The sequence below is a fragment of the Panthera tigris genome, chromosome C2 (genome assembly GCF_018350195.1).
Source record: "Panthera tigris isolate Pti1 chromosome C2, P.tigris_Pti1_mat1.1, whole genome shotgun sequence".
NCBI classification, from domain to species: domain Eukaryota; kingdom Metazoa; phylum Chordata; class Mammalia; order Carnivora; family Felidae; genus Panthera; species Panthera tigris.
Window position 1 is genome coordinate 15,980,380 of NC_056668.1, and position 288,358 is coordinate 16,268,737.

Below are 288,358 nucleotides of genomic sequence, written 5' to 3' on the forward strand. Positions count from 1 at the left end.
CATAGTTCTGGAGCCCTGGAGTCTGAAATCAGTTTCAAATCTGAGCCAAAATCAAGGTGACAACATGGCCATGCTTCCTCCAGAGGCCTTAGGGGAGGATCTGTTCTCACCTCTTCCAGACAAGGTTGCTGCTGGCATTCCAGGCACTCTGATCTCTGCCTCCATGGTCACAGAACCTTCTCCTCTCTGGTCGTATCTTCCTTTTCCTCTTGTATGGATACTTGGGACTGCATTTAGGGCCCACACGGATAATCCAGGAGTCTCCCCATCTCAAGATCCTTTAAATACATCTTTAGCCTTATAAAGTAACATTCACCCTTCCATCTAGGTACTAATTTACAGGTTCCAGGGATTACAGCCTGATATCTTTGGGGACAATTATTTAAATCTACCACACCTGGGAACTTGTTAGGATACAAATCTCAAATTGTGGTGAATAAGAAAGTCCAACGGTGTTTTAACAGGAATCTTGTGGTTTAACAGGGCTCCCAGGTGATTCCAGGTGAGCGCTGAAGTTTGAGAACCATTGCTCTAGGATGTTGTCCATTTCATCTCCATTTAAAAATTATTGGCATCAGGGCACCTGGGTGGCTCAGTAGGTTGAGCATCCGACTTCGGCTCAGGTCATGACCTCACAGTTCACAAGTTTGAGCCTGGCGTCGGGCCCTGTGCTGACAGCTCAGAGCCTGGAGCCTGCTTCGGATTCTGTGTCTCCCTCTCTCTCTGCCCCTCCCCTGCCTCACACTATGTCTCTCAAAAAACAAATAATAAAAGAAAAACTTACTGGCATCAAAGTGTTCATAATATCATCTTCTCATTTGTGCCTTTTCTTTGTATCAATATAAACAGATTTTCATCTGTTCATATTTCACCTTTTGACATTATCTATTAAAATTGATTTTTGTACTTATCTTTATTATAGTTCCCATTTTCTACCTGAACTTATTCTAACTTATCAAACTGGATACTTAGTATATTAATTCTGAGTGTTTCTTTCTCTTTCTTTCTTTCTTTCTTTCTTTCTCTCTCGGTCTCTTTTTTCTTTTCCTTTCCTTTCCTCTCCTCTCTTCTTTTTTCTTTTCTCTTTCCTTTCCTTCCCTTCCCTTCCCTCCCCTTTCCTTTTCTTCCCTTTCCTCCCCTCCCCTCCTCTTTTCTTCCCTTCCCTCCCCTCCCCTCCTCTTTTCTTTTCTTTTAAATAAGCACTTAATGGGGAGCCTTGGTGGCTCAGTTGGTTGAGCATCTGACCTCAGCTCAGGTCATGATCTCACAGTTTGTAGGTTCAAGCCTGCGTCAGGCTCTGTGCTGACAGCGGGGAGACTGGAGCCTGCCTTGGATTCTGTGTCTGTCACTCTCCCCCTTGCACTTTCTCTCAAAAATAAATGAACATTAAAATAAATTTTCTTAAGCACTTAAGGCTGTAAATTTCCTTCTCAATTTTACTTCCACTTCATTCCCTAAATTCTGATACTGAAATTTTCTTATCATTCAGTAATTTAAAAAGTGTCATTATTGTTTGACCTATCAATTATTCAGAAGCAGATTTTAAGTTTTGCAAATGTATGAAGTTTTATATCATTTACTTAAACATTTTAAAATGTCTATTCATTTTTGAGAGAGGGACAGAGTGCAAGAGGGGGAGGGGCAGAGACAGAGGGAGACACAGAATCGGAAGCAGGCTCCAGAGCAGCTGTAACAAAGCACCACAAAGCAGGTGCCCTGGAGGAACAGGAACGTATCCTCTCAGACTCCTGTTGGGCTAGAGATCCAAGTGAAGGTGTCAGCAGGGCCATGCTCTCTGTGAAGCCTCTAGGGAAGAATCCATTCATTTTTATTTTTTTTAATGTTTATTTATTTATTGAGAGAGAGAGAGAGAGAAAGAGAGAGAACATGAGTGGGGGAGGGGCAGGGACACAGAGGGAGAGAGAGAGAATCCCAAGCAGGTTCCACGCTGTCAGCGCAGAGCCCAACTCAGGGCTCAATCTCACGAACCATGAGATCATGACCTGAGCCAAAACAAGAATTGGCCACTCAACCAACTCAGCCATCCAGGTGCCCCAGGAAGAATCCTTTCTTGCTTGTAGCTTCTGGTGGTTGCTGGCAATCCTTAGCACTGCTGGGTTTGAGGACACATCACTACTAATTTCCGCCTCATCTTCACATGGCATTTTCCATAGCTGTGTCTCTACATCCAAATTTCCCTCTTCTTACAAGCACACGAGTCATATTGGACTTAGGGCCCGATCTAACCCAGTATGATGTCCTCTTAACTTTTAATTAATTAATTTATGAAATTTATTGTCAAATTGGTTTCCATAACAACACCCAGTGCTCATCCCAACAGGTGCCCTCCTCAGTGCCCATCACCCACTTTCCCCTCCCCTCCACCCCCTATCAACCCTCAGTTTATTCTCAGTATTTGAGAGTCTCTTACAGTTTGCCTCCTTCCCTCTCTGTAACTTTTTTTTCCCCCTTCTCCTCCCCCTTGGTCTTCTGTTGAGTGTCTCAGGATCCACATATGAGTGAAAACATATGGTATCTGTCTTTCTCTGCCTGATTTATTTCACTTAGCATAACACTCTCCAGTTCCATCCAAGTTGCTACAAATGGCCAGATTTCATTCTTTCTCATTGCCAAGTAGTATTCCATTGTATATATAAACCACATCTTCTTTATCCATTCATTAGTTGATGGACATTTAGGCTCTTTTGATAATTTGGGTATTGTTGAAAGTGCTGCTATAAACATTGGGGTACAAGTGTCCCTATGCATCAGAACTCCTGTATCACTTGGGTAAATTCCTAGCAGTGCTATTGCTGGGTCATAGCGTAGAACTATTTTTAATTTTTTGAGGAACCTCCACACTGTTTTCCAGAGCGGCTGCACCAGTTTGCATGCCCACCAACAGTGCAAGAGGGTTCCCGTTTCTCCACATCCTCTTCAGCATCTATAGTCTCCTGATTTGTTCATTTTGGCCACTCTGACTGGTGTGAGGTGATATCTGAGTGTGGTTTTGATTTGTATTTCCCTGAAGAGGAGCAATGTTGAGCATCTTTTCATGTGCCTGTTGGCCATCTGGATGTCTTCTTTAGAGAAGTGTCTATTCATGTTTTCTGCCCATTTCTTCACTGGATTATTTGTTTTTTCGGGTGTGGAGTTTGGTGAGCTCTTTATAGATTTTGGATACTAGCCCTTTGTCCAATATGTCATTTGCAAGTATCTTTTCCCATTCTGTTGGTTGCCTTTTAGTTTTGTTGATTGTTTCCTTTGCAGTGCAGAAGCTTTTTATCTTCATGAGGTCCCAATAGTTCATTTTTGCTGTTGTTTCCCTTGCCTCTGGAGACATGTCAAGTAAGAAGTTGCTGTGTCAGAGGTCAAAGAGGTTTTTGCCTGTTTTTCCTCTAGGATTTTGATGGTTTCCTGTCTCACATTCAGGTCTTCATCCATTTTGAGTTTATCTTTGGGAATGGTATCAGAAAGTAGTCTAGTTTCATTCTTCTGCATGTTGCTGTCCAGTTCTTCCAGCACCATTTGTTAAAGAGACTGTCTTTTTTCCATTGGATATTCTTTCCTGCTTTGTCAAAGATTAGTTGGCTATAAATTTGTGGGTCAAATTCTGGACTCTATATTCTATTCCAATGGTCTATGTGTCTGTTTTTGTGCCAGTACCAGACTGTTGTGATGATTACAGCTTTGTGGTAGAGGCTAAACTCTGGGATTGTGATGCCTCCCGCTTGGGTTTTCTTCTTCAATATTACTTTGGCTATTTGGGATCTTTTGTGGTTCCATACAAATCTTAGGATTGCTTGTTCTAGCTTTGAGAAGAATGCTGGTGCAATTTTGATTGGGATTGCATTGAATGTGTACATTGCTTTGGGTAGTATTGACATTTTAACAATATTTATTCTTCCAATCCATGAGCATGGAATGTTTTTCCATTTCTTTGTATCTTCTTCAATTTCCTTCATAAGCTTTCTATAGTTTTCAGCATACAGATCTTTTAAATCTTTGGTTAGGTTTATTCCTAGGTATTTTATTATTCTTGGTGCAATTGTGAATGGGATCAGTTTCTTTATTTGTCTTTCTGTTGCTTCATTATTAGTGTATAAGAATGCAACTGATTTCTGTACATTAATTTTGTATCCTGAGACTTTGCTGAATTCATGCATCAGTTCTAGCAGACTTTTGGTGGAGTCTATCGGGTTTTCCATGTCATCTGCAAAAAGTGAAAGCTTGACTTCATCTTCGCCAATTTTGATGCCTTTGATTTCCTTTTGTTGTCTGATTGCTCGTGCTAGAACTTCCAACACTATGTTAAACAACAGCAGTGAGAGTGGACATCCCTGTTGTGTTCCTGATTGCAGGGATAAAGCTCTCAGGCTTTCCCCATTAAGGATGATATTAGCTGTGGGCTTTTCATAAATGGCTTTTATGATGTTTAAGTATGTTCCTTCTATCCCGACTTTCTTGAGGGATTTTATTAAGAAAGGATGCTTTATTTTGTCAAATGCTTTTTCTGCATCGATTGACAGGATCATATGGTTCTTATCTTTTCTTTTATTAATGTGATATATCACACTGATTGATTTGCGAACACTGAACCAGTCCTGCAGCCTAGGAATAAATCACACTTGATCATGGTGAATAATTCTTTTTATATGCTGTTGAATTCAATTTGGTAGTATCTTGTTGAGAATTTTTGCATCCATATTCATCAGGGATATTGGCCTGTAGTTCTTTTTTTGGGTCTCTGTCTGGTTTGGGAATCAAAGTAATGCTGGCTTCATAGAATGAGTCTGGAAGTTTTCCTTCCCTTTCTATTTTTTTGGAACATCTTTAGAAGGATAGGTATTATCTCTGCTTTAAATGTCTGGTAGAATTCCCCAGGGAAGCCATCTGGTCTTGGACTCTTATTTGTTGGGAGATTTTTGATAACTGATTCAATTTCTTCACTGGTTATGGGTCTGTTCAAATTTTCTATTTCTTCCTGTTTGAGTTTTAGAAGTGAGTGGGTGCTTAGGAATTTGTCCATTTCTTCCAGGTAGTCCAGTTTGTGACATAATTTTTCATAGTATTTCCTGATAATTTCTTGTATTTCTGAGGGATTGGTTGTATTAATTCCATTTTCATTCATGATTTTATCTATTTGGGTCCTCTCCCTTTTCTTTTTGAGAAGCCTGTCTAGAGGTTTATCAATTTTATTTTTTCAACAAACCAACTCTTGGTTTCATTGATCTGCTCTACAGTTTTTCCAGATTCTATATTGTTTATTCCTGCTCTGATCTTTATTATTTCTCTTCTTCTGCCGGGTTTGGGGTGTCTTTGCTGTTCTGCTTCTATTTCCTTTAGGTGTGCTATTAGATTTTGTATTTGGGATTTTTCATGTTTTTTGAGATAGGCCGGGATTGCAATGTATTTTCCCTTCAGGAATGCCTTCGCTGCATCCCAAAGCGTTTGGATTGTTGTATTTTTATTTTCATTTGTTTGCATATATTTTTAAATTTCTTCTCTAATTGCCTGGTTGACCCATTCATTCTTTAGTAGGATGTTCTTTAACCTGCATGCTTTTGGAGGTTTTCCAGACTTTTTCCTGTGGTTGATTTCAAGTTTCATAGCATTGTGGTCTGAAAGTGTGCATGGTATGATCTCAATTCTTTTATACTTATGAAGGGCTGTTTTGTGACCCAGTATGTGATCTGTCTTGGAGAATGTTCCATATGCACTTGAGAAGAAAGTATAGTCTGTCGCTTTGGGATGCAGAGTTCTAAATATATCTGTCAAGTCCATCTGATCCAATATATCACTCAGGGCCTTTGTTTCTTTATTGATTCTCTGTCTAGATGTTCTATCCATTGTTGTAAGTGGAGTATTAAAGTCTCCTGCAATTACCACATTCTTATCAATAAGGTTGCTTATGTTTGTGATTGTTTTATATATTTGGGGGCTTCTGAATTCAGTGCATAGACATTTATAATTGTTAGCTCTTCCTGATGGATAGACCCTGTAATTATTATATAATGCCCTTCTTCATCTCTTGTTACAACCTTTAATTTAAAGTCTAATTTGTCTGATATAAGTATGGTTTTTCCAGCTTTCTTTTGACTTCCAGTAGCATGATGGATAGTTCTCCATCCCCTCACTTTCAATCTGAAGGTTTCCTCAGGTCTAAAATGAGTCTTTTGTAGACAGCAAATAGATGGGTCTTATTATTTATTTATTTTTTTTATCCATTTGGATACCCTATGTCTTTTGGTTGGAGCGTTTAGGCCATTTACATTCAACATTATTATTGAAAGATATGGGTTTAGAGTCATTGTGATGTCTGTAGGTTTCATGCTTGTAGTGATGTCTCTGGTACTTTGTGGTCCTTGCAACATTTCACTCACAGAATCCCCCTTAGGATCTCTTGTAGGGCTGGTTTAGTGGTGGTGAATTCCTTCAGTTTTTGTTTGTTTGGGAAGACCTTTATCTCTCCTTCTATTTTGAATGACAGACTTGCTGGATAAAGGATTCTTGGCTGCATGTTTTTCTCTGTTCATCACATTGAAGATTTCCTGCCTTTCCTTTCTGGCCTGCCAAGTTTCAGTAGATAGGTCTGCTACTACCCTTATGTGTCTACCTTTGTATGTTAAGACCCGTTTATTCCTAGCTGCTTTCAGAATTCTATCTTTACCCTTGTATTTTGCCAGTTTCACTATTATATGTTGTGCAGATCGATTCAAGTTACATCTGAAGGGAGTTCTCTGTGCCTCTTGGATTTCAATGCCTGTTTCCTTCCCCAGATCGGGGAAATTCTCAGCTATGATTTGTTCAAGTACACGTTCAACCCCTTTCTCTCTCTCTTCTTCTTCTTCTGGAATTCCTATGATATTGATATTGTTCCATTTGATTGCATCACTTAGTTCTCTAATTCTCCCCTCATACTCCTGGATTTTTTTTTAATCTTTTTCTCAGCTTCCTCTTTTTCCATAATTTTATCTTCTAATTCACCTATTCTCCCCTCTGCCTCTTCAATCCATCCTGTGGCTGCCTCCATTTTATTTTGTACCTCATTGATAGCATTTTTAATTCATCATGACTATTTTTTAGTCCCTTGATCTGTAGCAATAAATTCTCGGCAGTCCTCTATGCTTTTTTCAAGCCCAGCAATTAATTTTATGACTATTACTCTAAATTCTTGTTCTGTTATATTGCTTAAATCGGTTTTGATCAATTTATTAGCTGTCGCTACTTCCTGGAATTTCTTTTGAGGAGAATTCTTCCATTTTGTCATTTTGGCTAGTTTTCTGTCCCTTACACGTTTTAAAAGCTTGTTGTGAGCACCTGTGAGCACTGCTATATTAAAGGAAGGTCATACACGTCCTGGGCCTGGCCCTTCAGGAGGTGTTTTCTCGGGGATTGTTACTTGCTCTCTGTTGTTGTGACTTTGGTTATCTTATTACCCTACTCGTAGTGATATTTTGGACCCTCCACCAGGTGTGCTTTGATTTGTTCCTTGGAGTATCCCTGTAAAGGAAAACAGATAGACAAACAGGAGACAAAAACATGCAAACACACAAATAACACAAACAAACAAATAAACAAAAACAAAAACCTAAAGACTAAAAAAAAAACCCCAAACACCGACTACAAGTACAGAAGAGGGTGGAGGCGGTGCCATGGAAGAGAACATACAAAGAGAGAAACGACAGGAGCGGGGGAGAAAAGAAAGAATAAACATGGACTAGGCAGAGAGACTAAAAGGCTTAATCCAGAGAGAGAGAAAGGAAAATAAAGAAGGAGGCGGGGAAAACGAAATGAAGATACGATTACCCAGACAGAGAAACTCTACGGCTTGATTATTCCAGAGAGAAAGGCGGTAAAGAAGGAGGTGTAGAACATGTGTCAAGACAACGGATTAAATTTTTCTGTTTAGACAGACCAATAACCTGAGTAACCAGCCTAGGGGAGAGAAGAGATAAGGAGGCGAAATGGGCGGGTGTGGGGGGGAGAATATATCTGTATATCCAGAATTGACCCAGAGTTAATCCAGGCAATGCTGCGTGGCTGGTCGGGAGGAGCTGTCCGCAGGGTGGTGCCCCTCGGGTGGGTAAGCAGTTACCCAGTGCAAGGGGGCGGGGTTTGGCGTATTCTGAACCCACCTCTACTGTGGACCCGGGAGTGATCCCTGAGGCCCCGCCTTGGTCGTGGTGGGGGGTGGGGGGTGGGGGTGGGGAATGGAATGGTGATCCCCAGTCTCTTCTCCGTGGAGCCCACCCGGTGGACTCCGTTTGAGTCGTCCGCACTGTGCGGCGGGCGCAGAAGGGGAGGTCCTTCTCGCTTGGCCAACTCCCCTGACCGTGCACTTGGCTGGGATTCAAAGTCCCGCTCCGTGCGCTCTGGCGCTGGGAAAGCGCCTCTCAGTGCGCGATGTGTGGCCCCGGCTGGCTTTGTCTGTGCCGCCACACTTCTGGGAGGACCGACTTCTCCTACTGCGGACTCAGAGCCGCTGCCCCCCCCCCCCCCCCGCCCCCCCCCCGCGAGCCCCCAGGGTGGCAGACGCAGGCAGTTCTGTGCTATGGCGCAGTCCTCCAGGGAGGGAACCGCTTTCTCCAGCTGTGGACTGAGCCCCTGACCTACCACCGCACCCAGGCCCAGCTCCCCTCCTCCCCAGGGGCGCGAACAGGGAGCCAGCCCCAGTCCGAAGAAAGCCCCCCAGTTAGAGATCGGATCCCTCTCAGCCTCAGTCCGAGGTCTCTCTCCTGGCCAGATAGGGTCCTGAACTTTCCCAGCCACTGTTTCTCTTCTTCCCTCTGTCTCTCTGCAAAGGGGGTCCCTCCACTCCGTGCCCATGCAGCCTTTTTTATCTCCCCCAGTTTGCAGTTACCCACCTATCTTTTTTCCAGCTTTCCCATTTTCTTCCTAGTAGATTCAGTCTCTTTTCCTCCCAGACTCTGGTGTTCAGAGTCCTTTGGCTTCTACACTTCTTTGTTTGAGAACATAGGAAGCATGGATTCCCCCTACTTCTCTACCATGTTGCCCCCTCCTTACCTTAATGTCCTCTTAACTGGATTACATCTGCAGAGACCCTCTTTCCAAATAAGATCGCACTGATAGGTTCTGGTTGGACATGAATTGGGAGCGGGGCCGGGGGTGGGGGGTGGTGAGAACTATTCAACCCAGTACAGTCAACTATTAATGTAGCTATCTCACCTTGTGGGTTTGTCTGATGTATCTTCCTCCATCCCTCTATTTCCAGTCTTAAAATGTACTTACACTTCAAGTCTTTTATCATCACTATAATTGAAATTAAAAAAAAATCAGTCATAATATCTATTTACATATCTTACTTCCATTATTTGGATAATGGAGGTATTCTAAATTATATCACTTTATCTTTTTTTTTTTTTCTTTAAAGATTTTATTTTCAAGTAATCTCTGCACCCAAGATGGGGCTCGAACTCACAACCCTGAGATCAAGAGTTGCATGCTTGTACTGCCTGAGCCAGCCAGGCACCCCCTATCACTTTACCTTTGGATTCGCCCCCTTTTCTTATTTTTTTTAATTAGGCTTTTTGCTTTCTAATTTGCTGCTTACCTCTCCTGTTTCTACTATTTTCATAGTTGCCCTTGAACTCTGACCATACTGTATTGGTTTCCTAGGGTTACTGGAACAAATTACCACAACCTCAGTGATTTAGAACAACAGATATTTACTCTCTCACAGTTCTGGAGGCCAGAAGTCTGAAATGGGTTTCTCCGGTCCAAGACCAAAGTGTCAGCAGGGCCTGACTCCCTTGGGAGGCTCTAGGGGAGAATCATTTCCTTGCCTTTTTTAGCTTCTAGAGCTCATTCCTTGTATTCCTTGGCTTGTGGTCCCTTGCTCCTTCTTCAAAGTCAGCAGCATGATCATAATACCCTCTCCTCTTTTGATTTAAAATCTCCCTCTTCCTGTCTTTTATAAGACACTTGTGATTCTACTCAGGGCTCATCTGGATAATCTAGGGTAATCTCCCCATCTCAAAATCCTTAATCATATCTGTGAAGTTCCTTTTGCCATATAAGGTAACATTCACAGGGCTCTAGGGATTAGAACATGGATATCTTGGGGGCTATTATTGAGCCTACCACACATGCATATCAAAATTAAGTCATATCTTTACCTCCTGAACAATAATACAAAGAGGACTTAGAATACTTTCACCCTGAACAAATGCCCTAGTTAATTTATATGCAACTGTTTTCAGTATTTATTATTTTCAAACCACAGAAACCACACTATAATTATTAATAGTATTTTATATAATGTTTGTTTGCATTTATATACATATTTTCCATTTTATTTGTCATCAGTAATTCTTCCATTTGAGACTTTTGGGATGTTTTTCCTTTCTCCTGAAATACGTCTTTTAAAAGTTTCTTTATTGTAGATCTCTTGTTGGTAAACTCTGTCATTTTTATCTCTAAATATTACTTTTAAAAACCATTCATTTGTGGGGCACTTGGGTGGCTCAGTCAGTTAAATGTCTGACTCTTAGTTCTGGTTCAGGTCATGACCCCAGAGTCGTGGGATCCAGCCCCCCCCCCGCAACCCCCCCATTGGGTTTTGTGATGACAGCACCAGCCTGCTTGAGATTCTCTCTCTCCTTCAGTCTCTCTCCCCCGCTTGTGTGTACTCTCTCAAAAAACAAAACAAAAAAACAGCAACAACAAAACTAAACCTTCATTTATGCAAGTTTTGTTGGAACAAAATAGATAGACTGTTAGTCCCAACACTTTGAGGATGTTATCCCACTAGCCTCCGGCTTTCATTTGTTGTGAGGCTGTTCAAGAGATCTGTTGTTACTTTATAGTTTCTTTGTAGCAATGTTGGCAAACATATTAAAGGGACAAATAGTAATACTTTGTGGTTTGTGGGCCATATAGTTTCTGGGATCTAAGCTGTAACTACTCAATTCTGTCACTAGAGGCCAAAGCAGCCCCACCCAACACATAAGTGAACTGGCATGGCTGTGTTCTAATATCTTAGTGATGAAAACGTTTGCCAGCCCCTGCTGGAGAGTGAGTTATACCTTCCCTTCGATTAAAGCCTTTTTTTTTTTTTTAATGTTAATTTTTTATTTTTGAGAGAGAGAGAGAGAGAAACAGAGAGAGAGAAACAGCATGCAAGCAGGGGAGGGGCAGGGAGAGACAGAGACACAGAATCTGAAGCAGTCTCCAGGCTCTGAGCTGTCAGCACAGAGCCCAACGCAGGGCTCGAACTCATGAACCACGAGATTATGACCTAAGCCGAAATCGGACACTTTACCAACTGAGCTATCCAGGCATCCATCCCTCCTTGATTACCTTTTAAGAGCTCTTTGCCTTTGATGTTTTGAAATGTCACTGCTATATGTCTAGCATATTTTCTTTTTGTTTGTGCTTCTAGAATCTATCTTCTTTTTTAAAAGTCAATTCTGGAAAAATATTACCCATGATCTTTCCAAATATTGCCTTTCTTACATACTTTTCGGGACTCTTGTTTTGCCAGACCTTTTCATTCTATCCTTCATAATCATTATTGCTCCTTCATGTTTTCCTTTGGTCTCTGCGGGTGGCACTATATGAATTTTTCTCCAGTTCACTAATTCTATTTTTAGCTATTTATCCTGTCCATGGTGGGTTTTGATTTTATGAATTCTGCTTCTCATTTTTAGAAAATAACTTCTGGAAAAATTGTTCTTATTTAAGATAAGATAAACTTGTTGGTATATATTTATCAGAAAATGCAAACGCATGTGCACTGGAAGATACAAATGTGGTCACAACAGAAAAAAAGTAGAAGGAATCCAAATGTTCAACAGTAGAATAGATAAATTTTGATATAGTCATATGATAGAAATAATAAGGATGAATATACAAAAAATGAAAATGAACAAATCGTTGCCATAGACAACTGCACAGAAGAATCTCATAAAAACACTATTGAGTGAAAGAATTCATGACTCAAGGACATAGGTTCAAAGGAGGAAGACCTAATCTATAGTATAAGGAACGTAACAGAATTCTAAGATGGCCTGCAAGGTTCACTCCGACTGCTGTACATGCACTGTGTTATCCCCACACTCTGACTGTGGGTAGGACTTGTGGATACGACTTGATTTCTCCCCTGTCATTACGTTACATTAAATGGCAATGGCAAAAAATTTTTGCAGTTGTAATTAACATCCCTCAACAGTGGAGTCTGAATTAATTAATTAAAAGGAACACTGGAGTGCCTGGGTGGCTCAGTCGGTTAAGCATATGACTTCAGCTCAGGTCATGATCTTGCAGTTCGTGGGTTTAAGCCCCGCGTGCGGCTCTGTGCTGACAGCTCAGAGCCTGGAGCCTGCTTCAGATTCTCTGTCTCCCTATCTCCCTGCCCTTCCTCCACTCATGCTCTGTCTCTTGCTCTCTTAAAAATAAACATAAAAAAAATAAAAGGGGGGTGCCTGGGTGGCTCAGTCAGTTGAATGTCCGACTCCGGCTCAGATCGTGATCTCACAGTTCATGAGTTTGAGCTCCGCATCGGGCTCTGTGCTGATAGCTCAGAGCCTGGAGCCTGTTTTGGATTCTGTGCCTCCCTCTCTGCACCCATCCACTGCCCCCCATGCTCTTTCTCAAAATTAAATAAACATAAAATAATTTAAAAAAAATAAAAGGAAGATTATATTGGGTGAACTCGTCCTATCCAGGTGAGCCCTTTAAAAGGGCCTCTAGGCCCTCATGTAGTTTTGAAGGTAGAGAAATTCTACTGCTGGCCATAAAGAAGCAAGTAGCCATTTTGTGAACTGTGGAGGTGATTATGGTACAAAGATCTGAGAGAAGCCTGTAGGTGAGAATTGTCCCTAGCTGACAGCCAGAAAACAGCAGCTTTAGTCCTATAACCACCTGAAAAAGGACCTTGAGCCCTGCATGAGATCATAGCCAGGACCAACACCTTTACTACAGCCTGGAGAGATTCTAAGCAGCGAATCCAGCTCACTATACCCACGGCCCTGACCCAAAGATACTGGGAGACAATACATTTGTGTTGTTTAACACTAACACCAGTAAAGTTACAGTCGTCAGCTATGCAGAAATAAACTAACACAAAAAGCCAGACAATGGTTTCCCTTGGGGAAATCTCCCATTCATGACTGGGAATGAAATCTGGTGTAGCTTCTGGAATGCTGGTAATGTTCTGTTTCTTGATTTGGGTGTAGTATAAATGGATGTTGACTTTATAAAAATCCATCAAACTAGACTATACAGTCTATAAGGTATGTTCCACCTCAATACAAAGTTTACATAAAAAGAAAAATGAAAACAGATGGATAGAGACATTGGTATGTATTGTGTTATTTTATATGTAAAGTAATTTTAGTGCACGTATGAATCAACTACACATAGGATGATTTACATTTATTCATAAGGGTTCCTAACATGGCTATGTTTCTCTTCATCTGCTCCTGAGTCATTTCAGTCCTGTCCTAATTTTTCTCTTTTTTCAGTCCTGTCTCAATTTGTATTCCTTTTTCTCCCCAGAAAAAGGAATGAGGGAAAGTATGAAGGAAAAAGAAAAAAAAAAAGAACTACAACTAAATTTTGGAATGCAATATTAACAGTTTTAAAATACACTGTGTATTTTTGGTGAGTATAAATTAACACTAATGCACTTCCATGTCTCTATTTCTCATTTTTAAAAGTTGACTTCAATTTGTTCTTTCCAAACAGCATCTTCTTGTGAGCTTTTCTTTGATTATGTTAACTCTTTAAACACGTCAAACATTCCACAATCTGAACGTAGCAATTCCACTGTTTATATTCCTTAGGTGTCCAATTCTGTTAATTTTTCCTTCTGTTCTCATTGATTGTAGCTTCTCCATGATCAACAGTTTAGATCATTTTAATGTTAGTTTTTTCACGTTAATGTTGCTGCCTCATATAGATATGAATTAAATCCTACAGCAGAGGGTAGCACAGACCCAGGGTCTGATTTCTCATAGATTATTACTGTTTTTCTTTTCATTCAAGGTACTAAGTTTTTTTTGTTGCTTCCCTTGGGCCAAATGATGCGGTTTTACAGGTCTTCTTTTTTCCTGTATTTAACAGCTCTTTTTGACACAAAAAGAGCTGGATTTGCAACTCTCCTCCTGAAGGCTCAGGGCCATGGTTCTTACTGACCACCAGGACGTAGCATCCACTTTTCACACTAGTATTGTTTTCTCTTGTTTGTAGAAATGCAGGTATTTCCCTGTCTTTAATTATTGTATTAGTCTCCTAGTCACCATGACCCTAGGAGAAATGTATTTTCTCACAGTTCTGGAGCCTGGAAGTCCCAGAGCAAAGCACCGGCAGGTTGGGTTTCTTCTGCAGTCTTTCTCCTCGGCTTGCAGACAGCTACCTTCTCACTGCATCTTGTAGGGTTTTGTTCTGTGTCCAAGCACCAACCACTGCCCGCCCCGGTGTCTCCATGTCCCTACCGGCCCCCACCCCCCGCCCTGGTGTCCCCATGTCCGGATTTCCTCTTCTTGTAGGAACCCCAGCCAGACTGGATCAGGGCCCATCTTAACAGCCTCATTTAACCATAGTCACCTCTTTAAGGCCCTGTCTCCAAACACAGTCACATTCTGAAGTACTAGGGCCTAGAATGTCAACATATGAATTTTGGGGAGACACAATTTACTCCATAACAACTATACAAGTGAGGTTTTGGAGTTTTTGAAGTTATTTCTATGTTTCTAATTTAAGCTGACAGAAGTCCTCTATGCTAATTTTAAAGTGTTTCAAACATTATCTGAAAATATTCAAGACCCCACTCCCCAAGCTCACAATAAAGTTCTAAGCTTTTCATAACCTTTTTTTTTTCCCCTGGGATACAAGAGATTGGCTGTAAGATTTCAGATGGCACTATTTCTGGGAAGGAGAATAGATTTTCAGATATTAGACTTAAGTAAATACTAATTTTGGCATCTTTGCTGCTTTCAGCACAAGCAAATGGAAAGAAAGCATCTGGGAATCCGACCTGTGTCTAAGTGCTGCCATACTGGCCTGACCCTTCACTACTGAGCTCCTTTGAACAAGTTAATCTTTCTGAACATCAAAGGTAATTTCACTCCTTCTGTGGATTGTCCTAAGGATTAAATAAGAATGCTATTTAAAACAGTAGTTCTAAAATTTGGTGGGCTACCTTAAGTAACAGGGGGAAGCACATTTTAAACGGTACAGGTTTTGGGTCTGCTCAGCAGAGGGTTCCACGGGTCTGTGGTGGGGTTCAGGAATTTATAATCTTAAAAAGCTTCTCCAAGTGACACTAAACGTAGCCGAATTAAAAGTTAATTCTAGATTCTGCTCACTCAGACCCTATAGTCCTGTTCTTTGAGTTTGATAAATATTATTTTAAATGGTATAGAAGTTATGGAAGAAGAGGTTCCTAAACTTAGTAAAGGTAATTTGGCATTTCCTAAAAGATGCATGTCAGTTTTTAAATTTTGTTTTCATGTTTTTATTTATTTTTGAGAGGCAGAGCCTGAGCAGGGGAGGGGCAGAGAGAGAGAGAGAGAGAGAGAGAGAGAGAGAATCCGAAGCAGGCTCCAGGCTCTGAGCTGTCAGCACAGAGCCCAACATGGGGCTCGGACACACGGGCCGTGAGATCATGACCTGAGCCGAAGTCGGGTGCTTATCCGGCTGAGCCACCCAGGCACCCCTTTGTCAGCTTTTAAAAGTGTGATTAACCTAAGAGTTGTGAGTTTGTTTATATACAACTCTCCTTGATCTAAGAAAAAATGTATAGCAGTTTGCAAGATATATGCAAGAAGAAGATAGAAGTATATGACAAAAGCATAAAAGGTAGGAAAAATCTGACCAGTGAGAAACATGGAGGCTGGAGGCATTCTAAATAATAGAAATAGAATGGAGACAATGAGCAAGTGAAAGTAAATTAAAAAAAAATTTTAATAATGAAAACCTTCTTAAAATTATACAAGTAACTGGGGTTGTGCAAATAACCCATAAAAGAGTGAAAGTCCCTCTGTTCCTTCCTGCCATTTCCCTTCTGAGACTTCTTTTTTTTTTTTAAAGAGCATGTGAGCAGGGGGGAAGCATAGAGGGAGGCAAAAGAATCTCAAGCAGGCTCCAGGCTCAGCACAGAACTCAACATGGGGCTCAACCCCACGACGCTGGGATCATGACCTGAGCCAAAATCAAGAACCAGACTCTCAACCAGCTGAGCCACCCAGGCTCCCCATGAGACTTACTTATATAGACATATAGACATGCCCTCTCTGTTGGTTTTTTAAAATTATACATACAGGATAATACTGTTTTGTAATTTGTTCTTTTTCACTTGATGGTACATTATGAACCCCTTAGGTTCAGTGTACACAAACCTAACTCATGTTTAGTGGCTGGATAGGTGACTCACATTCAGGTTTTATATGTAAAATACACATACTATATCTTGGATACGCATTTACTTGCACTTATGCAAAAATTTCCATAGACTTGATTCCTGGGTAAAAGGGAATGCTATATCCTTCTACCTTCTTCTGTATAACCTGACAATTCTATACTTGTTAACCAAGAAGTGACTTCAGTTTCACAACATGCTGAATATATTCCACTTCTCTCTCTCCATATATTCATACACACATTCAACATCATCTATATTATCAATATACGCACATTCAGCACAATACACGGCACTTGGTGAACTTCAGGACTGAGAGGGCTTCTCGGCCTGCTTGCCTGGAAAGTGCCACAGTCCCTTGTAGACCCTTTGTTGTCATTGTCTTCAAAATTTCTTCTAAAATGAAAATTAAAACAAAAGGTAAAATCCAATTAAAACCATCTGGTGAAGACGGTATGATCACTAAACAGTTTAATAAGATGATAGAGACAGACGATTTGCAAGTTCTCCTCATCTGCGAAAACAATGTATTCCAAGTAAATTTCTATTAAAATGGACTTGAGTCAGATGGGAGCACTCTGTATTTTCAAGGTGTCGCTGAGAGTCTCAATCAGACTGAAAGGCCCTGCCCTGCCGTGGAAGCTACTCCGAACTCAACAGAAACATGAACTACACTTGTCATTACAGCAAGTGATTTGTTCAGCTGCTTGGCTCCAATCTTGGCCTCACACGCTTCCTCTGGGATGAAAAAAGTCAGTGAAGGTGGGCAAATGTATAGTGACAGTACACAGTGGAAGGAAGTAGCTTATCTCTTTTGGGCACATTGAAAAAAGCAACATCTTCCCTTTTGTAAATAAATAATACTAAAGACTGAGTTAAGAAAATGGAGCTACAAACAACCTGAAACAAAACTTAAGTCATCATGATGTGATTTAAGGGGCTGAGAACATAAGGTAAAGATAAAAATCAAACTTGTGTACAGAAAGAGAAGGACTCAGGTCAGTTTAGTTACACAGTAATCTAACCAAGATTTCAACATCCATACCATGAGCTTTCATGATGGAACTTCACCTGAACTGAACATTACGTAGCACAACTTGTCAAGGGCATGAAGATTACAAGGGGGAGACAAAATTCAAAATATTCAGGATGAGGTGTTAAAAGAAGAAATTACAGATTTTGTGTCTGAATATTAATTAATTAATTGAGGGAAAAATGCGCCCCCCCCCTTAAAAAAAAACAACAGTACTTTCTAAAACCAAGAAAAACTATGTCTTAAAAATCTCTCTCTTCTTTCAAGATGAATGTTATGTTTGTATGAGCTGTTGTCAGTGATTATATTGACAATATTTCAGGTTACTTTATAAATTATACTCTTTAACATGATTAAATTATGATTTCAGCACAGTCAGTGGTTAAAAGATAAACTGGTCTGTATTACCTGGATTATTTTCTTTAATGGTAACTAAATAGAATAATCCTCTTGGTGACAGAAGATCTGCAGCCAGTGGGAAGAACCTGTCCATGACTTCTCGACCATTTCTGCCACCAGCCCAAGCAGCCTCTACTCCGTGACTTCCCACCTGTGACCATTTAAAAAAGACTTTTGTATCTATTCATTTAGAATCATTTAGAATCACAGTTACATTTAGAATCACAAACAGAATCTTTTTGACAAGTAACATTTACCAAACAAGTACTGTATACACTTTGTATTTTACTGCTGTCCAGGAGGCAGTAAAGTTGAATCTGAGCCCCACCATTTCCTAGCCATGTGATCTTATGTAAATTTGTAATTTTTATGAGTTTCCTCCCTTATCTATAAAACCAGGAAAACAATAGTTTCAACAGTAAAATTATAACAATTATTTTTTTCCATTTTTAGGAATAACTGAAGAAAGATATTTAAAGTTTGAAAACAGGGCCCTGTACATATCAAGTGCTTAGTAATAGCTGTTACTATTTCTGCAATGCTTATGTTGATAGGCATAGGTAATTCTTATACTTAATATAGAACAATCAGGAAGAAACTAAAAGAGAGATCCTATATTATAAAATATCTACTTTGCAGGAAGTTAGTTTCAAAATGCCCCACTGCATCTGGCTCTTTTCTAGATTAAAGTATGAATCGTACAGACCTTTTTTAAGGAATCCATTTAATATATAAAGGCTCACCAAAGCATTTTCTTCCTGTAACAATCTAATTCTATTGTAGAAGCAAAACCCGTGAGAGTTCATACAGTATTAAAAATCTTTAGATTCTTATTGTATATTGTTTCAAAACTAAAGAATTCAAAAAATATTTTAACCCTAACAATTATTTTCTTTCCATATCTATAGTTTAAATTAATTGTATAAATCATGCCTGTTGCTTTTATTCATATAAAATGGCATGTTTCTCCATTAAAATAAATTTCTTTATGCCTTTAACTATATATATTATTTTGTAAATAAGGGAAATATGTTCATATACCTGCCTTAGAAAGAACTGCACTTTCCCCTTTTACTGTTTTGCTGGTCTGTTCCTCCCTCATCTTATATACACACGTTTTTCCTTTTTGTCCATGTTTTACAAAGACAGGATTATGTTCTACATTCTTGCACCATATCTTGCTTTTGTCAATCATCAACACTTTATGGAGAGCTCTTCATGTGATCAGGTATGGTTCTAATTTACTCTTTTAATGGCTGTCTACGATTTTATAATGGAAAAGTTAGCATATCTTAATGTAGCTATTGATGGGCAGCCAAAGTGTTCATTTACTTACTTTTTTTTGTATCTAATTTAAATTATTCCCATATCTACCATACACTTCTCAATACAATTTCCACAAAGTTAATCATATTGGGAAACTTATCAGTTCCTTCCTCCTGGAGATGTCCCCTTCCTGGCATTCCTAGAATCACCTCTTTTTCTGGGGCTCGTGTGTTCCTCTTCCTTGGTTTACCCCTTTATTTTGGTGGAGCCCATTCCCTGGATGTTTTATCAGGTAAAGTGGTCTGTGGACAGAGTGCATGGTGAATGACAGGTTGTGCCAAGCCTGTCTCCTGTCATTCTCTTCCAGAATGGACCAGGATCTCTCTGTGCTAGACCCTGTTCATACGCCTCCCCAGGGATGCTCAGCCAGGTGTATCTGCTTGCGTTAGAAATGCTCCTACAGGAAGGTCTCCTGGCACCAGGCACATTCTTAAGGCCACAAAGGGAGGGTTTCCACCTTTACAAGGAGGAGTCATGTTTGGTGGTCTGCTGTTTGCCTGCTACCTGAGCCTTGCCAGACCTGCTCCTGTTCCTTCAGAGCTCACAGGTACAAGCCAGAGGTTCCTAACCTCGTGTCTCTAGGTATACTATTAAGCACAGCCAAAATTTTTTATAGACACAAACTTAACTATTATTTTTATATCTCCTGGATCTAACCTCTAAGTCTCTTATCTTTTACTTTCATGATTTCCTTCTTTTTATCTTCATGCTCTATGCACTGAAATCTTTCATCTGGTTTCCAGAACACTAATTCAGGTCTTCACGGAGACCATATTCTCTTTTAATTCCTTTCCTAAGGTTTTATTTTGTAAAATATGTTTTTAGGCTCCAGGAGATCTTCGTTGTGCTGCACTGTGATTCTGCTCCCCAGCTAATAGCTCAGCTCATGGGAATGATGACGCTAGCTCTCTCTGTTGGGACTGCAAAATAGCCCAAGGTGCTGTCTACACTCAATTATCTGTATGTCCCAGCAGCTGTAAGGCTCAGGAGAAGCAAGTACATAGCTCAGTCATGGGAATGTGGAAGAAAGGAAGCCTGTTTGCATCCCCATGTTTCCAGAATCTCCTCTGCATTCACAGTCTTGCCAGAAATTTGTAGACCATGATTTAGTTAAGCTAGCCTTAGTCCATTACTAAACTTTGTCTGCCTTGACCATTCTCTCTTTAAATTGGGAAATGGTTGATTTACCTCTTCATTATTGAAGATTTTCCAAATCATCTGTTCCAAGATGATTTCTTTTCCCTACCTGAAATAAGAATCCTCCCCCACCACCTGTGAAAGGAGGAAAACTGAGACTTTCAGAAATAATTACTATATGAATTTAAGGATGATTAGAAATGCTCTTTTGCAAATTTGCCATTTGTGATAAAAGACACACACGAGCAAATTTAAACACACGGCCTGATTTCAATGGGAATTTTAAGGATGAATATGGGTCACTATATTTCATTAGTTTTAGATTCCTTTCCTACGTCTCCCGACATACTCAATTATTGACAATTGTGAGTAATATCAGAGCAGTCTGTGTTAATCAGCAGTTGACTAATGTCATAATGAAGTTCATTTGATTTTATAAAGAAAATAGCTGAAAACATTAATAATTATTTGTTCCATGTCTTACCTCTTCAGGTGGAGTCACTACATAGGGGGGATTAAACACCAGAAGATCAACTTTTTCCTTCAATCTTGGTAGCAAGCCTTTGACCTAAATGTTCAATAGTCAGAATTTTAAGCTGGACTCGGAATTAAAACAGATAAATAAATATATCTTTAAAAATACTCTCCTCCCATGTAGAGAAAAATGTGTGAGAGGGCCAAAAATGTAGACAGAGATAGAGATTAATATTTTTACATTTTCATTCATGCTTATAAAGATTATACGTATTTACCTAAAAATATGAAATTAAACTATCAGAATGAACAGAAAATGTTCAAGAAAGCCTCTGTTTTTCAACAGCTAATGCTTACACACTGGGTTCACTTTTACAAGATTAAATAAGAAAGTGAGCACTCCTATGTTCTACATAGATATGCAAACACTTTAAGGCTATAGCTGTAACTTAAACATTTTCTATCATCGAGGTGTAATGTATTATATATATATATATATATATATATATATATATATATATATTTACTTTCTACTTCTTTAATGACTCATAAATGTATTGGCTGGAACAATTAGAGACCAAAGAAAGGACTGAAAAGAGTGGAAGAGACACTGAAAACATTAATTGTTTGGCATTTTGTAAATCTTTAAACTGGGTTCCAATTTTCTGTGAAACCACAATAAAAATGTCTTTTTTTTTTTTTTAAATAAAAATGTCTTTTTAGGGTATTTTTCAGGGTAAGATGTGATTTAAAGTCTTCTTCCTTTGACTTCTCTGATGATTAAATTAAGTATTTAAAAAAATCGTGTCTGGTCATGTCACCCTGCACCTTCACAGGCACAGTAAAGTGAAAACACGGTATCTGGGTGGGTTCTCACCTCTAAAGCCATTTACTTCAATTATCACTTTGTACAGACTCTCACCCATGACTTCTGAGGTTGTTTCTTGAGATGGAATAGCTGAGGTACTTCACGGCAGTGTCCAAAGTGTTAGCTCTCTTATTAACATTCTTGCAATTTCCCCATTTATGCACACGCACTTACCATTTTTTACTATTTTTCTTTAAATGGGCTTTTTTTGTTGTTAAATAAATTTGCTGTAAAGGGAAATCACTATTACTTTCTGGAAATAGAAATGACTACAAGGATAAATGAGATAAGAGTTAAAAAAAAAAGTTATAGTTAATCATTACTGTTGCCAGGCTGAGAGTGACCCAAGCCATCTGTCTCTATTAGAGAGACATCTGTAAGTGTTTAAAAGGTGTTAAATAACAACAACAAACTGAGACCTTCTCCTGGATGTAATCACAATGGCTGAAAGAGAATTAAAGAGGGAACAGCTTTGACATTATATGATTCAAAGTTATTTAAAACTCAGCCATACCTTCTAATGTTGGGCACATCACTGGCCTATTATTTACATACATTATGAAACACTGCCTTAGAGCTTCCATTTTACCCTGTTTCTAAAAGAAATACTACTTTTATCATTTTTAAGCCTGTTAACTATGTAGTTCAAAGAGAACACTGGAACAGTGTCTTTGAGGAGATGTTGTAAGGTAACTTTTTTTTCTCCATTCTTTTCAAAAGAGAAAAGTGCCGTTTTTGAGGAAAGTAATGAAGATGCATCCTTGTCTGCAGGTAGAAGATGACTAAGGTTAATCTGCTGTTCCCTTTAGGAGCAACACTGGAGAGTGAGGAAACACAGCTGAAACAGCTGAGAGCTTTATTTTCAATTCCATAAAGAAATTAAGCTTCTCACATTGTAAAAAGAAGTCCGGAAGGTAGTTTTCCAGAAATGTTCAGTAAGGAAACTAGAAAAGAATTTGCTTTGCAATTGTTTACAATGGCCCTGAGGTACTATATACTAATAATCATTGCAGTACTGGATTTTAAATGAAGGAAAAAACTGATGGATTTAAATAAAGGAAACAACATGGAAAATAATGTGGTTTAAAAGAAAATGGATTTAAATGAGAAAATTACTGATATAAAGTCTAATCACAGGCATCCCTCACCCACTCATATTCAGCTTTTGTGTGGTCTCAGAGCATTAGAACAGATCCAAGAACTGGGAAGTAAGCAAAGAGGCCTCTGACAAGAAGTTTTAAATCCGTATAGCAAAACATGTGCTATTTATTCATGAGAGGTACTTGTTCAGAGCCCCTGAACTCTTAGTTTAAATACAAGTCTAACTAAATCACTTGTTTGGTATTCTAGCACAGAGCACATGAAGAGAGAGAGGAAATGCCACTAACAGGTAGCAGTAAAATAAGACAGCATAAAGCAGGTAAAAGGAGAAGATGAGGAGGAGAGGAAATAAGAACGCAAATCTCTGCAGGCTATAGCCCCTCAGCGTGAAGGCAGAAACACCTGAATAAGCCTCTTTATCACAGCACAGGATGATAAATGATGTGCATATTAATGGCCCTGAGTCAGTAAAAGGTCGTTATGTTTAGTTTGTTTTAGGAATGTAAGGAAAGGCATACGATGTATTTGAAAAAGTCTTTCTTCTAAAACTAAAAAAAGAAACAAAGCAAAAGTACTACTTTGTAAACAGGTAAGCTTAGTTACCCAAAACAATGATTTTATTGTGATAATCTATGCCTAGTGTTCTGAATATAAACAAACGTAGAGTTTTGTATATTGATCATAATACCTATGTTCATGCTCACCTCTTATTTCTTTGCCACACGTCAGCATGAAGAGCTGACTCTGGCATGGGCTACCACGAGCCATGTCCTGAAAGTTGTGAGACACCTACATTTAGATTCCCAAGATCTGGATTTAAATTCTGGATTTATCGGGGTGCCTGGGTGGCTCAGTCGGTTGAGCGCCCAACTTCAGCTCAGGTCATGATCTCGCGGTCTGTGAGTTCGAGCCTGGCATCAGTCTCTGTGCTGACGGCCCAGAGCCTGGAGCCTGCTTCGGATTTTGTGTCTCCCTCTCTCTCTGCTCTTCCCCGACTCATGCTCTCTCTCTCTCTCTCTCTCAAAAATAAATAAAGCTTAAAAAAAAACACTTTTGGGGCGCCTGGGTGGCTCAGTCGGTTAAGCGTCCGACTTCGGCTCAGGTCATGATCTCCCAGTCCGTGAGTTCAAGCCCCGTGTTGGGCTCTGTGCTGACAGCTCAGAGCCTGAGCCTGCTTCAGATTCTGTGTCTCCCTTTCTCTCTGACCCTCCCCCATTCATGCTCTGTCTCTGTCTCAAAAATAAATAAAACATTAAAAAATTTTTTTAAAAAATAAATAAATAAAAATAAAAAATAAAAAAAACCATTTTTTTAAAATTCTGGATTTATCACTTTATTAGTTATATGACTTTAAAAAATGAATCTCACCTCAGTTTCTACCTCTGTTTAAAAAAAAAGATATTCTGAATTTCTTGTATCTCTAAAGTTTTATTTTTATATCAAAAACATATTTAATACTAATTATGGACACATTAAAGAAACAAGTTAAAATTTTAAAGGGCAAAACCACCTCAGTGATCCCATGCAAATCACTGGGCCTAAACCAGTCGTCTCCATATTTCAATCCTCCTTGGCCATAGTGAGAGATTGAGAGATGGCATATGACCCAAGTTGATCCAAGCAATACTCATTCTGGGGCTTTTGTCACACTAACTGAATAGAAAGAGCTTCTTACTATGAGGGGGGTTGGGGGTGGGTGGTGGTGAAGAAGCTGTTTGCTGAGGAATAACATACAGACACGCAAGTATCCTGTTACCATGAAATTAAAGACTACCTAGAAATAGAACCAATAGAGAGAGAAGGTCAGAGCTAAGAAAAAGATGCCTGTCTTATCATTTGAGTTCCTGGAGCCAGCTGTGCCTGAAGCCACCCACTCTTTTTACTTAAGTTTGTAATAGATTCTCTGTCACTTCTATCCAAAAGATGACTGATCCATACAAACCAGTAGAAATTCCCTTTGAACTGTGGACAAGATGGACTGCATCAATCAAGAATTTACTTTGAAAATGATGGGGTATACTATTTAGTGGATTAGAAGTTAATTATGACTCAAGCTTCTTTGACCTAAATCATCTTAACATTATCTGAAAAGGAAATGAACTATTATTAGGCAAGGATTAACAGCTCACCAAGTCTGTAATCACTGGCTGAATGTGGACTTTGTTACAGTGTGCTGTCTCCAGAGTACAAGCTGCTGCCTCAGGGTTGATATCAGTGCACCTATAAACAGAAAAGAAAGAAAACTGTATCTTACGTCCCGGAGGTACATCTATTACTGAAAAATTTAAAAATGTTCCACTGCTTTTACATAAAGCAAATTTAGAAAAAAAGGAAAATGATTTAATAATGGTGAATGAAAAGAACAAAGACTTGTCATATTAATGAAAAAGATTGTTATATTGACATAAATGTGCAAGAGTAGAAAAATATACATGCATACACATCTGAAGGAATTTATTAAGTTATGAATCCAGGAGCGTCTGTGTGGCTCAGTTGGTTAAGTGTCTGATTCTTTTTTTTTTTTTTTAATGTTTTATTTATTCTTGAGGGAGAGAGAGACAGAGCATGAGTGGGGATGGGGCACAGAGAGAGGGAGACACAGAATCTGAAGCAGGCTCCAGGCTCTGAGCTGTCAGCACAGAGCCCGACGCAGGGCTCGAACCCACGAACTGTGAGATCATGACCTGAGCCGAAGTCGGACGCTCAACCGACTGAGCCACCCAGGCGCCCCAAGTGTCTGATTCTTGATACTGGTTCAGGTCATGATCTCATAGTTCGTGAGTTCAAGCCCTGTGTCAGGCTCTGCACTGGTAGTGTGGATCCTCTTGAGATTCTCTCTCTCTCTCTGCCCCTCCCCTGCTCTTTCTCTCTCTCTCTCAAAATAAGTAAATAAACTTTAATAAATAAAACATCGAGGGGTGCCTGGATGGCTCAGTCGGTTAAGCCTCCGACTTCAGCTCAGGTCACGATCTCACCGTCCTTGAGTTCGAGCCCCGCGTCGGGCTCTGGGCTGATGGCTCAGAGCCTGGAGCCTGCTTCCGTTTCTGTGTCTCCCTCTCTCTCTGCCCCTCCCCCATTCATGCTCTGTCTCTCTCTGTCTCAAAAATAAATAAACGTTAAAAAAAAAAATAAAATAAAACATCGAGATTGACGATGTAAAAATAAATAAATTACGAATCCAATGAATACTATGCAGCCACCAAAAACGAAATATTTCTTAAGATTAAAAAAAAAGTTTATCTATTTTGAGAGAGCGTGAGAGTGAGAGAGAGAGAGAGAAAGAGAGAGAGAGAGAAGGCAGCACAGGGGCAGAGAGAGAGGGAGAGAGGGGATCCCAAGCAGGCTCCATGCTTAACCTGACTTGGGGCTTGATCCCATGACCGTGAGATCAGGACCTGAGCTGAAATCAAGAGATGGATGTTCAATTAACTGAGTCACCCAGGTACCCCCCACAAAATGAAATTTAAAAGGAATTTTTGAAAAACATTCATGATACAATATTAAATGAAAAACATAGAAAATGAGGAAAAAAAGAAGGAAACACATTTGGACCATGATAAAATTTTGAAGTTAATTTTTATTTTCTTCTTTATAGTTTCCATACTCTCAAATTTTCTTTAAAAATTTAAGTAGCTTTCATTTTTTTCTGGTAATCAGACTGTTTACCTAAAAAAAAATTCAAATTTAGAAATGACCTAAAATTGTTTTGTTGCTTCTATAATTATGTAGCATGATGGAACAGTTTTGAACATGCAGTTACAATTTTTAGGGAAGAATAATTTACAATGAGTCCTTACTACACTTAAATAGACCCTTTCAGATATATATTATTTATTTACAAAAATGATTCCGTTCAAGTAGTCACACCCCTAGTGAATTTCTTAGCGGAGGATGTGGATAAATTTGATATACTTACACTTACATGTACAAGGCCTGAGGACCTATCATAGAGGCTAGGAATGCAGATACCACTCCAGACCCTGACCCTACTTCAAGGCATATTTCCACTCTAAAAAAAGCAAAATAAAATAAATATTAGTGTAGTAAGATTAAAATACACATTACAGAAAATTACTCTCATCCTACTTTTAATGTATATTTCTCCAGCATCATCAGTTGTCTGCAAATATATGGAAATATAAAAAAAAATTATAAACATGCTAATTTCTGACACTGCTTTCTGCATATTTAGTACTATTTAACTCAAAATTGGGGTGTGTAATTTGAGTTCATAACATAGATGGCTTTCAATTAATTTCTACAAAACATTACATAAAAACTGTGGAATAAAACTGAGTATTGAAAATATTAACATGAAAGACATCAGCCCTTCCCACAAGGAGCTTCTGGTTTAGTATTTCCTAAAATGACAGGGTCAGTGTTATTACAATATTTATTTATGAAAGAGGTTTTCTCTATCATTTAAAAGTACCTAACATTCATAAATTGATCAGCATATCCTAGGGAAAAAAAAGTTCCCCCTTTCTACTAACAGATTTAGAGCAGCAAAGAAATTCCATATTTGCACAGCTATATGCTGAACTGGGAAAATACCAGAGTATCCGGTTTTAGAATATTAACAATAATCTTTAAAATGCTTTTGAATAAATTGTTACATTTTATCCTTCAACTGAATTTATTTCCCTGCCTATGATCTTATATATGCATCAAAAGCACCAATTATCTCCATCACAGAAATGGGTTTGATTAGACTTAGGGAGACTTTCTAGCACCTAACTCCTCAAGTATCCAACAAAAAATGCTAGCTGCTTCTAACTTTTGGAACCGTCCACATCATCTGACAAACCTTTATTATTCTGTGGGAAGGTCTGTTGAATCTTACCAGGCGGCTTTTATTTGAAAATAACTATCATGGTTTCATAAACAATTAGAATTCCAAGACTAGAAGTAATCCCACTTTATAACAAAATCAACTTCTTTCACAGCATACTTTGCAATGCAATTTGTGCTTGTAAATCTTTCTGGGATATCTTAAGACTAAAAGACAAGTTATAAAAACAGTACTTTTCCGTTCTATATTCCAGTAAATCCAAAAGTTCCATCGTTTACAATGAAAAGCTAGTTTAATAAGAGTTGGGACATTTTATATCTGACCAGATTTAAGACAGATAAAGAAACACAATATAAATCTTTAAAGCCTAACAGCTGTTTCATCTTGAGAAAACCAATTTCAAGTCTTGATCTTTACATAAATCTAATTACTCAAATACCTTTCATTTAAAAAATTACAATATAGGTATTCATTTTTTAATGTTACTTAAAATTTATGGGGGCACTTCAACAAGTCAATTTTAACATTTATAAAGTGCTGGGAAAAATTCTACAGGCTGCTAGCTATGTAGCTATTTACATTTCTAACAATTAAATGAAAAATTAAGTTCTGCAGTCGCACTCGCCACATTTCAGGTGTTCGGTAGCCACACAAGTCTAACAGGCAACTGCTACAGAGCATGCTCTTCAATGGGTTTAAAAATACTTCCCCAAGCCAGTATCTCACTTCATTTCATTTTTGTGCTCTTCCATTGCTCGAGGGTGCTTCTGTGTATTGAGTAAATTAAGTGCCACACGGCTTTTAACATTTACTAAAAAATGTAATATTAATAAGCAATGTTGGTTTTTGGACGTGTTATAGTATCGCTGCGCTCCAGGGCTTTGTGTTCTGCATACTAACAGCTGGAAGGAAAAGATCCATCCTAGCGTGGTAGGGAGCTATGGAGCTCCTGAGACCAAAACAAATGGCAAAAGTAGACAGATCCCTGGCACGCTCATTACATGTATCTACAGGCAAATCCTTAATAACGGCGTTCTGGTCTCAGTGTTCGCCAAGTGGGCTGACACTGCCTCCTCTCCCGGCAGACAGCGTCGGTCCTTTCCTTGGCCCTCCTTCGCTACCGCCTCTCTAGGACGCCCGAGCCCTCTCCCGCTGGGACCCTCGCCCTCCTCGCACCCCATGAGCTCGGCCGCTGCCGCCTCGAGCGCGTCCAGCAGCAGGAACGTATCCTCCGCCGGCTCGTACACATTGCTGAAGGCGCCCCGACCCACATGTCCGTGCAGCGGCGTCGGGAGACCCGGCGCCGCCATCTCGCTTCGCCTTCCCACACGCATGCGCCAAAATTGCGCGTGCGCAAGCTCGGCAGTGGGGGGAGGGGCTTCGGAGGCGGAGAGGCAAATCGGGGCTTCTTTCTAGCAGTCTCTGTAAATGCTTTTGGAATTTGTAAGTGAACAGTTATATAATCTGCACCTGCTGATATTTGCTTTCTTATTTCGAGTATTTAAATTTGTTTCATTTTATGGATTAGCAGTTGATGCAGGGCATCCTCGATTGTTTTTGACTAAGGGGGGTGGTTTTTTTCTTTTTTCTACATTTAGAAGTTTTCTTCTGTTCCTTGTTTGCAAAGAATTAAAAAAAGACATAATGGTTACTAAATTTTACCTTTGTTACATTAACTGAACACTTAAGGTTTTTTTCTCATTTAATTTTTTTACTGTTGTATATTATAAAAATGACCTTCCTGATGTTAAATCATACATGCACTCTTTTTATAAACCTCACTGAGGCAAGATAATTTTTCTTTTAATACCCTGCTGAATTTGGAATGCTTATAATCTAGCTCTGTTTTGATTATGCTATCCTCATGGGATGAGTTAGGACATTGTTTCTGGAACATTTGGTAGAACTCATCCATAAAATTGGCTGGGCTTAGTGTTTTTATTAGTGGGTGGTTCTCTGATGTTTTGGATCATCTTCTATAGGTTATTAGGCTATTCAGGCATTTACATTCTTTTTGAGTCAATTTTTGAAATTTCCCAATGAAACATTTTTACATCTAGTTTTTAAAATTTGAGTAATAAATATACAGAAAAATATAGTTTACATTTTTAAAACCCTAAGTACCTACCACCTGGAATTTACAATTAATAGTACTTTTTCATGTTTCCTTAAAAGTTTTTATTTTACCTTTTTAAGTACATATTATATCATACTATATGTTATTATTTAATATGTATGTTAAATATAATATTTATTATAGGGAATTAGCTCACACGGTTATGGAGACTGGCAAATCAAAATCTGCAGAACCGATTTCCCATCCTTAAAAGAGTTTTTAAGAGTGTTACTGTTTTTGTTTTTGGTTTTTTTAATGTTTATTTATTTTTGAGAGAGAGAGTGTGATACGGAGATGGGCAGAGAGAAGAAGACAGAATCCCAATTGGGCTCCACGCTGACTAGGGAGCCTGACGTGGCGCTCGAACTCAGGAACTGTGAGCTCATGACCTGAGCCGAAGTCCGACGCTTAACTGACTGAGCCACCTAGGCGCCCCAAAAGAGTTTTTAAATATAAGAACTAAAATATTACAGCTGAAGTGGATGTTCGCCTTCAGTTCCATTTTGTAACCCTTCCTCCAACTTAACTGCTCTCATGAATTTAGCAAGTATGTCTCTAGTCAATGTTTTTATGCTTTTACGTTCAGATAATCATGAGCAGCATATGGTTTGTGTGTTACCAGATTTGTTTCACTGGTAATGGGTTGGACATATGGTTCTTCACATTTTTTTTCACTCAAAATTTTCACTCTATGTTTTCATATATATAAAGTTAGTTTATTCCTTTTAATTGCCAGAGAGAGTATTACATGAAAATATAAATATCCTATCTGGAATGGATAAATATCTATTGGTAAACATTTAATCCTTCCCAGATTTTCACTATTATAAACAACACTGTAATTAACTTTGTCAAACATGGTTTTTTTCTGGGCCTGTACGAAAGTTTCCTAGGATTGAAGCCAGAGTGGATCAATCGTGTTGTATACACATTGTCAATTTTACTAAACATTTTCAAGTTTCCAGATTTCTCTCCAAACTAATTGTGCTTAGTTGGTGGCAGATTTAGTATTTGATTTAATATTATTAGACTTACTTATTTATTTATTTTAAATGGAAATGGTCTAATTGCTAATTAAGTTTAGGCATGTGTTCTATATGCTGTTCATTTGAGTTTCTTTGTGAATTGTCTGTTCATTTTTGCTTATTTTTCCTTCTTAATTTTGTTTTTATTTTCATCAAAGTTGATACATGCATAATTTAATAGGCCAAATAATTCTCCATGATTTCTTACAAAAACCAGTCCACTCTCGTACACCAGTATCCAGTTTCTCACGTGTCTTGCTCCAGTGGTGACCATTTTCAACTTTTAGCTCTTTCTTTGGCTATTTATCCACGTCTCTGCATACCAAGCTTATAATGATATTACTTCATTTCTCAATTTTTGCATTATCTGTTGAGTTCCCATGATAGAAGGTAAAGTTTGCGTGATAGAAGGCAAACATTTGATTCTCCTGCCTCTAGTAAACAAATATAATTGCCAGCCAGGTCCCCTCTCCCTATCTGCCCAATAAGTGTATATCATGATTTATTTATTTGTTTGTTTGTTTATTTTTACATTATTCTGTCTGTAGAAATGCTCCCTGGAACAGAAATGCTCCCTGGAACTGATATCTGTATGACACCAGTTACTTTTGTCCTTGTGCAACTTTTTGCTTTCCTTAAGGCTAATAATCATCTGGTATATGAATCTCCGTGGTCTGCCATAACAAATGACCACAAACTGGATGGCTTAAAACAGAAATTTATTCTCTCACTTCTGGAGGACAGAAGTCTGAAATCATGGTGGTGGGAGGGCCGTACTCCCTATGAAGCCTCTAGGGAAGAATCCTTCCTTGCCTCTTCTATCTTCGGGTGGTTGGCAGTAATCCTTGGCATTTCGTGGCTTGAGGCATTTTTGCCCTGGTCTTCAAGTAGACTTTTTTATTGTATGTCTGTCTGTCTCCAAGCCTCTTTCTTTATAAGAGACACCAGTCATTGGATTTAGGACCCGCCTCATTTTAACTTGATTACGTCTGCAAAGACGCTACTTGCAAATAAGACACATATATGTATATAGGGGCAGGGTGGGGGAGAGTTTAGGATTTCAGCATATCTTTTTGAGGAATGTGACTTAACCCACAACACCTAGTAGTAGCTATGCTGTCATTTGCATAGGTTTTTCTAATTGTTTACCCCCTGTCTGCCCTCTACCCCATCCCGATACATTTAAAGATGTTGAGGGGCACCTGGGCGCTCAGTCTGTTGAGTGTCCGACTTCAGCTCAGGTCATGATCTCACAGTTCATGGATTTGAGCCCCACATTGGGCTCTGAGCTGACAGTTTGGAGCCTGCTTGGGATTCTCCCTCTCCCTCTCTTTCTGCCCCTGCCCAGTTCGTGAGTGCTCTCTCTCTCTCAAAATAAATACACTTTTTTAAAAAAGAAAAGTTTACTGGACTTTGGGAATGACTCAAAATTCTTAAGGACATAACCCTGGGCAAAGTAGCTCTCTTTCCCAAGGGCAATTCCTGGAGAGAGACTTGCCTGTGAGCTGCCAGCAGCCAACAGGTGGCAGCACTGGTGCCTTGGCCCCCAGGGGGAATCTGGGTAGTGCACCACAGTACCCATTATACCATTCTGCCATTTTAAGAGAAATTCAGGATTCCAACTAGCATATCCTCTCTTCAGTTGAATATATTCTGCTTTTTGGCTTATCTATTGAGATTTTTATTTGGTAAGCATTTTTTTTCTAATATGGGTTTTGTTTTGTTTTGTTTTGTTTTGTTTTAAGTAGGCTTCACATCCTGTGCAGAGCCCAACACAGGGCTTGAACTCATGACCCTGAGATCAAGACCTGAGCTAAGATCAAGAGTCGGATGCTCAACCGGCTGAGCCACCCAGGCGCCCCTCTAATTTCTTACAATTAATCTTTTGTTTTATGAATGCAGCATCGGTTCTCCTCCCTCTGAGGTTTTCAGTTATACTCTTTTCAAAGTTTCCAGGTGTTTGCTGTATAAACTCTAATCTGGTGACCTTTCCTTTGTTCCTTAGCTTGCAGGTTACTCTTTCATGGTATTTGCTTGGTATTTACTTTAGATGTTTACTTTCTGGTTGCGTGCCCATCTTTGTAGTTGAGATTGGGTTAGCCTACGCGTGAAGGTGGTATGTGCACCACAGCCAGCCACAGGGATTGTAGAAGAGGGCGCGTTTAGCTGCCAGATAGTGCTATACGGTGGCTTCTCTTTGGAAACTGGAGCTCTCCCCTCCTCCGGAGCTTGGCCCAGCCCAACATTCACACCTAGTGCTCCAGTCCCTGCTCTGGTTGTGGGTTGATGAAATCAGCCACCCTGGTAGTTACTCCAGCATTCCTTCCAATAACTTGCGTCCACAGCCTCTACACGTGGAGTTCTTCTGGAATCCCTCCCAGCTTTCCTTTGACAATCACATGCCTTGTACTCTCTTTTCAAGATAGATGGGACACTGTATCACCTCACCGAATATCCTTTCCATCTTTCTTTTGGTATGCCTTCCTGAAATACTGAGGCCGGAACCTTCAGAACTACATTTTTTAGATTTCCTTGAAGCTCTAGTTTTGGATGTGATTTAGGTCCCACTAATCATTTACAACATAGGAGTTTTAGATTTTATTTATTTATTTTGAGAGAGAGAGATTGAGAGAGAGAGAGAGAATGCATGCATGCACTAGTGGGTGAGGGGCAGAGAGAGAGGGAGACAGAAGAACTGAAGCAGGCTCTTTGGACATCAGAGAGTCCAACATGGGGCTCGAGCCTATGAACTGTGAGATCATGACCTGGGCCAAAGTCAAGAGCCGGACACTTAACCAACTGGGTTTTAAGCATTGCATGAGTTTTAGAAGGCACACAGGCAACACGCTGAGGTAGAGGTTGACTTCTGTTGCCTCTGTTATTTCAACTGGCAAGACAGGTTGTAGAGGAGCTTGATTTTCCTGCAATGACTGTGGCACGGCTCTCAAAGCTCTAGCTTCATAGGTGAGAGGCAGGGCATAGCTTCTTTATTTTGATGCCGTGGATGGTGTCATAGGTGGCCTGGGTCTGGAGCCAACAGCTGCAGCAGCCAGTTGCTTCTGGCAGGGCCACAAGCTCAGTTCTATAACGTGGCTTTAAGAGGTATTCCCTGAAGCTCAGCTGAGAGCTGATCTTCTTCAGACCTCCCATGACTATGATACCCATTAGATATCCTGTAATAAATTCCTTTTAGCTTAACCAAACTGGAGTGGATTTTGTATGCAATAAAACCCTCACTGATACATGAGGATTCATGGCATTTTCTGGTATATTACAGTACAGCTTTCTTATTTCAAAGATGTTTTAGATTTTAGGGGTATTGCTAGTGGTTTTGGCGGTATGGTATTAGGATCACATGTTTAGGCATTTTGATTTCATCTTCCTAGTGAGGATTCACTTTACTCCGAGACAACAGAGTTTAATAGCATATTGTAACAAGAGATGTTTACTCTTAAAAAGATTTTGGTCCAAGCCTCTTGCAGTATAAAAGGTAATATCTTCCTCCTCCTCCTCCTCCTCCTCCTCCTCCTCCTTCTTCTTCTTCTTCTTCTTCTTCTTCCTCTTCTTCCTCTTCTTCCTCTTCTTCCCCGTCCCCTTCCCCTTCCCCTTCCCCGTCCCCTTCTCCCTTTTTTTGGCAACAGTTATTTAGCAGGTTCTTATCACACCTAAGCCTGGCTTGCATTTTTAAAAATTTGAGAGAGAGAGTGTGTGAATGGGGGAGAGGGGCAGAGAGAGAGAGAGAGAGAGAGAGAGAGAGAGAGAGAGGGGGGGGGGAGAGAATCTGAAGCATACTCCATGCTCAATGCAGAGCCCAATGTGGGGCTTGATCCCACAACCCTGGGATCATGACCTGAGTTGAAATCAAGAGTCAGATACTCAACCGACTGAGCAACCCAAGCATCCCATGGCTTGTGTTTTAGTAGAAACCACAAGTTGCAGCTGGAGCTCTCCATGAATCCAAGAGTGGCCCAAATCTTAACTTGATTACAAGTCTCCTCTTGATATAAGGGGACTTTGTAGGGGGTGTTAGTTAATTCTACCATAGTCTAGTAGTTAGTGAAATAATTCATAAGCCTAAAATAGCTAATATTAAGTACATCTTTAAAAATTATTATTGTAAATTTTTACAACCAAAGAATTCTAAATTTTTTTTTAAATTTCCATAAAGCATCAATCCTTCAAGGTTGATCATTACACTTACAAAACACTATTAACACAGGAGTGCCTGGGTAGCTCAGTTCGTTGAGCATCTGACTCTTGATTTTGGTTCAGGTCGTGATCCCAAGGTTGTGAGATCAAGCCCTGCTTTGGGCTCCATGCTGAGTGTGAAACCTACTTAAGATACTCTCTCTCTTTCCCTCTGCACCTCTCTCCCACTTGTGCTCTCTCTCTAAAAACAAAAAAGCAAACAAACAAAAAAACCAAAAACACACCAGGAGACAAATTGGGAGAAAATATTTGCAAAAGACCCAACTGATAAAGGATTCTTACCCAACATATACAGAGAATCTGAAAACTCAACAATAAGAAAAAAATCATATTAAGAAAAAGGGCAAAAGATCTGAACAGACACATCACCAAAGAAATTATACAGATTCCAAATAAGCATATGAAGCTATGTTCAACATTATATGTTATTAGGGAATCTCAAGTTAAAACAACCATGGGAGCAGTAGGAACTCTCATAGACTGCTGGTGGAAATGCAAAATGGCAGTCACTTTGGAAGACAGTTTGGTGGTTTCTTACAAAATTAAACATACTCTTACCATACAATCCAGTAATTACACTCCTTGGTATTTATTTACCCAACTGAGTGGAAAACTTCTGTCTACACAACAACGTGCACACCGATGTTTATAGCAGCTTTGTTCATAATGCCCGAACTTGGAAGCAACTGAGATTATTTGGTCCTTCGGTAGATAAATGGATGCGTAAAACAGTGATACATCCAGACAATAGACTATTTTTTAGCCCTGAAAAGAAGTGAACTATCAAGCCAAGAAAAGATATGGAGAAAACTTACATGTGTATTAATAAGTACAAGAAGCCAATCTGAAAAGGTTATATATATGGTATGATTCTAATTGTATGACATTCCAGAAAAGGCAAAACTATAGAGACAGTAAAAAGATCAGTAGTTGCTACGGGTTAATGAGGAGAAAGGGATGAAGGTGAGGCACAGAAGATTTTTAAGGCTGTGAAATTATCCTGTATGATACTATAATGGTGATACATACATACATTTGATAAAACCTTTAGAATGTACACCAAGTGTGAGCCTTAGTGTAACCGATGGACTTCAGGTGATAACAATGTATCAGTGTAGGTTCACCGATGGTAACAAATGTTTCTCGTGTGTGTGTGTGTGTGTGTGTGTGTGTGTGTGTGTGTGTGTGTAGGAGGTATATGAGAACTATTTTACAGTCAATTTTGCTGTAAATCTAAAACTGCTTTAAAATATAAAGTGTATTTAAAGGAAACATTAGGACAAATTAAAAATATATTTTTTAGGGGCACCTGACTGGCTCAGTCGGTACAGCATGCATCCATTTGTGGGTTTGGCTTTTGGCTTTGTCCAGCAGACGGCAGAAGAGATTACTCAAGACTCCATGCAAGTTAAGCGAGGTGAGAAGGAGGCTAAGGGAGGTCTCCCCCAGCTGCTCTCAAGCTCCCTTATTTATTAAGCATACATTCAGGGAAACAATGTGCAGTAGGTCAGTGGGCTATGTGCCAGAAAGAGTATTGAAAACGTGCAGAAAAACAAGTTAAGACAGGATAAAATATTCCATGCGATAACGTGGTCTAAGGAATTTATGAGCACAAGCAGTACCTAACCCCTAGATATATATTAACTAGATAAGAGAAACATGACCCACTGTTTTCAGCAAGGCCAGAAAGCAGTATTCTGCTTTGCAATGTGTTCCCTATAATCTCCTAACCCAGGACATAGCTTTTTGATTTTCCACAACTATTGATCTTGGGGTTATGAATTTGAGCCCCTTGTTGGGTGTAGAGGTTTCTTTTTAAAAAAATCTTTAAAAATTTTTTTTTAAGTTTATTTATTTATTTTGAGAGAGAGAGCAGGGCAGGGGCAGAGAAAGAGGGAGAGAGAGAATCCCAAGCAGGCTCCATGCTGTCAGTGCAGAGCCCGATATGGGGCTCGAATTCACAAACTATGAGACCATGACCTGAACTGAAATCAAGAGGTGGACGCTTAACCGACTGAGGCACCCAGGTGCCCCCAAAATAAAATCTTTAGCATATATAACACATATTGTTGTTTGTTTTTGTTATATGGTTAGACTTACAGGGTAATTTTAAGTATTTTTATTAAAATTATACTTAAAGGTAGAGCTAAAAGATAAGCATGTTAGTTGATAAAATGCCTCTTACTATCACTATTATCATAATAGTTACTATTTTACTTAAAAAAATCCTCAGTAGGCTTTAGAAATTTAGAGATCAGTGATGTTCACATTGAGAAAAAACATATCTATACTTGACAACAATGCTTTTTGTCTTCTGATGTTGCTATTAATATTTTCATGCTATAATGACCTCAGTTAAAAGTGTGGAAAAGAATCCCTTTAATACAGCATTGGCCAGTACAGTAAAGCTGTATTTACAGCCAGTCGAATTGTCAAGAGGGTTACTCATCCACTGGGTAATTTCACAACCCTGTTCTTAAATTTGGTTGCTTTGGACACATCTTGTCCTGGAAACAAAATCTAGGCTCCATAATACATTCAGAAATAGTGGATTCATGTCTTTTTTCCAGCTGGTCCTGGTAGGGTTTACACATTTACTCCTACACCATAGGAACAGCTGTTCGAAGAGCTGAAGGGTGCATTCAATTCCATTACTTTGGCACAATAGAAGGTCGCATAAAAGAGAGAGACTCTCTCAGCCTGTCCATAGTTGGAAAATTAATTCTTTTAAGTGCTTTTAAAAAAATCTCTACAGGTGGTCAGATCTTATGAACTTAGGACCAGCAATGACCTCATCACCTTCAGCTGGTCTAAAAGTTATCTTTGGCTGCTGAGTACTTTATGAAATCTTGTTAATTATGATTGTTTTTCCTAGTTATAAGTCCTTCTGGATAAATTTTTATAAAACATTTATTTTTATTGCTTACATAACTACATAAAATATTTTCATTGGTGTCAAAATGTCATGTTATTGCCAAACAGATTCCATTTCAATTTCTAGAAATTATTGGAAAGTTAATATTCACATTTAATGGCACCCTTGCTATAGTATTAAATCATGCTTTGCTGAAATTTACAACAGAAGTCATAATTACATTGTGTTTATACAGAATAAAGCACAGAATAGACAACCATTCCAGTTAATCTCTATGGTTAATAATTATATTTTCCTTTCTCTTAAAGATAAATCATGAATGAAATTCAGTGTCATTTTGAAACTGAGTTTTCACGGAAATGATTTTCATGGACACTCATCCTTCACTTCTCTTTACAGCACAGTGGTGTTTTAGTTTAGGAATCATAAATTAAATCTTTCTCCTGGTTTGGGAAACTGTACCCTATCCATTTCTATGTTAAGAAAAGAGAAAATATTTTAAAGAGTAAGATTAGGTAGGAAAGTCATAGTGCTACCTAGGCATTTGGTTTCTCCTTAGAGATGTCATTTCAAGAAAACTCAACCTCCATATAGACATCATTTCAGGATGTAACAGGTTTTTTTTTTTTATGTTTATTTTTGAGAGGGAGAGTGAGCACAAGTGGAGGAGGGGCAGAAAGAAAAGGGGACAGAGGATCCAAAGAGGGCTCTGCACTGACTGCCTGTGGTGGGGCTTGAACTCGCGAACTATGAGATTGTGACCGGAAGTCGGATGCTTAACGACTGAGCCACCCAGGCACCCCCAGGATGTAACTGTTCAAGTGCAGAGCTACACTTTTGGGTGGAAACGTCCTTTGGAGTTACACATTGAGGCTCGTTTAGTCATCCCGAGTAATGAGCTTTCAGCAGTAATCATGTTCACTCTTGGTTCCCAGTCTGGGGGAATCCCCAGGAGAGCTGGAGAATAACTAAAGGGCGGACTTGAATCAGGTCTGCCGGAGCACCTGCCATCATTCTTCAGGTCTTCTTTGCCTGGATCTTGCGTCTCTTCTCCCGTGGACTGAATTGTGCAACCTCCCTGCTTCCCCCTTCATTTGTTGAAAACCTAAACCCCAATGTGATGGCGTTTGGAGGTGTGGCTTTTGGGAGATAAGTAGGTGTATATTATGTCACAAGACGGCATGCCTTCATGATGGGATTAGTGTCTTGTAAGAGGCGACTTCAGAGAGCCTGCTGCTTCTCTCTCTCTCTGCCATGTGAGCACACAGTGAGAGGTCAGCCGTCTGCAAGCCAAGAGGGAAGCTCTCAACAGAACTCAAGCATGCCGGTCCCCTGATCTTGGGTTTCCAGGCTCCAGAACTGTGAGAAACAAATGTCTGCTGTTTAAGCCACCCAGTCTACCATGTTTTGTTATGGAAGCGGCTGACTAATCCATCCTCCAAAGACAGGAGATTTGAAGCCTGAGTACACGGGAAAGGTGCAGTGGGGAATTCAGATGGTGGTCTACGCAGTTCAGGAACACAATGTTTTAAAAGTTTCGCTATTGGTTCAGTATTCTCTTCTAGTGTATCAATAGAACCGCAGAAGAAGATTCAGTTGAAGAGATGGCATTAGAAGGACAGCATTCTGGTGGGATCAATAAAGAGTTTGTAAGTCAATTACCTTTCTGCCTGTACTGATTTTTGATAATGAAAGGAAATTTAAAAAGTAGACGTTATTTATGGGGTGCCTGGGGGCTCAGTCGGTTGAGTTTCCGACTCTTGATTTCAGCTCAGGTCATGATCTCACAGTTCATGACATTCAGCCCCTGACAGCACGGAGCCTGCTTGGGATTCTCTCTCCCTTTCTCCCTCTGCTCCCCCAACCCGGTGGCTCATGCTCTCTCTCAGTTGGTGAAGTGACCAACTTCAGCCACAGTCTCCCGGTTCATGAGTGTGAGCCCTGCATTAGGCTCACCACTGTCAGCACAGCCTGCTTCAGGCTATGTCTTGATATCTCAGAGCCTGGAGCCTGCCTCAGATTGTGTCTCCTTCTCTCTCTGCCCCTCCTCCACTCACACTCTCTCTCTCCCTCTCAAAAATAAATAAACCTTAAAAAAATTTGAAGAAAGTTGAATTTATAGGTTAAGTTATGGAATATTCTGAACTGGATACCATGCCTTCCTGATAATATTCTGATTAAATATTTGTTGATTTGACATAAATATTTGTTGATCTACTTTATGGCATAAATTTAGCAAAGAATAGGAGTCCTATCAAAATCTTTATTACATTTTTGTGGGAAAGTATACCTTTATGGCTCACTCATACTAGATGTGACACTGATTACTTGGGAGTGAGAGTAAAGATTTGCCCTGGCAAATTTGGAAACACAGCTTAAAAGTAGGTAATACACACCTGGAGACCCTTTCTCTCCAGCCTTGACTCAGGTACCTATTATCTTGACTTTCCCTAAGTCATCAGAGCATATATTTACTTTGCTTCTCCCCCCTCCCCTTTTTGAGATTTAATTGCCATATAACCTTGCAGTGATCACCACAACGTTGTTAGTGAATGTCCATCACCTCACATAGTCACAATTTTTTTTCTTGTGATAAGAACTTTTAAAATCTACCCTTGTAGCAACTTCTAAATATACACGTCAGTATTATTAACTATAATCATTATGTTGTATGTTACATTCCCAGAACATATTTATCTTACAAATAAAAGTTTGTATCCTTCGACAATCTTGCACCTTTTGAATTGGGTGAGGCTGGCCAAAGGTACAAACTTCCAGCTTAAATTGCTTCTAGAAAATGCCAAATCCTACTGAATAAAAACAAATGCATATGTTTAATATTTGTCATACTGCATTTTTATTTTTATGGAATATTGCTTCAAATAAGCAGGGATTCATCTAAGACATAGCTCTTTTTTTTTTTTTTTTTCTTTTGGTCACATGCAGATCTGTGTTGTAACTAAATGTTACTAAATGTGACAGAATTCTGCCTATAGACCTGAGTAGGACATATTCCATTGTGATAGATAGAATAAAAGTCCCCAAAGATATCCACATCCTAATCCCCAGAATGGGTGACTATGTTACCTTATCTGGCAAAAGGGACTTTGCATATGTGATTAAATTAATAATTTTGATAGGGGAAGATTATGCTGGATTCTCCAGGTGGGTTCAATATCATCATAAGTCTCCTGAGAAGAAGCAGAGTCAGAGTAGAAGATGTGATGAAAACAGAAGTCAGACTGAGAGGGAGAGAGAGAAAAAGAGAGAAGGGGGAAGAGAAACAAAGATATTGAGATAAAAAATGTTTATTTTTTTATTTTTATTTTTTAAATATCTTTTTAATGTTTATTTCTGAGACAGAGACAGAGCATGAGTGGGGGAGGGGCAGAGAGAGAGGGAGACACAGAATCGGGAGCAGGCTCCGGGCTCCCAGCTGTCAGCACAGAGCCCGACGCGGGGCTTGAACCCACAGACTGCGAGATAGTGACCTGAGCCGAAGTCGGTCGCTCAACAGTCTGAGCCACGCAGGCGCCCCCAAAAATGTCCATTTTTGAGAGACAGAGGCACACACGTGTGAGCTGGGAACTGACCCTGCTGACCGTAGTGAGTCGATACAATGCGGGGCTCAAAAGTCACAAACTGTGAGATCATGACCTGCGCCAAAGTCAGATGCTTAATAACAGAGCCACCCAGGCTCCCAAAGATGTTGAGATTTGAAAATGCTAGGCTGCTGGTTTTGAAGCTGGAGGAAGAGGACAAGTTAAAGAATGTAGGTGCCTTTAAATTTTTTTTTTCAACGTTTTTTATTTATTTTTGGGACAGAGAGAGACAGAGCATGAACGGGGGAGGGGCAGAGAGAGAGGGAGACACAGAATCGGAAACAGGCTCCAGGCTCCGAGCCATCAGCCCAGAGCCTGACGCGGGGCTCGAACTCAGGGACCGCGAGATCATGACCTGGCTGAAGTCGGATGCTTAACCGACTGCGCCACCCAGGCGCCCCTGTAGGTGCCTTTAGAAGCTGGAAAAGGCAAAGAAATGGATTCTTCCCTGGGGCCTCCAGAAGGAACACAGCCCTGCCAACTCATTTTAGACTTCTGACTTCCTGAATTAGAAGAAAATAAATGTGTGGGGTTTTTGTTTGCAAGTAATCTCAACACCCAACATTGGGCTTGAACTCACAGCCCTGAGATCAAGAGTCACATGCTGTGTGGACTAAGCCAGTCAGGCACTCCTGTTTTGTTTCAAGCCACTAAGTTTGTAATTTGTGACAGCAGCAGTAGGGAAATAGTGCATCAATCACCACTGATTTCATTTTCTTCACATGGTACAGCTAACACCAATTAAAAGCAATTTAAACGTTAGACACTAGTTTTAAAGTCTCTAAAGAAACAGGCATGGTGGACATGAGACTGGCTAATTTACCCTTCTGACATGTACTCGAACATCGAAAGCTGGGAGAGCTGGTAGTGAGCACACAGTACCTGCCCATTACTGCTCAACACGCTTCAGATTCACACTGTTCACCCACCTGGGGCTACTGAGTGCTGGAAATGTGGCCAGTGTGAAAGGAGATTTGTGCTGCACGCCTAAAATACACCATGGATTTTATGAAGAGGAATGTAAAATAGCTCACTAATAATTTTTTAATATTGACCACATTATCATTGAAATGATACTATTTTGGATAAATTGGGTTAAATAAAATACATTACTAAATTAATTTCAATTTCTTTTTACTTTTTGAATGTGAAATGAAAACATTTAAATTACACCTGTGGGTTACATTATGTTTCTATTGGACAGTGCTGCTCTAAACAGGTAATTCTAGGGGCGCCTGGGTGGCTCAGTTCATTGAGTGTCTGACTCTTGATTTTGGCTCAGGTCATGATCCCAGGGTCATGGGATGGAGCCCTGCATTGGGTTCCACGCTGAGCATAGAGTCTGCTTAAGATTCTCTCTCTCTCTCTCTCTCTCTCTCTCTCTCTCTCTCTCTCTCTCCCTTTCCCTTCATCATGCTGTCTCTGTCTAAAAAAAAAAAAAAATTAAGCAGATAATTCTATGTAGTGATGTGATTAACATAATATAGATTATTTACCATGTTGATTAATATATTATTGAATAATGGGGCACCTGGGTGGCTCAGTTGGTTAAGCATCTGACTTCAGCTCAGGTCATGATCTTGAGGTTCATGGGTTAGAACCTCGAGTCAGGCTCTGGGCTGACAGCTCAGAGCCTGGAGCCTGCTTTGGATTCTGTGTCTCCCTCTCTCTCTCTCTGCCCCTCCCCCTGCTCATGCTCTGTCTCTCTGTCTGCCTCTCCCTCCCTCTCTCTAAAAAATAAATAAACATTAAAAAATTTAAAAAAATGTATATTATTGAGTAATGAGTATAACAATGCAGCTGAGTTAATGGATTTATTTTCATACATTTTACACGTTTTAAAACTAATTATCTACATTTTTTATAGTCCCATCCTCCTAGAATCTGATCTCCACAATCTCAAGTTAAATTGTGGTGAGTTAAGTCAGACTTTAAAGAAAATCTAGACGGAGAACCTGAGGGATGTGGGAAATACTATTAGCAGTTCAAAGGTAACATTTTTGCATGAGGAGAGGCATTATTTTCTGTGGTGGATGAAAGTGATCTTTGCACATGTTTTGTTGTTGTTGTTTTTCCAAGAAAGGAAAGGTGTGTGTTAAATTGAAAACATTGTTACTAGGAAAGCCTCAATTTTAGGTGATGTTTCTTGTAACAGCCAAAACATGTTTTTCCTCTGATATAGGAATACTCACAGAGAAGGTTTAGAATTAAAAAGAAGAGGCAGGTTGCCTGGATAAAATAATCCAATTGAAGCCATTCAGAAAAAGCTAAATCCTCTGGGCTCAGGAACACAGACGTGTCTGGATGAAAACAGAACAGGCTGTCAAATGAGTGATTAGGTTAGAGATGCCTAGACCATTGGTTGATTTCTATATAGTTTAGGAATATGGAGAAAGCCAGTATAACAGCTTCAACATTTGGGATACATATGCATTTTTACCTGCAGATAGTATGAGTATTTCTGTCTTCATGGACATCACATCTTTCTCTTCCTGAAGAAATACAATTTCTTTTGAAATCCAGTTAATGTTTCATGAAGGCATCTAGCCAGTGTAATTTCCTGGAACAGATTAATGTTTGTAAGATCAAGAAATCTTAGGAAACTAGACAGAATCTGTAAGCAATTATATTTGGGGTGATGATTACCTTAGAGTTCAGAGAGGAAAAAACTATATATGTGTATTAGGAATATATATATATATATATATATATATACACACATATATATATATGGAATATATATGCTTGTATATATAGAATATGTGTATGTTTTAGAATTAAATATACATATATATCAATGCATATATATCATGTATATGTACAATATATGGGTATGCGTATATATATATGTGCACTTACATATGTATATGTATATATATATATAATATATATGTTCCTAACACATACATATATACGGTTATATAAGTGCAAAAGCAAAATGATGAACATTTGGTAAAAGACAAAGACAGATTTTGCCTCCTGGGTCCTTCGTGCCATATTCAGAATGCCAAATATCATGTAGGATATGAGGATCATGCTTTGACCTTCAGCATGAGCAAATCGATATATTAAGGAAATTATTCCAACTTTAAAATTTCAGTAAGTGAGTAAATGTTATAAGTCATTCTCAGTGGGAGGATTTCTCTGTAATTTCTTGGATCAACCTCCCTCATCCCCATTTCACTGCCTTATTGTGTAAGGGCTGCCTCACCCAGTATCTCCCATGTGGTGTAGGTATCGACCATCTCAAGTGGCCTATTATGAAGCGGTAGCCTTGGAAAAGCTTTCCCTACTTCCTGATAATATCCCTGTGTATATATGTCATTGTGATACATGTACAGGAAAGTTATCAGGGAATAGGAAAAGCTTTTCCAAAGACTACTGGCATTGGATGGAAGTCAGCTATCAGAGGCTTATATCCAAGGGGACTTCTGTCGGCAAATGTCCTTGTTTTTTCCCTCGTTGGGAGTGGAGTGTAAATTTCCTGGCTTGCCAAGGATATTAAAAGAGCCCATTCATTAAAATAACTTAGTTTTCAGACTTGAAAGAAATAATTTTTCTGATTTCTTAGATAAGATACCGATTGGATATAAATGCCCTTAGGCAGGACCTCTTGCCAGTTGTTATGCCAAATCCAGAACTGTTTATGTTTGCAAAGCAGGCACTTCAAAACCTGAGTACTCTTGGTTAAAATTGTCAAGTTATGAGGCTGAGTGAGGACATACCAGATTTACCTGCCTTGGGGCCCTACTAAGACCGGTTGGCTCTCTCTGAGCCATAAAACTTTTTATTATTTTTTCTGCATATATTATGCCATGGAACCGTGTAGCCTTCTGGGAATTCTGCTGCTTGTAAAATGGCCCAACATTTTTGTTGGCTCAAGTGCAGGGTGAGAATTGCTCATCACCCTTGCAGAGCAACTGGAGACCTCTTTCGGAGTTCATTGGTTAACCTGCACTGGAGAGCAGTTAATAAGCCAGGGAAGGAAATGTTAACATTAAATTAAAATATGTGAAGGAGGATCCCTGTAAGCATCAGATAGGCTAGATGCAGTAGGTGCACTGAAAGTCAGAATTCAGGGAAAGAACCAAGTGCTTTGTTCTTTTTTTTTTTTTAATGTTTTTATTTATTTTTGAAGGAGAGAGAGAGAGAGAGAGACAGAGCATGAGCGGGGGAGGAGCAGAGAGAGAGGGAGACACAGAATCAGAAGCAGGCTCCAGGCTCTAAGCTGTCAGCACAGAGCCCGATGTGGGGCTCAAACCCACAAACTGTGAGATCATGACCTGAGCCGAAGCCGGACGCTCAACCGACTGAGCCACCCAGGTGCCCCCCAAGTACTTTGTTCTTTTCCAAGGCATGCAGAACTCATTATTGTTGATGGAAATGAAATCCACAAGGCTGAGTGCCTCAAATAAGTCAGGGGTTGGAAATCTTTGGCTCAACTTTTTTGGCCAAAGAGTTTCTCTGAAGAGAAGCTTGCTTACCCTACTGCGAGAACATTCATTATAAATCATATATAAATAAATAATATTTAATAAATATTATTATAATTATTTCATAAACAATCACCACACATCTTTCTATATATGGTTTTATCACATTTTTCCAAATCTGGCTTCTTAATGGTGAAGGTATGGATGGATTAAAACCAAATGCTTCAAACTTACTCCCAGAGAATATGGAATTGGTCTTAGAAGGAAGTAATCTTTGGGCTGATAGGTAAGTCATGGACTAGATGTCTCCTCTTGGTAGATCGTATTGAATTCTTAAGATTGTCAATGGTTATAATTGAGCCAGTTGGAGTAGCCAAAAGGGTGACAGAAAGTATAATATAGCAATGATGAATCAGGCCTTGTAATCTGCAGACCATGTGCCAAATCCCCATTAACTTCAGTCTTATTTGATATATAAAATTTAGTGGTATATAGTATAACAAAATGATTGTGCAGAGTTTTATTTAGCTGTTTGTGTTGTAAAGACTAGAGTCACGTATTCCAAAAATTTTATGAAGGTTTAATGTAGCAGTAACCATATATTGCTTGGGAAGATAGTGTCTCAGAAACCCAAGAACAGGGTTAAGAGTAGAACAATCCCTGTGGAAAATGGAACAGGAACTAGAAAATGCTTTGGGATCAAAGACAAGTCTGAGGTTCTCAAAAGTAGGAGCCTATTAATTTCACTCTGGGTGTCCAACTGTAAGGTGAAGTCATTATGCATCCAGTGTCTTCTCAATGATTACCAAATGGCTGGCCTTTTCTGTATATTACTATTCTGATTCCTGCAGGAGGCATTCTGGTCTGTTTGGGTAAGCATTTATTGGCAAGGCCAATAAGTCTGCTAGTCCCCGGGAATTTGTTGTGGTTGGGTTTGATCTATATGCCCAACATTGATCTAAATGTTGTGATTACATTTCTCCACAATCAGTGAGGCACAGGTAGAAAAAAGACAAAGACCCTCTTTATTGGAGAGCACATCTTTTCAATGTCTGTGAATGTCAGTGAAACTCAAGATGCCTTCTCTAGGTCAGACTCAGCCTACTAACCTGTCTACCTCACAGTTGAAAACCATAGATTTCCTACAGGTAAGTGACAGAGCAGAGCCAATCTTAGGCAAAGGGTCAAGTAGGCAATGAAGTTTTGTTGTCAGGGTCATTCTTCTCAAACCCAGAGCCATTTTGTATCCTAGTAAATTAAAGGCAGCTGTAGTTTTCTAGGAAGAGGATGTGACTTAGTGTCAGGAGATACCCTTACACCACACCTTTGCCCGTATTCAGTAGCCTTGGGTAAATCAACAAGCTTCTCTGAGCCTTAGTTTCCTCCTTGTAAAATGTAACTATAATATAAAGTTGTTTTAAATAATGTATGGAAGAGAGGGGGACATGGTAGGTCATTATTTAATATCTACTTTAAAAAAAACAGAGGTGGAAGGAGTACCTCATGCTCCATCTTCCAGATGTGGAAAGTGGGGTCCAGATTTCACTTAAGTCAACACTAAAACCCAAATCTCTTGACTTCTGCAAGTTCCCTCTAGGTTTTTACGTAATTCTCAAAACTTGCTCTTTAGAAAGTACGTGTGTATGTGTGTCAAGTTAAAGCTTTCAGTTTCTTGCAATGAATAAGACATATTTTTTAAAAAAGACATCATCCCTTTTTTTTATGTTTATTTATTTATTCTGAGAGAGACAGATAGAGACTGAGTGGGGGAGGGGCAGAGACAGAGGTAGACAGAGGATCCCAAGCAGGCTCCATGCTGTCAGTGCAGAGGCTGACTTGGGGCTCGAACTTATGAACTGTGAGATCACGCCGTGAGCCCAAACCAAGAGTCAGACGCTCAACCAAGCCACCCAGGCTCCCCAAGACATATTTTTGTAATTAGACTAAGAATTCCTAAAGTTCTTTTTTTTTTTAAAGAAAGAAAATATCTGATTCTTATTTGCTGTGAAGAGGGAATGAAAATTAAATTGGCTACATTACTAACTGTCCTTGAGGAACATGTGTAATTCAAATCTTAAAGGAGTGAAACTCTTCAGCTAGGTGTCTCTGGGCCTCCCGCAGTCACTCTGGCCACATTTTTGCCTCCTGTGGCTCTAAGGTCGAGAGCAAAGCCGAGCCTCTTAACTGGCAGTCAGATGATACAGACTGAATGGCCATGAAACCCAAGGTGATCTGGGCTCACCTGGCTGAACCCCACAATCCAGAAGTATGCTCCCTGCCACACATTCCTCTGCCTTGTGAGCAAAACATGGCATGGTGCACTGGAAACTTTGTGTAATCCATTCAAATACCAAGCAGTTGACTTTTAAGAAATGTGAAAACATTAGATTCCAGATCTCCTTAGCAGAATACCATTGGTTTGTCCACATAATTACTTAATTTGCCCAGGGGTGAAGCAAGATTGTCGAAGCATGTCTTCCTTCTTCCACTCATTAGGATTCCTTTACAAATACCTATTGTCTCTTTTGTGCAAAGCACCCTGGGAGATACAAAATGGTATCTGATGCACTCTTTCCTAGCGGAACCCATTTTCTTATTGAGATGAGAGTGGAGGCTCCTTGAGGTCTGGAAACTTGTCGATCTTATTCACTGTTAGGGTACAGAGTCTAGAATGGTATCTGACACGGACTAGGCACTCAGGAAATACTTGAGGAATGCAGTAATAGATATACCTATATGAGACATTAATCATAGCTAACATTCATGCTCAATAGTTTTCTCAGTGCTGCCTCATTGATCCTCACAACTCTGTGAGGTAGGAAGTATTAACATTCCCATTTTGGAGATGGGGAAACCAAGGCTTAGGGAATTGAGTGACTTTCCCAATGGTGACCTGGAGCTTTGTACCAAAGTCATCTGGCTCTTGAAGTCCATGCTCTTAGCCACTAGACTCTGTTGCCCTGTGTGTTATGCTGCCATTTTGCTTGGGGCAAAAGGGACTCATTCCATGGTTTTAGAACTAAAATCAAGGAATGTTTACAATGGAATCACATTTGTGGTATAAACAACAAGAAAGTTAGAAAGTTTTGTAGAGTCTGAAACAGATGTGGGACCAAAACTGCCCAGGAGGGATAGGAAGGACTTAAAAGGTGAAAAGTAGAGTTCATCTCCATTTGATTTCTAGGAGATGACCTTGAAAATCCTCTTTGTAATATGATTATATTATAAATGTATACAACATTATGATATTATTTTTTCTTCCTTAACCCCATTTCATCATCTTAAAAAAATTGTGTGGGAGAGAATCCAGTCTTGTTTACACTTCTATTCACCCTCAGTACGTGCATGGCACCTATCCATTGATTTGAAAGGAACTGAATTATCACTAGGATGGTAAACTTGATGGACTGGGGAAGGCTAATTATACCAAAATATCCTAGCCAAATTTGAATTCTGATAAGCTTGCCTCTTTCATGCATTTCTCCAATTTATCCCCTTCTTTTCAAGAAGTCCCAAAGAAGAAGAAGAAAAAAACCCACAATTATTCATATGAAATCATTTTTGACGTTTTCAGAGATTTCTCTAGGTTCTGGTCCAAGCCAGACTATTGTTCAATTCTACCTACATTCTTCCTACACTTGAGAGATTTCAAAAAATGTACTTAATGATTTGGACTTGTTTTAATTTTCTCTAAGTTATTTGTTTTCTCTTGGGGTTAAGAACATTTTGTAAATTTGCAAATACCAAAAGTATTTTGCACACAACGAATAGGCTTAAAAAAAACAATCGGATCAGATTCAGAATATTTCCCCATGGAAAGGAAGGGCACAAAATAGGCAAATGATTAATTGGAAAACAAAGCAAAGTAACTAAAATATCTCCCTGAACTAGTTCCTAAGGTATGCTCTTTTTCCATTATGAAACACTAACTAGTCTGCACTGTTTGTTTTTTGAAGTAAAACTTTGATGGAAAAATTAATAAATGAATCCACTGTGTATTTCACACTAACATTAACATTCTTTTTCTTGCCAAACATTTTGCTATGAGCTCAGGCATTTGTGCTCGATACGTTTTCCAGCCTGTTCAGGTGTTCATCTTTCTTGTTCCCATAAATACTCTAGTAAATTTTCAAGTGAAGCTCCTTGAAAGTTAGAACATTACCATATTTTTGTAGAGATTGATAATAAAGGCAGATTTTCTTTTGTTGTCCATAAGAAATAGCACAAACTCCTGATTTGAATTTCATTCCATTAAGTAGGGTCTCCACAGTATGAAGATCTGATTTGATAAACAAATCATTTTTGGAAATGCTTGGTATCCGGAGAAGAGTGACAAACTATGCATGACTTAATTGATAAGTTGATAAATTGATTAAAATTGCTAAACTGACAAGATGACTAAAGTTGATAAATGTTTCTTGAGCACTATCTGCAAAGCCAACTTCAAATTTTTCTTTTTTAATGTTTATTTTTGAGAGAGAGAAAGAGAGAGATGCAGAGTGCAAGAGGGGGAGAGGCAGAGAGAGAAGGAGACATAGAATCCAAAGCAGGCTCCAGGCTCTGAGCTGTCAGCACAGAGCCCAATATGGGGCTCAAACCCATGAACTGTGAGATCATGACCTGAGCCAAGGTCTGACACTCAACCAACTGAGCCACCCAGGTGCCCCTGCAAAGCCAACTTCAAATTGAGATTTGCTATTTATTAAAAGAGGTGGGGATGTAGGGTCTTGAGATACAGACCTAGTTAGGGATGTGCTTCCTGGTAACTTGCCAGCAAATCATGGACAAGAACCAGCTCTTTGTAGCTTGTTTTTCTTTCTAACTTACAATGACTGGGCAAGAATTTGACTTTCACACCCAAATCAGTTCCTCAGTGTAACTGACACCTTCAAATGGCAAGCAGTGCCGCCATAGAATATTACTCTTGGCTTATGTTGGAGTTAACACAAACTTTTCTTTCTCTGGATCTCATTTTACTAGGGAAACATTCCCCATGCCTGAAAGATCTAATTATATCTATTTGCATAAGTTAAACTCAAACATGTTAATAGACTTATTATGAGTCCCTTATGTCAGGGACTCAGGAGACTGTAAAGAGATACGACTAACATTCGCAGAAGCAGCAGTAACAATAGTAGTAAAAGTAATAAGAATGATGAAAGTGCTAGTCAGTATTTGCTGAATGCCTTCTCCCTGGGCACTGCAGTAAGCACTTTACATGCAATAAGGACTTCATTTTCTAGAACAAACCAAAACTCAGAGAGGTGAAATAACCTGCCCCCAAACTCACACAGTCCTGGGGTGGACCTGAGAAATGATTTTTCCATGAAGTTGAGCAGAACTTATCATGTGGGAATGTTTTTTTAAGAGGGGAAGCCTATCATTTCAATATCCCACTTTTTATTGGATAGATTTTCTTCTCTGGGTTTAAAAGCTATACACTCTAGGGCACCTGGGTGGCTCGGCTGGTTAAGCGTCCAACTTGAGCTCAGGTCATGATCTTGTGGTCCGTGAGTTCGAGCCCTGTGTCGGGTTCTGTGCTGACAGCTCAGAGCCTGGAGCCTGTTTCAGATTCTGCGTCCCCCCCTCTCTCTGCCCCTCCCCCACTCATGCTCTGTCTCTCTCTCTCTCTCTCTCTTTCAAAAATAAATAAACATAAAAAAATAAAAGCTATACAATCTATTTTTTATTTTTACTGTGGTTGCTCTTCACTGAAACCCATTGTCATATTTATTTTTCTATTGAGTTCTGAAATTCTTTAATGTCCATATTCTCCCTGAACCAGATAAGTAATTCAGTATATTCTCCTGTAACTTTGTTTTCTTTCCCCACCATTACCCCACATCTTACGCTGATATTTTCTAGAATAATTCTGGGTCACTGAGGGCATATATTATCTTTTTCTTTGCTTTCGTCCTACCTTTTTGAAAACCACTTTCATGATGTTTAAATCCTCTACACCTTTATTGATTTGCTTTTGTCATTTTGCTCTATCATACAGAAAGAGATGTGCTAAAGTCTCCCACTAGGATTGTGAATATTCTGGGTTTTTTCTTTCAGATTTTTTCATTTTTGCATTATAGATTTTGAACCTCTGTAAACAGAGGATCACATTTGCAAATAAATATGTATTTCCAGTGAGTTGAATCTTTATCATTGTGAAAGGTTTCTTTTAGTAAAGCTTCATTTTTTAAAGACTTTTAAAAATATTTATTTATTTTTGAGGGAGAGAGAGAGAGAGAGAGAGAGAGAGCAAGCAGGGGAGGGGTAGAGAGAGAGGGAGACACAGAATATGAAGCAGGCTCCAGGCTCTGAGCTGTCAGCACAGAGCCCGGCATGGGGCTTGAACTCACAGACCACGAGATCATGACCTGAGCTGAAGTTGGATGCTTGTTCTGTGTGATATTAGTATAGCTAAACTAGGTTTTGTTTGATTGATGTGTAGCATGTTTTGGCTTTGTCCATCATTTCACTTTGAATTTTTTTGTATTTTTTTTTTTAGCTTAGGCATATGTTATAGATTGAATGTTTCTGTCCCCCACCAAATACATATATTGAAGTCTTAACCCCCAGTGTGGCTGTATCTGGAGATAAGGCCTCTAAGGAAGTAATTAAGGTTATATGAGGTCATAAGGGCGGGGGTCTGATCTGATAGGATGAGTGTCCTTATAAGAGACACACTTTTTGCTTGTTTATCTATTTATTTTGAGCGCGCGAGAGAGACAGAGTGTGTGAGCAGGGGAGGAGCAGAGAGAGTAGGAGAGAGAGAATCCCAAGCAGAATCCCCACTGTCAGTGCAGAGCCCAACATAGGGACATAGGGCTGATTCCACAAACCACAAGATCATGACCTGAGCCGAAGCCAGGAGTTGTCCACTTAACCCACTGACCCACCCAGGCGCCCCATGTTCCAGTGTCCTGGGGAAGGTAGAACTTGTGAGCAATGAAATTGGATATTTAGCAGAGGAGATGTCTAAGCAAAGTGTTGGAAGAACAGCTTGGTTTCTCTTTACTGCCAATAGTAAAAAAAAAAAAAAAAAAAAAAAAAAATAGAGAGCAGAGAGATACATTGAAGGAACTGTTAAGCAAAATAGAACTAGAACTTGGGGCACCTGGGTGGCTCAACTCACGAGGTGTCCAACTCACGAGTTTTGTTTAAGTCATGATCTCACCATTTGTGAGTTCAAGCCTGACATCAGACTCTGCACTGACAGTGTGGAGCCTGCTCAGGATTCTCTCTCTCTCTCTCTCAAAATAAATAAATAAACAAACAAACAAAAAACAAAACTAGAACTAGAAAATTTGGAAAGTTTTTAGCCTATCCATACTGCAAAAAGTGAGGAAGTGTGTACTAAAAGAACAATAAGGGTGTAGCTGAACAACCATTTAATAAAGAGATTATGTGTGCCTCGCGGATTTAATCAACCATCTCTGGAGAAGCCAGGGATAAACATGGGATTATACCAGTCAGACACTGCCAGTTCGAACTAGAGGGGACAGAGAGAGTGGAAAGGAATATAGGAAGGCTGCCAGAACTTCTGGAATTCTACAAGCTGGGGAGATAGAACTCTTCAGCTGCAAATACAATTTATTCTTCAAGAAAGGTGAAGTGTAATCCTGAAGGCTATTCAGAGAACTCAGGGCTGCTACTCCACCACAAACCCTGGGGTAATACTGCTTCCTCCTTGACTTCAGAGAGTTTGGCCCCTTGCTCAGTTTTGGCAGGCCAGTTGTGTGAGCCTTAAATTCAAAGACAAGTGTTCTTAAATAGTGAGGCACCAAAGATTACTCATTGAGACACAGAGGAGAAGGCAAAGTAGCTACAGCAACAGATGTTAGACTGATGCGGCCATGAGCCAAGGAAAGTCTGGAGCCTCCAGAAGCTGGAAGAGGCAAAGAATGGATTCTCCACTAGAACCCTCAGAGGGAGCATGGCCCTACTGATACCTCGATTTTCAACTTCTGGCCTCTAGAATTGTGAGACAGTAAGTTCTGTTTTTTAATGACACCAGGAATTTGGCAATTTGTTGTTAGCCCACCACAAGAAACTAATATGCCCCACAACCCTTCCTGAAGTGATTCTTCCCTCTCCCCTAGCCATCTTGTGATTCCATTATCTTTTTTTCCACACTAATTTTTGCATGTACTTGTTTTATTTTATTTTATTTTTTTTCATTGCAATAAGTGTGCTGTCTTTAATCCCCATCTCCTACTCAACAAACCCCCCACCCCATCCCTCTGGTAACCATCAGTTTGTTCTTTATAGTTAAGAGTCCGCTCCTTGGTTTGTCTTTTTTTTCCCTTTCCTTGTTTGTTTTGTTTCTTAGGTTCCACAGATGAGTGAGATCATATGGTATTTGTCTTTCTCAGACTGACTTATTTCGCATAGCACAATACTCTCTAGTACCATCCATGTTGATGCAAACTCGTTATCTTGTTTATCTCACCTTGAACATGACTTACTTCTCTGGGTCTTAGCTTCCTCCTTTATAAAGTGAGGTGGTTGACTTAGATGTAGTGCAGTAGGAATTTGCCTGTTAGAAGGCATAAGCCCAAATAAATGACCTCTTCAAACTGTTTCTATTTTATCAGAGTATTCTACCCCCAAATTCAAACAACCTTACAAAAAGCCCATTAATTTCACATGAAGCAGTTCTTTTGTTTTTATTTTTAATTTTTTAAAGTTTATTTATTCACTTATTTTGAGAGAGAGAGAGAGAGAGAGAGAAGGGAAGGGCATGAAGAGAGAGAGAGAGGGAGAGAGGGAGAGAGGGAGAGAGGGAGAGAGGGAGAGAATCCCAAGCAGGATCTGCGCCATCAGCACAGAGACTGAGGCAGGGCTTGAACTCATGGACCATAAGATCATGACCTGAGCTGACATTAAGAGTTGGATGCTTAACTGACTGAGCCACCCAGGTGCTCCAGGTTTTTTTGTTTTTAATTTATACTTTTCATATGAAAGAAAGTGCAGGTGATCCTTGAATAATGTGTCAGGGGCATTGACCCCCCTGCACAGCTGAGGAGTTGCATACAACTTTTGATTCCCCAATAACTTAATTAGTAATAGCCTACTGTCAACTGGAAGCCTTATCCATAACATAAACTGTAGATTAACACATGTTTTGTATGTTATATTATATATTGTATTCTTACAATAAGATAAGCTAGAGAAAAGAAAATGTTACTAAACAATAATGAGAAAATACATGTACAGGATTGTACTGTATTTATTGAAAAAAAGATCTGCAAATAAGTGGACCTATGCCATTCAAACCTTTGTTGTTCAAGGGTCTGTTGTAGTAGGAAAAACAGTTCTGTGTTCTCAGCTTCTGTTTTCGGTCTCCAGTTTTTGGCTCAAGGACCATCTGCCTCTAAAGCCCCGAGGATCACCTTTTAGGAGTTTTTTGGTATTGCTAAATTCTCCTGGTGAGCTTATTGTACAGACCAGGATAATGGGAGAAAATTTGGGAAAATAGGAATTGACAAAAGGAAGGAATAATTCCTAAAAGAGATAAAGGAGAGAGAAGTAAAAGAAGCCAGTATAGGGAGGAGAAAGAGATTGGAAAGTAGTATTTTATGAAAAGAAACATGTGATGACCCTACTTCAGGTGTGTGGATTACCCCATTAAAAACAGCACCATTGTATTAAATTATGTTATGAAAAAAGGGCATTTCAGGAACATCAGGTTGTTGAATCATGAGAGGTACAACTGGCTTAACTCTTAAGGGGCATGGGTTGTGTGAAAATCTGCTTCTTCCTGGCTCTGTAACCTTAACTTCTTTAAACCGTCATTTCCTCATCTGTAAAATGAGCACCTTAATAGAGGCCACCTCATAAAGTAGTTCTGAAGATTAAATACAGTATTCACAGTTGAGATTTTGGCACATTGTAAGTCCTCAGGAAGTGTTACCTGCTTTCAATGTTGTTATTGTTATAACTATTATTGTTGACATACTAGGTCAGCAACACAAAGTTACAGGCCTGTTTTAATTCAGCCCTAACTAGAGATTATAACTCACTCTAGCAGCTACGAGTGTCAATGAGCAGTTTAATGAAGAGCTAGTTGTCATAAAATTTAAATTATATCTCTTTGTATCTAGTTTCTCCTTTTTTTTGCCTAAGTCTGCTAAGAATGGAAAAGAGCTTTCCTGAAATAATAAGTTTTGTTTAATAGTTTTAAGGACCATTGATTTCTAACTTTGAGATGTTCTGACTTTAAATGTGGTTGTAGAATATAACCTGTGTGCTTGCTATAATTGTTTTTTATGCGAAGTTGCACTGGCTTATTATATGGTTAAAGTAAATTATATTTATTAGAATATATTATATTAGATTATATATAATTATATATTATACAAAATTATTCATAATATTTTATATTAATTATATAGTATATATTAATTATAATATGCTTGTAATAATTATATTTATTAGAATTATTATTTATTAGAATGAGTTTGCTGTAGGAATTACATTTGTCCACCAAGTCTTAAAATATTCAAACCAGCACTGTAATCTTTAGCTTCACTATCCATAATTTCTGATTTGAATCTGGGACTTCATTAGAATATCAGTGACCTTTGTTTTTATAGGCATATTTGTAATAAACTTAATTAAAGTAGATCCCCTTAGGTGCGGTTTTGCTTTCTCCTGCCAACTGTGGTCCAGAAACAGATAATCTTCCTTGTGACATAAGGTCAGAAGGCTAATAGTAACCCAATACTATGTCACAAAGCCTGTGGCATTTACCTCACTTCATCTAATCATGTAGGCATTTTATCATCTCATCTCATCACAAGATGAAGGGCGGGTACAGGACAAGAAGATATTTTGAGAGACCACACTTACATATTCTTTATTACAGTATATTGTTATAATTGTCCTATTTTATTACTAATTATTGTTGTTAATCTTTATGGTGCTTAATTTAGAAATTCAAGTTTATCATAGGTTTATGTGTAAAGGAAAAAACTGAGGATGTATAGAGCTTGATACTATTCGTGGCTTCAGGCGTCCACTGGGGATCTTGGAACATATTCCCTGTGTACAAGGAGGAACTGCTGTGTTTTAACAGATTTAGTTGGTAAAGCAAATACAGACAGCAAATACAGAATTCTAGAAATAACTTTGTGTCTTTGTGAGATGTTTCGCAAGGAAGGTAATTCTGTAAAAATTCCTTTATGTCATCAGAATATATACTAGGGGTGCCTGGGTGGCTTAGTCAGCTAAACTTCTGACGCTTGATTTCAGCTCAGGTCATGATCTCACAGTTTGTGAATTCGAGCCCCCACCATTGGGCTCCATGATGACAGCGCAGAGCGTGCTTGGGATTCTCTCTCTCCCTTTCTCTCTGCCCTTCCCCTGCTTGTGCTTGTGCTCTCTCTCTCTCTCAAAAGTAAATAAATAAAATTAAAAAAAAGTATATACTATTATTCTGGAGTGGAAGGTTATTGTTCCTTTTTTGCCAAAGAGTACATGGGGATCATGGGCTTCATAAAAACCAATAGCTGCTCTCCAATGTGACTAAGACCGTAACATTTATTACAAATTCTCTTTCCAGTGTATACCATTGCTGCACAAAATTAAAATACTTATGTAACACCAAAAAACCACAAAAAAAAAACCCAACCTAGTAACTCCTAAATTAGCTGTAAACCCTTTAAATAGTCTCTAGATATGAACGCTACTCAGAAACTAATAAAGATTATTTGCCCTATTGGATGGAATGCTAAGAAGCTATTTTCGTTGGATTGTGAAAATTCATTAAAGTCTCTATATGAAGAGCAGTAAAAGTGTGCTATCTATTAAAAGTTACCTATTTGCTGACTTTGCCCACCATTTTGAGATATGAGCTTTAGCGTTTCAACAAAATTAATGACCATCTTATTTTGGGTCCCCAATCCTTTGCGGATTAGTATTCCCCATAAATCTCCCTGGTTCAAGTCTTATCGCCCAAATAATTCTTTAAGAAAAAGTAATGACTGTGAATAGGTGTAATAACTCCATAGTCACATGAAATAGATGGGAGCTGCCAGTGTTCGATAAACTAAGAGGATAAATGAATGGTTTATATGTAAAAGAGTAAATGAATATCACTAAGAAGTAGTACCTTTACCCTTCCACCTGCCAGAAATATCACCTTTGGTGGTTGTGGGTAATGCCAATTATCGAAATAATTAAGTGACTCTGAGAGAAATCCATAGACTAAAATATTGAACAACCAATCAATGTGTTAATGTCTATTCTGTGTATGACATTTCCATAGGTTCTGTGGGAGGTAAAGATATGCCTAAGGCACAGCTGCTATATCTAAAGACTTCATAATTTGATTCAGAATGCAATATTTGATACAGAAATAATAGAATTTTGGAGTATGAATCAAATGGAGGAGTTTTTATAACTGGAAGAGAACTTAGAGATCAGCTAGGCTAACCTTCATGATTAAAAAATAATTTAGTGAGGAGCACCTGGGTGAGTCAGTGGGTTGAGTGTCCGACTCTTGATTTCAGCTGAGGTCATGATCCCAGGGTTTTGGGATTGACTTCCCTCCCCGCCTTCCGCCCCACATTGGGCTTGGAGCCTGCTTAAGATTCTCTCTCTCTTCCTCTACCCCTCTTCCCGGCTCATTGCTTTTTCTCTCTCTCACGAAATAAAATAAAAAAAATAATTTAGTGAGACTTGAAAATGAGTTGGCTCCTTACAACTGTAACTGACATGACAGGCTCACTCCTTTTTTATTTTCTCGCTTCATACTGAGCACTTTGCTTTCAGTTTACCATATATATTGAGTTATGAATTCAATTCATAATTGAGTTATGAATAAGAATGGACTTTTCAGTCCGTATGTTGAAATCCTAACCCCTAAGGCAAAAGCATCAGGCGGTGGGGCCTTTGGAGGGTGATTAGGTTATAAGGGTGGGGATCTCAAGAATGGGATGAGTGCCCTTACAAAACGGATCTCACAGAGCTCCCTTCTCTTCTTTCGTCATCTACCAAAACTGTCCCTTTACGTTGGAAGCCTTTTGGTTTTAGATACCTCTACAAACTTAAAAGGGGGGGGTGAGTGGGTAAAGTTCAAGCTTCAGAATGCTAGCTCTTTTGTTGCCGTGGCTTAATGCCTGGATTGGCATTTAAGGACAACTTTAAAGACAGCTTTAAGGACAACCTCAAGGCACAAAGGGAAACCCTGAGTGAAGGCGGCTTGTGGGTCAGCCAGAGCCCCAGCCGCAGGGCGAAGTTGGGGGGGAGGGCATGGGAGGGTTGTTGGGGGTATGCGCGCGCGCGGGACCGCACAGGCGCATGCGCACAAGTGAGGCCACGCCCATCGGGGGGTTCCCTCCGAGTCCTTTGCGGGGATTGTCACGTGCTCCGCTGCCCCTCAGGCTTGCAGATCGCAGGGGATGGCCTCCTCGCCTGTGCCTGGAAGGGGACCGTCGCCCGGTGGTCTTCAGGGACCTCCGTGTTCAAGCGCGTGCCACCCTGGGAGGCCTGCAGCTTCGAGGTGGCCGTGGTCGCCTCTGCCATGCGCTGCGCTAACCAACCCCGCTCACGTCCAAGGCCTTCCTCCCCGCAGGAGCAAGCAGCGAGACACAGGGCCAGGCTGTGGCACTCGTAGATGGTGCAAGAGCCTCGGCCTCAAGAGCCTGAAGAGCAGCGGTGGTGGCGGCGGGAAGGCGGGGAGTGGGGCTGGCCGCCCCCCACCACTGCAGCTTCCCGGCTGACCTGAGCCCGAGCTCCGGAGCGTTGGGCGGCAGGCCTGCGGCGTGGACGAGGAGCCCTGGGCCGGATGTTCGGGAGGCTCGCCCCGCGTGCAGGAAATGGTGCCCTGGTTTGCCTGCCCCCGGTCCACCTCCCGGATGTTCGTTCCCCCCTACGCCTCTCCGCACGCAGCCTGCATCTTGGGTGAATGAGCCAGAGGCTGGGGTCTGCCCTCCACACTGGGAGGGCCAGGCCGCGGCCCGGCCACCTGCACCTCCACGGGTGTCCAGCTTGAGACTGGTCGGTGAAATCAGCTTTCGGCCTTGGGGATCCCGCAAAGTGCTGCCCTGGGGACTCCACGGAGGTGTCCTGTCCCAGGGGAGCACAGCCAGGACAGCTTTTACAGATAAGCTTCCTTGAAACCATCGCTGAGGTTCTAGAACCACCTGCAGCCTCCCTCTAGCCGGACTCCTTCAAAGTGGCTGTAGAACATTGTTTCATTGAGTGAATCCCAAGCAGGCTCTGTGCTGTCAGTGCGCAGCCCCATGCAGTGCTCAAACCCACCAACCCCTGAGATCATGACCTGACCAGAAGTCTGATGCATAACCGACTGAGCCACCCAGGCGCCCAGTGGCTGGGGAATGTTTTAAGCAAAACTAACTCTGCATGGTGGAGTAGAGCGCAGGCAACAGACTTGTCACAGTTACTGCTGGCTGTCTTTTTTTCCCCCGCAGGGCAGGGCCTGTGCCTGTAAGCGGGGACCAGCTGGGTGCTTCATCCATTATCTGCAAAGCAGCCAGGGCGGGTAAGGGGTGTGAAAGGAGCAATTCTAATACTGAAGAAAAAATGTAGGAAATCTGGGTGTATGATTTGAGGATTCCTACCATGTCAATAATTGGCATTTTTAAAGTGAAAAAAGACCTGATAGAAGAGAAGCAGAATTAACTTCTAGAAAGACATTTTCTGAAGTAAATAAATTCCTGAGATTGTGGATTGTAAAGGCTGCCCAAATTACAGGCTTTACTGATGAGAAAAGACACATACTTGGGCATATATACTAATAAAGTCCTGGAAGTTAATTTTTTAATTTTTTAATGGTTTTTATTTATTTTTGAGAGAGAGTGAGAGAGAGACAGACACAGCTTGAGCGGGTAAGAGGCAGAGAGAGAGGGAGACACAGAGTCTGAAACAGGCTCCAGGCTCCGAGCTGTCCTCCCCTCAGAGCCCCATGCGGGGCTTGAACTCACAAACCTTGAGATCATGACCTGAACCAAAGTCTGATGCTTCACCGACTGAGCCACCCAGGAGCTCCAGTCCTGGAACTTTAAATAATGAACAGACCATTATAATGGAATATTATGATGAAGACAATATTATAATAAGAGAGTATTTTAAGTACCTAAGGTACTCTCAAATAAGATATCATTGGCCTGAATGATAGAGTGAACATAAATGAGAATTCAGGGCATAACTATACACCTTAAAAAAAAAGTCCTTGTGAAAATATCACTAATGAACCACAATGGAAATCTCAAGGTGGGGAAGATAAAGAGGCAAGACAACAGTGGTGAGCAACAATAAATATCCCTCCCTCCCTTTCTCCCTTCTTCCTTTCTTATTTCCTTCTTTCCTCCCTTCCTGTTTCCATCTATACATCTATATGAATAGAATTTATTACCTTGAAATGTGATCTGTAAGTAATATGCAAGGTTTCTGAAACAGGAAGAATATGCTTTAAGGAAGTATCCTCCCTCCCTCCCTCCCTCTCTCCCTCCCTCCCTTCTTTCCTTCTTTCCTTCCTCCCTCCCTTCCTTCCTTCCTTCCTTCCTTCCTTCCTTCCTTCCTTCCTTCCTTCCTTCCCCAGCAAGTCTCAAGAACAAGGAATAAACCTCACACTGAAGAATTCTACCCTAGTGAATGTGGCATTTCTCCTGACCTGTAAGTGCCTCTTTTCTTTGTTTTTAAACCACTTTATTGAGTATATATATTTAATGTATACAACTTGATCAGTTTGGAAGTACACACTTGTGAAACCATCCCCATAATCAATACATAAGCATATCCGTCGCCTCTAAAAGTTTCCTCCTGCCTTTTTAATTTTAATTTTTTTATTTTTGTGATTTCGTGATCATGTGGTATTTGTTCTTTTGTGTCTGGCCTATTTCACTTAAGGTAATATTCTCTGGGTTCATTCATGGTGTCACATATGGCAGAATTTCCCTCTTTTTAAAGGCTGTATACTATTCCATTGTATTTATATACCATATTTTCTTTATCCATCTGTCAGTGGACATATGGGTTGCTTTCATGTCCTGACTATTGTGAATAATACTGCAATGAACATGGAAATACAGATTGTCTCTTTGATATATACACAATTTTAATTCTTCTGGATATATGCCAAATATGAGACTGCTGGATAGTGTAGTAGTTCTATTTTTAATTTTTTGAAGAATCTCCATACTGTTTTCCATAGAGGTTACGTCAATTTACATTCCCACCCACAGTGCAGAAAGATTCCGTTTTCTCCACATCCTCACCAACAATGCTATCTTTTGTTTTATTGATGATAACATTTGTTGATAGACATCCTAACAGGTGTGAGGTGATATCTCATTGTGGTTTTGGTTTGCATGTTTCTGATGATTAGCGCTGTTGAATACATTTTCATATACCTGTTGACCATTTGTATGTCTTTTTTGGAGAAATGTTGGTTCAGATCCTTTGCCCATTTTTAAATTGGGCTATTTGAGGCTTTTGTTTTGTTTGTTTGTTTGTTTTTTCTATTGAGTGGTTTGAGTTCCTTATATATTTTGGATATTAACCCTTAATGGGCTTATATATGGTTTGCAAATGTTCCTTCCATTCTGTAGGTTGCTTTTTCACTGCGTAGACTTTTTTCCTTTGATGTGCAGAAGTATTTTAGCTTGAAATTTTTAATATTTACTATGCTAACTCAGAAAAGTCTAGGAATTGGTGACTGTGGAGAGTAGCGGGAAGTAGAAACACTCCATGGTTCTCATTGGGGGCAGAAGGTCAAAGAGGAGAGAGGGAGATGAGCATATGCTAGGGGCCTCATCTTACTGGGGTTGAGGGAAAAGTAGAGGTGCAGCAGAGCAACTAGGGAGATGTAGTTGATAGCGAGTGTAGACTGGGCTACAAATAAAATGTAGCTGCATACTACTCACAAGAAAACAAAACCTCATTTAGGCAGTGTTAAAAACTAAAATGAATGACTGAACATGTAGATATGAGACAAACTCAAGTAAAAAAAAGGAGCGTATAGTGGAACTTTGTGGCTGTTATGTGGTCCAGTCACATAATAACAACAAGGATAGAAGGTCCTCGCAGTGGGATTACAGACTGCATTGGGTCAGCATGACCTCTGAAACAAGAATCTGTTATTGTCTGAAAGTAAAAACCAACCACAATACCTGATGCAATCTGGATAGTGTTTTAATGAATATCCGAACACTCAAGAACATTGTTCCTAGAACATATATAGCATAAATGCATGCTAGTTAAACACTGTACAGGCTTCTATGGAGAGTAGCTCATAAAATGCCTTTCCCAAAAGGAGGACATTCTCTGGACATTATATATAAGCTCTAGAACATCTATTTTCTGATATATGAGTGTAATTTTTTTATGCATCAAATGACGATACTGAAAGCAGACAAGGTCAAATTTAAAGTTAAATGCACTGAAGAGTTATATTATGTAACAATAAAAGAAACAGTTCATGAAGATCATATTACACTTATAAATTTGTTTGTACCAAACAACATAGCAGTTAACTATACAAAGCAAAATATTTTAAGAATGGAGGCAAAATTTGAAAAAAAAATAAAATGAATGTGGAAGGCAAAATATTCCTCTTCCAGAACTGGACAAGTCTAGCTCAAAAAAGGACATATAGGAAAGAATGATATAATCAATAAAATTTATTTAATAAATGTATAGGAAACCTATGTTCTTCTAAGGGAGGATCCACATTTTTTTTTGCATATGTTCACATAAAATTTATGAAATATGTCTTTTTCTTGTACTGTACTTGGTCTCAGAAAACCTCAATAATTTTTAGAGTAAAAATTTTGTAGTTCAAAATCTCTGATCAAATTCAGTAAAATTGAAGAAAAATAAAAAGATGGCCTAAAAATTTAGTCTCTTTGGAAATGAATAAGCATGCTTCTAGATAACCTTTGGGTCAAATAAAATATTAAAAGGGAAACTACAAATTATATTGAAAACTGAAAAGGAGGACACTTCACATCTAGCTAAACTTTTGGAAACCATCAAAATATGATCAGGGGAAAATATTTTCAGGGGAAAATGTTTAGCTTTTAATTTCATCCATAGTAAAAGAAGAAAACCAAACAGATGGAATGATGAGTCCACTTAAGAAATTAGAAAATGAAAAACAAAGTATAACAAAGTCATTTTATAATGAAGAAAATCTGAAATTAATGAATAACAAAACAAAAATTAGGGAAAAGGATAAATGAATCCAAAATAATTTTTAATATACCCATTAAATAGCTGAAGATCTACAACCCTGATCAAGGAAAAGAGTTAGAAAAAGGGTAAATTATATTAAGAGTAAGAAAAGAAATAATTAAAGAGAAAAGTTCAAAATAATTCTAATTTAAGGATGCATGGGGGTGCCTGGGTGGCTCAGTTGGTTAAGTGTTTGGCTCTTGGTTTCAGCTCAGGTTACAATCTCACGGTTTGTGGGTTTGAGCCCCACATCAGGCTCTGTGCTGATGGCATGGAGCCTGCTTGGGATTCTCTCTCTCTCCTTCTTTCTCTGCCCCTCTCTTGCTCATGCTCTTTCTCTCTGTCTCTCTCTCTCTCCCCCTAAATAAATAAATAAATAAATAAACTTCATATATTAAAAAAAAAGATGCATGTGACTCTAGGGTAATAAATTTGAAAAACCTAGAAACAAATAAATAATTTCCTAACAAAATAAGAGGGTAGATTAGGAGTGACCTAAGTGTATGGGGCACCTGGGTGGCTTAGTTGGTTAAGCGTCCGACTTTGGCTCAGGTCATGAACTCACCTTCATGAATTGGAGCCCCACAATGGGCTCTGTGCAGAGAGCTCAGAACCTGGAGCCTGTTTCAGAATCTGCATCTCCCTCTCTCTCTGCTCCTCCCCTGCTCGTGCTCTCTCTCTTTCTCTCAAAAATAAACACAGATTAAAAAAAAAAATAAAAAAAAAGTGACCTAAGTGTAGGTTAACTCTTAGAGGTAGCATAGGAAAGGTGATTTAACATTGAGAAAGGCACCACGATCAGATGTTTTCATAACCAAGATTTAGCTAATCTTTAGAGAGTGGGTAATTATACAATTTATTTGAATTGCTAAAGGAAATCTTTCAAATTAATTTTATCAAGCCCAAATCATTTAAAAACAAAACCTATTAAACATGGCCAACAAATAAAACCTTATATCATTCTGTCTAAGGAATGTGGAGGGCAATTCTTAATAAATTTTATCAAATAATATCTGCAGTGCATGTCCACAGCAGATTTCCCCTCCCAGATTTTTAGGAGTTGTCTAATATCAGAAAATCTGTAACATAATCTATTGTGTCAATACATTGAAGGAAAAAAATGTAATTATGTCAATAGATGCTTAAAACTCATTTGGCAGAAACCATTAGCCATTTCTAATAAAATTTCTTTTTGCAAAAAATTTTTTTAATGTTTATTTATTTTTGAGAGAGAGAGAGGGAGAGAGACAGAGAGAGAGAGAGAAGAGAGAGAGAGAACAAGTGGGGGAGGGTCAGAGAGAGAGGGAGACACAGAATCTGAAGCAGGCTCCAGGCTCTGAGCTGTCAGCACAGAGCCTGACGTGGGGCTCGAACTCACAAATTGGGTGATCATGACCTGAGCTGAAGTTGGACGCTTAACCAACTGAGCCACCTATGCACCTCAAGCAACTTGATTTTGGCTCAGGTCATGATCTCCCAGTTGTGAAATTGAGCCCCATGTCAAGCTCTGTGCTGAGTGCCGAGCATGTTTAGGATTCTCTCTTTCCCTCTCTCTCTACCTCTCTCCTGCTCTCTTTCTCTCTCTCTCTTTCAAAAATACATAAATGTTAACATTAAAAAAAAGGAAAGAAAAAATGAAAAATAGAGCCCAGTGCAGATGATAGTTTAATGTATTTTTGAGGTTAGTAGTTCATTTTAGTGGGAAATGGATCAGTTATTTTACAAATGGTATTTGGACAACTGACTATCCATCTGGAAGAAAAGAGAAGTGAATCCTTACCCTATTATACATTTAAATATAAATTCTAGGTGGATGAAAAGTTTACATGGTAAAAATAAAATAGACTATAAGTGTATAAAATGTATGAATGTATAAATCTATAGACTGTATAAAATCTATCGACTGAGAAGCATCTTTTCCAGAAGCTATAGAAGTCCAGAAGCTATAAAAGAAAAGAGAGACATACTTAAATTTATAAAAGCTAAGAACCTTGATATGACAAAACATCTTATAAATAAAACAATAGACAAACATTCAGTTTAGAACAAAATAATTTGTAACTGATTTTTCCAAATAGCCAAACATTTGATAAAAAAAGAAACAACTCAATTGAAAAATGGGCAAAGAATAGTGAATCTAAATGGCCAAGAAATTTATAAAAAGAGTCCCAAGGGGCACCTGGGTGGCTCAGTCAGTTAAGCTTCCGACTTCAGCTCAGGTCATGATCTCGCGGTTCACGAGTTTGAGCCCATCATCAAGCTCTCTGCTGTCAGCGTGGAGCCTGCTTCAGATCCTCTGCCCCCTCTGGTGCCCTCCCCCACTCACTCTCTCTGTTTCTCTCAAAATAAATAAATAAACTTTAAAAAAATTTCTCAAATTCATTATTAGCAAGGAAAATTCAAATGAAAGTAAAAATAAAATGTCATTTTACACCAGACTGACAAAAATGGAAAAGAACTTTGATAACACTGGTGGTGATTGAGGGAAAGGATTACTCTCATGTCTGGTAGAAATATGAGGTGTTATAGGTTTTGGCAAATCCATATGCCAACATCTATTAAATTTTTAAAAATATGTATACGTTTTGGCCCAGCAGTTCCAGTCCTTGGACTCTTTCCCATAGAAAGGAAGGCACCAGTATGCAAGGCCATGTGTTCATAGTGGCAAAAACCTCATTAGAAATAATGAATCAGTGCTGCAGCTCTTGACTTGCAGTGATTTCCACAAAGTAGTTTTGAGAGAGAAGAGCAAGAGGTGGAAAGGTTAAGATCCTCTTTTGTAAAATGACCCATACTACTCATATATGTAGACCTATTTCATATACATTTCCCTATAGAATTACATGGCCAGGGATTATATGGAAAGTTAGGCCAATGTGAGGAATGGAGAGAAAGAAGACGGATTCCTAAAGGAATCGATCCCTTCTCCACTCGCAAAGGATGAATACTAGCCATAGTTGGGGAAATAAAATTGCATGATATTGACTGAATCAAATTCCCAATGCCGAGGGGCGCCTAGGTGGCTCAGTCCGTTGGGCATCTGACTTCCGCTCAGGTCATGATCTTGTGGTTCATGAGTTCGAGCCCCACCCGCGTTGGTCTCTATGCTGTCAGCTCAGAGCCTGGATTCTGCTTCACATTCTGTCTCCCTCTGTCTCTTCCCCTCCCCCACCCATTCTCCCTCTCTCTTTTTTTCTCTCTCTCTCCCTCTCAAATAATAAACATTAAAAAAAAATTAAAAAAAAATCCCAATGACAAATTCAAACAATTGAAGCTTGTCAAATTGCCTACTTTGGAGGATATAGGCTTTTGGTATTTGTGTGTCTATGTGAGTATATAATTTTTTGGTTATGTTTATTTACAGTCTCACGTTTTTGGAAGTAGGTGTTATATAACCCATAAATAGGCAGTAGATTTTTAAAACCTTTTTTCTACAACAGTCATACCTATAATATCCTAAATAATATTTATAAATATGTTTTATATTTCATTTTAAAGTTGATGGAAAACTGAAAGTAAAAGATTTACTTTTCATATTAGAAAACAGTCTGTTTTAGACTGGTGAAATAAAATAAATTTTTTCTTCTTACATTTATATAGTGATCGTCTGCTTCATTTCTTTTATCTCCCATGTTTGAAAAATCCTCTGTTGAAAATTAAAATTGGACAGTGGAATGCTTTTGAAGGAACATGGAGAATGAAAGTCAGACATTTTCTAGGACACAAATGTCCTGCTAGCATCAACGTCAAAAGACCTTCTTTGGGAGAAAAATTAGGGATGCTCTTTTGCTATGTGTCTGCTAATTATGTAAGGTATTTGAGAACTCAGCATTGTTCAGAGAGGTTTCAACATTTAGAGCTGTCAGCTCTTAAATTCATATTCCAATTTCCGAAGTAAACTCAAGTTTTAGACCAAGGTGTGGGATATAGAATTTCTGTTCATAGTTATCAAGTAAAAATCTTGTCAAACCTCAGTTGAGGTAGTGTGATGTTGGTGTGGACTTCTTCCACTTCACCTCCAACTCCTCACCACAGTAATGAGAAATGTAGGCACTGATACATTTTTCTTTGATAAACACCTTGCCTTTCATGGTCAGCAGTATCGAATTTCAAAGAAGCAGATATTGCCAGTTTTGACTACTGAAGAATAATCTATGGGAGAACCAGCATAAATCTTCAGAAACAATTCAAATATTAGTAACCATCTTTGGAACAGATGACCTAAAACTAACTTTGAAGAGGAAATTAAAATGTTTAAATATTGGAAGTGTACCCAATGTGCTCATAAGATGCATGCAAATTCAGATTATGGTATCATTATTCTCCAACTAGTGTGGCACTGACAAGTGCATATTGACAAAGGTATGGAAAAACAAGAACTCTCAAGTTTTACTGGTGGAAATACACTTTTCCAACTATTTTGGAAGGTAGTTGCCAATATCTACATTTAAAATAAATAGAATCTTCAACCCCAAATTCATTCTTCTAGGATTTTTCTGCAGATAAACTGTTACATGTATGCACAAACATGTTTATTGCAACATTTTTTTGAAGCAGCAAAATATTGGAAACAACCTGAATGTCTGCCATATGGGACTTGGTTAAATAAATTATGGTATATCTATAAAATGGAATTTATGTATCATTTATAGAGGAAAGTGGAAAATCTACATGTGTCAATATAGAAATATCTTCAAAATATTTTAAAGGAGAAAGCAATATGTGTAGTGTGTGCTTATATTTAGAAAAAAGGAAAATGTGATGCATATCACATAAATGTGTCCCTAAGTATATGTGTGTATGTGTGTGTGTGTATGTACATAGACTATCTATATATACATAGAATATATGAACTGATACTAAGAGTTATCCCTGGGAAGGAGAACTGGGAAACTGGAGGGCATGGATGGGTTTAATTATATATTCTTTTATAGTATTCGAATTAAAAAAAGGTGTTTATTTAGCACTTAGTATACTCCAGATTTTATGCTCATTTTATGGATGAGGAAACTGAAGCCCAGTAAAGCAAGATGCTTGTGTTTCTCTAGCTGATAAGTAATGGAGCCAGTGTTTGCATGCGGAGAGTGTAATTTCAGAGCTTGAACCCTACCTACACCTGTATATATGGCCTCTTTCCACAAATTAAAACAAAAAAAAAATTATAGTTAATTCACCACGTTGGAAATTTCAAAATAGTGGAGCCAAATAAGTATAATTTAATTTCTGCTTGTTTAGTTGGGAAATGGCTTCTTTTTGGTTAAATTGCTAGGTTGCACCTGATAAATCATTCTTAGTCTCCCGTATGTTGTGAGAGTCACCTAGAAAAATCTTGAAACTGTGTAGCTGCTATTGCTGGACTACGTCACATCCATCTGTTTATGTGTCTCTGCTCTAAAGTTATAAGCAGTAGCCGTTGGTCCACTATGCTCCAAGGAACTGAAAAGATTTGATGTCATGGACCGTGTCTCTGGGGTTGGCATTTGCTTGACATGGTGTCGACTAATCTATCAGCCCATGGGCAAAACTAATTCCATCTCCATTTTATTTCTGATTAAACTGTAAGTGGTTTTGCTTCTTCCTGATCATTCTTTTACACAGAGTAGGGAAGTTAAGGCATGAGCATAAGACGGAAACTGTTACCAACTGGAAAGAGCCAGACGACTTAGGACCAAAAGACTAATTTTAAATGTTGGCTGATTATATGATTTTGGACAAGTCACTTAACTTTTCTGAGTCTCAGTTTACTATCTGTAAAATAAGAATGCTAATACCTACCACAGAGGTGGTTATGAAGATCCAATGAGGTAACATACTAAAGTAACTAGCTCAATACCTAACAATGATGGTTTCCTATGTAAATTGAAGTGTTCAGCTTAATACCTAAAGCATGGTTGTTTCTTGAAATATATGAACTGAATCAGAATTTGAGTTTCCTGAGAGCAGGCAGTCAATTCATAGTTGTTGCTGGAATGTGTGAATCAGTGAATGAATGATTATGATTAATATAGTTGTCTGCATGTAGCACAACACCCATATGTTGTGTCTCTAATGGTGGATAGTGAACCAGGCCAAAGACCCAGAGTGTGAATATTTGTCACTGAGGTATGAGAATCAGAGAGTTAATGGTTCTTAGGTGGAGTGTGATATTTTGAGAGAGTTTTAACACCCAGTGGATACTTAAGAATATTTTTTTAAAAGTTTATTTATTTTGAGGGGGGGGGAGGGGCAGAGAGGGAGAGAAGAGAATCTTAAGCAGACTCTGCACTGTCAGCACGGAGCCTGATGCAGGGCTCGAACTCACAAACCATGAGATCATGAACTGAGCTGAAATCAAGGGTCGGACGCCTAACTGACCGAACCACCCAGCCACCCCTAGAACAATTTTCTTAATTAATGTCAGAGTTCAGGTTTGTTGGTGCGGTAGAATCTGCCCTCAATTCACTGATTCATTTGTTAGTTTACTCCTGTTATTGTATTTGTGTTCAAAAGAGCTCAAGTGTTCCAGAACCTTTGCTTCCGGCTCTTATTACTAATTATTTACATCAGTGGTAACTGAGACTCTGGGAGAGTTACAGAGGGAAAACAGCAGGAAGAGCCTAGGTATTGGGGACACACTCAGGACAACTTCTGATTTTCATTTCCTCTCTCAACCCAGTCTTGTGATCTTATCCCCTTTGGCTGAAACCACACCCTGAAACATGACTGTGCCTCTTTGTACTGGCTAAAGAGTGTTTGTCCTACGATGTGAGATTTTGTGCCCCTTCCAGGGAAGGAGACTTAAGTCCAGCGCTGATAATAAGGCAGAGTGACTCCAGGGAAAAATGCCCAGTGTCTGGGCCTGGCTATGTTGGGTTTATGCTGAAAAACTGAAAAGCAAAAGCCTTAAGCACAATAATTGTGCTTTTAAATTCTGGAAGCACTACATAAATATATGAATCCTGTTAAGAATAGTTTACTTAGTAAATTCCCCCTAGCAATTTGCTGATAAATTAAATCCTGGTGCCCCTACAGCTGGTTTTTTTTTTTTTTTTAAGTAAACAATTATACATATCACTTTATTTTTTTTTAAAGAATCTGAACTAAACCGTTTTTTTTTTTTTCTGGTAATTTGTGCACAGATGATGAAAATGACATAGAATACAGGTAGTCGTGGACATGAGTCCGACAATACTTGGCATACTGAGGTCAGGGATCAATCACTGTTTGAAAGGTGATACCATTATTTTCTTTAACTTTAAATTATCAAACTGTTGCTGTTTTTGTAGCTGTGGCATCACATTACATCTCTTTTGTCCCCACGAACTAATTTCTACTCATTTACTAAATACCAGTGATCCATGGCTTATAGACCCATAAAGTTGAGTCCCAAAGCAATTAGAATGAAAGATAATAGACATTTTTCAAGTTTTTTTCCCCACTGATGGATGGAATATTAGTTTTTCTCTTCCTTCTGGCCTTCTTTTCTCACCCCTTTCTACCTTCTAACCCACCCATTAAAAAAAAATATTTTGAAGATTTTTCCTGCTACAAGTGTAGGGATGTACCGTACCCAGGATTCTTGGTTTCAGATAACAGGATTTGACAATGATTCACTTAGGTTAGGAAGAGAAAAATTTAATGAGCCTGTATGGGATAACTCAGCCTGGAGGACAGAGCTCTGGCAAGAATTTGAGGAGGCAGAGCCTGGCTAAGATCTTGATGGAAGAACGACCCACTGTCCAACTGGGAAAGATTTTCTGTCTCTGAGGCTTCCCTACCAGGAGGTGGGATCTTTACCTGCCTCCTTTCTAGATATTTCCTCCAAATGACTAGAACTTTTCATGATAGTTGGACTAATGAAATATGTCTTACACTGGGTACCAATGAGGCTTTTGCTCTGATGGGAGCCACGTCTCTGTTTTCCAAAGTTCTAGGAACAAGTAGAGAGCATGGGTTCTTATACTGATGGGTCTAAGGAAAGTACCTCCTTGAGAGGACACACTTAACTCTCCCTGTCCAGATGACTTAACATCCATGGAGCTGCAGCTGAGAGTGGGACGCCAAGGAGCAAATCATGACTAACAAGATTTGGGTGATGGGAGATGCTTACGAACATATTGTATGTATGATTGGAAATTTAACTGTTCCAGGGGCACTTGGGTGGCTCAGTGGTTGAACGTCTGACTTCAGCTCAGGTCATGATCTCACGGTTCATAGTTCGAGCCCCACCTCGGGCTCTGTGCTGACAGCTCAGAGCCTGGTGTTTGTTTCTGATTCTGTGTCTCCCTCTCTCTCTGCCCTCCCCCTCTTGCATTCTCTGTCTCTCTTTCTCTCTGTCTCTCAAAAATAAATAAACATTAAAAAAAATTAAAAAAGAATTTCACTGTTCTAAAGAAGGATTCCTCCAGAGGCAGTCACAGACATCTTCATCAAAATTATTGCTAAAAATGAAGATTCTTGAGGATCCCTCCAGGCTCACCGCATTAGAAGCTCTGGGAGTCGCCTAAGGGTTGGCAATTTTTACAATCCCCTAGATGAACTTCAAGTTCACCAGGTTTGAGAAACACTTGGAATGTAGGTCCAACAAAAATTTGTTAAAGTTCTTGTTACAAGCACTCAGTTTTAGCTTCTCCTTTCACCACTTACACTTATCTGCATATGTGTTTTTATTAAATATTGCATTTGTGCTTTATGAAGAAAGATGCTATTCTAAGGCTTAGTGAGTTTGAAAAATCAAAACATGTTGTTGCTGTTGAATGAGCCTCTTTAAAGGAAGATAGAGATTTGTAAAGTGCTAGACTGTTATTTGGGTAAAAGGTCAGTGAGCCCAGTGGAAACTCTTAGAAGGTGAGCGGGTGTGGAGTTTCTGGAAGGGAAGGGCACATTTTCTGACAGTAGTTGGTCACTGAACATTTCTCCACTCCATCTGAGTTATGGAAGACTGACAGTCCAAGGGCTCCCTAAACTCAGTGGCATAGAGTCTGTCTATGATGTGTTTTACCTGCTTGGTGTCTAGTGCTTCTCAATTAAAGAAAAAAAAAAAACATGAAACTACTTTTTCCCCCCAAATGTGTTCTCCAGAACCGGTACCATAATTGTGAATGTTCACCTGGTGGGCCTCAGAGCTGAGCAGGTGTTAGAACCACCTTACTCTGTACTTTTCAGTGGTACATCAAGCATTAAAATGTAAGATTCAGTGTCTGGTTCGGGGCCTCTTCCTGGTTTGCAGATGGCTTCTTCTTGCTGTATCCCCATGGGACAGAGACGGAGAGCAAGTTTTCTCATGTTTCTTCTCATAACGGCACTAATCCCTCTACGAGATTACCCCCTAAAGGCTTAATCTCCAGATACTGTCACATTTGGGATTAGGATTTCAACATATGAATTGGTAGGGGAGGCAAAAACGTGGGTGTTCACAGCACGTCAGGTATGGCATTCTGATGGCACCTAATAACTGCTTGCTGAATGAATGATTGCGTGAGTGAGCAAACTTGTGTTTCTTCTGGCATTCTCTCCCAGATTTTCTGGGAAATATTCAATCTTCTTCACTACTCTGAACTCTCTCCCTTAGTCTCTGAGAAGGTGTCCTTGTTGGAACCTTCTGTTCCAGCTCATTGGATGATGTGGCTCATTCAGGACAGACATGGTGCATGTTGGAGACCCTGGTTAGGCCAGTGTCTTCTCCATCATCAAGACTTAGCACATTGGAGCACTCTTCTTTCTAACCCACTTTGGCTGAAGTTCATCACCGTAAGTGAATATTTTAAGTGTGATTGAGGAGATTGTTTCCGAATGAGCAGCATTTAGCAGATTTACCTAGTTTCTGGGAGGAATAGGCAAGGTCTGGGTTTTGCCTGCCAATTCTTTATGCTAATTTGAGTACTCTCCTTGGTGATGAACCTTGTTACTGTTGGAAAGTTTTCTGTTACTAATTGATTTTTATACAGTGTGTAGAAGACCTTAAACAACTGTCATTATCTGCAGGATGTGCTGTTGTCAATAGTCACCGTCCTCATTCTGGTGGAATGTTAATTAATATTTGGTCATGGGAGAGACTTAAATGGCTCTGGCATGCTAGCTGATGTCACTAAAGATTTTACATATAATCCATGTTCCCACCAGAGAGATTTTTGCCCTGGATTTAAATGTTCTTTAGTGTTTCGATCATCTTAAAATGTGTGTTTATTCCACTTAGCTTTTAAAAAGTTTTTAATGAGGGAAACCAAAATAATGTGGGACACTGCCAGTATTTACAATTTTTTTCCTATTGGGGTGTGTGTGTACATATCAGAGCCCTTTAAGACTATACTTACAATGGGATCTTAAGTGTGTGTGTGTGATGATTTTCAAAAGGCAGTGAGGGTGACTTCCATCTACGGGATGTCTGGTTTGCTCTGTTTGTACTGAACTTTTCCACTTCTATGAGTTTAGAAAAACTGCAGGCCTGTGGAGTTGTTTTACGTTTTTTGACCATTTAAAGCAAATACCTTTCATCATTTATAGAGTACTTTTCTGGTTGCCCTTTTCCTCTCCCTTGAAGGTCATAGGCTGAAATGGCCAGTCTGGTGCTGTGCCCATCTCTCCAAGTGGCCCCTCTTCTTTCCATGTGTTCTTTCTCTCTTATGGCTGCAGCCACCTGACCAGGAGATGTGGGTGGATCTAGGCTCCAGTCTCCTGAGATTACTTTTAGGTGACTAGCTGTTCTGAAACTTTCCAGACCCTGGCTTTACAGTGCTAAAAGTCAGGAAAGTACTGGGAAAACCAGGATGGTTGGTGACCCTACTTTTATTCTTGTCAGAGGATCTTTAAGAATTCCTAATTCAGTGGCTCCAGTGACTGGACATTAAGTCTGTGACCTTGCATTGTTGCCCCAACACTGAATTTTGCCTTGATCTAAGATCAAGAGCCCACCTTGCACCTCCACTGAATACCAAGGTCTGGCCATCTACCTTCCTTCCTTCCTTCCTTCCTTCCTTCCTTCCTTCCTTCCTTCTTTCCTTCCTTCCTTCCTCCCTCCCTCCCTCCTTTCTTTCTTTCTTTCTTTCTTTCTTTCTTTCTTTCTTTTTCTTTCTTCTTTCTTTCTTTCTTTCTTTCTTCTTTCTTTCTTTCTTTCTTTCTTTCTCTTCTTTCTTTCTTCCTCTCTCTCCTTTTCTTTCTTTCTTCTTTCTTTCTTTCTTTCTCTTCTTTCTTTCTTCCTCTCTCTCCTTTTCTTTCTTTCTTTTTCTTTCTTTCTTTCTTTCTTTCTTTCTTTCTTTCTTTCTTTCTTTCTTTCTTTCTTTCTTTCTTTCTTTCTTTCTTTCTTTCTTTCTCCTTTCGTTTCCCTTCCTCCCTCCCTCCCTTCATCCCTTCCTTGGAGAGAAAATCTTAAGCAATCTCCATGTGCGGAGCCTGATCTCACCACAGTCCTGAGATCATGACATCAACTGAAATCAAGAACCGATTGAGCCACCCAGGTGCCCCTGGCCATATTTCTTTGCAATGGAAGTCCTATTTTGATTATCTGTCTTATTCCTTGTAGTCTGGGTCATGCTTTGTTAGCTTAGATTGGCTCAAGGCCGAGAGTCCTGTCCTTGGTCCTCAGCCTACATCTCCACCTGATGTGGACTGCTTCTAGGTCTTTGTTGCCAGGATACCACCTGCACCACCTGTTACCTATGTTACCCAATTGGAAGTCTACTTAGGACTTAGAGCAGTGGTTCTCAAAGTGTAATCTTGAGACCAAGAACATCAGCATCACATGCGAATGTGTTAGAAATGCAAATTCTCAGGCCCTACCCTAGCCCTGCTGAATCAGGAACTTTGGATGTGGGGCCCAGTGAGCTGTGTTTTAACCAGCCCTCCAGGCGACTCTAATATATACTCTAATTTGAGAGCCACTGCACTTTACCTTCCCAGCTAGACCTTGAACCCCAAAGGCAAGTCTGCCTACCTTGATGAATATTTGTCTTCCTGCCCATTGCTGGTGTGGCCTATCTCCTTCCTGACCAGCCTGAAGTTCTCATTCCTATGTAAATCCTTCCACTTCTGATAGAGACTGTCTGGGTTTGTCCAGGACTGAGGGGTTTACTGGGCATGGGACTTTAGTACTAAAACTGGGAAAGTTCTGGGCAAACTGGGCAGATGAAGACCCTAACTGAAGAACCCAGTAATGTATTCAATGTTTGTTGACTTACAGAGGGAAATAGAAGGAGGGTTATTACTCCCTTCAGGATATCCCCTCATTTACAACCAAAAGAATGAATAGCCAAAAGGAAGACAGTCTATTACAGGGTATGAGTGTACTAATTGTATATTGGGATAATTTTCACAATCGAATAGGTTACATTTTAACCAGGACTATTTAAAAAGTCTTTTTTTCTTTTTTCCTTTTCTGGAAAGTGAAAGCAGCAGAGTTAGATTTTTAGCATGAACTTATCTCAGGCAAAGTCATTGTCTGCTTTATCTGTAATTGATGCAGCAATAAATTTTTCTACTAATTACGTTAGAGGGGATGAATTAAGGATACATGAGATTAAGTGGTGTCTATAAAAATATTGTTTCTTGGATGGATGCTGTATAAATATGTCATTTTGTTAGCAACAATAAGCCCATTTACAGACACTGTCCAAAGAGAACATAATGTCTTTTGCAAGATATGAGAAGAGCTAAAGGTAGCATCTGACCTCCCCAGATGGGAATTATTTCTCTCTATCGTGAATTCCTGGAGGACTTACAGTCCAGGCTGGTTCTCAACCTTGACTGTGCTTCAGAATCACTTGGGGATCTCTTAGAAACTGAAAAAATGCTAAGGTCCCTCTCCCTCCACAGGGTATGTGTGAATTGATCTGCTACAGTACAAGGTTGTCTGTGTCTTTAAGTTCACAGGTGATTCAAATGTGTAACCAGGTTTGAAAGTCACGGATTTAGAATAGTTCTCAAATATTAGTCATGAGAATCACTAAGGAGCATGTTAGAAATACAGAATTATTCCATCCATCAACTTGGTTAAGTAGATCTAGGGTGGGATTCAGGAATCTGCTTAGTTCTGATGGTGCTGGTTGGAGATCTGGTAACTTGCAGAAATCATCAACTCTTGACATGTATTTTTTATTTTTTGTCTAGTATATAGCACATGGTTGGGAGGGTGTCTGACATGGGGCGGGTATCTAATAAATGTGTACTGAATGAGGCTTGCTGGTTTGTGTCCACTGAGTGACAGTGATTTCAGCTCTTGGATTGTAGAGCACCAGGCTTTAGGACCTGGGGGCTACTTTTAAAATTACCTGTGCCTCAGTTAAGCTTGACACAGATGAGGTAATATAAGAGCTCAGTATATATCTCCATAGTGTGAGAGCCTTACCCAGCTGGAAAACGTCCCAACAGTAGAAAGATAACCCCACACTGTGCATTAGTTTGTAACTCAGCCTTGTGATTCCGTTTTTGAGATGGTTCAGCGGAAACAGAGATCTGATGCCCATTTTTAAAAAGGACCAGCCAAAAGAAATGAGCGGAGTGCACCGTGATATCCAAATTAATGATTTTATTCCGTTGTTTTTTTTTTTTCTCTTAGAACCTAATTTCTAAGCTTGGATTCAGCAAACAAGGATCTATTGAGTTTGCTAAGTGTTATCATGGCCTCAGAAATGAAAAAGTCCCCTCCCCAGGCACTTTTAACTTTCCTGCTGAAAAATCACAATAGAAAAGCAAAGCCTTCAGATATAAAATTGTCAAAAGTGCCTTTGGATATAAAATTGTCGACTTGGCAGTTTAACAAGGCCCACCCTGTATGCGGCAAAGGCTAAAACTCCAAGACAAGCAAAGGCCTGTGGCAGTCACTTAACAGAATTAACCCCACTGCCCTGTTCACATTACATTGCCTTTGTGAAGCTCGATAGTGATCTCGCTCTTCTTGGATGAACCAACTTTTTTTTTTTTTTTTTTTAAAGTTGACTTTTGTTTTCTGAGCTATGCCAACATTCCAGCCACATGAGAAAGCCTGAACAGATTTAAACCGTGCTTTCAAAGTACTGTTTGTACTACAAACATATTACAGTTGTCAGTGAGCAGTTCACAAACACATTGGGGGGGAGGAGAGGGCATGGAAATTGAATGGACATTAATTTCTGGGATTAGCTGCCAGGTGGAATGCTATATTTCAGAAGGTCTGTCCAAACTGTAATAGCCTTCCGAGTGGTGTAGTTTGAGTCATCATGGGACACAGCTTTGTTGATGCTAATTACAGCAGCTCAGCTAGATAATTAAAGCAAACCTTCAGTAACAATTGGGGAACGGAAAGACTCCAGCTGGAGTTCTTCAGCTCTCTCATAGCAAAGTTCCTCTAACAATCCAACAATTAAGAGGGCCCAGGGACATTTATACATACATAAAAGTGTGTTATAACCACTTTTATGGTGTGGCTCATTTTAAGGAAATAAACTAGAGAAATTCCTCACATATTTTATTCCACAAATGTTCTATAAAATTCTTGCTACAATCAGTCCGTTTATAGTGTTCTTTTAGAACATGGGCCAAGAAATTGAACATTTTTAAAGAAAATTACTATTTCATATGATTCGTGATTTACATTGTGAGTGTGTTGATATTGTCAATAGGACTTAAAACACAAATTGCCAAATATTTTAAATAATTTTACTTTAGTTTCTGCTTAATTTGGACTGATACCATTAGGTAAATTTGTAACTGCTAAGGAAATGAAAAAATACTTTATTTTCTTTGTCCCAGATGGTATATAAGATATCTCCCCAAGGGCTTCTAAACCCATTGGCTCCACTATAATTTTGAGTGGGAAAATGACTTTTCAGAGTGTGGCTAAACTATTGACTGGAATTCTGAAGGACAAAATGTCCATAAAAAGGGAACAGAGAATGTGATACTCCACAAGATAGAATAGCTCTCTTCTTTGCAGTTGTTTGCCCAAATTCCCTTATTCAGTTACCCCGATATTTGTGTTTATGTCACTTTTTGGTCTTCTAGGATGTATTACTAGAGCAAGCTTCTAATATCTAGCTCAAGAAGCAGACGGTGAAAATAACTGGAAAAAATTACTAAGTGTTCCCATCAGCAAATAGAGATAGGACAAAGTCCTGAAATACTTTCTGACTTGTATACAAAATACTACATTATACTTTAATTTGAATACATTTGGTTATATTAAAATTTTATTGACAGTTGAGTCATCACTGTATTCTAATGGTAAATAACTGTCAGCTCTGTTCTGTTGGTCTTATCATTAACAATTAAGAGGAGGGGCAGTGGAAATTCTTGCTAAGAGTATTTTGGGTTGTCTGAGACTGTGGACACCAGGCAGAGGATTTTAGTGCTTTTTTTTAGACACACATTTTAGCCTTTTTTCTTTGGTACTCTGCCCTTGAATTTGCATATAGATTGTGAAGATAAAGATTTGTGGAAGTCAAGTGATACGAATTTATAGACACAAACGTTGTCGTTCTTGCTTCTACATTCCTTAAACTAGGGAAGAGAAACTAGAGTTTATCAAGCATCTATTATGGTCCATTTTCTTTCACATAGGTCATTTATTTGTTTGAAGATGGCCTTGTACTATTATCTCTATTTTTACAGATAGGAAAATGGAGGCTCAGAGAATGTAAGATCTCGCATGATAACACATTAGCACTAGAGGCGGCAGAAATTCAAACTGAGTTTGCTGATTCCACTGTGGTACACTGTGATGCTAGGTGTTTGAATAGGCTTTGGATAGAGGCAGGGTGAGGATCCGTAAGGAAAAGAGAACAACTGAATGAGTCCCAAGTCACATTAAAGCTACATTGCCGGCATTCCATATCTGAAGCTTTACTCTGCCAGTATCTTAAGAGTTACAGCCTTTGGGGGCACCCGGCTGTCTCAGTCCATAGGCCATGCAACTCTTGATCTTGAAGTGGTGAGTTTGCGCCTCACAATTGGGTGTGGACATTACATCAAAATAAAATCTTAAAAAAAAAAAAGAGTTACAACCTTTTAAATATAAGGAATGAAAACATTTGGTTTGAGGAAACCTACAAAGGAAAAACACACTTATTGTGGGTGGGAAGTGTTAAGTCAGTGGGCTACATTTGTAAATTTATTCTCTGATGTAGATATATGAGGACAAGCCTCTTTACTTGGGTATTTTGTGTGGGAGGCCAAACAAAAGAGTACAGGATTGCTTTGGATTCCCTGTATTTTATGTTCCCCACATTTTTATTAGATAAAGAAAATCCATTATCATAAACATTAAAAAAAATAAGTGCTAAGAATACAATCAACCCTACATGCTTTAAAGCATTTGGACATCATGATGAAATCTAGTACTTTTTGTACACTTAACATTTTTATGAAAAGGAGGTAAAGTGCCAACACAAATTTTTCTGGATTTTTAAGAGTATACATATGTCACCACTTACGATGGACATGCTGTCAGTCTAACTTTCCATATTCTATGCCTAGATTCATACAATTTACAATAAACTGAAAACCAGAAGGACATTTCTGAGGCATTTTTTTTTTTTCAGAGAGCCTATTTTTATTCCTGTTTGAGACCTTGAGTCTTGTCTCTTCTTATTTATTTATTTATTTATTTATTTATTTATTTATTTAATGTTTATTTCTGAGAGAGAGAGAGAGAGAGAGAGAGAGAGAGAGAGAGAGAGATTGAGATCGTGAGAGGCAGAGAGAGAGGGAGACACAGAATCTGAAGCAGGCTTCAGGCTCCGAGCTGTCAGCACAGAGTCCAATGTGGAGCTCGGACCCATGAACCGTGAGATCGTGCCCTGAGCCAAAGTCGGACACTTAACTGAGCCACCCAGGTGTCCCTCCTCTCTCCATTTAGAAGGGCACAGCAGTGCCAGGGAGCAATGAGGTCAATATCTGTTCCTCACCAAACCACCCCACCAGCCTCTAGTCCACTGCTGTGATGCCAATCGGATCTGAGCCAGCCAGCTTTCCTCAGGATGGACAATGGCTTCATGAGAAACACAAGCATATTTGCAGTGAAATAAGGATTCTCTAGCTTAACCAGAAAGAGGATGCAAATGGTGGCATCTCAGGCACTGAGGCAGGCTAGGGGAAATGGGGGTTTGGGGATTAAGAGTCTCCCACTGTGAGGGGAGGGACTGTCCTCCCCTCTATGCGTTGTTGCTTGGTGTGGTGGGAGACAGTCTCTGATCCCAGGCCAGGCTGCTTCCCACGTGCACTCCTCTCAAAAAAGTACCCAGTATGCTGGCAACCACATAAGGTGCCTCTGAAACCCCCTCAGCGGACCAAGAAGGTGGCCACAGGTGTGACACACAGTCCCCAGATCCTGCTCTTCTAATACTGTAGAGAAATAAGATTGTCTGAAAGGAGCTAGAAGAGGAATGCTGCTCGATGGCAGACGCTAGAGCTGTGACGTTCAGCCCTGTCAGGTGGCCGGCCAGGGGGATGTGAGGACAAGACCCAGAGAGTGTCCATCTAAGCTGCTTCAAGTTGACCAGGACACTTGGGTGTAAAATCTGAATGGGGCTGATCCCAGTGTCCGGGCCTGAGGCCCCGTTGGAAGGAGCTTGGGTTTCACCTCTGTGTCTGAGTCTGTGCATACCCTTCAGGCTGAGGACCTGTGTCCCAGCAGCTTCCTCTCCACCTTTCCTGCCCTTGGAATGGCCTGTCCTCAGGACTGGACCTGCCTCCATGGCCTCCCTCAGACCCCACCTAGCAGAGCACCTCTGCTTCCATCCCTACCCCGTTCGAGAAGGGAGAGGTCAAGACCTCCCTGAAGTGGCTCCCCAACAGGTGGGAGGAGACTGGGTCAGGGTCCACATTAGAAGACCAGTCTGTGGAAGTCACCGCCATTGCCACCTGCAGGATGGAGGTCTCCTGGAGAACTTGGTTGAAGCTTCTCCCCCAATGCGGCGATGCAGGGAGTGCAGAGATTCAGGCCACCCTGCTCCATGCCTTCTCCTCCTGAAGTCAAGGAGGTTGTCTTTAGAAATGGCCTCCATCAAGTCTTTGTGGAGGGTGGGCTCTGTCCCATCTGAGGCATTTTTTTTTTTAATGCTTATTTTTTTTTGTTTTTTTTGAGACAGAGAAAGAGTACCAGTGGGGGAGGGAGAGAGAGAGAGAATCCCAAGCAGGCTCCACATTGTCAGTGCAGAGCTCGACATGAGGCTTGATCCCATGAACCATGAGATCATGAGCTGAGCTGAAACCAAGAGTCAGTTGCTTTACTGACTGAGCCACCCTGGTGCCCCTCATCTGAGCCATTTTAAAATAAGAAGTTATTGGTAAAAATAGTTGTCCTCCTTAAGCATGATGTACCTATTGAGTCAAGGACCTGGGATGATTTTTTAAAGAAATCATTGGAAAATAAAGGTGGAAAGCTCAAGGACGATGGGGGTAAATCCTCCACTAACTAGGAATTCAATAAGCCAAAAAACTGCACAGATATTCTCATGTATTTGTTTTTTAATTATTGACTTTTACTTATGATTAAATTTAAAAAGTTAATAAATGTCTTCACATATAAAGTAAATAAAAATACTTAAAAATACATAAATGGCATAAATTTAAATGCTTATGATTTTTTGAAGTTAATAAACTATATGGTTGTTATTCGACTTAGATGGCACATTTTGACTCTGCAAGACAGAAGACTTTGTGTATCCTTGTACGATGCATATCCGACAATACCCATCTAGTTTTATTTGAGGTTTTTCTGTACCCTATTATTTGTTGGCTTTTTCTTGAGTAACTACCAGATCTTCAAGAATTCCCAGTTTCTTCAAGTATTCACTGACTGAAGGCAACTAAAACATTAATGACTGATTACAGATAGCTCACAGTTCTAAGGCTTAGAAGTGGTAAGGAAGTGACAGATAAGGAGAAACACTTAAACAACACAACAAATACAGGTGATGATTCAACATAAACAACAACTTTTAAATCAGCAACAACAGGCCTCTGTAATTCTGTTACTTTTGGCATTAAGAAATGAGTACTGATGCCCTTCTCTGTGGTCCTATCCCCTTCTTTTCTGGGAGCAACCCAACATGAATTGGAGGATGTAAAAACAATAATTCTTAATCTAAAGATGGTAGTGATCAGTGGTGAAGCAAGTTGATGTTGCCAGGGTTTCACACCAAGCCCCCTGGGCTGTGGTGAAAGTCCTATGAGGTTCTGGGAAAGACACAATAGGAGCCTGGCTGTGGCAAGCTCACCATGACAACTTATCTCTACAACTGTTCCAAAGTTTGGATTCACTGAAAATTCCTAAGGAGAGTATGAGTAAAGAAGAGGAAGAGAAAAGCAGAAGGTAGTTTGGAGGGGGAAGGTCCCAGTGATATCACTATCACTCTATATGTCTGTCCAGAAGTGCAGATGATGGGTCATCAAGGGAGGCTTACCTTATTTTATTTAATGGCATAGCAATTTTATAAGGTGTTTAATTCCACTTAAACAATGAACAAACCACAAATCCAAGAAGGGAAGTATGGTGAAGAAGGTCACACAGCCAGTAAATGGGGAGCTGGGACTTTAGCCTCAGTCTATACTGTTGATCACTGTTGTGTTTTTTTTCCCGGCACAAATGGCCATTGATGGAAGGGGCAGCTGAGGAAGTTCATTGCTCTCTGTTCCTGACATAAACCTGTTCTTTACTCCATCAGACATCTATTCATAGCTATTTGGTATAATTACTAATCTCAATAAGATCCCTCATTTCCCTTCTTTTTCTTTTAATTTATTTTTGAGAGAGGGCAAGCCAGAGAGGGGCAAAGAGAGGGGGACAGAAAATCTGAAGCAGGCTCTGAGCTGACAGCAGAGAGCCCGATGTGGGGCTCGAACTCACCAACCTTGAGATTGTGACCTGAGCTGATGTCCGATGCTCAACTGACTGAGCCACCTGGGTGCCCCTTGCTTTCCACATTTTATTGTATTCCACATCTTTTTCTTTCTTATATTTAGTTTTTAATTCTTTTTGGAGTGCATCCCTTGAGAAATTACATCAGAAACTTAAGTTTTCTGAGTTCTTCTGTATCTGATCATGTCTTTCTTTTGCGTTTCCATTTGAAATTTGGTTGGCATAGGATTCAAGGTTCACTGTTGCTTATTTGTAGAATTTTGAATATGGCAATCCAACATCTTCTCACATTCAGTGTTGTTGAAATGATAGGTAGTAATCTAATTCCCATTCCTCAGTTGATAATCTTTCCCCTGTCTCCAGAAGTATTTAGGATTTTCTTTTTATAATTGGATTTTTGAAGTGTCATGGTAGATGTGACTTACTGTGGTTCTTTTATTCATTCTGATGAGCACTTCGTGGGGCATTTGAATGAAAAGTCTCATGTATTTCTTAAGCTCTGGGGAAGTTTCTGCAATAACTTCGATGCTATCTCCTCTTTTCTGTTATCTCTGTTTTCACCCTGGGATACCTGTCAGACAGCTGTTGAAAGTCCTGGATATGTTCTCTGTGTCTTTGAGTTCTTCCTTTGTGTGTTCTATCTCATTTTTCTTTTGTGCAACATTTTGAGAGAATTGCTTAGTTTCCTTTTTCCTCTTCCAGCTCACCAGTTCATTCTTCAGCTGTGTGTATTCTATTTAGGTAACTTAAAAAAAAATTCAACAATAACATTTTAAATTTCTGAACTCTTTAGTTTTTGGAGTATTTTGGGGGGATTTTTTGGCAATATTCCCTGATTTCTCTCTGAAAACACCATTGTTGAGTTAGCTTGTGAGGGCTGCCATAACAAAACCATAGAATAGACTTGGTGGCTTCAACAACAGAAATTTATTTTCTCACAGTTCTGGAGGCTGGCTTCCTCTGAGGTCTCTCTCCTAGGCTTGCAGATGGCTGCCTCTTGCTACGGTCTTCCTTCTGTGCCTGGGCATATCTGGTGTTCCATTTGTGTCCCAAGCTCCTCTTCTTATGTAAGGACACCAGTCAGATCGGATTAGGGCCCATCCTGATTACATCACTTAACTTAATTACTTCTTTAAAAGTCCTGTCTCCAAATACAATCACATATTATGATATTGGGATTTAGGGCTTCAAGATACCAATTTTAAAGGGACACAAAGGGGCACATGGGTGCCTCAGCTGGTTAAGCATCAACTTCAGCCCAGGTCATGATCTCATGGTTTGTGAGTTCAAGTCCCACATTGGGCTCTCTGCTGTCAGTGAGGAGCCTGCTTCATATCCTCTGTCTCCCTCTCTCTCTGCCCCTCCCCTGCTTCTTCTCTCTCTCTCTCTCTCTCTCTCTCTCTCTCTCAAATAAATAAACTTTAAAAAGGGGAAAAATAAAGGGACACAATTCAGTCCGTAAAAATTATATATAAATTTTACTGAAATTCCTTTCCCTCGCAATTATTCTATTATTTTCTCAGCTGTTAGTTACTTGGTTGGTTGGATTTGGTGCCATTCTTTGATGGTGTTGCTTTTACTCAAATGTTTGGTAATTTTTAGTTGTTTTCCCATCTTTGTCCTTGTCATGTGTGTGAGAATGCTGATTGTGGTACCTGTAGCTCGCTCATCTTTAGTGATCATGTGGGAGAGATGGAGTGCACAGTTGGCTGATAGGTGCTATGTAGGGAGGTTCTGGGCTCTTCCTTGGGTTAGTTTCTTCCTGGAAACCACCTTGGTCTTGGGCCCTAATGTCAGTGTTTTAGCCCAGTTGCCAGTATCTCTCCGGGCAGCTGTTCAGCAGGATGTGGGAGTGACTAGCCAGCTTTGAATCTTCAAAGCTGCCTTCAGACCCTTCCCTATTATTTTATCTGTTGACTCCAGAACTTTCTGAGCTGCATGTAGCCTTCTTCTATATGTGTTTTCTATTGAGGCTCTTTTCAGTTTTGTGACTCTAGAGATAGGATTCTCTCGGCTGATCACCTTTCAGAGAGTCCTCAAAATGTCTTCAGATGGTACACTTTCTTTTTTTCTAACATGATGGTGGTAATGTATCCTCATTTATGTCTCTTTTGGGGCTTTTCATGAAATTTGGGGTTGAAGTGGTAATACTTAAAATTGCTCCTAAAATTTTGTATCATTATGAAATAAACCTGGAAATACCATTATTCAGTATATGCAATAAGTATTAAAATACTTTAAAGATGCCATCAATTCCTCTGGCTATATCACCATTAGTTGTTGCCTAGTGCACAATAATCTTCATTTCTATCTTCATGGAAAATCTTTTCTCATTCCATTTTCCCCCCACATCTCTCCTCCTTCCCCTCCTCCTCCTTCTTCTTTTTTTTTGAATTTTTAAATGCTTTTATTTATTTTTTGAGAGAGAGAGACAGAGTGTGAGCACGGGAGGGGCAGAGCGAGAGGGAGACACGGAGTCTGAAGCAGCCTCCAGGCTCTGAACTGTCAGTACAGAGTCTGACGCAGGGCTAGAACTCACCAACTGTGAGATCATGACCTGGGCCGAAGTCAGACGCTTAACCGACTGAGCCACCCAGGTGCCCCTCCCACATCTCTTCTTAAATGGATCCATAAAACATCTTAGTCTGAGAATTTATCCATTTAAAAAAAAAATCACTATTTACTTATTGAGAGGAAAAGATTTAAAGAAATAAAGGAATTTTATTTTGGATATATTATATTTGAAGTGATGAAGTGATATACACACAGGAACATTGAACAGCCAGTTGGAGATATGGTAGAACACTTTTTAAGCTCCATCTTCCTATTCAATTTATTCATGGAAATCTTGCTATATAGTTGGTATCACATTATGCAGCAGAGATACAAAGATTAGCCAACCATGATACTTGCACTCATGTAGCTCACAATACAGTGAGAAAGTCAGACACATAAGAGAGTCAGACACATATTGAATTACTATAAAAGATATGTGTGCAATGGGTGTGGAGGATGAGTGGAATAATGGGGATCAGACACAACAGATCTCTACCTACTCTGTGGATTCTTTCTGAGTTGGAATATTCTGAACTAAAGTAACGTACACACTTCTTGATTGTTTGTATGTACTAGGCTGGCTAACTGGAGCACCGTTCAGTATATTTTGCACAACCTATTATTTTCATGTTAGGTGTTTCATCTTGAGTTTAGTGAAAGCTTCTCCACACTATTTCTCCCCTACCTCTTCACCCACAATAGCCCACACACCGTTATTTGAACCCTGGAAAAGTAGCTCTTTGGAAGATGAGGCACGGTTTCCAGGGGGAAGCAGATATGGTTACAAGTAGGACCAGAAGAACCTAGCATAGGGAAGGAGGATCACTGAACTGAATCTCTGGAGGGAAATCATCACGATGAGAATACCATGAAGGAATGAGTCTGGATTTCCTGGGAATGCTTTTAGCTGTGGATTGTGAAGAGAATAAAGGTGTGCTGGATATTGGTGTTCGGCAATGTCCTTGCCTTTCGAAGCCTCTCACTGCATTGTAGGGAATGCTAAAAATTACATTTCCCAGTTTACCTTGTCAGCAGGTTCCAGCTTATATTCCTTCCGTGTGAGGCATGTGTGTGAGTTTGGGAAAGCAGAAGAGAAGGAAGGGTCACTGGTCTTTGGCTGCAGGTGACTGAGCAGCAGCAGATGACAGAAGTGAGATTTTGCAAATGGCTAGTGGGTGTTCTGAGATTTACTCACTCTGATGCTGGTGGAAATTTCTTGGGATTTCTGCCTCTCCTGATTTACTGAATGTAGATAGAGGCTTCCATGACTGTTGTTCCCTTAGTCCTTTAAACAGTTTTTCAAGTTTCGGAATCCCTTTATTAAAATAATTTCTTGGCTGAGATACTTAGAGTGGCTTCTGTTTTCCTGGCTGAACCCTGATTGACCGAAGGGAAATTACTGCTGCTTGAGCTGGCACAAAAGGTGTGTGTGCTGTTGGGGAGCGTAATTTAGGGCTCTTTCCAAAAATGGTCTTCCCAAGAACCAGAGGCATGGATGCTAGTAGGTAGAGAGGAGTGCATTTCTGGCAGGGCAGGGCAGAGCAGAGCACTGGCACTGGACTGAGGGAATCTCTTTTTGCACCATGGCCACGGTGGCTCCAGGCATTCAGATTTGTTGGATTTTGTAATGTACCATTTCAGTAGTCTTGTAGACCATGAGACTATGTGGGAGATCAAGGCAATGAGAGAATGTAAGAAGATTTATACCCAGATACTGATAAAACTACTTAAAGCATTTTTCTGAGTCTCTCAGACTTTTTTTTTTTTTTTTTTAATTTCAAAGATGAAATTCTTTTTGGGTGGCACTTAAGATAGATCTAACACTTGGGGTGCCTGGATGGCTCAGTCGGTTAAGCGTCTGACTTCAGCTCAGGTCATGATCTCATGACTTGTGAGTTTGAACCCTGTGTCAGGCTCTGTGCTGACAGCTCGGAGCCTGGAGCCTGCTTCGGATTCTGTGTCTCCCTCTCTCTGCCCCTCCCCAACTCGTGCTCTGTTTCTTTCTCTCTCTCAAAAATAAATAAACATTAAAAAAAATTAAAAAAAAAAAGATCGAACTCCTTATAAATTCTCTCTGTAATTAGTAGCTTTAGAATGAGTTTTCAGCACACTATATCAAAGCATTTTAAGAAAACCTTTAGAATGAAAGACTTTTTTTCCTGAACAATTTCATCCACATGGCAGAAGTGCTTCCTCTTTTTGGAATATTAAATTTTTTTAAAATGTTTATTTAGTTTTGAAAGACAGAGGGAAACAGAGTGTGAGCGGGGAGGGGCAGAGAGAGCGAGAGCGAGAGAGAGAGAGTGAGAGAGAGCGAGAGAGAGAGAGCGAGAGAGAGAGAAAGACACAGAACCTGAAGTGGCTCCAGGCTCTGAGCTGTCAGCACAGAGCCCGACGCGGGGCTCAAACTCACAAGCCGTGAGACCATGACCTGAGCCAAAGTCGGACGCTCTTTTCGGAATGTCAAATGTATGTTAGCCTTACATTAAGTCATTTTTGCAACATAGAATCTGATATGGGCACTTCCAGCTATGTTATTTTAAATGGAGTTATCAGGATGTCATCAGGAACATTACTTATTTGGCTTTGCATAAACACCGGCACAGAAAAACTGTTCAACCCTTATGTGGACTGCCAGTGGTAATGATATTTATATCTATGATCTCTCAAAGTTCTGGCTTTCCTGGACTGTGGTCTAGTTGGGAGATTGCCTCTTGTCCTGCTTTCCTGCTTGATAACCTTTAAGTAAGTAGAACAGGAAATTCAAACCGAGTAGCTAGTCATGTGAGACCTTCTGCCGGCAGTTGCCAGTATTCCTTATAACAATTTGATTTGGTGTCTGTCTCTACCTTTGGAACATATTTTGCGTATCTCTCCATCTGTACTTTTGTTTACTCTGTTTCTGAATCTTTCCTACTATTAATCTGAATGCCACTCCTTTTTCAAAGGCTAAATCAGATGTCTTGTTCTCCAAAAACATTTCTTTGCTTTACGTGACTGACTAGCAATCCCTCCCAGCTTTTGAAGTTACAACTTCCATATCACTTCTGTAGTGAGTTGTGAATTCCTTTAGGACAGTTCATCTAGAACAGAATCTTATTCTGCTTTATTGCCACAGTAGGAATAGAGTACATAAACATTTGCTGAATTCAATGACAGTTTTAATCTTTAGCCTTTGAGAGCTTTAAAAATGACATTTTGGTGAAAATTTAAAATATCATTCTCTTACTTAAAACCTTTAAATTGAATTGGTAAAAATGCATTTAAGTAAAAGACAAAAATCAGAAGAAAGAAGTGGAACTGTTTCTATTTGTAGATGATAGGATGGTTTACATAGATAATCTTCAGGAATCTATAAAGTGCCCATTAGAATACATAAATCAATTTAACAAGTTCGTAGGGTATAAGGTTAATGTTAAAAAATCAGTTGTGTCTCATATAATAGCAGTAAAAAATTGGAAAATGAAATAAAAACAATTCTGGTTATAATAATATCAAAAAGTATAACACATTGAACAACTAACTGCATGCCAACAAATTGGATAACTAGATGAAATGGACAAATCCCTAGAAACACCAAATGTACTAAAAGTGAATTATGAAGAAATAGAAAATATGAATAGATCTATAACTTGTAAGGAGGTTGAAACAGTAATCAAAAATCTTCTAACAAAGGAAAGTCCTGGATCTTATGAGTTCACTGGTGAATTCTATTAAACATTTGAAGAATTAATGTCAGTCCGTCTCGAACTCTTCCAAAGAATTGAAGAGGAGGGAACACTTCCCAACTCATTCTGTGAAGCCAGCATTACTCTGATCACAAAGCCAGAAAAAGGCACTATAAGAAAACTACAAAGCAGTATCTCTCATGAACATTGATGCAAAAATCCTCAACCAAATACTAGCAAACCAAATTTAACATCACATTACAAGGATCACATGTGATGACCAGTGGGATTTATTCCTCAAATGCTGCAAAGATGGTTCAACATAGATTTTTTTTTTTTTTTTAGTTTCAAGATTTTTTAAAATTCTAGTTAGTTAACATCTAGTGTAATATTAGTTTCAGGAGTAGAATTTAATGATTCATCACTTACATATAATACCCTGTGCTCATCACAAGTGCAGTCCTTAATACCCATCACCCATTTAGCCCATCCCCCTGCCTACCTCTCTCCATCAACCCTTAGTTTGTTCTCTGTAGTTAAGAGTCTCTTATGGTTTATCTCCCTCTCTTTACCCCCCCCCCCCTTCCCTTATCTTCATCTGTTTTGTTTTTTAAGTTCCACAGATGAGTGAAATCATATGGTAATTGTCTTTCTCTGACTGGCTTATTTTGCTTAGCATAATACTCTCTAGCTCCATCCATGTTGCAAATGGCACAAATGTGCAAATACCACGTCTTCTTTATCCATTCATCAGTCAATGGATGTTTGGGCTCCAAATAATTTTGAGTTTGGGCCTTTCCATAATTTGGCTATTCAACATCGGAGAACTGATCAATGTAATACACTTCATTAACAGAATGAACCAAAAAAAAAAAACAAAAAACCCATAATCTCAATTGAAGCAAAAAAAGTTTTGACAAAATTCAGCACCCCTTCATGATAACATTCAACGAAATGGGCAAACAGAGAAACTACCTTAGTATGATAAAAGCCATATATTAAAAACCCACAGTAAACATCATACTCAATGGTGAAAGACTGAAAGCTTTTCCTTCAAGATCAGGAACAAGGGAAGGATGAGTGCTTTCACTTCTTAAATTCAACCATCTTAGATGTAGAAAACCTTAAGGAATCCCTCCAAAGGGAGGGATAACCAATAAAAAGAACCATAAGCAATAAAAAAATTGGTTCTGTCATAACCAATAAAAGAATTCATTGAAGTTATAGGATATGAAATCAGCATACAAAAATTAGTTTTGTGTTTATATACTAACAGTGGACAATCCAAAAAAATAATTAGAAAAATAGCATCATTTATAACAGTATCAAAATAATAAAGCACTTAGGAATAAACCTAGCTAAGGAGATGAAAAACTTGTACACTGGAAACTATAAAACATTGCTGAAAAAAATTAAAGAAAACACAAATAAATGGATAAACATCCTGTGCTCACTGGTAGACCTAATTTGATTAAGAGGTCCATATTATTCCAAAGCAGTGTATACCTTCAATGCAATCCCTATCAAATTCCCAATAATGTTTTTTACTGAAATATTTTATTATAAATCTCCATCTCACAGTGAGTCTCTCAGGGAACTGACGACTTATTTTGGAGGTAGAACTTAAGAGGACACACAAATGAATTGCATATGGTAATAGGGAAGGTAGAAGATGACTCCAGTGTTTTAGCTTGAAAAACCTAGTAGATGGTGATGTCATTTACTTAGCTGGAGTAGACTACGGGAAGGTTGGGTGGGTATTGAATTCAAAATCCTGCTTTGGTCATGCTAATTTTGAGATGTCAGTAGACAGTCAAGAGGAGCTATCCAGGGAGATTTGATTCTTGAGCTCTGGGAGAGGTCATGAGTATGGATAATACCTTTGGAAGTCATATGATATAAATGGCATTAAACCCTTGAGCTGGATAAGTTTACTTAAAAACGGATCTCAGTTCAGTTCTGGCTCCCTCTGACGTTTTCCAGCAGTCACAGATGCAAAAATATGAGCAAATGTATCTTGGAACAGGGTGTCTTGGAACAATAGAAATTTATTGTCTTACAGTTCTGGAGCTAGAAATTCCAAATACAGCTGTAAGGGGCCATGCCCCCCTCTGAACCATCTGGGAGAGGATCTTCCTTGTCTCTAACTTCCAGTGGCCGTAGGCATTCTTTGGCTTGTGGCAGGGTAACTTTAATCTCTGTTTTAATCTTCCCATGATTTTTCTTCTCCCTGTGTGTCTCTTTACATAATCTTCCCTCTGTACATGTCTGTTTCTGTGTCCCAAGTTTATCCTTTTTGTAAGGACACCAGTCATACTGGAGTAAAGTTCCAACTACTCCAGTGTGACCTCGTTTTAACTAATTACATCTTCAGTGACTTTGTTTCTAAGTAAAGTTGTATTCATTCTGAGTTACTGGGCATCAGGCCTTTAGTGTGTGTGTGTGTGTGTGTGTGTGTGTGTGTGTGTGTGTGTGTAGTGTGTTTCTCTTTTTTAAAAAATTGAGATATAATCAACATACAACATTATATTAGTTTTGGGTGTGCAACATACATTTGTATACATTGCAAAAAGGTCACCATAATAAGTCTAGTTACCATCTATCCCCATACACAATTACAGATTTTTTTGTCTTGTAATGAGAAGTTTTAAGATTTACTTTCTTAACAACTTTCAAACTTGTAATACAATATTATTGACTATATGACTTAGTTATTTTACAACTGGAATTTTATACCTCCTAATACCCTTCACCCATCCACCAACCCTGCTCCCCTCTGGCAGCCAACAATCTATTCTCTACATCTATGAGTTTGATTTGTTAATTTGTTTTGTTTTATAGATTCCATGGATCAGTACAATCTTATGGTATTTGTCCTTCTCTGACTTATTCACTTAGTGTAATACACATCTTCTTTGTTCATTCATCTACTGATGGACACATGTTTCCATATCTTGGCTATTGTAAATACTTCTGCCGTGAACATAGGACTACATATATCTTTTTGAATTAGTGTTTTTTTCTTTCTTTGAGTAAGTATGCAAAAGTGGAATTGCTGGATTATATAGTAGTTCTATTTTTAATTTTTTGAGGAAACTTGATACTGTTTTCCACAGTGTCTGCACCAATTTATGTTCCTACCAACAATGCACGAGGGTTCTCTTTTCTCCGTATACTTGCCAACACTTGTGATTTTTGTCTTTTTGATATTATCCATTCTGACTGGTATGAGATGATATCTCATTGTGGTTTTGATCTGGATTTCCCTGGTGATTAGTGATGCTGAGCATCTTTTTTATGTGCTTGTTGGTATCTGTGTATGTCTTTTTTGGAAAAATGTCTATTTAGAGCCTCTACTCATTTTTAATTAATTTTTTTTCATTATTGAGTTGTAGGAGTTCTTTATATATTTTGGATATTAATCCCTTATTGGATACATGATTTGCAAATGTCTTCTCTCATTCAGAAGGTGATTGCTCTTTATTTGTGTTTTCCTTCACTGTGCAGAAGATTTTTAGTTTGATGTAGATTCATTTGTTTAATTAATATATATAGAAAGTATCTGAGTAGGAGAGAGGGGCAGAGGGGGAAAGAGAGAGAGAATCTCAAGCAGGCTCCATGCTCAGTGTGGAGCCCAATGAAGAACTTTATCTCATGGGGGATCATGACCGGAGCCAAAATTAAGAGTTGGACGCTCAACCTACTGAGCTATCCAGATGTCCCAACATTTGTTTATTTTAGTTTGTTGCCTTTGCCTTTAAAGTCAAATCCAAATAAATATTGCCAAGAGCCAAGTCAAGAAGCTTAATGTCTATGTATTTTTGTAGGAGGTTTCTGGTTTCTGGTCTTACATTCAAGTCTTTACCCCATTTTGAGTTAATTTTTGTGGATGGTGTAAGATAGTGGTCTGGTTTCATTCTTTTGTGTGTGGCTATCCAGTTTTCCCAACGTCATTTACTGAAGAGACTATCCTTTCCCCATTGTATATTTTCACCTCTTGGTTGGAAATGAACTGACCATATATGCTTGATTTTATTTCTGGGCTTTCTATTCAATTCCATTGAACTGTATGTCTGTTTTTATGCCAATACTATACTGTTTTGATTACTATAGCTTTGTAGTGTAGCATGAAAGCATGGAGCATGATACCTCCAGCTTCGTTTTTCTTTATGAAAATTGCTTTAGTTATTTGGGGTCTTTTATAGTTCTATACAAATTTTAGGATTGTTCTATTTCTGTGAAAAATGTCATTGGACTTTTGATAGGGATTGCATTGAAACTATAGATTGCTTTGGGTAATATGAACATTTAAAAATATTTATTATTTTGATCTGTGAGCATGGAATATCTTTCCATTTATTTGTATTGTCTTCAGTTTCTTTCATCAGTCTTATAGTTCTCAGAATTTAGGTCTTTTACCACCTTTGTTAAATTTATTCCTACATATTTTATTTATTTTTTTCTGATGCAAGTATAAAAGGGATTGTAGTCTTAATTTCTGTCTCTGATAGTTCATTGTTAGCATATAAAAATACAACAGATTTTTGTATATTGATTTACCCTGAAACTTTACTGACTTCATTTATTAGTTCTAATATTTTGTTTTGGTGGAGTCTTTAGGGTTTTCTATAAGTGAAATCATGTCATCCACAAATAGTGATAGTTTTACTTTTTTCTTTCCAGTTTGAATACCTTTTACTTATTTTTCCTGCCTAAGTGCTCTGGCTAAGACTTCTAATAGTATGTTGAATAAAAGTGGTGAGAGTGGGCATCTTTGTCATGTTCCTGATCTTAAGGGAAAGCTTTCAGCTTTTTGCCAGTGAGTTTGATGTTAACTGTGGGGTTGTCATATATGGTTTCTATTATGTTGAGGTATGTTTTGTCTATACCCATTTTTTGAGAGTTTTTATCATAAATGGATGTTAGATTTTGTCAGATGCTTTTTCTGCATCTGTTGAGATGATCATACGATATTTATCTTTCATGTAATATATCACATGGATTGAATAGTGGATATTGAATCATCCTTGCATTCCTGTAATAAATCCCACTTGATTGTGGTATATGATCCTTTCACTATATTGTTGAACTTGGTTTGCTAATAGTTTGTTGGGGATTTTTACAACTGTGTTCATTAGGGATATTGGCATGTATTGTGTGTGTGTGTGTGTGTGTGTGTGTGTGTGTGATCATTATCTGCTTTGGTATTAGGGTATGCTGGCCTCATAAGATGAGTTTGGGAGAGTTTCTTTTTCTTCAATTTTTTGGAAGAGTTTCTGAGAAGGATATGGGTTTTTCTTTTCTTTTTTATTTAGTTTCTTTAGTTATAAAGTTAGATTGTTTATTTGAGATTATTTATTTATTTATTTATTTATTTATTTATTTATTTAGAGAGTGCAGTTTGGAGAGGGGCAGAGAGAGAGGGAGAGGGAGAATCCCAAGCAGGCTCTGTGCTATCTCAGTAACCATGAGATCATGACCTCAGCTGAAATCCAGAGTTGAACATGTAATCAACTAAACCACCCATGCACCCTGAGATTTTTCTTGTTTCTTTGTATTGTGGATGAGAGTGACCTGGGAGATGGGGCCACAACAGCAGCACAGGGTGGGGGACAGGGTGCTCATCCATGGCTTACGGTAGTGCTGCAGCAGCGATATGGCGGGGGCAGGGGGAGGGTGCAAGCAGGGTAGAGAGTGCAAGAATGGCATCTACCAGCCCTGGTGCCGCAAGGTAGAGGGACAGTCTAAAAATGGTGCCTTCCAATGTCTTCATTCTTGGAGAGATTCCCGGCAGACTTTGCCCCTCTGGCAGAAGCTTTAAAACTAGCAAATAAATTTCCATTGCATATTGTGTTGGTTCTTTTCAAACTACTGCTTTTGCTCTGGGTTCTGGGGCCAGTGAGTCTGCATGTGAGACTTTTTTTTCGGAGTGGAATCTTCTTTCTCTGCAACCCTATGGTTCTCCTGGAAGCAAGCCCTTTTGGTTTTCGAAGCCAGACGTTTTGGGAGCTTGTCTCTCCAGTGCAGGTTCCCAGGGCTGGGTGCCTGATGCAGGGCACAAAGCCCTTACTCTTCATGGAGAGGTTCCATATTTGTGAGATCTCCCCTGCTTGTGGATTCCCATGCGAGGGTGGGTTTTTTTGGTAAGACCACATCTCTGCCTCACCTACCTGCCTTGATGTGGCCTTTTTATATCTTTTGTTGTGGATGTTCAGGAGCTCAGATTCTTTTCAGAGGAAACTGTTCTATATGTGACCGTAGTTGTCTTTTGTTGGTGGGAGGAAGTGAGTTTAGGATTTTCCTATGATGTCATCTTGAACCACCTCCTGGCTTTTATTTTTCTTCACATATCTTTCTTGAGGGGACACAATTCATCCCATAAGAGGCTCCTACAATGATTTTTTTTACCAAGTTTACAGAGTTAAAAGGATATTCTTAAGTTACAGTTATGTTACACATGGTATATGACATTTTACATTAACCAGAGTATTGAATGTATTAAATCCTTGCATTGTACAACCATTCTGAATAAATGAGAGCCCATAATTAACTATCCTGTCAACTTCCCTTAGAAAAGAAACGAACACTTCAGAAGCCTCACATGCCAATGAGGACAGTCAGTGTGGAGGCATGGAGATGTAATTCCTGGAAAACACACTCGGATTCCATGAATACAGTACTTTACCAAATTTGTAGATAATAGTCGAACAGCTGACTCATGTTTCTGGATTTTTGGAAAACAGACACTGCGCCACAGTACATACTGATATGTGTACTCAAAAACAAATGAGGGATAAGAGCTCACAAAACTGCTGTGGATTCAGAATGGGCAGAAACACTATGTACTACTGGCTGAGTTCTTGGACAACTTCAGTTTCAACTTTGTGACAAAGGTTTTGCTTGTTTCAGCGTCACGTTATTTTTCATAGTTATACACTTTTAAGGCATGTAGCACCTAAAAATACACTAGCTTCCAAGATAAGGAAGCAGAACTTTTAAATAAAACAATGTAAAGTCATGCAGATGAATCTATGGAGATATTATGCAGCTGAAGGGTCCAGAGACTTGAGACTGTATTTTGTCTGAGAAACAACTCAGCTAAGGGAAGCCTCCAGATTCCTAACAAGTTTTGTCTATTAGAAACTGCTAGTTATAATTTCCAAACGTTTTGGTTTTAACCAACTGTTTTTTTTTTTCCCTTTATAGAGGTATAGTTAGAGACAATTAGGAAATATCATATGGTACTCATTAGTTTGTCTTTTTGTTCAAGCTACTAGGCAAAATTCTATTTAAGAACGAGGAGTATAATGCAAGAGCCTGTAATGCTGGGTATCGGGAGCAGGTGATGGGAAGGGAAAAAAGGCCACAGGGAGCTAGAGCTGCTGTAGACATACACTGGGGCTACTCTTGCAGGCACAGTGTGCAGATGGAGTTTTATTTGCCTGTGGCATGCTGTAGTGATAAAGTTGGCTTCGCAACCCACTTCCCTGAGACCGAACGCACACCTTGTGCACTTGGGTGTCCTAGAAAATTAATTTCTCAGTACTTCAATTTTCTTGCTTTTGTAAGACGGGAATAATGACCATCATTTCACAGCATTGCAGTCAAGAGTAGGTTTTGTTAAAAGCACAGATTCTTGGGCCCCAACCCGGCACATCTGAATCAGAATTTCCAGGGGGCAATGCCTGGGAATCTGTATATTAAATGACAACCCTGGTTTATGTATACTTAACCCTCAGGGTATTTTGAGAAACATGAATTACGTATGATATGTAAAGTGTCTAGAATTGGACATGTGGCACCTGACAAACGGTAGTTTTCTCCCCACACCTTCCCTTAGTAAGTATGCAGGGATAAGGGCAGTGTGTTCAGGTGGTGTGGTCATAGTTGAGCCTGGTAGCAGAATCATTCTTTCTGTGCCTCTCTAGCTTAAAATTATGAAGGGTTCTGAGTGCTAAGACTTTTGAACAGGATTATTGGTTTATGATCCATTAGCCTACCAAGTACCATGATCTCTTTACCACAGAGTTTATCATTGTTGGAACATACATTTTAAAATGATTTAGGGGCGCCTGGCTGGCTCAGTCAGTTAAGGGTCTGACTCTTGGTTTTGGCTCTGGTCATGAACTCACTGTTCGTGGGTTCAAGCCCCACATTGGGCCCTGTGCTGACAGTGTAGAGCCTGCTTAGGATTCTCTCTCTCTCCTTCTCTCTCTGCCTCCTCCCACTTGTGCAGTCTCTGTCACTCTCAAAATAAATAAATAAACTTAAAAAAAATGTAAAGTGATTTAATATTTACAAATATTTTCAACATTCAAAAATGATTTCAACATTTTAAATTATGTCACATATTCAAGTTGGTTACTGGAATTATTTTGTTGTTAGTTAAAAAAAAATCTGGCTGTCATCTTTATTTTGAATTACAAAATGTTTAAGGGTTTTTGTTTTTGTTTTTTGCACTTTAAAAAAAATGTAGTACCTTTATCTAAACTTCAGTGGTACCAGAGTGCCATACGGGCAGTCCATGGGCTCATTTGGATTGCACAGAAGACCAAGTAAATTTATCAGAGCCTCTGATTATAGAGGCTCTAGAGGAAAAAAAAATCTGGTTCACAGACATTTCATTTAGAATGTTGACTTCATTTTTTTAGACCTTGTTAGAACACGTGTTCTTCATTACTCCATTCCCAAACAATTTTCAGCTGTGACTTTTCCTCAGGAATATGCTGGGCTTATTTTGTGAGAACTTCTGTTAACAGCAGTGTTGATAACTGTAACAGGGACAAAAATTGTGAGTGTGCACCACTTTGTTCCCTTCTCTTGCCACTGCAAAAAAATTCTGGCATTGCTGGAAGTTCCTGCTACCCCAGTCTGGCCCTTAATTATTCAGATGTCTGTAATGGGGTGCTCAAGAAATGGACATGGATGATGTACACTTGAACATGCGAGAAGAAGATGGTAGAAAGAAATGAAGTAGAGAAGAAAAATCCTATGTGGGTGTGGGATGGAGAGTAGTGGGCAGGGAGAGACTTTCGCGAAGTTATCCCAGATGCTTGGAGGCAGAGGCAGTAATGGAGGGGACTTTAAAGATGTCTGTCTGGGTATTAAGAATGTATTTCCTTCTTTGGCATTTCCTTAGAAGGCTGAAAAAAAGAAACCCCCAAATCCTTCGAAGTTTTTTTCATTACTTTTTGGCTGCCAAACTACAGTTCTTTGATTGCAACACTAGGCTGAGCTTGGACCACGTTAGGCTCTGGGGTTTATTTAGTTTCAACAACTTAACTGAGTGCAGTAAAATGAAAACTGATTATTTCAGAAAAAACCCTGACCTTGTCTACAATACCATTTATGAAGATTCTGTCATTTTGGATGAGAAGAGATTTATAATCCAAAATGTGTACTGTAATCCCATTAGATTAAAATCAGTGCATATTCGGGTTAATTGCTTGGGAACCATGAGGACATAAAGTATGTGAGAAATCAGGGGAAATAAATGTTAGGATGTCCTTGGAACCACAGTAGAGGGGTCGGCCATCTTGCCAGCGCAACCCAACGAAAAGCCCCTAGTAGCGTGCCAGAACGAATTGGAGGTCAACCAATCACCGAGCGACAGCACAACCTGACGCGAAAAAGGCCCACCCGGACCTAAACCCTGGAACCGCCCGAGGCCTTAGTTCCCAAATAAAGCCTTTGACTGCTAAAATTTTTTAGCCTCTGACTCCTATCTTTACCCTGCCTTACGCCTGACCCTAACAATAAACTTTCTAAGACTTCTGCTGCCTGGGACTTTAGAGAAACAAGTTGTTTTCCTTTGGGAACTACAACAGTATCTTGAGTTCTTTCTGCTGGCAAGTATGGTCATGTATACAACAAGGGCCAACTTCTTGTGTGACTTGTAGTCTCACACGCCCTGTGTTTAGGAGGGTCACCCACTTGGTTAATGCTCTGTTGCTGACATCTTGAAATTCTTAAGAATTTTTTAACAAGTGGCCCCACTGTTTCATTTTTCATTAGGCCTCACAAACTATGTAGATGAACTGGTATATAACTCAATATAAATGGACATCTACTCTAGATTCTTTATTAATCAGCCACAAGACTTATTGGTTGGTTGGTTGCTTTTACATTTTTTGAACACGTAATGCATTCACCTGGTTCAAAATTATTCAAAGATTGACAAGGAAATGTATTTCATCTCAGTCTCCAATCTACGTAGTTCCAACCCCTTTCTACATAAATGGTGTTATTGATTTCTAATGTAGTATCCTTCCAGAGTTTCTTTATGCATAAAAGAAATATTAATTAAGAGTTTTATGTTTATTCCTTTTGTTTTACTTAAGAGGTGACACACAGTCTGCACTGTTTTGCATCGTGTTTTTCCCACTGTATTTTTTTAATCAACTGTTTTCAACCGAATATTTTTTGGAGATCTTAACCATATCTGTATATAGGGAATTCCTCTTTCTTTTTCACAAGGTACGTAGAATGTCACTGTATCAGTGACCCATTGTTTATTTAACTGGTCCCTATTGCTTGATATTTGGTTTATTCCCACTCTTTTGTTATTATAATCAAGGCTCAAAAGAATAACATTGTGCACTCATCAGTTTACTCATGAATAAGTATAGCCATAGGATAAATTCTCCAATGTAGAATTCCTTAGGCAGTGTAATTTCAGTAGATATGCCAAATTGGTCTCCAAGGATATATTTAAATATATTTAAAGATAATACCAATGACATGTGAGTGCATATTTCCGTACAGCCTCACTAACAGGGTGAGTTTCCAAACTTTTGAATTTTTTTGTTGCCAATCCAATAATGATGTTTAAATTTGCACTTCTTTTTACTAGTTGGTTTGAACATTCTTTCATATGTTTTAATAGCTGTTAGTTTGTACTATATGAAATTGTCAGTTTCCATGCAATTTTGAAATACAGAAACTACAATTTCATATGATTTAAACTAATTTTATACTAATTTTTTCTGAACTGTCTGCTCATTTCCTTTGCCTGTTTTTCTATTGTGTTGGTCTTTATTGATTTCCAGGTGATCTTTATGTATCTGAGAGATTAGCCTTCTATGACATCTTTCAAATATTTTTTTCACCAAAATTGCCTTTTGACTTGCTTTTGATATTTCTATCCATGCGGTTTTATGTCATCAAATTATCATCCTTTTCCTTTTATATCAAGTTTATTGATTTTGAATTATAGTTAGAAAGGTTGTTCGCAGTCCAAAATTATAAAGGAATTTCTATATAACTGCAAGGTCTTTTTTTAAAAAAGGACATTTATAGTTTTACTTTTTACTTTAGAAATCTTTGATCCATTCATAATTCATCCTGGCATCAGATGTGAGGTATGGATCCAATTTTGTTTTATTTTATTCCTTCTAGTTGGTTATTTAGTTCCAACAAGTTTAAATATGTATTTTTTAAGTTTTATTTATTTATTTATTTTGAGAAAGAGTGTGCATGCAAGTGGGGGAGGGGCAGAAATAGAGAGAGGGAGAGAGAGAGAATCGCAAGCATGCTTCTCACTGTCAGTGCAGAGCCTGACTCGGGGCTCAATCTCACAAACCTGAGATCATGACCTCAGCTAAAACCAAGAGTCAGACATTTAACTGATGTGCCAGTCAGGTGCCCCCCAACACATTTATTGAATAGACTTCTTCAAACTGGTTTGATATGCCACCTTCATCATATGCTAAATCCCTATAAACATTTGAATTTGAGACTTTCTGTCTCTTCTATGGGTGTTTCTCTTTGTTTCTCTTCATGTGCTAGTACCTTGCATCTTTAATTATTGTCAACCCCATGACCCATAACAACATCTAGCAAGAGAGAAAAACCTGGGCTAATAAGGACAATTTTTTGGCTTAACTTACTGATATTTTTAGTCAGGGACATACAAGTACTCTGTAAGCAGATTTGTGTCTAAGATTTTTCTGGTAGAAGCTGACTTATAGCAATAAAAAGTAGAAAAGAGAATAATGACTGATTGTTAATGCTATGTGTCAACTTGGCTAGGCATGGTTTCCAGATGTCTGGTCAAACATCAGCCAAGATGTTGCTGTGAATGTGTTTTTTCGATGTGATCAACATTTATAGTTGGTAGACTTTGAGTGGAGCAGATGACTCTACATAATGTGTCTGGGCCTCTTCTAATCAGTTGAAGGCCTAAAGAGCAAAGACTGAGGTTTCTTGGAGAACAAGGAATTTTACCGCAAGACTCCAACATAGAAATCATGCCTGAGTTTCCAGCCTATCTGGCTTTCTCTGTGGATTTTGGACTCAAGACTGCAACATCTACTCTTAAATGAATTTCCAGCCTGCTAGCTTGCTCTATATATTTCAGACTTTGTAACCCCTACAATCACATGAGCCAGTTCTATAAACCAGACCTCTCTCTGTGTATCTCTTATTTATTCTGTATATCTGGAGAATCTTGATTGATACATTAGGTGAAAACTGTAATCAGAATAAAAAATTTTTTTAAATTATTTTTGAGAGAGAGAGAGAGTGAGTGTGAGTGGGGAAGGGGCAGAGAGGGAAGGGGATAGAGGATCTGAAGTGGGCTCTCTGCTGTCAGTACAGAGAGTGGGGTTCTCGATGCGGGGCTCAAACTCACTAGCCATGAGATCATGACCTGGGCTGAAGCCAGATGCTTAACAGACTGAGCCACCAGGCACCCCCAGATTTTTTAAGGACACCTAATATTTCCTACCATTGCCACGCCCCTATGTGCAGTTGATTAATGCATGTTTTCAGTGCACCCATGTGCTCAGAACACTGGTAGCTCTCCCCAGACTGTTGCCCTTGTCCTGCCCCACAGACATCTGTCTATATACCCTTTCTCTCTACCACTCTCACTAGGTTTCTTTGTTTTTATTGGGGAGGGGGGCTGAATGCAACGAATGGAAATATTTTTTAGTCAGTGAAGGGCCTGCAGACCTTGTTTAGGAGATAATTTATTCTGTTTTTCTTTTGGCTACTTTTGAAAACTGACATTGTGACAGAATAGCATAAACTCTTGAAATCATTGAAAATTGGCCTTTTCTAAAAGAGTATTTTTGCAGGAATTGACATTATCCCTCTATATTTTGAAAAAACCTTTTTTAAAAAAAATACAGATTATTTAGTACTTTTCCAGTCTTTAGAGGTCTCCCAATCCTTTACTACAAATACATGTATTTATTTGTAAATACATATATATTTTATAACACATATACACGCATATGCACACACTTTTGATACAGTTTGGCTATAAAAGGTACAGTGGGGACTAGCCCAATGAAAAGACACATAAGGCGAGGTCTAGACAGGTCCTGAACACACAGCTTCCACTTTGTCTCCCTGCTCCCACCAAATTTTAAAAGAAAAAGATTATAGTTTTGTTTTAACTGGACTTTTTAGCGGTTGGGCTGGTTTTTCTGTCACAACATTAAACAACCCAAGATTGTATAATTTGAGAATTTCACACATGCGTAAGCATAAGATGAATAAGTCTGATGTTTATATAAGTGCCACTGCTTTAAAACAAAGGGGTCTGCTTGGAAGCAAGAGGCAGATAACTCATGTGTAGTGACGGTGTTTTGATTTCCCAACCATGTGTAAGTCTGGACCAATGATGGCAACCATTGGGAATTTCTCTGCTTGGAGACCTCGATGGTGCGTAAACTGTAACGTCATATGCTTGGAACGGGATTTGCAGAGCTATAATGTCTTAGAGGGTATACTGCTAAACTCAAATGCTCTTAGAAAACCAATATCCAGAGAAGTGAAAAATGAATATCTCTCTGTTTGATTGAAGCGGAGTCTTCTCCCTGAACCACACACACAAAAAAGGAACATCATGAGAGACTATTCCGAATTTGGATATGCCAAACTTAATACCTGATCAAAATCAAGCTATGAAGATAGTTTAAGTCTAAATAAAATACAGACCTAGGAATGAGAAGATAAATAAAAAATGAAGTTTTCTATTCACATGAGAAACATTTTTGGAAATTTCATAGGACTTTGCAGACCTTCAGGAATTAAACACTGGTTTGGTTATGAAAACACTGCAGAGAGTGTAGAACTGTCATTACACATAAAGAAACCAAGTTTAGTGCAGTGGCTTTCAGTTTGTTGAAAACTGTGAGCCTTTGGTCTAAAATGTTTTATGAATGAGGTCAGGGGGTGGGGGTGGTCAATGCAGAAAACAGATAAAAACAGAATTACTCTGAGTGAAGGGGGATCTGAGCCCTGGAACTCAGGTTCTTGGCCATGCCACCTGCCCTGCCATTTCTAGGGAGGTGCTGTGGAATTTGGAACTCTTAGTGCTGTGCATAATGCAGCTTAAAAAACGCCAGTTTGCTTTTTGTTTAGAGTCTTAGGACAGCACTCAAATTAGGGTCCCAGTAGGTGGACAGAGCATCTAGAAGGATCCTCAGGAAAGCACACATGTCTCAACTTACTGGGTCAGAGACAAGGCAGCCTTTTGCCAGAAGAGGTCTGACTGCTCCAGGACCAGCACGTCTCTCACTAAATTTTTTTTTTAAATCTTTATTTTTGAGAGAGAAAGAGAGAGCATGAGTGAGGGAGGAACAGAGAGAGAGGGAGACACAGAATCCAAAGCAGGCTCCAGGCTCTGAGCTGTCAGCACAGAGCCCGACGCAAGGCTCGAACCCACAAACCAAGAAATCATGACCTGAGCTGAAGTTGGATGCTTAACTGACTGAGTCACCCAGGCACCGTGCACATCTTTCATTGTAAAAGTAGTGGCAATGAGAGGTGTAATTGAGATTTGTGTCCTTAGCATGGTCCCTGGCACAAAGCTATCCACAAAATATCAACTATTAACTGCACCTGCTACCGAAAATGATGTATGAGTCCTACTGTGTTTGCTGCTACTGCTGCTGTTTGTTTCTGTTGGTCTGTGATCTGCCACTGCCATTTTTTTTTCTGCCCCCAAAAAGCAAAAAGTGAGGATCAAAAGGAAAAAAAACCCAAAAAACCCAATGACTCAGAATTCTATCAGCACATTTAAAGCAACATCTTGTGAGCATACTACAGACTGCAGCTTTCTTCCTTGAGTCTCATATTACATAGAACCTCTCATTCTCTAGAGAGAAAACAGCCTTCACTGAGTCAGACATCAAATGGAGGCTCCTGGTGGCTAATCTCATGCTAAGAAATAGAATAACAAAAATAAATAATAGTTAATCTCATTTATCCAGTTAGTAGCATAGTGCCTAGCTATAAACTAACTGCTAAATATACAGCACCTCATTTCATTCTCACAGCAACACTGTGGGTAGGTACTTTTATTATCTCTACAGATGAGGAAAGTGAGGCCCAGAGAGGTCAATGGTCACAGAGCTGCGGAGTGAAATAAAAGTAGGACTAACTATTCTGTTGATATATAATTGTTTTGGGATTTCATCCAGAAAGGGACAAGAGGCACTGAGTAGTGGTTTTGTTTTATTTTATTTTATTTTATTTTATTTTATTTTATTTTGTTTTGTTTTATTTTTATTTTTGAGAGAGAGAGAGAGCACAGATGCAAGCTGAGGAGAGGGGTAGAGAGAAAGAGAGAGAGAGAGAAAATCTTAAGTAGGCTCTGTGCTCAGCGCAGAGCCTGATATGGGGCTTAACCCCACGATGTTGGGATCATGACCTGAGCCAAAATGAAGAATTGGACGCTCAACCTACTAAGCCACTCAGGCACTCTGAGTAGTGGTTTTAAATACCCAACCTGAACCCCATACTGAGATTCACATACTCAGAAGCACTGCCATTAGGCACCTGTTGCTACATGGGCAAAGGAGAGGCAACCTTAAGCAGGGGGAGCAGAAGGAGGGGTTTGGAGTCCTCAATGGCTTCGGGCAGCACAGGGTGATTTTCTTTGGTGAGTAATCCTTTAGATTGGCTGTTGGCAGAAACTAAGCCTGAGAGGAGGCAGGGTTCATGGTACTCCAGCCAGAAACCAGAGGAGGAAAATTCAGTGATTTTAAATAATCAAACTGCTAATTACTTTCTAACTCAGATTTGTTATATTTTCATCACATTTGGGCCAAACCTTGGACATCACTTTAGGATAATTTATTTGGGTCATACACTTGAACATTATAAAAGCCTGTTATCAAATTTCCTTCTTCATCGACCTCTAAGTTTCCCAAATTGTGATCCAGATTCATACTGCCATAGTTTGCATTTATTGAACATTGAGCTACTTAGATGTGTTTTATGGATCAACATTATTGGGTTGTTTATATATGACTGACACTCATGTATGGAAGTGGACAATTCACCTGAAATATTTTCTCTTAAATGCACCTCCTTTTTTCTGTACCTTTTATCTGTTCATTCAGTAAACACTTATTGAGTACTTAATGAGTTTAAATGATCACTGTGAGGGGCACCTGGGTGGCTCAGTAGGTTGTATCTGACTCTTCATTTCGGCTTAGGTCATGATCTCACAGTTTGTGGGTTTGAGACCCACATTGGGCTCTGTGCTGACAGTGTGGAGCCTGCTTGGGATCCTCTCTCTCTCTCTCTCTCTCTCTCTCTCTCTCTCTCTCTCTCTCTGTCTCTCCCCAACTTGCTCTCTTTGTCAAAATAAATAAATAAACTTTAAAAAAAGAAGAAAAGGAAAACCCAATTTATTAAAATAAATGATCACCATGATAGATGTTGCATATGTAAAGATGCAGAGACACGGTCCTTTACAGAGTTCCAGCAGAGTCCATTTGAACTAGGGAAGAGAGGCTCTTGGCCCGTGGTCAGCTGATGAGAAAGACTTTTTAAGGTCCTATTAGGCAGCATATTGCCATCAACCAGGAAGTAGCACAGGCTCTGGGAGAGAAGAACCTTACTTCTGTGATGTTGGAGAAAGTTCTTCAACCATTCCGAGCTTTTGATTTTTTATCTATTTTATCAATGTTATTTATCATGGATTAATTAAATGACAGCCATCATTATTTGAGAAGCTCCCTTCCTTCTTTTAAAGTGTCTCTAAAAATTTTTGAAAACAACATGCATGAAAAATAATGGAGTCAATTCAACAAAGACAGCACCCTCTTCTCCTAGGGACATTGTTCATTCTCTAAAAAAATGCTCATTTGACCCTACAGAGTAATTTTAAATTTTATGTAGTGTTATGTTTCAATATACTTAGTAAGAAAAATGGCAGAACCTACCCCTTTGACATATCAAAGTGCTATAGACCCAGGTGTGGATTTCAGTGGCACTCATTTGTAGACTCGTGGGCTCCAGAATTCTATCAGCACATTTAAAGCAACATCTTGTGAGCATACCACAGACTCTACCTTACTTCCTTAGTCTCATATTACATAGAACCTCTCATTCTCTAGAGAAAAAACAGCCTTCACTGAGTCAGACATCAAATGGAGGCTCCTGGTGGCTAATCTCCTGGTTCTTCAGTGGTTACTTGTCAACTCTGTAGTCAGTGAATAATTTAAAACAGACATCTTCATGCATTATTCAGGCAAACCAAACCTGTGATACAATGTGCGGATACCACAATTCCTGAAGGGAATTTGCCGCCTTTGATGATTTGTACATTTCCTTCCCCCAAATATCCAAATATTCGGTTACAAGATTATCTGCTGATCCAAATGACAGGTTTATTAATGTCTGCATTCAATTGTATTGACATTGTTGTTTTCAGTGTTCACATATCTTCCAGATACCTCACATGATGGGAAATTCATGAATTGAATTCCTGTTGAATTTACAACAGGGTCCCAACTGGACCTGACATTTGAGTCATTCTGGTTTCACGTATGCATATTTAGGCAAAATTCTTGTTGCTTCACTTTCTTAGGAGATTTTTAGTTGACTGGTCTTTCAGCTTTAGCATTTTTAGTGACAACCTTCTGAAACAAACATTTTGATAACCAAAATACTTTTGGAAATAATGGTTAGGCAGTGAAATATTTATTGAGTAGCATTCTGTAGTATTGTAGACTAATGAATTTACATGCATCCTATTAAAAAAAAACCTTTAGGCATCTATTTCTAGCAGTCAGTCTCAGGCTTGGGTATAAGCTCTTCATGCCAATTGAGCAAATGTTCCCGAAAGGTTTACTGGCTGCTTTACTTTTTTCCCCTTGATTTCTGTTGGACCAAATCATTAAGCACCTCCTAATTTTATTTGGTATTGGCCAAAAATGAAGTACTTTACCTTGAGAGGCATCCTCAAGTCAAGCTGATTCTCTCTCCTGTGTAAACAAAACAAAATGAAACAAAACAAGCAAACAACAACAAAAAACTTTAGGTACCTAGTTAATTCCTAAACATGCTATTTTTATTTCCTGAAGGAGTATGCTGCAGAGGAAGGAATAATAAACTGCATTCGTTTTCTTTTTTAAAAATTTTATTTAAATCCAAGTTAGTTAACGTGTAGTGTAATAATGGTTTTAGGAGTAGAATTTAGTGATTCATCTCTTACATATAACACCCAGTGCTCATCACTACTAGTGCCCTCCCTTAATGCCCATCACCCATTTAGCCCATTCCCCCGCACCCAAACCCTCCAGCAACCCTGAGTTTGCTCTCTGTATTTTAGACTCTCTTATGGTTTGCCTCCCTCTCAGTTTTTAATCTTATTTTTCCTTACCTTCTCCTATGTTTATCTGTTGTGTTTCTCAAATTCCACATGAGTGAAATCACATGGTGTTTGTCTTTCTTTTGACTGACTTATTTTGCTTAGCATAATACACTGTAATTCCATCCGCGTTGTTGCAAGTGGCAAGATTTCATTCATTTTGATTACTAATATTCCATTATCTATCTATCTATCTATCTATCTATCTATCTATCTATCTATCTATCATCTATTATCTATCTATCTATCTATCTATCTATCTATCTAATCTATCTATCATCTATTATCTATCTATCTCATCTATCTATCACATCTTTAGTATTCTGTGGCTGCTGTCACAAATGACCACAAAATGAATGTCTTAATACAACAAAAATTTATTCTTTCACCCTTTTGGAAGCTAGGAGTCTGAAGTCAAGGTGTCAGCAGAGCCACAATCCCTCTGAAATGTCTAATGGAGATTCTTTCGTTGCCTCTTCTAGCTTCTGGTGCTTCAGGTGTTTCCTGGCTTGTGGCTGCATTAAGTCCGATCTTTGCCTTCATCTTCGCATTTGACTCCTTCTCCCTGTGTCTTCCCCTCTTTTCTGTGTCCCTTATGAGGACATTTGTCATTGGATTTAGGGCTCATCTGGATAATCCAGCACGATTTCATCTGGGATTCCTAATTTATATATCTTCAGAGACTGTTTATCGAAATAAGATCACATTCACAGGTTCTGGGGGTTAGGATGTGGACTGCTCTTTTCAGGGGTCACCATTCAACCCACACCAAAAGCTAAGATTTTATCACTACCCATTTCATTTTGGGTGTATATAAACTATTTTGTAACGGCCACTTACTTTCATCCTATCAGTCACAGAACCTCTGAATTCTCATCATATCAGTCATATAACCTTTGAAATTCACCAAAACAGACTTATTTGACAGAATCAAGAAGTTGCTTTTCCTTTATAAGTTCAGTTCAATATCAGTGATTTATCCTGGACATATTTTCACACATAACTTGAAAATGGCAAAGCTCCTTTTACTAATAGGTGCATTTTGTTTCAGGCAGATAAATTGTTGGAATTGACAGCCAACTTGCCCAAGAGCTTTGTTAAAAGTTGAGATTTGTATTTGCAGTTCAGAGGTAGTCACCACTAGATGTCAGTCTTGACTCATTAGAGAGCCTCAATCTCTTGACTACTTACTGGTTTCTCCAGGAAGTGATTGCCCGGAGACCATAACTTCCTAAGGCAGTATTTGCTTGCCTTTAAAAACAACACAGTTAAAATACTAAAATACATGTAAATAGATTTATACTTATAGAAAGAGAAATGAAACACTGAGTTAAACTTGAAATGCAAGGAGAACAGAATTTCCAGGGATTTTGAGATGTCATCTTCAAATTTTCTTTGTTTTGGGCTAAATCTGCACGTGTAGGTCTACTTTGCCTTGCACATATTCCTTGTAAGAACAAGGTGCAGTGGTTCTCTACTGTGGTTGCACATTGGACTCCTCTGGAGAGCTTTACAAGACACTGATGCCTGAATGCCACATGGGAGCTTCTGATATGCCTGGGCCTTGGGAGAGAAAGCTGAAAAGTTCCGGAGAGAGACAAAAGCAACAATGTTCCTGGGAAGGCATAGGCAGCTGTTTGCTTCAGTAAACAAACAGTAGGTTGGCAGAGAGCCATGCAGTATGAGGGGAGGAAGGCTGAGAAGGTAGAAGATACAGGGAGCAATGCCGTATCTCCTTTTGGCAGAGGTTCAATAGACAGCTGTTGTTGAGTGGGACCATTTCGAGGTTTGAAATTCACATTCCTCTTACTGCCCGCAAGTAGCCACCTACTAAGTCCTCATGACTCGAGGCGGCCTATGGGACTCTGTTTCTTGTAATCCCAAGAGCAGGGCACAGGGGACCTTCTACCCGAGAGGATGTGGACTCAAGATCTTGAGTGTTTCCTTGTCTCATCCTTCATACCTGTGGGGACTTGGGACTTGAGCGCAGTGGATTTGGCTAGTCCTCCTCCTGCTGCTTAAAGCCACCTGGTGACTGACTCATGGGCAACTCAGGCACCAATACATCCAAAACTACAGCAGTAGTTCCCAACTTGACCCTGCCTGACCCCAAATTCTGTTTCTATTAGCCATTTCTTAAAAGAACTTGTGCATTTCTTTTAAACATTAATGTTTATAAGTTTATTCAGTTAGAGCACCATAAGAGGAACCTTACTGGAAGAGGAACATAGAACATTCAACACCCCCCATTTTTTTTTTTTAATTACAGTTGTCCTTTGAACAACATGGGTTTGAACTGTGTGGGTCCACTTACACTCTTCTTTGTGATTTTCTTAATAACATTTTCTTTTCTCTAGTTTATTGTTAGAATACAGTATACATACATATAATACACAAAATATGTGTTAATTGACTGTTCATGTTTTAACTGGTAGGGCTTCCTGTTAACAGTAGGTTATTAGTAGTTGAATTTTGGGAGACTCAAAAGTTTATATGTGGATTCTTGACTCCATAGGGGTTGGTGCCCCTAACTCCCATGTTATTCAAAGGTCAGCTGTGTAACATTTTTGTGACTGCTGTCTGGGAACATAATGAAAAGGAAGATGAATGCTTCTCAGCCAGGGAGGGACAATACCTCAATGTCTCACGAATGGAGGATGAGTTTTTAATCTATTCTTTGTGTAGAATAGAGTTATATGCACAATTTTGGGGGGCAAAGAGTAGAATAAGAGTCTGTATCCGCCACTTTCAACCTTGATTACATAATTAAATCCCTTTTTTAAAAATAGTGATGCCTGGGTTCTACCTACACAGGTTTTGGTTAAGTGGGTGTGAACATAGCCTGGAAATCCAGGTGTTAAAAGAGCAATTGAGGTGATATTAATGTGTAGCGAAGATTGAGAATCCTTGGTCTGTGCGCTGTTCCTAATTCACACAGTAACAGTCATCATTTTTTATGTCCAGCCACCAGGTCACAGTAGGAATGTTATGTAAATAGAGGCTTTTTTTTTTTTTTTTTACTTTATTTCCAAAATATCCTTTAGAAAAGAGAAAATGCACTTAGAATGTATATGTATATAGAATCATTTATATTATTTACAAAATATATTTAGAGTTCATTTTCCCTTCATTCAAGTTTCTTTGTAACGTTAGGGGAAAGGTAAAGAAATACTTAATGATTCAGTGAGTGTTTATCAATCACCCCTACATGCCTGGCACACTGTTTATCAGATACTCATGTTGTGGTTTTTCACACCAGCCATGGAGTAATCTCGTCCTCTGTCTTCTACAGATGGAAACCGCTGTATTCAGACAAGACATACAGTGTCAAAAAAAAAAAAAAAAAAAAAAGAATCAGCGAGACACCTGAACTTTGGCACGCCCTGTGGCAGTGACACGTGTGGGTTCGCTGATTTAAGTTCTCTCTGAATGCTACAAAACATTTTTAACAATAACCCTCTCCCCTCAAACTTAACCAAATAGCACTTTGATGTTCAGTGGAACTGGGAGAGTGGTTTGGAAACATGTTCTTAGTTTATTGCAGGTGTTTGTCATCAAAATGGAATCACATTTCCAAGTTTTGGCTTTGAAAGCTGGCATTCAAAAAGATTTCAGAGATGTTTTATGGTGTAGTTCATTGCTTCAAGCTACTGAAATTTATTTCATTTCTATAAATGTATTATGGTATAAAGTAGCTGCAAAGTGTTTGTAAGACAGCCAACCTTATTGTTAAAAAAGGAAACAAGAAGCTAAAATTTTAGTTAATTTAGGTAACTAAGTTAGTTAAAGTTAATTCACAGGGCATTGCGTTAACAATGCTGTGTCAGTGTTTAACCTTTATAGCATTAGGCCAATGTTTAACAACAATAATGAAAAAATCTTTGTATGGGTAGGTTTAGTGGTTTTAGTCTGGTTTGGTAGCAAACTCTTTTATATTTGCTCAGGAGATGCCATCCACTGGCCCTAAGCAGAACCTTTTCTATTTTGGTTCACGATTATTCAGGGTGGGTTTGTAGAGCTCCTGGTATAGAGGCTGAAACAAATATATGTGGATTTGCTCTTCCTTGAAGCCTCTCTCCAATTATTCATGCAATCCATATGTTGGCTGTTTTGCGCCAGATTTAAGTAGGGCTCGGCACCTTTTAGTGGCAAGAAAGAATTTACTCTAGAATTTACCCTTACCCCAGTGCCTTAATGAGCAACGTAGATTTTCCTGATGTATTTGTAGAGGATGAGGAGGATGATTTTACACCTCAGGAAAATGGCATAAAATATCTTCACCGTTCCTTCCTTGCGCCCCTTCTCCTGTGCCCTTCAGACCTCTGCCAAGTGTCTTTTCACCCTTTCCATGCTGGCGCTAGTCTTCCCAGCTTTTGCCTGGGCATCCATATCTCTCCCTTTTGCGTGAAGATCAATTTAGTATCGGCACCTCCCTGCCAAGCTTGCATACTCAAATCCTGATAAAGCAGGAGGGCATTAAAAATAAAAATAAAAATAAAAAATAGTTTCCTATTGCTACGCTTGCCAGATTTAGCAAATAAAAATACCATCCGTGTTGCACGGGGCATACTTAAACGAAACATTTACTCAGTGTTTGTCTGAAATTCAAATTTAACTGGATGTTTTGTGTTTTACCTGGCAATCCTAACTCTCCCCTTTGGAAATCTTTCTGCTCTCCTACCATTCAATATTCTTCTGGAGTTGAAAGCTGATGATTATCATAAACATTTGCCCTGAGCTGAGGTTTTGCTTTTTAATAGTCTCATGTTTAGTACACGGGTCACAGTTTTCTATCTTTTTTGCTCTTCGTCAAACTCTGGTGAAAACTGTCAATGCCTAGCCTGACCGGGCTCCTTCAAGAAGTGAAAACGTGCCACAGGGACTGAAGCTTCCTACCGAAAAGCTGCTCAGACCAGTGAGCCTTGTTTTCCTCTTCTCTGGACTGCGTCCTTCTGACTTCCGGCATATGTTTGAATACCTCCAATGATACGCTATTAATTGAAAAATTCAGTTAGAAAACCTGGGGTTTTTCAAGATCTGGATATTAGGTATCGATTTTTAACTCACTTTTCCAGTTTCCCGTTGGATATTTGCCAGAATGTAGAAACATTTTAAACATATGTTATGGGGCCGCCCGCATCTGCTCCTGGAACTGAGCGTGGAAATGGAAAGTGTAATCATTAGACACGGCTACTTATTTTTCAGACTTGTGTTCAAACACTTGGCAGAGCAGCAAGAGAAAGCTTGAGTGCACGTTTTTCGTAAACTTTTCTTGTGAAAGAGGGCTTTTGGGGCGGATCTCATTTACTGATAATTCTGTGAAATTCTCATGAGGGATTAATTAACATAAACATATTCAGAATTACTAAGTTAAATTATGTTATCAATTACTGTTCTTTACGGTGCTGATTAAGAGGCACAGAAATTGTAGGATAGGTAGGCCCTGAATTTCTGGGATCCTACTGACTGGGTTTTAGAATCGAAGAAACTTTTATATTGATCAGTTAGAAAGTCAGTTTTGGCTTAAGGAGGTGGATATTTGGCCCATGTGTAAAATTCAGCAACCAGTAGATATTTAGGTTCTTACCACAGGGAATCAATAAATTGTCTTTCACAGCACAAGGGATCCCTCTGTCTCTATGCTGATGAGCTATGATTAATCATAAAAGAAAATCAAAACATACTTTCCTAGCCAAATGGCAGAACTGTACTATTGACTCTGGGGTAGAGGGCTGGTGGGCTGTTTCTCATGAGATGAGGTTGATAGGACGGCGTTGTTGCCTTGGTAGATGTATCGTGTGGTCTGGCCTTCTGTCTCGTAGGCTCTTACGCTGGATTTTGGCAGAACACTGAGAGCAGATCCCTCTCGCGTGAGCAGACTTGTTAAATAAGCTCACGAGGCCAAGGAATGAAATCAGAATATCTCTGTCTACGTCTCCAGCTGTGTCCCCAGGCCTCTTCTCCACTGTGTCTTCTGCTCCGGTCACACTTTTCTTTCAGTTCCTGAATGTTCTGTCATGCTCTTTATTTCTCGTCAGTGTGCTTGTATGTTGTTCCTCTTCCGAGGATATTGATCTCTGTTTTCAACATCACTCATTGAGCCCCATCTCTCTATCTATCTTGCACATGCACACACACCCACACATACACACACAAGCTCAGGGAAGCCTTTATGGATGCAGTACCCCCCACCCCCTCCTGGCTGCACATTATGTCAGGTCCCCAGGCTCCCTATCTCTTTTCATGCATGCCATTTTTCATTCTTATCATTATTTATTCAGTGTCTCCCTCCCCTGCTAGGTTGTAACCTCTGTGAGGGCAGACACAATCTAACACAGCGTGACTGCATTATGGCTGTGGAATTAATTGTGATGCCTTTGCTCTTTACTCCAGAGTTTCTATTCTCTTTGACAGGTTTGGGAACTCAAAGCTCAGGTCTGTGAGATGGATATGCTAGCCATCAGTGAGCATCTCTCTTGATGATTCTCAAGGAAGATTGACATTTACTTCTTATTGTTCAAATGGAGTCATTCAGTGATTTCTGCCTGTGTCCACGCAGAGAAAGGAATCAGCACAAGGTATCAGAACTAACATTCATGATTATCTGCCTAAGCCATAGACTCTGGGAATGAATGGGTTTAACACCGGTTGTCCCTGTCCTGGGCTGGCTCAGGTCTAGGCAGCTTGGCACATGCTAGCTAAAGTGATTTTTGGAATTACACCATAAACCAGCTGGCCATCTGATTATATTATTATGAAAGTAAGTTCTTAAGGGAGTTTTTAAGTGACTTCCCATTACAGACTTCATTTTTTAAAATGACTTCTTTTTAGGTGCCTCTTCTTTCTAGGATGAGAAACCTTCAGACAGAGAGTTAGCTGATTTGGTAGATTTCATTCTGGTCTTGCTGGGTCCTAGAAGGAGAGGTAGACTGAGGGTCAAACCCAGACACATTTTGCCACTGATCTTACATGGGTCAGTTTCTTCATCAACATGCTTTCTGTGGCTCATTCTCATATAAAATTTTTTATTTAGTGTGATGGGAAGAGCATGTGATATAAGGGGAGTCCAGGCCTCTTAAAAATCCCAGCTCCACGGTTAATGCATGCATGACCATACACAAGTGACTTAAACATTCTGAGCCCCAGTTTCCACTTCTGTAAAATGGGATAGCATTGGCACTCAGTAGTTGTCATGAGGCTTAAATGAGATGATCCACGAGAAGTCTTTAGTGTAGTTCCTTGCACACGAGAAGCACTCATTAAATTGTTACTCACTTTTGTAAAATGGGATCAGTAATGTCTACTGCTGGAATTGTGAGGATCGGGTAAGGGGGCATGTGGAGAAGCCAGGCTTTTTATCCGGCCATGCATTTGTCCAGTAAGAGAAAAACTCTCTCCCGTTCTCTTTCCACTTCAGAGAATGATATGTCTTCCTGAAAACCGGGACAGACCTCCTTCTTGCTGATGGTTCCAAGAACACAACACATTTCCTTCTTTTTAAAATTATTTTTTTCCTTCCATCTGAACTGGTTAGTGATCATTATTGCACTGATGTTATAATGACCAGCTTGTAACCTATACCCTATGATTTTACCCCATTTCTTCATCCTTTCCACTATCATATATTCCTTGTAGGGATCTTGGTCTTGAGTGATTCTGACATATTTTATTTGTGGGTCTCATCTGTGTTATTTAGAACTCTGCAATCCCAAAGACAATGATGGCTGCTCCGATTTTTGCTGTATCTCCTATCATCTAATTACATAGGTGCTCCTCAATTCTTAAGCAGGCTGCACTTTGAAATTTCTTTTTGATTGCTTTGATAAAAAATGGCACTGACAATTCATCTGGTTGTTAATTTGATTCCATTTAAGCAGAGAAAGTTTGAATTTTGGGCCCCCTAGTAAAATTCCAGATCATATCTCTCCTTATATTTCATTAATAGGAAAGTGAAGAGCTTTATAGAAAAAAAAAAGCTTCCTTTATTTTATGGGCCTTTTTACAAAGGACTAGCAGCAATGTTACTTACGTCTGTCTTTGTGACAACAAAGATGTTGCTTGCAAGTTTCGTTTACTTATTTCAGTATGTTTGCTTTGATTGAATTTTCTTTCTCCTAATAAGTTTTGGTCAATATGTTCTGTTATCAAAAGCCATTGCCAGTGTTATAGTTTATTTTCCAAGAGAGGCTTTGTTTTTCCCTTTTTATAGAATTTACTTGAGTTTTTTATTTTCTAAAGGAAAGTTATAAGAACCATTCCCTCCCTTCTTTCACATTTGTGGTTGCATTCATTTTTCTCTTTAAAGAGGTTTAGGGTCATGACATTGGCTTCCAGGAATTCCATTAAGATTGACTGTGGTCTCAGATGGAGTCGTTTTTTGCTTTTGTCACTGTCGTCCTTTCACTGAGGGCAGCTTCGTGTTGCAAAATAGAAAGAAACTTCATCTTCTTATAACAGGATTGTAGTTAATGGCTCTTGGAGCAGTTAATTCTCTTCTTTGTTTATATAAGTCTATATCCATGCTTGCTCAGTGCTTCTCAGTTGTCTCATGACAGTTTTTTTGGGGGGGAGGGGACAATTTGGATTTGGTTAATCTTATTTAGTTATTTATTAAAATGTTTTATAATTCAAGTATAATTAACATACAGTTATATGAGCTTCAGGTGTACAATATAATGGTTCAGCAATTCTGTACATTATTCAGTGCTCATCACAATGAGTGTACCCTTAATCCCTTTCACTTATTTCACCCATCATCTCCTATATCTATAGATATAGATATCTATATACATAATGGAATATATATCTATATATATCTATATATATCTATATATGTCTATATCTATCTATCTATTATCTATCTGTCTAAGCTATCTATCTATGTATCTATCTACATACCACATCTTCTTTATCCATTGGTCTATTGGGGGACACTTGGGTTGCTTCCATCATGTGGCTATTGTAAATAGTGCTGCAATAAACATAGGGGTACATATATATCTTTTTTATCAATGTTTTTGTATCCTTTTGTATCCTTTGGGTAAATACTCAGTAGTGGAGTTTTTGGATCATATGGTATTGGATCATAATTCTATTTTTAATTTTTTGAGGAACCTCCATACTGTTTTCCACAGTGGCTACTGCACCTTTCATTCCTATCAGCAGTGCATGAGAGTACCTTTTCATCCTTGCCAACACTTGTTATTTCTTGTGTTTTTCATTTTAGCCATTCTGACTAGCCATTCTGTGAAGTGACATCTCATTGTGGTTTTGATTTGCATTTTCCTGGTGGTTAGTGATGTTGAGCATCTTTTCATATGTCTGTTGGCCATCTTATGTCTTCTTTGGAAGAATGTCCATCAGGTCCTCTGCCCACTTTTTAACTGGATTATTTTATTTTTTCTGGTGTTGACCTATGTAATTTCTTTATGTATTTTGGATATTAACCTCTTATTATATATATGATTTTGCAAATATCTTCTCCCATTCGATAAATTGCCTTTTTGTTTTGTTGATGGTTTCCTTGACTGTGCAGAAGCTTTTTATTTTGGTGTAGTCACAATAGTTTAATTTTGCTTTTGTTTCCCTTGCCAGAGGACAAATACCATATGATTTCACTCATATGTGGAATTTAAGCAACAAAACAAATGAACGAAGGAAAAAAGAGACAAATAATAAATAGATTCTTAAATACAGAAAACAAACTGATGGTTGCTAAAAGGGAGGTAGGAGGGGGGATGGATGAAATAGATAAAGGGGATTAATAGTACACTTACCTTAATGAGCACTGAGAAATGTATAGAATTGTTGAATTATTATATTGTACACATGAAACTAATATAACACCATATGTTGTTTATACTTGAATAAAAAAATTAAATTTGATCATTCTAACAATGTTGTGAAGTTGAGAGATAAGATATTGTACCCATTTCACAGGTGAGAAGTCTGTAATGTGGAGGCATGATTTGTCCAAGTGATGGATCTAGAACCAGAGCTCTGATCTAGTGTCAATTCAGTAGTTTATATACCAAACACCTAATGAGCATTTCATCACTGACTAAACACTGGGAACCAAAGACAGAGTTAAGTCCTTGATCAGGAGGACTTCGTCATACAGAGACAGAAAGGCATGGAAAGCATATATGACTACAAAGAAAGTGTGCAGAAGTATAAGCAAATGTCTTACATGTTAGCGGCATTTACAGAGGATTCCTGGATTAAATAAGGCATGAATGTGTGTTGCCTGATGGAGTGCCTGTGAACAGACATTTCAAACAGAAGGACTAAAACATGCAAAGGGTAAAGGGACATGGTATATATATGGGAGATGGCTGTGAATCTTAGGTCAGTAATTTAGGCTGGGTTTAGGGATGGTGGTTCTTTTGGTCTCCTCTGGGCTTGCTTACATGTCTAGGAAATGGCTGGCTGTTGGCTGGGGCAATTGGGATGTTTTGACTTGTTCTACAAGCCTCTTATTACATACAGCAGGCTAGCCTGGGCATGTACTCATGGTGATGACAGAAGTGTGAGAATATTAACAGAAATAGGCACTTTTTCTGTCCTTGTTGTGTAATATTGTCAGTATCTCATTGCCCCAAGAAGTTACATGGCTGAGGCAAGAGTCAGAGTGGGAATATACTCAAGTGGAAAATGCAGTGGATGTAGGGAGAGGTGAAGAATTGGGGGCACATTTGAATCTATTGGGGGTAAATGCTAGAAGTAAAACTGCTGTGTTAAAGAACCTGCATAATTTTATGGGGCGCCTGGGTAGCTCAGTCGGTTGAGCGTCCGACTTCGGCTCAGGTCACGATCTCGCGGTCCGTGAGTTCGAGCCCCGCGTCGGGCTCTGGGCTGATGGCTCAGAGCCTGGAGCCTGCTTCCGATTCTGTGTCTCCCTCTCTCTCTGCCCCTCCCCCGTTCATGCTCTGTGTCTCTCTGTCTCAAAAATAAATAAACGTTAAAAAAAAATTAAAAAAAAAAAAAAGAACCTGCATAATTTTTAAGTTTGGTTGTCTTCCTGAAAAGTACCAATTTACGTTATTATCGAGGTTGTAGGAAAGTATCCATTACTCTATACTTTCACCAGCACATGAAAAAAATAGCATATTATATATTGACCTACCATTAAGTTTATTTAATTTATAGAGAGGTTGGACTTTTTAAAGGCAATGGCAGCTTTATTGAGGTGTAATTCACACACCATATAATTCATCCACTTTTATTATTATTTTTTAATGTTTATTTATTTTTGAGAGAGAGAGTGACCAAGCATGAGCAGGGGAGGGGCAGAGAGAAAGAGAGAGAAGGAGGCACAGAATCTGAAGCAGGCTCCGGGCTCTGAGCTGTCAGCACAGAGCCCAACATGGGGCTTGAACCCACAAACTGTGAGATCATGACATGAACAGAAGTCAGATGCTGAACTGACTGGGCCACCCAGGTGCCCCACCAATTCACTCATTTGAAGTGTACAATTCATTGGCTTTTAGTATACTCCCAGAGTTGTGCAACCATCACCATAATTTTGGAACATTTTTTATTCCCTTAAAAGAAATCCCATATTCATTAGCCATCACTCTTCATTTATCCCCATGGACATTTAAAAATTGTAAAAATTCAGGAACACCTGGATAGCTCAGTTGGTTAAGCATCTGACTTCGGCTCAGGTCATGATCTTGCAGTTTGTGAGATCGAGTCCTGTGTCAGGTTCTGTGCTGACAGCTCAGAGCCTGGAACCTGCTTCAGACTCTGTGCCTCCCTCTCTGCCCCTCCCCTGCTTGTACTCTGTCTCTCTCTGTCTGTCTCTCTCTCTCAAAAATAAATAAACATTAAAAAATTAAAATAAATTGTAAAAATTCAAAAGTTCTCTCTCTATGAGTTTATAAATTAAGCATACTAAACTTTTTCCATCACATACATTACAATTATTATCTGTTTTTAGGAACTATTTGTTTCTCCTTTTGTGATATGTAGAAGTTTTAATTTTTTATTTAAGTATCCATATTTTCTGTTTGAATAGGTATAATTAGATGTAGATTGGTGAAAACACAAGATAATGCATTTATGGATAACTTTCCTGAACTTTGTGTATATACTGAATGAACTGGATTTGTTGCTTTTAACTAGGAGGGGAACCTAGGTCTTGATTGTTTCACAAAGATACAAATCTGTGTTAGTCAGGGTTCGCCACAGAAACAGTCAATAGTATACATGTATATGTGTGTGTATTTATATTTATACATGTAAAAGAAGGCATTGGTTCACCCAATCTGCCATCTCCGTCTGGAGACCCAGAAGAGCTGGGGGTGTAGTTCAAAGCCCTGAGAACCAGAGAGTCAATGGTGTAGATTCTGGTCTGGTTCTGAAGGCCTGAGAACCAGGATTACTGAGGGCAGAAAAAGATCTGTATTCTAGCTCAAGATACAAGAAAGAGAGAGAATTCAATTTTCCTCCACCTTTTTTTTTTTTTTTTTTCCTGTTCAGGTTTTCAACAGGTTGGATGATGTGCACCCCTATCGGGGACGGCCATCTGCTTCACTCAGCTCACCAATTCAGATGTAATATTTTCTGGAAATACCCTTATAGACATATAATATTGAAATGATATTTAATGAGTTATCTACATATCCCTTCATCTAGAAAAGTTGACACATAAAATTAACCATCATAAGGTCCATTTCTTTGGCCTAAATGCTTATAAATGTTGAGCATCAAAAGCAAGTATTTTGGACACACGATATTTTGAAAATATTTTGAACACATATTTTCCTAAAGTTATGTATAAATTATGTATAATGCACATACTGGATTATTAGGTGCAGTTCTGTTCTTCATGTCAAATAAAATTATTGAAATAAGAAATTGACCAAAAGAATAAAGAGCCTCTCAACAGACCATGCTGCAAAGATTAGGACTATTCAATTTTGAAAAGTCAGAAGGGAACATGGCTAAGAGGTGATAAACACTGACATTGATATTTGAGCAGCATTTTCATTTTGGAGGAAGTAGTTTTTGTATTAAGACAAAACAAGATAGTCTAACAGAACTGTACAGTAAAAAATCAACTTTGCAGTTTGTCTGTACCTTGCACATTCCAAAGAAAGATGGACCTTTGCCTCGCTCCTGGAAGGCAACCTCTGAGCCCTTGGAATATCCTGCTCGATAAGAGTGTCTTTGTTACCTGGTGGTGGTATCAGCTTGACCTCTGGAGGAACTGGAGACCGAAGGTCAGTCCCATGGGCAGTTCGCCTGGACACCAAAGCTCAGGTGAGCCTTCCTGGTTGGCAACACTGTCTGCGTGTCGTCTCACATTGTAACAGGGAGAATTAGGCTGGTCACATGCATGAACTGCAAGAGAACTAGAAGCATGTACTTGGTTTCTGCTGGAGTTTGCTCTATGTATCTTTTTCCATTGCTGACTTCAATCTGAATCCTCTTGCTATATAATAAACTATAATTGTAACATGACAGGTTTTCTGAGATCTGTGAGTACTTCCAGTGAATCACTGAAGACCTCACAGGAACATACCTGGAAAACTCTAGCATGGGTTCACGGGTGGTCACATGCCCTGTTTAATTGATGATGATGTTAGAGATTGGTGAATAGGCTGCACATCTCTAAAGTTAAACATATATAACAGGAGGCATACAAAACTGCATTCTAATCTTAAGGGAGTTCCCTGAGTTGATAGGGAATCCACCTGTAGGTAGGAGTCATGCAAGGGAAGTGTGCTTTAAATTAGATGTTATAAGGTGCCTCGTTAATATCTGCTGACCTATTCCTGGGTGAGTATGTCCCATGTTCCTTGAGACAGGCCTTGGAAAAAATCTGAAAAGTAAAATAGTAAAAGCCACCTTAGTAGAAGTTATTTAGGAACCAGAGAGAGGAAGGACCATGCCTTTGGGAATCTCTGGAGATCTATAAACATGATGAGAAAGCTCTTGCTGTCTCAGTGAAAAGCCTTGACTGCACATAAGTGTAGCCTGCCTGGAGGCCCTGGTGATGCATGAGTGATGTCACTGAGTGGTGATGTCACAGTCATAGCTCAGGAACAATACCAGGGAAGGTTCAAGAGTCAGAGAAGCAGAGGCAGGTAAAGATGACCAGCAGGCAACGAAGATGTCAAACACAGCCACAGAACTGTAATGGTGACTTAGAGCAATTCCTGAGTCTCCCAGGACTCTTCCAGGGGTTTGGGGCTTGAGGGATTTGAACAACTTCTTTGCTGCATAGACAATGAGTGTGATCACTGTAGTGAGTAAAACCTTAGTTTTAACTAAATATTATGGTGATCTCTTTGAATCTTAAGGTTAGAAGGAAGTTTGAAAGTTGTCTAACTCAGTCTCCCAAAGTCACCCAAGCGGAAGCCGATGGGGTCTCATTTGCCACATCAGTACCTGATCCAGAGTGATGGCGCATCTGATGAGAATCCAGTTCTTCTTGGATACTGAGGCTCTTCCTGCTATGGGTAGTTATAGTTAAAGGTTTTTCTTTTGTTTGTTTGTTTAGAGTGTCACACATGCTTTGTGTGCAGAGCGTGTCACATGTCACGTGTCTAAGAGAAAGTATGTGCCAACTAAAGGAGAAATTCTCAGGCAACAGCAGCGTTAACTTCAGGAATAAATGCATTTTTTTAATTATGAAGAAAATATTTAAGTAAGCCTCTCTTGCATACCCAAAGGAGGCCAGGAGCTAAGTCTCAGGTAGGTGTGCGGAGTAAAATTCCTCCACCTTATAAAGAAATAGACATCTTGAAATTGTCCCCTCATGCTTGGGATGTTGGGAACTGGAAGGAGAGGGATGTTGGGGAAGGTCTGGAGAGGAAGCGCTGGCAGGCGCCCATGGCCCAAGGAGAGATAGGACCCATGAGAAATACATGGGGAGTGGCTAAGAATTTCAGGAATAGGGTGTCTGAGAATTCAGTTTGAAGTTCTTATTTTACTTCCTGGTGTGTTGTGTCCCTTACCAAAGAATAATTTTCAAAAACCTAAAATCATGATTCTGTTACAAGAATTTCATTTCATTCATAGCTTAAAATCATGTGTTTAAGGGATAATTTGAAGAGCACACACACACACACACACACACACACACACACACACACACACACACATTTAGGTAATCAGGAATGTCAAATAGATGCAAAATTGAGTGATATCCTACAGGGGAATAAAGTGTAAGGCTTGAGAACATCATTTTTACAGGATGGAAGTCAATTGGATTTCTCCTAGATAAAATTCAAATATGTCATTCTTAGTTTCTATAGCTTACTCCTTCAGAGTTGTAAGATAGCCTAGTCAGTGGAAGACAGTGCATACCCCCTGGAGGTTCTGGTAGACAGAGCCAGCACTGCAGGGAAAGGGCACCCAGCAATTACTTTTGCAATTACTGTGCCCCGTTTCCAAGTCTTTGATAGTTTGTCCTGACATCCCCCTGAAACCTTCAGCTGTCGATAAAACTCTGTGTTTTTTTAAAAAATTTTTAAATGTTTAATTTACTTTTGAGAGAGACACAGAGACAGAGAGAGACAGAGAGACAGAGCACGAGCAGAGGAGGAGCAGAGAGAGAGGGAGACACAGAATTGGAAGCAGGCTCCAGGCTCTGAGCTGTCAGCACAAAGCCTGACGTGGGGCTTGAACTCACTGATGGTGAGATCATGACCTGAGCTGAAGTCAGATGCTCAACCAACTGAGCCACCAGGTGCCCCCATAAAACTCTGTTATAGCAGCCACATTTTAATGGTGCTTTGTAAAAATGAAAGTGGGATGAATATGGATGAATGTTGGTAAAGCAAGACCAAAGAAAACAGCACGTAGAGAACACCAGATTGTAAGTGGATACCAAGACTCAAGCTGAGAGTGGGGCTAGAGTAGAAATCCTCAGGCATCTCAAGGAAAAAATCTGGCCTTTGTGGCATTTGGGAGGGGGTATTAAAACAATTTTATTTGGATAATAAAGTAAAGGAGGATCTCAGAAGGCTGGCAGGCTAATGGACATTTGTGTTGATAGATTTTTTGGATAGTAGAATTTGTGAGAGAGGAGGAGAGACTTTAAGTGAACTCTGATATTTTCCTCCCCATTAATAACTCTTTTTTAGGGTTTTAAGAAAGATAGCACATGATAATTAAAAACATTTTTATAGATAATACATATCAGTAAAAATAAACCAGTAAAATGCAAACAACAAAATTTATAGAAATCAATGGGTATGTAAAAAAATTAATAAAAATATATTTATTGAGAAGTCTCATTCACATTCTGGTTCCTGTTCATCCTATGAGGGTAGCTTTTTATTAAATTTCTACATATCCCCCTGTTGTTTTTATGGAGATATATAGACTATTTTTCTCTCTGTTTAACAAAAAGTTAGCATTCTTTATGCTGTTTTGCATCTTACTTTTAATTTAATGTATCTTGGAAATCTTTCCATGTCAGTGCCTACAGGTCTTCCTCATTCTTTTTGGCTGCTGTATAATATACCATTATGCAAATGCACTATAGCTTATTTTATTTTAAAAATGGACACGTGGGTTTTCAGTCTTTTTTAAAATTTTAATACTTAGTTAACATATAGTGCAATATTGGTTTTAGGAGTAGAATTCTGTGATTCATCACTTACATGTAACACTCAGTGCTCATCACAGGTGCCCTCCTTAGTACCCATCACCCATCTAGCCCATCTCCCACCTCCCTCCCTCTATCAACCCATAATTTGTTCCCTATCATTAAGAATCTCTTGTGGTTTGTTTCCCTTTCTCCTCTTCCCTCCTCCTTCCCATATGTTCATCTGTTTTGTTTCTTAAATTCCACATGAGTGAAATCATATGGTATTTGTATTTCTCTGATTGACTTATCTTGCTTAGCATAATACATTCTAGCTCCATCCATATCATTGCAAATGGCAAGATTTCATTCTTTTTTATGGCTACATAGTATTCCTTTGTATATGTATACCCCATCTTCTTTATCCATTTGTCCGTCGATGGACATTTGGGCTCTCTCCGTAGTTTGACTGTTGTTGATAATGCTGCTATAAATATTGGGTGCATGTTCCCCTTCAAATCTGTATTTTTGTATCCTTTAGGTAAATACCTAATAGTGCAATTGCTGAATTGTAGAGTAGTTCTATTTTTAGGCTTTAGTTTTTTGAGGAACCTCCATACTTTTCTCCAGATGTTTTCAGTCTTTTTACATTAAGTATCATGCTACAGTAAATAACCTTGAACATGCAACATTTCCCATGAGTGCAGGTATAACTGTTAGATAAATTCCCAGTAGTGGGATTGCTGGGACAAAGGCTAGGTGTCCTATAGTTAGTTGCATTTTGGTAATTACCCTCTTATAGGGGTTGTGTGCCCTTGTACTTTTTTTAGTAATAATGAGAAGAGGGCATGATTCCCCATAGCCTTGCGGTGCTGGATAGCTTCTCCTGATCTACGCTTTAGCATTCTCCATACTGATCTAGGCCATCAGAGGCTAATTTTAATGTTCATCATTAAGAAACTACCTTGTCTCAGGCTCTGTGCTGACGGCATAGAGCCTGGAGCCTGCTTTGAATTCTGTGTCTCCCTCTTTCTCTGCTCCTCCCCCACTCATGCTCTGTCTCTCTCCTTCAAAAATAAATTAAAAAACATTAAAAAAATTTTTTTAAAAAGAGACTACCTTGTCCTACGGCATCTTGTTGGGTTCATCTAATGAATGGAAGATGAGGAGGCTAAAGAGGGAAGAGAGAGAGATCATGGAGCTTGTTATCATTTCTTTTCATAGGTTTCTGTGGGTTGACTGACTCCCTTTACCAAAGACCTCAGCTCTGTCTCCTACTTCTGTTGTCTCTGGGTTCTGGTAGTTGCTTACTGTCTTTGCTCCTTCAGGCCTCAAGGTGGTAGTAACTTTCAGCTTTTGTTAATTTCTCTGCCTGCTGGGTCCCCTTAACCTGCAGCTCTGTAAGTATTCTTTTTGTACATAGTCACCCCATTTAAATGTGCCCTGTATTTCATTAAATGACCTTGACTGGAACATATGCCAGCAGAGTATGTGGCTAAACTTTAATTGACAAGCTGATATGCGAGACTGGTATTTAAGTCTAAGTTTTAACTTGTTTTTATTGTATTATGAGAGGCTGAGCATCTTTTCATAAGTGTAAGTGCCATTTATAATTTTTTAATTCTGTGAATTACTTATTTCCTTTGTCCATTTTATTCACTTATGTATTCATTTATACCTGTAAATTCATTTATAGATTATTCTGGAATATTTTTGTTTTATTTTTTTATATGCATATTTTTTATTCATTTGGAGGTTTTCTGGTTATGGTGTGAGGTATGGATTTGACTTTATATTTTTCTAGAGATTCCTGGAGAAGTGGTAACACATGAATGAAAAAGAACATTTTTCAAAGAATTCTTAGACTTGACCCCAAAACATGATGCATAAAATGAAAGTTGATAAATCAGATTTAATCAGAGTTAAACATTTTTGCTTTGTGAAAACCCATGTGAAAAGGATGAAAAGATAATATATAGACTGGGAGAAAATATTTGGGAACTACATTCCAACAAAAACTTATATCTAGAATACAAAAAATTTTTTCAAAAGTCAACCAAATTCATGTAAAAAATCCAAGTGCAAAATGGCAAAAGATATGAACAGATATGTTAGTGAAGAAGGCATACAGATAGCAAGTAGGCATGTGAACAGGTATTCGACATTATTATCTATTAGGAAATGCAAATTAAAACCATGGTAAGATAGCACTACATACCTATCAGAATGGATAGTATATAGTGACAAGAGCAAATGCTAGTGAGGATATAGTGAAACTGAACTACACGTATGTTGCTGGTGGGAATGTGAAATTATACAGCCGTATTGGAGAAGTTTGGCAGTTTCTTATAAAAGAAAACTGCAGGGGCACCTGGGTGGCTCAGTTGATTAAGTGGCCAACTCTTGATTTCAGCTCAGGTCAGGGTCTCATGGTTTATGAGTTTGAGCCCTGCATCCAACTCTATGCTGACAGTGTGGAGCCTGCTTGGGATTCTCTCTCTCCCCCCCTTTCTCTCTGCCCCCCCCCCCCATCTGTCTCTCTTTCCAAATAAACTTTAAAAAAATTAAAAAAACTGCAATTTTCATATGACTTAGCAATTCTACTTTGGGGCATTTATTGTAGAAAAATGAAACCTAATATTCATATGAAAACACACACAGTGTTTATAACAGCTTTATTTGTGATACTGTAAAATTAGAATCAGTCTGTCTGCCCTTCCACAAGCAATTGGTAAACTGTGGTGCATACATACCCTGGAATACTACTCAGTAATAAAAAGGAAAAGACTATTGATACACACAACAACTTGGACAAATCTCCAGGGGATTATGCTGAATGAAAAAAAAGCCAGTCCTAAAAAACATGGCGTATTGTGTGACTCTACTTACATAATATTTTGAAGTGACAAAATTTTAGAAATGGGGGACAGCCTAGTGGTTGCCAAGGACTGGAGACATGAGTTGGGGGGGAGGGGAAGGTGGAGAGTGTGGTTATATAAAGACCACATGAGAGATCCTTGTGGGATCTGTTTAGTATCTTGACTGTGATAGTGGGGAATCCTGCATAGGTGATAAAATCATACTGAACACACACACACACACACACACACACACGCACAAGTACAAGTACAACTGCGGAAATCTGAATAAGGTAGGTAGATTGTGTCAATGTCGATCATATTTTACTATTCTATTTTGCAGAATGTTGTCATTGAGGGAAAGCTGGCAAAGTGAAAAAAGGAAAATCTCTGTATTATTTTATATAACTGCATGTGAATTTATAATTATCTCAATAAAAATTTCATTTAAGAAAGTTTTTTATTCCTGTAGATTTGAGATTCCAACTTTTTCATGAATTAAATTCCCTATATATTTATGCCTTTCCTAGATATTGTATTTTATTTTAATTGGTCTTATGTCTGGACAACATGAAGATTTTGAACTTGCTGTTTCTGAAAGATGGCTGATTTATAAATAGATATTTTGAAATTTCACTTATTACATCACCGCCTATGGTAAATTATTTCCAAAAATGGCTCCAATGATCTGTCTTACATGCCCTTTTTCTACTCCTTCCATCAAGAGCTGGAGCATGTTTCCTCTTCTCTTCTCTTTGCTTCATGTCCAGACTTGTGACTAGCAATGGCCAATAGAAAGGCAGAAATCATGATGTGTGATTTCTGGTTCAGGGACTTAGAAGACCTTGCAAGCTCCCTTTTTGCTCTTTTAGTAACAAGTCACATGGAAAGGGGGTCAAGATAGACTAAATTTTGGGAAACCAGTTGGAGAGAAGGTGGTTCCAGCCTTCCATCTTTGCTTAAGCGAAGACATGTGAGTAAGACCATCTTGGACTTTTCAGCTCAGCTCAGTCACCAACTGAATTAAGCCTCATGTGGGTCCAAGTAAGAGAAGCAGAAGAACCACCCAGTCAATATGTGGAATCATGGGAAATAAATCAGTATTATTTTAAGCCAGTAAAATTTGGGGTGGTTGGTTATGCAACAATAGATTCTTTCTTTCTTTCTTTCTTTCTTTCTTTCTTTCTTTCTTTCTTTCTTTCTTTCTTTCCTTCCTTCTTTTTTCTTTCTCTTTCTTTTTAAACTTGTTTTCTTTTAATTTTTATTTAATTTTGAGAAAGACAGAGAGTGAGCAGGGGTGGGGCAGAGAGAGGGAGGGAGACACATAATCCAAAGCAGGCTCCAAGCTCTGAGCTGTCAGCACAGAGCCCAACGTGGGGCTCGAACTCACAGACCTTGAGACCATGACCTGAGCTGAAGTCGGACGCTTAACCGACTGAGCCACCCAGGAGCCTCAACAATTGATAATTTATACATGTAAATATAATAGGCATAATTTATAGGTTAAGATGAAGACTTTTCAATTAAATTAATTTTTATTGAATACTATATGACCAGCCATAACACAGGCAATTTAAGGGATACATTAGATGAGATCATATATATATATAAATGGTCTTTTTAGGTAGTATATATATATATATATATATATACACACACATATATACATATATATATACACACACATATATACATATATATATATGTATACACATATCTATATATACATATATATATATATATGTATATACATATATATATATATAAATGGTCTTTTTAGGTAGTAAAGGACTTTTACGTTTAAGGTCATTTTCATTATTTGTCATAAGAGGAGCAGTTAAGGGAAAATGGGGATTGAAGAAGAATGGAGAGGGCTAAAGGGGAAAAGGCAGATGGGGAAATGAAAGTCAGAGAAGAGAGAAAATGGTGCCAAATTATTATGAAAAGTGGTGAGGTGTGGGGGAAAGGAGAGACAGGGAGAAGAATGGGCAAGAGACATGAGAAAAAGCATTGAGGGGGAGGAAAAGGCAGCAGCAGACAAAAGATGGAAAGATATTGAGACAAGCTTGTCCAAAGAGAAAACCATGCTTATCACATCTTGCATGCGGATTTCAGAAAAAATTTGTTCTGCCTCTTGAAAATTTGATATCCAAGAAAATTATGTGAAACCTAGAAATTTAGGACAATTCTTTTGTACTGTTGAGAACATTTTCAAACTTCAAAATGTATTTTTTTAAAATAAAGGTTCTAAAGGGATTTCAGAGGTCTTTCTTCAAGCAAAGATGTTATTTAGAATTGGGAAATTTACATTGGAATTTTAATGGTATCTCATATATACAAAAATCTTCATTAACTTTGCTGAATAAATAAATGAATTCACTAGTGAGGCTTTTGAAAATCTCTTTGAAATCAAGCACTGTTTGGCAACCCTATCTTTCATCTTTGGGAGGTCAAGGCCAGTTTCTACTTTAATAGCAAAGGTCCTTCATCTGTGACCAGTCACCTTCTCCTGCCAAATGTACTTTTTAATTCTGTTGTGACCATTGTTTGCCCATCCTAGGCCATCCCATCTCCTTTTCCTTCAGGGCAGAGGGTTGATTTTGTCTTCATGTCACCTCATAAGCACAGAGTAGGTGACAACCTCTATGGATGCAGGGAGTGAATTATGGCTAGTCTAAGGTAATCATGGTGGACTCATTCCCTTTGCAGATATTGACTTCAGGAAGGGTATGTGACTAAATCTAGCCAATAGTCCCTGAGGAAAAGTCACCTGGGGTGCTTCTGGAAATTTCCTTCCTAAACACAATGGAGACATGGGAAGAATCTCCCCTCGTCTTCACTAGATGTTGTGTCTAGAGCTGTCAGCTGATGCTCCTGCAAAAGCTGTATTTTGACTCTAAAGGGAATCATGCTGAGGTCTGAACGGCCCCGGGGTCTTGATCCAAATTTAGATGCAACTTGAGATAAGTGGGAGAAATACTCTTATTGAAGTAAAACAAATATTGTGAGGATGCTTATCATTGCTCCGTCACTCAGCAGTACATAATTTAGGAACAAAGGAAGTAATGCTTGGTCGTAAAAAATAGTCTTGAAGTAGGAAAATATTTCTGCTTTTAGTGACCTTGATAATGTCCATATGAGATCATCATATCACTACAGAGAAGGAATAAATAATTGACAGAATTTCAAGGAAGTCTGAACGTTTGTGTGTCTTAATAATTTTTAGGAGGTAAACTTGATCTACAGATATCTTGATAGAATGCTCCAGGAGGAACTTGAGACCGCCTGAACTTAAAAACCAAGTAGATCTTATGTAGTCAGAAGATAACCCTGTCAACCTCTTTTATTTTGAAGATAAGAAAACTGGGTCTGTGAAGTTAAGTGATTTACCCTCACTTATGTAACTTGCCGAAACCCGGCCGGCGCTCGGGACCATGTCTCTGGGTTTCTAACCAGAGTCATAAATTAAAGAATGCAAATGATGAAGCACCCGTGGGAATCTACTCTTCAATTGTGCTTGATTGCTTTCTCTACAAAAATAATGTCACAGCATGTGAAAGAGTTGTACCATCCGCGGTATTTGTAAGCAGAATCCCAGCCACAAATTGTAGCCTGGGAGTAGTTTTCCTGCTAGGGGACATCAGGTTTCAGGTCATAGGAAAACAAAATCAAACCAGATTAGCAGGGCTTTAGCCTTCCCGGAGACAGTGGAGAGAGATCAGTACAGCATGTGAGCTGGGCTTTCCCCAGAGATAGTCCCTTTTCTCTGGATTTATTTTCACAATGACTGTCGCCAAGTGGAGCTAGTGACTTAGCTCTGTATTATTAAACGATTTCAGTGGCACACTGTATATATTTAAAATGCAGTCATTAGGATAGTTCCTGTCTCCTGCAAAACAAACTCCCTTGCTCACCCAGGACATTGTGGGTAAATATTTTCTGTTAAAATAATCTTTTAGTTTTTTTTTTTATATTAAAAGACCCTACTATTTTATTTTATTTCTGTATAGGGTTTCAGCTCTATGTCCTTACTGAGCTCTGTATTTCTAGTTGCTGAAGATACCTACCACATATTAGCTGTTCAAACCTCATTTGTTGATAATAAATGAGGCGGTTGTTAAGTGAGGGAATAAGTGGGGTAGTTTGAAACAAAGTATTTATAGAAGAGCCTACCTTAATTACTTATTAGCTAGCTTGCCTGCAAGCACCTAGAATCAGGCCAAATATCCAGTGTGCTATTCACCCACTTGGAGCATGGTATCTCGTATGGTCCCAATCCAAGACGGCATATGTATCAGAAAATGTTTTGCTTATCTCCTGGCACTTACTGGCACTCAAACTTAAGTCCAGGGGAGGGAAGGCACTGAAACTATTTGTCTTAACTGATTGAGGTTCGTGTCTCATAACTATTTAAATGAACAAACTACTTCAAACAAACCAAGAGAACAAGCTGAAAAAGGAATTTCGATCTGATCAAACCTGTTTACGTAATTTGATCAGCCATGATTGAGTGTTTGCTAATTCCAGGCTCCTCATCAGTTTCCTGGGATGCAAAATGAGTATGATGCTTGCTGTCTGTTCCACTGAAGGTATTTTAACTCAGGAAGACAGATGCAGACGAATAACTGAAACATAAAGCAAAATGATCATTAAAATGCTTTTTTTTTAATGTTTATTTATTTTTGAGACAGAGAGAGACAGAGCATGAATGGGGGAGGGTCAGAGAGAGAGGGAGACACAGAATCTGAAGCAGGCTCCAGGCTCTGAGCTGTCAGCACAGAGCCCAACTCGGGGCTCGAGGACCGTGAGATCATGACCTGAGCCGAAGTTGGACGCTTAACCGACTGAGCCACCAAGGCGCCCTAAAATGCTTAATGAAGACAGAAGTAACGTAGTTGGGGAGCAAAGAGGAGCCTTTGGTTTTATGTTGATGGGAATTCAGGGGCAATTCCATGGGGGAAGTGGTATCTGATTTAGGCTTGAGTGATAAGGAGTGGCAAGGAAGGAGAGAAAAGGATACCCCAGGCTCAAAGAATTGTATGAACAAAATTTGTCAAAACATCATAATTTAAAAAGATATTAAATGAGGTAATAATTATAACATATTCCAGATTTTTCCTTTGCTGTGAGGCAATTAAGTACATTCTAAGGTATAAATAACCTCTACCCAGAATTGGATACAATCTGGAATGCTTTTAAAAAAACTGACATAATGATTAATAGTTCTTATGGTGTTAAGACAGCCTAATGAGCTGTCATAACCAGAGACCAGTCAGGCAACATTTTAAACAAGTTGAATTTGCCCCATAAGAATATTTCAAAGGCCAATTAAAATATTTTCTTCAGTCCATAGCGTGCTTTCAAAGTTTACGTCTAAGTACTGTAATGTAAACAAAGATGTTTTCCACTAATGTTGCCTTATTGTCTATCGTTTCCTGACTTTTAGGGCTTGCTTAATATAGGAATGGTTGGGACATATGTTTTATTACTGAAGCCTCTTGAATTTATCTTCTGACTAATTGGGCTTTGCTTTCAGAACCACAGAACAATACATTTTTCTCCATGTTGTCTCTTCCATTTCTGTAAATGTCAGAGAACACGCCATTTGAGTGTGATGGAAATTATTTCACTTTCTCTTGATTTATGGTTAGTGGAGAGTATTTAAGACTAGCATTAGGTTACAGGTTTTTTGTTTTTTTTTTAATTAAACATTTTCTTCCCTCTTAGAGGATTTTTCATTGCAACAGCATGTTCCAGGGCAACCACTCTCCCCACCCCCAAACATTTTCCTGGGACAAGATTCCAGGAAGCACCAGTCCTGACAGTGAAGGGTGTGGAAATGACAGACAGACAGACTGCTGGGTCACCATTCCCAAAATAGCGCCCTCAGAGCATTTTGTTCCAAGCAAGGTGCTGTCCCCAAAAGAGTTTTCAAAAGTCAGTGAGTTTGTCCTTAGTCACCCTCTCCCTGCTTCCTAAAAGGACTTGCGGTGCCTCCCAGTAAAAGATTAACATAAGTCCAGTAAAATGCACACAAAACAAGAAAAATCCACAACAAAGAATGGGGTAGTGTGTGGGAAGTATGCCAGCTAGACCGAACCCTGAGTGCTGGTGCGGTCCTCAGCACTGTTGACATCCGAGGCTGGGTAATTCTTTGCTGTGGGGGGTTGTCTTGTGCACTGAGGGATGTTAGCAGCATTCCTGCCCTCTACCCACAAGGTGCCAGTAGCAGCCCCTGGTTTTGACAACCTAAAGTGTCTCTGGACATTACCAAATGTCTCCAAGTCGGGGGTGGGAGGGGGACAAATGACCTCCAACTGAGAACATCTACCCTAGACTAACAAGAAAATATCTGACTTTATACTTCCAACTCATCTCTCCCTGAACCATAACTCCAGCATACTTCCCAATGTGTTCCAGTACATTCCAGCACTTGCCTGGCGTGCTTCCTGTTCACAGGGCACAGTGGCAACCACAGATCGGGATTCAAATCTTGGTTTGCCACTTTCTAGTTATATGGTCGTTTTATCTCAATATCCTTATTTATGAAATGGGAATAATAGCATTATTTGTGAGGATGAATTGGTATTGTGTTTCTAAAGTACTTATCACAGTGTCTGGCATAGGGTAACTGCTCTATAAATTCCCGTGAGTATAGAGTGAGGGTCTTTTTTTTTTAAAACAAACAAGCACACAAACTTCTTTCTCCATCTTACCTCACTGCTCGGGTAAGAGAAGAGGGGTGCACTGGTGCTGAGCTGAGGTGGAGGAAGAGACAGACATGTCACGTACTACTACTCAGGAGGTATCCCAGGAAGAGCGCTTGGAAGGATCTCGGTGTTTGTAGACATTTGACTCATCATTGGAAAGCCTCTCTTCCGTTTACCTGGAGACAAAACTGAATAGGTGAGGAAAACTCAAGAAGAGCCCACCAGGAAGGAAACAGGAGCTTAAGGAGACTGGGTGTGGCCATGGGATATAGAGAAGAGGAAAAATTCTATGAATGTTGAGCCTAGTGACCCAGGAGTCAGGAGGTGGGGGAAGGTTTGTGGAATGCACAAGAGTGGAGGAGCCACCCCAAACTGGACCTTTTTGTGAAATCTTCTGTGAGCTGGACAAGCCTTTAAGAAGGAATGCTTTGTGGCAGGGCTGGCAAGTAAAAATCACTCATTTACAGCGTACTCTAAAGATAAATTCAGGACTCAGTAGTTACTTTTGCCTTATAAGTATTGCCCCACGGTACCCGGGGTGCTGGCTGATGACTTTGATGCCCCCAGATTTAATTATCATGCAACCCATTAGCCCAGAAACAGAGGATGTTTAGTTCAAAATGTCACGCTTGTATGCAGTTCATCCGGTGAAAACCATCGCTCACAAAGGAGACCGATTTAGAAATGATTCAGAATAGGGAACCTTTATAGTTAAGAAGCTCTGAATTTTCATCCTTGGAACTGGACAGTTAAAAGTTGGGCAGAATAATTTTGGTATGTGAAAGCTTTTTCCACATAGGACAAGAAAGCCTTTACCTCATGGATTTTGTGGAGAAAAATTTCAGTTCACTGTTCTCCTGTTTGAATCATTATGACCAAGTAGGAGAGAATGAGGATCTGTTCCAGTGGGAAATATTTAAATTAGGAGGGATTAAAAAATATCTATAATTATTTTGTATCATCTCCAAGGGAACCTCACTTCAATAATATCCTAGGAAATTTCCATCTGGAATAGAAAAGACAATGGAATCCAAATATGGGTGTCCTAGTGCATGCATACGGTGCTGTTAGTAGCCAAACTTCTGGCTTTGTTATGCTTTGTGAAAGTTCTAGTAGATCTTGACCTTCGTTTTTTGGGAGACCTTCAATATGTTACTGAGCTGAAATGTAGGTCCAAATGTTATGTTAGCCCACAGTCCAGAATAAATCTTTTGCAACTTTCTAATTTTTCCTGAATACTTACACATTACCCAGGGAGCAATGCCAGAAGATTCGGTCTTGTTTTGGAACCTGGGGATCCCAGATGGGCCCAAGATAATTGACTTCTGGAGGCATCTTATATCTGCTAGTGAACCAGTTGGGATCCTTGCCAGGGTGTAGAATGCACCTGGATCCTAGAGCAATCAAGAAATTAGTGGAGAAGGAAACTGGCCCACCAGCTTTGGTGCCTGTGAGATGTACCACTATACATTGGTTGTGCTCCAGATGGGACCGAAGAGAGGCTGCATCTTTCCTCAACCTCCTCCCATACCCCCCCACCCCCCCCCCCCCATCTAGGAATGGGTGGTAGCCTGAACATGAGGAGAAGGGTACTTCTTGGATGAAAGCTGGAAAAGGAGAGAGCAAGTCCCAAGTACCCCTAAGCTAAGAAGTTGGGTGTGGGATGGTTGGGCTCTGAGTAGAGAAGTAGTGGTATTTCCGTATAGGCGACCCTCAGAAATCTTCTACCCTTTTGGCTGACACATGAAATAAGGTGGATGTGAACAGAGTGGACACTGTCCCTGTGGTTGGATGCTGCCTACTGCCTGCCTATGCATACCTTTTTCAGTATTTTGTGGCTGTGGTGTGGAATAAGAGACACTTATCCTTTGAGCAGACTCAAAAAGTTGGTTTAGGTAAAGAGTGTGGTTGGAGGCCTTTTGCTTCCTCCAGACTCCAAACTCCCCAGTTTTCCATGGAAGCTTGGTACATGGGTAACAGAGTAAAGCCCAGGTTAAGAGAAGTGCATGCTGTTTCCTCAGAGGAATACCTTATGGCAAATAGGCTCTAGGAGGCATCTAGGCAAATAGGCATCTAGGCATGAAAATACTTCTAGGCAAATAGGCATCTAGGCATGAAAAGCCTGGATCTCAGAGATACAAGGAAAGAGGTTCTCATCTCTCCTTTTCCCACACTTTCCTGATACCCTGAGTGTTTACTCTTCATAAGGGAAGCATATGGAACAGAACAGCTGATGACCATGTTGGAGGCTGAGGTGAATTGAAGGGATGACACTGGGGAGGGTGCAGAGAGGAGCTAAAGGGACTGAGGGGTTCTGGGAGAGGAGAACTGTCCTGACATAAGACAGGTGGCCACAAGGGGACATCTCAAGAGCCAATGTCAAAGAAACTATGTATGTCAAGGAGTTCTGAAGGATATATCCAAGAAAGGAAAGAAGCCTCCTGAGCCCCCTGAAATATCCCCCATCTGCACGTGCCCCAGTCATGTATGCATTGGAAGATATGACTTGAATATGTAACAGAGGGCTATTTTATATGTTCTTCTAGGTTCTGTGTGTGGTTACAATAAAGTCATAATGAATTTTGTAGTTCCTTCCTTTCATTAAGAAAAGCATTATACCAATTAGCACTACACTGTTGGTCTTATCAGGTCCTTCACAATTACCCTTAACCACACAATTATGCACCCAGACAGGTTTTGTATGGAGGCTGAAGTCCTGAGTTCTCTTGAGTTCTGTTCACTGTATGGGAATCTCACCAGTTGTTCAAGAACATGATTCTGCTTCCTCCTCCTCCCCCTTCTTTTCCTCCTCCTCTTCCTCCCCCTCCTCCTCCTCCTCCTTCTCTTTCTCTTCCTTCTCCTTCTCCTCCTCCTCCTCCTCCTCCTCCTTCTCCTCCTCCTCCTTCTCCTCCTCCTCCTTTGTTAGTCACATGCCTTTTTAATTTTTTTTTTCTTTCAAATCATGGCTCTTTAGCTAGTCATTATTCACATTTCTGGCTTTCTCTAATTTTTCCTGAAGCTCAAGTGTGAGGAAAATGGAGCCTGGAGCACTAAATATTCCCTTCTGTTTAGAGGTTGATTCTGAACCCACAGCAGTAACAGTGGGACTCCAGTTCTCTGTCCGATCTGGCCATTGTCAGGATTTCTCTTATCACTCATTGAAGAAGTTGTGTGTTGGTGGAAATGCTTTTGGCTGGTTTGGTAGCCCCCATATTCACTATCACAGGTTTTTGAAAGACAATGGCAAAATCAGCAATTTGCAAATCACATGGTTTATTGGTTAGAACTATTTAAGATAAACAGCACAGTTCTTAATACTAAGAGCCAAATTAAGTCAATACAAGATTATAGTTAGCACGTTAGTTATCTCTTGCTGTGAAGTAATATTACCACAAACTTAATTAATACCTCAAAAGAATATATACTTATTTTGTAATTTATGTAGGTCAGGAGTGTGGCATGGCTTAGCCAGGCCCTCTGGTCCTCTGCTTACAAGTCTGCAATAAAACTGTCAGCTGGGGGGTGCCTGGGTGGTTCAGTCCATTAAGCTTCTGGCTCTTGATTTCAGCTCAGGTCATGATCTCATGGTGGTTCGTGAGTTTAAGCCCCTGCGTTGGGCTCTGCACTGGCAGTATGGAGCCTGCTTGGGATTCTCTCTCTCCCTCTCTCTTTGCCTCTCCCCTGCTTGTGCCCCTCTCTCTCTCTCTCTCTCTCAAAATAAATAAACTTAAAAAATGTCAGCTGGGCTGCAGAATCTGAGGCTTGATGGGGAAGAATTCAGTTCCAAATGCATGTGGTTATTACTAGAACTCAGTTCATTGTGACATACTGAATTGAGGGCTTCAAGTTTCTTTCTGGCCATCGTCTAGAGAATCCCTTAAGTTCTTTACTACACAGACCTTCCCAACATAGGCTTCTCAGGAGCCATATGCTTCTCAGGAGAAGCAAGGAAAAGAGTTTCCTTGCAAAATACATGTTATAATCTTATGTAATGTAATCACACATATGCCATAATCTTTGTCATGTTATGTTGGTTAGAAGCAACTCAGACATCCCATCCACACTCAGGAGGAGATCACACAGGGCATCGAATACCAGGAAGATAGTATTATTATCAAGTAGATAATGGGATCAATTTAGAGTCTGTCATCTGCCAATTAGCAACACCCAAAAACAAATAATACTCATAGCCAGAATTAGAAATAAATGTAGTGATCTTTGCGCACTCTTGCTTTGCTAAAGCAGATGGGAGAAAAGGTAGAATGGTCATATCACCTGATCCCTAGCCAGTCAGGAGTGGCCAACATGGAGCTCTGTGACTGTCTCCCTCGTTTCCCTGATGGTTACAGTCTTAAGTTGCACGAGAGATGTATCTTCTGGGATCTGCAGGTACTTCTAGGATGGGGTGATACTGAGTAGAGAATCATCTGCCTTCTCCATTCTTCCCTGGCAGGTGGATGCAGGGTTCAATTGGTGGAGTGTCAAAGGGACACATTTCTTTATTTTTTAAAGGACTAGTGTGTCACGTGTGCATGTCCTGATAGAATACAGGTGTGTTAGAGGTAGATAGGTTTCATTGTAGTTTCTATGTCCTGTATATTCTTATTTATTACAAGGGGCTCTACTGTTATTATCTCTTTGTCTATCTATCTATCTATCTATCTATCATCTATCTATTTTTTTGCTGCCTGTTGGGCCTCTGCAAAAGTATTTCCTGCTCAAGTCCTCTCTTGCTCTCAGCAGTTTTGACCTCACTTAAAATTTTTTTATATTTAAAGCTAACTCCCTCTAAGCTCTTTTCTACACAGTAAACACGCATAGCACATGTTGCAAATACAGTTTGTCCTTCTGACGCAAATCCCAGGCTTGCATCTTGGACTACGTGCTGGGTGTTCCTGCTTAGCTATCTTGGGTTGCATCTCCTCAGCAGCAGATTCTAAGACAAGGATTTGAACACAAGTAGTTTATTTGGGAGGCGATTCCAGGAAACAGCAGCAGGGAGTGGGGAGGTGAGATAGCGAAGGAAAGGAAGCTATTAAAGGGCATGATGTCAAGCATGTCACTGCTGCATGTGGCAGGGGTTTAGTTTTGCTGGGTGATACTGTAGAACTTGCTTCCAGAGCTATCGGCCTTGCTCCCACCCCCAAGAGTGAGGGAACTGGGATTTTTCAGTCATTGGCTGGGGACTCCCTCTGGGGTGCATTAACTCCCTGGCATTTTTGGCCTGCAGCATGTGGTCCAAATGGGCTGTGGTGTCCAGAGAGTCCCTCAGGGAGGGAGCGGCTGGTGTTTGAAGTTCAAACCCATTGGCTGGGGAAATTCTATCACAACTGCTTAACTGCCCTCAGTTTGGCTTCTGAAAAGAACATGCTCATACTACCTCATTTCTTTCTTTTTTTTAATGTTTATTTTTGAGGGAGAGAGAGCACAAGTGTGAGCAGGGGAGGGGCAGAGAGAGGGAGACAGAGGATCTGAAGTGGGGTCTGGGCTGGCAGCAGAGAGCCCGATGCGCTGCTCCAACCCACAAACTGAAATCATGACCTGAGCTGAAGACAGACGCTTAACCAACTCAGCCACCTAGGCGCCCCTCACTTCCTTCTATGTGAACATAATTCCTCCTCTTAATACCTCTGACTGTCAGACATCACCACTCCACGGTCACGTAGGCTTGAATTTACTAGATTATCCCTATTTTTCTAGTGAGGAAGCTGAGGCTTGGGAAGCTCAAGTGAATTGCCCAGTGTCACAGGGCTGCTTCGTGACAGACCTTTCCACGGCTGTCCATAGCAGGTGGTCCCAGGGATGGAAAAGGGCCCAAGCTGCTTTGCTTGCAGAAGCTCTGACTTCAACAAAGTCATTGACCTGACCTAAGGGTCACATTCCAGTAGATTTCTCCCTGAGCTTTTTGTTTCTGAACTTCCTGTTTCCCCTAAGCTGAAATTAGTGCACTAGCTCTCTATAGTTATGTAGATGGTTTAACAATTCTCCTGTTACCAATTCCAGTTAGTTCTAGAAACTTAGATGAAGCCTGTATGCTCTCTACAGCTTGTTTTTCTCATTCAGTGAATTTTGGAGGATCCCTTGTACCCTAACAATGTGAGACAGGTGACAGAGGGTTTGCTTTTTTTGGTAAGGATTTGTGTTTATCTATCTATCTATCTATCTATCTATCTATCTATCTATCTACCTATTTTTAAACAGAGAGAGAAAGAGTCAGAGAGAGAGCATGAGCTGGGGAGAGGGGCAGAGGGCGAGAGAGAATCCCAAGCTGACTCCACACTCAGTACGGAGCCCCATGTGGGGCTTAATCCCATGACCCTGGTATCATGACCCGAGCCGAAATCAAGAATTGGATGCTCAACCGACTGAGCCACCCAGGTGCCCCCAGGATTTGCCTTTCATAGTGGGCTGGTTATGAAGGAAAAGCTCAGCTTTATTTATGTTTAACATGGAGCATGATTTGGATAAGTTTTCTATGTCAAGCAGAAAATATTGTAGACCTTTTCAAAATATTCAGGGACGACGACTTCTTCTTCCTCTATGTCTGCTTCTTCTTCTTCTTCTTTAAATGTTTATTTATTTTAGAGAGAGAGAGAGAGAGAGACAGCATGAGTGGGGAGGGTCAGAGAGAGAGGGAGACACAGAATCCAAAGCAGGCTCCAGGCTCCGAGCTGTTAGCACAGAGCCCAATGTGGGGCTCAAACCCATGAACCGTGAGATCATGACCCGAGTTGAAGTGGGATGCTGACCCACCCAGGCGCTCTTGTCCTTTGTCTTCTTGTGCAAAGACTTACAAGGGTCACAGCGATAGCTACTGATGTGACTGACTAGGGCCACGAGCGGGAAAGGTTGTGAAACAGAATGTACTGGAGATAACATCTCCGGGAGCCACACACAGCAGCGCTCCCCTCTACTTGCGTGAGTTCCTGCAGGTTGTCAGCAATCTGAGGGCAACATCTTTTCTTAGGGCAAGTTAAGATCCTCACTGTTGCCCCGGAGTGAGTATCAAATTACCTGCAGTGTAAGGGATACACAATGGCGGAGATTTTATTTCTAATGAGCAGAGACTGGAAACACATTTGGAAGTCTGTCATGATGTTTCTTTTCCTACCTCAATCGAGTGATCTCATTGGGTTGAATTCTCTGTGGTTTGGCCGCAAACTCTTTTCATTCCCATGTTCATCTTTCCAACTTGCTGCCCCATTTTATGTTCTACATCTGTCCTTCCAAGTTCTTGCTCCTCTGCGACGTCTTGATTCCTCATCTTTTATTCAACCTGTTGCGAGCCCCCTCTGGTCCTTCCCTCTGCTTAGTTTTATAAAACTGATCAGTGCATGTGGCAACTAGGGGGACAGAATGAAGACTGTCTAAGCAAACCTCTCTAAGACAGGCTACATGGTTTTCCTCTAAGGCTTTCTATGCTCCTCCTAAACATCTGATAATAAATGGAAGAAAATCTTTGTAGAGCAGACAGGAAAGCTGAGGTGCCAGTGAACTGACAGACTTGGTTGGGGTTATATGACGTAGGTAACCAAAAGAACACACTTCATGTGATATGACCTTTTTTTCAAAAGATCATTTTGGTGTTTTTTTTTTTTTTAAGTTTATTTATTTTGAGGGAGAGAGAGAGGAAGAGAGATGAGAGAGTGAACGGGGGAGGTACAGGGAGAGAGAAGGAGCGAGAAAGAGAATCCCAAGCAGGCCTTGCACTGCCAGTGCAGGGCCCGTTACAGGGCCCCATGTGAAGCTCCATGCAGGGCTTGAACCCACAAACTCTGAGATCACGACCTGAGCCAAAACCAAGAGTTGGAAGCTTCACCGACTGAGACACCCTGGCGCCCCTGAGGGCAAGAGAAGACTGAATGTCCCAACTCAAAGATAGGCAGAGAGAAAGAATTCTTTCTTACTCAGCCTTTTGCTCTCTTCAGGCCTTCCCCGGATTGGGCAAGGCCCACCACCACTGGGGAGGGTGATGTTTTGCTCAGTCTACTAATGCAAATGTCAGTCTCATCCAGAGAACATTCCCTGCCCCCCGCTACAGACATACCCTGAGTAATGTTTAACCAAATACAAATATCCTGGCACTGTGGGGCCCTGTCAAGCTGACACATACAGTGAACCATCACAAATTCCCACCCTGGTGGTAGGGGGCTGCTGTGGCATCATGTTCTCCTTGGTCGAGACAGGAGCAGTGAGATTCCCTGGACCGTGGTTGCATTGTGAGATCTGGACCCTGTGATACTTTGTGCTCCGAGGAACCAGGTCCAGAAGAGAAGCTGTCACTGTGATCCCAGAAGTGATGACACATCAGTCCTTGTCTAGTTTGACAAGGACAGACACAGACCCCAGGTAGGGCCAGCTCAAGAATTCGTGAGGCCTAGCGTAGATGAAAATGCTGGCCGTTGTTTCAAAAAAAGAAACTGTGAAGCATTTCAAGATGGCAACCATAGGGTTAAACTGAGTGCAGGGCCCGGTGCAAATGCCCAGGCTGCCTGCCCAGGAGGCCGGCCCTGAGCCTCGGACTTTGGAGTTCAGAGAGACATCAGAGGCCACCTTTTCATAGATTATGACAGTCGCATGTTGAAAACTGGCTACGCCACGCTTCTCTGCTGATGACCCGGAGAGCGGGAGGGCAGCCCACTTTGGCAGCTCTGGAGAGGGCCCCACCAGGAGCGCATGCTTCTCGGACTTGGCCTGAGTTACTGCATTGCGCACTTTCTGGATCTGTAGAGCGTATCCGGATCCACAGCCGTGTGGCTCCAGCCTCTGCACCAGCTCTCCCCGGTACCTGGCTGTTATTTTTAGGTGACCGATGGTGGTCAAGTTGGACTTGTAATTTTCATGCCTGAGGCTTCAGTTTCCCAGGAAATGTTTCAGAGAATTTAATACAATGCAACACATACATGTTAACAAGGGCAGATTGGATGTGTTCTTGTTGCCTGACCATTAGGAATTTCTATTCTTAGTCTTTTTCTCTTCTCACTGCACCTTCCTGACTCCCTTCCTCCACCTCCATGTTCCTCTTTCCTGCCAGTGCCCAGCCCCTCACTGCCACAAGGACTTCCTTTCCCTGCTCTTTTGCCAGTCCCTCTGGTTCTCCACGATGAAGAGTACGTGTTGTTGCCAACTTCCTATCAATCTTCTCCACATTCATTTCTCCTTTTATTCTTTGCTCTGATCAGATTCTCCTCTTGATTTCCAGACCTTGAATCTAAGGAACAACTTTCTCCCTCTGTCCCTCTGAACTGATTACACAGTGCAGCTCATACTTGATCGTGGCTCCTGCCCTCCCTGTCTCCGTGGTTTTCCTGACCTGTTCAGGCTTCTGTCGTCCTTGGATTTGCTGAAGTGTAAGGAAATAAGTGACCAGCCAGCTGAATTCCTTAGCTCATTCATTTTTGTCTAATCACCCTCCCATCCTTTGACGACGTTATTTAGTTTGTATGTCCAACCCTTCCATACTGCTGAGAAGAAAACCCTCTGCTATACTTCCCCTGCCTCGAACTAAAACAATAACCTGCGCTCATGGTATATGCATAATCGGCCTGCATTGGGAGGTGCAGTGAGTGAGATTGGAAGGGAAACCATGTAATGGTGTAGCCAAAACATGTGGTTCTGCTAGTTGAGGTCAACTTAGTCATGGGAGTACGTGGCTTCAGTGTGGTCAGGTGCATAGCTCACAGAGAATGCACAGTTGAACAATCCATCCATTGCTCAGAACAACAAGGTACATCTGTAAGTATTGATAGTGAATCAAATGCCTGAATTTGCCGTGCGTCTGCACTCATGAAAACTGCACCAGTGATCAGAGGTCACTTAACTTCAGTTGCTGCAGTTCACCTCTTAGAAGTGTGGGAATTGGGCTTACACATTTAGTCTGATATTTGGTTCAATATACCTTTTGTGCTGGAATATATCCTTTATCTTCTTCCTATCCTTTTGTCTCCCACTCATCCAATCCATTAATAGATGAACCAATTCTTTCTTCATAAAGAAAGAGCATACTCTTATTTCAGTCTTACTGACTGTGTTCCGGCTGCAGTTTTCATCACCTCCTAGGTGTATAGACGGTGGGTACTGAGTAACTGCTTTTTGAATGAATGTGTCATAGGCACCTGATGGGCTCTATCTGGTAGTATCAGAACTTGGCAATCCATTCTCTTCATAAATGCTAGATAATTCTTTATAGTCCTATGGGTCAAATTAAAGGTAGTTCCTGAGCAAGTCTTCAAAATCTCCTACCACCCAAGATATTACGCTTCTTGGATTTACTCCCCCAGACTCTATGGAAACATGTTTGAAACCATGAGTTGCAGCTTTTTTTGTAAGTCTATTATTGTGGATGGGAGATACCTAAATTAAAAGTCAGGCCCAAGGGGAGTTGGGTTGCTGATAAGGAAAGAAAGATGAGGCAAAGTGGCTACAGTGAAATGTACATGGATGTGACAGTCAAAGGACAGCTCTTTCACCTGTCACCAAATAAGGCTAAGCCTTGCTTACCTCCATTGTAAATCATCACTCTTTGGCCATTTTGCAGAAATGATAGTTCCTCTCTCATTTAGAATCTGCTCCATTGTAGCACATTTGATTGCAGAGATTGTGGGAGCTCTTATTCTGATGCCATTAGGCTTCTCACTTTGGAAAACCCTGTCACCTGTGATAATGAAGGGACATGAAGATCTCCCACTAATTTTGCTAATGCCCTACACTTCCTATCTCTGCATATTCATGCTGCTCCTTCTGGCTATAGTGTTTCCCCGTCTCTGTGTTGGCTAACTCCATCTACTCAAAAGACCCAGATCAATATGGCGCTATCATCAAGAAGCCTTTGCCAATCCTCACCAGACAGATTAATCTCTTCCTTGTCTCTTCTTCTCTAGCTATTGGTTTATGCCTCTTCTAAAGCACGGATCATGGTTTGCTTGGCCCAAGAGCAGCTCATTCCCAGAAAAGTTCTCAACTCTTCCTGTCTTTATGGGCAGTGTCGAAGTAAGGACATTTACTTATTTGACCTTATATTCCCCATGGGGCCCAACAAAGTGCCTTGTGTATAATAGGTTCTCAATAACTACTTGTTGAGTTAAATTAGATTATATTTTGTAAACATTTATAAATGAGAGAACATTGCCTTACATGGTTTACAAAAAAAAAAAAATCTGTTGGGATAAAAATAGACAAATAAGAACTTAAGTTGGAAGGTTGCATCTTACCCAATGAGGTTGTGTCTTCCTGAATTTTTGGGAAGCCTCTCAGAATTTATGCTTCCTACATACCTTCTGCTCTAGCATTTTGCCTAAATGCTAAAAGGCGTCAGAATGGATTTTGATAAAATGGGATATTTTTAGGCATTCTGATCAGCCCCAGCTCTGCCAAATTCTTGGCCTTTGGTATGTGCTGCTGAGCAATGTCAGATGCTCACACGTACACACATTGACATTTACAAGGCGTGGGGTGGGCTCAGCCAAGTTCAGAAACGAAGCCCCCCTTTTGACTGGTTCCCCAGAACTTCCTCAGATGCATTTATTGTTTGCTACTGGAGGAACTGACAGGCTGCTGGTACCAAATGCATTTCCACTCCCTTCTTCTCTCTGGGAAATGACATCTGCATATAAGGGTCAGGTACTCTGTGGAGCTGTGGATTCACGCGGTTACATTTTCACCTGTGGGAGGGGGACCTGGGGCCACTCTGGTGTTGGCACTAACAGAAGCTGCACGTAGGGCTGGGGCTGTTTTAGAACGCCCTGGTGTGGGATTCGCAGAAATGAAAATGAACAGGGCTCTACTCCAAACATGTATTCAGTGATTTTAGAAAATTCCAGATAAGAATCCAAAAGGCCTACTCTCTTCTTTCTGAAAAATACTATCTTTTATATATAAAAAAGCACTATTTTACTTTTGTGCTTCATAAAAATATCAGAATATATTTAGTAACTTCTGGAATTCCATTGCCTTTTTATTTACTTATTTTTATTTAATTAATTTATTTTTTTTTTTGAAATTTACATCCAAATTAGCTAGCATATAGTGTAACAATGATTTCGGGAATAGGTTCCTTAATGCCCCTTACCCATTTAGCCCATCCCCCCCTCCCACACCCACTCCACTAACCCTCTGTTTGTTCTCCATATTTAAGAATCTCTTGGGGTGCCTGGGTGGCTCAGTCGGTTGAGCATTCGACTTCGGCTCAGGTCATGATCTTGCGGTTTGTGAGTTTGAACCCTGCATCAGGCTCTGTGCTGACAGCTCAGAGCCTGGAGCCTGCTTCGGATTCTGTGTCTCCTCCTCTCTCTGCCCCTCCCATGCTCGTGCTCTGTCTCTCTCTGTCTCTCAATAATAAATAGACGTTAAGGAAAAAATTAAAAAAAAATCTCTTATGTTTTGTGCCCTTCCCGTTTTTATATTATTTTTGCTTCCCTTCCCTTATGTTCATCTGTTTTATCTTACAGTCCTTATATGAGTGAAGTCGTATGATATTTGTCTTTCTCTGACTAATTTCGCTTAGCATAATACCCTCTAGTTCCATCCACGGAGCTGCAAATGGCAAGATTTCATTCTTTTTGATTGCCTAGTAATACTCCATTGTATGTGTGTATATATATGTATATGTATATATATATATATACATATATATACACACACACACACACACACACACATCACATCTTCTTTATCCATTCATCCATTGATGGACCTTTGGGCTCTTTCCATACTATTGGCTATTGTTGATAGTGCTGCTATAAACATGGGGGTGCATGTGCCCCTTTGAAACAGCACACCTGTATCCCTTGGATAAATACCTAGTAGTGCAATTGCTGGGTCGTAGGGTAGTTCTATTTTTAACTTTTTGAGGAACCTCCATACTGTTTTCCAGAGTGGCTGCGCCAGTTTGCATTTCCACTGCCTTTGTAGATGAAGGAACATCCCAAAAAGGAGAGACTAGGACAGTGTGTGTGTGCATGCGTGTGTGTGTGTGTGTGTGTGTGTGGGCACACACATGCATATGTTTGTCTGAATCTCTGTGTAGACAAAAATAGAGGTTAGGTAGGTCGTAGGAAAGAATTTTATATGACTAAGCAAAAATGATTTCTATTTCTAAAATAGTGTGGTTTATAAAATAGTGCTTTTTTTTTTCCACACTAACTCTTGAGAGTTGTGGGTAGCTACCTCTGGAGATAAAGTACTGCTGAGAATTCACATAGTCTCTTTTAAAGGCTAATAGAGGATTTACAAGCTCCTGGACACTGTTTTCATATTAAGGCACAAGATACCACTACTTGCCTCCTTTCTCTAGGTGCCGAGAATGTTAACCTTTCTTTTCCCCAGATTAGGGCCTTGGGAGGTGCCAGACAATGTATTCTGGTCTTATGCACGAGAGCACATACTTTTCTGATTGAGGCCAGTATGGATTCTGGAAACATCTGAGTCGTGTCCTGTCATCTTTTACTTCTTAACTCTGAGGAATCACTATTGTTAGTTCTGAAATCATTCTGTGGAAATGAGGCTATGGTGATGCCCGTTTAGAGGCTAGCCAAGGTGAAGAAGGATGGGCTCCCTTTCTACATGGGGACGTCTGGTGATAACCTTTCTGGCCTCTACCATGGCGCAGTGAGTAATGGGATGGTCCTGGCCGCAATCTGCATTATAACACCACCATCACCAGGCAGTTTATAGTACTTTCTACTTTTCAAGTTCATCTCACATTCACTGTCTTTAAAATAACTCTTGGAGGCATGCTAGCTGGTGTTACTTCTTCCCTCTCCCTTGAACCCATCAGAGGCGGACATGTGACTTGACTAAGGACACACAGTTGGTAAAAGGCCGCTTTGAGAGTGGAACCCTGTTCTCCTGAGGTTAATCCAGGCTCTGCCCCCTGTGTGTGGGCACTCAGTGTCCCAGGCAGGGAGGTCCTGTCTCTAGATGGGAACAGAGGCAAGCAGAATCATGTAAGTGAGTGTCTACTTGAAACACTTCCCTTTTTTATGATATGACAGAAGAAGAAAACACATATCTGTATTGCAAGAATCATAACTTTCCAGACATATTTCTGGAAGAAGCTTCAAGATTATTGTGGGGCATTTCCATGTCTGAGTTATGACTGGAACTCAGACTCACCCACCTAAGTTAAAAATGTACTGTAAGGACTTTCTGCTATCAGGGACAAGGCACAGCCTGGTGATGTGTTATTTACGGAAAGGGCAGCTGTTTATTTGGTCTTTTTTTTTTTTAACTATTCTGAGCGTCAGTTGATTCACTCTCTGCTTGTTAGGACGACCCAGATAACCAGACTGATGATGTTACTCTCAGGTATTTCACTTTTGAGTTGTTTCAGTAATGTGAGAGCAGCTTTCCCCCGCCGTTTGGGGCCAGCTAGCCTATTTACTGGCAAACAGGAACTGAGAAAATGTAGATTAGAAATTGGTTTCAGGACTTAAATAAATCATTTTAGAGCTTTGAAGAAAAAGTGTGTGGGAACCGACCAATCATTTTACAATCAAGATAATTGACTAACCTGATTGTGTTTTAGACTTAAAGAATTTTTTGTTCTGTTCTATTTATTGTTTTCCTAAATCCTTTCTGTGAACTGAAGGTTTTTTTTTTAAAGAAAACTTTTGCTTATGCTGGTTCTAAACAATATAGATGTTAAAAATTGGCTTAAATTTTTTTTTTTTTTGCCTAAATCTTCATTTGTAGCATCTCTTTGTCCTCAACCAACTGCTGGTTTTATGTGCACAATTACCAAAGAAAAGGAAAAGGAAAAGAGTTTAAATCTACTCGTAAAATAATCCATGGTGGAATTTTTCACTAACATATATATTAACCTTCCTTTTTTTCAATCATTCTAAGCTCAACAAAGTCACTTTGAACAGCAGATATGTTTACAAGTATTATTCTAAATGATAGCTGGTTCTTTTAAATATCATTTACAGATTCAAAAATCTGATAGGAAGCCAACAGCCCTTAGAAGTATCAGGTAACAAATGCCTCAGGATTTCCCTGTGTCATGATAGTGAAACAATATATTTAACATTCTTTGAAATCTCCAAATATGACGAGTTTGGAAGAGTTGGCTGAAAAGTTGTAGAACTAATATCAAATGCCCAGGTGTATTTCAGTTACCAAAAATTTCTTCTTTCATTTTTCTTAAGAGAAACTGAACCAGGTTCTAATCCTGGGTCTGATACCAATGAGCTGTATGAACTTGGAAAATCACTTAACTTCTGTGAGACGTTTTCTAATCTGTCGAATGGGTTTGGCCTAGTAGACATTAGTGGTTACTTCCACAGTTACTAAATTTGCTTATTAAATGGTCATGTACTATCCCGTGGTGCTCTACAGAACAGTACTAAACAGAGTGAGAACGTTACAGCTAAGGATTAAAAAAAGAGAATAAAAAAATAAAATCTTAAGGGAATCTAATTCCATGCTTACAGAAGATGTTTCTTTTTTCTCAAAGCTCATTCTATAATAAGATTTCCATGTGCTTTTCTTTTTCTTGATTTAACATAGATATATGCTTGTATTGCTTCATATACTAATACATTCCTTCACTGGGTTTTGAACACTGTAAGTTTGTATACTGCATATATCAGAAATATTTCCTTGCCCATTGATCCTTTCTGTCTTCAAGGTGATCACTGATTGCCTGCTTCTTGGCAAAGCAATGATTCATTTAGTCGGGTTAGTTAAAATAGTAATAATAAAGTGAGTGACTTAATAACTAATCGTATTTATTTCTCAGCCAGTTGTTTTGGTGTGTAAAGACACAGTTTGCTATCTTCTTAGAAAGTATGCTAATTTTTGAAAGAGAATGTCATTACAGAGCTATTGAGACACCTCCAAGGTTCTTGTAAAAGATGCCCAATCTCTGGTTATACTCATTGTAATTTCTTGGTAGACTGATCAGTTAAATTGGCTGAGAGCCATATCCGATCTCAGCTATCCCCTGAATACTTACTCGCTTCTGAAATGACCATCCTTGTTGTACTGTGAGCAAAGACTATGTTTTAATAGCAAGATTGTTTCTTAGAGAGTCATACTCTGAAGATCAGGCTCAAGGTTACCAAGTCCTTAACAGTATTGGCATTCACACCTCTTGATTGGAATCAAACTGAAGAAAACATGTTTTTAGAGCAGTTTTAGATTCATAGCAAAATTGATAGGGAGGTACAGAGAGTTCCCATATACCTTCTGACCTCACACATGCATAGCCTCCTTCGTTATCAACATCCCTCACTAGAGTGGTTTATTTGTTACAACTGATTAACTTACACTGACGTGTTTCAACCAAATCCATAGTTTACCTTGGTAAACTTTATCTTGGTATTATATATTCTTTAGGTTTGGACAAATGTATAATGACATGCATCCATCATTAGGGTTTTATACAGAGTATTTTCACTGCCCTCGAAATCCTCTGTGCTCCACCTGTTTATCCCTCCCCACTCCAGCCCAACCCATAACAACCACTAATCTTTTCCTGGTTTCGTAGTTTTGCCTTTTCCAGAATATCGTGTAGAGCTGGAATTGCATAGTATATATCCTTTCAGGTGGGCCTTTTTTTTCCACTTAGTAATGTGCATTTAAATTTCTTCCGTGTCTTTTCATGGCCTGATAGTTAATTTCTTTTTAATGCTGAATAATAATCCGTTGTCTGGCTATACCACAGTTTATCCATTCACCAACTAAAGGACATCTTGGTTTCTTCTAAGTTTTGGCAATTATGAATAAGGCTGCTATAAACACTTATGTGTGGGTTTTTGAGTGGACATACTTCTTCAACTCCTTTGGCTAAATACCAAGGAACGTGATAGCTGGATCATATGGTAAGAGTATGTTTAGTTTTGTAAGAAACCGCCAAACTCTCTTCCAGTGTGGCTGTGCCCTTTTGTATTCCCACCAGCAAGGAATGAGAGCTCCTGCTCCTCGGCCATCCCCATCAGCATTTGGAGTTAGTATTCTAAACTCTTAAAATTTTTAAAAGGTGACATTGCTGTTAAAAATTTTGTGTGGAGCTTTGGCTGTGTGTCCTTTATGCCAAGAAATGTGTTTGTGTCCTCAAGTATCTTAAAATGGACTCTGGAGGCAGGGACCTTCTGACTTTGAGGAAGTCATTTCAACTTCTTGTGCCTCAGTTTTCTCCTCTGGAAAAATGGGACAATAATTGTATTTACCTTATAAGTTCTCATGAGAATATGTGCATGAAACAGTGCTTGGCACATAAAAGGCACAAGTTAATTATGCACTATTATGATTATAAAGATATTGATCGTTATCCTTGCTGTCAAGAAACAAACTATGTTCTTGTTTCTGATGGAGGCATAGATTGATAGGGTTTTAGGGTTCCCAGGACCCTTAAAGGGTGGATAGCCCAGTCTTTCGGCTGATGCTGGAATTGCTCACAATAGCAATGTTAGGCACTAGAGGCAACACTGTAGAACTCCATACACTCCACTATAGGTGAGCTCATTCTCCCTGCATCAGGAATCTGAAGTATTAAGTCTCCAATATCTTAGAAGTAGATGACGACGTGTATGCTGTTTATTGTACAACAGGATTTATCAAAAATCTCGATCATTTTGTTCAAATATAGATTTTTAGTGGTTTTGGTAACATGAATAATTCAGCTGCCCTTCAAATATTTGGAGAAAGCAAATCAGAAAATGGAAAAATCTATAAAAGTTCTAAGGAACAGGGCAGGGATATTCCCACCCCACCCTTACAGTCTCTTTCTGACAGTGGAAAGAAGGACCAAGTTTTAAATTCAGCTTAGCTCCATATAATGGATAACTGTGCCTGTTTTTCCAGAAGATGGAATATTTCTTTCCACTTCTCTATTTTCAATTCACATATGCTGAGTCCAGAACCATTTTGATTCTCCGGGATTTTCTTTAAGAAACCCAGATATTCCAGCAATAATCTCCAAACCTCACAGGACCCTCTAAAAATAACCCAAGGAAAAGAATTGAGTACAGGTGGTCCAGTACTTGATGGAAAGTGATGTGAAGAACAATGGCATTGTTAAATCAAAAAGAACTTACGTCAGTATACAACACTCATTGAAAGTATGTATAAATCCACAAGCAGGTATTTCTGTTGTGTAGAGGAATTTTACCTCCCAAGTTTTCAGAATACGTACCATGAAAATTCATTTTATACCAGTAATGTGGTAGGAGTATTATGACTCCAGAAGGTAACTTCATCTTTGTTTCTGGACACTAACTTTGAGGATTGAATCCCACTGTGGGTTGGTTGGTCGGTGATTCATTCATTCATTCATTCATTCATTCATTCATTCATTTTTCCACACAGGATCATCCCAAGTAAGCTAATGTGGATTTCCATCATTACCCATAGGTGGGAAGGTTTTAAAGCCATTCTTTGCAAACTGCAATAAATCCCACGTAGAGAAGTTATCCAGAAAGGATCTGCTACAGCATTTTTTTTTTTTTTTAATTTTTTTTTAACATTTATTTATTTTTGAGACAGAGACAGAGCATGAACGGGGGAGGGGCAGAGAGAGAGGGAGACACAGAATCGGAAGCAGGCTCCAGGCTCTGAGCCATCAGCCCAGAGCCCGACGCGGGGCTCGAACTCACGGACCGCGAGATCGTGACCTGAGCCGAAGTCGGACGCTCAACCGACTGAGCCACCCAGGCGCCCCTGCTACAGCATTTTTAGAGATGAGGACAGTGGGGCTCAGTGAGGTTCATTAGCTTGAGGAGTCACACAATCAGAAAGACAGAATGGGTTTCCTGATTTACAGGAAGCGCAAGTCTTCCTGTTGTACAGGAAGTTCAACAAATCTTGAAGTACAACTCCAGATTTGTTCCCCTTCACCCTTAAACTTTGCCCCCCCCCCCAGGCCATAGCAACCCCCCATATCTGAGCATTATTTTCGACTTGTCTTTCTCCACTCCCCTTCCACGTTGAAATCACGTGACCTGTAGAGTCCCTGCTCACAACACAAACATCCACAGCATAGGGACAGACCTGTCCACCCCCATTACTACTACTGGAAAGCATCTGTGCAGCTTACCTGATGCCCTGTTGCAAGTCGTTTCCATCTGGGACATCTGCTTCCATTCTCTGTTCCTTCAGACCCTTTCTCCATAGAGCAGCCAGAGTGATCTTTTTAACAGGTGTAAAGCCTTCCAAAGCCTTCTCTCCCTACCTACTACAAAATCCCCATCCATGGCCCTGGCTTATGAAGCCCTCCACAGTGCAGCCCTTCCAGGCTCTCAGACCTCTGCCCTGCTCCTTCTCCCTCCTCTTCCTCACTCCCGCAACAGGCCCTATTTGTGCTCTTGAAGCTTGTCGACATGCTTCCCTCCCTCGGGGTTTCTGCACCAGCTCTTATGTATTTTTGGGACTTTCTCTATCTCCATAGAACTTCAGTTCGATAGTTAAAAAAAAATTTCTTTCCAGAAAATTTAGTATCATTTAGTATCTGTCACCCCTTTTCAGACCATCCAACATAAACCAGCTTCTTGGTTACTTCCTCTCTTAACCACCTTAGTTTGACTCTCAATATCTTACGTATTTTATAAGCTACACAGATCACACATATTTTTCTTTTGAAAATAAAAACAGCTCTCTTCTGTGTTCTCTTCTTACCAGGGGAAGTTCTCCTTCCTACCAGCTTGCACAGTAGTGATCAAGGCCCTTGCCTGTCTCATTCCCCTCTGCATTCTCAGCACCTAGTGATACTTGTGAAGGAATGCCAGGCAACGCCACATCTGAGTTTTCTTATTTCACAGCCTCATGCTTTCTTGTCATTGTCCAGCTTCCTGAAAGGACAGGGGTTCATCCAGTTGTGAGGAACGCTGACCTTGAAGGCAGATACATGGGGCTTAAATCCCAGCCCAGCTATCACTTGCTGCGGAACTTCAGACAAGTTAATTTCTTACAGCCTCAGTTTCCTTACCTGTAAAATAGAGCTAATGATAGTATCATGTGGTTGTCGAGACAAGAAATGTGTAAACATGGTATCAGTGATAAAATACACAGAACCCTGCCTGCCACATAGTGAGCCATGTAAGTGCCATCCCTTCTTACTATAGGATATGTCTGCATCATTTATATCACGGTTTTGTTATATGTATAAAACATGACATTTTCATGCTTTTATTATTTATCACAGCTACATTATATATATAGTGTTAGCTATTTTATTCTATTATTCGATAGAGCAGCAAATAAAATGTGTTATAAGATTAGTAAAATGCCACGGTCTAAATGCCAGTCGCTTCTTTCTTAGCTGGTTCTATTACAAGATTCAACCAGGCTCCTCCTCTGGTAGCCAGCCTGCCTGCCTGCCTCTCTCTGCCCCTTCCCTTCTTGTGTTCTCTCTTTTTCTCTCTGTCAAAAGTAAATAAACATTTATAAAATAGCTCTCTGTAAAATGCAACTGTGTGGTTGAAGGGATTGAAAAGGTGGTTGTCAAATAAGGGATTGTATGTAAAATACCCGGCACGGGCCCACTCTTTGCAGGGATCATATTAAATGCGTGCTCTTGTCCGTCTGCCTGCCCTTCCTTCCTTCCTTGCTTCCTTCCTTCCTTCCTTCCTTCCTTCCCATTCTCTTCCCCTCTCTCTCCCCCTCTCTCTCAAATAGCTTTTATTTATTTATTGTAGGAACACACAGTATGAAATCTACCCTCTTAAGTTTTAAGTGTGCCATACAGTGTTGTTAGCCATAGGCAGGGTGTTACAAAGCAGATGGCTAGAACTTACTCATCTTGTATAACTGAAACTTTATGTAACATTTTGCAGGAAGTAAACAGCCGTTCAGAATGTGCTGTTATGATAAGCGTCCTGAAGTGGCAGCAGAGGTCTAAGGTTTGGAAAACGTGGAGGGTTTTTGTGGACACGAAGACTTGAAGGGGAGGGAAGAGTTATCCCACGTCCTGTTTTTGTATCTTAAATTCCCCTTTATTATTATTACTGCTGGGAAGGCATGTGTCAGGTTATTTCGGGAAGCTGCTCTAACGCAAATCATGTCTGGGAAGTGGAAGCCCGCTGTTGTCATTAAAACCTGAGGCAAAATGAGAGCATTCGTGCATTAATAGGATGCAAGGAAGTGAAACTGATGGTGAAGGTGAGATAGAGGGTTTATAGCAGTAAGAGAAGGGCTGGGTTTGGGCAGGCACGTCCTTTGGCCCCAGGGCTCTGATCTGCAAGGAGAGGCACAGCCAGGGGAAGTAAGGGGAACCCCCTAAATGGGCTAGAGTGGAGCGCCCTCTTGTTCAGGTTTAAGGCTTGAACTCCCGGAACCACCTCATTCATAAGCTTTAAACACCATATAGAGTCTACAATGTCTGTGTGTACAGATTAGATTCTTTGTATCTAATAGAGATCAGGAGAGTAATAAAGTGGATAAAAAGAGGCCAGGAACATTGTCAAACATCCAGATAGTCACTCTCTGCAACTAAATGTGAAATCTTCATATAAACCACCAGATGGCACTATTGCACCATAAAATACTTCCACTGACTGGTTCCATCTTGTAAGCTAAGTGGAGCTGCTACAACCACAGGTGTTTCTCCTTTGCAGCAGTAATTGGAATTATGCTTATATGGAGCAGTTATTTGCACTTTTTCCGTAAATGAAAAATACAATTTTTTTGTTAGTAGTGGCTGCTTTAGGTACTTCAGTTATTGTTTTGGGAAGAAGAGAATCTAAAAGTTGTATTGTCTCTGACTCTGTGTATTTTATGATTCAAAATTATGAGTGAAAAAAAAACAACTAAGCAACATGTGAATTGAGATATAATATCCCCACTGTGAGAATATATCACAGTTGCTGCGAAACTGCAAGACGAAAACAACATAAAATTCTCCAGTTCATAATTCACTCTTTGAATTGCAGCCTGTTGTTTTTCTCCAAAAGCATAAAAACAAAATAGTTGCAAAATATGGTTTATATTGTTTGCATATTTTATAACCATTTATGTATAAAATAGGTCTTTGTAGGGCGCCTGGGTGGCTCAGTCGGTTGAGTGTCTGACTTCGGCTCAGGTCATATCTCACGGCTCGTGAGTTCGAGCCCTGCGTCGGGCTCTGTGCTGGCAGTCAGAGCCTGGAGCCTGCTTCAGATTCTGTCTCCCTTTGTCTCTCTGCCCCTCCCCTGTTTGTGTTCTCTCTCTTTCTCTCTCTGTCAAAAATAAATAAATAAATATTTATAAAATAGCTCTCTGTAAAATGCAACTGTGTGGTTGAAGAGATTGAAAATGTGATTGTCAAATAAGGGATTGTATGTAAAATACCCGGCACTCATCCCACCCTTCACAGGGATCATAAGAAATGCATGCTCTTGTCCCATTTCTTAAGAAATGGGGTAAGTGCAGCCATCCTTCATGGGAGCAGCCAGTGAAGTATCAGGCCGTTGCTTTACTGGAAGCATCACAGGGGGAGATGTCTGCTGTGACTCCCAGGGCATGAAAAGCATGGGTTCTACCCTTCAACAGACACTGCAGACCACAGTGCTCAACAGTGAACCATTAACACCTTTTGAGAATAGCTGATCCATTTTTCCCCGTTTTGTTCCATTTGTATTAAATCTCTAGGGCAAATTTAAAAGGGCACCTCTGGGGGCAATTTTTGCTGGGATCTGCCTGCTGTATGGTTTCTTGATAGCTTCAGAGCAATAGAACATTTGGTTGCTATGGTGACAATGCAGTTTCAAGACACTATTGGATAATCCAGAGGGTAACAGGCAAAGGTGAGTGGCCTTAAGAGTTGGGATCATCCAGTCTTCAACGTAGATTCTGATATTCATGAATTGATGGGCTCCTGGTAGGCATAGATGGGGTGCATTCCTTAATTAAGCAAGATCTCTTGTTTGGGCCATTTAGACTCCAGTCATTCATGAAACTTTTCTTTCCCTTTCCTTCCTCCCTTCCTTGGCTTCCTTCCTTCCTTCCTTCCTTCCTTCCTTCCTTCCTTCCTTCCTTCCCTCCCTCCCCACCACTAGTTTTTCTTTCTTGGTATGCTAATGCCTTAATCTTTCTGTATTCCATTCATTTTGGTTTCAAACATTAGAAGCAAGTACTTTATTTGACTTATTTCCATTATGGGCTGAGTTTTGCTCTCCTTGCCCCCTTCCTATGTTGTAGTCCTAACCCCCCAGTTCTCAGAATGAACTGTATTTAGAGATGGGTCTCTAAAGAAGTAATTGCAGATGAAAAAGGTGATTGGGGTGGGCCCCAATCTAATGACTGGTGTCCTTACAAGAAGAAATTAGGGCCCAGACACATAGAGGGGGAAGACCCTGTGAGGACACAGTGAGAAGCCAAGAGAGTCCTTGAAAGCAATCAACCCTGCATACCTTGATCTTAGATTTCTGAGCCTCTAGAGCTGTGAGATAATAATTCTCTGCTGTTGAAGCCACCCAGTCTGTGGTCCTTTGTTACAGCAGCCCCAGAAAACTAACACATCCGTGTAGGTTATTATTATTTTTCTTTAATATGGAACACTTCAAGAATTTGCACTTCCTCCTTGCACAGGGACCATGCTAAACTTCTCTGCGTCATTCCAGTTTTAGTATATGCTGCCGAACCAGTGCTCCCGTTCGATTATTTAATCACCAAATTTACCAGAGGTTTTTTTTTTTTTTTTTTTAATTGGCTGTTTTGGACTGACTGTCACAGCACACTCAGAAATTGTGACCGCATTTGCGTGTGTGAGCAGACACTGAACTACCTACAGAATTTCTGAACAGTTTTATGGCACTTCTGATGGTACGACACATGAATTCATTCTCATCTATAATATTGCTGCTGTTCATAAGCATGCTCAGGAATCAGAACAGTCTTAACAATGGTGGTGGTGAATGGGGGGGGAAGGAAGGAACCCCATGACCAGAGATAAAATTTTGGTCTACAATGTCCTCTTCCTGTTTAACTGGCATAGCTCTTCTTCCTCAATATCACAGACACAGGTGATAGCGCTCATTAAAAACCCTGTATTTGGGTGAAAATAGCAAAATACTGCAGATGGCAGCATGACATCAAACATGATTTATTTTAGAGCAAAACTACTGCTTTCCTTTTTTTGTTTTTTTCTTTTTTTCCCCTTTTTCTTTTTTCCTAGTGGGTAAGTTACTGGAACCTTTTAAAAAAATGATTATTTATGGTGCAAACTTGGAAAAGCAATTATGCCTGTTTTTCAAGCTCTCTTCATGGCCTGGGTTTACCAAGTACCAATCAGCAACATCCCCTTGAAAGGCCTCTAGGCAAATACATTCTTATTCTTGCTACCCACTTGGAGAACCCCAACTTGGATTTGAACATATTTTGAAATTAAACTTCAGAGATGTTCCCAGCCTTCTTTCAAGTTCCTAAAGATAAGTTTACCAAATGTTAAAGTAATAGTTATTCTCAGAACTCACAGCAATGGAGTGATAAGACTGAGAACTGCTTTTTAGACTGTGGCTCACATGCTACTCTGTAATGGATGGAAGTGTTTGCCCCCATTCATTTTCTTCTTCTTTTTTTTTTTTTTTTAACTTTTATTTATTTTTGAGATGGAGAGAGACAGAGCATGAACGGGGGAGGGTCAGAGAGAGAGGGAGACACAGAATCTGAAACAGGCTCTAGGCTCTGAGCGGTCAGCACAGAGCCTGACGCGGGGCTCGAACTCATGCAGTGCGAGATCATGACCTGAGCTGAAGTTGGATGCTTAAGCTCAGCACAGAGCCTGACTCGGGGCAAGATCATGACCTGAGCTGAAGTTGGATGCTTAACCAACTGAGCCACCCAGGTGCCCCGCCGACATTCATTTTCAAAATAGTTGCTTCAGGGAACTCCAATAAGGACCATTGTCAGTAAAATCTAAAACTCTAAACCTGGGGCCAGCAAACTTTTTCTCTATAGGCCCAGATAGTAAATATTTTCAGCTTTTTGGGCCACATGGCCTCTATCATGCTCTGTTGCTGTATCCTGAAGCAGCCACAGATAATACACATACCAATGGGCATAGCTGTGTTCCAATAAAACTTTATTTACAAAAGCAGGCAGGCAGATTTGGCTCTGGACCAGTGTTTGCCAACATCTACTTTAAACCTGGGCCTGCTGTCTCTCTGAGGAAGACTTTGTATGGAGTGTTTAAATTCATCTATACACTTTGCCTTCCCTCATTTTTTTCTCCTCTAAATGTTGCTATTTTCCACACATATTTCAATTATGGCCTTATGTCATCTTTTTTGGAGGTAAAATGTTGGGTTGGGTGGAGTACGGAACTGACTGTTGAGCTTGATATTGTAGATCAGGCTAATCATGATGTTGACCTGGGCATATCTCATTTTTAATTTTTTTACATTTTTTTAAATTTAAAATATTTTTTTTAATGTTTACTTATTTTTGAGAGACAGAGAGAGAGAGACAGAGAGAGGGAGATGCAGAATCCAAAGCAGGCTCCAGGCTCTGAGCTGTCAGCACAGAGCCTGATGTGGGGCTCGAACCCGTGAATCATGAGATCATGACCTGAACCAAAGTTGAATGTTTAACTGACTGAGCCACCCAGGCACCCCTCATTTTTTAAATCTTATTTCTTCCCATGGAATCCATCTGGGTTGGGTTCAGTCTTAGGGATAAGAGTTTGGGGTTGGGATTGTGCTCAGAACTGGCTCAGTAAGTATGAAGGTAATGGAGAAAATGCTCTTTAGGTATCTTGGGGGTAAAGCATGTACCTATTAACCAAACAACCGGCTTAGGGAGTAAATCACATTAGTAATTGTATTAGAGATCATGTACATATACATTTACGCATTTATGGACAGAACCCTAGCTGTAATGATATGCATTAAACATATGCATTGAATTCTCAAGAAGTCAATATATTTATTAATATATTTAATCAACAATCAGGTCCCATGGGTGCTAATTCCACATACAGTCCACTTGAGGTCATTTGCTAATGTCTGGTCTCTAGTGGAAGATGGCTTAGATGTAGATAATGGTGATGAATGTGAACATCAACAAACATGAGCTCCTCAAAGCTAATCTTAGGCAGACCTGAGCTCTGAGAGACCCCAAACTGTTTTGCTTCTTGAAGAGATTCCCTTGAGGGAATTTACCTGCTAGGTTATTTCTCACCTATCCAGACTGGAGCAAATCCCAGAGGACTAAAGCAAATAATTTCCAGGAATTCACTCTGGTAAACTTCTTCTGGGGCGGGTAGAGATGGAGGGATGCTTTGGATAGCTCCTGACCTCACCTTAATTCTACCCTAAGCATCTGAGTGAAGCCTTTGAATATGAAACTGAGACTGGTTAAGGGTATCTCTTCTTTCACACAAAAGCCCCCAAACTACATTCTGTGCAGATATACTTTGTATAGATTAGAATAAAATTCAATTTTATTAGAATAAAATTCAATAAAATTCAATTAGATCTATACTTTGTATAGATGAGTAAACTCTGTCATTTATATGTGTAGTATGATACCCATTGACTAAAACTAGGCAGAAATATGGCCAACCAGCCTTCAAATGTTGACCTGGGGTCATTGGAATTCCTGCTTTATGCCAGTTCTCACAGGGAAGGAAAGGCATTCCAGAGGCTTACCTGTACAATCAGGGACTTTGTCTGTTTTCATCTTTCTTGACAGTTTGGAAATCTTATTGCGTTGTCTGGGTTGCAGAAATAGACAAAACTAAATAGAGAAATCTGCTTTGTGGGAACAGACTTGGAAAGTGTGGTTGCTAAGATAGTGATAGGCTTTATGTAGGGGGAATTTCCATTATAATTATACTCAAAGAACCAGAAAAGTGAATTCACATGAAAAACATACGTTGGGTACTTGGGAAGTGTGCTTTCTGTAGACAGGTTGTATAAAGCCACATCGAGAGAATTCTCCAGAGGAAGACTTGAGAATTTGCTCAAGGCTTTGGGATGAAAAGTACTGCTAAGTTGTTTTAATTATTGGGTGAAATGTGATGGCAAGAGGGAAAAAAATATACAAAGTGGATTTATTTTCTCATGCTCCATGGATAATTTTTGGGAAACATTTTCCTTTTCCATCCTTATTTGACAAGCTTTGGATATGTATTTTCACTGCATACCTAAACATCTTTCTTAGGTTCTAGAACTGTGCTGCCCAATATGGTGGTCACTAGCCCCATGTTGCTATTATGCACTTAAAATGTGGCTACTGTGACCAAGGAGCTGAATTGTTAATTTTATTGAATTTCGGTTAATTTGAATGTAAGTAGCCACGTGTTATGATTGGCCACTTTATTGGGGCAGCACAGATCTGGAACATCTCCATCATCACAGAAAGTTCTATGTAGATAATGCCCTGTTCTACTGTGTGAGAGATCACATTTTTATCCACAGAGTTGTTTTTCATATCGAAGACTTGATTTTCTCCGAGCTAACAAAGTGTAGAAAAGAAGGCTATGAAGAAGGTAACTTTGCTCCCATTTTATTCAGACAGTACTAACATTTTTTCAATATGCTTTCCTCCTGTTCTGAGTAATTCTATTTATTTTTATCTGTAACATTTTATATTTGTTTTTTCTTTCTAATGAAGTTAAATACAAATATAGTAATTTCAGGAAAGTCTTTTTTAATTAGCTGTGCTTGAAATATTTTCACCAATCATCCGTGTGAAAGCTGAGTAACCAATCCCATATCCTCAGTGAAAAAGTCAAAAAAGAGAGGGAGTCATTTTCTTTATTTGTGCTAAATAGGAAAATGCTGTGGTTTACCAACAGAAAATTCAGAGGGAGGAAGCTTTTGAGGTCTTCAGAATGGAGTCAGAGATGGCATGTTAACTTACCTTCCTGCTCTCTTGTAATTTCTCAAGAGGATATCTGTGAATATCTAATTTAGGCTTTTTTTTCTGTTTTTGTTTTTGGTATTTTATTAAATACACATTAGCTTCAGGAAAAAGAAGGAAAAACCTTTATTTTTATTTTTTAACTTAAAATAAAAAAAAAAATTAGGGGCCCCTGGGTGACTTGGTTGAGCGTCTGACTCTTGGTTTTGGCTCAGGTTAGGATCTCACAGTTTCATGAGTTTGAACCCCAGTCAGGCTCCGTGCTGACGGTGTGGACTCTCCTTGAGATTCTCTCTTTCTCCCTCTCTCTCTGCCCCTCCCACACTCATGCTGTCTCTGTCTCTTTCAGAATACATAAATAAACTTTAAAATAAAATAAACTAAAATTAACAAAATTAAAATGTATTCAGTGTACATCAGCTCTTTCCCCTTACACACACACAAAAATCCAGAAAGTTTTTGATACACTTTTACATATTTGTTTTCCTATTTGAATAATGGATAAAAATTGAACAATAGTTTACACATTGATGTCTGGAGGATGTGTAAAAAACTTGAAATATGTTGACAGAAAAATTTCTCAGCAAGCACATTTGAGTTGACAGTACATTTCTTTGTTTCTCAAGGTCAGTTTTGCAGCCCAAGAGACTATGGACCTGGAAATTCATGAAGTATTGCAGGGACTTTAATTTTTAAGTCATGGTTTACAACATTATGTTAGTATATTTCAGGAGGTATGTAATGATCTCAAAATGGTTATATACCATCAAAATGGTGACCATAATTTTCTTATAATTCCATCAGGAGAAACAAATTGAAAGTGAAATGCATTAAAATTACTAGGGAGCAGGTTCCCTGAGGGAATTAATCCTGTTTTGTTCCTTAGGTAAATCCGAGTGCCCCCAAAGTGCCTCTGCTGTATTTGGTTTCTATAGATTGAATCCATTTATTTTTATTTTTTATTAAAAAATGTTTTTAGTTTATTTTTTGAGGGAGAGAGAGAGAGAGAGAAGGGGAGGGACAGAGAGAGAGGGAGAGCGAGGATCTCTACACTGTCCGTGCAGAGCCTGATGTGGGGCTTGAACTCACAAACCATGAGACCATGACCTGAGCTTAAACCAAGAGTCAGATGCTGAGCCAACTGAGCCCCCCAGGCACCCCTAGAATGAATGCATTTAAATATGAGAATCAGTTTGTCTATTATTATGGAGTAAGAAATGCTATAACCACAAGAACATTGGGGAGTGGGGCCACCTCTGCATGATTTTCGAGGCTGGAGACCCTACTGTCCAGAGAGGCGCGTGGTGATTCAGGATAACAGCCCTATGAGCCAGGCTTAGGCTCCTGCTCTTTCCATGTGATTGTTTCCTATATTGCAGACAGTTTGCTGAAAGGCAGATCCAGTGTTAGAGACCAGGCAGGGTTAACTGTCCCTCCTGGCATTTAAACTTTAAAGAGCTACCCCGCTTTCTGATTGATGTCAGGGAGAAGCAAGAAAGTCTAGGAGAGTCATTCCCCAGGTCCACCTCAACACCCAGCTTCGCATTCCCTCCCCTTTATCTTGTCTCATCTGTAGATTGTCAGAAAAATGCATCAGCAGCATTGCACCCTGCTCAAAAGATTGCCAACACCTTCTCCAAATAATAGTGATCAACATATTTAATAGACTTCAGCTGTCTTTTTGGGAGATCTGGCACCGAACTTAACTGAAAAAGAGAGTCAGATTTTTAAAAAGAGGCACTGCTTTATTGCTTAAATGTGGAAATAATAGAGACCACCAGCTGAGCTAATAGTTTTTCAAAAAAGAAAGTTAAACATGTCCGTTGCCGCTTCAATAGCATACACATAAATGGAAAGTGACAAAGGGGAGTAATATGTGAAAAGGGGCTCGAGTTTGTCCCCCAGACATTATTATTCAGAGCTCTCTACCAACAACAGTGATCTGCATCTCATCTGAAGAAGCTAAGAAACAATCTGCAAATCCTCCAACCGTGCTATCTTCAAATAAATAAAAGCACAGTACAATTCACTTTTCAATGTTTCCTTCCCTCCCTCCAACCCTCTCTTGCCTGTATTTCTCCCTGAAAGTGATTCTTGACTTTGCACTTCCCTCTTGCCCTTGGATGCTGGCTGGACTCCAAGCAGCAATGGAAACTTGTGAGTTTGGCAGACCTGACTTGTGAAATTATGCAGTTTGGTACATTTAGTCTATTTAGCTGAGATGTGAGAGCAATGACGTGATGTATTCAGGGAAAGGCATGATTCTTGACAGCTGTTGAGAGTCCTTAAAAGAAATATATGTTCCCTATAAGCTTTCATTCTAAAGTTGGTACACACCTCCAAGGTGGCCCAGAAATCATACAGCAGCCCTTCTCTCTTTCTCCCCTTTTCTCTTTTCTTCCTTCCTTTCTTTTTTCTTTTCTTTTCTTTTCTTTTCTTTTCTTTTCTTTTCTTTTCTTTTCTTTTCTTTTCTTTTCTTTCTTTCTCTTCCTTCTCTCTTTCCTTTCTTTCTTTCAATTCTTTTTTCTTTCTTTTATCTTCTCTTCCTTCTCCCTTCTCCTCCTCCTCTTCTTCTTCTTCTTCTTCTTCTTCTTCTTCTTCTTCTTCTTCCCCTCCTCCTCCCCATCCCCTTCTTCTTCTTCTTTTTCTTCTTCCTCAACATTCTATGAGCTAATTAAGCTCTGAAAAACCATTTGAACACAGGTAGGCCATTTCAACACTACCAAAAAAAAAAAAAAAAAAGAGGCTGATAGTTGAAATCTTGTTTTCTCTGACCCTGCCTCCAATGTCTCAAAAACTTTTAATAACAAATAGATAAAACTCCACCGAGGACAGAAAATCTCCCCACCCCAACAGTTTTGTATTAGTTGAGTCTCTTGTCTCTTTCTGCATCTGAGTTTATAGGTAATCTCTTTTAAACTTCTCCAACTCCTCAGTTTTATATATAAAGGGAGGTGAGAGCTCCTAGGACTTACTATAAAGATAGGACTTAAAACTCGATGAATCTTGAAAAATCGGTAAGTGAAAGGAAACCTAAAGTGCCAGTTTTGACTTTCCCATCTGGCTGGTTGTGGCTTTTATTTCCTCTGCACCTGCCTCTCATCCTTTTCTTTGGGAACAAACACAGTCAGCAGGGTATCTAGAGAGGATATTAACATACTCAGGTTTCTGGTTTGGGAAAAGCAAGTCCCCTGTCCGCCTACCCCCCTCCTGAAGTGAGGTGTGGAAGCATCATGATGTTTTATTGCACCGATGAGAGAGCAGGAGGCAAAGATAGATTAGGTTTTGTGGAATGGGGAGGCCAGGAAATAAAGGTGGCTGGTTCTACTTCCATGGACAGTGTGCACCCGACATTTGCTGCCTGCCCATCCATGTTCTCATCCTTGGACGTAGACATGGGCTTGCCTTCCTGGCCACCTTGTTGCAGCAAGAGTTACTATGGGTGTTGCCACTGGACTTTGTAAGGAAGTCTCACGCATGCTGTCTGTGGCAGATTGCAAAAGGTGGTCTCAATCCTTCCCCCCTCCTTGTGTCCACGCTTCTTTTCAGTGTGACTCTTCCATCAAAAGGTAGCATCTGTTTCCCCACTGTTTGCATGTGGGCTGATCTGCTATGGTCTCTAGAATGTGGTAGATGTGATGATGAGCCAGTGGTTGATGGGCCTCTGTGGTAGGCAGAATTTCAAGATGACCCACAGTGACCTTCACCCTTGTGTGACCCACAGTGACCCTCCTTGCCTTGACTCAGTCAGAACCTGTGACTATGATGAGCTATCACTCTTATGATTACATTCTAGCAGAAGGGATTTTGCAGAAAATATAATTAACTTTACAAATCAGTTGACTTTAAGACAAAGGGAGTATCCAGGTGGGCCTGACCTAATCATATGAGCCGTTGAATCTGGGTCTAGAGGTCAGAGATCTCTGAGATCTCTGAGAAAGTCAGAGATCTGAAGCCTGAAAACTATTTGAAGTGCCCTTTCTGATTGGAGAGGGCCATATGATAAGGAGTGTGGGAGACCTCTGACTGCTGAGAGTGACTGCCAGCCAGCAGGGAAACAAAGATCTCAGTCCTACAACCACAAAGAATTAAATTCTGCCAACCCCAAGAAAGATTGGAAGCAGATTTGTTCCCCCTAGAAGTCTCCAGACAAGAACTTAACCCAGCTTGTTTTCTGCCTTGTGATGCCCAGAACAGAAAAGCCAGTCATATTCTGATGAACTTCTTCTTTTTTTTAAGTTTATTTATTTATTTTGAGAGACAGAGAGTGCACAAGTGGGGAAGGGGCAGAGAGAGAGAGAGAGAGAGAGAGAGAGAGAGAGAGAGAGAGAGAGTCTCAAGCAGGCTCTGTTCCACGAGTGCAAAGCCTGAAATGGGGCTCAAACTCATGAACCATGAGATCATGATCTGAGCCAAAGTAAGACATTTATCATACTGAGCCACCCAGGTGCACCTGAACTTCTGATTTATAGAACAGTGAGCTAATAAATGGTTGTTGTGTTAAGTTCATGGTAACTGTTACACAATAGTAGACAACTAAGACAGTCTCAAAAGACCTGTGCATTTCTGTCCTCTCCTGGAACCTTGCCAAGGACAATGAGACCATGTTCAGACTGTCCTGCAGTGAATGAAGCACCTCAGCTGACAGCTGGCTCGCTTCTAGAAGCAGAGCCATGTAGCCACCCCCTCCCCCACCCCATATGCCTGAGGGAGCTCAGCTCATGGTAGAACCACCCAGCTTATCCTAGATCGGTAACCTGCAGAATCATGAGTGCCGTGGTCTGAGTGTTTGTGTTTCCCTCAGGTTCACAGGGTGAATCCTAACCCCCTTGTAATTAGGGCCTAAGGGCAGAACCCTCATCAATGGTATTGGTGGTCATATAAAAGAAGCTCCAGAGAGATGCCTTCCCCCTTCTGCCCTCTGAGGTGACAACAAAAAGGTGGCCATCTATGAACCATGAAGCAGGCTCTCACCAGGCACCAGATCTGCCGGCACCATGATCTTGGGCTTCCCAGCATCTAAAACTGAGAAATAAATGATTGTTACTTATACGACCCCCCCCCCCCCCCCCCCCCCCCCCCCCCCCCGTTCTCTGGAATTTTGTTATGGCAGTCTGAACAGACTGAGACAGTGAGCTATAAAAAGACTGTTGCTTGGTCCATTATGTTTTGGTGTGGGGTGCTACACAGAAGAATCTCTGTCTTTGCTCAGTGCTGATGTGTACGTTATCACCTTTAGGGGGATAGGCTGCTTGTGTCGTCCGGTGACAGGGCCTTACTTCGGTGAGGTATTCAGGTGGAGCCCTGCCTCAGAGCTGATGAAACCGTGGCATGGTTTTGAACAGTATCATCGTACAGGCTGGGTCAAAATTGCTCTTTGCCTCTCCAGTTCATGCTAGAAACATAATCAATGTATCAACATTCATTGTGACCAGGAGTTCAGGGTACACGATTTTTACAACTCAGCTTTTCCCAGTCGTAGACAGGATTGTAAATTGTAAATATGTAAAACATGAAAGTCGTTTTGCCAGATTTTTTATTACGGCCGAAAGCAGACAGGCTGTGGCAGACAAAAACACGAAGATGAACACCTTGCGGTGGTGGGCTCATGTCAGAGTTTAAAGTCGTACAGACAAAGGGGCGCCTGCGTGGCTCAGTTGGTTAAGTGTTTGACTTCAGCTCAGGCCATGATCTCTCGGTTCCTGAGTTCGAGCCCCATGTTAGGCTCACTTCTGTCAGCCTGTTGGCAGAGAGCCCGCTTCAGATCCTCTGTCCTCCTCTCTCTCTGCTCCTCCCCCACTTGTGCTCTCTCTCAAAAAATAAATAAAAATATTAAAAATAAGTTGTAAAGACATTTATAAATAAAGGCAGTGTGCCTCCGTATGAGGGTCTGAAGTGACCTTAGTAAATTCAGGGATGCTGTTTTGCATACTTGGGTCTCTTCTTCAGTGGCCACAGCCTGTTTTATGTTTCTTAGATAGACAGGTAGTTCTGTGAGACAAAGATGTGGGAGGCTCCATTTTATTTTGACTCCTGGTATGGATATTAGGGATCCCAGATTTAGAACTTTCAATTTCTTTTTTTTTTTTTAACGTTTTTATTTATTTTTGAGACAGAGAGAGACAGAGCATGAATGGGGGGGGGCAGGGAGAGAGGGAGACACAGAATCGGAAGCAGGCTCCAGGCTCTGAGCCATCAGCCCAGAGCCTGACGTGGGGCTCGAACTCACGGACCATGAGATCGTGACCTGAGCCAAAGTCGGACACTTAACCGACTGAGCCACCCAGGCGCCCCTAGAACTTTCAATTTCTATAGCGTTTCAGTAACAGGAAGACTGTTGTGGCATCCAGTGTTACCATCTCCATCAAGGAGCTCTGATGATGGCCTACCTCCATCCCCAAGGGCCATGGCAAGGGAAGGGAAGAATAAGCAGTGAATTGCAAAGAACAACACGCTGGTTCTGAAAACGTCAGACAGGGAAGAGCTATCTGTGTGAAAGAACTGGGGGTAGGAAGCTGAATTCAGCATTAGTGACCCGGAGAGAAAAAGAGAACCAAGTGTAGGGTATGAGGATGGGTTGAGGGGGTGGATATGAGTATTCAAGTCAACTGTTGAGAGGCCCACAGGTGCATCATTGGTTTCTCTGATATGGTGACCTGTAGGTCTGTCACAGCAGAAGCTAACTCCTGGAGGCTTAATGTGTATCACAGGATACTTAGCTGGAAATTGTTGTGGTTGCTGACATGGGAAAGAGAGTCTGTGCTGCCTGAGAGAAATGCTGCTCTGTATACATAAATGAAGACTGGGCTGTGGGTTCAGCTTTCAGCTTTGTCCAGCAAAGCCAAGGATGGCAGAAAGGATTACTCAAGACCCTACAAGTTAAGAGAGGTGAGAGGGAGGCTAAGGGAAGTCTCCCCGAGCTGCTCTCAAGCTCCTGTATTTATTAGGCATACATCAAAGGGAAGACATTGTGCAATATGTCAATGGCTATGTGCCAGTAAGAATGTATGGAAAGCTCGTGCAAAAAAACAAGGCATTCTCAAGACTACAAAAGAGCAGATGCCAAAAGCAGGGTGGAGAACAAGGTAAGATATTCCATAGATAAAATAGTCTAAGGAATTCATGAGCACAGCCAGGACCCAACCCCTATATACTAGATACTGGTCATTAACCAGATACTGGTCAGCTGTTTTCAGCATGTTAAGAAAGTAGTGTAATGCGTTTCCTATAATCTCCTTAACCAGGACATACTATTTGATTTCCCACACTGGGCAATTTGTATAAATGCTATCACTGCTCACTTGGGGAGGTGATGAGCAGAGGGAAAGCTGACCCCCAGTAAACCCCAATCTGGCGTAATCCCTATTCTAGAAGAACCTGGGTATTACCAACAAGCAAAATTTGATCTGGAAGGAGAGATAGGTTTCTGCAGGACATTTGGAAGAGGAGAATAATGGTGAGGACTGAGACTCAGCAAAAGCCTGGATTTTTCTCATTCAGATGGAAACTTTTCCTCTGGAGATGTGGGGAATCTCACAGGCTTTGGGTGTATTTGCTAATTGTGCACTAGCCATCCATTATACATTTTATTTCTTTCTCTGGGAAACATTATTCACATAGGTTTCTTTATCCTGACCTGTGGACCCCCACCTAGTCTCTTTACACACCCCACCCCTCACAACCCCAGCCTTCTTTTGTTCTGGGCAAGGAAAGAGCAGTTTAGTGGACCAAGTCTCAGAGGGAGAGATGCATAAGTATGTACATGACCCAGAATCTCCTGTCTTCATGAGTCCCCTTCACATATGCACATGTGCATACCCTCTTTGGAGACCTGGGACATTCCTTTACTACAGCGTCCATTGTATTGTCTTTGGGAGTCAACTTATTTCCACCACACTAGACCCTGTGCTCCTGGCACACGAGTCCTTTGTTTTATTCATGTCTGACACTCAGCACACATCACAGTCCTGGCACATGTGGGTACTCAAATATCCATTGAATAAATGAGACTAAATATGAGGGTACACATATGACCAGTTTTCTTTTAAAATAATTTTTTTGTCCATTTTTTTTAAAGATGTGAAATCTTGAAGAGACAAAGGTTCCTAGGCATTATATTTCTGTGCAGTATGTAGGGCTAGAAATAGCTGCTGTACGGAGCTGGTACTTCAAAGGCCGCAGGAAGCGAAGTGTTGCCATATTTGATCTATAGCCTATATCAAAGAACAAAAGGGCAGGAGACACTGGGTAGTGGATGAAAGCAAATATCTTGTTTCAAGTTCAAAGCAGTGCTTTTGCGACCTGTTACATTATCAGGAGTGACACATCCCACCCGTGCATTCTGGACAAACCTTTGGACACACACCACCGCTGTCTGGGCTTCAAGCTACTGACAAGTCTCTTGGCTGTAAGCATGGGTTGCCCAGTCCTGACTGAGGTGTGGTTGACTCCAGTGACTGCTTGCTTCTAAGCCAGGTGTGTATTTTATTTTCTGGCAGAGCTATTGTTTCGTTACTGTCACAGAACATCAGATTTAGGGGATATTTAAGGGCACAGAAGGAACAATTGAGTCTCATTCCTGAAATGAGATGTTTTCACTGGCAAGTCTAAATGTCTTCATCAAATAGTTGCTTCCAAGCAGATTCTGAATATGGGGAAGTATAATTACAATACAGAGTATGGCACTTCTTCAAGGATTGGGTATTTATAGATTCTGGCTTCATCACGTACTATCTGCATGACTGTGAGTTACTCAATCTCTATAAGCTTCAATTTCTTTATATGTAAACTAGACATCATAATAAACAGGGTATTGTGAGTGTTGGGGGGTTGTTCATTCCTTACTCCTGATGTGTCTTTCCATTTGGAAGGAACTCCTTCTTCCCTTTCTCCCATGATCTTGATCAGACTAAGGCTCTCCATGATCAGACTAAGGCTTACAGCCTCTCTCCACTTCTCCCTCACTCATTCAGAATTCATTTACCCAATTGGTGGGTGTGAAAGAGTGTGTGCAGTGTGCCACATTCACTATCAGTTCTCCTGGGGGCAAAGCTGCTTACAGGGAGCAGGGTTTTTTCTACTGGGTTGGGGCAAGGGCGAAGAGAGGTAAACTGCCCTACCCCAGCACCATCTGACTTGTTGGTCATGGTGGGCTGTGCCCGATGATCCCTGCCTCCTGGTAATCATGTCCTTGTGTAGTTTCCCCTCCCTTTACAGTGTGGGCATGACCTAGTAACTTGCTTCTAACAAACAAAATGTGGTGGAAGTGATGGGCTATCACTTCTGAGATTAGGTTACAAAAAGATTGTGACTTCTGTCTTTCTGGACCCCTCTCTGTGTCATAGAGCCCTGGAGGCAAACAGGCTGCAATGTTAGCCCTAAGGAGAGGTCCACGCAGCAAGGGACTAATGTCTCTGGCCAACAGCCAGCAAGGGAATGAGGCCCTCAGCCCAACAACCTGTGAGGAATGAATTCCTGCCAATAGTCAGTGAGTCTGGAAGCCAGTCTTCTCCTGGTTGAGCCTTTAGATGACCACAACCCCAGCCAACACCTTGACTGTAGCCACATGGGAGACCCTGAACCAGCCCCTGAACCAGCTCTGCTGCATCTAGATTCCTGGTCCACATACACTGTCAGATAAGAAATGTTTGTCACTTAAAACTACTAAGCTTTGGGGTTGCTTGCTAGGTATATCTGTTAGGCAGTAGGTAACTAATACAGCTGGGTAGACCTGGGGGATTCTTGTGTTCAGTTTTAGGAAGCCCTCTGTCCCTCACATATAAGTGTATTATTCTCCAGCCCATCCTATACTGGTCATGAACGTGATAGTTTATTCCCCATTAGCATTTTTCTGTTCGTCTTATTTGCTAATTGTTTATTAATTAGAAACCCGGACAAAGGAGAGATATATTATTTATCACCCACCACCCCTCTGCTAAAATCCTTAACATGAAGGCTTTTTCATAGCTGTTAATTATCTTTAAGAATTGGGATAAGCACTGGGTGTTGTATGGAAACCAATTTGACAATAAATTTCATATATAAAAAAAGAATTGCTGTACAGATTGCTGTAAGTGGAATTAGTAGCTTTGCTTGAGACAGCATTTTCCCTGTTTCTCTGCTATCACTAAAAATGCTCACGCTCTTTCTAGTCCTGTTACGGGCTTATGCCAGAGGCATCTGCACTTTGAAGTCTCTTCACCTCCAAGCCCAATTCACAGACTTTCCCAAGGCCACTGTCTTGTCCTTGTCATTTGCTCATATCAAAACCTCCCCATTTGATGCCTAGATTTCAGTAGTAGGAATCTCAAGTTCATGCGAAGTCAGTGTAGGAGGAATCTTGGGGCTTAAGCAGCTGCTGAATTTTGAGATCACTTCAGGAGGCAGATAGGCTCCCCCCCCCCCCCCCCCCGATTATAGTGGCACATGTCCATGTTACTTTAGGGAGAAGCAAAGAAAGAAATCTGGACTATTATTAAATAGTTAAAGACTTCTCAGAAAGTGTTAATAAGGCTGCAAGCATTTGGGCACCCTTTGCTTTTTCTCACTTGTTCTTTCTCTGTTCAGGGAATTTAAATGTGTGTGCGTAATCCCAAAGCTTTGGTCACTCCTGGACATGTCTCAAACATGGTCTAGGAGTGGACAGCGTACGAGTGGCCTCTCACTGGGAGTCGTAGCTCCGGGAGGGCGGGGAGCAGGCATGGTTTCAGACCCTCTGGACGGAAAGAGGGAGAGATTTGGGGCCTGGCAACTCCAGAAAGTTAAAATGTGCTGTCTCCATTTCTTCCCTTGCATCCTATTTCAGATTCTGTTTTTTAAAGAAAGTATTTAAAAACAGAAAAACAGCATTTGGATTTTATAAAATACAACAGATCAATTCCTACTTGTGGTTTTACCCTGGAGCCTGGCACAGGGAGCAGTTCTAACAGATATTTTTCAAAAATCATTAGGCTCACCAGAATTTAAGCTGGCCCATGGCATTTGGATTGGATCCATTTTTTTTTTAAGTCTAATACTTTTCCACCCCCCAGTGGTCTCTGGCCTTTAATCTTGCTCTCTACATCATAAATTTAGGAAAAAACATGCATTTGCCCACTTTCATATTCTTTCATATCCCTGGGTTTCTGAGCAAACACAACTGTTGGTTCATTTCCCACTGTTTAGGCAGCTGCCATGATTTTTAGTAACCCTCAATTTCTGATACCAACCTCTCAATTTCCTTTGGGCTTACCCTGGTGACATACTGATGTTCATATATGCATTGGGTTATTGAGGGTAATCAAAAGTCATTGGTGATAATTATTAAAAAAGGATTTTATTTTAGGGAACATTATATAATTTTCATGTATAGTTAATACGTGCTATGTCTACATAGTTAATTTGTGAAAGTACCTGTCATTTAATTAGGGCACTGAAGTTTCCTATTGTTACCATAACAAATTATCAAAAACTGAGTATTTTTTAAAACAACACACTTTAAAAAATCTTACAGTTCTGGGGGTCAGAAGTCTGAAATGGGACTCGTGGGGCTAAAATTAAGGTGTCAGCAAGGCTGGTTTCTTCTGCAGGCTTTGGGGGATCTGTTTTCTTGCCTTTCCCAGTTTCTGGAGGCTGCCTGCATTCTTTGGCTCATGACCCTGGATGGCTCCAGTCTCTGTTTCCTTTGTCACATCTCCTTTGACTCCAGCATTCATGCCTCCTTCTTTCAGTTACAAGGACCCTTATGGTTACAGTGGTTACTTTAACTTAACCCTTATGGTTACAGTAGGCCCATTCAGATAGTTCAAGAAAAAAAAATCTCCCTATCTCAAGGTCCCTAAGTTCGTCACATCTGCAAAGTCCCTCTTGCCATGGAAGGTAACGTATTCACAGGTCCCACAGTGGAGTATGTGCACATCTTTCAGTGGAGGGAGGCATTATTCTCTTTACCATAAGGCTTTTTCAGAAGAACACTTATGTCATTATCATGATATAAAAGGGTCTCAGACTATCTCTGTTTGATTGTTGGCATCAAGGCCAGGATGAGACAATACTACAGTCCTTATTATTATTGCTATTGTTTAGGAAAGATACAACGGATGTTATTGTTGTTCTCTTTTGAATTCTCAGGTAAAACTTTGGTAATTCACCTCTGAGACCATTTTGGTGTGTGCCAACTTGCTGTTCTATAGAAGGGATCATCTTGAATTCAATAAATAAACCATTCAGTAAAGAAATCATTCCATTGGGGAACCATCTGGTTTAGACTGCCTGAAAGGACACATGTCTTGCTATAATTAAATAGTAGCAGACTGTTTCAGATCACTGCATGTGTGTGTGCACGCACTACCTGGAAAATAAAGGCACACTTAACATCTACACCAATTTAAACCAATCCCTGGAAAGTTTCCATGAAGGCAAGAAGACCAGCCAGGCTATTCTTTTGAGTGTATCTACCTGCAGATTTTAATTTCCTGACATAACTTCAAGTGGAATAAAATCTTGATGATCTGTTCACATTTCATCTGCTGTAATGAAGGTTGCAGATCATTAAAAATGGCCACTTTGTGGAAATCTCCATTGATTCCTCACTGCTCACTTTAACTTTTCCTGTGCTGTCTCTCCACCCCCTTGTCTGTTATATGAACCTCACCATAACTGTTATTTCCACTTTTTTCTGAATATCCTTGGTGATTTCCAGCATCCTTCTATTTTTTGTCTTCTTGTTCTCTACCTAGAAGTTGCTCCTTTTTTCTTCTCCACACTAAGCTTAGATCTACTAACTGAAGGTCCAAGTCAGATTATTTGGACTTGGTGAATTCTGTGATGCACCTGTGATGTGCACTGTTTATTTGGTATTTTGAGCAGGTTATTTTATCTGTGGCAAGGTGCAACTTGGAAACATTCACGAATGTATTCTTTTCCTCCTGGTAACTGTTTGTCTCCTGTCCCTTCCCTCCTTTTCAGGCAGCTGCCAGAGCATTAGGGTTTTACTAACCTGTCCAAAGGGTGCTGGAGCCAAACCAAAGAGTTAATTCTCAGCTTTTGGGTTTTGAAAGCCTGGCCTTTGAATTTCACAAGGCAAGGTTCAGAAGGACATGGGTTCACAAGGTCTACTCCAGGGTCAGTGAACTATAAATAGGGATGTGTGTGTGTGTGTGTGTGTGTGTGTGTGTGTGTGTATACTGGAGAAACAAGACTTCCCCTAGGGGTGCACAGGGACATGAGCCATGTCAACCAGTCAGCTTCCAGACCCTCTGATTCCCTATGTCCTCTTTCCTCAGATGGCTCTGTGTACAGACACACTTACAATCTGCACGGCTTCTTGTTTTCCCCATTCCCCCCTTATTCCTACTATGCTGGACAAATTCTGAGCACCAAACCAAGAGCTCCCGGGAAATACAGGTACTGAGGAAGCAACCTGCAGAGATGGCTGGCAAACGTGTCCTTTTATGACTCAAATGGCTCCCGATTCTTTGCTCTAAATAAAGTTGAAGACCTGCTGAGGATTATTCAAAATAATCTTTGCTGTTAGGCCACTGTGGTCTGTTTCGGATGTAACTCTGAAAAAGTTCAGAGAATTGACGGACATTGCTGTAACAAAGTCGATTCCATTTCCAGCTATTTACTTTTTTTTTTTTAAAGTTCTTTCAGTACTACTTAGTAAAACAAGGAATAGCATTAATGCCTTTTCTCATTTTAGCAACAAGTAATATTCATTCGTGCAGAGATGAACCGATGAAGAAAAACAAACCAGTCCTGTCCGATTTACTAAGAGATGAATTTCTGGTAGAATTTGAATTTTTATGTTTACTTATCAACATTTTAAATATATTTGTCTTGTTATGAGAAGTATAATGATATCTTGCCAGAAGAAAAATTAAAAGAAAAAAACACAGTAGAACCTGTCTAGTCATAGAAGATTTAAAAAAATGTAAACTTACATTCTTCCTATTTTTTTTACAGTGAATTATGATAGGTTTCTTTAGGAAAATTCTTTCAAGTATAATTTGTTGTATTAGGATAAACTTCTATGGGGAAGATGAAATGGGAACATGACTTTAAAGAATGTATAAAACAAGATCCCATGTACAATTATATTAAAAAATTTTTTTTAACGTTTATTTATTTTTGAGACAGAGAGAGACAGAGCATGAACGGGGGAGGGGCAGAGAGAGAGGGAGACACAGAATCTGAAACAGGCTCCAGGCTCCGAGCCATCAGCCCAGAGCCCGATGCGGGGCTCGAACTCACAGACCGCGAGATCGTGACCTGAGCTGAAGTCGGACGCTGAACCGACTGAGCCACCCAGGCGCCCCATATTTTTAAATGGACAATGGTGTGTATCCAATTCCTTTGGAATTTAGATTCCATAGGAAACACATAACAGAGTAGAGTAACAGCTTTATTTTAGCTCACTGCAAGTCACATCTAGCAACTACTTACCTTATGACAAAAAAACTATAGATAGCCACTTAAAATGTGTTAGGCAGTGGTACAAAGTCCTTTGAAATTATTTTAGGGCCTAGATGAGCAAAAAGGGTTGAACACCTGATCATACAAATCATCCATAATGATTGAGAAGCAAGATTTCAAATCAGATCAATAACCAATAGGCTGGGGTGGCAGGCAGCATTGTTTCCAAGACCAGTGGAGGGTGGAGGTGACAGCGGGTGAGGCCTGGGTTCGGGGGATGATAGAATTTGCAGAGTCCAGTCTGAGAATCAGGAACCTAAGCCCTCACTCTGGTCTGCAGTCCCTGGGAAGCAGGTGGTGTGTGGCCAAGAGCAGGGGTGTAAAGATAGCTTCCCAGGGGAAGTGCCTGCGATTCTATAAATTGTCACTCATGTGGTTCCTCCTAGTGTCCCTTCTGGGTTTGAAGCCCACAGCCATTACCCATCTTATTAATGCTCCTTGTGTAGCTTATCTTCCTTCCCTGTCTCCCTTTCCCACCGCCTCACTTGTCCTTCCTGAGATCCTCTCCCAAATAAACTACCTGCAGCCAAAGTCTATCTCAGGATCTGCATTTGGGGGCATACAAACCAAGATGTGTACCATAAGTTATTTTCTTAAGTAGAATACATTTAATTCCAGTTCAATATAGCGTGCATTTATTGGATACATGCTAGGCTGGTTCTAGGCACACCTAATAACTATTTATTGATTAATTAATCCAGATGGAATTGCTGGCAGTATCATCCGATCTTTCTACTGCATGTGCATGATGAGATTTGGAAAAAAAAAAAACTGACCTTGAAGAAATTAACCTTGAAAAGATATGATACGTGGGGCTCCTGGGTGACTTAGTCGGTTAAGCGTCCAACTCTTGGTTTCAGCTCAGGTCGTGATCTCACGGTCTGTGGGTTCAAGCCCTGCATTGGGCTCTGTGCTGACAGCTCAGAGGCTGCTTGGGAGTCTCTCTCTCTCTTTCTCTCTCTCTCTCTCCCTCCCTCTCTCTCTGCTTCCCCACCCGGCTCTCTCTCTCTCTCTCAAAATAAATAAATACACTTAAAAAAAAGAGATGATATGTGTAGCGAGAGGCTGATTTGTCAAAAGCAAATGCAAATTGAGTATTTAGTGGAATCTTTTGGAATAACTGTAATTTTTCAGTAAACATTTTTTCCTTCTTATGACATTTGCTGCTCCTCTCTCATGGCAAGCAGGAACCATAAAAGAACCCAAGTGTAGCGTCTGGTTTTAAAACAACTGTTAAGCTTTATTTGTAAGGGCAAATAAGAATCATGTTCTATTCTGGAGTTAATAGGAAATAAGCAAGATTTTCCCCTTAACTTTCATTACGGCTCATACAAATGCTGGTAATGCAATTATGTAAATGTGTAGCTGAGGTTTGGAATGCTGCCTTTATTATCTAACTGTAAAGTTATAAAATGTCTAATTTGCATATTACTTTTTTTCTGCAGTGGTCTAAAGCTTATAAACAAGGCTCTATTTTTTAGAGAAGGATTTAAAACAGAGGCTTCTGGCAGCAAGAATATAGAATCTTACCCAGTATTTGGCTTTGAGCTTTGGGCAGGGAGATATGTTTATAACTACAATTGGAGAAAACTACAATTAGAAATAATAAGTGTGTTAATAGCTTTTTAAGTCATTAACAAGTAGAGCCAGAGGGCTTGGAGGCAGAACTGAGCTTTGGGCCTTTCTTGGATGGTTTCCCTACATGTCTGATGTTGAGCACGTGGGGTCCTCACTTCTCCATCGGAAAAGATGGAGGTCCCTTGTCGCACTCAGAACCATTACTGGCGCCTTGGTGTCAGTTGGTTTGCTTTTTGATGCTCAGAATTACAGACTAAGTTCTTCCTCCACTGCTGTGTTGTAGCATTTTAGTAGGGAGCAGACATGGGTCAGAAAAAATAAGACACCGAATGGAAGACAGTGCTTGCTGCTTATATCTGTAGAATGTCTGAGCTGGAGAGAAGCTTCATTATAATGTACTATTTAAAAATTATTTTGGGGCCCTTACTATGTGCTAGGCTCTGTGCTAGACACTTTACAAAGATGACCTCATCCCATCTCATTTGCATTTCTATGATGATTAGTGATGTTGAGCATTTTTTTCATATACCTGTTGGCTAATTGTATGAATTTGAAGAAATGTCTTTTCAAGTCCTTAACCCATTTTATTTTATTTATTTAATTTTATTTTCCTTAGCCCATTTTAAAATCAGGTAGTTTTTTAACTGTTGAGTCATTATATGATTTTTATTTAAAAAAAAAATTTTTTTAACGTTTATTTATTTTTGAGACAGAGAGAGACAGAGCATGAACGGGGGAGGGGCAGAGAGAGAGGGAGACACAGAATCTGAAACAGGCTCCAGGCTCTGAGCGGTCAGCACAGAGCCCGACGCGGGGCTCGAACTCATGGACCGTGAGATCATGACCTGAGCAGAAGTCGGACACTTCACCGACCAAGCCACCCAGGCGCCCCTATGATTTTTAACCATTATGCACACGTCTTTCTCTTCTACCCTTTCACTTTTGAAGCAAGGGTGTTGGTAACTCTGGGATGTCTGCAATCCCGGGGATAATAAGTGACAAAGAAGGACTTGAAATGTAGCTTTGACTCCCAGACAAGTGACTTGGTTTTGCACCACCTGCTGCTGCTACCAGCCCAGGCTTCCTTGTGTGACAGAGGAGATGGCTGGGACGCAACTGCTGTGCCAGGGAGACTAATTTTTCTCAGTGTTTTGAAATGACATCTACAAGACCTGTAGTAGGTTTTGGAGATGCAGATCCCTTGGGTATAAAAAGGTTGTCCAGTCTCCTACACTGCCTCTTCTGGATGCCTTCCTTCCCAGGAATAACCAAAGAGGAATGATTTCAATGTCCTTTGGATGATAAATGGGTATAGTTATTATTCCTTAAATGGAAAAAAAAAGTCATCCAAAGAATTCTCAGTTGACTTTTGAAAGAAACAAATAAGCAATTTTATACAGGTAGCCTGGGCAGATTTGTTTTTACAACACTCATTCCATTCATTTTGCAATTTTCTGTCTTTTCCAGCAGCCTCCTATTCCTGTTGACTTAGCTTTCCATTTACTTAGAAAAGCTTAGTTCATCTGAAAATGTGGAGCTTCCCTGTTACATGACCTTTTTAGTTTTTACTAAAAATTATCCCTAAACTTTCCCTGTTTTTATTTTTTAACATTCTCTTTTATCATTGTTATGTTTACTTTTCTCTTTTTACTATTTCTCATTTTTGACCTCTGTTTCTAAACTAGTTCTAGATTGAAGACAAAACAAAATCCTCAAACTCATAATGATTAAATTTTTTTCCCTTGAAAAATCTTGTTAAAAAACTTTTGAAAGCTAGTGATTGTCCTTTATAGACCTGCTTGTTTTTACCTCCACAAAATGCCACTGAAAGCATGTATACCATGTTTTCTGTCTACTAGTAAGTAATTTTTATTTCAAGGGTTTGGCAACCACATCAAATAGCCATTTATCTCTCTGTGTGTGTGTGTGTGTGTGTGTGTGTGTGTGTGTGTGTATGTGTGTGCATGTATGTGTAATGGTTAAAAATGTGACCTAAATTAGGGTCCAGTCAGGTTCAAATCTGGTGTGACCTTTGGCAAATCATCTAACTTTTCTTTGCCTCAGCCCTCTCATCTGTAAAATTGGGGGAAAATAATTGTACCTATTTTAAAGTGTTCCTGTGAGGGTTAATCAAGTTAATATATGTAAAATACTTGGAACAGTTCCTGGCTCAGAATAAGTAGCATGTGAGTGTTAGCTGCTATCTTGGAGTATAAATTCTTAACAATTCTGCTATTTGTTCAAGATGACTGTTTAATATAAGCACAATGTAGGTCATACACACAATTTAAAATTTTCTAGTAGCCACATGTAAAAAAGGTAAAAAAAACCAGATAAAATTAATTTTAATAGTGCATTTCATTTAACCCACCTTATTAAAATTTTTCCATATCTAATCATTATAAAAGTTATTTATAAGATATTTTATATTATTTGTATCATACCGTGTCTTTGAAGGTGTGTACGTTACACTTACAACACCTCTCAATTTGGACTAACCACATTCAGGTGCTCGATGGCCACGTTTGGCTGGTGGCTACTATACTGGGCAGTGCAGATCTGGATTATCAAACATTAAGACAAAATTTCTGACATAATCCCTCTTAGGCCATGGATAGTTTATGTAACATCATTGCCAGACTCTTTTAGCAATGGTATTAACCTAGGAATAGGGTTGGGCTCAAGAAATATTGAGAAGAATTAGAAGTTGGTCTCAAGTTCCTCTAGCTCGGGTTCCATGCTTTCCTCTGATCTGGAACAACACTCTTGGCTACAGTCTACAGGATGTAGATCCTATCCCTACAGGATCTGAGGGTGGATCCCACCAAAACCTCCTTCCAGGCCACATTACTGTCTATTCTGTGTCTGATTCTCTCAGGACCCTCATGTGATGAAGTTTTAGTTGATTCTAGTTATTCATGGTAGTTACATTTTAGTAAGTCTTTGCAAACACTGAGTTAGCAATTATGAAACCTTGCTCCCAGGAGAAGTACAGATTTACGTTCTTGTGAGCCTCTGATCACAATATTTTCAACAACTGATAAATATATAACCTTGTTTTATTCATTTATGTTTAAAGTCATCTTATTTACTGTGTGTGTGTGTGTGTGTGTGTGTGTTCTTGAATGAAGCTTATTTAATACTAATTTATTACTTATTACTTTAATACTTATTTATACTAGATAGGTCTTCAGTACAGTGCTGGGAGGGGGGCCTTCTAAACAGTGAAATCACCAACCCAAAGCACAAAAATGCAAACAGAAAAAGCATGTCAGTGAATAGATTGCAGAAAGGACACTTGTTTTACAGTGTGAGAGCTGAAACAAGAAGGCAGAGATTGCCTTATTTGACCCCAGCTTGGAATGTTGCATGGGGCAACTCAAATCTTTGCCACTTTTTGTATATCTGTGAATGATCTAGGAAAGCTCCATGAGTACTGATTTTGGGGTTACAAATACATTTTAGTGAGTAGGCAAATTTGGGAATAATGAAGATCGGCTGTATTCTTGTTTGATAGCATTTGCATTTTCAGAGATGCTTCCAGTGTATGTGGGTGGGCAGTTGAGAAGCTACTGGGTTCCTTCAGACTTCATCACATGGATGATTGCTCATGCATAGTGAACTGCCTACTCCCATTCCTGGAGAAAGGAGCAGCCAAGTGGGTGCACCCTGGGGGCTTGGTTGGGCAGAGTCAAGTACAAGCAGAAAGAGCCAGAGACTGAGCAAAGTTGCACCTTGGGAAAAGGTAAAAATAAAGGAGCTTCAAACAGGGACCCTCAAGTGCAGTGCATCAGCAAGGGTGGGAGATAAGGTCAACAGATGGGGAGCCCACAAGAGGAAACATTAACTGAGACCACACACTAGCCAGGAGCGAGCTGAAAAGGCCAAGACTCCTGGGGGAACATAGCTAGTGTGTGTAGGGTTGTCTCTTTTTGGAAACTGTCAGTGTGGGGTATAAGTAGATTTCTCTGGGATAAACGCACAGGGTTGTGAGCCAGGACAATACCTTGGCTCACGCCTGATCTTACTGCACACAATCAGCAACAGATTATGCAAGAATTATTGGTATTTTCGTCTACTTTACTGTCTCATCATTAATCAAGTTGACCTGATTTTCTGAATTCACTGGGACCTCTCCCTGTGTCCCTTTCTTCAAGCTACTTTTTGTTCACAACAAACCAAAGTATATTTATATATTGTAAATGATTCTAATTTCACTAGGAAAACAGTAGTATATTTAAAATATAGAGTGATTCTGTTATTATACAAGTTAATCCATTATACTGAACTCTCTTTTGGGTAAATGGTTTCAAAAATTTTCCTTTTTGAAATAAAGATTGTGTTCAGCCTTCTGTGTGTTACCCAATCCCATGTCACAGTAGATAGTCTTTAAGCATGTTTTTCTTTTAGCTAGGAAAATTATCTGGTTCCATTGTTTCCAAACTGGAACTGAGTTTTCCTAGCCTTTATTCTTTTAGCCGCCTCTCATGGTTTTTTCCACCCTATTCCAAAACACTCTCCACACCCTACCTGTACAGGAAAATGTATTTGTATTTTGAACAAAAGTAACAAGTCCTAATGCAGCTTCCCATGTTATTGCAGTTTTGCAAAAATCATGGGAGAACATAGGCAAAGAGTAGGAAAAATAGGTCTGGAATGACATCATAAGGTACAGTGAGAAGCTTAATAGCGAAGTTGGAAAAGGATGCTAAAGAATTAATCACTAAGTTAGAATTGGGATATGATGAAGCTTAGAAAAGTTTATCCGTAATGTAGAAGAGCATTTTTATTGATGAGGCATCAGGAGATAGTATAATGGAAAATTTTGAAAAATAGAGAGCCCCCCTAACTCTGAACACTAACACAACTCCATAAATGTCACCTGTTACTCTGCCATGGTGTGGTGCGGTGCAGTGGTCAAGAGTGTTGGCTCACGTCACAGTTGGGCGTAACTCCAGTCCCATCACTGTTGACTTTTTTCAACTTCAGTTTTTTTTAGCGATACATTGACCTAGATAGAAAATGCATCTAAAGCAATCAACAAGATGCATGGGGCAGGTTAACTTATCACTCATAAATTTTTTTAAAACATGTATCTCTTAAGCTCCTGCTGTGTACCATCTTCATAGAGCTCATGGTAGAAAGAGGTAGGCAGACAAATAAGCACACAGGTGGATAATGGCAGATAGAGAAGGAAAAATGCAGAATATTGGGAAAATCTCAAACACAAGAAGGTCTGACTTGATCTGGGGAATCAGGAAGGTGCCCCTAGAAAGTGATGTTGGTCTGAGGAAGTAAAGGAGAATTGTCAGTTAAGTAGGTAAAGAAGGAGAAAGACCTGGGAAAGAGTGTGTGTGTGTGTGTGTGTGTGTGTGTGTGTGTGTGTGTGACATACACACACACACACACACACACACACACACACACACACACATATTGGGGATCATGGACTTTTCTGGAGAACTGAAGGTTACCTAGGTGGCTGGAGCCTTGAGAATGAGTGAAGGGGTTGTGAGGGGTGAGGCTGACTGGGTGGGCTGAGGCCACATCATGCTGGTGCCTTATCTTAAGTGCAGTGGGGGCTGCTGGAGGACTGTCCCCTGGGGAGGGACATGATCTGCTGTGGTCATAGCATGAAGTGGGTCAAGGGAGAATGTTTGCTCTTGCTCTCCTACAGGGAGAGCTGATGGTGTCTGACGCTGAGTGGTGACATAAGCAATTGAAAAAGCCAAGACACCCAGAAGATGTTTAGGAGGTAAATTGACAGGACTTTGATGGGTTGGATGCGGCTGGTGAGGAAGAGAGAAACGTTAGGCATGAGTCGTGATCTTCCAGACTGGAGACAGAACACGTGGTAATAGACAACACCAGCAAAGTACCAACTTTGCAGAATCCCTTTGTCATTTACATGCAGACATATTTCACAACTCTGAGACCACAGTGTACATGTTTTGTATTTATTTTTATTCATGGAAGAGCATCAATATTAACATATATCTATCTATGCAAACGCACATACACAAAAATAGTAGGTTTGCCATGAATGGTCTAAACTAGTGAAAACCTTTATTTAGCATTACTATATATTTAAGAAACTTGACAAGTTTATACCATTTATATTATTTCTAAGCATCTGTCTTACATGATTTGCTTATAGGCTTCTAAACAACAGCAGGGTGTTAATTCTCCCCATAGAATGAAATTTGTGTTCTTAGGATTTAGCGTCATGTTCAAGGCCCTGAGTCACTTTTGCTGCTTATCTCCAGCATTTCCCTGCTCATCCTGAACATACTATCTTTTCTTGGTCTTGATCATGTTGGTCCCTCTGCCTGGGGTGTCCTTTCAACTTCTGCTCTAACTGAGCTTATATTCATCCTTCAAGAGCTCTTTGAAATGTCACCTTCTCTCTGGAGCTTTTCTGAATTCTTGTCAAGTTGTTACTATATTGCTTTGTTCTGGCGTGAGTCTCCTATCCTATCAGCCTCCTTTAGATCAATAGTTTCTAAAACTTATTTTTTTTTTTTTTGCTGATTCTTCCTCCCCATCAGTAAACATTGTTCAGCATACCCTTTGATTTAAGTTGCCTTTCCCCAGAAGCAGATCCTGAGGTAAGGATTTGAATGCCAGTAATCTCTTTTGGGAAGGAATCCCAGGAAGTGTCTTGAGGGAGTGGGGAACTGAGGAAGCCGGTACGAGATGCATTTCTGAGCAGGTAACCACCACAGGTGACCAGGGCTCATTCCCTGTGGGACCTCTGAGAGGCCTGTACAACATGCTCGGGGTTGTCACACCCGAAGGCAAGGACACTGGAGAGATGGTCCTCTACTGTCAGTCAGTGGTTGATGGCTGCTCCCAGGGACAGCACTCCCCCCAGCACTTTTGGCTTGGTCTGGCCTGCTCTGCCCCTGGGCCAAATACACTCTTCAGCCTGAGAGCCTGAGAGCCTGAGCTCTGAGAGCTGCTCAATGCAGGAAGGTTGCAGCTATTTGCATTTGAAATCTGTTCCTGCCTAGGTGCCTAGGGAAAAGTGAAGGCTGAAGACAGTGAGGGTGTCTGCAATGCCCTGTGTATATACCTACTGTATTTTCTTATTTCTGAGTCATACAGAGCAATGAAAGCTTCTTCCTTCTCTGAAACAATTAAGAGGACATGGTATTTGAGAAGGGAAAGAGCTATTACCAGAGGGGAGTGTGGTAGGGAACTTTTTTATTTTTTTATTTTTTTAATTTGATTTGTTTTTTAATTAAATGTACCTAGTGTTTTTAAGCTAATATATTTTAATGGTGAACATATGAAAAATCAGGGTCTAGAATTTATAGTGGTTGTAGAAGGAAAAGTGAAAAATCACAACACTCTGGAGTCTGTTTTTACTGTGTTAGCGCCACCAGCAGAAGGAAGGGGTTATAAAATCTTATCATGGAATAGGGGAGGCATTAACTGCATAGTTATACACAGGAGAATCTTCTCACGAACAACGTCATGCAAAGTCTGTTTAATGAAGGACTCTGAATTTGGATGGGGCCTTAGTTTAGGAATGTGTTACTAGAGGTCATAAAAAATAGCAAATGTATTTACATGAAGTATATGCATCAAAGCAGTCTTATTTGCTTTTTTTCCCCAGTAGAGCAAAGAGGAAAATGATCCTTCTCATCCCATTTTCCATGTGTTGGTAGTATTCACTGTCCTCTGATTCTTTTCTACTATGCTCTCTCTTCACTCCCCCTTCTTATTCCCTCTCTCTGGTACTGGCCGCTTTTTCAGATGATGTGATTTCTGGATTTGTGGAGTATATCAATTTTCCAAAAAAGGAATTGCTATTGAATTGCTGTCACAGTGCCTGGGTTATAAAGTATTTAGGTGATTTGTTATCCATACAAATATGGAGGAAATTTTTAAGTGGAGAAAACGTATATAAATTGTCTTCTTCATCTGCACAGTTCCTATCACAAATACCATTTAAAATCAAAGGGAGGTAGAGTCTTGATGGGCTTGTGTTACTTTAAAGTACTTTCAAGAACAAAAGCAGGCCGCTCATTGGCTGGTTTTCCCGATTCCAAATCCTATTCCCAGCAGAATGCCAATAGCATCCAACAATTTAATTCATTATTATACAAAGTCCAAGTGAGTGAAATTTTAACCTCTGCTTCTAACCACTTGTGTTGGTTTTATCTGTAATTAACTTAGTGAAAGGCATCTGATGACAGATTCTCCCTTGTGCTCCAATTACCCAACTTATGAGGTCCTTTGAAGAGTTTAAGTTAACCATTTTATACTGAAAAGAGTCATGTGGTAGAGCAGGAATATTAATTAAGAATTCTAGGTGTTTCAAAAGGCAATCCCAAAGGGCATTATTGGATGAGCCCACAAGGGGAATGTTTGTTAAGTCTTGACTGGTGTGGTTAGGTCTGGGGCATATTGTGGTCAAAAGAACATGGCACCGAAACCAAAATTAGCTTCAGAGTAACTTAAATCCATTACAGGTCTCAAAAGCAATGCTCTTTAAAATTCCTTTTCCCACTCCTCTCCCACCCACTGTGCATAGTCTCTGCAGGTGTACCTGGATCTTTATTTTTTAAATGGCTTTCACATAGGAAAACTTTTCTAGGCCCAGTTCTGCAATTTTCTATACTCTTCTCCCCTGCCACCTGCCTGATTCTGCCTACAAAGCCCTAAAGGACCAGTCTGGCAAAAGTGAGAGCTCCTTGTAGGGCAGAAATGAGGAATACAGACTGGGTAAAAGTAGAACCCTTTTTATAGGGTGGGAGAATGGAAAAGCCAAGGGATCCTCATTAAATAATCTTTGTACTTAAAGTATACAGATACAGGTATAGGATTGTTGTTTATCTGACAGCACCAGGGGGTGTTTTAATAATAGCAGACATGATTGTCCTTTATAACAGCCACCCCAGTACATTTGAGAGATGCATCCCAAAGTTCCATTCTACAATGTGACTCTTCCAGAAACCCTTCTCAAACCTATTCATATTTTAAAATTGTGTCACTCATGAGTTCCACAAGTTAAAGACAGTTTGTGAACTCTCAGATTTGGTAAATAACTACACGCTAGCTATACCTTTTATTATTTCCAGGACTTCATTCATTCTTCCAATGCTCTTTCCTTCTTTTAATCTCTCGTGTTTGAGAAAATGCCTTCTTTCTCTTTAGCATTTTTGTCAGCCTCCTTGGTCTTCCTCCAGTTTGGCTATGTTTCCTTTAAATATGGCAGTCAGAATTGTCCACAGTATTCCAGGTTGTATGAGTCGGTTTTGGATGAGGAAGGACAAACTTGTGTGATTTACTTTTAGCATCCTTTTTTTTTTTTTGCAAATATCCAGCACTATTTTTGTTGCTATAGCTTTTCAAAGGACCAATGTCTTTAAAAAATACGCCACAGTGATTCCCACTCCAGTTTCCTTGGTCATAACCAATGTTGAGACTGTCATAACTATTCTTCTGGAAACATGGTTTGGACTAGTTGTTGTACTTACTTAACTTGTACCCACATAAAATATTTTCCTTCACACCCTGAAGATTATAATTAATCTTTGGGATTTCATCTAGGAACAGTTTGATGGGACTTCTAAGATAAAGGACAATTCTTTTCTTTTCTTTTCTTTTCTTTTTTAAATGTTTATTGATTTTTGAAAGAAAGAACATGAGCAGGGGAGGGGCAGAGAGAGAGGGAGACACGGAATCTGAAGCAGGCTCCAGGCTCTGAGCTGTCAGTACAGAGCCTGATGCAGGGCTAGAACTCAAGGACTGTGAGATCATGACCTGAGCCGAAGTTGGACGCTTAACCAACTGAGCCACCAAGGTGCCCCAAGGATAGTTGTTGACTACGTAAGTATGAATAACATAATGGGTGGAAGAAGATACTCTGAGAGAGAGTTGAAAGCATGTATAGTAGGATGAACCAGTGAAAGCAGAATTTGACTTTCAGAAGACCTTTAACAAAAGACCTGTAACTCCACACATGTTTTATATTACTTGGTAGAACATTTTACTGGGAAGAGAAAATTGAGTAAATATAGGAGGCAAACCCTATTTACAAGAGAGTGATTCTCCTTCATTCTGCCCTGACTTCTTTTGATTGAAGGGAGGGTCACACAATGAAAGCTGAAGTTTGCTTATCAAGCCAGTGTAGGTCATAGACTATAGCAGTGGCTTTAGAAGATGGTCTGGGAGCTTCAGGGGTTCCCAAAAGAAATTCACAGGGTCTGTGACTGAGCCACGCAGGAGCCCCTAATCACACAGGTTTTGAAAAGCAGAGAATTTTTCCTGGCTCTGTCAGAGATAAGGGAGACTACAGAAGAAGAAATGGTTAGAGATGCAATGTTGCTGATTTGGAAGATGGAGGAAAGGAACAAAGATGGAGGAAAGATGGGTGGCTTCTAGAAGCTGGAAAAGGCAAGAACATGGATTTACTCCAAGAGCCTCTCGAAGGGGTGTATCCCTGCAGACACCTTGATGAGGCTGTTTTATTGGACTTCTAATCTAAGAAATGCAAGGTAATAAATTTGTATTGCTTTAAATGTCTGAATATGTAGTAATTTGTTATATTCAACAATGAATACAGCTAGTTCTTCATTTTCTCTTTGGGTTCACTATTATCTGTGCTTAGAGTATGCCATCTAAATTAGTTGACCAAATAGTAAGATAGGAAGTCAATGAGATGTATATTGCTTTCCTCTGTCCTTCATGAGCACCCCATTAGAACTCATTTCTAAGTCTTTGATACCAGAGTGAGTGAGGAAGGAAGGCAGTGTTCAGGGAAATCATTTTAAAATCTTGCCTTTTCTTTTGGTGAGTAGGAAGAGAAGTAGTTGAAGAGTCTTAAAAATCACTTAAATCAACGAAATCATTTATTGTGGTTATTGAAGGTCCACAGATAGAGAAATTTTAATTTGCCAAAGAAAATGGGTCCAAAGGAATGTTCAAAAAGTATTTGTTAATATTTGAAGCCTTGGCCCTGTACTATGACAGTGGTAGGGGAAAGGTCGAGGTGGGATGAGAAAAGAAACAAAAAAATCACTGAGCCTCTTGGAGAGAGGTGAGGAGTTTCTGTTTCTTCACCCTTATGCAATTTTGTTTACTCGGTGCTAACAATATCTAGGGGGAAAGACCAGCACATACAAATGCAGCGGTGCAAAGGGAATAAGGCAGTTACTCTGGATGCAAAATTAGAAGTGCCAAAGCAGTTTGAAGCCAGCCAGGAGTTTGCCAAGCTGTGAAGGCATCAATGCTTGCTATTTCTAGTGATCCACCTGGTTTGGGGACCAGGACAATCTCAGTTTAAAATTCAGCATTTAAATTTTGACACTTTGAACACTTTGTCACTGATTTTTATTTCAAGTAAATCATTTTTTTGTTGAATGATTTGCTTTACATTACTAAAGGGTACTTTTTATTCAACTTAGGGCCCACAGTTTTCCTGGGAGATGGCAGCTGGAAGTCAGGGGGAAATTAGGCTCACCTGCAAGAATTTGAATTTTTAGATCCCCCCCCCCCCCCCCACCGCTGTGTCCATGCAAAGCCTATCTGCATTTCATAACTCTAGTGGAAAGGGAACACTGATTTGCCAAATCTCCTGGAACATGCTGGATATCATGGTAAAAAGAATATAACATCTAGTGAAATTGCTAAGCAGGGAGTTTAGAGCTACCACCTGAATCACTTGTGTCTCACCCAGATGGTGTCCCAGTTATAAATTTCTATTAGGAGACAAGAAAAGCAAACCTTTAACCAGCTGCACGTTTTATTTGAAGTCTCAGGACACTTAGAAAATTCCTCATGAGTATAAAGAAGTTTAATTGTAAGAGCAATGAATTTGGAGGCCTGCAAGGAACCAGAATGGGCAGGAAAAGAGTTTTCTATGAGGTCTAAATTATACTCTCCACCTAGAGTTAGCTTGTAGAAAGTCAGCATTTTAACTAGTCTTGGCTTCCTTCTGCTGGTCTAGAAGATTCAGTTAAGTTGCTAATTTCCAAGGCACAAGGAAGTTCTATGAACTCTATCTCCCATCTAATGTTTGTATGCTGAGGGTTCTATTTCTTCTATTTCTTAAGGTTCCAAATGATACTTTAGACAGTATTTTAACTGTAAGGTGACATTGTCAGACACTGTTTCATAGGCACATGATCTCAATTAGCATTAACTGCGATCAAATAAACTGCAAACCCATGAACAGGGAGTAAATGCTGGTGTTCTGACCTAGGAGAATAATGTCTAAAATACCAAAAGAAGAATGGAAAAAATGTAACACCTCGTTAAATATGATGTTTTTACGCTGTGATTTTTTTCTGTAACTCTGAAACTGAGCATTCAATAAATTTTACACAGGATGAATGTACTTCTATAAAAACCACGTTCTTCCCTGTGCAAGAGGATGCTGATGAAATGTAGGGGGTGGGGAATATAAGAAGCGATGAGCTTATTGGAAGCTGCTATGGGGAAGTGCTGCCTTAGCTCGGACCCATGGATAGAGAGCGCTGGAACAGGAATCAGGAGGTCTGGGTTTCGGCTTTTCTTCATCCTTAGCTAAAGAATGAGCATGGTCCTTAATAATTCCTCATGTGAATTTCTTCCTCTGTAAGATGGTATCAATAACACCTGCCCTCAGTGTTATTTTTGTGAAGACTATATTAGATAAAGGAAGCAAAATATCCAGCATAGCGCTTGACAAGGCTGGCTTTATTTTATTTATTTTTCTTATTTTAGAGAGAGAGAGAGCAGGGGAGAGGGAGAGAGAGAGAGAGAGAGAGAGAGAGAGAGAGAGAGAGAGAGAGAATCCTAAGTAGGCTCCACGCTCCACACAGAGCCCGATGGGGGGCTCTATCCCACGACCCTGGGATCATGACCTGAGCTGTTATCAATTCCGACGCTCAACCGACTGAGCCATCCAGGCTTCCCAGGACTGGCTTTATTCTTCTTTAGCCTTAATCTAGAAACAGGGGTAGTAATCCTTATTTCATCCCCTCCTCTGAGCACTCCCTCTATCAGCCAAAGATTCTTCAGCAACCCCCCTTCCCCCACTTTTTTTTTGAGAAAGCTAAATATAATCACTACTTCACATACCATCGACTATGATGAAGACAGCCATCTTAAGAGAGATACAGTCGTGATAGCAAAGTGAGGGGAGAGGAGGGGGAAGAACTCAGGGGAAACTATGCAGTGGAGCTGACCACAGTATGGGCAGAGGGGTCAGTGCTTGGGAAGAGGAAAAGGAGCACAGGTTTCCTAGGGACCTTCTCCTTGATGTTGTTACTTGAGGTAAGGCTTGCATGGCCAGGGGCTGTTGCCCTACTTCTTTCTTACCTTAAGGATCGGTGGGTGTTGTTTACCATTTAGATGTTTTTGGGGAAATATAATTGCTATAAACCTATGAAATTGTATCAAATAAATCTAAGCGATAGGGAGAACACGTTTAATATTTTAGGGATTTAACGGTAAAATTCTCTGAAATTAGCTTGCGCGAGGATCCTTGGCACATGAACTGAGTGTTTACAGTTCGTGTTTCACTGGGCATGTCAAACCCTATCGGAATCATCTGTTCCTGCTCAGTGTCAGCGATCTCAGACGTGAAAAGGGGGCAGACATGTTTGTGCTTGCAAACTTTTTCCTTAAATACATTTAACAAAGAAGGTGTATGCCTGCCTTTGATGCTTCATCCTTTTATTGATTATATCTTTTTGGCAGAAAAAAATTCCCCTTCAGTTTGATCTGATAAGGTCTGAAACAGGACTCAAGTATGCAGTTTTATTTCTACCTTCTTCAAACCTCAAAATGTCAGTGGTAGTTTAAAAAAAATGTTTGTTTTTTCTTATTTTTTGTTTGGCCCATACTAATACTCCTAAAAAAAAAAATATTCAAACTCAGCAGGCTGATCTACTTAGCTGTAAATTTTGGCCCAGTTTACTATCTTCAGAATCTTCCTTGGATATTTTCAGTGTATTTAGCATTTTTCCTAAATGTGACTGTAGGGTCATCCACAGTGTTTACTCAGCCATCATAATCTGTTTTTGTTTTACTGTGTTTCAGAATTCTCTGTGGTAAACACCCAAAGGCTTTGACATCCTAAATTTCTTTCAGCTTTGAGAAATAATTTTTAAAAGAACATTCTAGAATTAGAGTAGGCATACTCCTCATAAGTATACTTTCTGAATTTCATTTTATTCAGGATCTGTTGATTCACTCTTCCATTTAGGTAGGAAATGCTTCACAGCAATTACATCACTGATCCTGATGTAGATGGATGTTTGTTTTTACCTTCTGCTTTCCACAGAATTCATCTAGGACACAATTATGATGTGTCCTCTGCTTTTAATTACTTGCTTGTTCAATGAGGATATTAATGTATATTCTACCAGACAGAGATAAGCTGTTTAGTGTACATAATAATAAATGTCCTGGGGGCTCAGAGAGAGAGGAGTGGTATGAATCCTCAATATTAAAGCCATAGTGAAGTTGGTTTAGCTTTCAAATTATCCATTCACTTTAGTTCCCTTTTGCCCCCTCAAAAAGTGCTATCTTTATCAGTCAGTTTAGACCCTTATGTTGCAGTAACAAACAGCTCTGTAATCTCAGAGGCTTATAGTAACAGTGATGTATTTCTCATTTGTGTAACACGTTGGAAATGGCTTGGTTATAGCCCTCTGTTCCGTGTCTTCCTTGCTCTGAAGAAGCAGAGAACATAGACTGATGGTAGAACCAAAGAATAGCTCTCAAAGGTTTTTTCAGAAATGGCCCATATCACTTCCACCCACATTTCATCAGCCATGGCAAGTCACATGGTTAAGCCTATATTCATGGAGTGAGTAGTAAAGTCTTCTTGCAAGGAAGGGACCAGTAGGGTTGGAGTGCGTGGGAGGGAATTGGTATGGAGGAGCAGAAAATGATTTGATAAAATAATTCAGTGTATTTTCTAATCCTTGTTAATACCTCTTCACATGTATACACAGAGAAACATATACAGGAGGACTGTAAAGTAATGAGCATGATTTTCCTTAAAATAATCTTATCTGGATTTTTAATCTCTGAATAACAGATGTCTCTTTGACAAGTTTTTCAACTTCTCCAACATTATTCAAAGGCCTGTGAATATTATTTGAATATTCTCAATCCTTTGTAGATTTGAAAATCGGAAATGGCTAATATTCATTTGTAGTCAATCTGTATATTAACTTTAAAGTACTTGTGGCCCTTGTGACATTTGGTATGTGCCAGTTAGGCTTTTACTTTCTTTGTGGTTGATTCAGGTGACTAGAATGGATCATATACTATTGTATGACAAAGTCAATTTTAACTAAAATTTTAGGTTTTCTTCTATTGTTCATGAAGTGATATTGAAGGCTGTTCCAAAAGGTTGAGTTCCAATAATATTTTGAGCAATGGTTGTGTAGATTAAAATATGTGTATAATATTGGGAGGTGAAAAGGTCACTTAGATGCTTATATTTTTGTTGATTTTATAGAGAGTACAGCAAAACCAGGGATAATGTGAATTCTGGTAAGTTTTGACTGTGGGGTCTCATTCTCCACTCAAGGAGTAAGGTTTGGTTGGGGGTAAGGATTCAATGTACTGTGCATATTTAAAAAATAATTTGTCTATTTCTGATGCAGCCTAATAAGTGAACATAGTTTTGTTCAAATAGTTTCTAGAAGATAGAGTGGAAAAAATTAGCTTTCATTAACTTTGCAATAATTCAATCTAGCTTTTGTGAGGTTGCAATTTTTGGCTCCTATGGTTTAGTTTCTTTCCTGTAATAATTACAATATTATATAGTATTCCTCATTTTTTTTTCTTTTCCTTTCTCTTTTTTAAAAAGAATTTCAAGTCCCTTGAGAAGATGAAACCAAGTCTTTATAATCCTGGCATATACCCCATAATATTAGGAATTATAATGACAATATCAATAATGATTAACATATATGCATTATTTATAATGTGCTCAGTATTATTTTAAGCAGTTTCTCATTTTAACTTATTTAAAGCTAGGAGCTAATCAATTTATATTATTTTAACTTTATAAATGGGAAAATTGAGTCAAACAGAGTTAAGCTTGTTCTTTTTTTTTTTTAATGTTTATTTATTTTTGAGACAGAGAGAGACAGAGCATGAACAGGGGAGGGGCAGAGAGAGAGGGAGAAACAGAATCTGAAACAGGCTCCAGGCTCTGAGCGGTCAGCACAGAGCCCGATGCGGGGCTCGAACTCATGGACCGTGAGATCATGACCTGAGCCGAAGTCGGACGCTTAACCGACCGAGCCGCCCAGGCGCCCCAAGAAGCTTGTTCTAATAGCACGATTACTAGGTAGTTGAGTTCAGTAGGCTTCCGACCCAATGCTCCTGCTGAAACTACATATGCTGCCATATTTATGTTTGTTAGTTCATTATTCATTCACTTAGAAAAATACATTAGTCATTAACTATGTGTCAGGCAGTATCTCAGGCAGGAGAAAGATAAGATCAAAGATGGGGCACCTTGGTGGCTCAGTCGGTTAAGTGTCTGACTTTAGCTCAGACCATGATCTTGTGGTTCTTGAGTTCAAGCCCCGCATCAGTGCCGAGCCCTCTTGGGACTCTTTCTGCCCCTCCTACACTAGGAGGCATGCTCTCTCTCAAAATAAATTAATAAACTTAAAAAAAAAAAGGATCATAGTATTGCCCTTTAGACCTGACTCAGCCGAGCTAGCTGAGGAGGAGAAAGTTGAATGAAGTTTTCCATTGTCCAGTCTTGAAAAAGTAGCAATCACTCAGAGAACCAGGAAGAGACAGATGTCCCAGAAGAGAGAGGGAGGCATGAAAAAAAAAAGTAGAGAAGCAAGAGTAAACATTTGGTAAATGCAAGTACAACTATGTTCTGGAGTGTGTTAAGCAAAGTGGTAAGACAGGGAGAATAGGAAAGCTAGGCAGAGGCCAGATGATAGCTGGTTTTCACCTTGCTAAGGATTTAAGGCTTTAACTAGAAATGATGAAGGGAGGCTTTGGAGAATTGTAAATTGATGACTTCTCAGTGTTATCCTAAGAGTTTTCCTATACCTTCCAGTGTGGTTTTTCTCATAATACTTAGAGCATTCAAAGATGAGTACATTAGTTAAACAGGGATGGTGGCACATAGCTTTATGACATTCCTACAAATCAGGTCAGAGAAAGTTCTGTGTATTGGACAGTCTACAGTTCAAGACAAGGATATATATTAACATTAAAAGATGGAAAGAAAGCAGAAAATGAAGTACAGAGTGTACCTGGTTTAAATATACAATGTTCTTGAGGAATGGAGTTGCCCAAGAAATTGCTGGCCAGCCAATGATTACAAAAAGGTAACCTTTATTTGAAAATCTACCTTTGGAAGTACATTTATACTTAAATTGTAATAGCTGAGAAGATGTATTTGGTAATGTTTCAATACTTTGTTTATACCATCCATGACCTCTAGGTTTGTAAATCTATCTTTAAATGGGCACATTTTCTGAAAATATTCTGGAAAATAATTCTCTTTTGATTGTGTGGATAAAGAAGTGAAAATCCATGTTGAATTTTAATCCAGCTAAACACTGATTAAAACAGACAAAACTAGAGCTTTTCTTCATTCTTCCTGACACAACATAAAAGGTGATTGATATATGTGCATCCTAGATGGATGAGATTACAAATGTGTGACTGCTACGCTCCAGGCAAGTTACATTATGTAAACCAGCTGGACTGATGAGGGCTCACTGTGGTTAACATGATAAAGAAGAAGGCATGCTTTTCTGCACGTTCTGCTAATACAAAATGATGTGATTTCTAAAAGATAAAAATGTATTTACCCTTGGCAGGCTGCAGCATGCCAAATAAGTATCGTTTTAACATTACTGGTGCAGTGATGGAAATGCTGAAGGAGAATTCAGAGTTTTTGGTTAAGAAATACATGTACAATCTACAAAATTCTTCATTCTTTTGGGGGCTTATCAATACCTGACATTAGGCTGAATTTTTTTTTTTTTTGTCTTTAGTGGATCTGGCTTAAAAGCGAATCCTTGTTAGTTTAAAAGCATTACAAATTGTGTTAGCCAAGTACTTATTGCTGTAATAACATTAGCTTTAATAATTTGTCATGCTTGCTACAATTTGGGCAGATACTGCCCCCCGTTTCTGCAGCTAAGACCCCACACAAATGCCAGCTTCTTTGTAAAAACTTTCCTGGTTCCTTCCACCTTCTCATTTGTATAGATCTCTAAAAAACCTACTTGTCTGTTGAATGAATTATATTATTATCCATGTTATGCATATTAAAATTTTTTAATGGAGATGTAATTTACTGCCATAAAATCTTTCCCTCTTTGAAGTGTAAATTTCAGTGGTTTTTAGGATTCGAACAAAGTTGTGCAATTATGACCGCTATCTGATTCCAGAGCATTTTCATCACCCCACAAAGAAAGCCAGTACCCATCAGCCATCACTCAGCTTTCTTCTCTCTCCCCAGTCCCTGGAAACCACTAAACTACTTTTTGCCTTTATACATTTGTGTAGTCTGGACATACCAGATACGTCGAAGCATACAAGTTGTCGCCTTTTATGATGGTCTTCCTTCCGTTAGCATAACGTTTTCAAAGTTCATTATGTTGTAGTGTATCAGTATTTCATTGTTTTCATTAGAAAACAGTATTCCATTGTACGGCTATACCACATTTTGTTTATCTATTCATCAGTTGATGGATATTTAGGTTGTTTGTACCTTTGGCTATTATGAGTTATGTTGCCATAAACATTTGTTTACAAGTTTTTGTGTGGAGCATGTTATACATTTAAATATATTTTATTAAAATGAAATTTTATTTATTTTAAATATTTTTTTTTTCTTTTTCAATTTTTGGTTTTTTGAGGGAGAGAGAAAGCATGTGCATGCAAGCAGGGGAGAGACAGAGGGAGCAGGAGAGAGAGAATCTCAAGGAGGCTCCACACCGAGCACAGAGCTCAGCATGGCACTAGATCCCACAACCCTGGGATCATGACCTGAATAATATAGTATTTGCCTTTCTCTGGCTGACCTATTTATTTTTATATGTTTAAATATATTTTGTTAAAGTTAAAACATTATTCATAGTTAAACATTTATTTAGAATTGACTATAACCTTAAATACTTAAGATCATAAAAAACATACTGTTAACATTTTGGTTTATCTTCTTTAGGCTTCTCTAGTTACTTGTGTTACTTCTCTGTTACTTGCATTTAAAAAAGCAAATTGTGGGGGGCACCTGGGTGGCTCAGTCAGTTGGGCATCTGACTTCGGCTTGGGTCACGATCTCACATCTCGTGGGTTTGAGCCCTGTGTTGGGCTCTGTGCTGACAGCTCAGAGCCTGGAGCCTGCTTCGGATTCTATGTCTCCCCCTCTCTCTGCCCCTCCCCCACTTGTGCTCTGTCTCTCTGTCTCTCTCTCAAAAATAAATAAACATTAAAAAAATTTAAAAAAGTAAAAATAAAAAAGCAAATTTTGTATCAAAATATGCATACTGTTCTATATTCTACTATTTTGTTTTACTTTTCTTATAGTTTATATGGTGTATATATTTCTGGGATAGGGTTTTTAATAATTGTATACTACTCTATATTTTATTTTAATATTATGTTACATTTCTGTACATTATAATTACAATTCTTATGGCAAGTTACTTTGATTTATTTTCCATTTTATCCATTTCCTTCCCTTCTACTCCTAGGTAGCAAGTATCTACAGTGGTAGCTTCTTAACAAAAATTTGCTGAAATTAGTTTACAATATATATGGATTCATAGAACTTCGGATTTGAGAAGAATCTTAGAAGTCGATTATGAATAACATGGGTGATACAGTATTTTGGTTAAAAACGGGTTTAACTAATGACTACAGTTTTGGCTCTTAACCTTGCATACTTAACCAGCATTCTTTGATTAAACCATTTGAGCAAATTGAAAGAAGAATAATAGGAAATTTGTTCCAAGTCAAATTATAAGTAAGGTTTACCCATTTCCTGGATACCTATATGGTAAAATTTGCAATTGGGAGAGAGTCAGTGAGTGATTTTGGTTTGGCTAGTTTAAAGCTAGCTTCATTAGTGAAAATACATATTATCTTCTGAAATTATAAAATGTTCAGCAGTCATTAAAAAAAAAATCTCAGCTATTATCAATATTGTCTTGTCAGGTAGCCACGGGTTATTTCAAAAGAGTAAAATGTATTTGTTTTGCATGTTGGGTCCAAACTTCATATTCTAACATCTTTGTTGACACTTTGCTGGTGAGTCATAGTAACATCACTAATTGTATGTTGCCAGGTTGATCTTGTTTCAACTTTTAAAAATGTCATTAATCCCAACTAGATTTAAAAATCACCTAGATTGTGGTGTTGTAATACTATCTTCCACCGTAAGGATCCAGGGCTTCTCGGAAAAATGGTTGATTCTAGGTTCTGGGGCAGGACAGGCACAAATGAGCCTGCAACAACCTGTCATGTCAAATTTCAAGGAAGCCATTAGAGACCACTGGGGCTGGTGGCCACCGGCAGTGGATTTGAAGAGGCCAATTCACTGGCCAAGGATGGGACCATTTGAGCTTTAATGAAGATTTTAATTGCTAGAGTATACCTCATCAAATACATTTAAATCCTTAAGTTCACTATTAAGAAAATAATTGGTAATTTTTGAAAGATGATAGGGAATGGATTTATTGTTTTGAAAACTGGTTTTAGGAAAAAAAAAAAAGGGAAAGAACCAAGCATTTATTTTGTCTTTCCGTATAAACTGCTCTACTGGTAACAAATAGTAGACGAGAAGCATCTTTTTATAAAAGTATTCCAATGAATAAAAAGAACTGATAGGCTTATAATTGTGTTGCAACACACACGAGAGAGGTCTAGGCATTGAACTATTAACATCACAAGAGAGAAAATCAGACACGATATGCCTCCTGATGAAAGCATACACTACTGCCTATAGTCTTCCCCAAGGGATCAGGTCAGATTGATCAAGGCTCTGGATTCTGTGGGCAGTTTGCCGGAAAAAGAGAGGGCAGAGAAGTTTGCTGAACTTGCATTGCTCACATGCAAACAAATACAGACAGAGGGAAACCCTGCAGTTTAAATAGCTTGGGGTCTTCCACAGATGCACTGAAAGAAGGGGGTAGAGAGGGACACTGGCAATCAAAGTGACTTTAACAGACATGTTGATTTTTTTTTTTTAAATTGGGTAAGACTAAAGTATAGATAATGCCTGGGGCTTATGTTCGTGACAGGACTATCAAATGCAAGGAAGCAATTACCGTAAAGGCAAGAGGTGTTGTGTTTGGGATGGGCCACATAGTGGGTCTTACGAGTGGTGGGTAAAGCTGTAGTTCTTGACTTGGGTGAGGGTTTCAAGGGCATTGTCTTAATTTCCTATTGTTTCCAGAACAAATTACTGAAAAACTAGTGGCTCAAAACACAAAATTAACTATCTCACAGAAGTTCAGGTGAGCTTGACTGGATTCTCTGATGTGGTCTCACAAGGCTGAAATCTAGTTCTTGGTCAGCTGCGCTGTTACACTGGGGGCTCCAGACTCATTCAGGCTTTTGGCAGAATTCAGATCCTTGTGGCTGCAGGGCTGAGGAACCTGTTTTCTTGCTGGATGACAGCCAAGAGCCTCTCTGAACTTGTCAAGGTTACCCACATTCCTTTTACATTGTCCCTTCTATCCTCAAACAGCAACTGTGGGTTGAGTCCTTTTTATGCTTTGAATCTGTCCCATGGCTCCTTCTGCTTTCCTCTTCTGTTTTTTTATTTTATTTTATTTTATTTTATTTTATTTTATTTTATTTTATTTTATTATTTTATTTTATTTTTTAATTTAATTTAATTTAATTTTAATTTTAGAGACAGAGTGAGCACAAAAGGAGAAGAGGTAAAGAGAATTTTTTTAAGGGATTAACATGTTTGTTTACTTGTTTATTTTTAAATTTACATCCAAGTTAGTTAGCATGTGGTGCTATAATGATTTCAGGAGTAGATTTCAGTGATTCACCCCCTACATATAACACCCAGTGCTCATCCCAACAAGTCTCTTCCTTAATGCCCCTTACCCATTTAGCCCATGCCCCCACCCACAACCCCTCCAGCAGCCCTCAGTTTGTTCTCTGTATTTAAGAGTGTCTTATGTTTTGTCCCTCTCCTTGTTTTTATATTATTTTTGCTTCCCTTTCTTTATGTTCATCTGTTTTGTATCTTAAAGTCCTCATATGAGTGAAGTCATATGATACTTGTCTTTCTCTGACTAATTTCACATAGCGTAATACCCTCTAGTTCTATCCACGTAGTTGCAAATGGCAAGATTTCATTCGATTGCTGAGTACTACTCCATTTGTATATATACCACATCTTCTTTATCATTCATCCATCGATGGACATTTGGGCTCTTTCCATACTTTGGCTATTGTTGATAGTGCTGCTATAAACATTGTGGTGCATGTGCCCCTTCAAAACAGTATACCTGTATCCCTTGAATAATACTCAATAGTCCAATTGCTGGGTCATAGGGTAGTTCTATTTTTAATTTTTTGAGGAACCTCCATACTGTTTTCCAGAGTGGCTGCACCAGCTTGCATTCCCACCAGCAGTGCAAAAGAGATCCTCTTTCTCCACATCCTTGCCAACATCTGTTGTTGCCTGAGTTGTTACTGTTAGCCATCGTGACAGGTGTGAGGTGGTTTTGATTTGTATTTCTTTCTTCTTCTGTTTTTAAGGGTTCATGTGATTACATTGGTCCCACATGATAATCCAGACTAAACTCCCTATTTTAAGGTCAGCTGATGAGTAAATTCAGTTCTATCTTCAGAGCCCTTTCACAGCAGTACCTAGATTGGTGTTTGACTAAACAATCAGGAAGCTAGAATCCTGGAAGAAGGTCTTTAGAATTCTGCCTTCCATAAAGTGTTTTTACCATATGCATTTGTTTGTATCATTTTATGTGTTTGTATTTTATTTTACAAATATAAAGGCTAAAAAATCATTGAGACATGTAAACTGATGCCTTCTTGTGATATTTGGAAGATACTCATCAAAGGTGCGTACTTTTCTTTAGGCGGAAAAACCCCAAAACAAAAAGTGGTTTCTTTTCTTAGCTGACAAAAATTGTACTTTCACCATGTGTAAGGATGGTAAAACATGTAAGTGTAAAAAAAGAAAATTCTGGAATTTGCTTTTTTTTCTTTTTTTTACTGTAACTCTAAAACATTTGCAATAAAAGGTTAAAGGTTATGTCTTAATAAAATTTACAATTTTATGGGGTTATTAAGTATGGCTTTTTTTTTTAGAAAGAGAGAGAGAGAGAGAGAGCATGAGCAGGTGGAGCAGAGGGAGAGGGAGAGAGAGAAAGAGAGAAGGAAAGAATCTTAAGCAGGCTCCACGTTCAGTGCAGAGCCCAACTCAGAGCTCTATCCCATGACCCGGGGATCACGACTTGAGCCAAAATCAGAAGTGGGATGCTCAACTGACTGAGCCACCCAGTCGCCCCTAAACACGGCTTTAAGGGTTTGTAGTGAGTTCTGGGTTCATAGGATAAGACTGTTTCTGTTTCAGCAATCCTTTTATAAGAGCCTATGCTCCTTTGGTTTTCTTGCCACTTCATAACTACTTTTTGGAAGAGCTGTCATTACAGTTTTTACTAACTTAATTGGTAGTATATCAAAGTTGATTTACACCAGAGATAGGTAGACTTTTCCTGTAGAAAGGCCAGATAGTAAATATTTTAAATTTTGTATGCCATATCATCTTTGTTGCAGATATTCAATTCCATCACTGTAGCTCAAAAGAACATAGATAATACATAAATTAATGGGCATGATGGATTTGGCCCAAGAGCCATAGGGTACAGACCCCTGTCGACACATTTAAATATTTCTTCTATTATTGTGTGTGCTTAGTATTTTACTAGTGATGTATTTTCATTTCCCTCATTTGTATGAGCATATCATACAAAAATAAAAAATAGAGACAGATACAAAAATGTATATTTTTCTTTAGTTGTAGCATAAAGATTTCAATATTAGAACCAGTTTTTCAAGTATATGAGTTATGATAATTAAGATAAGTATAATTCTGTGTCAACCTTCTTACTCATTTATTCATTCAACAAATATTTATTGAGCACGTTGTATGTGCCTGGCACTATCCTAGGTCCTGGAGATAAGCAGTTAACCAAACAAAGTCTCTGCCATCACCATACACAAATTCTAGTTCATCTGTCATTGATGAAGTCAGGAGTCTAGGATATAGTAAGCTTCTAATAGTTTGTCCCTTACCTGCAGTAGGACAGCATATGAATACAAATGTTAACGCACTTTTATTGTTCTATTTAAATATTGTTTGCATATGTTTTCTCATAAATTGTTCAATTACTGTTGAAAAAAATCTCAGGGGCTATGTTATATGTTCACTACATTTTGTTTTCAAATTTATGCTGGAATATGCTAGGAATCAAAATTATTTTGCAAAATTTACCATGTAAAACCCATTGGAGACCTGGGCAATGTACACTTTCTTGTCTTCAAGTTGTATTGTGTGCATTTGAGAAATACTGATTTCATTGTACATGCTGCTGTGATTGAAATCAACCCTTGTTGAAGAATCAGTTGGTGATGGATGGACATTTTGACAACTTAACTTGAATTTTACCAATGCATAGAAGCCATCAGCAAGTTTTCTTTGAAATTTTATTTTTATTCTTTTGAAATTTTTATTATTTCTTTGAAATTTTCTTTTAATTTTATTTATCATAAGCAGGCTACATGCTTGGCACAGAGCTCCACAAGGAGCTCAATCCCATGATCCTGAGATCAGAAATCAAGAGTTGGATGCTCAACCGACTGAGCCACCCAGGTGCTCCTTGGGTAAACTTTTCATACCTAGACCACCTGAAAAGGCTTTATGCTGCCCTTTCTCTAGTACAAGATATATAAAATTCTTTATATATAAAGTATGTGGTGCATACCCATTTTTGGTTTTCGAAAAATTTATTCTTCTTACCTAGGGAAAACAAAAAGATAAAAGACCCCCAAATTTACTATAACTCTATACAGCAGTGCCCCCTTGTCCACAGTTTTGCTTTCTGTGGTTTTAGTGACTTGTGGTCAACTGCAGTCCTGAAACAGATGATCTTCTTCTGATGTATCCTCAGAAGGTCAATAGTATCCTAATGCTACGTCACGATGCCTGTGTCATTTACCTCACTTCATCTCATCATGTGGGCATTTATTGTCTCACATCATCACAAGAAGAAGGATGAGAACAGTACAATAAGATCTTTTGAGAGAGACAGAGACACATAACCTTTACTACAGGATATTGTTACAGTTGTCCTATTTCATTATTAATTACTATTGTTAATCTCTTACTGTGTCTATAAATTAAACTTTATCATATGAATGTATGTATAGGAAAAAACATAGTATCTAGGGTTAATGCTATCTGTAGTTTCAGGCATCCACTGGAGGGTCTCTGAATGAATGCCCTGCAGATAAGGGGGACTTACTGTGGTTAAAACAAAAAGTCCAACTTTGACCAGAAATTACAGCGAGTGCACAAAGCATTAGGCATTCACTTTTTATTGCATAACTGACAGTTAGGCTGTGATGAGAGCCTTCATCCTTAAGCCTTTCCTGGCATTGAATTGAGTGCATTACACGTTTCCTGCAGTCATGTCCTTCCTCACGTACTTTTACATGAGTTGACATGCATAAGCCTAAATGAAAAAAGACATTGAGTTACAGCATTACGTCCTCAACCCCATGTTTACATTATATTTATATATCATTTACAGATATGGTTGGAGAAACTTTATTCTAAGATCTGAATAAAAACAAGTTATTCTGGTGGCATTAGTTTTTACTCTGTTCAATATTGGTGGGGGCGTGCATGCTCACATTAACACAGTGTTTTCCTTTCTAAAAAATATATGACCAATAGTTACACTCTATAAATAATGTGAACTGCAAATTTGTAGAGCTTTTGGAGTCCCTCTCTAAAACCCCAAGGTTCTGCAGAACAAATCTGAGAGATTTGATCTAAGTCAATCCCTTTATGTTCTGGATGTGGAAAAGGAGGCCCAAAGAGAAGGTGTGTCCAGTGGGGCGTCCCTGAAGTCAGACCAGGGCTCCTAACTGCGGGCATAGTGTGTTCTTCATTGCCATGGTTTGACTTTGCATTCAACAGGTGTTATAATAACTGTAATTTACTTAAAGCCCTTGTGACATTGGTATATTCCAGTTAGGCTTTTACTTTCTGTGAGGTCAGGTCAGCAGAGTCCAGTGGTAGCAGGTGGCATTATGTGAGGGTGGACCCACTCCAGAAGCAGCTTCGACAGGCCTTTCTGTGTTATAGCCTTCTGATTAACAATAGATATTTTATGAATTAACATATTGGTCCCAAAATTGGGTTTCCATTGTTGAATCTTGTTCATTGGCATGATGGATGTTGGAAATAAGCTCTAGTTCTCCCAGATGAAATTAAACATATTTTGAACATATGGATTTGTTTCTACTCTTTATGAACAGTGTAAAGAATCCATGGGAGGTCTGTACTTCTGTTTTTAGGGATGACAGTCATTGTTTGATTCCCTAATTGGTCCTCGGTCCAGACACTGGACCTGATTGCATGTGATTGCATGGTGCCTCTAGGGACAGCATCCTGCCTCAGAAATCTGGCTGAGTCTGCTTCAGGTGAATCAATCTTTCTTTCTTTCTTTTCTTTCTTTCTTTGTTTCTTTCTTTGTTTCTTTCTTTGTTTCTTTGTTTCTTTCTTTCTTTCTTTCTTTCTTTCTTTCTTTCTTTCTTTCTTTCCTTCTCTTTCTGCTGCCGTGGTTCTTTGTGACTTCCTGGGAAATGATCCATTTGTTTTCTTTCAGCTTCTTTCTCTTGCTGATTCTCCTGCTTTTGGGACACAAAACATCACAATCAGTCAGGCCCCAGTACCATTCCTTATTAAATAGAGCAAGATCCATAGGTATTTGTTTTTCACGGTTGGGGAGGAAAGATGGATGTTTGACCTTGAGGCTTGGAGCTTGGGGAGTTCGTGTTCAATCAGAAATTTCAGATGTTATAGGCTGAATTGTATTTCCACAGAATTCATATGCTGAAGTCCTAACCTTTAGTACTGCAGAATGTGACCGTATTTGGTGATAGGGTCTTTAAAGGTGTAAGTAAGTGAAAATGAGATCGATTAAGGGGCGTCGTGATCCAGTATGTCTGGTGTCTTTATAAGAAGAGGAAATTAGGACATGGGACACACAGAGGGAAGACCATGTGAGGACACAGAGAGAAGATGGCCACCTATAAGCCAAGGAGAAGGCCTCAGAAAGAATCCAACCCTATGGATGTTGCCGTGTTCTTGGACTTCCAACAGAACTGTGAGACAATACATTTCTATCGTTTAACACCTCCAGTCTGTGGTACCTTGTCAGGGCAGCCTGAGCAGGCTATCACATCATTTCAGTTTGTTTCCAATTCAACCTCCCTGAGCCCTCTCTTTTATCTGTTGCTGGGACTTTGGCTCAGGTTCTGAATGCTCACACATTGGAACTGAGGTTAAGTGGGTGAGGTGCCTTCCAACGTTGGGTTTTGTGCTAGAATCAGTTCCAGGGGGCAGTGCAATTCCCAGTTGGCCCTTCAGGCAGCACTGGCTTCAGGAAAGAACGCCCCTCAGACTGCAAATGAGAAACTCCCTGCAGCAGCTCCAGGGCCTGCTAGGAAGAGCTAACAGAGATGTAACATTCTGGATTGTTTTTATTCTCCTCTCTGCAGGTGAGGAAAACTCTTTCTGGCTCCAAGTTAAAAACACACTCCAATACCACAGGAACTAAGATGAGTTCTCAATTTTCTGTTCTCAGTCCTCACTGATGGACTGGGCCCAAGGCTGGGGCCTTTCCCAGCTCCCAGCTCCCAGGGATTTTCAGATCCCTGAAAATCTGCCCTATCAGTGGTAGAGCAAGCTGTCAATAAACCCCAAATTGACCCCAATATTAGGAGGAGAAAATTGTATCTATTTCTTTTAAAATGCATCTTCAATCCTTACAGTCTTAAAGTCATGTCCAGGGTGAGACTGGAACATGTCATGTCTGTTTCTACCTTTCTTATAATATTTATGATTGACTTGCCCTCTGTCTGTTGTCAATGATGGATGATGCCCTGCCTTCACCACCTACAGTTCTGTTAGCAGTCACTTTGGATATTCAGTTCACTTAAAAACAGTTAAGTAAATCATGGGTTTTCCAAAAGAGGGACAGTGTGGTGAGATGAATCAGTCCTTGGTCTACTTAACATAATTTATGTGTCTACCAATCTGGGACCTATCAATTTTTCATCCTTTGGTATTGATGTGTTTTTCATTTGGAACATCACATTTTTTTTTTAAAAATGTTAATTTATCTTTTGAGAGAGAGAGAGTGCAAGCAGGGGAGGGGCAGAGAGAGAGAGAGAGAGGAAGAGAGAATCACCAGCAGGCTCTATGCTGTCAGCACAGAATCTGACATGGGGCTTGAAACCACGAACCACGAGATCCTAACCTGAGCTGAAATCAAGAGTGGGACACTTGACCCACTGATGCCCCCAGAACATCACATTTAAAGGAATATATTGTTTACAGCAGTAAAAGATTACTATTTAACTTCTGTGACCCTTGTCCATAAAAGTGGAGGAACTTTACCTGTTTTAGCTTCTTACATGTGATAGACATAGAGGAATAAACCAATTGTTCTGAAGCATTCAGTAAATGTGGTAAAATCACACACAGTGTGTAAGCTTCCCATAATTTATCAATGCATTCTAGCTCCTAGGATCCTGTGTCATTAATGAATCATTCAGAGCTGCTGAGTCTAGCAAAGAATTCATAACTGATAGAATCTGGAGATAAAAATGACTAACATAGGGGCACCTGAGTGGCTCAGTCGGTTGAGCATCTGACTTTGGCTTAGGTCATGATCTCACGGTCCGTGAGTTTGAGTCCCACGTCGGGCTCTGTGCTGACAGCTCAGAGCCTGGAGCCTGCTTCGGATTCTGTGTCTCCCTCTCTCTCTGCCCCTCCCCCACTCATGCTCTGTCTCTGTCTCAGAAATAAATAAACATTAAAAAAAAAAGGAATTTAAAAAAATGACTAAAATAAAATGCAGGTGGATAAACAAGGAATTAGACAGTGGAGCGAGCCTCTCACTCATCTTCTGAGGAGCTGGAGAGTCTTCTTGGGGGAATCCATAGTTCTACCTCTGATTGAGTTCAGTTCATGCATCTCTGAGGTCCTAGTCCAGGGTTACAATTCAAGTTATCTGGGTGGTTAAGTTTAGTGAATGCTTTTTCCTCAAGTCCTGAAGGACATAGGCAATTATAATGTGAAAGACATGTTAGCATTTTCATACTTTTTTGTGCATATCCAGTGGTTTTTCATGTCATATGACTCGTTTGTGTCTGAGTTAAGTATTTGAGTCAGGACTGTTGCTGAGGGTACCAGTGTATCTTAAGTTCATTTTTGGGATGAGAAAGTGGATTTAAATCCATTTCCAGTAACACAAGAGAAACAGTGCCCGACAAATTTCTGACTGGAGAAAATAGTTGTGGGGCAGTTATTAATTTGAAAGAGCTGGCAGAGAGCCAGAGGAAGAAACTTTGTGGAGGACAAGACTCAACAAAAGGAAGTTCCAAAATTATTTAAAATTTGTTTTAAAGCAAAAGAGAACTAGAGATGAAATATTTAAAATGTAATAGTAATGAGAATGGTAACAATTTGAGCTTATGCTTCTATCCTGGGAGTTTACTTTGCAAAAGGGACCACTCTCCATTGTTCGTGCTCTGTTGTTTGGAAAACAATGTGCATCTTAAAAAATGGATATGACTGCTCATATGATTGATGGACCTAGTTGTTATGGTCCGCTGTAGAAGGAATAAGTCATAGACTTGAGCAATTTTTTGCTTTCTGATGAAGTGATAGAAAAGACCATATATTGGCTTAAAGATTTTGCAAATTAAATTCTGAATTAGCACTATGGCAGAATTTATGTGTGACATGAAAACCGACATTTCCAAAGAGTGGAAGTGATTCAGAGGATTATGTTTACGATTGTGGAAGCAACCGTCAAATGTAATTAAAGAAGCCAAGTGTCCTAGTGACTAAGGGCATAAATGAGATTTATGGAATGCCGAGATCCCTGGCATTGCTTCACCGAACTCAGCCTTTAGGGAAATAGCATTAAACACTCTGAATGTTGTAAAGATACTCCAACAGTAGGTAATTCACCTACCACCTCCAAAGCCAGTCATCTAGGTTATATTTAAAATCACAGCCTTCCAGGTTGTGCAATAAATTCACCTAAGCCCATAAATTGTTGATTTTATATAGAATGAATACAGAGTTGGTCTTTATTTCCAGGGCTGGATATCTGTAGGGGACTCTTCCTTTTCCAGTAACCAGAGGGAATGTTTGCCTGCAAAGGAAAGAAGGATGGTAGAGTTAACCTGAAACCTTATGATGAAGGCTCATTTATTTTGATATGAGTTTTCACCCAAGATCTGTTGGGGCTTTGACTCTTCCTTTCTCCAGCCCTCTCTTTGCCTTTGTCCACTGTCTGTTCTCATTTCTTTTCAATATGTGGTTAATACTTCCTGCATTCTGTTAGGCCCCTCAAAGGGCAAAGGTGAAGCACAGGAGAAATATACGATCACTGACAAGACTCAGAGCTGGCTGCAGTCTCTGAGGCCCGAGTCCCACCAAGGAGGCTCCCCCTTGCTCCACACAATGAGTCTCCCGTCTCCCTTCTCTGTAGCAAGATGCTTCCACTAGCCCCCAAACCGTGCTTGCAGATCACACACAAACTACAACCCATCTTGTCACTTCCTAACAGGACAGAACTTCCATGATGCCTCTTGGACTCACTAGCTTAGTAGAAAATTACTTCCAAGCAATGTCAGCTTCCAAGAGTCTTGGGATGATAGAGGCTGTCTATATTTGAGAAGTTTTTCATAAGTAATTTTATTGAATAGAGAGAAATCATATTCTTAAGACCTCAATACAGTACATAGCATCAAGAAAGGAAAGTAGAGGGACACCTGGGTGGCTCAGTTGGTTAAGTGTCTGACTTCGGCTCAGGTCATGATCTCATGGTCGGTGAGTTTGAGTGCCACATCGGGCTCAGTGCTGACAGCTCGGAGCCTGGAGCCTGCTTCCAATTCTGTGTCTCCCTCTCTCTGCCCCTACCTTGCTCATGCTCTGTCTCTCTCTCAAAAATAAATAAGCATTAAAAAAAATTTTAAAGAAAGGAAAATGGACTTAATAGATTTAAAAGAATACCCCACATGGCTAAGGTGCTTGGTTGGGTGGGAGACTAACTGCTGTTTTATGTCTTTATTTTGTTTTAACGAAATAAAACTAAGACTTTTTTTTTGTTTTGTTTTTTAATCATGTGGGGCAGAGTCAGACCCTTTGCACATTTAGACAGCAGGCACTGTTTCTCAAGACTATAAATTCTGTATTCAGTTTAGGAAAGAGTATTTTTGATTGAGGTTAACACAGTATTTAAGTTAATGGAAAACATGCTTCCATTGCAGAGTATTTCCACCAGAATTGCTGGATTCTGTACAACAATCTGTTTCTATTTTGAAAAAAAAAAAAGTGGTGCTGTCGTATGACCTAAATATTCCTTTTCACTCTCATTTTACTCTTCTACATTCATGTGTTTCTTCTTCAGGTATATTCAGATAAATGGCATTATGAATTCAGATGTAAATATTTCCTAGTGGTATATATGTTTAATGCTTCAGAAGAAAAAAAATATTATTTTGCTTAAAGTCTAAGTTTCATTTCACTGTAAGGAGGACGAGCTCCCATTACTGCTACCCAAATGATACTGGGATTGGAAAGAGAGAAACAGAGTGTCTTAGAGAGTGACTTTGAAACCCTGTATGAATTCACGTTTTCTGAGTAACAAACCACCCCAACGGTTACAGGTTCAAAATAGTCTTTTTTCTTGAACGAATATGGTTTTCAGATAAAGGTTGGTTGATCTAGCTGGTCTTGGCTAGGCAGCTCTGTTTCAACTTGTGTCCAACTGGGCTTGGATTCTTGCTTGTGGCTAGATTTGTCAATGAGTGTTAATTCTGGGGCCCCATCTGGAGAGGCAGCAGCTACTGGTGGGGACTCTTCTCAAGGTCAACCGAAATTCAGGTAGACGAGCAGGAACATGGTTTAACCTTGGAACTGGCACACTGTTACTTCTGCCCATATATTGTTGGCCAAAGTGGGTCATATGGCTATGATTAAGATCAACAAGGTGGGAAAATTTAGGGAGAATTGCAATGTTAAGTGGTAGGGATGTGGAAACATTAAAAGGAGAACTAGGAGCCAATAATTCAATCCATCAGAAACCCCAAGTCATTCTCCTTTTCCTGCAGGTAGGAATGTTGTCATTGTGTTATCCTCTCTTCTCCTCTGGGGAAGCAAGACATAAGATGGAGACAATTGCTCTTAGTAGTGATTTGCTTTGATCTCTAGGGCACAGTTCTTCCCAGTGATTCTCAAACTTTGGTGTATGATAGGATTACTGGTGAGGTTGGTAACAATGCAGATCTGGGTCTTATTCTCCAACTTATTAAATCAGAATCACTTTGAGAGGGCCAAGTCATTTACATTTTTAGCAAGTTCCTCTGGTAATTTTGATGTGCTTTGATGTTTAAGATTCCTATCACTAGAATAAGGTTAATTGAAGTGGTCAGCCTAGGTCTTGAACTTGATGGGACCCTGGAAGTTTCACAAGTATGATAGATTGTACTACTGTTTGTAAATAACTGTCCCCCCTCCTCCACCAATTCCCCTACACATCCTTGTTCCAGGGGAGTTGGACTTAGTAATGTGATGGATTTTGGTGAATGGAATGTGGACAGATATGACATACTTCCTGTTCAAGTAAGATTTTAACCTTGTTTATGTCATTAGACTTAATGAGTTTCTGCCTCTTGAGTTTCTGCCCTCTACCATGAGAAGAATCTACCTTAGGCGGCTGTGTAGTATAGTCACTACAGCTGCCTCACTGTAATGTGAGAAAATAACTTTTAGGTGTTATAACTGGCCAAGGAGATTTCAGATTGTTTCTTACCTGGCATCATTGCAGCAAAGCTGACAAACATAGCCAATAACTAAACAAGGTAAATACCAAACTGGGACAAAAATGGGGTTCTATATTCTTTTCACATACTACCCCCAGATTTATAGATGCCTTTTAATGACTTATTTGAAGCTGTATTTAATGTTTGTTTTATCTTGACTTACAAGAAAATGCTGGCGAAGGGGAAAATTAGCTTATAAAGGGATTTAGCCAGAACCTGGAATGCTCCCAGGATTGGTCTTGATTCTGAATTTCCCCCCCTTAGGGCCTCTATCTGTTTTTCCCTGGAAGAGTAGGAGTCTTTGCTTTTTTGCTGTTTGGTTAATCAGTAGCAATAACAACTAACAATAAATACTGGTACATGCCAGGAGCTATCCTAAATACTTTCCGGGTACTAATTTGTTTACTTTTCCCAACCACTCTAGGAGGAAGAGACTATGATTCTGATTTCATGGATGGGGAGGTGACCTTACATAAACTTTATAGCTAGAAAGTCATAGCGCTGCGAAGTCTGACTTCAGAAGCTGTTCTCTTGACCACTCTGTTGTTGCTTCTAGAAGAAGTTTTCAACACATTTCCCTCCTCTTTATTTCAAACAATGTAAATACTCCTCCTAGAAAAGTAAGTTGCCTAATTTTCACCTAGAACAGAAAGATTCCAGATCTCAGAGATAAAGTGTGTGTACAATTTATTTCCTGTCTTTCTCCCTGCCCATCATTGTGGTCTAGAATACTTCTTTTTTCCACAAACTCCTTCATCAGAGAAGCAGAAATTATGGCTTTGCATTTCATTTTCACCCAGAAACCTGAAGGTAGATGATACAATTTCTAGAATAAAATATACAACACAACACATTTTTACATATTTCATGAATTCATGGCAATGAGATACAGCTTGTACTGGGTAAAGTTGCAATTTAAAAATTGTGGAAAACAATATCATCTATTTATTCAGGGCCTATTCTGAGGTATTTTACATATATTAGCTTTACTTCTAATAACAAATCTGCAGAGAAATTATTATTTTCTCTTATGGGCAAGAAGATTGAGTCTTAACAAAATTACACAACTATGTGATGAACAACAAATGAGTCAGATTTTTATGACTGCAAATTCTGTTGTCCTGGCCTCCACACCTTATCACTTCTCTTACTTTGAAGAAAGGATTTAAAATTTATTTTTTATTTAAGAGGGGGGGGGGCAGAGGGAGAACCCCAAGCAGGCTCCATGCTCAGTGCAGAGCCCAACATGGGGCTTGATCACATGACCATGGGATTATGACCTGAGTGGAAATCAAGAGTTAGAGGCTCAACTGACTGAGCCACTCAGGCGCCCCTAAGTAGGATTTAAATATAGCAAGAGAGTTCCCATTCCTAAAAAGAAGTTGCTATACTTTTTACTGCTCTTTTAATATTTGCCCAAGCCTGGGCATATATATGCTAAATCTGTGAGCAATCTGTCCTCTGCTGCTTTTAATGATTAAGTAGAGAACAGTTTCTTATCTGATTCCTCTAGCTGATGTCACTTCACGTTTCTATCCTACAAGGTATAAAACAGGAGTTTGATCCACAAAATTGTCCCCAAAATCTATGTATCTGTCACATTAATTCTTTAAAAAATTTTTTTTTGATGTTTCTTTTTGAGAGAGAGAGAATGAGTGAGCATGAACAGGGAAGAGGCAGAGAGAGAGAGAGGGAGGGAGAGAATCTTAAGCAAGGTCTGCACTGTCAGCACAGAGCCCAACACGGGGCTCGATCCTATGGGCTGTGGGTTCATGACCTGAGGGATGCTCAACTGACTGAGCCACCCAGGTGCTCCCCTATCACGTTAATTCATTGTAAGAAGACAATATCCCTGGAAGAGGGCCCTTTTGTGTTTGCTTGTCACGTTCTCTGAAGATCTATATTAGCAACATCATCTCTTTTGTAGGTATTAAGAGAATAAGAAAAGCTGTTTGAATAAACAACCATTTCAAAGAATCTTGAAATTATACTCTGAAGGAATATTACAGTTAAACACAAAAATGCATCCCATAAATGTTTTTTGGCTAAAACCACACATTTCCGTAAATATTAAAAAAAAAAAAAAGATTAAAGGCATAAGAGGAAATTGATTTCCAATCTCTTTCCATTTAAAGCCCAGACAAATGGGAACAAATGCAAAGATCCAGGGATGTTGGGAAATAATATGGACATATGAGTAAGAGTTCTCCAGGGAATCAAACCCATTAGGGTGTGTGTGTGTGTGTACACAGATTTATTATAAGTAATTAGATCCTGTGATTATGGAGGCTGGCAAGTCCACAATCTGCAGGATGGGCTGGCAAGCTGGCAACCCAGAAGAGCTGATGTTCTGTTTTTGTCCAAAAACAGGGTACAGTAGAATTTGGAAGAGCTGACACTGCAGAGGAAATCTGAAGACAGTCTGCTGGAGAAATTCTCTCTTGCTTGGGGGATGGAGTGGGGAGGGGAGCCAGTCTTTTGTTCTATTCGGGTTTTCAACTGATCGCATGAGGAAGCCGGTCTTTTGTTCTATCCAGGTTTTCAACTGATCGCATGAGGAAGCCGGTCTTTTGTTCTATCCAGGTTTTCAACTGATTAGACAGAGAGAGATTGAGCAAGTGAGTGTGGGGGGAGGAGCAGAGAGAGACGGAGGCACAGAATCCAAAGCAGGCTCCAGGCTCCGAGCTGTCAGCACAGAGCCCGACACAGTGCTCGAACTCACGAACCATGAGATCATGACCTGAGCTGAAGTTGGAAGCTTAACTGACTGAGCCACCCAGGTGTCCCCAAAACATTTTTCATAGAAACACTCATAATAATGTTTGGCCAAATATTTGGGCACCCTGTTGCCTAGCAAGTAGACACGTAAAATTAACCATCTCAGTGGGTATAAAGGGGATCCAGTCATCCATTGGTGATGTTCAGGCAGGGTGAGGCACCACAAGTTCATGGAGCAAAGCCATAGAAGAACACTTTATTAAACCTGGAAAATCAGAAAATTCTTATAATAAACACCTGCCAATCAGGTCTATCGTCAGAAGTTGTGACATAGAGTCAATCATGTCTTGTAGCACCCAAAATGCAACTGGAATATTGTTCTAAAACATATTTAAGTTCTGAACCCAAGAAATAGGAGAACTATGAAAAAAAGTTGGAACAGAATATTTTTATGTTAGGTAGACCCAATTAAGTGGCATAGCCACCAGGTAGGGATAACAGATCCTGACTAATATGATTTGAAAATTTGCTAATGACAGAATTCGAAACCGGTACCATGGTCTCCATATCCAAACCTTCCTTTAAATTTCCTTTAAATTTGAGCCTCCAACATAGTGTCTACAGAAAGGGCATTCCAGGTCATGAGAAAAATTGCCCTTTTCCAGATTTTATTTCCTTCTTACTGTCTTAGTTTAAGAAATCACTGTAAATGGAGAAGACGTCCTAATGAATTCTTGCAGGAAATTACTCCAAAATTGTTTGAGATCATTAGTTATTCAGTAGGTGAGCATCTTTCACCTTAGGAAAACTTAGAATTAAACATTGAAATATTCAGTAGGGCCAAATCTATAGTATCAATAATTTATGTGCTGCATTTGAGATACTCTATTACATTGGTATCATAAGTATTTATATTAGCTAAGAGAATTTGATTTATGTTAGTCAGGATGGGCTTGGTTAGGTTAGGATCACAAATAACCCCCAAACTGAAGAGACTTAGAAGTTTTTCTCTGCTCATGATGTGTGTTCCTCAAGGACAGGCAGGAAAATATGCTTTAAAAAATTAAATTAATTTTATATATTTTTTCTAGTTTTACTGAGATATAATTGACCTATAACATTGTGTACGTTTAATGAGTACATGATTTGATACATATGTATATTGTGAAAGGATTGCCACAAGGAGGTTAGTTAATATCCATCACCTCACACAATTACTATTTTTTGTGTGTGATGAGAACATTCAAGATTTACTCTCTTCATAACTTTCAAGTATGTAATAAAGTGTTGTTAACTATGGTCACCATGCTGTGCACTATATGCCCAGAACTTACTCATCTTATAACTGGAAGTTCGTACCCTTTGACCAGCATCTCCCCATTTCCCCCACCCCTAAGCCCCCTATAATCATCATTGTGTTCTCTATTTCTAAACAGAGAGGCTTTTTAAGATTCCACATATAAGAGAGAACACATGGTATTTGTCTTTTATGTCTGACTAATTTCACTTAGCATAATGCCCTTAAGGTCCATCCATGTTGTTGCAAAAGGCGGGATAGGAAAATATGGTCATACTGTCCTCATCAGGGACTGAGACTGATGGAGTCACCACCATCTGGTGGAATGCTGATAAATGTTTCTGGGGAAGAGAATATAGCACTGGCTCTTGAAGTTTTCTGACCACAAAGCAACACATGTTGCTTCTGCTCATATTTTATTGGCCACAACAAGTCACATGGCCAGACCTAACTTCAAAGCACATTCTTACCATGAATCTGGAAGGAAGGAATGTGAATTATTGGTTATTAGTCTTAATGCCAACCATCAGTCATTAAAATAACATTAGATAAGGATTCTAATTTAAAATGTGTAACCTGTATAATCAATTTAGATTTGTGGTTTTAAGGTCAAAGATCAAAGTTTATGAATAGTATTGTAATATTCAAGAGAACTTGATGTCCAGGGCACCTGGGTGGCTCAGTCAGTTTAAGCATCTGACTTCGGTTCACCTCATGTTCGTATGGTTTGTGAGTTCAAGCCTTGTGTTGGGCTCTGTGCTGACAGTTCAGAGCCTGGAGCCTGCTTCGGATTCTGTGCCTTCCTCTCTCTCTCTGCCCCTCCCTGGCTCTTCCTTTCTCTGTCTCTCTGTCTCTCTGTGTCAAAAATAAATAAACATTAAAAAAATTAAAAAAAAAAAAGAGAACTCGATGTCCATCATATGATTTTAAGTTTATTATATGTAGAATTGCTTAAACATATGAAACATTTTGAATTTTTTGTAGGTTGGACAATTAAGTATCCAAACAAACAAATGCAATTAAAAATATTTAGGGGAGCTTGGGTGGATCAGTTGATTGAGCATCTGACTCTTGATTTCGGCTCAGATCATGATCTCAGGGTCGTGGGATCGAGCCCCTCATCAGGCTCTGCACTGAGCATGGAACCAGCTTGAGATTCTCTCTCTCTCTCTCTCTCTCTCTCTCTCTCTCCCCCCCCCGACCCTCTCCCCTTTATATACTCTGTCTCTCTCTCTAAAAAATAATTTAAAGAAACTTAAACTAAGTTTTTACGTGTGTTTATAAATTAATCTCAGTCTCTTGAGAAGTAACCATTACTGTTTTTTTGAGTTATTAATGGAATAATAAGTTATGTCTGTTGCATTTAAAAGTATAAGAATGATTTGGGGGGCACCTGGGGGGCTCAGTCGGTTGAGCATCTGACTCTTGATTTCGGCTCCAGACATGATCTTGCAGTTTGTGGGATTGAGTCCTGCATCTGGCTCTGTGCTGACAGTGAGGAGCCTGCTTGGGATTCTCATTCTGGCCCTCCCTTCCTTCTCAAAATAGAAAAAATTAAAAAAAAATAAAAGAATGGATTAGGTTTATGCATTTATTACTCAAACAAATAAATATTAATTTTTAAAACCAAAGTAAACTTTTGAAACAAAGCTATCCTTTTTGGGTATCAAATTCTCACATTTAATACTAGTAAGTGCTATTATAGGCTTCCTTTATTTTCCTTTCTGAGTACCTAAGCCTGTGAAATGATTATTGTTAACTAAAAACATATATCACAACAGAGGAAGACCTGAAGATGTGGTTGGCTAGATTACTAACAGAATGATTATCTTTTCTCTTTAGCGTATGTAAATAAAATTTTAAAAAAAGAGAAGGTTTTAGGAGAAAAAAATATCATGTTTTCAGTATTCCCTAATGTCTCTCTTTTACAAGAATAATTGCAGTACAGGTTAAGTTGATGGCAGTTAGTGTAGGTAAAGTACTCACTGGAATTGGACGTGGGTAGAAAAGGAAGAAAAATACGGTATGTGATGAAATCCACTGCTTAAAAGTATGGGCCTATGTAATGGTTTACCTCTGATGAGTAAGAGCAAGTAAGATACTCAAAAACATATGACACAATTTGTGTAATGTGTGTACATATATTTATTTATGGCTTCATCTGAACCACAAAAGAAATTGTAATGACTTTGCAAAGACCACAAATCTTTTGCATACAAGTCTAAGTGTCTATTCCATGTGGCTTAAGAATATGTGTAAAGCTCCCATATGGGAAAAAGATCTTCTGATACTCAAACAAACAAAGAATCAAGCATCAAAGAACCTACTGAAAAGTTTGACAAATATTGACAAATATCACAAAACTTTGAATTCCAGTTTTAATGACTACATATTTTGCATTATCCTTTATCATTTTATATTAGAGCTGTTCAGAACTCCTTCCAAAGGCTGTGGGATTTAATATATGATTATACTGTATGTACAATGCATACGTGTGTGTGTGTGTATATATCAACATTCATTTCAGTTTGCTCCAATTTACGTATCCTATTAGATGCTCCAGTGATTGGCTGTTGCCCTCACAGTGAAACTAAAGAGATATCAGCTCTCTTGAAGTAAATTCCAGAACTTTAGAACAATGATTATATATTTGATTTATACAGTTTATTTCTCCTAAAGTGTTTATTTTAAATTAACTCCACATTGAAATGAGCAATTACACTAATGGCTGACCAGGCTAGTTAGGCTGACTTTGCCTTAATGTCATTGACAGTAACAAGGAAAGAAAGAAAGACAGAAAGAAAGACAGAAAAAGAAAGAAAGAAAGAAAGAAAGAAAGAAAGAAAGAAAGAAAAGGAAGGATGGAAGGAAGGAAGGTAAAAAGGAAGGAAGAAGCAAGAAAGAAAAGAAAGAAGGAAAACAAGGAAAGAAAAGGAGATAACAAAAGGAAGAACAAAAAGACTGACTTAAGAAACCAATATTGCATTAAACTTGGGTCAGCGCGTAACGTTGAACTCGGCTCTTCTTTCTCCTGGGATACTATGATGTGATACTCGGGGTCCATATATTGCCACAGATCCCCTTCATTTGCATGTGGCACTTCACAAGTCTCAGACCATGGCCCACAGGCTAGATTTGGCCCATTACAGTGTTTCATTTGGCTTGTGCAGTGTTTAAAAGAATTTTGAGCCAACATATTGAAATTAGAAGCTTTCACGTAAAAATCCAGATTTCTGCCATCTCTCAAGAAACTAGGAGATCTGGAAACACTGGACGCCCATGACCACATTGCAGTCTATGGATGGCTGGGTGTCTGTTGCCCTCTTTAGACAGATCTGTGTTCTCCACGGTCCCCACCAGTTCCTCCTCCTTCACAACACCGAGGGTGTCCATTCCCAGTTACTCTTCTTGCTCTGTTTCTCTTTTAGTAGAAAATAGTTCTAACGATGTCTTTATAAAAAAGTAGGTAAAAAATATGGCAGTATGGTAACAAATGTGAATTTATATCTTTAAATTAGATTGTTCTTTGTGGGTTCTCTTCTTATTTTCTCTCTCCTACACTGAGAGCCAATTTCTTTTTCTTATCTTCCACTGAAGTTGAAACAGTGATCTGAGAAACTGTTGATCAGTGTAAATACCAGAAGGTTCTCAGAGGCATGTTTGCTGCTTTGCTTTTTCTCCCAGAGATCAGATAAGATTGGGCTTGGAAAAAGTAAGGGAGAGGGGAAGAATGGAGAGCAAGTAGGAGAGGGTACAGTTTTGGCTCTAAGCTTTTAAGCCCTCTGGAGGGGGCTTGGGGGTGTTGGGAACCTGCACTGTGCAGGCCACCTTTAGTTTGCCCTGTTAGGCTCTGCCAGCAGAAGGAGCAAGATAGAGACAGCAAGGCTGGAGGAGGCTGAAGGGGCTTGCTGCTTCTTGGTTTCTGTGGACTTGTTTCCTGGAAGTTCTTGTGAGCATCGCCCTACCAATAGTCCTTCACCTGGGCAGCAGCAAATCCTTTATGACATGGCGGCTGAATGGGGTCTTCAGATTTTCCCGTACTTACCAAACCAGCTTCACGTGTGACACTTTCCTTTCACCCCTCATTGCCTTCTTCAGAGGACTAACTTCCAGCTCATGGGGGCCTCTCCTGCAGGCTTCTAAGTTTAAATATTCTGGAGTTTTTCTTTTGTTTCCTCAGCTCTAAGGAAGGAAGCTGCTTCCTACAGTTGCTACTTTTGTGATGCCTTAGATCTTCCGTTTTTTCTCTACTTAAAAAATTTACTGGGGCGCCTGCGTGGCTCAGTGGGTTGAGCGTCCGACTCTTGATTTCGGCTCAGGTCATGATCCCAGGGTTGTGGGATCAAGCTTTGTGTCAGGCTCCGTGCTGAGTGTGGAGCCTGCTTAAAGTTCTCTCTATCTCTCCCCCTCCCCTGCACCATCCCTGCCTCTCTCTCTGCCCCTCTGCCAGGCTCATGCTCTCTCTCTCAAAAAAAAAAAAAAAAAAAGAAAAGAAAAAAAAAGGAAAATAGGGAGAATTTTGAGTTCAAGAAGGCAATAAAAACAAGTAAAAGCCATAAAGATTCTCTGAGAAGAAATGAAATTATAATTATTCACAGATGTTATTAAATATTCCAAGAGCCTAATGATAAGTTATGAGAATTAATTTGACAATTTAGCAAAGGTGTTATAACTTAGCTCAATCAATTTTATTTTATATCCAGGAATAAAACAAATGAAAGATAAAAAGTTATACCATTTACAATAATATAAAAATATCAAATACCTAGGAATAAGTCTATCAGAAGATGTGCAAAACCTCTACACTGTAACACAACATTTGAGAAACATTTGGAAATCATCTAAATAAATGGAAAGATATACTACATTCAATATTTCAATTCTCCCCAAACTGATTTAGATTCAGTGTCCTCCCAATAAAAACCCCATCACTTTTTTATGTGCTTGCACTTATGTGTGTGTAACCTGATTGGATAATTCCAAAGTTATACGAGAATGCAGAACACTGAGATAAATGAGATGAAGATATATAAGGTTGATGATTATGAAGATGATAACATTGAGGATGAATGAGGACTCAAGATTAGATATCAAAATTTGAGTAATTCAGAGAGTGGATTGTGAAAGATGTTATCCTCTGAGCTGAGCTTGAGATGTTCTATTACCTCTTTCTATTTTGTTAGAAATATACGAAAGAGTCTTCAAGTCCAGTCTGGTCAGTCTCCATTATAATGCAATGTTGAATCTAAGGGACATGAATATGGAAGAGAATCCTGCATCCACATAATCTCTTTGGTTTCTCCATTTCTTCTTGAACAGAGAATATGGCAGTGAGCTTCTAACTTCTTTTGCCATTTATTTTGACAATGATAGAGGCATTGAAAAAATGGAAATGAGCAAATGCTACCAAAATCAATATTAAATTCTGAAATAAAAAAATACATTTTGAACACTATGGATTGATGAGCTTGATTATCATTTGGGGATGAAATGCTCCGACAGATTAATTGAAAGATACCCTCTGAGCCCTTTGAAAAAGCAGAAGTGCTTGCTGTGATTCTGAATTCACTTAGAATAAGGGCCGTCAAATTCCCCAAATTCCTTTGTTTAATAAAGTGCACAGGTTGATTGATGAGAAAAGCGTTACAGACATCCCAGCCTGTTATGTTTATGTGCAGCAGATGTTTGAGATTATGTCTACTCAAACTGTTGATGTGCTTAGGAAACACAGGGTTAACTCGGACTTTGGAGCTTTAGCAAATGTAATAGATGACAGAATCAACATCTAGAGCCAGGTTGAAATAAAGGGCTAAGTTTAAGAAGATGAAGTGTAATAGGGATTAATGGAAACTGTTACAGTGAGTTTAAAGTCAACTAACCAAATATGGAATGAACAACTTGTGCCTTAATTTATATGTAAAAAAAAGGACTAGAGTTTTTTGTCAATTATGAACTCATGACAAGTCAATGATCTAATATGTCTGCTTAAAACCTAATTCAGTCTTAGGATTCATAAATCGATAGATGGGCCACATTGACAAGGAGGTGACAGGTAGAGAGTAATAATAGCCCACCGGCCAAATCTCACCTCATTCATCTCACTTTATTGGGATGTCACACTTGGAAGGTGACACTGATGAACTGAAACCTTTTCAAGGAAAGACACACAAACTAAAGAAGGGGTTGAAACCTAAATAATATTTAAAAAACTATATATGTTTAGCTTGGAGGAAAGAGGACTTGGTGTCGTTTGGGAAGTTCTTATCAAATAGAAAAGTATTTTTTCCCCAGTTTTCCAGGAGATAAAATTAGGAATAATGGGAGGTGGATGTACGTGTCTCCTCTATGGATGGAAAAGTTTGCAGCCATTAGAAATGTCCAAAAATTGAAAGGTTACTGTAGAGACTCTGGTTTCAAAGTGTTTGGGTTGTGAATAGTATGCCTGCAATATAATTTTTCTTGTAAGTCCTGTTATTTTAGTGCTAGAGCCAAATTCTTTACTGAGATTAGTTGGTATTTGTATATACAATCTATATTTGACATGCAATTTATTTTTTGGAATCATGAACATAATTTTAAGCATCTTACACTTTCTAGGATTTTTGTACATAGCACACACAGTGAGAAATAGCCTAACTCTAAGAACTACTGTTCATAAAGCTGGTGTCCCCATTTACTCAAAATTTGAGGTAGCTTAAGAGTTAATTTAATTCACTTACATTTTGTGTTGGCATTTTCCCCCTTTCATGCATGCATGTTACACAGTTAGTAGCCCTAGGGTAAAGAGCCATTTTAATCCAAGTCTATCTAGGAAGCTTGGCCTAACATAACGTCATTTATGGTTAAGAAAGATCATTGTTGTGCTAAGTAATTTTTTGTGGTTGGCAGCTTTAAAGGTTGGGATTGCTGGCTGCCTTTTGAATATTATATCATAAGTATGGATGAATTGCAGTACAAACATTAAAAACCTTCAGTATGCTTTGTCCAAATAAAAGAATAACCATCCAAGTTATGAAGAGATACATCCCAAGTATTCTGACTTCCACAGATTTTTTTTGGTCTTTTCTCTCCAGTTATAATTTTTCATGGTGTTGTAGCCTGCCAGTGTCAACAAATTTGTGTTTTCTGGTGGGATAATTGAGTTGAGATTTTTCTCCTCTGACATGAAGTCAGAGCATTAAGTTACAAACCTATGGGTTAGATCTTTGTAGTAGGAAAGCCAAGTCCTCCCCGAAGTCACTCCTGGCATGATTTAGATACAATAAGACTGCTGCCTTTTGGGATAAACAGTTAATTTCCTATTATTCAGGAGCTGGTCTTGCAACTTGTATATAATTCAGATCTTTAGCCTTTCTTTTTCTTAGATTTTGCTGCCAACTCTTTATGGCTTAACCACCTTTCTGTGTCTTTATATTTAGACTATTTAAGCAGGAACAAGAAATTGATCACTTAAGTTTGGAAATTTCAGCTAATGTTTGTTTTAGAATATTTATGAAATACGCAACCGTATATATACATGGGTATGAAAACAGTTTAATAAATTGTTGAACATCAGGAAAGGTCATCAGCCAGAAATGGTTATTTATCCATGTCTCTTAGAATGAATACTGATAAAAGCTACTATTTGTTGAGCACTTACTGTAAGCTAGACATTTCACTTTGCAAATCCTTACAGTTGTCTTAGAAGACAGGTTTTCTTATTTTTTCAGTTGGGGAAATTAAGATCCAGAGAGGCATGTAATTGATCAGAGGTCATACGACGGTCAAATAGGAGAGCTGGAGTTTGAACCCAGGTCTTTCCTACACTGAAGACCTTGTACCACATTGTCTCTGGACAATGGGCTTATCTTGCTTTGTGTTTTAAAGAATTGACAGTGACATGGACTTTTCGTCTGTCTTCTCTTTCGTTGAATGGTTAGCCTGTCTTTGGTTATATGAAGGATAGTTGCATTAGTTTAGGTGGAAGCATTATGTCACTGTCTTTATTTGGAAGTTAAAGATGGTTATAGTACTAGGATGGATGCTGAGGTAATGAGTTAACAAGGTAATTGTATGGACTGTGCTTGGTTGATTTCAGCTTGGCACCATCATCAACAGCCTTTGCTAAGGCAGAGAATCATTTCTCTAAATCCCCTTTCCTGAGCAGTGCTGGGTTAGGATCTGCCATTGAGAGGAATGTAAGTGACATTTAGAAGGTGGAAGTGAATGGAAGCTGTTACCTTGAGGAGATCCCGATGGTTAGATGAAGCTGGCATCTAGGCTTCCCACAAGCTCCCACTTAGTGGTTCTGGCACTTCCTCGGACTTCCCCAGACCGTGATTTCTCTAGGTTGTGGCAGAGAAAGTGGTTTCCAGATCTCTCCAAAGGTCCCATTTCATGGTTGTGGCAGCTTCTTAAACTACCCAGGAATAAATGGCTTTTCCCTTCTCTAGTTAAAAGATGCTCCAGTGACCAGCTTCTGAAACCTTCACTGTTGCATCCTCTCATATTTATGTACCCTTAATTTCTATATTCTATCTGTTTTCCCCATAATGCTGATATTGACTTTGTTTCCCTGACCAAACCCAGACTGGTATATAAGATGTGACATTTCATAAATTTAAATAGAATGCAATCATGCATTAATTTTCCATTTTGATTTAGTGCTGAGATAGGATAAATAGAAATAAGAAATTGGAAGCAGCTGAAAGTTTAGAAGAAGCTAGTGTTAAAAAAAATGTTTGCTGGGTGCCTGGGTGGCTCAGTTGGTTAAGCATCCGATCTCAGCTCAGTTCACGATCTTGTGGTCCGTGAGTTCAAGCCCTGTGTCAGGCTCTATGCCAAGAACTTAGAGCCTGGAGCCTGCTTTGGATTCTGTGTCTCCCTCTCTCTCCCTGCCTCTCCCCCACTCATGCTCTGTCTCTCAAAAATAAATAAATGTTAAAAAAATTAAAAAATTACTAATTGTAATTATTCCTTATATAAAAGTACTATTTCATAGCATGGATATAGTATTCAATTTTGTTTTATTCAGAAAACATTCTTTGAGTATCTACTACATAAAGCCTGAGCTGGATGTGCTGCAAAATCTATAGAGAATAGATACTAATTGAGGGTTTTTGATGAGTTGGACGCTCAAATCTTGCATTCTCAATGCAACCCCGTCAGGTAGATATTATTATCCTTATCCTACAGATGGAAAATTCAAGCCGGGATTGAATAGGAAACCTGGCAGAGGTCACGAAGTGTTTGAATACTTGGGCTGCTATTCTGATCTGTCTGATTTCAAATCTCCACTCTTCTATCCACTGGTCTGAGCTGCTTCCTGCCCCCAAGGAGTTTTTAATTCAATTGAGATGGATTTGGAAAAGAAAATGTATTCCCTACCATCCTTGATGAATTCAAATGGATTATTTTAAGAACTACTTAGGGTCAAATTCACTTTTTTCTTATTTATAGCAAATTTTTATGCATTTAGACACTATTATGGTTACAAGCAATTGCAGCAAACCAAATAGTTTTCATTCATTCATTTTTCTCCCTAAGCTGGTTTGTCAAAAACAAATTCCAAATGAAGAACTTATTGTACTTATTGAAACTGGTGAAAAATAGAAAAGACAAATAGCAGAAGGCAAGAAACTTGAGTGTTCCATAACATGGAACATCTGACATAATATTTCAATAGAAAAAGAAATATATTTCTAAGATATATTAGGTACAAAATATGCCCTAGGCACACCTAGTGTAATTTTTTGAGAGAGAGAGAGAGAGAGACAGTACAAGCAGGAGAGGGGCACAGAGAGAGACAGTGTGTGCGTGCGTGTGTGTGTGTGTGTGTGTGTGTGTGTGAGAGAGAGAGAGAGAGAGAGAGAGAGAGAGAGAGAGAGGGAGAGAGAGAAAGAGAAAGAGAGAGAGAGAGAGAGAGGGAGAGAGGGAGAGAATCCCAAGCAGGCTCCATACTGTCAGCTCAGAGCCCGATGTGGGACTCCATCTCATGAACTGTGAGATCATGACCTGAGCCAAAGTCAAGAGTCGGACGCTTAACTGACTGAGCCACCCAGGTGCCAGCGTAATTTTTTTTTTTAATAGTACCTGTTTAATGGTCTTAAAGTTTTGGGCTAATACTTGAAGTCAAACTGAATTAGCTTCCAGGTGAGTTCAATCAACTTTAGAGATGGATATTTAGGCAGTGTGGAGTGAGTGGTGGAAGAAAAGATAACATTTTCACAGGTACATATCTTTTACATGCCTGGACAAAATAGCTACTCAAGTAAGCAGTTGGAAGTTGGCTTTTATATACAGTGCTTCTCATCCTTGGCGTAAGGGATTCCAGGCAGCCACACTTGTGTTTCAGAGAACTGGCCTAATATAGTGACCTAATGTGCAGAGCCACGTCTCCTCAAATTGGGCACTTTATACTAAAACTATGAATTGCAAACAGATTTCATTTACCTGTTCCAAGTCAATACCTATAGCCAAGTTTTGGTTTGGGCAGCACTGGGATTCTAGGAAGATGGGAGGTAAAGAAATGTGTTAACATGTGTACATTACATTCCTTCTAAATAGATGCAGGTTGGTCTTGGTAAGTTCTACTTGAGAAAGCACCTGCTCAGAAACCATTCTCATGTTTTCATTGATTTGGATGAAAAAGAAAAAAGTTCTATGGATCTCTAACTTTTGTTTATATTCTACAAACAGATTCTCATTTGTCTGAGGCTAACCTTCAGTCTCCTTCCCTTCCAAAGTGAGTAACTAAACAGTGAAAGAAAATGCTGGATACTAGCATGGAAGCCTTAAGTGGACACATCCACTTTTCAGAGTGTTTGGACAGAGATTACACCTATTTACACAAATTGGTTCTCTTAGAAATTATTCAATTAATGACTTTTAACAACATGGATCACGATAGATAGCTACGTCAGTGCTCTCTCATTATAAGACCTTGTTCTGATTTCCTTATAACAAGGAAGCAGTGAGACTATTGCAGCCTTCTGTGACTCAAACTTACATGTTTTCTCAGACTTGCGTTTGATTCTCCTCTTCATGGTTGCTCTACTTTCTGCTCTTGATAATTGCTCTTTCTGCTAATGGCTTTCAAGTACCATTCATTAGTCAACAACAGTTTCGGTTGGTGAATACAGTTTGGATGTAGGTCAATATCTGGGCTTGTTTTATCTTACTGGTCTTTCTGATTTATTTTTTTTTTATTAAAAAAAATTTTTTTTTAATGTTTATTTTTGAGACAGAGAGAGACAGAGCATGAACGGGGGAGGGTCAGAGAGAGAGGGAGACACAGAATCTGAAACAGGCTCCAGGCTCTGAGCTGTCAGCACAGAGCCCGACGCGGGGCTCGAACTCACAGATCGTGAGATCATGACCTGAGCCGAAGTCGGACGCTTAACCGACCAAGCCACCCAGGCACCCCTGGTCTTTCTGATTTAAAGCTACGACCCTAAGGGACAAGCTGGCTTGAACTTTTTCTTTTTCTTTCTTTTTTAAAATTAAAACCCAAGTTAGTTAACATGTAGTGTAATAATGAGTTCGGGAATATAATTTAGTGATTCATCACTTACACGTAACACCCAGTGCACATGCCAACAAGTGCCCTCCTTAATCGCCCATTTAGCCCATCCCCCTCATTCAGCACCCCACCAGCAAACCTCAGTTTGTTCTCTGTATTTAAGAGTCTTTTATAGTTGTTTCCCTGTCTGTTTTTATCTTAGTTTGCTTCCCTTCCCCTATGTTCATCTGTTTTGTTTCTTAAATTCCACTTATGAGTGAAATCATGATATTTGTCTTTCTCTGACTTATTTCACTTAGCATAATACTCTCTAGTTCCATCCACATTGTTGCAAATGGTAAGGTTTTATTCTTTTTGATCATCAAGTAATATTCCATTGTATATGTATCCCACACCTTCTTTATCTATTCATTGGTTGATGGACATTTGGGCTCTCTTTCCATACTTTGTTGTGGATAGTGCTATTATAAACATTGGGGTGCATGTGCCCCTTCAAATCAGCATTTTTGTATCCTTTGGATAAATACCTAGTAGTGCAATTGCTGGGTCATAAGGTAGTTCTATTTTTAATTTTTTGAGGAACCTCCATACTGTTCTCCATATGGTTGCACCAGTTTGCGTTCCCACCAGCAGTGCAAAAGGAGGGCTTGAACTTTTTCTTACTAATCATGGAACTAGATATATTTTCTTATGATCATTTGGGCTTGCACAGGTTTCCAATGATATCTGATTCTGTTGCTAGTATATATGAATTAGACTTAGCCCAAGCGACACTTGGGATTTTAAACCTCATTATTGTATGACTGAACTACATAAAAAGAACATTTATCAAGGGTCTGAGGTATCTGCAGAAGCAGGGATACTTTCATTTATTCATAGACAAGAAAATTATTGAATGGTAAGAAAGGTTATGCAAAAAGGGATAAATAGTTGATTGAGGACCTATTTTAGCTTGGAGGATTGAGGGAGGCCCCTGTGAGGATGGTTTATTTACAGTAAGATCTGAATGAAAAGAAGACATTAGTTATTAAAAGATTGGGAGATGAACCTTCCAGGAAGGGTGAAGTGCTTAGGCAAAGACCCTTAATTCGGATATAAGGATGATGTATTCAAGGAACAGAAAAGAAGTCTTTTCTAGCTAGAGTTTAGTGAGTGAGGGAGAGGGAGAGGGAGTCCAAGGGGACTGGAAGGGACAGATCATGCAGGGCTTTGTAAACCAGGCTAAGGGGTTTGGGTTTTATTCTGAGTGTGGTGGAAGATATTGGAAGATGTTAAATACGTGTTGTGATCCGATTTATGTTTTAAGGAGGTCACTCTGGCTTCTGTGGGAAGTATAAATTTTAGAGATAATAGCAATAGAAACAGGTAAAAGATAATGATAGGGATTCAGGTGGGGGATAATTATGGTTACTTGGACTGAGGTGATAATAGAGGAATGTGGCAAAATAGAGGAATTTGGGATGCTTGCACATGTTGAATCTCATTGATCGTGAGACTGAAATTATGCAGCCAATGCCAGTAGGAAACTGCATACCTTAGAGGACTGTCATGTGTCATTGGTGTGTTAGGCCCTGGAAGTTCTAATTCTGGTCTAGTTAGATCACATTTGGCAGTTTGGCCTTATCCTGCCTCTGTGTTTTCAAATCTATTAGAAATATGCCACCCAACCTGCTCTATTTGTAACTTTAGGTAAATTTACTGTATCACATGGGATACTTTTGGCTGTATATAGCAGGAAATCCTACGTCAAATGGACTTAAATAAAAAGGACATTTTTCCCCCCATTTCTGGTAGTTCAAGGATAAAGTGCACTCCAGTATAATGGAAAGCAGGTCAGTGGAAGCATCTAAAATTCAGATTCTTTCCATAATTCTGCTATGTCATTCTTGATCTTATAGCAGGTTCTTCTCAGGGGAGCAAGATGGTTTTCTGTGGCAACTGGGATTTCATGTTCCTTGTTAATGTCTATCAGGAGAAAAAGAGGGTATGAGCCTTTCTGTCCAATTTGATTGTGCCAGCTTAAGTCATAGGCTCATCCTGGGACCAATCATAGTTTTCTGGGCACTGATATGCATACAATTGACTTAGGGTACTCAGGATATCCCCAGTAGAGGATGGGGTGAATGGCTGAATAGAATCAGGATTCTGATACAAAGAAGGAATAGTTGTTGGGTAGACAATCAACAGTACCTCCAATAATTACCTAACATTCATTTTCATGTTTTGATAGAGTCAGTAAACACTCTTTGCATTTTAAGATCTTAGAGGACCAAAAATATGGTGAGAAAAATTCCTGAAATAATAAGAAGCTTTACCTTAATAGGAAAATATGTAGTGAAGCAACCTCAGAAACACAGTTATTTAAATTAAATTCAAAGACCTCAAATTGAAGAAATGTGGTAATTTAATTTTCTTCCCCAAGCTAAAGGAAAATTTATGAGACAGGTATAATGTGGTATGTTGTGGACTGTTGGAATCTGAACAAGTTGTCTTACTTGATTTTCACATTTTGATATGTTTTTCTTCCCATCCCCCCTTTTCTTTAAATACTAATATTAGAATTTTCTTTTACAAAATAATGGCACGTTAATAACATGACAGACCTCATTTTCTATTTCTATGTAATGACATTAGCAGAGATCCCCTGAGGTGATTGACATTGAGAAAGAGTCCAAGGAAAATGAGGTGTTTGAAAGACCAGTCTGACCTTCATGATAATGCTCTCTGCAAGATATACATCAATTTAGTAATTATTCAGTGCAGACAAAAATGGCACCTATTTTTTTGAAAGGTATTAATTTTGATTGGGCTCAGACTGCAACTTGCAATTAAAAATTCATAGGTGATTGGGGCACCTGGGTGACTCAGTTGGTTAAATGTCCGACTTCAGGTCTTGATCTTCTGGTTCGTGGGTTCAGTCCCCATCATGCTCTGTGCTGACAGCTCAGAGCCTGGAGCCTGCTTTGGATTCTGTGTCTCCCCTTCCCCTTCCCCACTTGCGCTCTCTCTCTCTTTCAAAAATAAATAAACATTAAAAAAAATTCATAGGTGATTATCCATTTAAGTGACAATGGTTAGAAGCTAAATAATACTACTTTATACCAATTGTATACATAGTACATGCATGATACTGTTTATTTTGTTCAAAGTACCCTATTTTTAGTAAACTAGTATTTCATTTATCTCCCTAAAAGTCTTAATTCATTTCAACAGAAGCAGAATACTTTTTACAGGTTTTCTTTTAAACCACTCTCTGGTAGCTTCATATTATAGCTAAGTTCAAAAGTACAGTGATTTATTAAGTTGCTACATTCTTAATTCATAATTTACATGAAATCAGGCAGTGGGGGAGAGGGAAAGAAATTCTTCTGTAAAACAGGCCCTTTATTATGTTTTAAAAGTACTGGTATTTGACAGCTGGCAAAGATTTCATTGGAGCAGAAAATTATGCACTTTGACTGGCACAATTATATTTATTTCCAGAGCAGTGATGCAGCTTTATCCTCCTGAGTAGAATTTACTCAATCCACAGAAACTTAACCATACAAATCTAACTACGGTCAAGTGTCTTCTTGACGGTATTTTTGACATTCTTGACTTCCTTCACTTCTTGAATTACTGCAGACATAATACTCTCTGGATTTCTCTTATCACTCTGCACCCGTTTAGTACGTTTTTCTGGCTCTTTTTTTTTTTTTATTTCACACCTTAAATGAGATCATTCCTAAGACTCACTTCTATTCATCTTCCCTGCCCTCTTCTCATCCTTCTGTCTCCTTATCCCACCTTCCTCTTCTGAGCAACCTCATCCACTCTCAAGGATTTAACTCCCATTTATATGCCTACAACTTCCAGCCCTGCATCTTCACTCCTTTCTTCTCAAAACCAGACTCATGTGCCCATAGGCACCCAAAGATCTTTCCTTGGCTACTCCACAGATATCTGACCCTCCACGTGTGACTGAAACTGAACGTGCCTCACAACATTGCTGCTCAGTATGTTGTCCGCTGATTCCCTTTCCCCTTTGGACATCCCTCCCAGTTTGGAATCCTAAAGTTTTCTGACTCCTCTCCTCTCTGAACCCTTGTATCTCATTGGTCCCTGCACATATTATGATTTCACCCCAGAAATGTCTCTTAATTCTCTTTTCTCTTTTCCATGAACAATGCTGCTTTGCTAATTCTGCCTCCCAGTATTAACTGCACCAGGGCAATCAATATCTTTTATTTGGACTCCTGTCTCTAGTCACTTTTTGTTCCATTCTCTATGTTCATCCATTCCCACACCATCCCTTTGTTTCTTATCTCAAGAGTAAAGTGTAGATTCTCAAATGTTCTTCCCAGCTCCAAACCTTGTTTTTCAGCCTCATTCCCATCCAGTATTATAATTCAGCTACATCAGAATTTCTTGTTTCCAAACCTGCCATGTGCTTTAATATTTAAATATTTATTATTACTATTACTATTATTATTATCATTTTGCCTTTGCCCAAGCTGTTTCCTCTGCTTTGATTTCCTTTTTCACTTTCCTCAAAATCGTATTGCCTCCAAGCCTTTGTATTTACTGTTCCCTAGGCCTGGAGTAATATTTTCTTCGTGCTTAGCGTGGGAAGCTCCTTCTCCTTTTGAGATCCCAGATGAAATGCCATATTCTTGGAGAGATTTTCCTGACCATCCACTTCAAAGGAAACTCTCCCCCTCACAATGTATATCCCATATCCCAGCATCATATTTATATACCTTAGATTACTCATTACTCTCAGTTCATCTGTTTATATATTTATTTATGCTTCCTCAACTAGACTGCTTGAAGAAAGGACTTTGTCATATTAGCCACTGCTCCTCCGTGCTTTAAAGAGTATCAGATACTCCTTATACAAAGAGTATAGTAGATACTCAGTAAATATTGTTGACTAAAGTATGTTTTTTTCATGGAGGTGATATGTTTTAGTTCGTTGGAATACCATGTGTTGTTTATTGCTGAATCAGGTCAGACAAGAGTCCCCTGTTTGCCCTCATTTCTTCCTTCTAAATTTGTTGGAAATTAGGTTATATTTATGAACATTTTCTTTTAACTCAGATGATATGACTTTGAGAGGAGAGGGGAAAAGTAAGGAAATATTGTTGCTGCTAGCTGGGGGACACACTCAAATTCAACCTGTTTGATGAGTACAGGTTTCACCCAGTGCCCCACAGTGTGGAGAAGGAGATGTGGTATGGTAGGGAACTCCCTGGCTTCAGAGTTCCGATTCTTGCCCAGCCACTAACGTATGCCATCATGATAAGTAGGTTCTTTAACCTCTGTGGGCCTCAGAATCGTAATCTGGAAGGTCAAGGTCAAATTAAGTGACCTTGACTCTTCTACCTCTAGAGTTTTGTGCTTTTTGGACTCATAAACTCAATTCAGGCATTAATCCAACAAATATTTATTGACTGTTCTCCTTGTGAGAAGTGCCATGCCATGTGTTAGAGATATAATCAATGGTAGTCCCTGGCCTCAGAGAGCTTACAGACTAATTGCAAGGACAGACATTTATATTTTATTTATTTATTTTTATTTTTAAGTTAAAAAAAATTTACATCCAAGTTAGCATCTAGTGCAACAATGATTTCAGGAGTAGATTCTTTAGTGCCCCTTACCCATTTAGCCCATCCCCCCTCCCACAACCTCTCCAGTAACCCTCAGTTTGTTCTACATATTTATGAGTCTCTCCTGTTTTGTCCCCCTCCCTGTTTTTATATGATTTTTGTTTCCCTTCCCTTATGTTCATCTGTTTTGTCTCTTAAGGTCCTCATATGAGTGAAGTCATATGATATTTGTCTTTCTCTGACTGACTAATTTCACTTAGCATAATCCCCTCCAGTTCCACCCATGTAGTTGCAAATGGCAAGATTTCATCCTTTTTGATTGCCAAGTAATACTCCATTGTATATATATACCACATCTTCTTCATCCATTCATCCATTGATGGACCATTGGGCTCTTTCCATACTTTGGCTATTGTTGATAGTGCTGCTATAGGGGCGCCTGGGTGGCTCAGTTGGTTGCGCGTCCGACTTCGGCTCAGGTCACGATCTTGCGGTCCGTGAGTTCGAGCCCCGCGTCGGGCTCTGGGCTGATGGCTCAGAGCCTGGAGCCTGCTTCTGATTCTGTGTCTCCCTCTCTCTCTGCCCGTCCCCCGTTCATGCTCTATTTCTCTCTGTCTCAAAAATAAATAAACATTAAAAAAAATAAGATAGTGCTGCTATAAACATGGGGGTGCATGTGAAGGACATACATTTCAGACATTTATAAATGACTACACAGCTCTATTCCTGGGATAAAATAAGTATCTCTGTGGAACCCAAATACTCTGTATTTTATACATATATATTTTTGCCATAGGCCCACCTCTGACACAACAATTGGGTCGAAATTTCAGGATCTTCCCATTGGAGAATGAGTCACATTCTTTTGTTTCAAAAAGGTACTGACATAGAGACATTTTGCTTGAGCAATCTAAGTATTTTAGCATTTTCCAAACATGGAGTGGATTATTTTTAAGCTGTCATCCTAATTTTTCAAGTTCACAATCCCTTACTCTTGCCTTTAAGGGGTAGGTGAGGAGGAGAAGGTACAGTGAAGAAGAGGAAGAATGAAACAAAATTAAGCTATCGCAGCTTCTGCTGATAAATTTAGCATTGACCAGGGATTCGCATTCCAACCTGACTGTTAAGCTTTCAGGCTCATGTGGAGTAAATATTCAGTCATGTTCAAGAATCACTGTCCTCTATCACTATTTCCTATTCTGGTTCAAGGAACCTGGTAGAGGAGAAGGGAAAGCCCCTGTTTCTTTCTGAATCACTCCCTCCTATTCCTGCCCTACAAATGCCTGTGTGTGTTCTGGGCAATGCCCAGGGCATCCTATGCCTGTGTGAAAGGAGAAATGGAGAACATTTTGTGTTGATCTTTGCCATCAGTATGGGGTACGTGTGCATATGATTGTGGTGTACCTTCCTCTGGAATTCTGAACTGGGTACATTTTCCTAAATGATGTGGCAGATACACCAGAGGTCTGTTTGTGGTAGATACTGTTGAATCTTCTAGGAGAGAATTTATCCTTAGGGACAAAGATCCAGGAAGATAAACTTGGCCTAGTAACAAAGCAGTGGTTGTGTGAGGGAGGTGGTTGCTCTGAATATGGCTTACTTACTGTTTGTTTTAGATTCATCCCTGATCCAATGCCACTGATTTTAGGGGGGGGGGCGGGGAGAGAGAGAGGGAGAGAGAGCACGCAGAGAGGCTTGGTAATAAAAAACTGAGGAAGTTGTGTAATCTGTATTTCTTTGCTTTACTTGTATGTAAAAACCACTATATTTATTTTTCTAAGTGAAATAAGTCAGTCTCAGATCCATCAGGGTTTGTAGAATATTCAAACTTGGTCATGCTTTGGTGGTTTTCCACCTTACCCTAGGGTCTTTATAACAACCAAGGAGCTTCTCAGTTTAGAAGATTGGGGGCAAAGATCCTTTGGCCTTTAGTTCATAATTGTCTCTTCTGAGATGCTTGTTGTTTAAGGGCACCTGTTCATTAGGAAGTAGGTGGCTTTGTACTCTGGGTAGGAAGACTTCTCAGTGGCCAGGCCTCAAGCCCTTATTGAGTCCTTTCTCAGAGGTCCTGCTGGCCTTGAGTATGGGCAAGAGGGGGCACAATTCCGATTCCTTGAGGATAAATGGTCATCACCAACTTCTTCCGAACTCAGAGAAACCACCTTAAGGTTTGGGGCATTCCTTCTCATCAGTTCAAAACATCATCTTCTATCACTCTTCCTGACTTATTCTATAACTTTTTTTGGTCTGTGATACACAAGTTGTGTATTCTCCCCTAGAGTTGTGGTGGAAGGAGAAGTTAGATTCTTAAAGTCTAAACAAATGCTGGCACCTTCTATCTGGGTGAAAATGGAGAGGGAGGAGGTTTTTATTCTTTTGTAAGTCTACATTAGCAGAATCAAACAAAAATGCTAAAAGCAAAGCAAATGAAGAAAGCAAAAAGAAAAACAATAACAATAACCAGTGTTTCTTTTTTTATTTTTGAGAGAGAGATAAAACAACCATGAGTGGGCAAGGAACAGAGAGAAAGAATCTCAAGCAGGCCCTATGCTCAGTGTGGAGCTCGATGTGGGGCTCAATCCCATGACCCTGGGATCATGACCTTAGCTGAAATCAAGAGTCAGATGCTCAACCAACTGAGCCACCTGGGTGCTCTGTTTCTTCTTAATAGTACAAACAAGTCAGTTTTTCTTAATAGTACATTCTGTTACAACTATTTTTATTAAAATGTCTAATATTTGGAAGTAGAATATAAATCCTTTAGTATCTACCTGAGAGTATCAAAGAAATGGAGATATGTTCTTGTCCACTATGCACTAGAACACCGTATGTATATGGCATTGTGGTTGTTTTTGGTTAGTAGCTATAGTCTCCAGCAGAGTTGATGGGGTGTCAGGCAGAAATAGAAATGCTAATCAGAAATGGAGATACACCAAACAAAAGGCAGAGGTGCTAGACCATAGCCTATTACTTAAACCAGGAGACAGGACAGGTGAAAAAGAAGTATCTGATGAATGCCAAGTAAGTCCTAGTGGATTTGGTTTGGTTTTGAACCTACACGGGATATCAGCTAGGGATTCCCAGAAGTACATGGTGGTAGTAGTGATGGGAAAAATCTTTCCAGGTGGCTAGATTTCTGCAAAAGCAGAGATTTCAGAGATATGTGAATTATATTTAGAGTGAAAATGTTTCCACTGCATGATGGCAGTCCTTGATTCTACCTTAGCTCCATTTCAATTGTTTTCAGGGTCTACATGTTTGATTCAACATTTTCTCAAACTCAATGAATCATTTCATAAATGGATCCTTTTCTGGATACTGAAAAATTTTGAAATAGTAATGTCACCAACCATACTGTGAGCTCCAGTCTTAAATGGTCTGGGAGCTTTTACTCTAGCCGCCCTGGGAACCCTGAAACTATTGTGTGAATGAGCCCAAGAGAGCCTGCTCGTGGATGTAAGTCTACATGGAGGAAAACAAAGGAACTGTGGCAGCCTGCAATCATCATGTGAGTGAGGTCATTCTAGATAATCCAGCTGCCGCTGACCTATCAGTTGACCCTAGAGCCATGAGAGAGCCGAGTAGAGTCAGCTGAGTTGGCTTGACCAGAAGAACTGCCCTCATGTTTATGAGCTAAACAGTCATTCTTTTTAAATCTCTAGGTTTTGGGGTAGTTTGTTTTACAGCACAGGCTAACTGATACACCATTAAAATCATGAAGCAATAGAAGATCTTTACAGATCTATAACTAGGAATGAGGTTGAATCAGTAATCAAATACCTCCCAACAAAGAAAAGCTCAGGACTAGATGGCTTTGCTGGTGAATTTTACCAAATATTTAAAGAAGAATTAACATTGATTCTTCTCAAGCTCTTTCAAAAAATTGAAGAGGAGGGATCACTTCTAAACTCAGATTATGAGGCCAGTATTACCCTCATTCCAAAGTCAGAAAAAGACATTACAAGAAAAGAAAATTATAGACCAATATCCTTGAAGAACATAGGTACAAAAGTCCTCAATAAAATTTATTAGCAAACTGATTTCCACTATTCAATTAAACAGACTGTATACCATGACAAAGTGGGATTTTTCGCTGGGGTGTAAGAATGGTTCAACACAGACAAATCCATAAATGTGATACATCCCATTAACAGAATGAATTACAAAAACCATATTATCATTGTAATAGATGCAGCAAAAAGCACTTGACAAAAAATTTTTTTTAATTGGGCATTCCTTTTTTTCCTTTTTCTTTTCTTTTTTCTTTTTTCTTTTTTTTTTGCTTAAAACCGTAAAATGCTTTCTATCATTTATTGTAAATAAGGCTCTCAAGATGTAGTTCCTTCTGACCTCATTTGGCTTATCTCTCATGAATCTCCATTCTTGCCTCTCCATTGTTCTCTTTCATCTCCTTTTTTTTTTTTTTAAATGTTCATTTACTTTTGAGAAAGAGAAAGAGAGACATAGAGGGAGAGAATGAGCAGGGGAGAGGGAGAGAGAGAGGGGACAGAGGATTCAAAGCAGGCTCTGTGCTGACAGCAGAGAGCCCAGTGTGGGGCTTGAACTCACAAACTGTGAGATCACGACCTGAGCCAAGGTCAGTAACTTAACCAATTGAGCCACCCAGGCACCCCCTTTTCTACCTCTTTTCTTTTTCTACCTCCTTTTTATGTAGCTACCTTCTACTTATCCTTCAAATTACAGATCAGATTCCACTTCCTCCAGGAAGCCTGATAGCTTGAATGCCTGTCTTTGTGCTCTCCCTATCGTATCCCTCTCCTGCACTTAAATTTTTGTTTTAAAATATTTATGTTCATAGCCGTCTATGTAGACTATGAGCTTTGTAAGGGCAAAATTTTTATCTTATTCTTCTTGTATTTCTACTTCCTAACAGGTTGTCTGAATGTTGAATAAATGCATATTCCAGTTTTTAAGAATGCAAAAATGAGTAAGATGTAGCAGAAAATAGTACTCACAATGTGTGGCTACTTTTTTTTTTTTTTTTTACCTTCTAGAGATCAGTAATAAGCATCCATTTTAATCCTCATTTCTATGTCTATGGTTTCCATTTCTCTCCTACCCAAAGAATTCCTTTCTAGTTGATATGGACTTTATTTATGTAAACTGAGTTAGAAGCAAGAATATAGATTTTTTTTGCATTCACAGCAGTTGTAAACTATCATGCTCACATTAAAATGCTTCAAAATGCAAGACTTCGGGGTAAAACTGGTGTGTTGATTTTTCATAATTGTCAACTCACAAATGAGTTCACACTAGTGTAGCTTTTTGGACAAATTCTAAAATTAGTTTTAAAGTTCACTCCTACCCACCCATACAAGCCCACCCAGCAAGGAGGCTTGTAAGCTGTCAACATTTATGAGCTGTGAATGCCAGTTTTGACCGAAAGGCTTTTGCTGTCTTCAGGCAGAGCAGCATTTGTGTGGCATAACAGATCTACAGCAACCTGATTAAAACGATTATCCCTGTGATGATGTGATTCTCAGGTCTCTTGAGAGCAACACACTGAACTTCATTTTTTAAATTAAAAAACTATTCTTTCCTTTCTGGTAAGAGCTAAGACAGGTGCCCTCAATGAATGAAAATTATTTGCATACCAAAATTATCTGTTAATCCCTCTGACTCACTGTGTTCCCACAACACACAAATGATAACCTATGAGCACATTGATAGGAATGAAAGTAACAGAGAAGAGAGAATCCAACGAAAACAAGAGAAATTAAAATCTCTCAAAACCACCACCCTAATACCATAAAAAAATCAGTAAGATAAACACAACACATATACCCATTTTGCCTACAAAATTGTGGCGAAGCTGAGTCAGTGGACATACTGAAAAAGATATGAATATTCTGCTTGGAAGTCCTCATCAGAAAACAAAGAGAGGAAATGACTTTGCAGGAGCTTTGCACATGAGCTCCTCCTTGGACTCCAAAATACCACCACGCTGGCTTCACTACCTGCAGAGGCAATGCACTTCCCTCTTAGGAATCACTGGATCATCACGATGCCATATTTTAAACATTTGTTTTAGGATTTCAAGTTTGTAGAGTTGCTGTTATGTGGCTTCTAATCAAAATTACTCCACTAGTGATTTTGTAAATGACGTTTTGAAAATACTGATGATGAGTGAAGCTGTCCTAGAGATTTGGGTGAAAGTGACAGAGGTCATACTCTTGTCCTGCTTACAAACGGGACAGTGCTTGTTTGGGTAGAGCACAGATAACGAATCAAATGATGAAGCCAAAAGGAGATTGGGCAGCAAGATTTGTGGGTTATCATTCAAATGAAATTGTTTTCTCTCTTGCAAAATAGATTTAACTCAGGAGAAAAGTGTGCTTTTTTGGATTTTTTTTTTTTTGAGTATTTCTGAACTTGTCTCGCACTTGCCAAATTACAGCAGTGGGGAAAGGGGGTGTAGATGGAGGAAGGGAGACCTGGCCATTTGCAATCCATCCTGCTCTGAGAAATTAATTTTATGGAATAGAAGTAAAAGCAAAAGCATAGTTTGGGGAATCAAAGGAAAGACGTTTCCTGGTGTTACATGGAAAGTGTCATGATGTCTTTTTCTGTTCAACAGGGCTCCATTTTCAGGTCAGACACCAATCAGAAAGTTGCTAGTTCTGCAATAGATAGCAAAATAGAACTCCTGTCCTACCTAGAGAAACAGGGGGTGGGCTTGTGCAGAAAGCTGTCCACATGGGAGCTGTGGCTAAAGAATAGTATCTAGTATTGAACAAGTACAACAAGAATTCCTTCTCCGAGCAAGTGGCAAAAAGCCAAAAAATGAGCCATTATTAGTGGAGTATTTTGGAGGTAAAATCTCCATGTACTGAGGATAATAGTGTATCAGAAAAGGCCATTTGAAAAAAATAGATATAAAATTTTGAGTGAAGGAGCTGCAACCAGTGTAGACAAGTGTGGTAACAAGAACAGTTTGGATCCGAGTATTTACTAGTTTCTTTAGTGGGACTAGCCCTTTAGTAAAGCGATACAATATGGTAGCCTAGACTGTGCTGTTCAGTATGGTTACCACTGGACACATGTGACTATTTAAAATCAATTTAAATTAATTAAAAGTCAATCAAATAAAAAATTCTGTTCCTCAGGCACACTTACCACATCAGGGCTCAGTTATCAGATGTGCCTAGTGGCCACAGTATTGGATGCCTCAGACAGACTGGTTCAATTATTGTGGAAATTTCCATGGGGCAGCACTGTAAGAGCATTGTCTTGGGAGCCTGAGATTGAATCCTGGGTCTACAGCTTGGTAAAGTTGTGGCTAGTTTCTTCATATTTAAAGTAGTGTGAGGTAATAGCATATGCCTCCTGAGGTTCTCTTCTTATAAATTAATTATTTTCTTATAAATTGTGTAGAACCATGCCTATCACATAGTAAGTGGGTTTTAAATGAATGGATGTCTACTGCTTATATTCTATAGTTTGTATACATGTAGGCTTATGTTAATTTGTAGTAATAATGATAGCTAGCACTAATTGAACTCTACTCCTTGTCGGTTAAGTGCTTTACCTGCATTGTGTGATTTAAGTGCCATTATGATCCCAGGAGGAAGAATGTATTATTATTATTAATAGCTAAGGACACGTGAGCTCCAAGGTCACTCAGGTAAGCGATGATTTCTTTTTAATTAATTAATTACATTTCTAAAGGTTATTTTATTTATTTCTAGAGAGAGGGAGAGAGAGAGAGAGAGAGAGAGCGCACATGGGAGGGGCAGAGAGAATGAGAGAAAGAATCCCAAGCAGGCTCCGCATTGTCAGCACAGAGCCTGATGTGGGGCTCGAACTCATGAACTGTGAGATCATGACCTGAACCAAAATCAAGAGTTGGACACTTAGCCAACTGAACCACCCAGGTACCCCAAGGATGGTTTCTTTTTAAAGTGGTTATTTATTTATTTATTTATTTATTTAGAGCATGCCAGCGGGGGCTGGGCAGAGAGAGAGAGAGAATCCCAAGCAGGCTCTGTGCTATCAGCGCACAGAGACTCAGGCGGGGCTCCATCCCACTAACCATGAGATCATGACCTGAGCCGAAATCAAGAGTCAGACATGCAACCGACCCAGCCACCCAGCAGACTTTGACCTGCTACAGCATTTTCCATTGTGACGAGCTACCAGACTCCAGAGTCCATGCTGTGTTGCCTTTTGTCCTGTAAACTAAAAACAACACATATTTCTTCTGGCTTTAACTCTGAGTTACAGAAATATTTCAGTGATAACTTGCATAATATAATAATAATAGTTAACCCTCACACAGGATTTAATGCATACTACACACTGATCTAGGAACTTGACATGTACTAAATCGACTAATTTAATCCTGACAACAGTTCTGAGATACGTACCATTATCACACCATTTTATAACTGGGTAAATTGAGGCTCAGAGAGGTTCAGTACATTGCCTAAGTTCACATAGCTAGTATGTGTGCCAAGTCACACAGCTAACTAAGCCACTGGGAATCCCATCCTATTTTGGGTGTCTTTTTTCATGACCATTTGCTTTCTGCATAGGGTTTCAGTATAGAGTACAAGAGTACAAAGATGATTGGTTTAGGGGATTGCTGCCTGACCAGTGCAGAATAGATACTGATTCTCACAATGGACAGAGCCAAGTACCTTCGCTTAATAGCTACAGAGCTACTTAAACAAGGCTATTTCAGTCCTGCATGCAATGCGTGCATATCCTGACTCGCCCTTTCCTTGGGGAAAATAGGGAGAAAAGTACATACATGGAAATGTACTATTAGCTGCTGCACCAAATTTGGCAAGGGTGGTGGATCTCAGATTCTCTGCAGAAGAGCGTTTTGCTGCTGGCAAAGGGCGCATTTCTCAAGCTCAGATCCACAGGATCCCCTCCACCCTCTGCCTTCCAGTTTCCCTCTGCAGCAGCTGGATTCCTGTGAGAAAAGGAAAAGTGATGTTATTTGGGAAGTCAGATCTAAGCAAAGACCAACTCTCTGCTTGTGGTCCTTAAAATAATTTTCAATGAAATAAAGCCTTCTGAGTCAGAGGATATGACATCCTCATTTGCATGATTCAGAATGGCGGTGACGCCACTGACAGTCATTGAGAGCAGTTCCCGAATGTGGAAACCTTGAACAATTAAACGGGTACTGTGGTTGGCACTAAATGAATAATCTTATATAACTGAAGCCCATTCCATTGGCCTCAGCACAGGAAGCTGGTGGCTATCAGAACTTCACAGGAGGTGACTCCTGTTACTTCCCCAGCGTTTTCCTCGAGTTGGGGGCTGACAGCAGACAGTTTTCTGAGAGAGACAGAAGATGCTGGGCTTCCTACCCAGAGCTTGCAATGTTTGGCATATACACCACTCTTTTGTTTTTTGCAGAAAGTCTCACAGAATATCCATATCATATTAGAATGGGAATTTGTATCTTGGTAGGCATATAGAAGAAGAAAATCTTTAGGGCTTCTTATGAATCCTGGAAGTTGTATGCAGAAGGTTGTTTTTGCGTCCTGGGAAAATGGCTCACAGATGCCATCATATTCTTAAAAGGGCCTCTGGCTTCTAAAAGATTAGCACCATGTTCCTGATAATCATACAGTTAAGAGATCACAAAGAAATTTGTATGCATGTTAGAGTGAAGTAAATTTTAAAAGCTGCACCACTGATTATAGGTGGCAGGATCTATTGCAAGCAGCATCTTCCTCTCTCAAAATAAAAAAAAACTCAAAGATTTCGTGCGTGGATATTTTTAAAACGCATGGGAATGTGGGCATGACAATCATACTTCACTTAACTAGCAACCGCCCATTTAGTGGCCTTTCTGTTCCATCTCTTCTATTCCCTGAAAAGCTTGCCATGATTTTGAAGACGATTGCTGTGTGTCGATCCAGTAACATTTTCCACCTACGTAGGAGTTGCAAGTCTCAGATGCGGATTTTCAGTAGTAAGTGATGTCCTTGAATGGTGAGGCAGTGAGTGCCCCGGCTTGTGGGCTGCTCGAAGGGTTACACACTCCGGTGCCAGGAAGACTTTTGACAACGGAGGGCGGTGCTCTCCCAGCTGCTGCAGAAACCAGCCTCTCCCTCCCTGTACTCAGGTTCACACTTGCTTTCTCTCAGGCCATGTGGAACAAAGGCTGCTTTGATAGCAACATCCGTCCCCATAATCCCATCCAATACTCGAGCTATCATCCTTAGAGTTTGGTTGCTGATGTTGGAATAAGGCCGTGGACAGCCAAAGATGGCTCAAATCAAGTGTCAGTCACGGTAGGAGCCATGACAATGGAAGCAAATGGGACTCTGATTAAAAATTTCTTTTGTGATTGACAACTGAAATAAACCACCACAGCAACAGAAAACCTGTTACAACCGCTTCTACTTTTCTTCCTTATCCCTCTGTCAGACTCCCCTGCTGTCTTTCGTATGATGATGATTCACCAAGGAGATATTAACTGCCAAGAAATCACTGATTTTGGCTTTGTGTTAGCTACCGTCACTGGCTTAACCCGAAGTGTACAGCAAGGGTTGGAAGAGAGAATTGCAAGAAGGTGTCCTGATGAAGTTTTCTATAAATATAATTTCCTTCCCTGTGAGCCAAAACTTACAAGAGCAAGTAGTTCAACTTTTATTTCACTGTGGGGACAGAAAAAGAGAATTGGTCACGTTGACATCAATAGCAAATGGAAATACATTCTGCTCTAAAACTTCTTTCTACTAAACTGAAACTTCGATCCCCACAATAGTTGGAAAAAATCAAAAGATCTTACACTGTGATTGAAAATGATTGGTTAATAAACTCTTCTGTTTAAAAGAAGTTACTGGGGCACCTGGGTGGCTCAGTCGGTTGAGCGTCCGACTTCAGCTCAGGTCACGATCTCACGGTCCGTGAGTTCGAGCCCCATGTTGGGCTCTGGGCTGATGGCTCGGAGCCTGGAGCCTGCTTCCCATTCTGTGTCTCCCTCTCTCTCTGCCCCTCCCCCGTTCATGCTCTGTCTCTCTCTGTCTCAAAAATAAATAAACGTTAAAAAAAAATTAAAAGAAGTTACTTAATGTTTTTAAGAAGTGTAAAAATTAGATTAGAATTTAAGAATATCCACGTTCAACTACAATTTTGGTGTCACACCGAATCACTAGTTTTTGCTATTCATTAAGAACTTCATGTGACATAATAAAGGTCTCATTTAGAGCTTCCCAGCTTGGATTGCTAATAAGCTAGGAGCTTGTTAGAAATTCAGATTTTGGGGCTGCACTCTGGATGGACTGAACCAGAATCTGCATTTTAGCAAGACTCTCAGGGGGGGCCCTGGGTGGCTTAGTCGATTAAGCATCCCACTTCAGCTCAGTGGTTTGTTGAGTTCAAGCCCCTCGTCAGGCTTCTGTGATGACAGCTTGGCGCTTGGATCCTGCTTTGGATTCTGTGTCTCCCTCTCTCTCTGCCCCTCCCCCACTCATGCGCGTGCGTGTGCGTGCGCGTGCGCTCTCTTAAAAATAAACATTAAAGTTTTTTTTTTTTTAAACAAGACTCTCAGGGGGATTTGTCTGCACATTCAAGTTTGAAAAGCCCTGGTTTAGGGTGATATTTTCCAGGCTTAGATAATCATCCTAATCACCTGTGTCTAGAGCTCTTAAGAAATGCTGCAGAGATACTGTTCATGAGCCTTTGTTCAACTCACTCTCTGGTTTACCAAGCTTTCTCTTTACTCTAGTAAAACATACTGACCAGTGTCCACAGCAAGCTGACTGCTCCTGGCTTGTAGCCCATTCTCTCCTATTCCACATTTATACCTTGTGTTTGTTCCTAAACCTGCTAGTGATACAATGTAAATAATGCAAACTGATAAGATATGAGCGCAAAAAATACTATTTGTTTATTTTTGTATGTAGACAAGGAAACTATGAGAAAAATTATAAAAATCTAAGAACTTATGTTCAGATTTCCCTTCAAATGTCTTTAAGCCCTTGGCTCTATTTCAAAGAGATGAACACTGAAAATTGCATATTTGCACTGTGGGTGTGAAAAATATAAGAAAGATGGCTTTGTAATTGAATCAGTAGAAAGAACTATATGAAAAAAATAATTCTACGTCAAGTGTATCAAATAGATATATTTATATGTGTAGTTTCACATAAACTGTTGTACCTTAGAAATGTACGTATAGCATTCTTTTTTTCTGATTCCTTGCTTTCTGCAACTTTTGTGTTGAACAAATCAAATGCCAGTTATAATTTTGCCGGGTAGAGGCTTTTTACTACATATATTCCTGGATTTCATCCCAGGCCACTGAATTAGGGCGAGGCTTGGAATATGTATTTTTAAAAAGATCCTGCAATCAGCTATGTTTGGAAATTATTGAGATAGAGAATTCTAACTGACCAGCCAACAATTATCAGAAAGAGGGAGACTTCAACAGGTTCAGATACTTAAAAAAAAATTACTAACACATTTATTTACTAAATAATTTCCAGAACCCTTGTAATGAAAAAAAAAAAAAAAGGCTTAGCCCATTCCACGGATAATATTTTGGATAATGTCTACATTTCCTGGTATGATGTTTTTGAAGTTTTCCTGGGATTTGACCAGCTGGCCGCTCTGAAACAGTCCATCTGTAAACCAGAAAGAGGGGGAGTTTGAATTGATGTCAGTTTCAGAATATTTAAATCTCCTTCTGTACTCTGACCTCACTGACATTGGTGATAGTGGCACACTTTTTTTCTTTGGAGATAATCATTACTTTCTTGAGACTTCCTGTTTCCTAAGTCACTGATAAATTGACATAGGGAATGTAGAACAGGGGATTTTGAGGAGACTAAGCTGTATTGATTCTCACTGGGCTAGTGGACTAAGTTTGTCCTTTGACCCCCTGATCTGGTTTGTCTGCTCACTATATGCCTTCTAGACTCCTATGGAAAACGGAATGCTGGTAGGTCATTGATTTATGGAAAGATAAACAACCTTCAAATGACAGGAGGACTGGAACATGAGATTATCACCTGCCTGTTAAATTAGAGATGACAGCTACAGTTATTCCTGGATCATATTGGAGTCTTGTCTTTAAGGCTTTAAGAATGTAGGTTTAAAAAATGATGTTTTAAATGAGCCGTCTTCTGGACCTGTCACCCAGTCTGCAGTGACTCTCATAGCTCTCTGCATAGCTCAAATATTTGGCTATCAGATACATAGCAAAGTCCACCAGCACATTTGCTTACATGGAGATCCTTGCTTTGGAAATCACATTCTGGGTATTTTGGATGAGAAGTGCTATGATTTATTTTGATTTTCAGGACCCAGGCTGAAACAAATTGCCTGATGTAGAGGTGATTGCTTGACAGTAATGGGCAACACTGTAGTGACTTAACTCTTGGCCCCAGAGTCTGGCTGTCTGGTTATACTTTATCACCCACCTTCTCCCCTCTACTTACCCGTGAGATTTTAGGGAAAGAGAATCCAAACCTGAGCACATTAAATGTGTCACTTGTCTGTGAGAGTGATCTGCTGTGACTTTGAGTGAGGTAGATTCTATGGTTTCTCACGTTAGACCAGGGTTTTCCAGACTTGCCTCATCTTGAAAGTCATTGCGTGTGGTGTGGACTATACTTAAAGTATATTAGATCCCAGGCCAGGCCTTCTTTCCAGAAATTTCCACTCACTAGGTCTCTTGGGGGAGGGGGGAAGTGATGCTTATCTTATGAACAGTGAAGTTAAGGATTCACTGTTGTTGTTTTTTTAATTAAAGAAAAAATTTTTAATGTTTATTTATTTTTGAGAGAAAGATTGTCAGTAGGGGAGGGGCAGAGAGAGAGGGAGACACAGAGTTTGAAGCAGGCTCCAGGCTTCAAGCTGTCAGCACAGAGCCCGATGTGGGACTTGAGCTCATGAACCACGAGATCATGACCTGAGCTGAAGTCGGACTTAACCCACTGAGCCACCCAGGTGCCCCCAGGATTCACTATTTTAATGTTGTAGGCTTTATTTCATTTTGATGTCTCATGAATAATGCATTTTCAGTAAATGAGGACTAGTGGTGGTGGTGAATACACTTAATATCCAAATACAAGGGTGAAGTGTGTTAAGTGTTTCTTGTGATCCTGAAAATGTCAGTATCATATATGATATATGATGTCACTTGTTTCAAGCAGCAGGACTATTCAAGAAGACTGTTCTGCAGAGACCATGATCTCATCTGGACTAAAGAATACCAAAGAGACGAAAGCTGGTCTTGTTCATGATAACACAGTAACAATAAACAATTCTTAACTCACAGTGATTACAAAGATTAACATACCAGTCTTGCAACCATGAAATAAAAAAGCCTATATTGAGGGTATTGTTAAATATAAAGACAGTTAAGTTAGCCTGTCATAGAAAAAGGCCATTCGCTTTTTAAATTGTGTATATAGGTATTCATGTATGTGTATATACATGTATGTGTAGATGTGTTTATTCATATATGTTATATACACATGTGTATATATATGTTTATATATGTATAATTACTGAGCTAACACTGGGTGCAGGGAGTTTATGAACTGTACTTGACCTAAGCTAATTTTAGCATTTTAAACTGTTCAAAACTGTTTAAATGGAAGGGAGCTTACAAACCATTGATTGCTAATGCTTCATTTTACCCATCAGGACATGAACACTTGGGAAGGCTAAAATAATGCTTATTGTAGGAGCATTAACACAAACCATTACTAAAAATGTTTTATTCGGAGCACATTTTTATTTTCTTTAGAATCAACTTTATCAAAGTATCATTTTCACGTTATAAAATGCACACATTAAAGTGTACAGTTTAGTGAGTTTTGACAAATATGTACACTGGTGTAACTGCCAACCTAAGCAAAATATGTTACATTTCCGATACTCCAGAAATTTCCCTCCTGCACCTGCACCCCCAGCCCCAGGCCACTGCTGCTTGGATTTCTATCATTATAGACAAATTTTACCTATTTTAGAATCTCATATAAATGGAATCATACAATATGTTGTCTTTTGTCCTTGGCTTCTTTTGATCATAATGTTACTGAGATTGATTTGTGTCGCTGCACAGTTTGGTAGTTGGTTTCTTTTTCTTGCTGAGCACTATTTTATTAGATTAATATACAACAATTGGCTTATCCATTCACCTGTTAGTGTACATTGGATTGTTTGTAGTTTCTAGTTATTATGAATATAGCTGCTATTGACATGCATTTACAGGTGTTTCTGTCGATTATATATTTTCATTGATTAAGGGTCTGGCAGCAGAACTGTTGTGTCACATATCAGGTATAGGAGTGGGTTTGAAGTGGTATATCATAGTCCTTTAAAAATTTTTTTTTAATGTTTATTTACTTTTGAGAAAGAAAAAGAGGCAGAGCATGAGCAGAGATGAGGGAGACACAGAATCTGAAGCAGGCTCCAGGCTCCAAGCTGTCAGCACAGAGCCCGACGCGCGGCTTGAACTCACGAACTGTGAGATCATGACCTGAGCGAAGTCGGACGCTCAACCGACTGAGCCACCCAGGCACCCCTATTATTATTTTATATTATATGTTGTAATACAGCTTGAAGTCAAGAATTTTGATGTCTCCAGGGTTTTTTTTTAAAGGAAATTATAAGAACAACGACAAAAAAGTTTTTGTATTTACATACTTATTTACCATTTCTAGTGGTCTTCAATTCTTGTAGAGTTGAGTTTCTGTCTGATATCATTTTTCCCCCTGCAACTTGAACAATATCCTTTAACATTTCTCTTAATACAGATTTGATACTGACAAATTCTTTCAGCTTTCACCTTAAAATATCTTTTGAGACCCTTAATTTTATTTTTTATTTTTTATTTTTTAAAGTTTATTTATTTATTTTGAGAGAGAGACAGAGAGACAGACAGGAAGAGGCAGAGAGAGAGGGAGAGAGAGAAAATCCCAAGTAGACTCCACACTGTCAGTGCAGAGCCTGACACAGGGCTCGAAGTCATGAACTGTAAGATCATGACTTGAGTCAGGATCAAGAGTTGGATGCTTAACTTCCTGAGCCATCCAGAGGCCCTAAGGACCTTTGCTCTTAAACTGTATGTTCAATGGCTATATTTACCCTTGTCGACATTTTTTTCTTTCAGTACTGGGAAGGCAATTCTCTTCACTCTTTTTACTTCTGAAGAGAAATCTGCCAGCCTTCTTGTTCTGGTTCTTCTATATGTAATATTTCTTTTTCTCTGGTTGCTTTTCAAAATAAATTTGTGTGTGTGTGTATCTCTAATTTTGACTAATGTGATTATGATATGCCTCTGTGTAGTTTTCTTTACATTTCTTGTGGTTCAGTTTTGTTTGAATTTGTCAGCTTACAGATTTTGTCAAATTTGGAAAAAAATTTGGTGATGAATTCTTTAAATATTTCTTCTTTCCTCCCCTTTCCCTTCTTTCTTTTTGTTGTCAAATTTCACATATATTAGGCTGCTTGAAGCTGTCCCAGAGTTTACTGAAGCTCATTGTTCATTTTTAATTTTTGAATTCTTTTTTCTCTGTTTTACATTAGTTTCTATTGATATGGCTTTAATCATACTAACTTATGCATCCATAATATCTAACTAAATGCTATTTTTTTTAATATTTATTTTATTTTGAGAGGGACAGGGAAGGGGAGGGGCAGAGAAAGAGGGAGACACAGAATCTGAAGCAGGCTCCCAGCCCTTAGCTGTCAGCACAGAGCTTTATGCAGGGCTTGAACTGAATCTTGAGACTGTGACCTGAACCGAAGTTGGATGCTTAATCGAGTGAGCCAGCAAGCTGACCCTTACTAAATGCTGTTAATTGCATCCAGTACTTTGTCCTGTGAACTAATTGCTTTGGTCTTCCTCGACTCTTAAGCGGTGTCCTCAACCCAGGGAGTCTGCTGGTCTCTCCACATGTTCTGGCTTGCTGGGCCACTCTCTAGAAAAATCTCACGAAGCAGAGTTCTGGGCAATTGTTTCTCATCTCTCATCTCGTCTTACCTGATATCCAGGTCTTAGGAACTTCTGTTTCTCATATTTTTTTCTGTTTTTGGTTGTTCCAGGCAAGAGGGTAAATTGGTTTCTATTATTCTATCTTGCCTGGAAGTGGAGGTTTTTTAATCGCTTTTTCATGTTGCTTTTTCAGCTTGACCACTCTCAAACTATTTAGAGGTTTATTTCTAACGATAAATAGTAATAGTAATAATAATAATACCTTACATTTGTATAGCATTTTGAAGCTTATGTGATATTTCAGTCTTCTAAAAATTTAATAATTATGGCATAATTACATTTGACAAATAAGTTCATAGAAAAAAATCTCTTTGAACTTCATTTTTCTCTTAAGCAAAACAAGTGAATTGGACTGGAATAACTTTAGGGTTTCTACATGTTAATAATATTTTCAAAAATTTTCCAAAAAGTATGTTTTTATTACTGGGCTTGTTTTAATACGAGTTCCACAAGTATCTGTTAAGAGCCACTCTCTTTTAGAATAGCCAACTTTTTAAATAATTCTTTTCCTGAAATAAACCTTATTCTTGAAACAAGATAGCTCTGCAAAAGAACTTACCTGTTTTTTTTTTTTCTTCCAATCAAACTTTCTTACCACTTGCTACTGATGTATAGTTCGAGCTCAGTGGTGATGTCACTCTTTTTTAGCTGATTTCAGTAAATTAAGTGATGACTTAGCAAGTGGATTTGTAAAAAGCTAAGGGCCATGCTAATAATGAACCAAAATATTGTAAATACAAATGTATCCACTTACTGGACAGAAGTGATTAGACCGTGCCTTTCCTCCGCAGTTAAAGTGAGCCCTAGCATCTAAGGGTTTATTCTACTTAATACAGGTGAAGATCAGACCTACCACAGTGGGTGGCGTATAGCTAGCCTCTTTGGTGCTTGGTGTAATCACACTGAATCATGGGTCAGTCTGAACGTCCCAGGTGCAGACAGCCCATATGACATCTTGTTTGTTCAGTTGGCATGTCTGACTTTATGCCCTGGGTGCCTGGTTAGTATTGCTAGTTCTCATTGGTCTCTCTTCCAGACTCTAGCCCATTGAGCCAGGGACTTGATAGTCTTTTCAACTCTTTCCAGAGTCCTTCTCTGGAGTCCATAATTCTCAAATAGTCAAACTCCTCTCCTAAACTTGTCAGGAGACTAATACCAAATAGACCATTAACTTGGAGTGGTAATGGCATTGGCATCAGATCCATGACTGTGAGTATCGTCACTGCTGGGTAACCGTTGCAGCCACCCTCCTCTGGTTAGACTGTATTCTCCTTGGAGGTCAGCAGCAAATAATCCACACATCTCTGTTTTTAACCTGATCTCTTATCCTTTATTTTATTTTATTTTATTTTATTTTATTTTATTTTAATTATTTTTTTATTTTTTTTAACATTTATTTATTTTTGAGAGACAGAGAGAGACAGAGCATGAGCAGGGGAGGGGCAGAGAAAGAGGGAGACACAGAATCTGAAGCAGGCTCCAGGCTCCGAGCTGTCAGCACAGAGCCAGATGTAGGGCTTGAACCCACGAACCGTGAGATCATGACCTGAGCAGAGGTCAGGTGTTTAACCAACTGAGCCACCCAGGCACCCCTCTTATCCTTTATTTTAGATAGCACTTCTTATGTTTTACAGAGACAAGTGATTGATTTATAACTGTGTCAAATAGCAAATTTTATGCTATCTGCAAGATGATGGGACATTTTGATGGACAGAAGGGGCTACTTCATTATGGCATTTAAAACTTCTATAGTTTACTTTAGCATAAACTTTATCCTAGGCAACATCCTGATATAACTTTATGTCTGTATGTTAGGTTTCACAAAGACTAAAAATAAACATTTGTTGTTGTTTCCTTTTGGAAGAAGGGTCATAAATTTTAGTTACTGCTCTTAACAAACATAAGTTAAAATAGTTTGCTGATAAGATAATAACTTTTGCTGAGTTTCACAGACTTCTTGTTTTTCCTTGCTCATGACTCTGAAACTGCTAGAATTCGCTTGGCACTGTAAGTTGGCATTAGGATTTTAAGACATTTCCTTAGATTTACTGAGTCATATGGTGTTTATCTCAGATTATGGTTTGTTGGAATCGTAGTTCTTTAACGTTGTATTGATTTGCGTGTTATCCTTAGTCCTTAGCAACCCGAGACAGAATTAAAACCATATTGCTTTAATAGAAACATTAATTTTCGTTGACAATGGAAAATAAAGGAAAGTACCAAATCAATAGTTCTATTCAGCCCTTTTTCAATGAAGATGGTCCATCCACACAATGAGGTTTGAAAGACTTCAAGAGAAGGTATAATAAAGAAGAGCTGGGATAAAATGAATATTTTAATGGTAGCCAATGGGTAGGAAAGACTAAGGGCTTTAGTTTTACTGGTTTATGTTAGTATCTTTGGGAGAGATGCTAATGTGAGGTAAAATGCATGTTTCATAAATATCTGTTATAGCATCATGTGATCTGATGAAAGTGTATTTAATTTCACAAATGGTAGGAAATTTGCTTTAGCTTTGCTCTGTTATTTCAATTTCTTTATGTCACCTTACAGTATTTACTTTATGTGCTCTTAAAAATATGTAGCCAGAAAATGACTTTCATAAGACATAAAATTATGTGAGCTAGAATTCTTATCTGAAACCAGTGGGTTGGTTCTCCAGGGCTGCTATCATAAGGCATCGCAGACTGGGTGGCTCAAACAACAGAAATGTATTTTCTCACACTTCTGGAGGCCTGGAGTCTGAAGTCAAGGGTTGTTTCCTTGTGAGGGCTGTGAGAGAAGGATCTGTTCCAGGCTTTTCTCCCTTGGCTTGTAGATGGCCATCTTCCTCCTGTGTCTTTGCATCATCTTCCTCTTGTGCGTGTCTATGTCCATATTTCCACTTCTTGTGAGTACGTCAGTCATAGTGGATTTAGGTCCCATCTTAAGGACTTTATTTTAACTTAATCACTTCTGTAAAGTCACTATCTCTAAACACAGTCACATTCAGAGGTACTGGGGCTAGGACTTTGCATGAATTTTTTTTTACGGAGACACAATTCAGCTCATAATAACCAGTCATTATGGAACACCCTAGCAAAAGATAGTTTATGATTATTATATAAACTTAAGCTCAGAAATATTAAGAGCTGAAGTCTAATATCCTCTTGTTATACTAGTGTTGAAAATGGTCACTAGTCTTCAGTGAGATGTATTCCAGTGTATGATCAAAAGGTAGAAGTGGTTTCTTGAGGGCAAGTGTTCTTATGTAAGTGCAATGATGAGTTATGGGACAGTGTTTATAGAATCACTGACAGATTAAAAACTAGTTTTTTTTCCAACAGTATCAGTTTACATAATAATTTTAGGGAAAAAGGAGACCAATCCAAAATACACAGCTAAAGGATGTTCACCTGTGATTCACCAGTATTTAACCAGTGAACTTAGCTTTGTTCTAATAATCAATTCAAAATAAGATTCTAGGTTATTTTGACACAACCATTTATTTATAGTAGATAATGATTTAGAAGTATAACACAAACTATGAAATTATGCATCAACATGTAAGTCATTAACCAGGGAATATGTGTTCAGTAATTATAAGAAAATAGGCCAGCAAGTTCCTTTTGTAAGAAGTTCAAACAAAAAACAGTTTTGTTTTTGTGGCTATAGGATTGCAGGTCATGAAAACTTGAGCATTTTATTTTTAAAAGTGAGGTACCTGGGAGAGACTTATGAGGGGTTTGAAATTCTCAAGTGACATTTCAAGTAAAACTCATTTTATTATGCTTATTGCATCACTCATACCATAAAATTTAAATTCTTATCCTAATTTTGATACCGCTTGGTTTAATTCTTCCTGTTATTCTTTTTATATTTGAGGCACTCAAGAATTCCAAGTAACAGAATATTAGATATTGGTTAGGCTTTTTTATTTTGTCATTTCCGGGAATAGCCTACAATTTTAATTGACGACCTTTAAAAATATAATTTTTTCCAGGCATTGAATAAGACCATGTCATGTGATGGCTGCTAGGTTGTCAAGAATCAACAGGTTCTTTGGATCATGAAGGAATAACTTTTGCCTCCATGTGGCAATGGTCAAATACTTTGTAGAGAAGAGAATATTATTGCCTAGACATGGCAAATCCTAGAACTTACATCAATGGTTGGCTGATTAGGAACTCAGCAGTAAATAGTTATGGAATATGAAATGGAGTTGGTGAGAGATCTGGTCTTGTTTGACATCCTTAAGGGTCTTCAGCATAAAATCAGCACAAAATTACATATTCTTAGCATATAGTGCAAGGTCCTTCATTTATTTGTCCCTGTTTTCTTTTACAGTATTGTTTTATACTGTTCGTTCTTCTTCCCTCTACTCCAGCCCTCCTCAACTTGCTCCAATTCTATGCTAAACTACTTCTTCAGGGCCTTTGCAAAAGCTGCCTGCACCTGACAGGTTCTTCCAAATTTTAGCATAAATCTCATCTTCCTCAGCAAGGCTATTGTGAATCACCCATCTCAAATTAGCCACTAAATTGTTCTCTGTCCTATCTCCTTGTTGTACTTCTCTGCCTGGTTCTTATGCCCATGTCATATCTCTTGCCTATTTGTTTATGTATTGCTAGCCAATTGTCTATGGAAACCTCACTCTAGCTAAGCTCTCAGAGTAGGAGTTTAACCATCTTTTTAGCATTGTACCTCCAGTGTCTTAAAAAGTGCTTGGCACATAGTAGTTTCTTATTTAATATTTGTGGAATAAATGAGAAAGAAAGAGAATTATTTTATTCCCTGCTACACTAATTAGGTATCATCCAAGGATGTTTCGAGGTTTTAGAGTGAGAGGGGGCAAAGTAAAATCCATCCAGAGATAAGAAACAAAGAGCAACACATGTAAAACAAACAAACAAATAAACAAAAAAACACAATAAAATAGGCGATAGGAGGAACTGGTAATAGTCAACCTGGAAAATATTTGAATGGCTGGGAAATGGAAAAAGAAGTTGTAAGAACACAGTTATCAACTTGTTAAAGAAAGAGTTTTCTGATAATTTTGAGCAGTCCCACAAAAGAGACATCCAGTATAGCAAATTTTCATATAAAAACTTCATGGCCGTCTATCATGGAAGTTTTAGAGAGAATTTTGTAGGTGATAGAATTCAAAAACCTCTACAGTTTCTTACAAATATATTATTATAAAATAACTTTTCATACAAAAAACCCACATAATTTCTTCTCAAATCTAAAAGGGGGAGAGCTTTATTTTATATAAAACAACACAAAATAGAAACTCAAGTAGGTGAGATAAAGTCACCAATATTTTTAAGTGTCTTGCTGATTGGAATGGTGCCCTTATTTTCTTTAGTGTATACATTTAAGGTAAAGTTCATCCCAGATACTGCTGGATGTATAGTCTTATTTCCAAATTACTTTTAAACATAGTTTCAAGGATTAGAGATCAAAGATGGTGGTAGCAAAGGAGGACCCTAGGCTCATCTTGTCCCATGAATGCAACTAGATAACTATCAAATCACCCCTAAATACCCCAGAAATTGGCCTGAAGATTGACAGAACAAACTCCACAACTAAAGGGAGAGAAGAGGCCACATCAAAGAAGTTAGGAGGCCCAGGGATGTGGTTTAGGAAAGAAATGGATAAGGGTGCTGTGGAGGGGAGGGAGCCCTTGTTGCAGAGAAGGGAGAGAGAGAGAGAGAAGCAACAGGGGAACTCAGAAGGTGAACATTTCCTCAAAGCCATTGGCTTGGAAAATGAGAGGGGCTGAATTTTGTGAGTCCTGACATTTTAAAGATCAGTGGGCTTAGCTAGAGTAGCGCCCTGAGGGAGAAAAATCAGGCAAACAACTTGGGAGCAGACAGCAGGGAAACGGTGATTTGAAGAATGCCTGGGGCACACAAGGTAGAGATTATTCTCTCATCTGGAAAGGCATCCTTGGGAGGCAGCATTCACAGAGATACCTCTCTGGGAGCAGGGGAGCTGGCCTGTGCCATTTTTCTCTCCTACCCCTCAGCCTAAACACAGAGTCACTGGCAGGAGGCAACACAGTGCCGACACTGGCTGCTTAACGCCAAGCCCCACCACCCTGTGTTCTGGGGGGGACTGCCCTTCTCAGTCAAGCTTGCCTCAGTCCCAGCATGGCAGACCTCTCCCCCCAGCAAACCAGCACAAACCCCTGCCCACAGCATGTCTCTCAACCAGAAGAGAGTTCTGCGGGGCCTCACTCCTGGTGGAGCTGGTATCAGGTCTCATTTCACAAGCAGACCAGAGCCTGCCTAATTAAAACATGCCACATTCAGGCCAGGGACCAGAAACTGCCCATGGCAGGCAAGGAGAGTGTCTGCAGACAACTGTCCTGAAGAGCAGAGCAGCCAAAACACAGCAGCAGAGCACACAGCACCCACCGGAAACACACTCCCTGAAGTGCCAGGCCCTGGACGCTACATGAACTCTTCCTCATAAGGCCACTACTTCCAGGAACAGGAGACATAACTGACTTTTCTAACACACAAAAAAAGAGACTTTAGACAAGATGCCAAGTGGGAGGAATTTATCCCAAATGAAAGAACAAGATAAAGCCATGGCCAGGGATCTAAGCAAAACGGAGTATAACTCACATGCCTTATGGAGAATTTAAAACAACAATCATAAGAATACTTACTGAGCTTGAGAAAAAGAATAGAGGACATCAGGGAGACACTTACCACAGAGATACAAGAGTTAAGAAAGAATCACTGATGAAGAATGGAACAAGTGATATTGGAAATGGGCTCAATGTAGTAGAAGAAGCAGAGGAATGTATTAGTGACTTAGAAGACATAATAATGGAAAATAATGAGGCTGAACAAAAAAAAAGAAAGAATTATGTAACATTAGAGTAGACTTAGGGAACTCGGTGACTCCATCAAATGTACTAACATTTGTATTATAGGAGTCCCAAAAGAAGAAGAGAGAGGAGGAGCACCTGGTGTCTCGGTTGAACATCCAACTTTGGCTCAGATCATGATCTCACAGTTTGTGAGTTCGAACCCCATGTTGGGCACTGCACTGACAGCTCAGAGCCTGGAGCCTGCTTCGGGTTCTGTCTCCCTCTCTGTCTGCCCCTCCCCCACTTGTGCTCTGTATCTCTCTCTCTCTCTCTCTCTCTCTCTCCCTCAAAAATAAATAAACATTAAAAAATCACAAAAAAAAAAAGGAAGAAGAGAGAGGACAGAGGGCAGAAAATTTATTTCAAGAAATAATAGCAGAAAACTTCCCTACTCTGGGGAAGGAAACCAGACATCCAGATCCAGAAAACACAGAGAACTCCCATCAAAATCAACAAAAGCAGGGCAACATCAAGACATTGTAATTAAATTAGCAAAATATAGTGATAAAAGAAAAGATCTTAAAAACAGCGAGACAAAAGAAATCCTTAACTTACAAAGGAAAACCAATAGGCTTGCTGGAGACTTCTCAACAGAAACTTGGCAAGCCAGGGGAGTGACATGATATATTCAGCGTTTTGAATGGGAAAAATATGTAGCCTAGAATACTCTCTCCAGCAAGGCTATCATTCAGAATGAAAGGAGAGAGAAAGGGTTTCTCAGACAAACAAAAACTAAAGGAGTTTATGACCACTAAACCAGTCCTGCAAATAATATTAAAGGGTACTCTTTGAGTACAAAGGAGAGACCAAAAGTGACAAAGACAAGAAAGGATCAGAGAAAATCTCCAGAAACCATAATAAAGCAAGTAATAAAATGGCAATAAATACGTATCTATCAATAATTACTTTGAATGTAAATGGACTAAATGCTCCAACAAAAGACATAGGGTGTCAAAATGGATAAAAAAATAAGACCCATCTATATGCTGCCTACAAGAGATTCATTTTAGACCTAAAGACACCTGCAGATTGAACATGAGGGGATGGAGAAAGATATATCACGCAAATGGATGTAAAAAGAAAGTCAGAGTAGCGATACTTATATTGGACAAACTAGGCTTTTGTTCTTGTTTTGTTTTTATCTTGCTTTGGTATCAGGGTAGTACTGGCCACATGGAATGATTTTGAATGAGTTCCCTCTATTCCATTATTTGTAAGATTTTAATAAAGATTGCTGTTAATTATTATTATTATTTTTTTAATGTTTGGTAGAATTCACCAATGACACCATGTGGTCTGGGCTTTTCTGTGCTGGGTGATTTTTGATTCCTAATTCAACTTTCATTCTTATTATTGGTCTAGGAAGAGTTCCCATTTCTTGGATTTAAGATTCATGATTCAGTTGTGGAAACTTGTGTGTTTTTAGGAATTCTCTGTTTTTTTCCTCTAAGTTACCTGATTTGTTAGTATGTAGTTGTTTATAGTTATCTGTTATCATACTGTATATTTCTGTGGTTATTTGTTGTATTGTTTTTTCTTCCATTTCTCATTTTGGTTTTTGAGTCTTTTTCTCTCTTTTATTGGTCTAAGAAGATTTCCTATTTCTTGGGTTCAAGATTCATCATTCAATTGTGGTAACTTGCAAATTTTTAGGAATTATCTGTTTTTTTCCCCCTAAGTTATCTGATTTGTTAGTATGTAATTGTTTATAGTAATCTATTTTCACACTTTGTATTTCTGTGGTTATCTGTTGTATTGTTTTTTCTTCCATTTCTCATTTTGGTTTTTGAATATTTTTTCTCTCTTTGGTAGTTAATGTAGTTCAAACATTGCAAATTTTATTTTTTTGAAAAACTGGTCATTACTTTCAATGTTGTTATTATTTATTCTGGTCTTTATTTTATTTATTTCTGATTTTTCTTTGTTGTTTCCTTCCTTTACTAAATTTCAGCGAAGTTTCTTCTTTTTCTAGTTTCTTGTGGCATAATGTTGTTTACTTGAACATTTTTTCTTTTTTTAAAAATTAATTTATTTATTTTGAGAGAGAGAGAGAGTAAGTCTGAGGCCTTGTGAGGGGAGGGGCAGAGAGAGAGAGGAGAGAGAGAGAATCCTAAGCAGGCTCCATGATATCAGCACAGAGCCCAGTGCTGGGCTGGATCTATGAACTAGGAGATCATGACATGGGCTGAAATCAAGAGTTGGACACTTCACTGACTGAGCCACCCAGGCACCCCTGAACTTCTTCCTTAATACAGTCATTTATGGCATCAATTTCACTGTAACATTTGCTTTTGCTGCATCCCATAGGTTTTGGAATATTGTGTTTTCTTTTTCAAAGAAAAACAGAAGCAGGCCAGAGTAGGTGGTGCTCTGGTCTTCTTTTCTCGAAGTATGAGACATACTTTGATTTTCCAGTTGATTTCTTATTTGGCCCATTGTTTGTGCAGTAGTGTGTTGTTCAGTATCTACATATTAAATATTTAATATTTACATTGTAGATTTTCCAGCTTTGTTTTATTGTTGATCTTTAGTTTTGTACCACTTTGGTTGGAAAATATACTTGGTATGATTTCAGTCTTCTTAAATTTGTAATATTTGTTATGTCTCTTTTTATGTGATTTAACCAGGGGATTCTTCTGTGGTACTTAAGGAAAATTTTTTCCTTGGATGGAATGTTTTATATATACCTTTAGAATCATGTATTCTGAAATATGCTTCAAGTAGAAAATGTTCCCACTTTGTGAGGATTAGAATAATTGTGTCTAAATTGATCCATTTGATTATAAGTAGAAAGTGATCACATGAGTGAAGGTTCCACTGCCAACTTCTTTTTGCTTGTTATGATGAAATGACCTGGAGATTTCATGTATTTAACATGATGAGTAGCACCTGATATCTGGGTCTAGTAAAGATGTCATTATTTGTACTTTAAAATTTAAGTTAATTTTTCCTTTTTAACTTCTTATATGTCCTCATATCTCAATATCTCATACCTTGTAGCTCTGTTACTTATGAGCCCTGCTTTGTAGATCACTGCTCCAGCTCCTAGAAAACATATAATATTAAAAATATGATAAGCCCTTTGATCTGAAACCTAATTATAGTGCATTAGTGAGATCCGGCCTTACGGAAGGCAGATGAATATGAGATTCTGTGTCAGAAGAGTTTTAATTCTAGTGACTTTACTCTGGGTCTTCCAGTACCAAATTCAAATAAGGGAGCAAATAAAAGTGCTCCTGCTCCTGGTTTTGAAATAGCCACAAGGCAAATAAAATCTCCTGCACCTTTCTTTGGGCAAACACTTACTGGAATGTGCAGAGGTTTAGAGCTCAGTCCACTCCTCTTCTGCTGACTCTTTGGTGCTGATGCTGGAGTGCTGCATGGTCCCTAGAGCTCAATATTCCCCTTTGCTGGTCCTGAATCTACCTCACTATTTGAGGGAGAGAGAGAAAGTGAGACAGAGAGGGTGATAGGGAGAAGGAGGATAAGAGGAGGAGGAGAAGGAAGGAGAATGGAGGAGGGAGGGAAGAGAAGGAGGAGGAGGAGGATAGGAGAGGAGGAGGGAGAAGAGAAAGATGACTCAAGTAAAATCCTGAAGAATGTGTTTTTCATCCCTTTTTTCCTCCCAGCATCTTCCTGCTCCATTCTGGGTCATGAACCATGGCTCAGGCCATGAATCACCTAAATGAAATCACTCTGTGTGGGAATTTAAGCAGGCAAATAGGACAGTTATGAATGAAGATGCAGGGGCTCCATATCACCCTTGAATCTCATCCCGTTAGGGCATGCCCACTCCACATTTAAGAAGGTCTGTCCCTGTAGACAAGAAGAGGCTTTTTGAACTGGCCATTCCTGAGAAACCCTGAAGGTTAGGAAAGAGTGAGAAAAGGCTGCTTACCTTGTGCTCCAAAATGGAATTCTGTACAGGATGGGAAAGACCTCATTGAGAAAGCCGTCATCGAAACTTGTCACTCATTGTCCGAAAGTGTTTTCAAAAACTCAAAGAAAAGCCATTGTTGATGGATGTTAACTATACTTACTGGAGTGTGCATTTCACCAAATCTACAAATGTCAAACCATTTTGTTGCTCACCTGAAACTAATAGAATGTTATATGTCAATTACATCTTAATTAAAAAAAAGAAAGAGAGAGAGAGAGGAGAGAACCACTTTTGTGGTGCCTCAAAGGCTGCTATATTAGCTAATTTTCTAGGTGAGGTGGTGCCATGTGCCATGTGGAGGCACTTCCGATAAACTTCTTGGATGGGATTTAAGTCAGATGTCATCCATTACATTCCATATTCTAGTGGTTCATGTTTCAGTGAAATGTCACTGTAATCTAATTTATCTAAGGACATTTTCTTCCAAAAAATATGTCATTTAGTTTTACAAATTGCCTATCATGTTTTTCTTAATAGCTCAGAACCCAAGAAAATGGTGAAGTCTCAAGTCGAAGTCTTGGCTTTGGCTTAAGCCATTTGATCATATTTTTCTCTGAAAACTTCTGGAAAATTTTTCATTTCAAGGTTTTGCTAAATTGCAAAATGTTTGATGGGAAAGTTTCAATATGTTTTTTTCTTGTGCGAAAACCAGGAAAGTTGAATTATAAGCAACAATTATAACCAAAAATTTGCTCCTTCACCAAAAGCTGAAAGAAAAATTAAAAGTACTATGATAGAAATTTGAGGAAGTCAGATTGTAAGAATATGAATATACTTTAAAGGATGTATGTGCTTATAGTTCATAGATAGGAGTAGATATCTTAAGTTGTTTTGATTTTCTCGTTTGTTCAGGATTCATTTTTTCAGAGTCAATATGTGAATTGCTTAGAAAATTGCAGGCATAGCAACATGATTCTGGACTCAATTCCTGGAGAGAGAGAAAAAATAGAGAAAGAAATAGAGAAAGAGATATTATGAATTTTATTTCCCTTAACACTCAGTGCCTCAAAAGGGCCTCGTGATATATACGTATGAGAAATAGGTATTTGTTTGCTGATTTTTCGTAAAAAATGTTCCTACCGTGAAGAAAACACTGCATTATACTTGCTCCCCTGGAGGAAAGTCAGGCATATCTTCCTCTCTGAAGAAAGTGCAGTTTTACAGTGATGCTTCCCAATGGAAATGTAAATACTAGCCAGCAGGCTTTATCAGTGTAGGAGCATGACAGCTTGGATTTGAGGACATTGCCTTCACTTATAACTCTGTTTCTTTTAATTAAAAAAAAAAAGTACTGTATAGGCTTGAAACTAATAAGAATTTTTAGTTTATTTGAATATACAGATTGGCCAATGCAGTTGATACCTACCATAAAGTGAATTTTTAATAATCACAATGAACACATTATTAAGCTAATCTGGTTTTCACTTGAAAGCTTCTCATGATTTTTCCTGGCTGAGAGACTATAACTTTATATGTTGAGACTCAGCCTTTTGCTTAGGTGTTCCATATGTTCAACTGAATACTAGTCGTTTACATTTCAATATTCTGTCTTCTTTCCAAATTCAACCTCATCATGATTGAATTTATTATATCCTTTGAACAGGTGCTGTAATTCAATTCTTGGATTTTGTTATTGGTATCCACATATTTTGGCTATTTAATATTGGATACATGGGGTAGGAGAGCTCAAAATCATTAAATATCTGAGAAAGCACTATGTAAATGCTCAGGGTCTGTCCAGATGCAAACTGTTAATATTTTGTCTCATCCTCCTCCCTCTCGTCTTTTGCATGAAATCATGCTAACCTAATTTTCAGTGGTTATAGTATCTTTCTCTGTTATCATATGTATGATTGTAGTTCAGCTATTTATTATCTCATGGGCCTGGATTCAGTAATAGTCACTTATTCAACGTTATATATTGGGTAGCTACTATGTGCCAGGCAGTATGCTAAATGGCACAATAGTTACTGTGAGAAGACAGATTTCCTGTCTCCATGACATTTATAGTCTAATGAAAAAGGTAGACATAGAAGAAGTAAGTTTAAGTATGATAAATGTAATGAAGGAAGCAGAGCTCTATGTTTGCATGTATCAGGTGAGCCTAACATAGTCTTGGGTGTCAGAAAACCTTCTAGCTGATCTCCTTTTGGCCTCAGTGATGACATTAGTTTTCCTCAAACACCATTTATACCATATCATTCATGCTGAAAAGTAACTAAGCCTCAATCCCCAGTCTAATCTGAATACCTTCGAACTGAGTACTTCATTAGCTGGCCCCATCCCACTCATTGACATATGTTTCTCAGGATACTGAATTCTAGTCAGGAAGGTTTCTTCACTGTTCCATGGATATGTCATACTTTTCCAGTCTTTATGCCTCCTTTTATAACATCTTTGTCCTTGACTCCCACATAGTTTTTCCCATCCTTAATAGCCCTGGTCAAAATGAATTCTCAGTGCTTTGGGTTTGGGTGGCTAACCATGTTGTAACACCATCTCTTGTATACTTCTTACAACTCAATGTTTACCTTCATTCCCTGCCAGGTAACACTCTCCCCAATATGGAAGCTTGTTCTTTCAAGACTAAAAGAATAGCGCTGTTTTATTTTATTTTATTTTTTTTAAGTAAGATCCACAGCCACACCCAATGTGGAGCCTGAAAGGCCCCAATGCAGGACCCCAACATAGGATTCCAACCCAGGGCCCTGAGATCAAGACCTGAACTTAGATCAAGAGCCAGCCACTTAACCAACTGAGCCACCCAGGTGCCCCGGAATAGCACCTGAATATTTTTTAGAAGTCACCCTTTTTGTGTTTCACTTGCTGAGTTATACATTTACTCCATGTTTAATTTTAAAAGGAGCTTTGATAGTCTTAAAAATATGTAGTATAAAATATAGGGTGAAGAAACTGAGGCAAAGAGAAAATAAGTATAAAGGAAATACTGATTTATTAGCCAAGGCTTTCCCTGACCCTATAATAGAAAGAGATTTATTTTAAGGAATTGGCTCACAAGATTATTAAAACTGACAAGTCGACACTCTACAGAGTGGGCCAGCAGGCTAATAATGTAAAAAGAGCCAAGGTTGCAGTTCAAGTCCAAAGACCATCTGCTAACAGAATTTCTTCTTGCTTGGGGAAGACTAATCTTTCTTTCTAGTCATGCCTTCAACTGACTGAATGAGGCCCACCCACATTATGGAGGGTAATACGCTTTACTCAAAGCTCCCCAGTTTATATATTAATTTCATTAAAAAAAAATTCTCACAGAAACATCTAGAACAATGTTTGACCACATATCTGGGCATTGTGGTCCAGCCAGGCTGACACATAATGTTAACCATCTCAAAAGATGAAGGTTAAAGTTATACCCCCAACTGCATAATATGAAATCCTATTTATATAGCTGATCTATAATTATGCCCTCAGTTTCCTAGTTAACAAAGCAATAAATAAAGCCATCATTCATTCAGAAAAGCTTTTTTTAAATAGAGAAATCTAACCTCATGGAAAGGGAACTATATGATGCAGTAGCAACCTCCCAGTTAGTTTCCCTAAATAAATCCAACACCATAGTTCCACAGCAAACAGCCAGCCATGCAAATGAGAAAGCCATCAGATGATTTTAGTCCCCAGTTTTGGGCCTGGTCCCCAAGTTAATGCCAAGTGAAACAGAAACATTTTCTCCACAAGCCCCACCTATATTGCAGAAATTTAAGTAAAATATATGTTGTTTTTGTTTTCAACTACTAAATCCTGGAATAATCTGTAATACTACAATAGATTATGGGAATAGAAGGATGTACAGAGACTCCTCAGTTATTAACATAAAAGCACTTTGTAGGAATCTCCCAAACCTATTGACCTGATGACTTGGATCTCAGCGCCATGCACAAGTGTATGTGTGCGGTTGACTATTAAAACAAGTTTCCCAACAGTCAAAAGAGAGAACAGATAAAATAACCAAGAATACTATCAAAAGCCACAGAGAGAATTTAAGAGGCAGAACCCAATGACCTAACCTGGAATGTAGCCAAAACTTTAGGCTTAATACTTCTCTTTCAAAAACAGTGTCATGGAACTTCTGATGAGCAGCGTAGATCAGGACTAGGGCTGGCCAAACCATCTTTATGTGAAATGGAACACCACTGCAAATTAATAAGCCAGTGGATTTTGAACTAGAAAGTTTAGCCTCTAATTTATTTTGGCTAGAGTGGTTTTCAACAGAAGTGTAAATCAAGTTTAAGAAGTTGGCTCCGAAAAGACATGAATAGCTACAGGTCAGTTGCAATTAGTTCATTTAAAGTTCATTCTTAAGTTCAAGAAAATAAGATGGAGTCTGGGGTTTGGAGAAACAGAAGGCTTACAATTTTTATATGAATAGTTAGCTAAAAGCCCTCTATGTTTGTGACAATTCTTTCATGAAGGTGGAGAAGATACAGAGAGTGGAAGAAAAGAGAGAATAAACTTAGAAACATGGGTTTGTAGTTTGATGTGATGACGTGTATGAGAAATGAAGGTGACATTTGCATAAGTGAGTAGGTATTAGTGAATATAAACCTTGAAATGAGAGGATAAGCCTTAGAACAGAATATGAGAAAAATCCTTCAACTTCATTTCTTTGCAATACCTTTTCCTTTCCCAAAACTACACAGTCTAGTGACACTGACCTACTCTTTCTCCAACCCACCATTCTGTCCACAAATGCCATAACTTTGCCACCCTAGGATCTTTTCCTGTAATGTCCTCAGCGTAGTGTTTTGAAATGGAAAATGTATCGAGTCATACAGTCCTGAATTTGGAGGTCACATCTGCCTCTAGCTATTGTGTAAACTTGAGCCTTTGTTGTTTATGACCATCAGTTTCAAGACCTGTAAAACGAGAATAAAATATCCACCCATATAGGAGTTAAATGGTTCAAGTAAGACAATAGCCATGTAACATTTACTACAATATCAGAGGATAACACGTAGGGCAAGTTCAGCAAAGGATAATTTCCCCAGAAACTCCTAATTCCTTACTCAGTGACTCCTACTATGTTCTGCAATCTTGATGCACAGACTCCATGCCAAAGCCCCCATATAATGTTTCACTTTTTTTTTCCAGGCTGTCACAGCACCTTAGCCACACCATATTGTCTAAACATGTTTATGTGTCTGCCTATCCCATGTAGATTTGAGACTTTATTAATGCCTTGTGTATTTTGTACCTTCATGATGATAAGTCTAGTGAAATTTGTGTTTTGTAATAAAGGCACTTATAAACATGACATTTATAAAAATTAGTATGTGGCATTTGAAGGAAGTGAAATGTGGATTAGTCAGTATTTGGAAATGTTTTCGTCTGTATTATAGAGGCATCTCTCTCCTCATCTGGTTCCCACTTGGCCAACTGTCAGCCTTATTTGATTTATGGAGGTTCCCTGCTCTTCTTTATGACCTTGCCTCTCATGTTTTCTCAAGTCAGAGCTTTTTTTGGTAAACCTATACCCTTATTAATGAAATATGATCAATTGATGCTATAAGGTACATTTGAAATGTGTAAGTCGGATATTATGCATCGCTAAAAGGGATAGTACTCACTCCAAAGGATGCAAAAGACCCTGCTGTACACATTTACTCTTAGGGACGCATTTTTCCCCTAGGTGAGACGTTAAGTTCGAAAAGAGATTAAACTCTGATCCCTTTGCCTCAATTTACATATTAAATTGCTAAATTTCTAGAGACAATAATTACAATGTAGCTAATGTCTATTAAGTATTTAATATAGCACAAGCACCAAACTAAAAACTTTTTATGTGTCCGCTCATTTTTATCCCTGCAACAAACCTAAAAGAAAGATACTATCATTGTGTCCATGTCACAGATTAGGAAGGCCAATTAACATGAAACTAATTTGAATTTTATCAGCCCGGTTTGAACACTTTATAAAATTTACATATGGATTCATATATTGGAAGAAATAGCCCCCACCTAGTATTTATATTTTCATTATTACCTTTTTCTAGTACTCGCATAAGTGTATGTTAAAATGTTATAGGACATCAATAAAGTGAAATTGGTTACCTGACTGTCTTCTCTCATCTTAGAATTCATATGAATGGGAAAACAGATAAATACATTTTATTAGAAAATTGGAGGGAAGATGGGTAGGGGGATTGGCTAAATAGGTAATAGGAGAACACTTGTTGGGATGAGCAATGGGTGTTATATGTAAGTGATGAATCACTGGGTTCTATTCATGAAACCAATACTACACTGTATGTTAACTAACTTGAATTTAAATAAATAAGTTAAAAAGTCAGGAATAGATCAAGAATGGATTGTGGCTGAGAATGCCCCCAAATGACCGCCAGCAAGAAAGTAGGGGCCTCAATCCTTTAGCTACATGAAACTGAATTCTGCCAACAACCAGTAGGCTTGAAAGAACTCCACAAGTTTCAAAAGAGGCCACAGCCCCTGATGACTTCTTGATTTCATCCTGGTGAGAGAGTGAGCAGAGGGTCCTGCTAGCTGTGCCTAGACTTCTGACCTGTGAACCCTGCAAGATAATAATCTGCTATCTTTGTGGTTATTTGTTACACAGAAGTAGAAAACTGATGCAGAGAGAATCAACCCAGATTTACCAAATCAAGATAAATTCTAGAAAAATGAATTAATAATGCAGGTTATCATCAGATTTGCTTGTGTCAATGCTTTATGTGACAAGGTAGTGGAATAACATAATTATGACATTGAAGAAAAAAATGTGAGCCAAGGACTTCATCTTTAGCCAAAGTGGATTTCAACCAAAATGGCTGTAGATAAATTGCTATGAGCATGTAAGAACTCAGAATTTATTGTTTTCATGAGCCCTTTCTGAGGACTCTACTAAAGAACAATGTTCAGGCAACCATATGACTGGAGAGGTATTGAAAACAGAATTAGTTGTGAGCTTAAAATGTATACTGACCTGTAGTATTCAGACTAAATGATGACCAAAACAGAGAAGCAAATGTGCGTAATAGCTGTATCCTCTGGCAACGTAGATACAATACAGATATAAAAATGGAGGCAGCATGGGGAAACCATATAAAATATAGAATACAATTTATTCACCTTAGTATTAATAATTGAAAGTAAAGATTATACTTCAAACTGAATGGTGAGGTAGAGGGAAAAACAGGAAGAAGAATATACTAGATAATTTTAATTTTGTTTGCACTGGGAAGTTCATCAGCAAAGTACATATGGATTGTATGTATTATATATTTGTATTGCTCATAGTAGAAATCACTTGATAATGACCACAAATGGAGGCTGATGGAATTGGGTAAAGATAATGTATGTAGGTTACCCTTAGGAACATCGAAGAAAATTTTGTACATAATCTTTACTTACTACTCTGGAATAATTGCCTGAATATAACTGAAAAAAGTGAGATGAAACCAAGTTTGTAGTATGCTGCAGTTCATCTAATACATTGGGAGATACAGATGTATCACACCCACACATATATATCTGCTTTAATTTAAAAAATTAAAGCTTAACGGGGCGCCTGGGTGGCGCGGTCGGTTAAGCGTCCGACTTCAGCCAGGTCACGATCTCGCGGTCCGTGAGTTCGAGCCCCGCGTCAGGCTCAGAGCTGATGGCTCGGAGCCTGGAGCCTGTTTCCGATTCTGTGTCTCCCTCTCTCTCTGCCCCTCCCCCGTTCATGCTCTATCTCTCTCTGTCCCAAAAATAAAAATAAAAAACGTTGAAAAAAGAAATTAAAAAAAAAAATTAAAGCTTAAATCATGAAATTAAGAGTGACATTGGAGACTAGAGAATAAAGTTAGAAATTAGCCTCCTTAAGATGACTACATATCATATTGCAGATATGATTTTGGCATTTATGTAATTATAAAACAGAATTCTATTAAAATTGGCTTCTAATCAATTAAACTTCTAAAAATTAAAAATGAAACAAAACAAATGATTATAAAAGTATATCCAGATGATGCAAAATTCTACACAGGAGAACTTTTCCAGTTGGGTTTTTAACATCCCAGTTGATTCTATAATCCAGTTGTTTCCACATCCCTCATGGACATACATGGAATGTAGCCTGAGGACCAAAAGAAGTGAAAAATAAATTTTCTCAAACTTTCTTGGTCATAACATCCATGGTAGTATTGGTAGTGTCATTTGATGCCCTCTGGGTGTGGCCTCATACCTGAGCTGGCTTCATACATGGTTTGATTTAAGAATGCAATGCTAGATTCAGATGAGTGAAAATTCTCTCAAAAGTCTCTTTAACAGAGAGTAAAAGAATAAAATAAACATAATGAAAAAGGAATTATTTTTATGTATGTATGTATGTATGTATCTATTATTTCTCTCCCCTATATTTACGTCTTCTCTGTTTGTCCTGTCAACTTTTAAAAAAATGTTTATTTATTTTTGAGAGAGAGAGACAGAGAGACAGAGACAGAGTATAAGCGGAGGAAGGGCAGAGAGAGAGAGGGAGACCCAGAATCCAAACCAGACTCCAGGCTCTGAGCTGTCAGCACAGAGCCTGACGTGGGGCTGGAATTCATGAACCACGAGATCATGACCAACTTCAGTTGGACGTTGAAGCAACTGAGCCACCCAGGTGCCCCTATCCTGTTAACTTTTAATTTCTGTTCCTTGGTTTGAGAAGAATCTAGTCAAGCCTTGTGACATTAGGAAGGGTCTTCTACTGGTCTGGGTAGGAGAGTTCTGGTGTGGGAGGGGAAAGAAAAGGATATAAACTGCAGAAAAAAGTTATTTAGAAATATTGATCAAAAAATTCTCCAAAAAATTCTTTCCTTGCATGTTCCTGTGAGTTCATTCTTTCTTTTTCCAACGTATTTCCCTTTTATATTACATTACAGCGTTGAGAAAAGGGAGGCGGGGAATGAAGGGTGTTTCTTTTTTGGTGTCTGCCAATAAGCCCCTCATCTCCCCCTGCCGCCCCTGAATTCCTCAGCCTTAGAAGGTTTTAGAGACCCACCCTGTCTTGGAAATCAACAGATGAGACTCTTTTATTTCTTTAGAAGTTGTTTTAGGGATTGCAGATATGAAAATCTCTCTCACTACATTGTCCGTGCATGGCATATATCAAGTATATGTCAGTTTATTTCCTTTTATAAAATAGTGAATTTCCTAATCCAGTGGAACAAAAATTGCTAGCAACTATCATTATGTACCCAAAATAGTTGTGAAATACAGATGCTAGAGGTGAAACAAGCATCTGAAACTATTATTGCAGTTTGTACAGTTGCCTTTTTGAAAGGTATGTGCTGAACTTCATCTTAAATTTTTTTTTTCAAGCAAGATCTTGCAGAAAATGAGTATTGGACACTGTAATTTCTTTGGATTAGACCAGGGCCCACTGATTTAATTGAATGGGATAGGAAGGGGGCCCTTTCCCAAATATTTCCCCACTTAACAGATGATTTATCTCATCAAATAGGATAAATGTAAAAGTCTATCAACTCTTTCTTCTCCTCAAGGCCTTCATTACTCATCCTGGACCCACCTCATGTTCTCTTATTTCATGGGTATTTTAAGGTTGCCCCCCAGAAATCTTGCTCTTTGCCACCCCCTTTACACAAACTTCCAACTTAGATCAACCCTTTTTTTTTCTCCTCCATCTGACTGTAGGATTCCTCCATGAACACTCAGCTAACACTTGGCAGTCAAGACGCAGAGAGGTCTTAGAGGTGTTGGGTGAGAGAGTGAGAAGGTTTTGTATGTGGAGAAGATGTTAAGTGTTGTAGTAGGATGTCTGCAAATATGGCTGCCAGTTCCCCTCATGTTTGTGGTTATATGCTACTCTGACTTCAAAGAGGGGGGGTGTCTATTCCCCTTCCTACTGAATCCGGGCTGATTCTGTGACTTTCCTTGACCAGTAGAATACAGAGAAGGTGAAACTGTGTGATCTTAGACTTGGGTCTTAAGGAATGTTGTTGACCTGTCGAGATCCAGCACCATGTAAAAAGGCTTGAGCTCCATCAGCTCCCAGGATTTTAGTCACACCAGACGAGTCACCAGATATCAAGGGTAAAGCCATCTGAGAGGTTCACATGTACTCCGGCATCCTGTGGCATGCACTGCAATATCGTGAGAAGCAAAAACACCACCTGGCTGAGCCTAGCCAATTCAAACAATTATGAAAGCTATTGTTTTAAGCCATTGAGTTTTGGGATGGTGTGTTATGCAGCAATAGACTCTGATACAGTCACCAAGTCCAAACATGATTTTGCTTTCAGACAAAGTTGGGGGGAGGAATAGAGTGTGGTCTAGTGAAGTAATTGTTAGGGATAATAGAGCCCTTCTCCAGTTTCTCCCCCAATTATTCCCACATAGCCTTGTTAAAGAAGAAGAAAGCCTGCCACTTGTTACAGGTGTCAAAACTGCATTCAGACTACTGCAGCAAGGGAGAGAGACTCCAGTTTAAACTGAACTCCTCTCCAGCTGAGACCAAGCTGACTGAGGGTTTTAAAGGGAGAGCAGTGAGGGAACAAAAACGACTACTGGGAAGTGAAGAAGGCGAGAGCGGGAAGGGACTACAACGTGGGAAAAATTACCAAAGATGGTAGATGGAGAGTTGCCAACTGAAAATGGTTTGGCAAGGTGGATTGGCACGAGGTGTTTTTTGCAGTTTGGCAGCATGGCATTTTCTTAGGCAAAGATTCAGCATGGGGGCTGGGGTGACCTTGAGGGGCATGACTTAGTGAAGGTGGAAGCAAGGCTATGGTTCAACCAAGTCTCTTCTCACAGTGTTTGGCCAAATCCCCCGTGTTGCACAGGAGTTCGCAGCTTACACCCTTTTATGCAGGTGACCTCAAGTCCTTCTTCATAGATGCGATAGGGCATAAACCCTTAGCCTCCACACCAGTACATTCTTCATGGGGGGATGAAATGTTCTGTTTAAATTTTCCACCCCTTCCATTTGTTCTCTCCCATCTTATTTCCTTATAGATTTTGTCTCGTGAATTAACATTTGTTCCTCTATTTTCTTTTTTTTTTTTTTAACTTTTATTTATTTTTGAGACAGAGAGAGACAGAGCATGAACAGGGGAGGGTCAGAGAGAGGGAGACACAGAATCTGAAACCGGCTCCAGGCTCTGAGCTGCTAGGACAGAGCCCGACGCGGGGCTCGAACTCACGGACCGCGAGATCGTGACCTGAGCCGAAGTCGGCCGCTTAACCGACTGAGCCACCCAGGCGCCCCTGTTCCTCTGTTTTCTATCATAACCTCTGCAATAGCTCTTCCTCAACATCAGGTCTCTTCACTATTATTAACTCTTCCTGCATGCTGAGCTCTTGCTAACTTCTTTTCCTTTTCTTTGCTTCACGACTAAGTTCTTCAAGGTGATTATGAACACACACTTTCCTCACTTCTTATCACTTACTCTAAGTAGATTTCCTTCTCTGCTGAACCTTTGCTAGGAAAGCTCGCCAGTGATCTTTGAACTTTTTCATCTAGTAAGAATACTGACTTCATCTGGAAACTTTTTCTTCCCATTCCTTTATTGGTTTTCCCCCTTGTCTTTCTGTTTCTTTCCAGGCATGTTCATGTTTTAACTGTTCATCAACCACCTTTTTAATGTAGGGGTTGTTGACCAGGATTTTTTCTTTAAGCCCCTTCTCTCATTAGACTTTCCTTGGTTTAACTGATTGATCCTATGTTATATGCTGACAGTTATCAAGGTATGTCTTTGGTCTAGTCCCTGTTATGGATTTTTCTACTCTCTTTTATAGCTGTCTACAAAAAAGAGTCAATAGAAACTCAGTAATTCTCTGTTACCATTGTTGACGCTTGCTGATCCTTGGCTCTTTCTACTTTGCCTTTAGTGGCACAGTCCTTTTGCCAAATCAGGTATATGGGCTTGATCCTACTCTACTATGCTTTTTTTTTTTAACCTCTTTAATCTAATTAATTTCTGCATCTTAAATATGTCATGATTTCCTCCTTTGGTCCTCGTTGTCACTTCCATCATCTTTGCTGAGACTTCTTGCCTGGGCTGTTTCAAAAGTCTTCAAACTGCTCATCAGTTACTTTTCCTTCTTAATTCCCAGTCTCTCCCTATCTGTACTGATGATTGTTCCAAAATAAAAATTTTGTCACCCTGTGCTTTACTCTTCAGCTACGCTCACGGCACAGCTGAAACTGTGGTATGGTATTGTTGGTATAATTTTATTAACAGCTATCCCCTCTATACTTGTTCAAGTTAATTTAGTAAGTGAACATTCATTCGCATTAATTTTTCAGCAGAATTCTTTTACCAAACATCAAGGTGAGATAAAGGGCACTTTGGTAAGGGTGGTGACTTTTGTAAGAACCTAGCTGGGGGAAAAAGCAAGTAACTTTTGGAGTAAGGAGCATTTTGAGGGGAGAACAGTTCTCACATTGTGAGGCTTTTGTTATTCAGAAAAAGCATTAAGGCCTTGGGTTCCTAGGTGGTTGGAGAGGTGACCAGAAAGGAGAAAGGGAGACAGAAAAGGAAATGTGAGGGTCTGTAAGAAAGCTTCACATCAAACAGTCTTGGGCTGCTCATAGCACAAGGTTTCAGGGAATGTGTAGCAAAGATGATCAGGCATTTAGGGAGTGTCCTGGAGAAGCAACATTGTGAGGGTACCACAGTGCAGGGTCCAATCTCTTTTCAGGCAAAGTGACTCACTTTTCTTTTGAACAGTTTCCCAAATAATAGTAATAACAAAAGTGATGGAGAAAGCAGATTATAGAGTTCTAGAATTTCAATGATAGGAATGTGAAAGCCATTAAGTTGAAAATGCTTTCTTCTGGAAGATCAAGCTGTAGGTATATGGTGTAAGTTCTCCATGCTCATTGAGTTTGGGGGTTCACTGAAGTTGAGCGTTCGAGAAAGAAACATAGGAAAGATAGACTGATTCCTTAAAAGAGAAGTTCTCTTTCTTTTAACACTAGGGGGGAGAAAGAGTGGTAGTTAAGGAATAAGCAATTTTGAAGAAGGCTTCTTTGTCTAGAAATTTCAGGTTCCAAATTGGTTCATAAGCTAATTAATTATTTATTGAGCCACAAAAGAAAAGCTGAACTACACCATATCCCTTCAAGCAGTTTAGAAACATCAGTTCACAATGTAAGACAACATACGATGAAGCATAAATGTATGGTACTCATTGTAAATATAGGGTGAGTTCTCTGAGGAAATGAGAGCAAGTACAAATCAGTTATGTATTGCCAAAATAATGCTGGACAGCAAAGTACCTCAAAACTTAATGGCTTAAAATAAAGATTATTTAGTCTTCCTCAGAAGTTTACAGTTTGGCTTGGTGGTTCTTTTCATCCATGCCAGACATGTCTGCTCTGGGCTGGATTTATTCATGCATCCGTGGTCAAATGGCGGGCCAGCAGGGGGTGGCGGACCTAGGGTGGCATCAGCCGGGGTAGCCTGGCTTTTTTCCCTGCAGTCCTTCAGCCTCTCTAGGTTAGCAGTTCTCAAACATTTTGGTCTCAGGACCTCTTTACATTCTTAAAAGCTATTCAAGATCCCAAAAAGCTTTGGTGTGGGTTGGTTGTAGTTATTACTATTTACTTTATTAAAAAATAAAATTGAGAAATTAAAAACTATTTATGACTCTATTACAAATAACAGTAACAAAAAATCAGAGTAATAAGACATAACTGTTTTACATGAAGACATGTTTCTGTGAAAACTGTAGTTTTCAAAACAAAAAAGTGTTTTTTAAAAAAACAAGAAATTTTTTTTTTTTTGCAAATCTTTTTAATGTCTGGCTTAACAGAACATAAATTCTCTTTTCTGCTTCTTTAATCTACTTCAGTGTTTTTGATTGAAACAGAAAGAAACTTTGGTTCCACACAGATCTTTAGACGGAATAGGTAGGAAATTGCAGACTCACTGAAAAGGTCTTGGAAATCCCTGGGATTCCTTGCACTGGGCCTGGAGAACTGTTCTATTCAAGTGCTCTCTAAAATTTATCATGGCAAACTTTGGGGAAAAATGTTAAGAATGCAAAAAGAACATACCTTATAACAAATTGTGATTTTTTTTACCCCAAAGTGGGCCATTCACAGTGGATGGTATTAAAAAAACAAAAACAACAACAAAAAAAACCATTTCCCCTAATTTATTAATATGTTGTAACAACAACAACCAAAAAAAAAAAAACCCTATGATTTTTGGGCCAGTGTCCCGAATCACTTAGCCTTAATGCCAAAAATGCAACAAATAAGAATTTTAATCATGGGAAAAAGTTTCAAAGGATCTGACTAAATGCCTAGGTTGAATTTGATAAACTGTGACCTTAACTCCCATATACCTTGCTTTATTCAAGGGATATTTTTTCACCACTCAAAAAATTCCAACTAATTTCACTGAGATCCTTCTTGTTCCAGAAACTTCCTCACAACTGACCTTTCATTCCCTAGTGACCTGGGCAAGAATTTCTCAGAAATCAAAAGCCTGGCTGCTCAGTCCTTTTGGGAGTGGCATTTCCTAAAGTTTTGATTGGAAAAGAAGCCTTGAGTTCTAACAAATTCATTTCAAAAAGAATGAACTCAAGTTCCTTTGCCAAATACCATATACAAAGCTCATTTCAAACTCTTGATAAAAGTAATGCAGTTAAAGAATATAAATGTGAATTATTAGTTCTGGTTTTAAAATCCCATTATATTATTCATATATTTCTGCTCTGCTTTAACAAGTAGCTAATGATACTGTTATGCATTCCTACCCTCATTTTAGGCTACATATTAAGATAAATGAATTTAAATAACAAGTACCTTATAATCAAATTTTAAAGCACAATTTAACAATTATGAAAAGCACAGAAGGGAAGATAATTATACACAATCTTCTCAAAAAGCTACCACTTGTTACCAGTTGATTTTTCCCACAATGCATTTAATTTTGTGGGTATTATTAACAACAGGTGTCTTAACTCTGATTTTACAACTTTTCTTCTTACTTAGGATATATGACAATTTTTCCCCTTGGGATTAACAGTAGAGGTAGGTTTTTTTTTTTTTTTTTCATAAACAATAAACATGAAGCATGCTTACTGAGAGTGATTCTCTCTTTATGTATGAACAACGACTGTGGAAGGCATTAAGAGTGACGTCAGAGGGAGAGAGCCGGAACAAGTCCCTAGGAAGCCTTAGATCCTCCCAGGCAGCCATGGCTCTGTGTTTCCTTCCTATTGCCCTTGAGGGGGACATGTGGTTTGTGTAGTCCTCTGGGTTTGGCCCTCCTGGGAGAATAATTCTGTCATTTCCATTAGGAAGATGATTTATTGAAGGCAGTTCCTTTTTAGGATTGGACAGGAAAGCCAGCCTTGCAACCTGATGGTGCTTATTTCCTCTGTAAAGCCCTTCAGTGATGAGGTGGTGGCAATTACGTTGGCCTTAAACTGAATCACAGGCACCTCTCTAATTGCTTCCGTAACCCTATCTGCTAGCACACAGAGGTAACCGCTGTGTCCTCCTGGTTTGGAGTGGATGAGAGGCCGGGGATGTAGCTCCCAGATTTCTCACTAGAGAGCATCTAGCCCAGTAACAGATATGCCCTAGGGTGATGCTGGAGAAGCCGGATGCTGAGCGGGTTACAATCGCACACGCCCTTGTAAAAGTGAATATGACTGCAGCTGGAAAAGAATTTCCTACGAAGGCATATGGCAAAACATTTTGCTTCAAACTACCAATATCTCTGTGTGCCCTCTTTATACCTCACAGAACCTTAGAGCATTTGATGGTGGTTCAGTTTCCCTATTAAAGGCACACATGAAGGAGGAGCCTCTGCTCCCCAGCAGAGGGCGGTTTCCCAGAGCCATTGCAGGGCTCCCTCTTCCTTCTCAGATGTGGTCGTTCACACCTTGTTCTGGGGAAAAGTAAACTTGTAGTCTGGGACCTGGTTCCACAGCAGCTTGGGTTGTGCTAAACTGGTCATTCACGCCGACACTTCCTTTGAAAAACAGAAGTGAGTGCAGTTGTGGTTCAGAAGAATGTGCACCCCAGTGAGGGTAAAGAGGTCTTTGTTTCTGGCCTTGGATTTGTCACCAAATAGCCTTGTGGTGGTAAGCAAGTCACTGGAGCTCAATTCTGCATCTGCAGCGAGGGGTTTTGGATGGTATGACTAAAGATTTTACTTACAGTAGAATTTTCATAAAATACCTCTATAGCCCTGATAAAAATATATTTCAAAGCTGAGAGCTTGGAATTAAAGAAATAGTGATAGCTCTTTAAAGTAACACCGATTCAGATAGTTGAATTGATTCACAATAGAAACTTCATATCTTGTCAACATCCTACTTATGATATAGTCAAACTAAACAATCTTTCATTTTAGGAAAACTCAACTGGGCATGACATTATGGGAATGAGACCTGATTTCTGGTCCTGCGTTGGCTTCTCTCTAGCTATCTGCCTGGTCAAATCGCCCCAACCTTCCAATTCTTAGCTTTCTCATTAGCAAAATGAGTGGGGTGAACTAGACCAATAGCTAAAAAAGGACCAGTAACTGAGTAGGTTTGGGGAAAGAGGAGTCATGATAAACAGGGATTTAAACTGCAGCAAGCTTGAACCCTTTCTGCAGAGTCATTCAACATGCATCTGCTGGGATCCCTTTTCTAGGGTGACATTCAAAACATTGGACAACTGGTCAACCTGTCACTGACCAATCAGAATGAAGGCTGGCTGCTGTTCTAAAGCTGCTGTAGAGGCCCCCCAGTGGCATCATCTAACTGCTCCTGGGTTCTGGGGAGGTCTGGAGAGGAGCTGGATTACTGAGGAGAATGGACATTCATTCAATAGCTGTTTATTAGTTTCTATGAAGTACAGTGGTTCCCCCCTCCCCCGCCCTTATCCATGGGGGATACATTCCAAGACCCCCAGTGGATGCCTGAAACTGCAGATAGCACTGGACCCTATGTATGCTATATTTTTTCCTGTATACACATACCTATGAATTAGATACTGTAAGAGATTAACAACAACGAATAATAAAATAGAACACTTGTAACAGCATACTGTAATAAAAGTTATGTGGATGTGGTGTCTTTCTCTCTCTCAAAATATCTTATTTTATTATACTCACCCTTCTTGTCATGATGTGAGATGGTAAGATGCCAACGCGATGAGATGAAGTGAGGCAATTGACACAGGCATTATGAGTGTTAGGCTACAACAGACCTGGTGGTATGTCAGCTTCAGACTGTGGTTGCACGAGGTCAATGAAATCATGGAAAGCGAAGCCGTGGATAAGGAGGAACTATTGTGTGTCAGTATTTTCACAACTGGCAGACCCTGTAGGAAGTGCCTGCACACGATCACCTCTGTTCTGTTCTATGGCACAGTGGTCTCTCTAACCTTTCTCAAAACATGGTGGCCGGATCAGCTGCAGCAGAAGGAGCCCCTGGCAGTTCCTTAAAAATGCAAACTCCTGGAGTCCCCTCCAGACCTCCTGAATCAGAAGCTGCATTGTGACAAGATTCCTGGTGATTAGTGTGCACCTTACGATTGGGGAGGTGCTGGTATACAAAACAGGTCTGGCTTATAAAACGCACAGGAATTTTGGATGGTGCCTACAGGCAGTCCCCAAGAAGGGCATTTTCACTGAAGAGAACATATAGTAGTTTCTGCTGAGTCCTTCAGCTCATCTCGCTGTTGGTTGCCAGGCACACAGAGCATGCCTTTTCTTTAGTTCCCTGTGCTCTGGCTGGTGACTGTGTACCCTGGGATGCTCCCCTGTTTCCCTGTGGTCCTAGTTAACCAGGCAAACTAGTCCCAAGGAGCATATCTGAGTCTTCCCTTCTCATAATTGGAGGGGTTCTAGGTGGGTTCTTGATGGGCTCAAAGTCTGCCTTGTCAAATTTTAAGTGTAGGAACTGGCTCTCTTACACTAGCTTTGAGCACACCAAGCCATTTACCCCTCGCAGTCCTCCCAGTTGTAAAATGGCTTCAAAGTCCTTTTCCTCTCAGGCAGGAGCCACTACATAATTTGTAGAACATGATGCAAAATGAAAATGCAGGGCCTATTGTCCAAAAGGTGAATTTAAAAAGTTCAGTCAGGAAAAGCAAAATGTAAAGTTATCCTTTAAAATATTTTGTTACTAATAAAATGTAAATGGGGGCACCTGGGTGGCTCAGTCGGTTAAGCATCCAACTCTTGATTTTGGCTCAGGTCATGATCTTGTGGTTCGTGAGTTCAAGCCCCGCATCAGGCTCTGAGCTGACAGCGTGGAGCCTACTTGGGATTCTGTCTCTTCCCTTTTCTCTCTGCCCCTCCCTTGCTCTTTCTCTCTCAAAAAACAAAAACAAAAACAAAACCTTAAAAAAACCCAAAAAGGGGCGCCTGGGTGGCTCAGTCGGTTGAGCTTCCGACTTCGGCTCAGGTCATGATCTCACGGTCTGTGGGTCCGAGCCCCGCATTGGGCTCTGTGCTGACAGCTCAGAACCTGGAGCCTGCTTCAGATTCTGTGTCCCCTCTCTCTCAGACCCTCCCCCGTTCATGCTCTGTCTCTCTCTGTCTCAAAAATAAATAAACATTAAAAAAAAAAGAAACAAAAAAAAAACCCAAAAAGCATTTAAAATGTAAAGGGGTGATGGTAATGAACATGTAACAACACGAACTTACAAATGCAATCTAAGTATTTTTGTGTCAGAATAGAATAGTAAAATTCTTTTTTCTATCGGATGTGATAATCTTTAAATTTAATTTGTATTCCTAAGCCTGTGGATATTTGCTTTGCAATATTGTAGCCATTTTCAAAACCTTTGAAAAATTCTAATAGCTCCCTGATATGTCTTATTGCAATGTCCATGTGTACACTTCTACTATTGCTCTAATAATTTATTGACAAAGTTTATTGCTCATGTACTGGAAGTTCCTGTCCCCGTGCTTGGGCCAGAGAGTTAGTATCTGTGCAGATGCTGCAGGGAGGAGAGCTCCTGGAATGGTCAGGCCAGCTGGACTCCCACTGAGGGTCCTTTCCCATGGGAGGCCCCTTCTGTCCTCCAGGGCTGTGGACGCTGCTGTCCCTGCTGCTGTTCTTACTGTCAATGCCAGTGCCAATCTGGTCCTGGTCTTGCTGTGGCTGCTCCTGGAGGCCCTGAGGAGGTGCCCGGGACTACTCCACGTGTGCACAATGATTGGCCAAGCCAAATGCTCAGGCTGCTCACTTCCAGCCATGAATGGACCTATACTTGTGCACGTCCTAGCTGTATTATATATCCTCTGCTCACACACATGCTTCATTGTCTCATCACGCTAACCCTACAAAACTCAGGTTTGAAGATTGGATTGTTGAAAATGTCAGGAAGGCAACAGCAGAACATTAAAGCAAGTGCTGGGTCCCTTCTGAGAGCAGATTCCTGTGCAACCACACAGCTATAACATCCATGGAAGAAGTCATGCTCTCAGCATAATGGACATTATGCTTCCAAATGGCATCTGTATCATTATTGATTCAGATAAAGCATTCATTGTTTATTACTATACTAATTTTATAACCTTTATTTACTAGGGAGCCATCGATATTCATAATGATGGATTCAAATGAAACACTTAACATTACTTTTGCAATTAGGAATTTATTCTAAAGGTGTAATTAATAAACCACTTCAAAATCCCTGGTCTGCAAAAGATATTGTTTTCTTGATTAAACATTTACTTTCTTATAAGAGGTAAAAGATACTTGGCATATTTAAACTCAGGCTCATTTTCTTGTTGAATCCAGAAGTTGGATAGGCCCTTAATGAATATTGAATGAATGAATTATTAAAGGTCTTTTTGAGAAAAATGGGGAGAAAACCTTAGCTCAAGGAAGTTAGAAATTGGCTCAGCTGTTCTAGCATGGTGTTTTTCAAACCGTGTGGTGCATTGAGAATCACCCTGAGAGCTCACGAGAAAGGCAAGTGCCATGCACCTTCCTCCCCAAAGGGTTCTGACTGGACAGGTCTGGGGTGAGTTCAGGGATTTGTATATTTAAGCAGGATGCCAGGTGGTTCTGATTCAAGTGATCAGCATAGCAGTGAATTCATTGTTTCAGGTCAGCATAGGGGTTCAGGATTTTATTCCTTAGCAAAACCAGACTAAAAAATTAATGGTATTGGGCAGACCATTATAAATCGAGCAATAAATTTCCTGCCTGTCAATTTCTGTCTCTGAACTGAAAGAGTATCCCTCAGTTCCTTTCATCTCCAGATGTCATGGCAGTGGGTTAGGCTGTTGGAGAATGGGGTAGGGTAGTGTAATGGTGAGAAGGAAGTGAAGCAAAGTAAGAACAAGAAGGAAAATGAGAGGATATGAGAGCCAAAGATCTGTAAGATTAGAAGAAAACATGAATCCCATTACACATATTCATCGTATGTTTATTTTGTGCCAAGGACCGTGTGGGCCCTGGGGAATCACAAATTGCAATGATTCAGTTCTAGAAGAGGGTGCCCGGGGAGGAAGTGAACAGGAACACAAAAGGAAGTACTGTGCTCTTTGCCTTTGTAAATAATTTGTGGCAGCTATTTTCTGAGCAAGTTAGTTTAAGAATCATCTTGAGTGATGTCTGTGAGTTTCCTACTAGTAGTTCCTGAACTGCCAGTTTCAGGATCAACTGGAGGGCTCCTAGAATACAAATTTCTGGGCCCTGCCCCAGGAGATCTGGAAATCTGCATTTTAGGTCTCATATAATGGAGGTGGTCTGCATGTGAGGACCACAATACTGTGTGTGTGTGTGTGTGTGTGTGTGTGTGTGTGTGTACCTGGCGTCACATCACAAGCATCAGGATGGAGCTGAACTCAAATTGATTTGGGGTGCACAGAAGTCCCTCTTAAGCAGGACTTTAATTCCAAGGATACCTCAATAAACACTTAAAACACGTTGAAGAAAAAAGTCTCATAAAATGGCAGCCTGTGGCTTGATCATACTTTGAGGTGGGATCTTGCTTGAGTGGCATTTTCCTATCCTCCCAAAGCTTTTTTTTTTCTTGGCCAAAAATCCCACCCACTCTACCTTCCATTTTTTCCTTCTTCTTCCCAATCTTAAGAGAATAAAGATTCATGGAGAGAGGAAAAAGATGAAACAAGGGGAATGAAGAATCATATACAGGGTATTCTTTGGTACTGTTGTGTCTCAGCCAAGTTCAGACATTCTGTATTTCCATTATCATTTTGATCTACCATGAAAGAGGTGAATTTTTACATCTGCCTAATATGGGCTGTATTTACTTGCTACAAATCATTATTTTCTGATCTGAATAAAACACAAATGACTGTTATATTTCAAAATTTTAGCTTGGACATCCTGTTTATTTTATGATTTCTAGCCAGTTAAATATATTTGATTTTCTGAGCCTTTACTTCCTGTTGGAATGATTTGTAACCTGGATAATTATTTTAGTGGGTTCTTGTGGCTAAAAGAAAAAAAAAACCTAAGGAATGAGACATTGCTGTTTTTATAATAGGATGACTTTTCTTGAATACTTCAGGATCTTTGGATTTCACTAGAGTTCCCATTTCTGGAGAGATGATTGAAAACTAATGATACTCAGCTTTTTAGACAAGCCACCACTCAAGTTATATTGCCATAATTACCTAAAATTGATTTTTCAACTATTCATAATTAAAAGCTAATTTAATAAATAGTACTTGCAATCAGTTTCTTTTGGTGGATTATATATATATGCCTTTACATATAAAAAAACTTTATAGAATTATCATTTGCTCTAGACTCAATTTTATCAGTCAGTTTGATAATCTATTTAAAGGGTATTTAGAACTAATGTTCACTTGTGAAGTTTCTTTACAATAAGGTACTTGAATTCATCTGAGGCCACTGGATATACGTACATACATATTTTGAGGTGGGAGTTGGGTAGATTGACAGTGGGCCTATTGGACCACAGCATCTTGTTGTTGGTGATGTTTATCTTTACAGCTCCAACTCTGAGCCCAAGACACCTCAATATGTTTATTAAATAAAATTTTATGTCCTTTTGATTTAATACTGAATACCCTTTGAATTTGATACTAAAATTGGTCTATGAGGTAGTTCTAGGCCTCCCATGCCAAAGGCTAGGTGTTGCCAAAGTTCTTTAGAACACTTTCTGAGTGTTAGCATTGTGTTCACAGTACCCCCAGGGTATTTCCAGAAAGGCAAAGATACAGAACTTTGCAGAAATTATCTGGATAATTCATGGAACAACAACAACAAAGAACACTGATAGTGGGGAGAAGAAAGGGTTAGGGCCTGAGTTAAGTAGACTACGTGTGATCTATTAGGTGATTACTGCTCTTATTCTTAATAATTATAGGAAATTACTTGAATAATCACTAAATTAAAAAAAATTTGGGTTTTTATCTACACACAGCTAAATACAAAGACCTTAAACTCATGCATCCTATCAACTTGATTAAACCCAAGCCATATAAATGATCTATCTATTTCTTCATTTTGTGCAGTCACAGAGCTAGTTCTAGGGAAAAGCAGTGTCATTGGATAAGTTCTCATCTTTATCTGTGCCTCTCCTCCCTGCCCTTTCTTCCATCGGTTACATTATTTTCTTGGTAGACTATGTTTCCTGGTGTGCTCCTTCTGGCACTCCTGGCATTTCTGCTTGCTTACTTCCCCCCTAATGTGGAGATGCTGAAGGTATAGAAATGTTGCCCATGTGAAATCACCTTACAACTTTGAGAAACCCATGCTTCACGTAATTTGGACACGTATGCAGAGTATTGAAAATAACAATACAACAGTAACAATAACTACACGTTTATACTTTACATATTTTTTTATTTTTTAAAGCTTAGATGGAAACTTATGTTTCTTAAAGTTCTATTAGAAATGTCTTCCTTTTTCTTGAGTCCAAATCTATTTCTCTGTTATTTCTGCCTACTGATTCTACTGTGTGTGTGTGTGTGTGTGTGTGTGTGTGTGTGCGTGTGTTTGTGTGTGTGTTTGAGACAATATATGTAGTAGTTGTAATCCTGCTTCCATGGGTCAATTCTTGAAATATTTCTATTCTATCCAACCCAAGTTGTCTTTTCTCCAGGGTAAATATGGTCAAATTCCTTTAATTATTCATTCCACGACATAGATATAGTCCATATTTCTAATACTTTCAAATATATCATTTCAATTTATTTTCACAATACCCTTGTGAAATAGGTAAGGATTCGTAAAACTCTGCATTCACAATGAGATAACTGAGGGACAAAGATATTTGTTGGAAGCAAAAAGAACTGATTTTATAGATTTTTATATTATGACCTTTTTTGTGGCATCTTTAAAAAATTAATTCTAAGAAAGGAACGGTTTACCTTGGATGTAACATTGAAGTCACAGAAAACTACATTAAAATTTTAATTTTTAGGTGTCTCAGTGTTGAATCAAGTATATAAATGTTGGGAGTTCCTGGATATTAAGTTTAGTAAATTATAAGATAAGAATGTAAGACAAACCATTAGTTTTATCGTGTTCTTCAAGAAATAGCTTTTGACTGGATTTTTATATTTCTAGAAAAATTTCTAGAGTTGTTTAAAAATTTACACATACCACTTCCTCAAATAAAATGATCTGTCTTTGCTATATTTTTATATAGCCTTGATTTGCACTGCCTCTTTTTTTTTTTTTTTTTTTTTTTGCATCAAGAGTCCCAGAGATTTTACTAATGAGCTCATGAATTTCCAGTCATTTATACATGATGAAATAGAGAAAGAATACTGTTGGTCTCTTTTTAAATAGAAGGTGTACTTTCTCATGGGAAAAATACTTTTACCTGAGAGGTACAATTTCGTTTTGTAAACTCTCCCTTCTAAATGTTACTTTTAATGCTGTAATGAATTCAGGAGGAAACTCTACCCTTTCCTCTAAATGACTCATGATGTAATGCCTTTATAGATTAAAAGCACAATTTGACTAATGGGCCTCATTTTTACTTGTAAGGTTTTATACATTTCATCACGTTTACCCTATTGGACACACCACAGACTACATAACTTATTCTAAAAATAGAATGTATGAAAAGGGTTGATTCAAGAATCAGAGGTCTCTTTTTGATTGAGTGCTTTAGCTTGAGATTTAAACATTAATAATGCTAAATTAAAAAATCATGTAGTTACTATTATGGATGGGAGAGCTAAAAAAACAAAATAAAAAATAAATTCAAATTATGGAATTGTTCAAAGTAAAGATTATCACTGTGAACTGTTGGATTAGAAACAGTAATCATAAACCAGGTAGGAAAATAAGCCCACTTGAAATAATGTCCGTTTCCTGATATATTGATTACTTTGATTTTTTTGTATGGCTGGTAATGCATATTTATTTTGATAATCAAGAAGTCTGTTTAGATAGCTAATCACATTTTTTTTGGCATATTTACTGTTTTACTGTTAATTTGATATATCTGAACAAAAGCATTCACAATACTTGATATACTTTGAAGGGAATCATATGCCATAGTCTTAGGCATAACTGTAGAACAAGCAGTTAAATTAAACGATTAAAACAATTAAATAAAACAACTAAGACTATGTAAGACCCAGGGGTGCCTGGGTGGCTCAGTCAGTTAAGTATCTGACTTCGGCTCAGGTCATGATCTCACCATTTGTGAGTTTGGGCCCCTCATGGGCTCTGTACTGACAGCTCAGAGCCTGGAGCCTGATTTGGATTTTGTGTCTCCCTCTCTCTCTGCTCTCCCCTAACTCATGCTCTGTCTCTCTGTGTCTCTCAAAAATAAACATTTAAAAAAATCACAACAAAAAAAAATTTAAAAACTGTGTAAGACCTTAAAGTATGTCCATAGTGTGGATGATTTCAATATTCATTCATTTACAAATAGACTACATACCATTAAATTTCATTTTTAGCTTTCTTTCATTGTTTTATTCAGGCAGGATTCATTCAAAGAAAGACAACTTAGTTTTTTGTGATGGATTTTTTTTACCACATTGGTTAATATAAAAGTTATGAATTAAATGTTTTCTTATCTCCTGCATCTAGGAGTGAATCCATGAAATTCTCAAATAGTAATCTAAAACAATAGGTCCTATTAAAAATAGCCAAAGTGAAAAAAGACCAACTAACCAGCCTGTTTGTAGATAGATGATCATATCTTTTAAATTATTTGAGCCTTAAAGATTCTGAATAATAAAGTAAATAAAATAAATGATAAAAGATCAGCAAATAAGATGGGGAGGAGGGATTACATGGGAGTTTTAGGGAGGAATATGGTATAATAGCAACACATTATAATTATAATAAGGGTACTTAATATCATTATTATTTTTTTACTGAATAATTTCCTATGTATTTAGGAAAACCAAAGAAACATATTCTATTTTTGTATTCACTGCTAAACATATTTTTCCAATAACCATAAAGTAAGTCATATTTAGGAATTTCAGATACTTTGCTTAGGTCACTGAAGAATTGTTCCTATTTAGAAAAATGGGTTGTGATCCTTCTGAAAATCCTTCTGAAACGTTCGAGCAGAGGTATCAGACTGACTTGGATTTGGAGGAGACAGAGGAGGAAGTCTCCTGGGCAGAAGTGAAACAAGCTGGGATTGCCTAAAAAGCAGTAGATACGATCTTATAAAACCTCAAAGGGCTTTCACAGAAGTGACCATTCATACTCTATTTACATAGCAGGTGTAGAAAAACTGCAGATTTGCGTCTTTTTGTCAGCCTTCAAGAGTTGAAGGGAAGCCAGATCTATAGCTGTGTTGATTTCACTTCTATAATGAGACAGATGATAATTATGAGCTTCCGGTCTTTCCACATTCTGACTGTTTTCTCTTCCTTCCATTCAACTTACTGAGAATTTTGTTTAGAGATTTATTTTTCTAATAGTTGTATTTAGCATACTTTTCTGACATTTAAGTTTCATAAGTAGCAGTGAAGGAAAATAATATGCAGTTAATAAAATGCAACGGTAATAGTATTTTGTCCCAGAACTTTCCTACTCATTGCTAATATTAAGCAGTTGCCATTTATATTGGGTGAAAATTCTCAAATCCAGATTATGAGAGGTGATAACCAAATATTCCTGTGTTAGGGGACAGTATTTGAGGATGTTCCTACTTCCCCTGAACACATTTGGAAAATGATTTCTATTTATCAGAGAGGATTTGGAAATTTTTGTGACAAGATGATAATTAGGGAATATTAATTGCTTATTAGTAAGCTATTCCCAGTTGAAATAAGAGAAAACTCCCGGAAACTTGATTAAAAAGAGAAAGCCCCACCTGTCCCCTCCCTTTTTATAGATCCTTGGAAAGGGTGGGGACAGGAAGATGAATGGATATGTGTTCACTGTTTTCATTAGAATGGAATATTAAGTTGAACACACTGCTTCCATCTGAGCATGGGTGGCAACAATTCCATTATGTACTGACCTTTAGAGGAAGAGGTGAGAGAGGCTTGAACACTTAGTACTTGGGCTCTAAGACAAATCAGTTCCTATTCCAGGATTCAGACTTTCTGTACATGTCTAGGCTTATCCTAGAGATTCACAGTAGAAAAAAACAATATGGAATGCAAAAGGAGGTCAAACTAGGGATCTGACGAGAGACCGTGGTACCTACTTAAAATAAAATGGCTTGTTGGGAAGCTAACCACAATGTTCTCATAACACCACAAGGATCTGACTTCTGTCTGTGCCCCTTGCAATATTGTTGTGTTATGTACCATGTGGTGCGGATTAACAAACATCAAAGATGGTCCTGTGCTTTGATTACCTTGTAATCTAAGACACTCATCAAACTATTTCCTGTCAAGGGAAGGATGCTTTGAAATATTAAGTTGTCAGGCTTGTATAGTATAGTACACTATGCTCCGAATCAGCAGATCTACATGTCTGAGAATTGTCATTTGTTAACTTTAAGCGAGTTACTTCATCTTTCTTTGCCTGATTCTTAGTGCAAAATGGAGGTAATATACAAAATAATGTAGAAGAAATAATATACTCAAAAGTTTTACATAGTATTACCAATCTTGGGGATGAAAAAAAACTTTACCATAGAATTGAGTTTGTTTATACAGTGAAGGGAAAATGGAAGTATGATTGGCTCAAGCACAAGTGGGAAGATCATAGATCACCTGGGTTGTAAAGAAGTTTTTGTCCATGATGAAAAGTGGTATAGGAGGTTATCTTGAAATATTTACAGATTCTCACCTGCAGAAATGTAATTTGAAAAATAACTTCTCTATGCCTAAACCTAATGGTAACAGTTTAATATAATCACTCTGCATTTATTTATAGTATTTATGTATATTATATACATATATACATTTATGTACATTTATTAATTACTATGTACATATTAATTACTATACATATTAATTACTATGTACATTAATCAATTACTATTTATTATGTGATTAATTATTACATTTATTAATTTAGTGTTTACACTTCATCAATTCAAGATTCTTTTTTCGCATTTCCCTTCTTGTTTCTTGGAAATAAATGGAGTCCCAGGATGGACTTATGTATCATTTTGACTTTCATGACATTTGCTTCTGCTCCAAATTTACAAAATTTATCCAGTGCTTCAAGTAACTTTGTTCCAGATCAGTATCTTCCAGGATTGCATAAAGAAAGCCCTCACTGTTACTTCAGTGATTCGGGGAAGAATATGGTAAAGGAAATGAATAACTATAGTAACAAATAATTAAATATAAAAATACTGTTATTCCTTAGAGGGAATTGACTCTTTTTTCTGGATCCACTGCACCACTGTGCCAAGGTCACGGTGATGCCTGACATCTAGAGCCTCTGGTAATTAATTCCTTGAGATGGACCT

General features: G+C 39.3%; 1 protein-coding gene, 3 long non-coding RNA genes and 1 other non-coding gene across 8 annotated transcripts; 2 read left to right on the forward strand and 3 right to left on the reverse strand.

Annotated features, from left to right (window-relative positions):
• Positions 1-9,210: 9,210 nt before the first annotated feature.
• N6AMT1 (N-6 adenine-specific DNA methyltransferase 1) lies at positions 9,211-28,833 on the reverse strand. 3 transcript variants are annotated; one of them, XM_042956584.1, is made up of 8 exons: positions 28,691-28,833; positions 26,645-26,731; positions 24,852-24,942; positions 24,398-24,496; positions 20,764-20,847; positions 17,826-17,967; positions 16,660-16,780; positions 9,211-9,273 (listed from the first exon to the last, which is right to left on the reverse strand). In XM_042956584.1, exons 1-7 carry the CDS (start codon positions 28,822-28,824, stop codon positions 16,662-16,664), a joined length of 756 nt encoding a protein of 251 aa, XP_042812518.1. In that variant the 5' UTR covers positions 28,825-28,833; the 3' UTR covers positions 9,211-9,273; positions 16,660-16,661. The 3 variants fall into 3 exon arrangements, with proteins under 3 accessions (XP_042812518.1, XP_042812517.1, XP_007075097.2); XM_042956583.1 differs by lacking the exon at positions 9,211-9,273 and having other exon boundaries at positions 16,157-16,780; XM_007075035.3 differs by lacking the exons at positions 9,211-9,273; positions 24,398-24,496 and having other exon boundaries at positions 16,157-16,780.
• Positions 13,540-20,856, forward strand: LOC122230589. Of its 2 annotated transcripts, XR_006207581.1 has the most exons (7): positions 13,540-13,626; positions 14,965-15,082; positions 16,976-17,146; positions 18,966-19,044; positions 19,450-19,689; positions 19,968-20,079; positions 20,772-20,856. It is a non-coding gene; the product is annotated as an uncharacterized LOC122230589 (long non-coding RNA). The 2 variants fall into 2 exon arrangements; XR_006207582.1 differs by lacking the exon at positions 16,976-17,146 and having other exon boundaries at positions 18,962-19,044.
• An 81-nt stretch (positions 28,834-28,914) lies between the features above and the next one.
• On the forward strand, positions 28,915-240,364 carry LOC107180835. The gene is made up of 3 exons (XR_001511570.2): positions 28,915-28,957; positions 212,087-212,124; positions 240,307-240,364. It is a non-coding gene; the product is annotated as an uncharacterized LOC107180835 (long non-coding RNA).
• Positions 103,337-122,580, reverse strand: LOC122230658. Its single transcript, XR_006207690.1, has 4 exons — positions 122,471-122,580; positions 121,797-121,963; positions 108,194-108,230; positions 103,337-103,826 (listed from the first exon to the last, which is right to left on the reverse strand). It is a non-coding gene; the product is annotated as an uncharacterized LOC122230658 (long non-coding RNA).
• Positions 158,185-158,286, reverse strand: LOC122230817. Its single transcript, XR_006207902.1, has one exon. It is a non-coding gene; the product is annotated as a U6 spliceosomal RNA (small nuclear RNA).
• Positions 240,365-288,358: the final 47,994 nt, after the last annotated feature.

Coding starts and splice junctions, on each gene's coding strand:
- N6AMT1 (XM_042956584.1), bottom strand. CDS start 28,824: ATGGCGGCGCCGGGTCTCCCGACGCCGCTGCACGGACATGTGGGTCGG. Junction 20,848..24,397: donor CACCCCCAACCCCCCTCATA/GTAAGAAGCTCT, acceptor TTGAACATTTAG/GTCAAAGGCTTGCTACCAAG. Junction 17,968..20,763: donor TAGTGACTCCACCTGAAGAG/GTAAGACATGGA, acceptor AAATGGTCACAG/GTGGGAAGTCACGGAGTAGA.